Raw genomic sequence first — 268,244 nt, forward strand, 5'->3', positions numbered from 1 at the left:
ATAGATTGGTTTTCATATATGCAAATACAGTCTACATATGATGAAGATTCTAAAAAGGAGAGTTTTTATAATAACTTGACAAACTTAGATAAAATCTTAACAGGTTCTGATGACCATGTAATTAAAAAAATGTACAGTCATTTATTAGAAGTAAAATTGGCAGAAGAACAAGTTAAAGAAACAATGATTGCATGGGGGGAAAATGTGGGTCATGGGATTGACATAGAGAAATGGGAAAAATTATGGTCGCAGAATTATAAAATGACAATGTCAACAGCATATAAGGAAAACTTGTATAAGATGTTTTACAGGTGGCATTTATCCCTGGCGAGAATAGCCAGAATGTACAAGAATAAATCGGAGAAATGTTGGAAGTGTCATCAGACTCTGGGCTCATATTACCATATGTGGTGGACATGTGCAGAAGCTAAAAGATATTGGACTAAAATCCACAAATGGTTGGAAAAAATGACAAAGAAACATATTGATTTTAAACCAGAGATATTTTTATTGGGGATTTTACCAGAAATATACAATAGAGAAATGAGATATTTAATTGTGAATGTTCTAACGGCAGCTAGAATTGTATTTGCTAGAAACTGGAAAGGTGAGAAGATACCCATGGATGACAACTTTATCAAGAAAATTTTGGAGTGTGCTGAAATGAGTAAATTGACATTTGAAATTAGGGAACAAGAAGATAAACAATATTATTTGATATGGGATTTATTTTATTAATAGTTAGACAAGAAAGAATGGAAATGAAATATGAAATATGAAATGGATAAATCCGAAAGGAGAAGGGAGGTATAGAAATTTGAATAATAAATAAATAAATAATAAAACATATAAAGGGTTTTTTTCCCCCTTATAGAGGACAATTTACTGTTAAATAATTGGTAAATGAGAATAATAATGTAATAAACTGTTAAATAAGAAAATGTGGGATAGAGGATTAAGCACAAAAGATTCGTAACCGATCAATACACTTTCTGTAATTGTAATGGATGATAATTGTTTTATGTTTTAAGTTTTGTTTAAAAATAAAAAATAAAAAATCCAAAAAAATAATAAAATGTGTGCTGGTGGGTGTTGCACATTGGCGGTTGTGATGCATATTTTGAGTGACAGTGAGCCACAGCAGAGGGGTGAAAGAGCCACATGCAGCTCCAGAGCTGCAGGTTGCTGACCCTGCCCTGGTCAGTGTTGGTGAAGAGTCTAGACGAGGGGTGTCAAACTGGCAGCCTGCAGGCCAGATGCGTTGCATGCAGGCCACACCCACCCTGGGTCCACGAAGGGTAAAAACATCACAAACGCTATGTGATGACAACATGACGTGGCAAATTTGACACCTGTGGTTTAGACCCTTCCAGCCCTAGACCTCTGCTTCCTGGGGTGCCATAGGCTCTACCTTCTTTCCCCTCATTTTAGAAGTCCCTGATGAAGTCATCTGTCACTTTGGGGTCCGGTATCATCAATAAGCCAACTATACATGTCTGTCTCCAGCCATCCAAGTGAAGGTGTCAAGACCCTTTCCTGGTGTTTGGAGGTTGTGAGGATCTGGATGGGGAAGAACAAGATACATTTCTCAACCATGCTAAAAATGAGTAGTTATGTGTTTTGAATCCCTGGAGTTGCAAAACTGCCATCTTTGGTGTATAGTATAGTATAGTATAGTATAGTATAGTATAGTATAGTATGGTATGGTAGGGTAGGGTAGGGTAGGGTAGGGTAGGGTAGGGTAGGGTAGGGTAGGGTAGGGTAGGGTAGAATAGAATAGAATAGAATAGAATAGAATAGAATAGAATAGAATAGAATAGAATAGAATAGAACAGAACAGAATAGAACAGAGGATAAGATAGGATAGGATAGGATAGGATAGGATAGGATAGGATAGGATAGGATAGAGGATAGGATAGGATAGGAGAGGAGAGGAGAGGAGAGGAGAGGAGAGGAGAGGAGAGAAGAGAAGAGAAGAGAAGAGAAGAGAAGAGAAGAGAAGAGAAGAGAAGAGAAGAGAAGAACAGAGGAGAGGAGAGAATAGAATAGAATAGAATAGAATAGAATAGAATAGAATAGAATAGAATAGAATAGAATAGAATAGAATAGAATAGAATAGAATAGAATAGAATAGAATAGAATAGTGATGGCTAACCTTTTCCAGGCCGAGTGCCCAAAGTGAGCCCCTGAACCCCCAAAATGCAATGCACACGTGGCCCCCTGCACACACCCCACCCCCTGTGCATGCGTGGCAGAGGCCCAGATCAACTGGCCGGGAGGAGGCATGCACGCATGTGCAGCAGAGCTGAACTGGGGCGACAGCTTGCATGCCCACAGAGAGGGTGCTGCATGCTACCTGTGGCATGTGTGCCATAGGTTCGCCATCACGGGAATAGAATAATGCCATACTTGTGCCAGGATGTGGAGCGGGTTTCAAGAAGGAAGTCATGGAGGTTCTCAATCCTTCAGGTTATGGTTGTCCCAAAGGTGCTTTTCCGAAAGGCAACTGGGCTTTTGGGAGGGTTTCCTTAAAAATGTTTCACTTCTCATCCAAGAAGTTAGAACAGAATAAAGTTCTTCTTTTAATTTTTTTTAATTGGACCTGGCAAAACTGTCTTTTCTGTGGTTGTCCCACCTCTCTGTAGCAAACTCCCCTTCCCTGATTTGCAACAGAGAGCAACTCTCATTTTTTAATAAGTCCTTAAGGCCTGCCTCTTCCACCTGGCATTAGGGGTCAATCAATTAATTGGGGTACAGCTGGAAGGAACCTTGGAAGTTCTCTAGTTTGAACCCATTGTCAACTAGGAGACCCTATACCATTTCAGATAAGTGGCTGTCCGGTCTCTTCTTAATGCTCTCTCTTCTTATGCTTTCTACATGGGGCTCCCCTTGAGGAGCACCCGGAGGCTCCAGCTGGTCCAGAATGCGGCCGCGCAGGTGGTTATGGGAGGGACATGGCGCTCCTATGTGACCTCCCTCCTGCGCAAGCTGCACTGGCTCCCGGTGGTCTTCCGGGTGCGCTTCAAGGTTTTGGTTACCACCCTTAGAGCGCTCCATGGCATCAGACTGGGGTATTTATGAGACCGCCTTCTGCCACCAGTAGCCTCTCACCGACCAGTATGCTCCCACAGAGAGGGGCTTCTCAGGGTGCCGTCGGCCAAACAGTGTTGACTGGTGGCCCCCAGGGGGAGAGCCTTCTCTGTGGGGGCACCTACCATCTGGAACGAGCTCCCCCCGGAGATACGGAGGATCCCAGATCTGCACACTTTTCGTCGTACTCTCAAAACATTTTTAATCCAGCAGGCTGGCCTGGCCTAAATCTCCCTTTTAAATCTTTTAAATTGCTTTTAATCTGTCTCGTAAATTGGGTGTTTTAAATTTGTTTTTGGGCCAAAATATTTAATAATTTTAATGGGTTTTTAACGTTTGTATTGTCTGTATTTTATCTCAGCTGTTCACTGCCCTGAGTCCTTCAGGAGTAGGGCAATATATAAATTTGATAAAATAAAAAATAAAATAAAATAATAAATTAAAAGCCTCCAGTGATTGAGCATCCAAAACTTCTGAAGCCATTCCACTGATTGTTCTCACTGTTAGAAAATTTCTTCTAAACTCTAGGTTGCTTCTCTCCTTGATCAGTTTCCATCCAGTGTTTCTTGTCTTGCCTTCTGGTGCTTTGGAAAATAAATTGACCCCCTCCTCTTTGCGCCAGCTCCTCAAATACTGGAATACTGCTATCATGTCATCCCTAGTCCTTCTTTTCTCTAGACTAATAATACCCAAATTATTACCCAAATTCCAAACTCTTACCCAAATAGACTAATACCCAAATCATGCATCCATTCTTCGTATGTTTTAGTCTGCAGGCCTTAGTTATTCTCTGCACTTTTTCCAAATTCTCAACATCTTTCATGTAATGTGGTGATCAAAACTGGATGCAGTATTCCAGATGTGGCCTTACTAAGGCTTTATAAAGCAGTACTAATATTTCATGTGATTTTGATTCTATGCCTCTGTTTATACAACCAAGGATTATATTAGCTTTTTTTGGCTGCCACCACACATGCCACCTGGCTGGCTCATGTTTAAGTGATTGTCCACTAGGGCTCCAAGGTGTTTCTCACAATTACTGTTTTTGAGCCAGGTTTCACATAATCTATAGTTGTACCTTTGGTTTTTCCTGCCCAGAAGTATAAAACTTTGCTTTTCTCCACGTTAAATTTCATTTTGTTGGATAGGGCCCATTGTTCAAATCTGTCAAGCTTTTTTTGGATCCTGATTGTCAACTCGCAAAGCATCCCTGATCTGCTGTTGAGTTGCCATAGGCAGGAGGAGGAAAACTGATGGAGCAACATGGCAGCCATAACCATTCCATGCATACCTTTCTGAAGGCTTTATCCCAGATTACTTGCAACAGCTGGAGGGGTGTAATCTCTACAGTCCATGAAAGTGCTCCGTTGGAGAATATGATTTATGACACACCCTGGGAATAGAGGGGAAACAAGGTCATAATTGGGCCATAAATTACGTGGAGCAGAGCTGGTTTCACTTGGGTATGTGCTGACATGTTGCTCCTAATAAATAACTGGATTGCTTTTGAAGCTTGGCTCAAGGCTCATGGTTTAATTAGGGCATCCATTAGAACCCTGACACTCAGTTTATCTTCTGGGGTGTTAGCTATTCCTGCTGGTCAGTTGGGACAATTGAGTGGGAGACTGCCCTTATGAGGTTGATCTTATTCTGTGCTTGGTTGCCACATTATATTTTAGGTTTTGGATTTATATATTTGTTGTTACTGTCATTATTGTTGTTACAATCATTATTTTATGTTTGTGTTGTACACCGCCCGAAGCCCTAATGAGAAGAGGCAAAGGAAAGCAGTCGACCAATGAGAAAAGAGGGTAGAAAGTAACACTTTTTTCTCCATTCCCTCAAAATTGGCATGAAGGAGAAGTTCTTCCAGATGTTTCCCTCAATCAGGATAAAGATTCAGAAGAAGAGGAGAGATCAACCAGGAGCAAAGAAGGAGGGAGTGATTGTTGCTGATTAACAGATATTTTATCATTAGTCATATAACATGATATACAAATATTGAATGGAAAAAGCATCTCTCTCATTTCACTATTTTTTAAAAATCAGATGAAATACAAAAATGCCCTAAACTCAGAACAAAAGTTCCCAGTCCCTTTATAAGTCAGAGATTCTTGTGCCTCATTATATTCTCTCTACAATTCAGATTGGGCCTCAATAGGATAATGAAGCATTTGGGAAAAAAGATACAAGCAAAGAGACCAGCCCCAGAAGCCAAAATGGAGAAGATCTCCACAGCCACCATGGACTTCCCTTTGGTGCTCAGGTAAGTGGGGAGGAAAGTGATCCAAACACTGCAAAAGACCAGCATGCTAAAAGTAATGAATTTGGCTTCATTAAAACTATCAGGCAATTTCCTAGCTAGAAAGGCCACTGTGAAACTGATAAAGGCCAGAAAACCCAGGTAGGCCAGGACAGTGTAAAACATTGAATCTGAGCCTTCATTACATTCCAAGATGATCTCTCCTACCAAGGAGTGGAAGTCCATGTTGGGAAATGGAGGAGAGGTTATCAGCCAGATGGCACAAAGAACTGCTTGGACCAGGGGACAGGCTAAGACAATGGAGTTGGTCAGTGGTTTTCCTAAGAGTTTCCTAGTCTTGTTCCCTGGCTTGGTGGCCATGAAGGCCAGAACCACCATGACAGTTTTTGCCAACACAGAGGACACTGCAAGGGAAAAGAGAATGGCAAAGGCAGTTTGTTGAAGGAGACAGGTGAGCTTCCTGGGTTTTCCAATGAAGAGGAAGGAGCAGAGGAAGCAGAGCAGGAGGGACAACAGGAGGATGTAGGTGAGATTTCGGTTGTTGGCCTTGACAATCGGTGTTTCGTGATGTTTAAGGAAAATCACCAGGACTGCAGAAGTGATCAGAGAAAGAAAAAGAGCTAGAGAAACCAAAATGTATCCCACTGTGTCTTGATAGGAAAGGAAGTGGATCTTCTTGGCAATGCAGTGGTCCTTGTCCTTGTTGGAATATTGGTCTTCTGGGCAGGGTTCACAGTGAGCGACATCTGAAATGAAGATAAAATAATACTATTAAAGTTCTTAGTCTTTGCTAAAAGTTTCAGGGGTATCTGCCATTGGCATTCTCCCTCCTTCAGTGGTGACATGGCTATTCCCTTGATTGATTGATTGATTGATTGATTGATTGATTGATTGATTGATTGGGTGATTGGGTGATTTACTAAGCACTTAATGGGGAAATCAAAAGGGGAAAATCAACCTTCATTCACAATGACTCCAGAGACAGATTAGCCTGAGACAAGGACTTGATCAGCTCCACCTGATGTGATCAGTTTGACATCAGGTCCCCTTGTGGGAGAAAAGCCGACAACTGTGGCTTTCAGTATGTGAAAGATTGACAGCTGGATTTTTCAGTTTATACTGGAACTTCTAAAGGCTCGCTGCCTTTAGAAATTCCAGTTCTAAATATTGTCCAATAACTGACAACAAAGTTATTTATTTATTTAGAAGAGTGAGGAAAATCCTCAGGGACAATTCACACCCTGGTCATCACTTATTTACCCTCCTACGATCGGGGAGGAGATACAGAAGCATAGCCAGCCACACAAACAGGCTGAAGAACAGTTTTTATCCATGGGCTTTCAGACTCCTGAATGTGAAATAACATCATAACTGTGTAGTACGATGGACTTGCAGTGCTGGTGTAACATGTTCACACTGATGCAATAGGACTGGGGGGGGGGTTGTTAATATGATTTATTGGGTTAGGGATTTTCTGTCTTTATTTTTTATTTATTTATTTTTATTTGTCAAGAACGTATTAGGTAATATTTATATATATAAGTATAAGCATGGATTGGATATATAAAATAGATACAAGTAGAGGAAACATTAGGACAGGGATGGTAGGCACACTGGTGCACTTATGTATGCCCCTTACAGACTTCTTAGGAATGGGGTGAGATCGACAGTAGACAGTCTTAGGTTAAAATTTTGCGGGTTTTGGGATGAAACCACAGAGTCAGTGGAACAACTTGCCACCAGAAGCTGTGAACGCTCCAACACTGGAAGTATTTAAGAAGAGATTGAACAGTCACTTGTCTGAAATGGTATAGGGTTCTCTGTCTGAGCAGTGGGTTGGACTAGAAGACCTCCAAGGTCCCTTCCAATTCTGTTATCCTATACTTCGAATTCACTCATTCAGAATTTCTGTATAAGAAAAAGTTAGTGAGCCCAGATTGATGGATCTCCTCTTACTCTGACAAGTCTATCAGTTTCATGGGAAATGAATAACGCTGCCAGAAGCAAACAATAAATAATAGAAATCAAAGCATGGACCACACATCCCATTATTTCAGGACAATATCGCTCCTGTTGAAGTAGGAGTGAAAAGGCTCCTAGGCAGTGGTGAAATGCTCCTGGTTCGGACCGGATCACTTGATCCGGTAGTGATGGCGGCGGGTGGTTCGGAGAACTGGTAGCAAAACTCCATGCCCACCCCCACCCATGCCCAGCTGAGCAGCGCGATCATCAGAGGCTTTTTTTAAAATTATTTTTAAAAGCATTTTTTCTACAACCTCTTCGGCCGAAGACGTTGTAGAAAAAATGGTTTTGAAAGGAAAAAAAAGCCTCTGACGATCAGGCAACTCAGCTGGATCGTCAGAGGCTTTTAAAAGCATTTTTTTCGGCCGAAGAGGTTGTAGAAAAAATGCTTTTAAAAGTAAAAAAAAAAGTTGACCATGCCCACTCAGTCACATTAAAAAAAAACCCACCAAGCCACGCTCACAGAACCAGTAGTAACAAATTTTACATTTCACCACTGCTCCTAGAGAACCCATAAATAGTATCCTGAAACTATTCTGTATTAGATAGTTGTGGAGTGAGAAGGGTGGTCTGTGGGGCAGGAAAGCTTAAGTACAAACACAGAAGGGTTGTGCTGAAAACTATCAATAGTTTTCGATCAATAAATATTTTTCTATCAAGAACTATCAATAGAAATCCTAATCATATCAGAAATGACAAATAAATCAAAATTTTGACCCATGTCTTCCTTGATCTTGGAAGATCTACATTTGAAGAGTGCTCTACCTGTCTGATTAGAAATGGTCCCTTCTGGACAAGCATCACACTGGTAGCAGCAAACCAGCTTGTCCTCTGGAACTCTTCTCCTCTCTCCTGCATGGCACCTCTTCGTGCCACACCTGGCCAAGGGCACCTTCTGAAAGATAAAAAGCAAATGCTTGAGGTGGCTTTAGCAATGAACATGTTTCATTTAATTCTTCTCCACATTCTTGTTTCCATCTTTAGAATGCCTTCAAAAGAAATGCGTGAGCTTGGTCTACCAGAAATCATGGGGGATTTCAGGGAAAAGTGGCACTCCCAAACCCACCAATGGATGCTGGATATCAGAATTGGCACCTTGGGGTGCAAAGGAAGAATTGTGACATTGATTAACAGCTTTTCCAAAACAAAAAACTCATGAGGATCCATTGAAAGAGAATAGTCCATGGACATAAGTTTTGGAAGTTCTAATTGCCTCCTGTGTTTCAAGAAATATTTTCCAATCTTTTGCAAGACAAATTAGTTCTCAAATGTAAAGCTGTTTACATGGGGCCCTTATGGAAGCAGAATCTTCATCAAATTGACTCAGTTGACAAGGTTGACTCAGCCTTCCATCTTTCTAAGGTAGGTAAACTGAGGACCCAGTTTGTGGGACAATAAGGTGACTTTGTATAAATATGCAAAAGTATGAAGGCTATTGCTTAATGCATTGTAAGCCGCCCTGAGTCTCTGGAGAAGGGCGGCATATAAATCAAATTAAAAAAAATGGCTGCACTATTTTCTGAGTGTGGATGATCTGCATCCCCAGGAGAATATGAGTCTTTCCCTGAGAAAATTTCAGCTCACCTTTGTAGGCCACACGATTGCATCCAAATTAATGGTGAAATCCTGGCCAGGAGGAGCCCTAGGATCTATCTGCCCAACTTTGATATAGACAAAAGATTGATTGGGGAACCAAAACCAGTTGAGAAGATCATAACGAGAAGATCCCAGTCCATCTTCTGAGAAGAAGACTTCATCTCCAGCACTGTTGTTGAACTGGACTTTCTTCAAATAGGGAAGAAGCTGAAAGGAAACAGATCTTCAGACATTGGAGTGTTTGCTGAAAGCCACTCATGAGACATCATGGCATCTATCATTCTGTGGTCGCCAACATCCTAGATTATGATCTCTGAGGACCTTGAGGAGTTCCCTTGGTGGAGGTCTAAGTAATCAGGATTAACACCAAATATTTGTCTCCTTCTTTATCATTATCCACTATCCTGGCTTCTTCAACTCTGGATTCATCACAATCATACCTACATACAAATATTGTAAAGATACACTCCAAAATTTATTGTATGTTTTTGCTCCCACGATATTTATCTTATACATGCTTGACAAATAAATAAATAAAATAAAAATAAAGTACATAAGAAGTCACAGAAATTACCTGCCATGATTGGATATTTGAGATCTTCTTTCCAAGCTTCAGCATAGCTGGTCGTGCTCCTGATCCGTAAATTGCATGTAATGCGTGTGCCACAGCATAAATGGCATTGTAGATATTGTAACTTTCACCTGTCATGCTTCTTTCAAAAATTAAAGATGGTATGTTCTGTAAATTCTCTTTTCCTGTACATGGAGGTACAGGAAAACCAGGTCCCTTTTGAGGGACCTGGTTTGATCTTTGGATCTTGCAGTCAAAGACCGACTCCCACCATAGTGGGAGAAAGAAGTCCCCTTGTGGATTCAAAGGGTCCAAAGACAGGAGGAATTGGCTGAATTCTGATAAATCACTGGTGTGGTCCCTAAAATGCAAAGCCCCATGAAAGGGTTTCATTACTTTCAGTAGGCTTCGATATCCCTTCACAGTAAATTTGGAATGTGAAATTAAGATCCAAACATTCTGATATAATGTTATTCTCAAGTGCTCGCGAGTAGATGCAGCCAACTGTACGTAGGCACTACTACTGGACTCTCCAAAAAGAATAATCACTTCAGCTTTAAACCAATCATTGACGACAAAAAGTGATTTGAATATTCTATTAAGCAACTCATGAAATTCAAAGATTTCCATGAAGGCCAGGCAGATCTCCTTCTCCTGGAGCATTGGCATCAGAGTTGAGATGAAACCTTCTCCCCTGTCATCTTCAGAGGCCAGAAGCCCAACCCAGTTCCACTGGAAATACAGGAGCAGCTGGATTAAACCCACATACTGAGGAGATTCCTTGGGATTATTCTGGAAGAAGGAAGGATAAACTCTTCTGTCTCCCTGAGAGGACTCAAAGCCAACACCGAGCTGGAGGAAGAGAGATTCTTCTTTTAAAGACAAAATAAAGTTTTGTGGTGAGTTTAGGGCTCCCCATTGTGTGGTTGATTACCCCACCACTCAGGCTCTCCAATTATAAATAGCCTGGCTAGGTGGCTCAGTGGCTAAGATGCTGAGCTTGTCGATCAGAAAGATCAGCATTTCGGTGGTTCGAATCCCTAATATAGGTCTCCTGTGTGAGCAGGAGAGGGTTGGACTAGATTACCTCCAAGGTCCCTTCCAACTCTGTTACTGTTATTCTGTTATTAGTAAACATAAACTTCTCCCCATCTTAGAAACAGCCCCTAGTTACACATTTTGTCTCATTGTGATATGTCAGAAGCCAAGGAATCAAACTATCAACCTGATACAGAAAATAAGCTGAATTGAAAAAGGTGGCTAGAATTTTTGAAGAAAAGTTAGGAAGAAATTGAAGAAGCTTCTTGGGTGTGGAAGTGAAATGTCTTTTGGGTTAGGAAGAAATTATTCTTGGCAAGTACAAATTTCCAGAATTATCTCATCTGTCTTTTTGTGGTTATGCAAAAGTGTATATTGGCACATAAAATATATAAATCAATTCAACTATACCATGGATTCTCTAAGTTACCTATTGTACTTCTGAAGATTCCCCCAAAACAATTCTGTGTGTTCTATTGTTTTTATATTCCACACTGTATTCAGTGAAGCCCCCTTACCTGTGGGACCTTGAAGATGCTGAAGATAGAGGCCATCTGGATTGAGGATTTCGGGTTGTCACCTCCAATGACAGAGAGCAGAAGGTCCTGCCTGTCACATTTATAACCTGGGACCACTTGACCTCGTGTGGAGAGAAGGGAGAGGCTGATTAATGAAATATTCCTCTCAATCTGGCAATTGTCATAGATGTGGAAGCCAAGAGTGATATTTGGAAGGAGATTCGAATCCTTGTTGATCTCTTTGACTGAAAACACCAAGGCCAGGAGCTGCTGGTAATTCTTGGATTCAACTCTATAGTGAGAAAAAACATTGGGGAACATTGCAGGAGCCTTGCTGGTACAGTGGTCTACGCACCCTGTTATTAACACAGCTGCCTGCAATTTACTGCTGGTTCAAATCTCTCCAAGGCTCAAGGTTGACTCAGCCTTCCATCCTTTCTAAGGTAGGTGAAATGAGGACCCAGTTTGTGGGGGCAATAAGCTGACTTTGTATAAATATACAAAAGGATGAAGGCTATTGCTTAGCGCATTGTAAGCTGCCCTGAGTCTCCGGAGAAGGGCGGCATATAAATTTAAATTAAATAAATAAATAAAATTGCAGAAAAACTTGTGTGTTCTTGTGAAAATTCCCTTATCTTTTGTGGTGGTCTTTGGCACAGGAATCCCCAGGTTCCATTGGCTTTGGGGTTTTTTAAAGGATATTCCTTGATTAACATTTGTTGGATTTTTAGAAAGGATAAAATCCTGTCCGTCCCCTTCATGGACCATTTATATCACTCTATTGTTCCTCCCTTCTTCATTTTGCTCCAGTGGCTATAATCTTTCCCAATTATGCCTCTACATCCTAGTCATTTTGGTTCTCTCTTGGAGAAGATAGAGGGATAAAATTAATTTCACATGAAGTGTTAATAACAGTTTATACTATCTTGGTAAAACCACATTTGGAATATTGCATCCAGTTTTGGCCACCATGATATAAGATGTTGAGACTCTAGAAAAGAATCCAGAGAAGATTAGGGGACTGGAGACTAAAGCCTATGAAGAACAGTTGCTGGACTTGGATATGTCTAGTTTAATGAAAAGAAGGACTAGGAGTAATATGATAGCAGTGTTCCAATGTTTGAGGGGCTGCCACAGGGAAGAAGGGGTCAACCTATTCTCCAAAGCACCTGAAGGTAGGACAACCTAGAGTTCCAAAGCGCAATAGCACTGAAAGATCTCTGGATCAACTTTTCTGTACCTGAAGGCAGAGCAAGGAGCAATGGTTAATAATAATAATCTACATTCCAATGAAACTTACGCCGTTAGGAAGGAATGCCGTGATGGGTCATTTTGAAAGTTTAGGACACTAATGGAAACAAAGGTCTGCAGGTGTAAATCCCCACCAATAATGAGATCACCACAATTGTAATAGTCCCATTTTCCCTGTAAAGAGGCACTGGACACACATATGGTTTGCCTTCTCTTAGCAACAGCTGGAGGAAGGAGCCAGAAGAGCAGCAGCAGAAGAGGCAGCTCAGTCATTCTTGTCATTCACCACAATATAAAAATAGATGTTAAGACTCTGGAAACAGTACAGAGAAGAACAAAAAAGAAAAAAAAATGATTAGGTTGAAGAGTGGTTACAAGAATTGGGTATGTCTAGTCTAATGAGCCATGGTGGCACAGTGGTTAGAATACAGTACTGCAGGCTAATTCTACTGGCTGCTGACTGCCAGCAGTTCGATTCTCACCAGCTCAAAGTTGACTCAGACTTCCATTGTCTGTAAAATGAGGACCCAGATTGTTGGGGGCAATATGCTGACCCTGTAAACTGCTTAGAACTGCACTGTGAAGTGGTATATAAGTCTAAGTGCTATTGCTATTGGTATTGCTAAGGCAACGAAGGACTAGGGGAGACACGATACTGCTGTTCCAATATTTGAGAGGCTCCTACAAAGACGAGAAGGTAAAACTATTTTCCAAAGGACCAAAAAGCAAGATGAGAAACAATGGATGGAAACTAATCAAGATGAGAAGCAACCTAGAATTAAGGATAAATTCGGAGAGAAATTGACCAATGGAACAGCCTGCCTTCAGAAATTGTGGGTGCTCCATCTCTGGAGGCTTTTAAAAAGAGACTGGAGAGTCATTTGTCTGAAATCATATACAGTCTCCTGCACAAGCAGAGGTTTGAACTAGAAGATCTCACTGTTCCGTTCCAACTCTATTATTTTGTGTTCTATGTCTTCTTCCCTCCTAGATCAGAAATCAAGGTTTGTGCAGAAGCTCAATTGTAGGTAGCACATGAAATCCCACCAGAGCTTTGGCACCATAGAGAGAGGCTATGCCACCTGGATGGCCCCAGGCCAAATTGATATCAACCATAATTCTTCTTATCTGTGTCTGCTCTGTGACCAAAGAGAAAACTAAGGCCAGCTGAGTCTCACCAAAACCAGGAGCTGTTCTTTTCAAGGCAAGGTATATGACATGTCCTTCCTCCACTGGGAGACATCAGAGCATATTTTTTAAAGCTGGTTTTAGCTTTGAAGATTTGTGAGTGTAGAAATCCACAGGGGATTCATTATGAATTACTGTTCTTCTGATAATTGCAATGAAAAGCTATTGCCCTAGCCATTTAGCACTAGAATTTGTCTGCAAACCATAAGGGGAAAGACATGTTTGTATCTTTTGTTGTTAATCCATAGAGCAGATGCCTTTGAGAGTCAAAGAGAAGTTGGGTATTTGACCTACATGAAATGGAGTACCTGCACATAAAATGGAATGTGTTGTACGCCATAGTTTGTTCAGATGGTATTAATGGTAACAGGACATAGTGGTAAGGACAATCAGTTATACTTTAGTAAGCATGAGCAATAATAATGTAATCTGGTTTATTTAACCCACATAGCTAGGTATGAAAATAGAAATGTGCTTATTGCATAGATCTGGAGATAGATATCTCAAGATGTTAAACTCTACACAAGTATATAGAGTACAGGGAGCCATGTTCAGATTTGTACATTGGGGAAACAAAACAACCACTTCATAAACTCATGGCACAACACAAGAGAACAAACCCATCAGGACATGTTTCGGCAGTCGATCTGCATTTAAAAGACAAAGGCCACTCTTTTGAAAACAGCAAAATCCATATTTTGTACAGAGAGGACCACTGGTTTGAAAGAGGGGTCAAGGAGGCCGTGTGTGTGTGTGTGTGTGTGTGTGTGTGTGTGTGTGTGCAGTGCAGCCCTCCTCCTGTGGACCGTTTTTGCTCCCAGGAGGCTGCAGGAAGGCCTACTCGTCCCAAAATGGGGCAGGGAGGTCACACATCCCCCCATGGCCTGTTTTTGCTCCCAGGGGGTTTTACCCTTTTACCCAACAACTTGTTTTTTTAAATGTCCAATTTGGGTATAAATCTGAGGATTTGTTTGTGGATAAATGATTTTCTGACAGATAGGCCACAGTCAGTAAGGATAGGATCTCATCATTACTTTACTCTGATACTAAGCACAGGAGCCCCCAAAGGTTGTGTGCTAAACCCTTTCCTTTATTTCTTGTACACACATGACTCCACCCCATTGTATAACACCAACACAATTATTACACTTGTGAATGACACAACAGTGGTGGGGCTCATTAATAAGAACAATGAGTCTGCTTACAGGAAGGAAGTACAAGGGCTGAGATTGTGGTGTAATAAAAATAATCCCACACTTAACACCACAAAAACTAAAGAATTTATAATTGAGTTCAGGAGGAAGAGAGATGTACATTTACCAATGTACATAAATGGCGAGGAGGTGGAGAGGGTGGGTAGTTTTAAATTTCTGGGCTTTGGACTTTGGACTTTCATGGACTATGAATGTTAACATGCTTGTGAAGAAGGCACAGAAGAGGCTGTACTTCCTGAAAATGCTCAGGAAGATAAATCTATCTCAGCATCTACTTCTGTCCTACTATCGCAGCACCATTGAGAGTGACCTGACATAGGCATTCTTGCATAGTATTTATTTATTTATTTATTTATTTATTTATTTATTTATTTATTTATTTATTTATTTATTTATTGGTTCGATTTATATGCTGCCCTTCTCTGGACACTCAGGGCGGATTACAATGCATTAAGCAATAGCCTTCATACTTTTATATATACCTGTTTAGTAGGGCTTTCGCGCCCCCCCCCAGCGGTGTTCTTTTTTATACAAAGTCAGCTTATTGCCCCCACAGTCAGGGTCCTCATTTTACCTACCTCGGAAGGATGGAAGGCTGAGTCAACCTTGAGCCTGGTGAGATTTGAACTTGCAGTAATTGCAGGCAGCTGGTGTTACTTAACAGCACTTTAATCTGCTGCACTACCAAGGCTCATTTTGATGTACGAAATGTTCTAGCATAACTTAAATATTTAGCCACGGTGGCACAGTGGTTAGAGCACAGTACTGCAGGCTACTTCTGCTGCCTGCCGGCAGTTCAAATCTCACCAGGCTCAAGGTTGACTCAGCATTCCATCCTTCTGAGGTCAGCAAAATGAGGACCAATTTTTTTTGGGGGGTGGGGCAATAATCTAAACCTTAGAGAGGGCTGTAAAGCACTGTAAAGCAGTATATAAGTCTAAGTGTTATTGCTAGTGCTATTGCTGTTTGTAATATAGTAGAACACAGTAGAATAGAATAGAATTCTTTTTTTTTAAATTTTTTATTGTAAACAAACATACACATATAGACATAAACGTTAAAACAAACTAGACATAAACTAACTATACAGTGAAATCAAGTCACATAACTTGAACTTTGAAAGTAGAGTTACTTCGGTAATTGTATATCAGTATGTCTATATATATTATCTTTCATCTTGTATCAATGTTTATATAACGATATTTCCTTTTATTTCCTTATTTTTGTATCATTGGGTGGTAATCTCTTATTTCGTGTCTTTTTTATCTAGCCATTTGTACCATTCTTGCCAAATTAAGTAAAAGTCTGTATCTTCTTTTCCTTGTATTTCTTTGGTCAATTTGTCCATTTCTGCACATTCCATAATTTTTTGTATTATTTTTTCTTCTGGTGGCGTGTTTTCCAATTTCCACATTTGTGCGAAAACGATTCTAGCTGCAGTTAGGATGTGTATTATCAAGTATTGTGTCTCTTTTTTATAGTCCTTTGTCAGTATACCTAATAGGTAAGTTTCCGGTCTGAGGGGTACTTTTTGGGCGGTAATTTCTTCCAGCTGACTTTGAATTGTTTTCCAAAATTTTTTGACTTTGGGGCATGACCACCACATGTGGTAGTAAGTCCCCTTCTGTATTTTACACTTCCAACAGTTCTGATTAGTGTTGGGAAACATCCTTGCCAACCGTGCAGGGGGGAGATGCCACCTATAAAACATCTTGTACATGTTTTCTTTGTAGGGCACGGACATTGTCAGCTTGGTATTTACTTTCCATATTTTTTCCCAATTCTCTAGGTTAATATTATATCCAAAATTTTTAGCCCAAATGATCATATTTTCCTTCACCACTTCTTCTTCCAATTTATTTATTTATTTATTTATTTATTAATCAAATTTCTATACCGCCCTACTCCCGAAGGACTCAGGGCGGTGAACAGCCAAGATAAAATACAGACAATACAAATATTAAAAATCCCTTAAAATTATTAAATATTTCGGCCGAAACACAGATTAAAACACCCAATTTATAAAATCACGAATTAAAAAATTTAAAATTTAAGAATTTAAAACAGGGGAGTTAGGCCAGGCCAGCCAATTTGTATTTTAATAGATAATTATATATTTTAGTTATTAATTTGTCATCTGATTGCATTATAATTTTATCTAATTCATTTCTTTCTTTTTGGATTCCAAATTTTTCCATATCGCTTTTATATCTTGATTTTATCTGTAAATACGGCCACCAATCAATATCCTTGCCCTGTTGTCTCAGTTCCTCTCTTGTTTTCATATCTCCCTCTGTATTCAACAATTCATCATAGGTTTTCATCCTGTCTGTGTCCATTGTATTCGGGTAGATTTGGGCCTCCATGGTTGATAGCCATCTTGGGATTTTGTCGTAGTGTTTTCTCCTTATTTCAGTCCAAATTTTTGCCAGTGCTCCTCTGATATAATGTCTCCTGAAGTGTTCATGTTGTCTGGGCTTTTCCTCCCATAGAAATGCGTGCCAGCCTTTTGACAAGTTAAATCCTTCTAGTGCTAGTGTTCGTTTATCTTTGAGTGTCATCCAATCCTTAATCCAAGTTAGAGCTGTTGCAGTGTAATAGGTTTGCCAATCTGGTAGTCCCAGGCCACCCCTTTCTTTAGTGTCCTGCAGGTGTTTCAGTTTAATCCTGGCTCTTTTTCCTTGCCATAAGTACTTTAATGTCATTTTGTCAAGGTCTTTGAAGTATGATTTTCCTGGGTTTATTGGTATTGTTCTAAATAGATATAGTATTTTTGGTAGGATTGTCATTTTAATTGAAGCGATTTTGCCTAGTAGTGATAATTTCAATTTACTCCATACCTCTAAGTCCTTCTGGATTTGTTTGGCCAATTTGATGTAATTGTCTTCTTTGAGGGATGATACCTTATTAGTGAGCCAGATTCCTAGATATTTTATTTTTGTTATTGTTTGTATTCCTAATGTCTCTTCCAATTCTTTCTCCTGGGTTTTTGTCAAATTTTTGGTTAGTAGTTTTGTTTTTTGCCTATTAATTCTCAATCCTGCCACTTCGCCATATTGATCTATCTTCCTTAGTAAATTCAGTCCTGATTGTTTTGGTCGTTCTAAGATGAATACTACATCGTCCGCGAATGCTTGTAATTTATACTCCTGGTTTTTTGTTCTTAATCCTTTTATTTCATTGTCGTTCCTAATTTCATTCAACAGTGGTTCCAATGCTAATATATATAATATAGGAGAGAGAGGACATCCTTGTCTCACTCCCTTAGATATTTTGAATTGGTCTGTTGTCTCTCCGTTTATCCATATTTTTGCAATTTGGTCTGAGTATATTGTTTTAATCATATTTAAAAATTTGTCGCCGGTTCCCATTTTTTCTAATTGCAGTATTAAGAATCCCCAATTAAGATTGTCGAACGCCTTTTGTGCGTCAAGGAAGAGTAGGGCCATCTTTTCATTCGATTTTTGCTCATAATATTCCAGTATATTAATTATTGTTCTTGTGTTCTTGTTAATTTGCCTGTTTGGAATGAATCCATTTTGATCAGGATGGATGTAATTCACGATAATTTTCTTCATTCTCTGGGCCATGATTGATGTAAATAGTTTATAATCTACGTTTAGAAGTGATATAGATCTGTAGTTTTTGGTTTGGGTGAGATCTGAGTCTTCTTTGGGTATCAGAGTGATGATTGTTTCAATCCATGATTTAGGAATTTTGGCTTCTAAGATTGCTTCATTTAGGACTTGTAGTAAAATATCATCTATTGGCTGGTATTCGATTTTGTAAAATTCCGCTGGGATGCCGTCTGGACCTGGTGTTTTATTGTTGTTCAGCTTCTTCTTTGCTTCCATTAATTCTGACATCGATATTGGTTTGTTCAAGAGTTCTCTTTGAGTTTCCTTTATTTCTAGAATGTTGGATTTATTTATATATTCTTTCACTTTTTCCAATTGAATTTCTTCCTGTGCATATAGTTCCTGATAAAAATTTCTTACGATTCACTTTTTTTCTTCGTCCATGTGCTGTAATTGCCCTTGTTCATCTTGTAGTTGGTGTATTATTTTTTTTTCTTTTTCTTTCTTTAGTTTATAAGCCAACCAACGTCCTGTTTTATTTGCGAATTCGAATTGGTTTTGTTTTGCCATTTTGATTTTCCTAGCTATTTCTGTTGTTGTTATTAGATTTATTTCATGTTTGATGAGATTTATTTTCCCCTTGATCTCTTTCTTGTCGGGTCTGTTCTGTAATTCTGCTTCCTGTTTTCTGAGCTCAATCAATAAATTGTTTCTTCTTTGCTGTTTCTCTCTGTTTTTCTTCGCCTTAAATGAGATTGTTAATCCTCTTATTTATGCTTTTGTAGTGTCCCATAGGACTTGTAATGATGTTTGTTCCCTGTTATTTATTTGGAAGAATATCTCCATCTCTTTCTTTATCATCTCTATATATTCTTTATCTTTAATGATCTCTCTGTCCATCATCCATCGTCCCCTTTTTGGCTGGCCTTTCCAGACTATTGTTATAGGACTGTGGTCTGCCCATACATTCGGTGTGATTTCAATTTCTTTTATATTTTCTCTTAATTCTGCAGTCATCCAGGCCATGTCTATTCTGGACCAGGACTGATGGGGATTTGAGTAATAAGTGTACTGTTTTTTAGTTTTATTCAGTTCTCTCCAGGCATCTTTCAATTGTAACTCTTGAATCATATCCTTAAAAGAATCAGGTAGTGTCTTTTTCCTAGAGTTATTTTTTTTTGTTACTTTGGTAGTCATAGTTCATGTCAACGATTGCATTGTAGTCCCCTATTATACATAGATGTTCGTAGTCTAATTCTTTAATTTTATCATGTATCTTTTTAAAATATTCTTTTTGGCTCCCGTTCGGGGCATATATTGATATCAATAACATATTTCGGGTCTCCATCTTAATATCTATCATTAGTATCCTGCCATCTTCATCTGTGTAAATTTGTTTTGCCTGGATATGGCTTTTAATGTATACTGCGATACCTCTTTTTTTTTTATCTGATAGTGAGGTGAATAGTGTTCCAAGTTTTCTGTTTTCTAGTAACTGTTGATGTTGTTTTTTGATATGTACTTCTTGTAGGTTGATAATATCTATATCTAATTTTTGAAGTTTTCTAAAAGTGTGTGTTCTTTTGGTTGGTAGATTAAGGCCGTTTATATTAATTGAGATTAATTTCAACTCTCGTCCCATTTCCTTTAGTTTTTCTTTATTAGTTTAAGTTTACTTGTGTTTCTTGTTACCATATGTGTTTTCTCCCTAGCCCCTTCTCTCTCCATCTTCTCCCTTTCCCTAGGCTCCTTCTCTTCCTTTCCTTTTTTTATTTCCCCCGTGGGGTGTTCCTGGTTTACATTATCTGAATCACGTCTAGTTTCCTGTTCCTCTTCTATTATAAAGTGAGTGTCAAAGAATTCTTGTGCCTTCTCTATCGTATCGATTTTATATTTTTTGTCGTCCCAAGATATTAAGATTCCCTCCGGTACCAGCCAGCGGAACATTATTTTGTGTTGAATCAGTAGGGTTGTCAAAAAATTATAGTTTTTTCTGTATTCTCTTATTCTTCTTGGAACTTGTTTTAGGGTTATTATTTCTTTCCCTTGGTAGCAGGGTTTTCCCTCTCTCATGGACATGTAAATCTCTTCTTTTACAGTTTTACGTGCGAATCTAACATGTATTTCTTTAGGTAGTTTGTTCCTACGAGCATAGTTCGTATGAACTCTATATATTTCGTCAATTTCCCTACTAATATCGCTTTTTTCCTTTTGGGTAGCCTCTACTAATATGTCTGTCATCAGGTCTCTTAGATCTTCTCCTTTTGTTTCTGCAATATTTTGAAATCGTAAAAAGAATGATGCTTTTTCTAATTCTAAATGGGTAATTGACTCTTCGAGTTCTCTATTGGATTCCATTTGATTTTGTTCGATATTGTCCATCTTTTTCTCCGTTAGGATCATTTTGGCTTCCATGTTTTGGATTCGTTCTTCGTTTTTGACTATGTTTTGTTGTATTCTCTCGATCTTATCGTCCATTTTTTTAATATTATCATTTATTTGTCCTACTTCTGATTTCAATTCCTCATGATTCTTTTTTGTTTCTTCGTGATTATTCGCAATTGTTTCTTGGGTTTTGTTCATCCCCTCCTGAATCATAGCTAGTATAGACTGTATATTCTGTATGCTGTGTGCACTGGCAGCTTTTTCTTTGTCTGTAGTTAACATCGTGTCTATGGTTTTTTGTTGTGCAGGTGAAGATTGTGTGGGTATTGGATTTGTTGTTAATTTTTTCCCTGATTTAGTTATTGTTAGTGAAGATGTTGCCATCGTTGTCTTTTGTATTAATTTTCCCCAAATTTTCATATACTAATTGATTGGGGGTGGATGAAATATCGTTATATAAGGATCGGGTTAATTAATTCGAAGGAGTTAGGGAGAAAAAACAATATTTTAACAATTCATTCTTCTATTCTTGTCCCTAAACAGTATAATGCAATTAATGCTTAAATACCGAATAATCACAATACTTAAATTCACTTTAAAATTAAACAATCTCTATATAACCTTTATATGATAGATCAATGGGATTTAAAGTTCTCTATAAATCATCTAAAGTATTCTATTGAGTTGTATCACCGTTACCAATACATGCTACCTATATTAATTATCACAGTTATTATTCCTTAATGATATCTATAACAATCTCTATGCAATATCTATATTAATATCTAACTTTCTAGTCAATATACAATATAATTCCACTTAATCAATATATTATTTTGCAATCTATATAGTTGTTTCAATAGGGTAGGAAACAGTAAGACAATAAAAGAAAAAGAAAATAATAATAATAATAATAATGTTAAATCAATTCCTTAATGTATATTATAATAATTTCAAATTTGATATTAATGTTCTTTAAGCAAAGTTAAGTAAGTTTTAAAATAGATGAAATTTGGTAATTTAGTATTTAAAGTTCTCAACTATATCACTCTCAGATCAATTGGGGTTGCTTCCTTCTCCTATCCTTCTTCCTTCGTTCTTCAGTTCGCCTTCTTTTCACCCGGCTGTCCCAGTTCTATTTCAATATCCTCTATTAAATCCGTAAGTAAATCAATTGTTCCAATATTCCTGTGTAGCAAGTTGTATCTCCTTTACCAACAGCGTCAATGTATCTAATGTCTCACTACGAGTCTCGTGTCTGTAGTTGAATTTATTATTGTCGCTGGATACAAAGTGAAAGTTTTCTTCTCCAAATCCTCAGTCCGCCATTCGCTACTGTTCAGTTGGTTTCCTTCCGCTCACAACGATCTTAAAAAAGTCTCAGTTCTTTAGGTTCACTTTCAACAATCTTTCTCTTAAATAGTCCTTTTTTTCCTCTGTTAAGTCAAATTGTATTATTTTAAGGTTATAATCCACCGCTTACTTATAATCCTCTTTGTCTGTCACTCGTTCCTTTCGCCTGTCAAAACTGCGTTGTCACTGTGTGTATTGAGCTTCGCTCCGATCACTATCTCTCGCCGCTTGCTTGACGATCTTGCCGCCGCTTTTTGGAGTCCTATTCTCGCCAATGTATTTAGGTCCTTATGATTATACCTTTATATTTCGATCTACTTAGTCTTTACCGATGTTTCTCTTGAATCTTCGCTTCCATACTTATCGGTTGACAGCGCTCCAGCCAGCCAAAATGGCTGGTTTTTTTCCTGGCTGGAATTAGGAGGGTTTCCTCTGAACCTTCAGGGTGATTGCTGTCGCACCGAGGTCCTAGAGAGTCCTCCTTTTTCTGTCGACCTCTCTGTGGTCGATAGTGCCAGAAACGGCTTCCAATCAAGAAAATTGGAACTTCGGGGATGGAGCCTCGTTCCCCTCGTTCCTTACACGCTGACGTCACCGCCGGAAGGCAGAATAGAATAGAATTCTTTATTGGCCAAGTGTGATTAGATACACAAGGAATTTGTCTTGGTGCATATGCTCTCAGTGTACATAAAAGAAAAGATACATTCATCAAGAATCATAAGGTACAACACTTAATGATAGTCATAGGGTACAAATAAGTAAAGAGCCAAGCTCATAAAATAGGCTACAATTTTCAATAGTTCCAGAAGTCTTCAACAGGAAGATGATAAACTACATAAAAAGTGAGGAGTGGTAACATTGGAAACTGTGCTGGCTTAGTGAAAAAGTTGAGTTATAATATTAATTTGAACAGAAAGCAGTGGTGTGAAATTCAAAGGTAAGGTGAATCCACTTACAGTAATAGAATAACAGAGTTGGAAGGGACCTTGGAGGTCTTCTAGACCAATCCCATCCTCAGGTAGGATCCATGATGGCGAACCTATGGCACGGGTGCCACAGCTGCCACGTGGAGCCATATCGGTGGGCACGCAAGCTCAGCTCCAACACGCATGCATGCACCAGCCAGCTGGTTTTCGGGCCTTCTGGGCCCACCAAAAGTCAGGAAACACACTGTTTCCGGCCTCCAGAGGGCCTCTGGGTGGGTGGGGAAGGCTGTTTTTGCTCTCCCCAGGCTCCTAGAAAGGCTCTGGAGCCTGGGGAGAGCAAAAAATGGGCCTACCGAGCCCACCGTGCCATCACGTGCCAAAAGTGGGGGAGCACGGGGGGGCAGGGCACATAGAATTATGTATGTAGGCACATGTGCGTGTGACCCCACCATGCTCCCCCCACTTTTGGCACGCGATGGCAAAAACGTTAGCCATCACTGTCCTATATCATTCCAGACAAATGGTTGCCCAGTCTCTTCTTCTTAAAAACCTCCAGTGATGAAGCATCTACAACTTCTGGAGGCAAGTCATTCCACTGGTTAATTGTTCTCACTGAGAGGAAATTTATCCTTAGTTCTAGGTTGGTTCTCTTCTTGATGATAAGAGAAGCATCTTAGAATCTAGCACAGGGGTTATAAGTGTAGAGGAATTGTAAAAAAAACAAAAACAAACCACCCCCACCCCCACCCCCAGATCTGAAGAAACTGCTCCAAGAGAGACCCAAATTGATTAGGATGCAAGAGGATTACTTGGGAAGGATTACAGTCATTGGAGCAAAGTGAAGAAGAAATGGGTATATAGTGTGCAGTACTGCAGGCTACTTCTGCTGCCTGCAATTACTGCAAGTTCAAATCTGTCAGGATGGGGTTGAGGTTTGTCCCTGAACCGTGAACCAGCTCACAAGCAAACACACTAGGACTGAAATAAAACTAGCAGAGGAGTCTTGTATAAAAATATACTTTACTTCAAAACGTTTAAAAAAACACTATATCTTTAAAAAGGCACATTAACAACAAAGTCTTATCTTGGTTAAATGAAGCCAGGCCATCTCCCTAAATTCCTCTCCACAATACCAAAACAGTCCATAAGAAAAAACTAACATGACATTAAACAGCTTCGGTGTCGATACATCATCGAGGTGGTAGAAGGGCAGCAGCGTAAGCTTCACAGCTAAAAGTCACCTGTGAAAAACAATTCAATCAGCAAACGTGGCTTGAAGCTCCTGGGAGGGAAACTGTCCAGCTCTCCCCACGATCGTAGCTCCAACAGCAGCAACAGTTCAGATGTTGGCTTGCGTGCTTCAACTCAGCAAAAGGCAAGCCGAAATTGGAGACTTCAAAAGGCTCCCAGCTATCTCAACTCACAGTTGCAGCTAGCTCCGTGGAAGTATCTTTACACAGCTCTTCGGCTCCTTTTCTGCTGCTATCTCTGTTGCAGTCGTCAGGACTTCTTAGCTGAGTTCTCCTCCCTTGTGCAGCTCTGCTCTGGGCTCTGCGTCCAGGTGCTTCAGCACTGGCTCTGCATCTAGGCCTAAACAACGTCTAGGCCCAAATAGCAAGCAGAAAGGTCTATGCTTATATGGGGAGTTAATCTGCAATCAACTAGGGCGGGGAAGGCTTGCAGTTAATTGCAAACAGGAGATGGCTTGATTGGATCCATACTGTTTGTAACTGATCAAGTAGCTACAGCAATTCTGAAAACACTCGTGACAAACTCTCACCAGGCTCAAGGTTGACTCAGCCTTCCATCCTTCCGAGGTGGGTAAAATGAGGACCCAAATTGTTGGGGGCAATAAGCTGACTCTGTTAACTGCTTAGAGGGGGCGTTAAAAACACTGTAAAGTACTATTGCTATTGCTATCTGAGATAGGGACAGACAAGCTTTTCTCCTTTTTCACTAAGCCATTCAACTTTAATAAAGGAACATCCTATATATATATATATATATATATATATATATATATATGTATGTATGTATGTATGTATGTATGTATATATATATATATATATATATATATATATATATATATATATATATATATATATATATATATATATATATATATGAAATATATAATCTATATCTATTTCATCTATCTATATCCCCCCCCCTCTCTCTCTAAAATAACCCAGTGAGATTTGTCTATGGAGATTCTCAGTCATCCAGGTCATGGTTGTCCCAAAGGAGCCTGGATAGCTCAGCAGACTAATGCATTGTGATTAACTCCAGCTGTTTGCAATTACTGTAAGTTCGAATCTCACCAGGCGCAAGGTTGACTCAGCCTTCCATCCTTTCTAAGGTAGGTAAATTGAGGACCCAGTTTGTGGGGGCAATAAGCTTTGTATAAAATATACAAAAGTATGAAGGCTATTGCTTAATGCATTGTAAGCCGCTCTGAGTCTCTGGAGAAGGGCGGCATATAAATCAATTTTTTTTTTTAAAAAAAAAAAAGGTGCTTTTTCAAGAGGCAACTGGATTTTCTGTTTTTTCTCTTTTGCTTCACTTCTCATCAAAGCGAAGACGTTTCACTTCTCATCGAAGAAGCTTCTTCAGCTCTGACTGGAGGTGTGGAATGGAATGAGTTATACTCCTTCCAGACAGCTGACCATTTGCATGAGATTTGTGATTTGCTTCTCCCAAAAACAACAGCAACAATAACAACAAAGGCAAGACAAACTCTGACCAGCCTGAGCTATCTAGTAATGTTTCCTAATAATTTTTGTCATCCTAGATACAAATCCATGTACTATCAGCACTTCCCAGCCTTGATATTTTCAGTCAGAGAGGTCAACAAGGATTTTGGTTCTCCTGCCCAACGTCACACTTGGCTTCCACATCTATGGCAATGTCCAGATTGAGCTATCAATTTTCTCAAACTGCCTCTCCCTGCTCTCCACTCGAAGCAAAATGATTCCTGGTTATAAATGTGACAGACAGGACCCTCTGCTCTCTGTCATCGGAGGTCTCAACTCCAAATCCTCAAGGCAGATGGCCTCCATCATCAGCATCTTCAAGGTCGCACAGGTAAGGAGGCTCCACTGGATAAGAGTATGTTAGAAGCACATGCAGAAGCCAGACTCAAAATCCAAGATTTTTGTGGGGAGAGGGGCACAGCAGGAGCATGTGACTTAGTGCTATAATTGAATTTGTTTTTATGTTATATGTGTCAAGAAATACTTTTATTGCAATTCTCAACCTATAACAGTTCATTTAGTGGCCATTCAAAGTGACAATGGCACTGAAAAGAGTGACTTATGACTGTTTTCACACTTACGACCATTGTAGCAGCTATATGGTCATCTAATCAAAATTCTGGGGCTTGGCACTTGGACACTTGGCAACTGACTCATATTTATGATGGTTACCTAGAGTTATGGGATCAATTTTTGTGACCTTCTGACAAGCAAGCCAGATGGGGAAGCCAGATTCACTTAATAACCATGTTACTAACTTAACAACTGCAGTGATTCACTTAACAATTTTGGCGAGAAAGGTCGTAAAATGGAGCAAAATTCACTTAACAAATGTTTCACTTAGCAACATGAATTTTGGATTCAATTGTGGTCGTAACTCGAGGACTACCAAAGAGATAGATAATGAGATATTTCTGAAATTCTCTACTTGCCAAGAAGAATTCCTTCCTAACATATTCTTCATAAAAGTATAGGCAACCTAACAGTACAATTTATTATCTGTGTCACGTTGATGGTTTATGTTCTTGGCTTCTGACCTGTCCCAGCCAGGCAAAATATGTAACTGATGGCTCTTGCTAAGAAGGGGAGAAGTTTAAGCCTTCCACTCAAAATGAGTCAGCATGACTGATGGGGCAGGAAACAACACAATGGGAACCTTTAAAGTCACCATAAAAGTTTACTTTGTCTTTGAAAGATGAATCTCACTTTCTCCAGCTTGGTGTTGGCTTTGAGTTCTCTCGAGAAAGCGGAACAGCTTATCCTTCCTTCTTCCAAGTTAATCAGAATGAATTTCCTCAATATGTGGGTTTAGTTCAGCTGCTCCTGCATTTCCAGTGGAACTGGGTTGGTCTTCTGGCCCCTGAAGATGACACTGGAAAACGTTTCATCTCATCTGTGACACCGATGCTCGAGGAGAAGGCCTTCACTGAAACATTGAAATCTGATGATAAATACATTGCAGTGATAAAGTTGCTTCACATTTTCAAAGCCTGGCTTAAACATGAAGTGATTATTCTGTATGGAGATTCCTCTATTATTGCATACATTCAGGTAGCTGTGCATCTGTCTGAACCACCAGGAAAAATATCCTTTCAGAAAGTTTGAATCTTAACTTCCCATTGGAAACTTAGTCTAGGGAAATCTCAAAACATATTGCAACTTATAAAGCCCTTCCATGGAGCTTTGCATTTTAGGGATCATACCGGGGATGTCTCAGAATTCAGACGTTTCATCCTGTCATTAGACCTTTGAACCCACAAGCAGAAATCTTTCTCCCACCAACTACGGTGGCATAGTTCTAGGTTGTCCAAGCCTAAAATTTCAAACCTGGTGGCATAAGGTATTCTGTTGTGAGCAGAGGAGTGGAGGACTCTTCTTGTGAAATACCTCTGGACTCGCTCAATTGTATTAATGTCCGATATACAGTGCGGGTTCCAGACAGACGAGCTGTATTCTAGAATTCGTCTAGCAAAGGTTTTGCATGCCCTAGTTTGCAGTACATTTTTTAAAAAGCATTTTCATTCACCATATCAAACATTTCTCTTTTCTCTTTCAGAAGGTGCCCTTTGCCAGGTGTGGCATGAAGAGGTGCCATGCAAGAGAAAGGAGGAGAGTTCCAGAGGGCAAGCAGGTTTACTGCTACCAATGTGCCCCTTGTCCAGAAGGGACCATTTCTAATCAGACAGGTAGAGCAGATTTCAAATGTAGATCTTTCAGAATCAAGCAAGACATTCAATAAATGATAGTATTAACCTTTTTTGGCCATTTTTGGTGGGATCAATATGTTGCAAGGTATTTATATTTTTTTCAGCAAAACCTCTGAGTTTCTGGATCTAAACTGCTCTCACTAACAAGACATGTAACAGGTTTCTGACTAGCTTTTTTACTGCTACTCTTTCATCCTGTCAATAAAACTGTCAGACTGTGGTGCTATCTCAAAATTAAATGAACTTCCAAACTGCCCATCTTTAAGGAAATCTTTCTTTAATTGAGCTCAGCCACCGGATCATGACTCCGCGTGGACAAGACTGACCTTTTGCCTCCCAATCCCTCCCTTTCTGATCCCCAAATCTCTGCTTCTCATTGGCTGTCTTCCAAGTCATTCTTCAGACTTCTTTTCCTCGTCATTTCCCAGGAATGTGCCCCCTCCCCTCTCTCCACGACAACCAGGCTTCAGAGGGATTTATCAGGCAAAAGTTTCAGAGTTTATCTTTCGCTCTCCTCTGCTCCCTCTCTATGCCAGCATTGCAACGCTGACAAAAACTTTTTATCAATCATTTCCTGAAGGAGTGGAGTGTGAAGGTTAGGGTTTAATTTTTTATTTTTGAAGGTGTGCCTTTTCTATCAGCACTATTGGTCTCTCAGGAAAGTGATAGACCTATAGTCTGTAGAGATTCTCAGTCATCCAGGTCATAGTTGTCCCAAAGGTGTTTTTTCAGGAGGCAACTGGACTTTCTTCTTCTTTCTTTTGAAAACTTGTCGCTTCTCCTCCAAGAAGCTTCTTCAGCCCTGACAGGATAGTGGGGAATGGAAGGATTTATATTCCTTTCAGACAGCTGATTATTTGCATCCTTTTAAAGGGTCATTGAAGCACTTGAAGGTTTATCTGTGTCACCTGAGTGGTGCTCCTGGTTCCTGCAGTCTGCAATTTTTTCCTCTGGAAATCCATTCCTTATTCCCACACCATTCCAAGGGTGTTCATCCCAAATTGTATAGCTAAACCGGTCTGGTCATGAAGCTCTTCCAATGAAGTGAAACATCTTCAAAGAAAAACAAGAAAGTCCAGTTGCCTCCTGAAAAAGCACCTTTGGGACAACCATGACCTGGATGATTGAGAATCTCCACAGACACTTCCGGTGCAGAGTTTAAATTAGCCTTATATTGTGAATACCCCATTCACTATTTGTAAGATGTATAAGAGAAATGAGCTTCTATATCATCCCTAACCATGAAAGAATCAATAAAACCCTTCTTCTACAAACACCTGCATTATTGATCAGTTTAGAAGGCTACAACTCATCACTATGCTTAGCCCTATATGAAAAAAAAAAAATCAGGCATAGGCCACACTCCATCTTGGGTGCAGTTGCTCAGGGGTTTCAGGTAGGCCAAATCCCACCTGGACCGTGACCCTCAATTCCATCTGCTTGAAGAACAAGAGACCACCAACATGTTTTTCCCCTTCTGGTACATGTAGGAAAGCTATTGCTAAGTGGGTAGGATGTTAGTCTTCCTTGCAATTATCAGAAGTACAGTAATTCATAATGTATCCCCCACAGATTTTTACCCACAAAAGTCTTCCAAGGCAAAACCTGTCTAAATGAAATAAAGTCTGAGCTCTCCCAAGAAGAACTGGGAGCTTCTCAACAAACTTTGATTTATGGTCTAAGAAGGAAGTCAGAAATATGAATGGGCTGGCTATCCTGCTCTTTCTCTTTTGGCTACTGTCTTCAACAGCTCATAAGATTATGCAAACTGTATGTGTAGCGAGGAACCCTCTGCGAACTGTGGAGGACTATTACAAGCCTGGAGATCTCATTATTGGGGGGAATTTGCTCCTGGAAAAGTTTGCTCTCTTTGAAATGATAGAGTTTCACCATCAGCCATCAAAGACAGGAATTACAAAAAGGTATGTTTTACTCAGAAGGGAGTATATTCGAAGAGTTTCTGCATTTGGGGATTCAGGAGACAACTTTCATAAATTAATATTCTTTCCCCCCCCATATTTTATTTTTTTTATTTATATAACACTCAATTTTCATCAAAAAGTGTGTATTCTGGGTACAGTTATATTTTGATAGTCATATTTATACATCTTCATTATATTTAGTCATCACCATCATATTAAAAATATAACATAAGGATATAATAACCTTAATATTTAACATTTAACATCATATTCTTTTTTAACGACTCCTTTGTACCATTTCTTCCCTTTATATCTCTTCCTTTCTAACCTCTGTTTCTATTATCGAGCCATTGATAAAATGTGTCCCATATCAAAAAATATTCTGTTTCTTCTTTATCCTTAATAGCAAGTGTTAATCTATCCATTTCTGCACAATCTAATAATATCACATGTGGTGTTCATGCCCAAGAGCTAGAAAATATTGGATAAAAATACAGACATGGCTGGAAAAAAATGATAAAACTACATATTAATCTGAAACCAGAGATATTTTTGCTGGGCCGTCTACCAGCAAAATATGATAAAAAGACTGCATATTTGATTTTGCATATGTTAACAGCAGCCAGAATTGTATTTGTGCAACAATGGAAAAGTGATGAGACCCTGTCTGAGGAGAATGTAATTTAAAAACATAAATTATTATTCTACTGATGTTTTCAGGTTCTGTTGCAGTTTAGAAGCCTTGGTGCTTTCCTGGATAAAGAAACCTTCTTATAAAATAGGGTAGAATGTTCCAGTTTCTTCAGGAGGATGATAAACAGCACAATAAGTGAGGAAGGGTATATGTGTCAGAAACTGTGCTGGCTTAGTGAAAAAGGTCATTTCTATTATTTATTTGGAGAAAAAAATCATGCTGGAAAACTCAAAGAAAAGGCAAATCTAGTTACAGTGGATAGCTAATCAATCTTGTTGCCTTCAGTTGAGTATTATGAACAGAGTGGTTCCCAGAGCTGAAATACCGTATAAGACACACTTTTCCACCCTGGAAAAGAGGATGAAAATTTGGGTGTGTCTTATACACTCAATGTAGCCCCACACAACCACCAGCCCCCACCCTTTGGCCTCCACACATCCTCTCAAACAAAGCTTTTGGTGCTTTTGGATGCTGCAAATGCAGCCTCTCAAACAGAATTTTTTTCCTTATTTTCCTCCCCCCCAAAATAAGGTGTGTCTTATACTCTGGAGCGTCTTATACTCAAAAAAATATGGTACTCTTTAAAAGGATAATCAAACAGCCAAATCTATTAAAGATATTTCTCATGTGGATGAGTCATGGCTGTTTAGGATTGTAAATCTGTAAACGTCTCAGCCGCTCTCTACATGGACCATGGTTTCACGAGGATGGTCCATCCACACAATCTTCTTAATCACATTTTCTTGTCCAAGGACACACAACAAATATATTCACCACCTCAAAGTCTGGGAGAGCACCCCTACAAACACACTTAAGGAAAGGCAACCTCCCTTAGCACCCAAAATGTTCTCTCTAATATTTCCTAATGTTTTCTCATTACAGCATTGAATTCAAGAATTATCCGCTAATTCTGGCCTTGGTACATGCAGCCACAAAAATCAACAAGGATTTGGTTCTGCTTCCCAACATCACACTCGGCCTCCATATTTATGACAATAAGGAGACTGTTAGGAGGATTTCCTGGAACAGCCTCTCTCTTCTGTCCACACGACGCCGAATGGTTCCAGCTTACAAATGTGACAAGCAGGATACATTGCTCTCTGTTGTTGGAGATGTCAACTCCCAATACTCAAGGCAGATGGCCTCCATCTTCAGCATCTTCAAGGTCACACAGGTAAAGGGGTCATGTAGGGTACCAGTATAGAGCAAGCACAAAGCATAAGCACACACAGAAGTCAAAAATGAAGCCAAAGTTACTTGAGGAAAATCAGGACCTCGTCCCTGCCCTCCCTCCATGACCAGTTTGTCTTCGGCCAATGAAGGTTCACCTAGGTGATTTGCGAGCGCTGAGTTGTTTGGGGTAATTCACATTCTTTCTCAGGGTGCATGTCCCTGAGGGCTGGCACAAACTGGTTCTGAGCTTCTCTGTTCTTCGTCAAGCTGTCATTCCCCCGCTCCCTATTTCTCATCAATTACTCACAGGAGTTTATTGCCCATTTGCTTCCCCATGCCCACCACTCTACCCCACAGCCATTGATGACAGGATGCCAGTGAGGCGCCAGGCCAAAGATGGCAGACCTGACATCCAAAGATGCAGTTTAGCTACAGCCATCTGGTCACAGGGAAACTGAGCTCAGTTAAAGTGACGAGATAGATAAAAATAAAAACTATACTTATTAGTGAAAAGTACACTTCTAGAAAAGGGAGAGGTGGCTCAGTGGCTAAGACGCTGAGCTTGTCGATCGAAAGGTCAGCAGTTCAGCAGTTCGAATCCCTAGTGCCACATAACAGGGTGAGCTCCCAGCTTCTGCCAACCTAGCAGTTCGAAAGCAGGTAAAAAAATGCAAGTAGAAAAATAGGGACCACCTTTGGTGGGAAGGGAACAGCTTTCTGTGCGCCTTTGGCATTGAGTCATGCCGACCACATGACCATGAAGACATCTTCGGACTGTGCTGATTCTTCAGCTTTGAAACGGAGATGAGCACTGCCCCCTAGAGTCAGGAACGACTTGCATATGTGCAAGGGGAACCTTTTCCTTTATCTTTTACACTTGTAGAATAAACCAATCTTTTTTTATACATAGCAAAGAAAAAGCATTGAGCTGCATGATCTTCACACACCTGTTGAAATCCAAATTTGTAATTGTAACTGGGAGCCTTTCACTCCGTTCAAAGTGAATCAATTGAACAAGCAGAGCAGAAAGCTACTAATACTGAGTATTAACAGGAGGATATAATAACGTCATAAAAAACTGTGACAACTCTCCTTTTCTGCAGCTCGGTTTTCACGTCCTCAAGTTCACTCAGGAAGACAGAACTGTGTTCCCTTCCTTTTTCCGGATCAGCCCCAATGAACTTCCTCAGTATGTGGGTTTAGTCCGGCTGCTCCTGCATTTCCAGTGGAACTGGGTTGGGCTGGTGGCCCCTGAAAATGACAATGGAGAACTTTTCATCTCAACTCTGAGGCCGATGTTGAAGGAGAAGGAGATCTGCCTGGCCTTCACTCACCTGTTAGAATCTGTATCTGTTGCCTTTTCAGTGAACAAATGTCGTTCTTTAATCCCAACGTGGAATAAAGCTGAGGTGATTATTGTATTTGGAGAATCCAAGTGTATTAAAACTATATATATTTCTCTTTATCATTTGGAAAGGAGCAGCAATTTTGCAGTTAGAATTGTTTGGATCCTGACTTCTCATTGGGAAATAAGCGCATCTCACAAAATGTTGAAGTATCTAAAGCCTTTCCATGGTACATTGCATTTCAGGGATCACAGCCATGATATCCCAGAATTCAGGCATGTTCTTCTATCTTTAGACCCCTTGAACCCTCAAGGAGACCCCTTTCTCCCTCTCTGGTGGGAAAGGATTTTTGGCTGCAAGATCCAGAAACCAGGAGTGAGACTTAAAAAGGGGGAAAAACAATGTACGGGAAAGGAGAATTTAAAGGATGTGCCATCTTACATGTTTGAAACAAGCATGACAGGCGAAAGTTACAATATCTACAATGCTCTTTATGCTGTGGCACACGCTTTACATGCCATGCGTGGATCAGGAGCACAATCAGCCATGATGAGGCTTGGAAAAAGGATCACAAATGTCCAGTCATGGCAGGTAATTTCTCTGAATTTTACCCAGTCCACAGATCCTTAGAACTTTCCATGGACAATTTCTTGCTTAATTTATTCAATATATCCATGTCACCCTTATACCTATATCTGAAAACAAAATAAATTATTAAATAGCAAGCAGCAAACAAATAGCAGTTATTAAAATATGATAAAATATGTTAATGGTTTGATTAAAAATGGAAGCATACAAATTTCAGCAGGTATAGAATTGCATCAAAAGGGATGTGGTGGGTCAGTGGATAAGACGCTGAGCTTGTCGATCGAAAGATTGGCAGGTCAGCGGTTCAAATCCCTAGTGCCGCATAACGGGGTGAGCTCCCTTTACTTGTCTCAGCTTTTGCCAAACTAGCAGTTCGAAAGCACATAAAAAATGCAAGTAAGAAAATAGGGACCACCGTTGGTGGGAAGGGAACAGCGTTCCATGCACCTTTGGCGTTGAGTCTTGCCAACCACATGACCAGGGAGACATCTTCAGACACTGCTGGCTCTTTGGCTTTGAAACGGAGATGAGCACCACCCCCTAGAGTCAGGAACGACTAGCACATATGTGCAAGGGGAACCTTTACCTTTACCTTAGAATTGTACCTGGAATGGGGCATTAAAATATTTATATCTAATAATTATACTATTTTAAGTGAAGTTGAGGAAGCCAGAAAAAACACATGATAATAGAGTATTTTTGAAATGTTGGGGTCAATCTCTAATTCTCCAATACGAGATACCTATGATTTCACGCTGTTCCCGATCACTCAGTTATACCCCAATCTAACGTTAAAGATTGGCAATTATCTCCTAAGTTGATGGTCAGCAGAGAATGATAGTATCCATGATGTCTCATTTTTAATTACTCCACTTTCCAAGGGTCTCTTTTCTTTCAGCTTCTTGCCTATTTGAAGAATGTCAGGTTCAATAACAGTGCTGGAAATGAAGTCTCATTCTTAGAAAATGGACCCATGTCTGCTCACTATGATCTTCTCAACTGGATTTTCCTCCCCAATCAATCTTTTGTCCACATGAAAGTCGGGCAAATGGATCCCGGGGTTTCCCAAGGCCAGGATTTTACCATCAACTCCAATGCAATCATCTGGGCCAAAAAGGTGGGCTGGAAGGAAATGTCCTGAATTCAGAAAAAGGTTCATGTTCTCCTAGACATGCATAGAGCTTTCTTCCCAAGGTCACTCATGGTGGTTTATTCCTTGTGAAAAAGCCTCATGTAGACCACAGTTTCCTCCGAAATGGCCTGGCTGGGCTTGCTTCCTCAGGAGAAAAAATATGGTGCAGGTCAGCTGAGGGAGCAGATAATTGCAGGCACTTAAACTGTAGGGTGATGATGGTGGATGCAGTTGGGTCTTTGCACCATGACTCTCGCTGGGATGGCTGGGGGCTTTACACTTTGAGGCTATGCTGGAGCAGAAGGTGCTTCATGCTTTGCTACAATGCTGGGACATTTAAAGCTTTCGGCTACACTGTGGCTCAAGGGTTATTTATTTATTTATTTATTTATTTATTTATTTATTTATTTATTTATTTATTTATTTATTTATTTATTTATTTATTTATTTATATTTATATACCATCCTTTTCCCGAAGGACTCGGGTGGTTAACAGCCAACAGATAAAACACAAGAAATACAAAATTTAAAAACAGTATTAAAATCCAATTAAATTAATTTGGCCCACAATTAAAACACCCCTATATTAAGACCGATAATTAACAATTTAAGAATTAAAACAATTTAAAAGAGTTAGGCCAATCTGGCTTGCTGGGATAAAAACGTCTTTAGGGAACGGCGAAAAGTGCAAAGATCCGGGATCCTCCGTATCTCCGGGGACAGCTCATTCCAGAGTGTAGGTGCCCCCACAGAGAAGGCTCTCCCCCTGGGGGCCACAAGTCAACATGTTTGACCGACGGCACCCTGAGGAGGCCCTCTCTGTGGGAGCGCACTGGTCGGTGGGAGGCTATCGGTGGCAGAAGGCGGTCTCGTAAATACCCGGGTCCTAAGCCATGGAGCGCTCTAAAGGTGTAACCAATACCTTGAAGCACACCCGGAAGACCACCGGGAGCCAGTGCAGCTCGCGCAGGAGATGTGTTGCATGGGAGCGCCGAGTCGCCCTCATAACCACCCGTGCGGCCGCATTCTGGACCAGCTGAAGCCTCCGGGTGCTCCTCAAGGGGAGCCCCATGTAGAGAGCATTACAGTAGTCCAGGCAGGATGTGACGAGAGCATGAGTGACTGTGACTAAGGCATCCCGATCCAGAAAGGGACACAACTGGCAGATCAGGCAAACCTGATAAAAAGCCCCTCTGGCCACAGCCCTCATATGCTCTTCTAAAGACAGCCGTGCATCCAGGAGGACGCCCAAGTTTAGTGCCTCAATTAGGTTCAATAAGTGGGGAGTACCTTTAGCAATAGCAATAGCACTTAGGCTTATGTACCACTTCATAGTGCTTTATAGCCATCTCTAAGCTGTTTACAGAGTCAGAAGGATGGAAGGCTGAGTCAACTTTGAAGAGGGGAGAATTGAACTGTTGTCGGTTGGAAAAGTTGCACTTTAACCACTGTGCCACCAAGGCTTTTAAAGAAGAGAAGAGAAGAGAAGAGAAGAGAAGAGAAGAGAAGAGAAGAGAAGAGAAGAGAAGAGAAGAGAAGAGAATTTCTCCTTAGTTCTAGGTTGCTTCTCTCCTTGATTAGTTTCCACCCATTGCTTCTTCTCCTGCCTTCAAGTGCTTTGGAGAATAAATTGACTCCCCCTTCTTTGTGGCAGCTCCTGAGATATTGGAACACTGCTAACATGTGAGCCCTCATCCTTCTTTTCATCATGAGATAAGTGCCAGTCCCAAACATCAATTGGTTAGCTGGTTGTGCCACTGGTTTCAAATCTCCAGGAACTCTTCTGGTTGATGTTTCATGATGGTGAACCTGTTCTTCTAAAGACCTTTTGAAGATAGAGCTTTCAAGGGGGAAATTAAATGATGCATGACCATCAAATAGGCCATCTCAATCTTTTATCTTTTGTCTTTTAGAAGGTGCCCTTTGCCAGGTGTGGCATGAAGAGGTGCCAGGCAGGAGAGAGGAGAAGAGTTCCAGAGGGTGAGCAGGTTTGCTGCTACAAATGTGACCCTTGTCCAGAAGGCACCATTTCTAATCAGACAGGTAGAGCAATCTTCAAATGTAGATCTTTCACGTTCAGGGAAACCATTCAATATATTAAAATATTAAGTGATTTTGGTGATTTGTGGTAGGTCTGACATGCTTCACAACAGAGATGCAAATTGTTGTGCCCCCACCAGCCTAATTTCCCATTTCTGAGGAACTAGGATTGGCAAGATTGCTCTCTTCCCCAAATTTACAAGGTGCATTCAAGACAAAAATTTGCAGATTTCTTGCTCTCTTTTCCATTCCTCTAATCACATACCAATAGGAAAAGCAACTATGATCATTTCCCTGAATGTATAGTACAATGTGGTTGGGTGTTCCAATTTTGTATTATTTCACCCCTGGTTTGTGTGCATTTGTGTGTTACCTTATGATTTTATAACACTCCGAATGATGATGAAGCTAAGCAGCAAAAAGCAGGATTCCTGATGGAGAGAGCAGTCAATCTTCTTAGGCTTCCATTACAAAGTGGAGGGAAAATCAAGTGCCAACCCTTCTCTCCCTCGGAAAAAAGTTGCAAAATTTGGTACAGGTGATTACAGAGACAGAGATCTCAATATCTGAACAATTGATCCTCCAGGTTTATTTTGAACAAAAAACGAGTTGATTTTTACAGGGCAGGATAAGCTGCCCAGGGTGTCCTTTCTTATTGAATTGATAGATGTGGAAAGGAGTCATATCTGAGATGTGAGGCAAGAGGTATAATTCTTACTATGCTTGCTCTAGAAATATTTAGACAAAGACTCTTCATTTCAGATGCAGCCCGCTGTGACTCCTGCCCAGAAGACCAATATCCCAACATGGACAAGGACCAATGCATTGCGAAGAAGATCCACTTCCTTGCCTATCAAGACACTCTGGGATACTCTTTAGCATCTCTCACTCTTTCTCTCTCTTTGATCACATTGGCAGTCCTAGCAATTTTCCATAAGCATCGTGACACACCAATCGTCAAGGCCAACAATCGAGATCTGACATACATCCTCCTGGTCTCCCTCTTGCTCTGCTTCCTCTGCTCCTTCCTTTTCATTGGTCGACCCAGGAAGCTCACCTGTCTCTTCCGACAAACTGCCTTTGCCATTCTCTTTTCCCTTGCAGTTTCCTCTGTTCTGGCAAAAACTGTCATGGTGGTTCTGGCCTTCATGGCCACCAAGCCAGGAAACAAAACAAGGAAACTCTTAGGAAAACCACTGACCAACTCCATTGTCATAGTGTGTCCCCTGGTCCAAGCACTTCTTTGTGCCACCTGGCTGGGAACCTCTCCTCCATTTCTAAACTTGGACTTCCACTCCTTGTTTGGAGAGACCATCTTGGAATGTAATGAAGGCTCAGCTTCAATGTTTTACACTGTCCTTGCCTTCCTGGGTTTTTTGGCCCTCATCTGTTTCACTGTGGCCTTTCTGGCTAGGAAATTGCCTGATAGTTTTAATGAAGCCAAGTTCATTACTTTTAGCATGCTGGTCTTCTGCAGTGTTTGGATCACCTTCCTCCCCACCTACCTGAGCACCAAAGGGAAGTCCATGGTGGCCGTGGAGATTTTCTCCATTTTGGCCTCTGGAGCTGCTCTTTTGACTTGTATTTTTTTTCCAAAATGCTACATTATCCTACTAAGACCCGATCTGAATTGTAGGGAAAATATGATAAGAAACAAAAATCTTTGATCTTTTTCTCATTATTTATATTTTGAAAGAAAGTTTTCTTATTATTCTCTTTGACTTTTGTCTTTATTCATTCTGAGCCTTCTCTCTCCTGACTTCATTTTGCAGCTTTGGGCTATCTGCTGATATTCTGCCTTAGTTAAGTGTCCCTCTTTCCATTTTTTTGAACTTGTCCTTTGAAACATGTAAGGTAGACAGTACACTGCAGTAAACCATCAAGAAAATCTAGGTATTTAAGGTAAAGGTTCCCCTCACACATATGTGCTAGTCGTTCCTGACTCTAGGGGGCAGTGCTCATCTCCGAGCAGTTAGCACTGTCTGAAGACGTCTCTGTCGTCATGCCAAAGGCACACAGAACACTGTTACCTTCCCACCAAAGGTGGCCCCTATTTTTCTACTTGCATTTTTTATATGCTTTCGAACTGCTAGATTGGCAGAAGCTGGGACAAGTAATGGGACCTCACTCCGTTCCACAGCACTAGGGATTCAAACTGCTGAACTGCCGACCTTTCGATTGACAAGCTCATTGAACCACCGTGTCCCTTATCTAGGTGTTTACTAGGAGTCAAAAACAACCTGATGACATTTTAAAAAATCCTCAGTAAGAATCTATGTATGAGAGACCTGAAGTATCTCTAAACATTTTACATTTCTGCTTTAGGAAATTGGTTCCATTGTTGGGCTGCAGAGACACCTAGTAAGGGTCAGGGCCGGATTTTCCTATAGGCTAACTAGGCTTCAGCCTAGGGCCTCAAGATCAAGAGGGGCCTACATTCAAATTGTTAGCAAAATTAAAATTACACTTTCACTATAGGTGAAAGGGCCTCATAAGTGGAATAGCCTAGGGCCTCTTTTCATCTAAATCCGGCCCTGGTAAGGGTTTACCACACAGGTGGGTTCTACTTACCTTTACTACCAGTTCGCAATGGGGCCGCACTCTGCATATGCAGAGGCTTCCTGATGACGTCTGGGTCAGTGGGCAGAGCTTCTTACTGGTTTTACTATCGGTTCTTGTGAACCAGTTTGAACCGGGGGCAACCCACCACTGGTTTACCAATCTTGCAACAATTCCCCTCACATCCTGGACATAAACTGTTTCAACTCCTACACTCCTGCATTGCACACCCGAACAACTAGACACAAGAACAGTTTTTCCCCGAACACCATCACTCTGCTAAACAAATAATTCCCTCAACACTGTCAAACTAGTTACTAAGTCTGCACTACTATTAATCTTCTCATCGTTCCCATCACCCATCTCCTTCCACTTATGACTGTATGACTGTAACTTTGTTGCTTGTATTCTTCCAATTTAGATCGATATTGCTTCCTGATTGCTTATTTGTACCCTATGACTATCATTAAGTGTTGTACCTTATGATTCTTGACAAATGTATCTTTTCTTTTATGTACACTGAGAGCATATGCACCAAGACAAATTCCTTGTGTGTCCAATCACACTTGGCCAATAAAAAAATTCTATTCTATTCTATTCTATTCTATTCTATTCTATTCTATTCTATTCTATTCTATTCTATTCTATTCTATTCTATTCTATTCCATTCCATTCCATTCCATTCCATATTTTCCATGTAAACCTAGAAATAGCCTTTTGCCATTGTTTCAATGAAATATCAGCACCACTACTGGTAGAGTCTGGAATAAAAAACAGTCTGGTAAAAACCTTCAGCATAATTACACTCAAAAAAGTGTAAATGTTGTAGTTGTAAGAGTCACCTCGAGGTATCTGACCTTTTACATCACCTTAAAATGTGATATCTTTATCAAAAATTCATAATCTTTAGTCCTATTTTAAACCAGCATTTTTTCCTGTTTATTTTAAAACTGGCTAAGTCCCAATATTGGTCCTCCCTTCATATCCAACAACTTTTCAGGTATTGGGACAAAATTTCTTTATCAGAAAAATATAGCATAACACTTTTTCTGATTTCAACTACTTTAAACTAGTATTAACATCTTGTGAGATCTTGCTACCTAATTTTAACTTCTATGGGAGAAATTAATTTCTAATTTTACCCCTGACAAGTATAAGTAAATCAGTTATTTGGTATAAATTTTGGAATGATTGTTCAAACTTACTAGAATACCACTCACTGTTTTGAGCCACTCTGCCCCACTAGCACTCAATACTATCCAAACAAACTATGGCTCAGATGAAACTCCATCTTGTTTCCAGGGGTTCAATTTGATGTAGGTCAAATACTCAACTTCACCTTGACTCTCAAGTCTATCTGCACTAGGTATTAACAACAAGGGACACAAACATGTTTTTCTTCATTCTGGTTTATAAATAAAATCTATCGCTGAGTGAGTAGGAGGATTCCTTTTCTTTGCAATTGTCAGAAGAGTAATTCTTAATGTATCCCTCTGGATTTCTGTCCTCCAAATTATTCCAGGATAAAAGCTGCTTTGAAAATATGTTCCAAAGTCTTCCACTAGGGGCAGGATATGACAAATTAGCTTGTTTTGAAAAGAGTCATTCTTGGGTTTGTTGAGACTCAGCTATCCTTACTTTTCTCTTTGTTCATGCCTGCAATTCAGCTTCTGCACGAATCTTGATTTCTGACTTAGGAAGGACAAGAATGACTGGGCTGCCTCTCCTGCTGCTGCTCTTCTGCCTCTCTCCTCCAACTGCTGCTAAGAGGAGGCAAACTGTATGTGTGTTGAGGAATTTGTTCAAGCCTTATGGAAAATGGAACTATTACAGGCCTGGTGATCTCATTATTGGTGGGAATTTACCCCTGGCAACTCTTATGTCCTCCAGTGTCCCACGTTTTCAGAAGGAACCATTCCGGCTTCCTTTTAAAATTTTGTAAGTTTCACCTGGCAGGGAAAGATGCGTGAATTTCTGGTTGTGTTCTGGATTCAGGGATTCCTTTTAGAAATCCTTGTTCTACTGTTCTAATGTTCTAGTGTAGTTCTTCTTGTCTTTGATCATAAAACAGGTTAGGATTCTCAATCATTCTAGAACTATATATCCGGAAAGTGATAGACCATATAAAAAGTGAGGAAGGAACGACAAATTTGAAACTGTGCTGGCCTAAAACAAAGTTGACATAATGTTCATTTGGGAAGAAAAGCATGGTAGAAAACTCAAAGAAAAGCTTAATCATTTTTCAATGTATGGTACTGTAATAAGACCAGTTTTGTGTTGTGGTGACCAGTACAAAAATATTTTGAGACATTGGAAAGCATCCAGAGAAGAGCCACAAAGATGATTACGGGACTGAAGGCTAACATGTACAAAGAATGGTTACAGAAATGGGGTCTAATGAAAAGAAGGAGTAGGGGGGGACATGATAGCACTGTTCCAATATTTAAAGAGCTTCTACAAAGACAAGAGGATCAAACTATTTTCCAAAGCACCAAGATAAGAAACAACCGACAGAAGATAGAGTAATTAATAAGATTATGGAATGTGCAGAAATGGACAGACTTACAAAAGAATTACAAGATAAAGAGGAACATGATTATTATCTAGTATGGGAAAAGTGGTATACCTGGTTGAAAAATAGAAAAAGGAAAAAAGAATAGGGAGTAATTGGAGTTACAGAAACAGGAACATAAATCACTAACATAAATTAACAATGAATCATAAAGATAGATGTATGAGTAAGATCAAACAGGGAAGAGTCAAAACACAAATAAGAACATACATTACTGTTGTTTATTTGACAATATATATTTGACAAAATGTATATTTGAAATCTTTGTTTACATGTTTTGTTCTGTATGTTTTGTTGTCACTAGTTCTGTTTTGTTTGTACTTTTAAACAAATAAAAATTTATTTAATTAAAAAAAATGATTGATGCCATTAAATTTCCCATCCATAGTCTGGCAAAAATTTAATATTACAAACTTAGGTGATATGTGTATGTTTATATGTGATGAATATAATTTCAATACAGATCTGGTGTCCTTTTTGTTTTTGCTTTTGGCATGACTTTAAGATTCATCTTCCAAACTTTCCTGGATTTGAATGCCCAGGATGATGGATGAAAGTCAATGAAATATGGGTATGCCATCTAGTAAATGCTTGATTACCAATTGGATATCAATATTTTTCTTAGAAATATATTGACATGTCATTAATTGTGATTGTAATTCATCTACCATGTTCTTCAAAGTAGCATATTAGAATCTGGTGCCAAATAACTTCTTAAATTGCTTGTGAACAAGATATTTTCCATTGGAGAAGGAAAAAATGAGACCATTTACAGTAAATGTCAAATACGTTATTGGAATATAATTGAATTTCATTAAAAATAATCATTCCATTCAAAAAAAGAAAAAGAAAAAAAAAGAAACAACCACTGGAAACTAACCAAGGAGAAAAACAACTTAGAACTAAGAAGAAATTTCCTAATGGTGAAAGCAATTAACTAATGGCACAGCTTGCCTTTCTCCTTTGTTGCTAAGCCATACAATTTTAATCAAATGGCATCTATGAAAACAACAACAACACACAACTCAATGAAATCTGTGAATTGCTGAATGTCCCCAGCACACACTTCTCCCCTGTAATGTTTCCAATGTTTTCTTTACTATAGACCCATACTCAAGAAATACCAGCAGTTCCTGGCCTTAGTGTTCGCAGTCACAGAGATCAACAAAGATTTGGTTCTCCTCCCCAACATCAGCCTTGGCTTCCAGATTTGTGACAATGTTCGGATGGAGAGGAAGATTTCTTTAATCAGCCTCTCCTTTCTCTCCACACGAGGCCAAATGGTTCCAGGTTACAAATGTGACAGGCAGGACAATCTGCTCTCTGTCATTGGAGGTGATAATCCCAAATCCTCAAGGCAGATGGCCTCCATCTTCAACATCTACAAGGTCCCACAAGTAAGAGGGATCCATTGGATACAGTATGGTGTAGACAAAGAATGGAAACACACACAGAAGACAAGAATGTAGATGATGTTGCTGAGGAGAAAATCCTATTCATTTATTTTATTTTATGTTTCAAGATATATAACTCCAACAGACCGATAATGAAATAATTCTGTACTTGCCAAGAAGAATTAATTTCTAACTTTCATAAAAGTTTACCCACCATTTCATTGCAATTTATTACCTGTATCAGGTTAACAATTTCTTAGCTTTTGAAATCTTACAACCAGACAAAATATACTGCTCAAAAAAATAAAGGGAAGACAAGCAGAAGACATCCGAGATCTGAATGAATGAAATAGCCTTATTAAGTACTTTGTTCGTTACATACAGTAGTTTATACACTGCTCAAACAACTAAAGGGAACACAAAACTACTGTATGTAATGAACAAAGTATTTAATAAGGCTATTTCATTCATTCAGATCTTGGATGTCTTCTGCTTGTCTTCCCTTTATTTTTTTGAGCAGTGTATATAACTATCAGCTCTTCCTAGGAAGAGAAGCAGCTTAATCTTATTTTAATCAAAAGTAGGACTGCCCGACTGCTAGGTAAAAAAGCATACAATAGGGATCCCTAAAGTCAGCACAAAACTTTACTTTGTCTTTGAAAGAGAAATCTCTGTTTCTGCAGCTCGGTGTTGGCTTTGAGTTCCCTCAGGAATACAAACCAGTTTATCCTTCCTTCTTCCGGATTAATCCCAGTGACTTTCCTGAATGTGTGGGTTTAGTCCAGCTGCTCCTGCATTTCCAGTGGAACTGGGTTGGCCTTGTGACTTCTGAAGATGACAGTGGAGAACATTTCATCTCATCTCTGATGCCAATGCTGAAGGAGAAGGAGATCTGCCTGGCCTTCAATGAAAAGTGGAAATCTGAAAAATTTACTGTTGCACTAAATAAACTAATGTTCAAAATTTTGTTTAAAGTTGAAGTCATTATTCTGTTTGGAGACTCCACTGATATTGCAAATTTTTTGACAGTTCTGAACGTTTGTGTAAAATATAGAAAGGTCGAGAATGTTTGGATCCTAACATCTCATTGGAAATTTACTCTGGTTGGAGACCTTTTTCAAGGTGTAAAGATTTTGCATGGGGCTTTGCAGTTTAGGGACCAGACTGGCAATGTCTCAGAATTCAGCCACTTCCTCCTGTCTTTAGACCATTTGATCAAAGAAGGCGACGTCTTTCTCATGAATTGGTGGGAAATGCTCTTTGACTGCCTTAGTCCCAAACCAGGCAGGGTCCTTCCAAAAGGGGAACAACAGTGTACAGGAAAGGAGAATTTACAGGATCTTCCAGATGTAATTTTTGAAATGAACATGACAGGTGAAAGTTACAATATCTACAATGCCATTTATGCAGTGGCACACGAATTGCATACGATTTATGGATCAGTAGCGCGACCAGCTATGCTGAAGCTTGGAAAGAGGATCTCAAATGTCCATCCATGGAAGGTAATCTCTGCGACATTTTATCCAGTCCACAGATCAATAGAGAGGAAGCTTCTCATACGCATTTCTTGATATCGTATCAAGGGATATCATATCATTGCATCTCTGAACAGATTAAAACAACAATTAGTTTAACAAAACAATAATATGAATTAAATATAATACCGTATTTTTTGGAGTATAAGATGCACCTTTCCCCCCCAAAAAAGTGGGTGAAAATCAGGGTGTGCCTTATACTCCGAATGCCCAGCTTCTCAAAGGGAGGTTTCAGAGGCTGAAAAAAGCATCAGAAATGAAGCTTCAGAAAAAAAAGTTTCCAAACAGAGCTTAGAAAAGAAGCCCCCAAACAGAGCTTCAGAAAAGAAGCCCCCAAACAAAGCTTCAGAGGCTTTTTTTCTGAAGCTCTGTTTCGGAGGCTTTCAGAGGCAGATTTTTTTTTTTTTCCTGAAACAGAGTTTCAGAAGTTTCAAAGGCAGAAAAAAAAGCAAAAAAAAAAAAAAAAAAAAGCAAGGCACAGAGCTCACAACCAAGGAACCTGTTGCTAAAATTCACCTCTAGGAACAGCTGATTGAGGTATTCCGGGAGGCCTCCACTTGCCAATCAGCTTTTTTCTTATTTTCCTCCCAAAAAGCTAAGGTGTGTCTTATACTCCGAAAAATACGGGACTTTGTTGAAAGAGGGGACAAAAGAAAAGTCACCTAAGCCACTTGTGCATAATATCCATAGAGGGAAGATCTTCATATATGGTCCTGAAAAGGTATTCAACAGTTCCCTGAGTTTCAGGAGGTGACCAGGGAGGAGGTGTCATCCCAGAACATTATGATAATCTGGGTACATTTCAGGGGTAGGTTCTAAATTTTTTTACTACTGGTTCTGTGGGTGTGGCTTATTTTGTGGGTGTGGCTTGATGGTCATGTGACAATTATTTAGGATTTAACAGAGGTACTGGTCTACCAGGCTTTTAACTGCTTGCAGAGCTGTACCAATTTACCCATTTATTTTTGCAGGCACTGATCTACTCATGTATTTTTGCAAGCACTGACCTACTCATGTATTTTTGCAGGCACTGGTCTACCCATTTATTTTTGTAGGCACTGATCTACTCATGTATTTTTGCAGGCACTGGTCTACTCATTTGTTTTCTTTTAACACTGATCAGCTGTAGGGCAGCCCTTTGAAGCCGCGCGGCAAGAGTTTAAATTGTTTTTTTCCCTCTAGCCATCAGCTGGGACTCAGGAGGCAGCAATAGATTGGGGGTGGAGCCAAATAAAAGATAAGAATAATGCGGGAGTTGGGGGGGCACGGGGGGTGGTGGGCATGGGTGGTGGTGGGCACGGGGGGGGCAGAACCGGTTCGGTGACATCATATCGTCACCGCTACCGGCTCAGGAGAACCGGGCCAAACCAGGAGGAACCCACCACTGGTGCATTTGTGCAAGATGCAAGATGTTTCAGCAGGACAGTTGAGGTTCTAATGGGTATATCTGCAGAACCTCCTCAGTTTCCCTCAGTATTTAGCTTGAATCCAGCCTATAAAAGATACTCAGCTCAATTCATTTTAACCTCAAATTATGTTTCTATGAGTTACCATCTTGTGTGACTCCACCCCATTTGTTTAGTTTGCTGTTTCTTGTAGTGTTCAGCTTCTTAACAGAACAGAATGACAGAATTGGAAGAGACTTTGGAGGTCTTCTAGTCCAACCCCCTACTCAAGCAGGAAGCCTTTATAGCATTTCAGATAAAAGACTGTCCAATCTCTTCTTACAAACCTCCAGTGTTGAAGCACCCCACAACTTCTGGAGGCAGATTGTTCCACTGATTAATAGTAACTTCTAACTGTCAGGAAATTTCTCCTTAGTTCTAGGTTGATTCTCTCCTTGGTTAGTTTCTGTTGCAATATTTTCAGGATCAGACTCAATAATAGTAATAAGAGTTAGAGGTTTAAATATATTTCTCTTTAATTATAATAGGCATTCTATATTCACTGAATATTCACAGATAGAAGAGAAGAAAATGGTGAAGGTGGCTCCTTATATATACAAAGGGTGGAGCTAAGAGTGGGAGTGGTGAATTATGAATACATTAAGAGTCAAAGAATAAGTTAACCCCTGATATCCCATATATACATTATTTACACATTAGGGAATAAGGCATTTACATCTGACAAATCCCCCTCTAAATGCCGGTTCGCTATACAACACCAATTACATTCAGATTCAGGACAATATAAGACATACAATTTGGAAGTTAAGTATTTGTGCTGTTTAGAAGGTAAAGGCTTCGTCAATATGTCAGCTAATTGTTCAGAGGTATCACAATGTACTGCTTTGATAAATCCATCTTGAGACAATTGTCTCACATGCTTAAATTTTATATCTATATGCCTGGATCTTTGTCCAATGGCATCGGATCTAGATATTTCAATGGCTGCTTTATTGTCTTCATGCATAACAAAAGGCAAAGCAGGTTTTTTCCAAACATCTGAAATTAAATCATTAAACCATACAAGGTTATTTGCAGCTTTGGATAAACAAACATATTCCGCTTCTGTGGTTGAAGTGGCTACCAGTTCTTGTTTACCAGTGTACCAGTAAACTGGACAGTCATTTAACAGAAAAATATAACCAGAAGTACTTTTTCTGCATGATATATCTCCAGCCCAATCCGCATCTGCGTAACATGTAAGTTTTGGTTCTTTATTATCACTAGGTTCTAATACTAGGCAAAAATCTAATGTACTTTTCAGATATCTTAAAATTCTTTTGACAGCTTCCCAGTGATACACTGTTGGTTTACTAACGTGCCTTGATAATAAATTGAGTGGTAATGCAATATCTGGCCTAGTCCAATTAGATATATAAAGAAGTGAACCTATGACTGATCTATAAAATGTATTATCCTTGAATTCAGGGGAAGATTCATCAGTATTTCTAAGGAAATCAGTTTGCATAGGAGTGTCACAGGGTTTGGCATTGTTTAAATTGCATTTGTTTAGAAGTTCAATAATCTTATCTTTCTGAGTAAGTTTGAATCCCCTTTTAGTTTTGTTAATTTGTACACCAAGGTATTTGTTTACTTTACCTAGAGATTTCAACGAGAAATGTTCATTTAGCTTGTTTACAAAGATTTCTCTTCTCTCTTTGTGTTTTCCTATATATAAAATATCATCTACATAAATCAATACAAATTCAATGTAATCATCACTCTTTTTGACAAAGAAACAGTTATCAGCAGTGGTAGCATTGAAATCCATGGTCTTAAGTACTTTTACCAAGCAATCGTACCATCTTTTGCCAGATTGCTTTAATCCGTATAAACTCTTGTTCAATAGCCAAATTTCATTTTTATTAGTGTACTGACTGTGAGGTGCTCTTACATATATTTCCTTATCTAGTTTTGCGTGTAGATACGCAGTCTGTATGTCATATTGAAATACATCAAGATTGAGTGCGGATGCTACTACTAGAGCTGTTTTAACACTCTCTGTTCTTACTGTGGGGGAGTACGTGTCAGTATAGTCCTCCGGATATTTTTGTGCATAACCTTGTGCAACCAATCTAGCTTTGTATAGGGTATTGCCTCCTTCTAGGTTCTTAATTTTATAAATCCACCTGGTACCAATAATTGTTTTATCTTTAGGTGCAATCGCAGGTGTGAATACATTTAATCCTTGCAAACTTTCCATTTCTTTTTTCATAGCTAGTTCCCATTTTTCCTTTTCTTCACGAGGGAGTTTTAATACTTCCTCATATGTATTAGGTGTTATTTGTTCACCATCCATATGCATTATGTAATCTCTGTATTTATTTGGTATTTGATTTCTGTTGTTCCTAATAGCTCTTTCAGGTTTGCTATGGTAGTCATGCAAATATCTTGCTTCCTTTTTTGTTAATGTGTCTGTCTTTATTTTGTGTTGACTATTTGTCCATGTTTTGGTTTTGTTTTTATTTTTGTTGATATTTTGATTTTCTATTGTCCCTTCCTCACGAGATTTTGTATCTTTGCATTTATTTGGAAATATTTCATTAAGATGTAATTTAGACCAGTTGGCCTGTTCATGGAACACAGCTGTTCTGGAAACTATAAATTTGTTATTATTATCAATGAATCTGTACCCTTTGGTGCCAGTTTCATATCCCATAAATCTTAGTCTTCTGGATACGTTTTCTCCCTTTCTTCTCAACTGTTTAGGTATGTGTACGTCTGCAGTGACCCCAAATATGTGCATGTGTGCTAATTTTGGTTTCCTATTATACATCACCTCATATGGTGTCTTATTCACAATACTGGACCAGGTTCTATTTTGAGTGTAATTTGAATAATGTAAGGCCTCTGACCAAAATTGTTTGCCTAAACCAGCATCCTCTAATGTGCACCTAATCATGGTTTGTAATGTGGAATTCTTTCTCTCTACAATCCCGTTCTGGAACGCAGAAAATGGACTAGACGTGTAATGTAGCATTCCTCTATCCTTTAACCATTGGGAGAATTCTTTAGACATGAATTCACATCCCCTATCTGTCATAATTTGTTTTATTCTGATATTATGTTGTGTTTCTATGCGTTTGTAAAATTCCTTAAATTTTTGAAAGGTTTCATCCTTGTGTTTTAATGTGTAAACAAAACCATAGCGACTGTAATCGTCTACTATTGTTAGGAAGTAACGTTTTCTATAAGTGATTGATGGAGTTAATGGGCCAACTAAGTCCATGTGTACTAAGTCAAAAATTTTGTTAGTTGATCTGGTGGATTTTTTTGGCCTGGGACTAGTTTTTAGTTTAGTAGATTTACATACTGAGCATTCCAAATAATTTTCACAATTTTTTATTTTGACACCTTCTGCGTGTTCAGTCATTTTTTGTACTACAGGAAAACTTGCATGTCCTAACTTCCTATGTAAGATGTGAGCACACTCGTCATGAATTGGTTTACCTATTTTTGGTTTCTTCTCATTGTGTGTATCTGTGTGATCATGAGATATTTTACATTCATCATTGTCACTGTTACTAATATTTTCATCATCTGCCTCAATACAATCTTCCATATTTGAACCAATGTTATGTAACCATCTTTCTTTTGTTATCAGATAGGGTAGGCCTCCTTTAATCATCACAGTGCCTACATTTGTTTTATTCTTCTCTAAAGTTGCTTTTCCCTTTGAGAAAACTATATTGATGTCAGAATCTCTGCTTAGTTTTATGGCACTTAGTATGTTATGAGGTATTTCTGGTATTAACAATACCCCCTCTATTTTTCCTAGACCAGGCAAGGTCACATTCCCTCTGCCTAATACTTGAACTTTTTCTTGATTAGCTACCTTTATTACAAACTTATCTTCTGTAAATGAAGACAATATAATTTTGTTATTAGTGGTGTGATTAGTTGCCCCAGAATCAATAAGCCAATTATTGTTCTCATTTTGTTGCGTTTTAGTGCTGTCTTGTTTATTTAGTCCATTCAGTGAACCAGATTTTCTCTCTTTTGAATTTTCTCTGCCCCCTCTACTTTCTCTGTAATTTGGTGGGCTTCTATATTTATGTCTATCTGTGGAAGACTGTCTATAATTGTATTTATTCCTATATTCTGACCTATGTCTTTCCTTTGAAATTTTGGGACAATCTCTTCTATTATGTTCCCTGGACCCACAATTGTGGCATTTAAAAGTTTCATTATATTTTTCTTGGAAAGCTACCTTCCTAAAAGATTTGTGTTCTGTGTGATTGCTATAACGATTTTTTCTTGAATTGTCTTCTGCTATCAATTTGTTAGACAGACTTTCTATTGATAAATATCCTAGATTGATGGTGTCTAAGTGTGACATAAAACTATCCCATGATGAATCAAGTGAGTTGATAATAACACTTTTCATTGTTTGATCTGAAATCACTTCCCCCCTCAAATGCAGTTCAGCTCTTATTTTGTTTAAAGATATTAAATGCTCACTTATGGAAACCCCTGGTTTTACTCTGGAAGAAAAGAAGTCCTTAGACATTCTTGTGGTGGTAGCTACGCTATCGCTGTGAAACAAATTAAACATGCATTGAATTATTTCTGAAACAGTTAGATTTGGTTTGATGCTATGATACATTGCAGGAGACACGCTAGATATTATTAAGAAAAATGCCTTATGGTGTAAACAATCTATTTTTAAAGTCCAAGGTCTTCTTGGGGGACTAGTGATAAAAAATAGTAAATTTTCTTTCATAAAGACAACCTGGAGCTGTTGATACCATTCTTGCAAATTAATGCCATCAACCCTAAGTTTTGGGAAGTCACTGGGTAAGTTTCCCACATTATTTTGTCCATTACTTACAACCTGAGGTAGTCCGTGGTCTCGCAAGTGTAGGAAATTGCAAAACGGCATGGGGATGCTCGCAACGAGTCTGCGCGGTTCTCTGGCCAGTTCAAGTCTTTCCGGACCGTCTACGTAGTTTCGCACATGCGCGTTGTTCATTTCTTCTTTGGCGTCGTCGTGGAAGGTTCTCTCCATTGTAGCTCGCTCGCTCCGCTCCTCTTCAGACGAGTCGGTCTCTGGCTCGGTCTTAGGAGTTCTGATGGCGGCGACTGTTCTTCTCTTTCTTTTGGGTGCGTTGGCACTTGCTTCGGTTTGCGGTGTAGGGCGGAATCGACATGGCTCTCTGGGCTCGGGCGTCGTCGCTCTCGAAGTCAGGATGGGAGCGTGCATGTCTTGAAGTATCGGCTTGTTCGCTTGCTTCTTCGTTGGCGCTTTGGAAATTTTTAATTTTGGCCCAAATGCAGCAAAAAGCGTCTTCATTGCTGACTTTACTTGGGATTTCGTTAAGTCGTCTTCATTTTCTGATTCTGGCTCTTCCGAAGAGTTTGAATCCTCCTTTTCACTTTCGTTGTCTGATAACGTTTTTCGCGCCAGAAATTTTGAACTGAGCATTTTGATTGGCTCTGCTTCGCTCACTTTGGAGGCTTGTTGAAACCAAGATGGCTGCCATTCAAAATTTCGCGCGGGATCACATTTTTTCTTTTTCATAACGACTTTCTCTGTAGTCATATCACTCACAGTTTTTTGGTCTTTGGGTTTCTCTTTAGCGATGTTTTTCTCTCTCGCTGCTCCGCTGTTCTTCAGCATTTCTTGGAGGTTCGCGATGAGGCTTTCATCATTCTTCTGGCTTTTTAATAACTTCAATATCTCTGACCTGAGTTCGTTATTTTCTATTTCGATTTCCTCCTGGCCATCATTTTCATTTATTAATTCTTCTTCTTCAGTGGTGTATTCTTCGGATTCTCTCGAAATCGCGTTTGTGGATTCGTTGATTATTTCTTGTTCAGTTTCTATTTCTTTGCTGTAGGCCCTGGTGTTGGGCCTATCTTTCTTAGACATCTTTAGGTATTTATTGAGTCAATTAACCATCCTCTGCTACCAGCTTGTTGCAATATTTTCAGGATCAGACTCAATAATAGTAATAAGAGTTAGAGGTTTAAATATATTTCTCTTTAATTATAATAGGCATTCTATATTCACTGAATATTCACAGATAGAAGAGAAGAAAATGGTGAAGGTGGCTCCTTATATATACAAAGGGTGGAGCTAAGAGTGGGAGTGGTGAATTATGAATACATTAAGAGTCAAAGAATAAGTTAACCCCTGATATCCCATATATACATTATTTACACATTAGGGAATAAGGCATTTACATCTGACAGTTTCCATCCATTGTTTCTTGTCCTGCCTTCCAAATATCACGTGAGGAAAACCATACAATGAAAAATTGGGATGTGGTTTTAAAATCTTTGTGTGTAAGTACTGGTAGTCCTTGAGTTACAACAGTTCCTTTAGTGACCATTCAAAGATACAACAGCATCAGTGGTGGGATTCAACCAGTTCGCACCACTTCGGCAGAACCGGTTGTTAAATTGCTGGCTGGCCCCTCCCCTCCCTGCCCAGCCCCTTCCAGAAGTCCCCATGCACCCTGTTTTGGCTCCCAGGAGGCTGCAGGGAGGCCTACTAGGCCCAAAACGGGGCAGGTGGGAGGAACGCCCCCCCCGGCCTGTTTTTGCTCCCAGGAGGCTGCAGGGAGGCCTACTAGGCCCAAAACGGAGCGGGTGGGAGGAACCCCTCCCCCACAGCCTGTTTTTGCTCCCAGGAGGCTGCAGGGAGGCCTACTAGACCCAAAACGGGGTGGGTGGGAGGAAACCCCCCCCCACAGCCTGTTTTTGCTCCCAGGGGGGTGCAGGAGGCCGAGTGCTGCCTGTCACACCCACCATGGCCACGCCCACCCAGCCAGCCATTAGGGTAGAGAACCAGTTGTTAAATTATTTGAATCCCACCACTGAACAGCATTGAAAAAAGCGACTGATGACCATTTTTCACACTTACAACCATTCAGCATCCAAATGGACATGGGATCAGAATCAGATGCTTGGCAACTGACTCATATTTATTAAAAGTGTCACATTTATTTTACTTTTATTTTATTTTATCATATTTGTATACCACCCTACTCCCGGAGGACTCAGGGCGGTGAACAGCCAAGATAAAAATGCAAAGGACATACAAAAGTTAAAAACTATTAAAAATAAATTAAATAATTTGGGCTCAAAAAACAAATTTAAGACATCCAATTTATATAAAACATTTAAAACCCAATTTAAAAGGGAGAGTTAGGCCAGACCAGCCTGTTGGAATAAAAACGTTTTTAGGGCGCGGCGGAAGATAATCCCCTTTTGTAACTATCTGACAAGATAAATCAAGATAAATCAATGGGGACACCAAATTCACTTAATTCAATTCAAATCTTTACTGTCACTGCACAACATATGGGCAATGAGATTGGTGGAGCTCCCTCAGTGCACCCCCTCCCCCTCCAACACAATACAACTCACAGTGAAGACAGAAAATCCCTAACCTAATAAATCATATTAACAAAACACCCAGTCCTATTGCACCAGTGTGAACATGTTACACATTACCCCGGCCCTGCAGTCCATCATACTACGTAGTCATGATTTTATTTCTCATTCAGGAGTCTGACAGCCCACGGATTAAAAACTGTTCTTCAGTTTGTTTGTGTGGCTGGCTATACTTCTATATCTCCTTCGTGATGGTAGGAGGGTAAAGAAATGATGACTAGGGTGAGAGTCATCCCTGAGGATTTTCCTCACCCTTCCAAGGCAACGAGCCCTACATTACTATGTTAACTACGTTACTAAGTTAACAACTGCAGTGATTCCCCTACAACTGTGGCAGGAAAGGGCAAAACTCACTTAACAAATATCTCACTTTGCAACAGAAAGTTTGGGTTCTATCGTGGTCATAAATTGAGGACTACCTGTAATTCTGTCATTTGGTTAAAACTGGGGTTGTGGAAGCCAAAATCCAAATGCCCAATGATAAAGAGAATCTTTTTTTTTAATTTTAATTTTTTATTTTTAAACAAACATACATAAAACCATCTTCAATTGCAAACTGTGTCGTTTGGTTACAAGTCTTTTGTGCATCATTCACCGAATTCATAGCTTACAATTTACAATTTACCTAGATTCTCATATCATCGATCTAATATATATCTATATATTGTTATCCTCATTAATCATTTATTTAACTATGACTATTTCTTCCCTCATTATCATTCAAAGTATTCTAAGATTTGAGTTAATTTTTATTATAACATTCATTTCAGCCTCCTGAATCTATCCAATAATAATACGTCTACATGTTATATTTCACATACTGTAGTTCTACAATTCTTGTATTGTGAAAGTCTCTACCATATTTCATTTCCATATTTTTTTATCTAACCATTGATAAAATAGGTCCCATATCTTATAGTATTGTTTATCTTTTTGTTCTCTAATTTCAAATGTCAATTTGCTCATTTCAGCACATTCCAATATTTTCTTAATAACTTCATCCTGCGTTGGTATTTTCTCATTTTTCCAATTTTTTGATAAAGAGAATCTTTTGTATTGTTGGGAAATGAGTCAAATATCTGATGTTACTCTTGATTGTTCAGATCTCAAATAAGGGAGCAACTGTAGCTTTTCAGATGTACACATATCTCCTAAACTGATGGCCAGCATAGAATGATAGAAGCCACGATCTCTCATTTCTGCCTTTCAGCTAATTGCTCCAATTTTTGAAGATCCCTTTTCTTTCAGCTTCTTGCCAATTTGAGGAATGTGCACTTCAACAACAGTGCGGGAGATGAAGTCTCCTTCTCACAAAACGGACTGAGAACTGTTCGTTATGATATCGTCAACTGGGTTGTCCACCCCAATAAATCTTTAATCTCTATGAAAGTTGGGCAAAAGAATCCCAGGGCTGCCCCAGGCCAGGATTTCACCGTTAACTCTGATGCAATCATCTGGGCCACAAAGGTGAGCTCAGGAAGGAAATGTTGTAAATTTAGGAAGATAATCGCTTTCTCCTGGGGATGCTGAACATACTTCTAAGGTGAAAACAAGGTCTATAGATGCAGAAAAGACCTTTGGTATTTGATGAATTCCCTGCACTTGAGGTTAACAGATTTCAGATCAAATTTGTGAAAGCTCCGACAATGGGTGGGAACGGGAAGAACTTCTGCTTGAAACCAAGATGCTATTAGATCAGGCAGTGATTTCCATGGACCATTCCTGTTCAGTTGGATCTTCATCATTCCTTCTTTTAGAAAAACTGTAGCTCAATGTAACAAGCCTTCCTTTGCACACTGAGGTTCAAGATTCAAACTTTAGCATCCATTGGTGAGTCTGGCCTGATTCTCCCATGACCTTTTCCAAGTTTCTGTAACACTTTGGTGAACAATTTCTTATGATAACATTCTCAACAGGAAAATAGGAATTGGAAATGAATAAATATAGAATCTTCATTGCACAGGCCACCTCAAACACTTCCCTTTTCTCTTTTAGAAGGTGCCCTTTGCCAGGTGTGGCATGAAGAGGTGCCATGCAGGAGAAAGGAGAAGAGTTCCAGAGGGCAAGCCAGTTTGCTGCTACCAATGTGCCCCTTGTCCAGAAAGAACCATCTCAAATAAGACAGGTAGAACACTTTTCAAATGAAGATCTTCCAGGATCTAGGAAGTCATTCAGTAGAGAAAGATGTTAATGTTGTCATTTTCGTTGGGAATACACTACATCAGAGTATTTATTCTTTTCAGCAGAAACTGTCAATTTATGGATCTGAGCTGTCCTGACCCGACAGGCCATTTTTCTGCTCCTCAATAATTTGATGCAGGATAATTTTAGGGCATAATGCATGGTTTCCCTAGTAACCATACCAACTGTCATATCCCATCAGGAAAACTATCATCATTTGTGGCTTGGCCAGAGGAGTAAAAGGACACTCATGTCACCCTTGGGAAGGGTGCTCATGACAGATATCCCTGCAATACTTACACAAATATTCTTAATTTCAGATGCAGCCCGCTGTGATCTTTGCCCAGAAGATCAATATCCCAACAAGGACAAGGACCGCTGCATTGCCAAGAAGATCCACTTCCTTTCCTATCAAGAGACCCTGGGATAGACTTCCGGTTTCCTTGTCTTCGGCGACGGCGGCGCTCTTTGAAGCTCCGCCAGCCCCGCCGCCTGTAGAGCCGCTTCGAGACGAAGAAGCGGCTCGAAAACTTCTAAATCCATAGGATTGAAGAAGGAGAGATCGCAGGGCACAGGTTGAGCCCCTGTAACCCCCCAGGGAAGTTTCTGGGGAGAGAACAGGCGTGGCTCCCTCCCAACCTGCTGGAACTCCGGGCGACGTGGGACGATTCTGCTTTTGCAGAACAAGCCGGCTGCAGGAAACTTAAAGCGAAAGAACCAGCTTTAATAAACAGCGAAACTACCTGAATCCGAAATTTGGAAACGCAAGTATTAGCACTTTGTTGACTTTTCAATCTGAGATAATGCGAATGAGTGAAAGTGCTTTGAAAAAACATGGCGCCTAGCTTCAGAGTTAACGAGCCAGCGAGTGTGGATTGGTGAAGTTATTTTGTTTTGCTACAAAGTTTCCAAGTTGCTACTAAGCTGCCTTGCTTGTTATAAGAGAAATAACTGGGAAATTTTTTCCCTTTTCAATATTGGACTTTGCTTTATTTTAACCCTTGTTTGATCAAATCTGGGGGACTTTTTTAGAAGTCTTTGTGCAGGAGGGAAAGGAAAAGGAACTTCCCTCTTTAGAAAAACTAGATCACGAGCCAGGATGGCTTCAAAGAAGCAGGAAGGGAAGGCATTAGGGGGGGGATCCCCCACACACAAACAGCAAACGCAACTTCCCCCTGCTCAACAGCTACAAACTCAGAAAAAAGAATTTGATGTGGGAGATTTAAAAGAATTTATTTCTAAAACTCTGGATGACAAATTTCAAAAATGTCAACAGGAGATAGATGATAAATTTCAAAAATCACATCAGGAACTTATGCAGGAAATTAATGAAGTCAAAGACATGGTGAAACAGAATCAAAATAAGGTGACCAAAAAAATATCAGAAGTGGCGTCTGGCCTGGCAGAATTTATTGGGAAAGTTGATTATAAAGTTGAAGAATTCAAATCAGAAGTTAATGTCAAGATGAAAGACAATGATTATAAAATTGATGAAGTTGATAATAAAATGCAGAGAATTGATGATGAGATTGTTATGATACAATTCCGGGCGATGGAATTCGCCATACGGCTTCGGGGAATTCGAGAGGAGGAGAGACAGGATTTGAGACAAGTTTGTTCTGAAGCCTTGGCCAAGATTCTACAAGTTAATCCTGATGTGGTATTTCACAAAATAGATAAAATCTATAGAGTGAACTCTTGGGTGGCCAGACAAAGACAACTGCCTAGAGATGTGGTCATATACTTTACAGAAAGAGGAATTAGAAATGATATTCTGCAAAAATCTTTTTATACTTCTGTACAAGTGGGGGGTTCACGACTTCAAATCTTTAAAGAATTACCTCCTAAAATGCTGAAAGCCAGAAAAGAATTTGGTTTTCTTGTTAAGGAACTGAGAAATTTACAGATACCCTTCCGGTGGGACGCTCCAGCTGGGTTAATTTTTAGATACAAGGGAGAAGGGTATCGGTTGAATACCGTGGAGAAGGCACAACACTTTTACACTACTATTCTTAAGGAAAGAACACCATCTCCATGTACATCCACAGTTTTGGAGATTAAAGAGAGTGAAGAGAGGCAATTGCAAGAACAGTCCAAGCAGGAATTAGAAGTAGTGCAAGGTGCAGAAGGAGGTTTTCTGAGTGAGCCCTTGTTGGATTCTTCTCCAATTTTGGATTTGATTCAGTTGACAGAAGTTAAAGATCAATGTATAACTAGAGCCCAATCCAAGCTACTTAAACAAAAGCAACAACAACAGGAAAGACAAGACAAGAAGGCAGTTAAGAGTACCGTACAAGAGAGTGGAGCTATGGGAGGAGCGAGATCGAAGCTCTCGGATGAACTTCAAATATTTTGCTCTGTGCTCCAGAAAGAGGCTGATGACCTTTAAGTGTCTATCTTGGAATGTCAATGGGTTGAATTCAGCACAGAAAAGGAAGAAATTATTTACATATTTGAAACAATTTAATAATGATATAATATGTTTACAAGAAACGCATATCACAACTCAAGATCAAAAATATTTGATAAATTCAAAACTAGGAGCACATTATATATCTTCAACTTCGCAGAAAAAGAATGGTGTGGTTATTTATGTAAATAAAAAATTAACAGCGAAAGTTATAGAAGCAGATCAAGATGGTAGGTTTGTAGCAATTGAATTGCTCACAGCAAATGGTCAAATTCTTTTGATTGGAATTTATGCTCCCAACCAACAACAGGATTATTTTTACATACTAAAATATTGCAATGGGACTATAGATCTATTTTAATTATGGGAGACTGGAATGGAGTAATTGATTCTAAACTAGATAAAAAGAGCTTGGCAAAGTCTAGAATTAGACTACCACAGACTTTTTTTGATATGAAAGAAGATATGGAATTAAAAGATGTTTGGAGAATACATAATCCAAATGAATTGGACTACACTTTTTTTTCGGATAGACATAGATCTTTTTCTAGGATTGATTTTATCCTGTTGTCAAATGATCTACTTGTTAAGACAAAAAGAACAAAGATTTTTCCAAGAACTTTGACTGACCATAGCCCTGTATGGATAGAAATTGAGATGGATAAGGTTGAGAGACGTTCTTGGAGATTAAATGAGAACTTGTTTAGATATGAAAAAAATATAATAGAACTTAAAAAGCACTTGAAAGAATTTTTTGAAATAAATTTGAATAAAGGTACCCCAATTGAAATTGTTTGGGATGCAAGTAAAGCTTATATGAGAGGGGTACTCATCTACATGAATTCTAAACATAGACTGTTCCGACAAAAGAAAAGATCTGAGTTGGAAATGGAAATAAAGAATAAAGAACAGTTACTTATTAAAAACCCAACAGATGAAAGAATACGAAGTGCTATAAAACTTTTGAAAGACCAATTTCAAATGCTTATGGCGGAACAAGTTGCAACAAGTTTACAATATGCGAAGCATAATACATTTTGCAACGCTAACAAACCGGGCAGATGGTTGGCTTACACATTGAGGAAAAAACAAAGTATACGGACTATTGATAGTATTGATATTGGAGGGAAAGAAATCTTTCAACAAAAACTAATTAAAGAAGCTTTTGTGGATTATTATACTAAACTATATGCCAAAGAAGAGGTGCAGAATGGACTTATAGAAAAATATTTAAAGGATAAGAGAGTTACAAAAATTACTGATCAACAAAAGGAAAGAATGAATTATCCTATAACAGAGGAGGAGATAACAGCAGCAATTAAACAGCTAAAAACAGCCAAAGCTCCTGGCACGGATGGTTTGACTGCAGTGTATTACAAAACTTTACAAGCTGAAATGGTGGGACAACTTAGAGATTTATTTTGCAATATTCAACAAGGGGGTAAAATACCCCCATCCTGGACAACTGCTTATATATCTTTGATACCAAAAGAACAAGTTGGTCCTAAAAAACCAGAGAACTACAGACCAATATCTCTTTTGAACACAGACTATAAAATTTATGCGAAGGTATTAGCCAACAGGTTGATGCCAGTAATCCAAAAGGTGATTCATGCGGACCAAGCGGGATTTATTGAGGGCAGATATATGAAGGACAATGTAAGGCAAGTAATAGACTTATTGGAATATCTTGATAAGAATAAACAGATTTCTGCAGTGCTGGTTTTTTTGGATGCGGAGAAGGCCTTTGATAGAGTGGATTGGAATTTTCTACTAAAGACTTTAAAAAAGATGGGCTTTGGGGACCAATTTATACAGGCGATCTCAGCAATTTATCAAGAGCAAAAAGCACAGATTATTATTAATGGAAGTTTGACGACAGAGTTTAAAATTGAAAAAGGAACAAGACAGGGATGTCCGTTGTCCCCACTTTTATTTATTTTAACATTGGAAGTCTTGCTAAATATAATACGGGACTCAAAAATTTTGAAAGGCATAATGATAAGGCAAGAGGATTATAGAATAAAGGCATTTGCAGATGATCTGGTGGTTACCCTATCACAACCAATGGAATCAATAATCTTGATGAACGACATTATACAAGACTATGGTAGAGTTTCAGGTTTTAGAGTGAACTCAAAAAAGACTAAAATGATAGTCAAAAATATGACACAAGATCGTAAACATGAGTTTGAAAGGAGGGCAGGTTTTGAAATTGTACCTAAGGTAAAATATCTTGGAGTCCAGGTTGCAGAATCAAATATGAAATTGTTTCAAAATAATTATGAGGTGTTGTGGCGAGAGGTTCAGAAAGACATGGAGACTTGGAAAAAGCTGCAACTGTCTTTACTTGGAAGAATAGCAGCAGTTAAGATGAACATTTTGCCAAGATTTCTGTTTTTGTTTCAAATGATTCCGGTGCTTAAAAGTGATAAACAACTGAAAGTTTGGCAAACTGGACTTAATAAGTTTGTCTGGAACGAGAAAAAGCCGAGAGTGAAATTGAAAATTATGCAAGATGTTCCAGAAAGAGGAGGCCTTAAACTTCCAAACCTACAGTTATATTATGATGCAGCAGCTTTAACTTTAACAAGTGATTGGTTTGGAAGTAAAAAGGCTGGAATATTGAATGCAGAAAGTTTTGATCTTGAATTTGGATGGCATGCTTACCTATTTTATGATGACAAAGTTGATAAAGTATTTAAAAGTCATATACTTAGAGACTCTTTGATGAGAGTTTGGAAGAAGCACCGACTCAAATGGGATTATAAAATACCGCTATGGCTGGATCTTGGTCATACCTTGTGGAATACAAATATAATGTCACTCGGGGGGTTTTTATACAAAGAGGTTCTTTTTACAGATGCGGGCAGATAGCAGTTGAAGACATTGCAGACACTGTTGGACGAAGGGATTAATTTAACCTGGTTACAATATAATCAATTACAATTGAGATGGAAAGAGGACCAAAAAACTGGTATTATGTTGCATGAGGAAGAATTGGTTAGACATATAAGAGAGAAAGGTCCAATGCATATTAAAAGGCTTTACAATGTTTTGCTAGAAAGGGATTCAGAAACGGAATTAGTTAAAGATTGTATGATTAAGTGGGCACAAAATTTTGAAGAACCAGTGATGTTGGAAACATGGGAAAAAAATTGGGTTCAGAATGTTAAATTTACACAGTCGCAGAATTTGAGGGAAAATTTTTATAAAATGTTTTATAGATGGCATTTAGATCCTAAAAAGTTGTCATGTATGTACCCTAATGTTCAGCCAAAATGTTGGAGATGCGAATGTTTGGATGCTACGTATTATCATGTTTGGTGGACCTGTAGGAAAGTTAAGGCTTTTTGGATAAAAATATGGTGGGTCATGCAGAATGTTTTGAAGAAAAAAATTCAATTTTCTCCACAATTGTTTTTATTGGGTATAGTTAAGGGTTTTACACGGGGTGAAATAAAATTAATATTGTATATGATAACAGCAGCAAGATTGTTGATAGGTAAATATTGGAAGAATGAAGCTTTGCCTACTATTGAGGAATGGACTTTGAAGATGGCCAGTTTTGCAGAGATGGCGAAGATTTCAGCATATTTAAAAGATTGTTCACAAGAGACTTATGAATGGGAATGGAAAAGGTGGATAGAATATGTTCAGAACAAATACCAAACTAGAAAGTACCAAATAGCTTTTATTTGAAAACAATGTATTAGAAATATTTTAATGTAAAGAGATAAAGAGGGAAAATTATATAGGGGGAGGGATGGGTTCAGGTATATATATCAGTATTATTAGTTATGAGTACATAATAGGGAAGTCTGGGGGGGAGGGTTAGGGAGGGCTAGGGAGGACGGGAAGTTTGGGGAGGGAGGTGGGGGGGTGAAAAAAAGGGGTGAAAATGTAATTGTAAAACTTTTGCAATAAAAAAAAAAAAAAGAGACCCTGGGATACATTTTAGCTTCTTTAGCTCTTTTCCTTTCGCTGATCACAACTGCTGTCCTGGTGATTTTCTGTAAACATCACAACACACCAATTGTCAAGGCCAACAACCGAGATCTCACCTATGTCCTCCTGGTCTCCCTCCTGCTCTGCTTCCTCTGTTCCTTCCTCTTCATTGGTCGACCTGGGAAGATCATCTGTCTCTTCCAACAATCTGCCTTTGCCATTCTCTTTTTCCTTGCAGTTTCCTCTGTGTTGGCAAAAACTGTCATGGTGGTTCTGGCTTTCATGGCCACCAAGCCAGGGAACAAGACAAGGAAACTCTTAGGAAAACCACTGACCAACTCCATTATCATAGCCTGTCCCCTGATACAAGCAGTTCTTTGTGCCACCTGGCTAGTAACCTCTCCCCCATTTCCCAACTTTGACTTCCACTCCTTGGTAGGAGAAGTCATCTTGGAATGTGATGAAGGCTCAGATTCAATGTTTTACATTGTCCTTGCCTATCTGGGTTTCCTTGCTGTCATCAGTTTCATGGTAGCCTTTCTGGCCAGGAAATTGCCTGACAGCTTTAATGAAGCCAAGTTCATTACATTTAGCATGCTGGTGTTTTCCTGCGTTTGGGTCACCTTCCTCCCTGCCTATCTGAGCACCAAAGGGAAGTCCATGGTAGCTGTGGAGATCTTCTCCATCTTGGCTTCTGGAGCCAGTCTCTTGGCCTGTATTTTTTTCCCCAAGTGCTACATTATTCTACTAAGACCGAATCTGAATTGTAGAGAGAATATAATGAGGCACAAGAATCTCTGATTTTTTTGCAGAATTTAGAACTTCTTTTTGGTTTTGGGAATTACCTGCCTTTTTCACTAATTCCATTTTTTCCCACTGAGATCCCAGTGATTAACTTGGAAAATACTCATAGATATTAAAGATATGGATATTTACAGTATTTCCACCTAGTTTCACACTTTATTATAATCAAATGAATCTTTAAAAATAGGTTGGGTTAAGTTCACGATCAATGTTTTTTAGCCTGTTCATTTTCTTACTTCCCTGAGGCTTGCTGTTTTCCTACTAAATTTTGCATTCAATTATCCATTAAAGGTTTAAATGAACCACATTATTCTGCTCTCAATTAATTGAGATACATATTTATTATTAAATATGATCATGTAAAGTAGACATTGAGGACACTTTCTTTCCCTTGTTATTTTTATTACTTAATTATTACGATGAAAGAAGGATGCGGACATAGACGGAAGAAAGGAATGAAGGATGGATGAGAATAAATGACTGGTTGTGACTTGTTCATTACTAAGGTGGGAGGAAAACAAGGTTATATGACGGTCTCTTGCTTGTTTAATAAACTTACACATAAAAATACACAAAATGCTTAAAAATTGGTTATTTGGAGAGCAAAATTTCTGTTTAATATAACAGAACAACCGAATTGGAGGTCTTCTAGTCCAATCCCCTGCTCAACCACAAAACCCTATATCGTTTCAGACCTCTTCTTAAAAACTTCCAGTATTGGAGCATCCACAGCTTCTGAAGCAGTAGTAAGTTTCTACCAGTTCATCCCGGTTCGTGAGAACCAGTAGCAGCAGTGATGAGAGGCTCCGCCCACCCACCGGATGTCATCACAGACGGTCTGTGCATGCACAGGTTCTGCACATGCACCGATGCATGGGCTCAAAGCACAGGGGCGCACACAAGCGGTCATGATAGCGAACCGGTAGCGAAGGTAAGTGGAACCCACCACTGTTCTGCAGGCAAGTTGTTCCACTGATTAATTGTTCTCAACTGTCAGGAAATTTCTCCTAGGTTGCTTCTCTCGTTGATTATGCTCTCTACATGGGGCTCCCCTTGAGGTGCACCCGGAGGCTCCAGCTGGTGCAGAATGCGGCCTCGCGGGGGATTATGGGAGCCAGGGGGCGCTCCCATGTGACACCTCTCCTGTGTGAGCTGCATTGGCTTCCGGTGGTCTTCCAGGTGCGCTTCAAGGTGTTGGTCACCACCTTTAAAGTGCTCCATGGCATCGGACCTGGGTATTTGCGGGACCGCCTTCTGCTGCCAATAACCTCCCACCAGCCAGTATGCTCCCACAGAGAGGGACTCCTCAGGGTGCCGTCAGCCAGGCAATGTCAGCTGGCAACCCCCAGGGGAAGGGCCTTCTCTGTGGCAGCACCCACCCTCTGGAACGATTTGTCCCCGGAGATACGGAGGATACCAGATCTCCGGGCTTTTCGCCGTGCCCTAAAAACTTTTCTTTTCCATCAAGCAGGGCTGGCGTGAACCCCACCCCCCTTTCTGAGATATTAGATTTTTAATTGTCTAATGGGTTTTAGTTGTGAGGTTTTTAAATTTTCGGCCAAAGTGTATAATTCTTTTACATTTTTAAATTTTGTACTGAAATGTTTTTTACTTGGCTGTGCACCGCCCTGAGTCCACTAGGAGAAGGGCGGTATACAAATTTTAAAAAATAAATGAATAAAAAATAAATAAAAATAATTATTTCCACCCATTGCTTCTCATCCTGCCTTCAGGTGATAATATATTGTCCACAATCTCAAACAGTTCGCAACAAATGTTCCACTGATTTGATATTTATACTCATTGTGAGTATGTCGTTGAAGACAAAGATAGCTATGTTTGACAGAGAAATGTAGTGAATAATTGGCAAGATGGTCTTGTCATAGAATTTCTGTTCCCAGTGACCGCCTAGAGAAATTCAGTCTTCGGTTTCAGAAGGATGGATTTTTGTATCGTGGTAGAGCATATAATAAAGATAAGGAAATGGATGGAACAATAGTGGTATCAACTTCTTCTTGTCCTGCCTTCAGGTGACAATATGTTGTCCACAATCTCAAACAGTTTTCAACAAATGTAAAAGTAAGGTTCTACATTTAGGCAAGAAAAACCAAATGCACAGGTACAATATAGGTGGTACCTTGCTCAATAATAGCAACTATGAAAGGGATCATGGAGTCTTAGTGAACAATCACTTAAATATGAGCCAGCAGTGTGTTACAGATGCCAAAAAAGCCAATGCAAACCTAAATTGCATTAACAGAGGGATGCAATCAGGATCAAGGGAGGTACTAATATCCCTCTCTAAAGCCTTAGTAAAACCACACCTGCCATCCAGTTTTGGTCACCACACTATAAAAAAGATGTTCAGACTCTAGAAAACCAGGATGATTAGGGGACTGGAGGCTAGAACATATGAATAACAGTTGAAGAATTGGGCATGGCTAGTCTAGCGAAGAGAAGGACCAATTAATTTAATTAATCATATTTCTATGCCACCCAACTCCCAAGGGACATCCAAAGGAGACATGATAGCAGTGTTCTAACATTTGAGGGGCTGCCACAGAGAGGAGGGGCTCAATCTATTTTCCAAAGCACCTGAAGGCCAGACAAGGAATAATGGATGGAATCTGAGAAGAAGATTCAACCTAGAAATAAGGAGAAATTTTCTGACAGTGAGAACCATCAACCAATGGAACAGAAGTTGCCTTTAGAAGTTGTGGGAGCTTCATCCCTGGAAGCTTTCAGAAAGAAACTGGACTACGATCTGTCTGAAATGGTCTAGAGCTGGGGTGTCAAACTCACCTCATCACAGCAATGTATCAGGACTCCCCCCCCTTCGTTAAACCGGGCGTAGGCATGGCCAGCACATGATACATCTGGCCTGTGGGCCAGGAGTTTGACAGCCCTGGTATAGGTTCTCCTGATTGAAGGGGGTGAGGTTGGAGTAGGTGATTTACAACTCTGTTATTCTGAAATCTTGAGTACCCTGCTCTCTATTTTAAAAAAATTATAGGAGAAATAAGGTTGTACATCATCCCTAACCATGCAGGAGTAAATAAACCAGTTCTTACACACACATACACCTGCATTATTGGTCACTTTCACAAGGCTACAACTGATCACCATGCTCTTCTATCTTAACAACTCCGGCAAAGGCCAGACTCCATCTTGGGTGTAGGTGCTCAGTTTCAGGTAGGCCGAATACCTTGTCCTGCATCTTGACCCTCAAGTCCATCTGCTCCTAGGATCAACAACAAGGCACATAAACATGTTTTCCCCTTCAGGTGTCTGGAGAGTATTGCTAAATGAGTAGGATGCTACTTTTTCTAGCCATTGTTGGAAGAACGGGAAATTTTAATGTATCCCCCATAGATCTCAATCCTCAAGTCTTCCAAGATAAAACCTGCTTGAATGAAATAAGGACTGAACTCTGCCAAAGGATCTAGAGATGTCACCTTAGTCTGTTTTGCAAAGAAGTAATTTTGTGTGATCCATAAAACGTGACTCCATTTCCTCTTCAGTGATGACCTGAACGAGGTAAGAGAAAGCCCACTTGATAGTAAGGCTACCCAAGAGTCACAGTCTACTTCTTCTGTGCTAAAAACCTTGATGAGATTTTTTTTTTTTAATCATGATCTAGAAGGAAGGTGAGAATAATGAATGGGCTGCTTCTCCTGCTGCTTCTCTTTTGGCTCCTGCCTTCAACAACTTGCAAGATAATGCAAAGTGTGTCAGATGTAAATGCCTTATTCCCTAATGTGTAAATAATGTATATATGGGATATCAGGGGTTAACTTATTCTTTGACTCTTAATGTATTCATAATTCACCACTCCCACTCTTGGCTCCACCCTTTGTATATATAAGGAGCCACCTTCACCATTTTCTTTGCTTCTATCTGTGAATATTCAGTGAATATAGAATGCCTATTATAATTAAAGAGAAGTATATTTAAACCTCTAACTCTTATTACTATTATTGAGTCTGATCCTGAAAATATTGCAACAAGCTGGTAGCAGAGGATGGTTAATTGACTCAATAAATACCTAAAAATGTCTAAGAAAGATAGGCCCAACACCAGGGCCTACAGCAAAGAAATAGAAACTGAACAAGAAATAATCAACAAATCCACAAACGCGATTTCGAGAGAATCCGAAGAATACACCACTGAAGAAGAAGAATTAATAAATGAAAATGATGGCCAGGAGGAAATCGAAATAGAAAATAACGAACTCAGGTCAGAGATATTGAAGTTATTAAAAAGCCAGAAGAATGATGAAAGCCTCATCGCGAACCTCCAAGAAATGCTGAAGAACAGCGGAGCAGCGAGAGAGAAAAACATCGCTAAAGAGAAACCCAAAGACCAAAAAACTGTGAGTGATATGACTACAGAGAAAGTCGTTATGAAAAAGAAAAAATGTGATCCCGCGCGAAATTTTGAATGGCAGCCATCTTGGTTTCAACAAGCCTCCAAAGTGAGCGAAGCAGAGCCAATCAAAATGCTCAGTTCAAAATTTCTGGCGCGAAAAACGTTGTCAGACAACGAAAGTGAAAAGGAGGATTCAAAATCTTCGGAAGAGCCAGAATCAGAAAGTGAAGACGACTTAACGAAATCCCAAGTAAAGTCAGCAATGAAGACGCTTTTTGCTGCATTTGGGCCAAAATTAAAAATTTCCAAAGCGCCAACGAAGAAGCAAGCGAACAAGCCGATACTTCAAGACCTGCACGCTCCCATCCTGACTTCGAGAGCGACGATGCCCGAGCCCAGAGAGCCATGTCGATTCCGCCCTACACCGCAGACCGAAGCAAGTGCCAACACACCCAAAAGAAAGAGAAGAACAGTCGCCGCCATCAGAACTCCTAAGACCGAGCCAGAGACCGACTCGTCTGAAGAGGAGCGGAGCGAGCGAGCTACAATGGAGAGAACCTTCCACGACGACGCCAAAGAAGAAATGAACAACGCGCATGTGCGAAACTACGTAGACGGTCCGGAAAGACTTGAACTGGCCAGAGAACCGCGCAGACTCGTTGCGAGCATCCCCATGCCGTTTTGCAATTTCCTACACTTGCGAGACCACGGACTACCTCAGGTTGTAAGTAATGGACAAAATAATGTGGGAAACTTACCCAGTGACTTCCCAAAACTTAGGGTTGATGGCATTAATTTGCAAGAATGGTATCAACAGCTCCAGGTTGTCTTTATGAAAGAAAATTTACTATTTTTTATCACTAGTCCCCCAAGAAGACCTTGGACTTTAAAAATAGATTGTTTACACCATAAGGCATTTTTCTTAATAATATCTAGCGTGTCTCCTGCAATGTATCATAGCATCAAACCAAATCTAACTGTTTCAGAAATAATTCAATGCATGTTTAATTTGTTTCACAGCGATAGTGTAGCTACCACCACAAGAATGTCTAAGGACTTCTTTTCCTCCAGAGTAAAACCAGGGGTTTCCATAAGTGAGCATTTAATATCTTTAAACAAAATAAGAGCTGAGCTGCATTTGAGGGGGGAAGTGATTTCAGATCAAACAATGAAAAGTGTTATTATCAACTCACTTGATTCATCATGGGATAGTTTTATGTCACACTTAGACACCATCAATCTAGGATATTTATCAATAGAAAGTCTGTCTAACAAATTGATAGCAGAAGACAATTCAAGAAAAAATCATTATAGCAATCACACAGAACACAAATCTTTTAGGAAGGTAGCTTTCCAAGAAAAATATAATGAAACTTTTAAATGCCACAATTGTGGGTCCAGGGAACACAATAGAAGAGATTGTCCCAAAATTTCAAAGGAAAGACATAGGTCAGAATATAGGAATAAATACAATTATAGACAGTCTTCCACAGATAGACATAAATATAGAAGCCCACCAAATTACAGAGAAAGTAGAGGGGGCAGAGAAAATTCAAAAGAGAGAAAATCTGGTTCACTGAATGGACTAAATAAACAAGACAGCACTAAAACGCAACAAAATGAGAACAATAATTGGCTTATTGATTCTGGGGCAACTAATCACACCACTAATAACAAAAATATATTGTCTTCATTTACAGAAGATAAGTTTGTAATAAAGGTAGCTAATCAAGAAAAAGTTCAAGTATTAGGCAGAGGGAATGTGACCTTGCCTGGTCTAGGAAAAATAGAGGGGGTATTGTTAATACCAGAAATACCTCATAACATACTAAGTGCCATAAAACTAAGCAGAGATTCTGACATCAATATAGTTTTCTCAAAGGGAAAAGCAACTTTAGAGAAGAATAAAACAAATGTAGGCACTGTGATGATTAAAGGAGGCCTACCCTATCTGATAACAAAAGAAAGATGGTTACATAACATTGATTCAAATATGGAAGATTGTATTGAGGCAGATGATGAAAATATCAGTAACAGTGACAATGATGAATGTAAAATATCTCATGATCACATAGATACACACAATGAGAAGAAACCAAAAATAGGTAAACCAATTCATGACGAGTGTGCTCACATCTTACATAGGAAGTTAGGACATGCAAGTTTTCCTGTAGTACAAAAAATGACTGAACACGCAGAAGGTGTCAAAATAAAAAATTGTGAAAATTATTTGGAATGCTCAGTATGTAAATCTACTAAACTAAAAACTAGTCCCAGGCCAAAAAAATCCACCAGATCAACTAACAAAATTTTTGACTTAGTACACATGGACTTAGTTGGCCCATTAACTCCATCAATCACTTATAGAAAACGTTACTTCCTAACAATAGTAGACGATTACAGTCGCTATGGCTTTGTTTACACATTAAAACACAAGGATGAAACCTTTCAAAAATTTAAGGAATTTTACAAACGCATAGAAACACAACATAATATCAGAATAAAACAAATTATGACAGATAGGGGATGTGAATTCATGTCTAAAGAATTCTCCCAATGGTTAAAGGATAGAGGAATGCTACATTACACGTCTAGTCCATTTTCTGCGTTCCAGAACGGGATTGTAGAGAGAAAGAATTCCACATTACAAACCATGATTAGGTGCACATTAGAGGATGCTGGTTTAGGCAAACAATTTTGGTCAGAAGCCTTACATTATTCTAATTACACTCAAAATAGAACCTGGTCCAGTATTGTGAATAAGACACCATATGAGGTGATGTATAATAGGAAACCAAAATTAGCACACATGCACATATTTGGGGTCACTGCAGACGTACACATACCTAAACAGTTGAGAAGAAAGGGAGAAAACGTATCCAGAAGACTAAGATTTATGGGATATGAAACTGGCACCAAAGGGTACAGATTCATTGATAATAATAACAAATTTATAGTTTCCAGAACAGCTGTGTTCCATGAACAGGCCAACTGGTCTAAATTACATCTTAATGAAATATTTCCAAATAAATGCAAAGATACAAAATCTCGTGAGGAAGGGACAATAGAAAATCAAAATATCAACAAAAATAAAAACAAAACCAAAACATGGACAAATAGTCAACACAAAATAAAGACAGACACATTAACAAAAAAGGAAGCAAGATATTTGCATGACTACCATAGCAAACCTGAAAGAGCTATTAGGAACAACAGAAATCAAATACCAAATAAATACAGAGATTACATAATGCATATGGATGGTGAACAAATAACACCTAATACATATGAGGAAGTATTAAAACTCCCTCGTGAAGAAAAGGGAAAATGGGAACTAGCTATGAAAAAAGAGATGGAAAGTTTGCAAGGATTAAATGTATTCACACCTGCGATTGCACCTAAAGATAAAACAATTATTGGTACCAGGTGGATTTATAAAATTAAGAACCTAGAAGGAGGCAATACCCTATACAAAGCTAGATTGGTTGCACAAGGTTATGCACAAAAATATCCGGAGGACTATACTGACACGTACTCCCCCACAGTAAGAACAGAGAGTGTTAAAACAGCTCTAGTAGTAGCATCCGCACTCAATCTTGATGTATTTCAATATGACATACAGACTGCGTATCTACACGCAAAACTAGATAAGGAAATATATGTAAGAGCACCTCACAGTCAATACACTAATAAAAATGAAATTTGGCTATTGAACAAAAGTCTATATGGGTTAAAACAATCTGGCAAAAGATGGTACGATTGCTTGGTAAAAGTACTTAAGACCATGGATTTCAACGCTACCACTGCTGATAACTGTTTCTTTGTCAAAAAGAGTGATGATTACATTGAATTTGTATTGATTTATGTAGATGATATTTTATATATAGGAAAACACAAAGAGAGAAGAGAAATCTTTGTAAACAAGCTAAATGAACATTTCTCGTTGAAATCTCTAGGTAAAGTAAACAAATACCTTGGTGTACAAATTAACAAAACTAGAAGGGGATTCAAACTTACTCAGAAAGATAAGATTATTGAACTTCTAAACAAATGCAATTTAAACAATGCCAAACCCTGTGACACTCCTATGCAAACTGATTTCCTTAGAAATACTGATGAATCTTCCCCTGAATTCAAGGATAATACATTTTATAGATCAGTCATAGGTTCACTTCTTTATATATCTAATTGGACTAGGCCAGATATTGCATTACCACTCAATTTATTATCAAGGCACGTTAGCAAACCAACAATGTATCACTGGGAAGCTGTCAAAAGAATTTTAAGATATCTGAAAAGTACATTAGACTTTTGCCTAGTATTAGAACCTAGTGATAATAAAGAACCAAAACTTACATGTTACGCAGATGCGGATTGGGCTGGAGATATATCATGCAGAAAAAGTACTTCTGGTTATATTTTTCTGTTAAATGACTGTCCAGTTTACTGGTACACTGGTAAACAAGAACTGGTAGCCACTTCAACCACAGAAGCGGAATATGTTTGTTTATCCAAAGCTGCAAATAACCTTGTATGGTTTAATGATTTAATTTCAGATGTTTGGAAAAAACCTGCTTTGCCTTTTGTTATGCATGAAGACAATAAAGCAGCCATTGAAATATCTAGATCCGATGCCATTGGACAAAGATCCAGGCATATAGATATAAAATTTAAGCATGTGAGACAATTGTCTCAAGATGGATTTATCAAAGCAGTGCATTGTGATACCTCTGAACAATTAGCTGACATATTGACGAAGCCTTTACCTTCTAAACAGCACAAATACTTAACTTCCAAATTGTATGTCTTATATTGTCCTGAATCTGAATGTAATTGGTGTTGTATAGCGAACCGGCATTTAGAGGGGGATTTGTCAGATGTAAATGCCTTATTCCCTAATGTGTAAATAATGTATATATGGGATATCAGGGGTTAACTTATTCTTTGACTCTTAATGTATTCATAATTCACCACTCCCACTCTTGGCTCCACCCTTTGTATATATAAGGAGCCACCTTCACCATTTTCTTTGCTTCTATCTGTGAATATTCAGTGAATATAGAATGCCTATTATAATTAAAGAGAAGTATATTTAAACCTCTAACTCTTATTACTATTATTGAGTCTGATCCTGAAAATATTGCAACAAAGTGTTTGTGCACCGAGGAACCCTTTGCGTACTGTGAAGGACTATTACAGGCCTGGAGATCTCATTATTGGAGGGAATTTGCTCCTGGAAAACTTTGCTCTCCTTGAAATGATAGAATTTGACTGTAAGCCATCAAAGGAAGGAATTATAATAAGGTATGTTTCACCTGGAAGGGAATGGGTTAGAAGAGTTTCTGCTTTGTTTGGAAATAGAATAGAATAGAATAGAATAGAATAGAATAGAATAGAATAGAATAGAATAGAATAGAATAGAATAACAGAGTTGGAAGGGACCTTGGAGGTCTTCTAGTCCAACCCCCTGCCCAGGCAGGAAACTCTACACCACTTCAGACAAATGGTTATCTAACATCTTCTTAAAGATTTCCAGTGTTGGGGCATTCACAACTTCTGGAGGCAAGTTGTTCCACTGATTAATTGTTCTAACTGTCAGGAAATTTCTCCTTAGTTCTAAGTTGATTCTCTCCTTGATTATTTTCCACCCATTGCTTCAGGGAACTCCTTTCAGAAATTCTTGTTCTAGTGATACTGCAAGGTCAGCTGTAGTTCAGAAGCTTTGGTGTTTTCCTAGATGAAGAACCATGCTCATAAAATAGACTAGAATATTCCAGTTTAATCAGGAACTTTATTTATTTATTTATTTAGCGTATGACAAAAACATGGACTTATAGTAGGGGTACTTTAGGTATGAGAAACTGTGGTGGCTTTGTGAAGAAGTTGAATTAAAGCACGGGTGAAATCCAGCAGGTTCTGACAGGTTCTGGAGAACCGGTAGCGGAAATTTTGAGTACTTCGGAGAACCGGCAAATACCATGTTTGGTTTATTTATTTATTAGTTCGATTTATATGCCGCCCTTCTCCGGAGACTCAGGGTGGCTTACAATGCATTAAGCAATAGCCTTCATACTTTTGTATATACCTGCTTAGTAGGGCTTTCAGGCCCCCCTAAGTGGTGTTCTTTTTTATACAAAGTCAGCTTATTGCCCCCACAATCCGGGTCCTCATTTTACCTACCTCAAAAGGATGGAAGGCTGAGTCAACCTTGAGCCCGGTGAGATTCGAACTTGCAGTAATTGCAGGCAGCTGGTGCTACTTAACAGCACTTTAGTCTGCTGCGCCACCAAGGTTGGTCCCAGAGTGGGGTGGGAATGGAGATTTTGCAATATCCTTCCCCCAGGAGTGGGGAGGGAATAGGGATTTTGCAGTATCCTTCCCCTGGAGTGGGGTGGGAATGGAGATTTTGGAGTATCCTTCCCCTGCCACGCCCACCAAGCCACACCCACCAAGCCACACCACACCACGCCCACCAAGCCATGCCCACAGAACCTGTAGTAAGAAAATTTGGATTTCACCACTGACTTAAAGTATTAATTTGGACAGAAAGTCATGGTGAAAAACTCAAAGAGAAGGTCAATCCATGTACACTGTGGAGGCGTTGTGTGAAAAGACCATGGAATCATTTGTGGGGTTTTTTTTGTAAAACTACCTTGTGGCCTCCAGTAGAGTATTGTGAACAGCAGTGATTCCCAGAGCTGAAACAGCTGAAACAGCTCAAATGCTTTTAAAAGCCTCTGATGATCCAAACTGAGTTGCCTGATTGGCAAAGGCTTTTTTTTTTTTAAATGCCTCTGACGATCCAAGCTGAGTTGCCTGATTGGCAGAGGCCTTTTTTCTTTTAAATGCCTCTGACGATCCCAGCTGAGTTGCCTGATCGGCAGAGGCTTTTAAAAGAAAAAAAGCTTCTGCCGATCAGGCAACTCAGCTGGGATTGTCAGAGCCTTTTGAAAGCATTTTTTACAACCTCTTCGCCAAAGAGGTTGTAGAAAAAATGGTTTTAAAAGTTTTTTTAAAAATGGCCACACCCACCCAGTCACATTACTCCCCCATCAAGCCACGCCCACAGAACCGGTAGTAACAAATTTTAGATTTCACCACTGAATCATCCCCAATGTTTTCTCATTACAGCACTACGTTCAAGAATTACCAGCTGTTCCTGGCCTTGGTCTATGCAGTCACAGAGATCAACAAGGATGTTACGCTCCTTCCCAACATCACACTTGGCTTCCATATTTATGACAATAAGGATACTGTTGTGAGAATTTCCTGGAACAGCCTCTCTCTTCTCTCGACCCGAGGCCAAATGGTTCCAGATTACAAATGTGACAAGCAGGACACTCTGCTCTCTGTCATTGGCGGTCTCAACTCCCAGTATTCAAGGCAGATGGCCTCCATCTTCAGCACCTTCAAGATTCCACAGGTAAGGGGGTTCCATGGGATACCAGAGAGAGGACAGATGCAAGCACAAAAGCCAAAGATGGAACCAAATTAACTTGGGGAAAATCAGGACTACATGATTTGAAGAACTCATGCAAGTGATGAACTTATTTTAGGCTGCATTAACAGTGAGATACTAAAAAGCATACTAAAAAGCAGAGACGTCACACTGCCAACAAAAGTGTGTATAGTCAAGACTATGGTTTTCCCAGTTGCAATGGATGGCTGTGAAAGTTGGACCATAAGAAAGGCTGAGTGCCAAAGAATGGAGGCCTTTGAGCTCTGGTGCTGGAGAAGACTCCTGCGAGTCCCTTGGACTGCAAGGCCATCCAACTGGTCAGTCCTAGAGGAGATCAACCCTGACGGCTCTTTAAAAGGACAGATCCTGAAGATGAAACTCAAATCCTTTGGCCACCTCATGAGAAGGAAGGACTCACTGGAGAAGAGCCTAATGCTGGGAACGATAGAGGGCAAAAGGTGAAGGGGACGACGGAGAATGAGATGGCTGGCTGGAGTCACTGAAGCAGTCGGCATGAGCTTAAATGGACTCCAGAAGATGGTAGAGAACAGGAAGGTCTGGAGGAACGTGGTCCATCGGGTTGTGATGGGTCAGACATGACTTCGCAACTAACAACAACAGAGGGATTGAATCAAGATCACGTGAAGTGTTAATACCACTTTATAATGCCCTGGGAAGACCTCACTTGGAATATTGCATTCAGTTTTGGTGACCACGAGATAAAACAGATGCTGAGACTCTAGAGAAATGAAGATGATTAGGGAACTGGAGGCTAAAACATGTAAACAATTGTTGCTGGAATTGGGTATGTCTAGTTTAATGAAAAGAAGGACTAGGAGAGACATGACAGCAATGTTCCAATATCTCAGGGGCTGCCACAAAGAAGAGGGGGTCAACTTATTCTCCCAAGTGCCTGAGGTCAGGACAAGTAGAGGAGCAGCCTAGAACTAAGGAGACATTTAACTTGCCTCCAGAACTTGTGAATGCTCCAACACTGGAAGCTTTTAAGAAGATATTGGATAGCCATTTCTCTGAAGTGGTATAGAGTTTTCTGCTTGAGCAAGGGGTTAGACTAAAAGACCTCCAAGGTCCCAATAAAGAATTCTATTCTATTCTATTTTCATACAATATTGAAAAATGAAGATATACCGTGAGTCGAAGAAATAATCAAGAAGATACTAGATTGTGCAGAAATGGATAGATTGACATTAAACACGAAACAGAAAGAGGATGTAGAATATTATCAAACATGGAATATATTTTACCAATGGTTGGAAAAGAGGGGTGGAGATTAAGAATGTGAATTTGTATTGTTAAGCAAATTAAATACCCAGACAACACAATGTTTATTAAGCGCTAAAAAACATATTTAATAATAAATCAATTTTTTAAAAATCTTCTTTTGTAATGTGGTAAACTGGAATCTTATCATTGTGAATCTGCATGTCTGACATGATTATTTAAAAAAAAAACCCTGGATTATGATCTTTAACCTCAGCATAAAATATGACCTTGTCATGAAAAATTAATTTCTAAAACAAGACACTCCCTTTTTTGCAGCTCGGCTTTGACTTCCTCAAGTTCACTCAGGAAGACAGAATTGTTTTTCCTTCCTTTTTCCGAATTAGCCCCAATAAATTTCTTCAATATGGTGGTTTAGTCCAGCTGCTCCTGTATTTCCAGTGGAACTGGGTTGGGCTTATTGCCCCTGAAGGTGACAGTGGAGAACGTTTCATCTCATCTCTGAGTCCATTGCTGGAGGAGAAGGAGATCTGCCTGGCCTTCAGTCAGCTGTTGGAATATGAACCTTACGGTATTGCAATGTCAAAATATAGTTCTTTAATTAAAAGATGGTTTAGAGCTGAAGTGATCATTCTGCTTGGAGAATCCAACTGTATAGCAACTCTATATCACTCTCTGCATTTGTTTGAAATATGGACGAAAATTGCATTTAGAAAGGTTTGGATCCTGACTTCCCATTGGGAAATTAGTATTTATCACAAGACTTTGGCATTAAAAAAGCCCATCCACGGTGCTTTGCATTTCATGGATCATAGCCATGATGTCCCAGAATTCCAGCACTTCCTTTTGTCTTTAGACCCCTTGAACCCAAAAGGAGATATCTTTCTCCCTCCATGGTGGGAAGATGCCTTTGACTGCAAGATCCACAAACCAGGAGTGATCCTTCAAAAGGAGGAAAAACAATGCACAGGAAAGGAAAATGTACAGAATCTGCCATCTTACATATTTGAAACTAGCATGACAGGTGAAAGTTACAATATCTACAATGCCATTTATGTCGTGGCACACGCTTTGCATGCGATGTATGGAGCACGACCAACCATGGTGAGGCTTGGAGAGAGGATCTCCAGTATACAGTCATGGCAGGTAATTTCTCTAAATTTGATCTGGTCCACAGATTCTTACAACTTCTCATGGGTGTTTCTTGGTTAATTCATTAAATATTTCCATGCTACCCCATCTAACTACATCTGAAAACAAATTAAATCAGCAATTAATGAAATATGCTAAAACAATGATTTATTTATTTATTTATTTATTTATTTGTTTAAATTTCTATACCACCCTTCTCCAATATCGGACTCAGGGCAGTGAACAGCCAAAGTAAAAATAAGACATACAAAATCTAAAAACTGTTTAAAATAATTAAATATTCTGGCCGTAATTAAAAAATTCCAATTTAAAATCAGTTTAAATTTTAACTCAAGCCAGCCCAGCTAGCTGAAATAAATGGGTTTTCAGGGCCCGACGAAAAATCCAGAGGTCTGTTATTGTACGTATCTCTGGGGGGAGGTTGTTCCAGAGGGTGGGCACCACCACAGAGAAGGCTCTCCCCCTGGGGGTTGCCAGCCGACATTGTCTGGCGGACGGCACCCTGAGGAGGCCCGCTCTGTGTGAGCGTACTGGCCGGTGGGAGGCTATTGGTGGCAGAAGGCGGTCTCGTAAATACCCTGGCCCTGAGCCATTGAGCGCTTTAAAGCTGGTCACCAACACCTTGAAGCGCACCCGGAAGACCACCGGGAGCCAGTGCAGCTCGCGCAGGAGAGGTGTCACATGGGAGCGCCTCATCGCCCCCATAATCCCCCGCACGGCCGCGTTCTGGACCAGCTGGAGCCTCCAGGTGCACCCCAGGGGGAGCCCCATGTAGAGAGCGTTGCAGTAGTCCAGGCGGGAAGTGACGAGTGCCTGAGTGACTGTGCGTAGGGAGTCCCGATCTAGAAAGGGGCGCAACTGGTGTATCAGGCGAACCTGATAAAAAGCCCCCCTGGCCACGGCCGTCAGATGATCTTCTAAAGACAGCCATGCATCCAGGGGTTGCTCCTCTATCCTGGTCCTGTTAGACCTCTCAGCGGCTTTTGATACCATCGACCATGGTATCATGTTGCACTGGTTGGCGGGGTTGGGGGTAGGGGGCACCGTTCTGCGGTGGTTCTCCTCCTACCTCTCTGACCGGTCGCAATCTGTGTTGACAGGGGGGCAGCGGTCAACCCTGAGGCACCTGGCTTGTGGGGTGCCACAAGGGTCGGTCCTCTCGCCCCTTCTGTTCAACATTTATGTAAAGCCGCTGGGTGAGATCATCCGTGGCTTTGGGGTGGAGTTCCATCAGTACGCTGATGACACCCAGCTGTACATCTCCACCCCAGGCCACCCCAACGATGCCCTTGAAGTGATGTCCCAGTGCCTGGAGGCTGTGCGGGTCTGGATGGGGAGAAACAGGCTCCGACTCAACCCCTCCAAGACCGAGTGGCTGTGGCTTCTGGCGTCCCGATATAGCCAGCTGATGCCATTGCTGGCTATTGGGGGCGAATCACTCGCCCCCACGGAGAGGGCTCGTAACTTGGGCGTCCTCCTGGACGCACGGCTGTCTTTAGAAGACCATTTGACGGCCGTGGCCAGGGGGGCTTTTTATCAGGTTTGCCTGATATGCCAGTTGCGTCCCTTTCTAGATCGGGATTCTCTACGCACAGTCACTCAGGCCCTAGTCACTTCCCGCCTGGACTACTGCAACGCTCTCTACATGGGGCTCCCCCTGGGGTGCACCCGGAAGCTCCAGCTGGTCCAGAATGTGGCCGCGCAGGGGATTATGGGGGCGACAAGGTGCTCCCATGTGACACCTCTCCTGCGCGAGCTGCACTGGCTCCCGGTGGTCCTCCGGGTGCACTTCAAGGTGTTGGTGACCACCTTTAAAGCGCTCCATGGCTTAGGGCCGGGGTACTTACGAGACCGCCTTCTGCCACGAATAGCCTCCCACCGGCCAGTACGCTCGCACAGAGTGGGCCTCCTCAGGGTGCCATCCGCCAGACAATGTCGGCTGACGACCCCCAGGGGGAGAGCCTTCTCTGTGACGGCGCCCACCCTCTGGAACAACCTTCCCCCAGAGTTACGTACAATAACAGACCTCCGGATTTTTCGTCGGGCCCTGAAAACCTATTTATTTCAACTAGCTGGGCTGGCGTGAGTTTAATTTTAAATTGATTTTAAATTGGATTGTTTTAATTTACGGCCAGAATATTTAATTATTTTAATATTGTTTTTAAATTTTGTATGCTCTGTTTTTACTTTGGCTGTGCACCGCCCTGAGTCCTTTTTGGAGAAGGGCGGTATAGAAATTTAATTAATAAAATAAATAAATAAAATAAATAAATAAATAAGTTACGAGCCCTCTCAGTGGGGGCGAGTGATTCGCCCCCAATAGCCAGTGATGGCATCAACTGGCTATATCAGGACGCCGGAAGCCACAGCCTCTCGGTCTTGGAGGGGTTGAGTCGGAGCCTGTTTCTCCCCATCCAGGCCCGCACGGCCTCCAGGCACTGGGACATCACTTCAAGGGCATCGTTGGGGTGGCCTGGGGTGGAGATGTACAGCTGGGTGTCATCAGCGTACTGGTGGAACTACACCCTGAAGCCACGGATGATCTCACCCAGTGGCTTTACATAAATGTTGAACAGAAGGGGCGAGAGGACCGACCCTTGTGGCACCCCACAAGCCAGGTGCCTCGGGGTCGACTGCTGCCCCCCTGTCAACACATATTGCGACCGGTCAGAGAGATAGGAGGAGAACCACCGCAGAATGGTGCCTCCTACCCCCAACCCCGCCAACCGGTGCAACATGATACCATGGTCGATGGTATCAAAAGCCGCTGAGAGGTCTAACAGGACCAGGATAGAGGAGCAACCCCTATTTTGATGAAAAAGGGATAGATAACCGAACCAGTTCTTGATAACATTGACAATGGTCCTGAATAATCTGTAATAGTTAGTTTCAGAGGATGAAACTCTATTTGTGGAAGGAGATGTCAGCCCAGAGGGAGATAATAATCTGGGTGTCTGTCTTCAACATGCTTGCCCAGGTCAAGGGAAGTCATACTGGCCACATTTACGGAACCAGCAAAGTTACATTAGCATTTCGTTCAGGGGTGAAATCTAAAAGTTTTCGCTACTGGTTCTGCGGGCGTGGCTTAATCAGTGGGTGGGGCTTGGTGGTCAGGTGACTGGGTGGGCGTGGCTTGTTGGTCAGGGGGCGTGGCCAAATCGACGTCACTTCTTTGCCCTTTTTTAACCTACAAAACACAACACAACACAACTGGCTCTCCCACAATGTAAAAGCAGCTGTGCTAGACCCAAAATGGCCCCTGCAACAAGCAGGAACCTCACACAGCCACAAAAAGCCCAAAAAACCAACTTTCACACCTTACACACACAACACAACACAACACAACTGGCTCACCCAATGTAAAAGCAGCTGTGCTAGACCCAAAATAGCCCCTGCAACAAGCAGGAACCTCACACAGACACAAAAAGCCCAAAAAACCAACTTTCACACTTTACACACACAACACAACACAACACAACTGGCTCACCCAATGTAAAAGCAGCTGTGCTAGACCCAAAATAGCCCCTGCAACTAGCAGGAGCCTCACACAGACACAAAAAGTCCAAAAAACCAATGTTAATACTTTACACACACACAACACAACACAACACAACACAATACAACACAACACAACTGGCTCTCCCACAATGTAAAAGCAACTGACCCAAAATGGCCCCTGCAACACTCAGGAACCTCACACAGCCACAAAAAGCCCAAAAAAACAACTTTCACACTTTACACACATACAACACAACTGGCTCACCCACAATGTAAAAGCAGGGGCAAAATGGCCCCTGCAACAAGCAGGAACCTCACACAGCCACAAAAAGTCCAAAAAAACAACTTTCACATTTTACACACACAAAATTCCACATACAGCTTTGTGAGATTTTGTGTGTTTGTGTAGTTAGAGTGAAACACTACAGAAACACACAAAATCTCAGAAAGCTGCACAAATATTATTTTATTTTATTTTATTTTATTTTTATTTTTATATAAAAGCAGCTAAATTTAAAACTTCCTAAACTTTAAATGGCTGGTCTAAAAAAAGAACAACTAAAAAAAAACCCAATTAACGATTTATTTTAAAGCTCCCAAAGGGGAAAAAAACTTACAGGCAGGCAGGCAGGCAGATAGAGCTGCTCACTGATGAGCTTGATTGGAAGCAGGGAGATTCAGTTGCTTGCTGATGCAATGGATTGCAGGAATTACAGCAAGTGAAGCAAGGCAGGCGTGCGAAGGTAAGCAAGCTGGAGGCTGGGGGGGGAAAGGGATTTTTGCTACCGGTTCTCCGAACTGCCCGCCGCCATTGCTACCTACTCGCCCGAGCTGGTCCAAACCGGGAGCATTTCACCCCGATTTAGTCTGAATGCAACCTGTAACAAGACATTAAACTCAATTCATTTTAGCTTGCTTCAATTTTTTAATGGCTTAGGATTCTGTGTGAACATTGACCATTTATTTAGTACACCATTTGTTGTACTGCTCACTTATGGGAAAACAGAATAGAATAGAATAGAATAGAATAGAATAGAATAGAATAGAATAGAATAGAATAGAATAGAATAGAATAGAATAGAATAGAATAGAATAGAATAGAATAGAATAGAATAGAATTCTTTATTGGCCAAGTGTGATTGGACACACAAGGAATTTGTCTTGGTGCATACGCTCTCATAAAAGAAAGATATGTTCACCAAGAATCATAAGATACAACACTTAATGATAGTCATAGGGAAACAGTTAATACAAATCTTAAGGATACTAGCAACAAGGTTACAGTCATACAGTCATAAGTGGGAGATGGGTCATAGGAACGATGAGAAGATTAATAGTAATGCAGACTTAGTAACTAATTTGACAGTGTTGAGGGAATTACTTGTTAAGCAGAGTGATGGCGTTTGGGAAAAAACTTCACCAAGACAAATTCCTTGTGTGTCCAATCACACTTGGCCAATAAAGAATTCTATTCTATTCTATTCTATTCTATTCTATTCTATTCTATTCTATTCTATTCTATTCTATTCTATTCTATTCTATTCTATTCTATTCTATTCTATTCTATTCTATCTCTTATGCCCCATGAATAGATTCTTGTGATTTGATGCTGCTCCAGATCACTCAGGTATCCACCAACCATGCCTAGCTTTAAAGATCTGTAATTATCTCCTAAAATGATGGTCACCAGTGAATGATAGAAGCCAAAATATCTCATTTCTAATTACCTCACTTTCTAAGGTCTCTTTTCTTTCAGCTTCTTGCCTATTTGAAGAACATCCGGTTCAACAATAGTGTTGGAAATGAAATCTTTTTCTCAGAAGATGGACTAGGATCAGCTCAGTATGATCTTCTCAACTGGATTTTTCTCCCCAATTGGTCTTTTGTCTCCATGAAAGTTGGGCAAATAGATTCCGGAGCTCCTCCAGGCCAGGATTTCACCATCAACTCCAATGCAATCATCTGGTCCGGAAAGGTGAGATGGAAAGAAATGTTCTGAACTCAGGGAAAAAGTTGTTGGGGATGCTTCTCAATGTTAAAAAAAGGTTCATTGAATCAGAAAAGAAGGAGTGGTGCAGTGGCCTAGAGGAAGAGCTTTTGCCTCACAATCAGGAGTCTGTGAGTTCGATCCTAGGTAGAGGCAGATATTTCTCTCCCTGGGCACAACGAAAATATATCTGCTGAACAAAACTCCGCATTGGTGTCAGGAAGGGCATCCGGCCAGTAAACACTCTGTTAGCTCAATTCAGTTGCCCAGACTCCACCCCGCAAGGGATTATGGGGTTGTTAAATGATGATGATGATGATGATGATAATGATGATGATTGAATCAGAAAAGAAGGCAACTGTCTGGTTGAATGATCTGCTTTCCACGAAACAGATTCATGTCTGATTTGTGCCATTTTCAAGAAGGGTTGGGATGGGAGAGGGAATCTGGTTGAAATCCAGATTACAAGTCAAGAAGGCATCAATCAACTCCATTGATCATTCCTGTTTAGTTGGAAGATTATGATTCTTCCTTTGAGGAGAAGCTATAGTTCAAAGGCAGAGAGCAAGAATATAATTGCAGGCAATCCTCACTCAACAACCATTTGTTCAATGACCGTTTGAGGTTACTGAATGACTGTTACTTACCTCCCATCCTCAAAGTTATGGCCACTGTGGTCATGTGATCAAAATCATTATCTTCCCCCATCTCTGCTCTTTGACCCCCATGAACTAGGTAAGAAAAACCAAAAGCACACATATAAAATGGGGGAAACCAGGCTTAATAGCAGTGACTATGTGAGGGATCTTGGAGTCTTAGTGGACAACCAGCTAAATATGAGCCAGCAGCAAAGAAAAGCCAATGCAATCCTAAATTGCATTAACAGAGAGATATAATCAAGATCAAGTGAGGTACTAATACCACTCTATAAAGCTTTAGTAAAGCCACACCTAGAGTACGGCATCCAGTTTTGGTCACCACGCTATAAAAAAGAGGTTGAGACTCTGGAAAGAGTGCAGAGAAGAGCAACCAAGATGATGAGGGGACTGGAGACTAAAACATACGATGAACGGTTACAGGAACCAGGCATGGCTATTCTAGTGAAGAGAAGGACCAGGGGAGACATGAGAGCAGTCTTCCAATATTTGAGGGGCTGCCACAGAGAGGAGGGGGTCACGCTATTTTCCAAAGCACCTGAAGGCCAGACAAGGAATAATGGATGGAAACTGACCAAGGAGAGATTCAACCTAGAAATGAGGAGGAACATTCTGACAGTGAGAACAATCAACCCATGGAACAGAAGTTGCCTTTGGAAGTTGTGGGAGCTTCATCACTTGAGACTTTCAAGAAAAGATTGGACTGCCATTTGTCAGAAATGGTATAGGGTCTCCTGCTTGGGGGGTGGGTTTGGACTAGATGATCTATAAAGTCCCTTCCAACTCTGTTAATTTTCTATCCTCTGCTGCCCCTACTGGATTTTGACTTCTTCTTCCTCCCACTGGTGATGATGCATGACCAGCTTGACCCTTTGTGAAGCAGTTCCTGGCCATATAAGGGCTTCTTCCCTGGGACATACATGGTGGTTAACTCAGGAGACCTTGGGAAATGGCCTTGTGTAGCCAGGAGTTTCGTCCCAAACAGCCTGGCTGTCCATGCCACATTGGGAACAATAAAATGATGAAGGTCGGTTGAGGTGTTGGAGTAGCTGGGGAATCAGAGTGCAGGGCAGGGGTGATGTTGACTTACCTTCGCTACTGCTTCACAAATGTGAGCACATGCGCAAGACTTCTGCGCATGTGTAGGACCTTCTGGGTATGCACAGAGTGTCAAAAACGGGACACGATGACGGGTGGGCAGAGCCTCCCGCAGCCACCGCCACCGCTTCACCCAAATGGGTAGAACTGGCTGAATACCAGCACTGGTGTAGGGTGATGAGTTATCCTATAGCTGGGTCTTTGCACCATCTTCTTCAGACAGGATGGCTGGGACTTTGCAGCTGAGCTTTAGCAATTGGGGCTTTGCACTATGAGACTATGCCGAGTGGTAAAGGACTTTGTGCTGTGCTGGGACAGCTGAGACTTTCTGCTATACTGTGGCTCAGGGGGTTATTAAGGTTCATTAAGTGAGGACTACTTGTAACTGCCTTAATGAGAGATGTTCCAATCCCAAGTAACAATTGGTTAGCTGGCAATGCCACTAGGAAACTTCCCCAGGAATTCCTTCTAGTTGATGTTACACTATGGTGAATCAGTTCTTCTAAAGATCTTTTGAAGACAGAAATATTAATGATGCATGATCATTGAATAGACCTTCTCAAGTATTTGTCTTTTCTCTTTCAGAAGGTGCCCTTTGCCAGGTGTGGCATTAAGAGGTGCCATGCAGGGGAGAGGAAAAGAGTTCCAGAGGGCAAGCGGGTTTGCTGCTACCAGTGTGATGCTTGTCCAGAAGGGACCATTTCTAATCAGACAGGTAGAGTATGCTGGAAATGTAGAACTTTCAGGATCAAGGAAGCCATTTAGTAGATCAATATATTAAGAAATGTTGATTCTTTGGTTTCTGATAGGTTACACTGGAAACAATATAAAGAATAAAATATATTTTGATATTAAAAACTTATCTCACTTGAAATATCTAGGCCTGTCAGAGAAATTCATTAAATCTACTTATGTCTGCAAAAAAAAAAATCTCACTGAATGATGGGAAAAAGTGATTTGAAATAGAGAAATTCCCTCTCCCACCTCCTGTTACATGTGTGTTTGTGTGTGCGTGCCAGATGTGGTATTCAGCAGGTTCTAACCAGTTCTGGAGAACTGGTAGCGGAAATTTTGAGTAGTTCAGAGAACTGGTAAATACCACCTCTAACTGGCCCCACCCCCATCTATTCTCTGCCTCCTGGGTCCCAGCTGATCAGGAGGAAATGGGGATTTTGCAGTATCCTTCCCCTGGAGTGGGGAGAGAATGGAGATTTTACAGTATCCCTCCCCCGACCGAGAGCTCAGTCAATCCTCTTAGGCTCCCATTATAACATGAGGGGGAAAAAATCAAATGCCAACCTTTCTCTCACAAAAAAGCCAAAATAATGTCCGGTGATTGGAGAGGGAGAGATCCTAATCTCTGAGCAACTGATCCCACTCAGGATCATTTTGAACCAACTATGCTTTGTTTTTTACAGAGCACCATAAGCTTCCCAGGCTGTTCTTCCATCTCTTTGTTATTGAGTTGGCCTATGTGGAAAGGAGTCACATCTGAGATATGAGGCAGGAAAGATAATTCTCACTGTGGAAGCCCCTGAAATCCTTAGACAAAGACTTTTGATTTCAGATGCAGTGCTCTGTGACCCCTGCCCAGAAGACCAATACCCAAACATGGACAAGGACCACTGTATTCCCAAGAAGATCCACTTCCTTGCCTATCAAGACACCCTGGGATATGCTTTAAGTTCTCTCACACTTTCTCTTTCCATTACCACCTTGGGAGTCCTGGCAATTTTCCTTAAATATCGTGACACACCGATTGTCAAGGCCAACAACCGAGATCTCACCTACCTCCTCCTGGTCTCCCTCCTGCTCTGCTTCCTCTGCTCCTTCCTTTTCATTGGTCAACCGAGGAAGCTCACCTGTCTCTTCCGACAAACTGCCTTTGCCATTCTCTTTGCCCTTGCAGTTTCCTCTGTCTTGGCAAAGACTGTCATGGTGGTTCTGGCCTTCATGGCCACCAAGCCAGGGAACAAGACAAGGAAATTCTTAGGAAAATCACTGACCAACTGCATTGTTGTATCCTGTCCTCTTGTCCAAGTGGTTCTTTGTGCCATCTGGTTGATAACCTCTCCCCCATTTCCTAACTTGGATTTCCACTCCTTGATAGGAGAGACAATCTTGGAATGTAATGAAGGCTCAGCTTCCATGTTTTACACTGTCCTGGCCTACCTGGGTTTTCTGGCCCTCGTGAGTTTTATCATGGCCTTTTTGGCTAGGAAATTGCCTGATAGTTTCAATGAAGCCAAGTTCATTACTTTTAGCATGCTGGTCTTTTGCAGCGTTTGGATCTCCTTCCTCCCAACCTACCTGAGCACCAAAGGGAAGTCCATGGTGGCTGTGGAGATCTTCTCCATCTTGGCCTCTGGGGCTGGTCTCTTGGCTTGCATCTTTTTCCCCAAATGCTTCATTATTCTGCTGAGGCCTGATCTGAACTGTAAAGAAAATATAATAAGGAACAAGAATCTCTGATTTATCCAGGGATTGAAAAAGTTTTGTTTTGAATTTGCAACAGTTTTGTAATTGATTTGATTTGATTTCTAAAAAAAATAATAATGGAGTGGTTTGTCCATTAAATAACTGGAAATAAAATTATATGAGCAATTCCAAAGTATGTATTGAACAGCAACAATCCCCTATCCTTTTATTTTTCATTAATGTCGGTTGTCCACCAAGAAAATCCAAAAGGCAATCTTGAAAGAAATCATTAACATTGAAGGTATAATTATTAGTTTTCAACAGGGCAGCTTCCTCCTTAGGACAGCCCCTGACCTCCTCTCCTTCCGCCGCGAACGGAAGACGTGGCTCTTTCATCAAATGGGCTGATCCACTGGGGTGATTTTTACATTGGAATAATTTTAAACAAATTTTAATTGGATTTTAATTTTTATGTAATTTTTCGTTCTGTTGAATGTTCTCTCTGTAAGCCGCCCTGAGTCCTTCGGGAGAAGGGCGGCATATAAATTACATAAATAAATAAAATAAATAAATATTGATTTTAATAAAATGTATCTTTAAAAATATTTTGGGTTGGTTTTATTATAATTGTTTTTGTTTGTTTATTTATGGATATATTTTTTTTGCCACCTATCTCACCATGGAGCTACTCTAAGTGGTTTCCAACATTAAAAACAGAGAAATTAAAAGAAGTGCAAACATAACAATAGCAAAGTAGTGGCACAATGAAATAAACTTTGAAGTAAAAAAATGAAAGTATTGTGATTAAAAGATAAGCAAGGGAATGCAGACGGGGAGCTGTGGTTTGCTATCATCCTAGTTTCCACTTCCAATGTGGTAATCCCTTGTCATGCCACAGCATATAACTTTTATATACTGTTGTTGCTCTCTTGCCCCATTTAGTGCCCGGAGAGACAAATACCAAGTATATTGTTTGAAGCTGATCCCACCTCATTACCCATCAGCCCACACTCTCAAAACAAGTGTATGCTGGGAAGCCAGACTCCATTTCCTTTAGCAGTTGGAGAAGGCAGAAGCATAAAGAAGAATCTTAATCCGTTGAACATGGTCATCCAAGGACAAACCCACATCCCACACACAGAGATCACTGGTGACATTTAGATTGCTTGTATTTATTAATTGTTATGTTCAGCAGTAACTCAATACTGCCTACCTAGTATTTGGTTCTCATTGTATGTATCCCTATTTTCCCCAGTTTCACCATATCCTGTTCTTTCAATAAAGCCTTCAGATCTATGCACCCGGTCTCTTACATTGGAGGATAGGTGGGTTTAGCTGCATGTCAAGCTGCACACAGACTAACGTGTAGTGAGGACAGAACATCCCTCATTGGGTCCCCAGGCCAGTTGGCAGAGGCAGATCTTCACTCTCTTGAAGAGAGATAGGAGGTTGGGAGCAGATCTCACTCTGTGCGGTAGGATGTCCCAGAGGGCGGATGTTGTAGAATAGAAGGCTCTTCTTGTAGACATTGACACCTGGTCTTCTTTTTATGAATGAGATCTGCAGTAGCTATCTCTGCCAGCATGAGTGAAGTGGGCCTGATCCAGGTAGCCTGGACCTATGCCATTAAGGGCTTTAATGGTTATAATCCATGAACTGCACTTGGAAAGCAGACTGGCAGCCAGTACAATCATGGACCAGAGGTGTAATATGGGCCACTGTGTAACCACTGTACCATGGTGGCACAGTGGTTAGAATGCAGTATTGCAGACTAATTCTGCCGACTGTCAGCAGTTCAGTTCTCCTCAGCTCAAGGTTGACTCACCCTCCTTCCTTCTCAAGGTTGGTAAATTGAGGACCCAGATTGTTGGGGGCACTATACTGACTCTGTAAGCCACTTTGAGATGGCTGAAAAGCACTGTGAAGTGGTATACAAGTCTAAGTGCTATTTTTATTGATATTTTAAGGCACAGATGTCTAGCTTACCACGTCATGTTGCTGTCACATGATGTACCATGACATTTTTTCCATTTGTGGAGCTGAGATGGGTGTGGCCTGTGCATTATGCATTCGGCCTGTGGGCTGCCAATTTGACATCCCTGTTCTAGGGGCCCTGAAGACTGCTCGAGCATCTGTACTTTGTACTAGATGAAGTTTATGAATGGATTTCAAGGATAGACCCATGTAGAGTGCATTACAATAGTCCAGATGAGAGATGATTAAGGCTTGAGTGATGGAGTGCAGGGACTTCAGATTCAGGAAAGGTCGCGTGCCTGGTGGCTTACTATCTCAGATGCTGTGTATACTTATTTTGCATAATTTATTGCTTTTAAAATGTTTTGTATTGTTTCCAAGCTTCACTGACTGGAGTCAGCTGTAGAGAAAAAGGAAAGACACCTAGGAACTGTCATAAGTAAATGCCTTATTCTATAACAAGAGATATGTATATATGTACAGGATATTAAGAGTTAATTTATTCCTCCTCCTTTAATGTATTCATATGTAATCACCCCCATCCTTGACTCCTCCCCTTTGATATAAATAGAGAATGCTTTTACCTCATGCTTGCTTCTCACTGTAAAATCTGACAGAATAAGTAGAATGCCTATTATGAATAAACTCTTCTTTAACTGAAGAAAATACTTCTGAATTCATTATTGAGTCTGATCCTCAAAATATTGTAACAAACTGGTAGCAGAGGATGGTTGAACTGACTCAATAAAATCCAACATGCCTAAGAAAGAAAATCTCAAGAACAAAAAAGAAAGACCCAACACCAGGGCAAATGATAAAGAAACAAAAACAGATCACGAAATGATCGACGAACCAATAAATATAACAATCAAAGAATCTGAAGATAACACCACAGACATCGAAGAAACAGCAGATGAAACCGACAACCAAGAAGAGAACGAAATAAAAGACAAAGACCTCAGATCGGAGATACTGAGGCTAATAAAAAGTCAAAAAGATGACCACAAACTCATCGCGGAACTCCGAGGCTTCTTGGAAGAAAACGGAGCAGCGAGAGAAAAAGACATTGAAAAAGCCAAACCCGAAAATACAAAAATGGTGAGCGAACCTACAACGAAAGAAAAAATGACCAGAAGCAAGACCAGAGGTCCCGCTCAAAATTTTGAAAGGCAGCCATCTTTTCTTCAACCGGCCACAGAAATGAACACGGCTGAACCAATCAGAATGCAACATTCAAAAACTCTGGCGCGAAAAAACACAAAAAATAACAAAAAATATATTTATTCTTCTGAAGAGTCAGAAACAGATACAGAAGAATCATCCACCGAACAAGAAATCGAAACACCCATGAGAAAACTATTTAAAATATTTGGCACAAGTCTAACAATTTCAAAAGAATCGATAAAAGCCGATAATGCAAAAATACAAAAGAGACGAAGAAATAAACAGACACCTCAAAGCCTGCACGACTCGATCCGGACAACGATGATGACGACGCCTGAACCCAGAGGGCCCTGCGAACTTTCCCCCACACCGCAAACGATCCAAAGAACAAAATACCCCAAGCAAGAAAGCTCCAAAGAGAAGAGACGAACCACAGCTGCCAGCAGAACACCCAAGATCGAGCCGGAAACCGAATCATCAGAAGGAGAGCACTGCGAGGGAGCTACAGCAAAGAGAACCTCTCCCAGCGGCTTCAGCAGAGAAATGACCAACGCGCATGCGCAGATGAACACAGAGAACTACAATGAACTTTATGAAGAAGGAGAACCTCTCAAGCTCATCAGCAGAATACCCACACCATTCTGCAATTTTCAACATCTACAGGACCATGGACTACCCACAGTTGTAAGTAGTGGGAATAATAATATTGGGAATCTACCCAGTGATTTCCCAAAACTTAGAATTGATGGCATCAACTTACAGGAATGGTGTCAACAAATTCAGGTTGTCTTTATGAAAGAAAATTTATTATTTTTTATAACCAATCCTCCCAAAAGACCTTGGACTCTAAAAATGGACTGCCTGCATCACAGAGCATTCTATTTAATAATTTCTAGCATATCACCTGCCATGTACTACAGTATTAAGCATAATCTTACTGTTTCTGAAATAATTCAATGCATGTTTAAATTGTTTCACAGTGAAAGTGTAGCAACAACCACTAGGATGTCTAAAGATTTCTTTTCAGCCAAATTAAGATCTGGAACCACCATAAGTGAACATTTAATATCCTTAAACAAAATCAGAGCAGAATTACATCTAAGAGGAGAAATAATATCAGAACAGACAATGAAAAGCATTATCCTTAACTCATTAGATTCATCATGGGATAACTACATATCACACTTAGACTCAATCAATCTAGGATACTTATCCATAGAAAGTCTGTCAAACAAGTTAATAGCTGAAGATAATTTGAGGAAAAGTAGATACAATGCATACACAGAACACAGACAGGCAAAAAGAGTAGCCTTCCAAGAGAATCACCAAAAAACAATTGAATGTTACAATTGTGGATCCAGAAAACACTCTAAGGGAGATTGCCCCATGTTTCATAGGGAAAGACAAAACCGTGACTATAGGGGTAGATATCAAGACAGGCAATCATCTATTGATAGATACAGATATAGGGACTCCCCAAACTACAGAGAACGCAGAAAGGATAGAGATAATTCAAGGGATAGGAAATCAGGATCATTAAATGGATTAGATAAACATAACAATGTCATCACACAAAAATCAAAAAATAATGCTTGGCTCATAGATTCAGGGGCGACTAATCATACAACAAATAACAAGAAAATACTGTCTTCATTCACAAATGATAAATTTATGATAAGAGTAGCCAACCAAGAAAATGTTCAAGTCATAGGGAAAGGAAATGTAAATATACCTGGTTTAGGTAAAATAGAGGGGCTATTGTTGATACCAGAAATATCACATAACATACTTAGTGCAGTGAAATTAAGCCAAGATTTCAACATAAACATAATCTTCTCTGGAGGAAAAGCAATACTAGAAAAGAATGGGACTAAATTGAATAGTGTAATTATCGAAGGAGGTCTACCCTTTCTTATAACAGAAGATAAATGGTTACATAACATTAATGCAAACACTGATGACGACATTAACATAGACAGTGAACATAGTAACAACAATGACAATGAAGAACCCAAAACTCACTATAATCACAAAGACACACCCACTAGTGATACACACAATAACAAAAGGCCCAATATAGGCAAACCAATTCATGATGAATGTGCACACATGTTGCATAGAAAATTAGGACATTCAAGTTTCCCTGTAATACAAAAAATGATTGAACATGCTGATGGCGTTAAAATAAAGGATTGTAAAAACTATTTAGAATGCTCAGTATGTAAATCATCAAAACTCAGAACTAACCCAAAACCAAAAAGGGCATCAAGAACCTCTAACCAAATTTTTGATCTGGTACATATGGATCTGGTTGGTCCATTAACACCATCCATCACATACAAAAAAAGATATTTCCTAACTATTGTAGACGACTATAGCCGTTATGGATTTGTTTATACTTTGAAACACAAAGATGAAACTTTCCAAAAATTCAAAGAATTTTACAAACGTGTAGAAACACAAAACAATATCAAAATAAAACAAATCATGACAGATAGGGGATCCGAATTCATGTCTAAAGAATTCTCACAATGGATAAAAGACAAAGGAATGCTACACTTCACGACTAGCCCATTTTCTGCTTTTCAAAATGGTACAGTAGAACGAAAGAACTCAACACTGCAAACCATGATTAGATGTACATTAGAAGATGCTGGTTTAGGAAAACAATTCTGGTCAGAAGCATTACTATATTCAAACTATACCCAAAATAGGACCTGGTCTAGCATACTAAATAAAACACCATACGAAGTGATGTACAATAGGAAACCAAAAATTTCACACATGCACATATTTGGGGTTACAGCAGACGTACACATACCAAAACAATTAAGACGTAAGGGAGATAACGTATCCAGAAGGCTTAGATTCATGGGATACGAAACAGGCACAAAAGGATATAGATTCATTGACAGTAATAACAAATTCATAGTCTCAAGAACAGCAGTGTTTCATGAACAGGCCAACTGGTCTAAGATACATCTTAACGAGATAATCCAAAATACTAAACCAAACATTAAACAACAAGACAGAATAGAAAGAGAGAAACATGAACATAACACACATGATGACAAAAACAAAACATGGACAGGTAACCACACCAGGATAAAAACAGATTCATTAACCAAAAAGGAAGCAAGGTATCTACACGATAATGAGAGCATTCCAATAAGAACAATCAGGTGTAACAGAAGACAATTACCTAATAAGTATAAGGATTATATAATGTGTGTGAATGACGAGATACCAACACCTAACACATACGAGGAAGTGTTAAAACTTCCCATGGAAGAAAAAGAAAAATGGGAATTAGCCATAACAAAAGAAATGAACAGCTTGCGTGAATTAGGTGTATTTACACCAGTCCCTGCACCTAAGAACAAGACAATTATAGGCACCAGATGGATATTCAAAATCAAAGATTTAGAAGAGGGTAATAAATTATATAAAGCTAGATTAGTCGCACAAGGTTACGCTCAAAAATATCCTGAGGATTACACTGACACATACTCTCCCACTGTAAGAACTGAAAGTGTTAAGACAGCTTTAGTCATAGCGGCTATACTCAATCTTGATGTCTTTCAATATGATGTGCAGACTGCATACTTACATGCAAAACTCGACAAAGAGATATATGTAAGGGCACCTCGTAGCCAATGTACAAACAGAGATGAGACCTGGTTACTTAACAAAAGCTTGTACGGATTAAAACAATCCGGCAAGCGTTGGTATGAATGTCTTGTCAGCGTGCTTAAAAATATGGATTTCAAAGCCACAACTGCAGACAATTGCTTTTTTGTTAGAAAGGAAGGTGAATCATTAGAATTTGTGTTAATCTATGTGGATGATATTTTGTATATAGGCAAACATAAAGAAAAGAAAGACTTATTTGTATCCAGGCTAAGTGAACATTTCTCTTTAAAGTCGCTAGGAAGGGTAAACAAATACCTTGGAGTTCAAATCAATAAGACAAGAAAGGGATTCAAATTATCTCAGAGAGATAAAATTATAGAACTTCTGGAAAAATGCAATTTAAGAGATGCCAAACCTTGCGATACTCCTATGCAGACTGATTTTTTAAGGAATATGGATGAATCTTCGCCTGAATTCGAGAACAATACATTGTATAGATCAATTATTGGTTCTCTCTTGTATATATCTAATTGGACCAGGCCTGATATAGCTCTGCCACTTAATTTATTATCTAGACATGTAAGTAAGCCACTTATGTATCATTGGGAAGCAGTCAAACGAATACTAAGATATCTAAAGCACAGCATAGATTTCTGCCTACTCTTAGAACCCAATAATATTAAAGAACCTATTATCACCAGTTACGCTGATGCAGACTGGGCAGGTGACATCAAATGTAGAAAGAGCACCTCAGGTTATGTATTATTTTTAAATGGTTGCCCAATATTCTGGTACACTGGGAAACAAGATTTAGTAGCGACTTCCACTACAGAGGCAGAATACGTCTGTTTATCTAAAGCCTCAAATAATTTAGTATGGTTTAATGATTTATTATCTGATATTTGGAAAAATCCAATACTACCATTTGTCATACATGAAGATAATAAGGCAGCTATAGAAATATCAAGATCTGACGCCATTGGTCAAAGATCCAGACATATAGATATCAAATTTAAACACGTCAGACAATTATCTCAGGATGGATTCATTAAAGCAATCCACTGCGAAACCTCAGAACAAATAGCTGATATATTAACTAAACCTTTACCTTCTAAACAACACAAATACTTGACATCAAAATTACAAGTACTATATAGCTCTGAATCCGAATGCAATCATTGTTATATATCGAATCGGCATTTAGAGGGGGATTTGTCATAAGTAAATGCCTTATTCTATAACAAGAGATATGTATATATGTACAGGATATTAAGAGTTAATTTATTCCTCCTCCTTTAATGTATTCATATGTAATCACCCCCATCCTTGACTCCTCCCCTTTGATATAAATAGAGAATGCTTTTACCTCATGCTTGCTTCTCACTGTAAAATCTGACAGAATAAGTAGAATGCCTATTATGAATAAACTCTTCTTTAACTGAAGAAAATACTTCTGAATTCATTATTGAGTCTGATCCTCAAAATATTGTAACAGGAACAATATTCCAAATCTTGTTCTACAGCGTGAATCTATGACAATATTGTGGTTGAAAGTATTTTTTCCCCATTGGCTGACAGCAGACAAATTTCTCAGGTTCTAATTAATCGTTAAAAAACACTCTTGCATGGTTTAAATTAGCTTTCCATCTTGAGTAACTCCTTTTCTATTCTTAAGGGCAATGGAAGATATAAGCTTCTAAGATCATCTCTTACCATACATGAATAAATAATCCTTCCACACAAATACCTATATTATTAATCACATTTACTTGGCTACAGTTGATCACCATGCTAGCACCTTGACCTTTGGCCCTAACTCTGTCCAAACAAAGTAAGGCACAGGCCAGATTCGATCTTGGGTGCAGGTACTCAGTTTCAGGTAGGCCGAATACCACCTGTATCCTGACCCTCAAGCCCATCTGATCCTTGCATCCATAAAAGACACAAACATGTTTTTCCTCTTCTGGTATACAAAGAGACACTATTGCTAAGGAGGGTAGAATGTTAGTCTGCCTTGCAATTATCAGAAGAACAGTAATTCGTAATGTATCCCCTGTGGATTTCTACCCAGAAAACATTTCCAAGATAAAAACTGCTTGGAAAAAAAATAATTTCTGGGCTCTCCAAAGATAGGCTAGACATGTCTTCTTAACGTGTCTTGCACAGAAGTAATTTCTTGCTGCCAGTGAAACTTAACGGGTATCAATTTTCTCTTTGATGACAACTCAAACACAAGTAAGTGGAAGCATTCTTGATATACATTTGCCCTGAAGCCACCCAAGTTGCATAGACTGCTGTGTTAAAGTCTTAGTGAGATTTCCTGGGGACCAAATCCAGTTCAGGTTCTTGATGAACATACTGTCAACTCTGAAGCAGACCTGGCTGAAGCCATCTTGTGCTGCCTCATAGCTGCCACGAAGCCTGAGAGGGGAAAGGGAGGGGGGAAGTAGATAGACCACCTAACAGTCAAAATAAAAAGTTTTTCTTGTGGGAACCAAGGTCATCGTAATAGGTGGCTGATGAAGGAGGAGAGGAGCCTGCCAGCTGTATTCATTGGACAATGTGACTGGTGACATCTTGGAAGGGGGAAGATTTACTCTTTTAATTTTAAAACACTGGATGTTTTTAAGAAGATATTGGATAACCATTTATCTGAAGTGGCATAGGGTTTCCTGCCTAGGCAGGGGGTTGGACTAGAAGACCTCCAAGGTCCCTTCCAGCTCTGTTATTCTATTTCTAATTAGGTGAAAACCGTGGGAATGTTCAGAGTTGGTTTTCACCGGCTGTGCCGATATGATGTATCCAATAAACATGTTCTTTGAGGAATCTACCTGCCTCAGAGTTCTCCTTTCAATGGGTGCATTACTCGGAATGACACATTGATTTTTGATTCAGGAAGGAAGGTGAGAATCATGAATGGGCTGCTTCTCCTGTTGCTTCTCCTTTGGCTCCAGCCTTCAACAACGACTGATAAGATAATGCAAAGTGTATGTATACTTAGGAACCCTTTGAAGATTCTGGAGGATTATTACAGGCCTGGTGATCTTATTATTGGGGGGAATTTGCCCATGGTAACCCTTTCCAACTTTAGAAAGATGGAATTCTACATTGAGCCATCACTGATGCCACTTTCAAAACGGTATTATTTATTTTATTTATTACACAAATTTATATGGCCGCCCATCTCACATAACGGTGACTCCGGGCAGCTCATAACTTTAGAAATCTGCAACATAAAAGCCCATATATCTCATCTATCCATCCTCACCCCCAGGGCAGCAGCAACTTAACAACTCAACACCTTGTTTCATCTGAAAGGGAAAGAGGAGAAGATTGTCCTCTTTGTTTTGGGTTCAATACACTTGGATCAATACACTAAGAAATTTTGGGTGATTTCTGGAAACAGTATCAAGAATAAAATGTAATTTCTAATCAGACAGGTAGAGGACCCTTCGAATGGATCAAGGAAGACATTCAGTAGATCAAAATATTAAGAGCTTTCTGGTCATTTATTTATTTGGCAAACACGTATAAGATAACAGATATAAGTATAAACATGATTATAAATAGAGGATAAGGATACGAATAAATGGGGACAGTAGGACAGGCCCATTGGTGCTCTTATGCACGCCCTTTATAGACCTCTTAGGAATGGGGTGAGGTCAACAGTAGACAGTCTAAGGTTAAAGTTATGGGGGTTTGGGGAAGTAACCACAGAGTCAGGGGGTGCTAGGTTTGGCCCGTTTCAGAATACAGATACAAATTATCCTGCCTGCACAGTCTAACTTCCCACTCGGGAGGGGCGAAGATTGGCAGGACTGCTCTCCTCACCCAGGGTGGATTCAAAGCAGCAATTTGTAAAAAAAATGGCTGTCCTTTCCATACGTCCTGTTCCATAACAATGGGAAAACCAACTACTAATACTTTTTCGGAATGAATGGCACAGTGTGTCCAGGTTTTCAAGACTGATATTACTTATAGTGCTGCTTCTATCAGGACCCTCAATCTCCCTGGAAACTTGTAGCCTGTCAGGAAAAAGGATCCATCTACCAATGTCTGTTAGCTCCTCTCTGAAAAAAAAAATCTGAGAGGATGATGGAAAAAAATGAGTCATTTCCTCACCCACTCTGGTTCAACATCTCTGTGTGTGTGCACTTGTGCATCTCCATGTGTGTGTGTGTCACCTGATGGTCTTATGACACACCAACAGATAATGCAGTGGTGAAATCCAATTTTTTTTACCACTGGATCTGTGGGCGTGGTTTAGCTTGGTGGGCGTGGCTTGGTGGGCGTAGCAGGGGAAACTCTCCATTCCCACCCCACTCCAGAGGAAGGATATTCCAAAATCTCCATTCCCAACCTACTCTGGGGGCGGGCAAAGGTGGTATTTGCCAGTTCTCTGAACTACTCAAAATTTCTGCTACTGGTTCTCTGAACTGCTCACAATTTCCACTACTGGTTCTCCAGAACCTGTCAGAACCTGCTGGATTTCACCCCTGAGATAAAACAGCAAATAGCAGGATTCCTGACTGATAGATCAGTCAATCTTCTTAGGCTTTAAATACAAAGGGGGGGGAGGAATGAAGTGCCAATTTTTCACCCACAAAGAAAGCCAAAATAATAATATAAATGCCCAGTGACAGGAGAAGGACATCTAATCTCCAGGCATTTAATTCTCAGGCATTTGCAATCAAGGACAATTTGCTGTTAAAGGCATCCTCAATTGTCTATGGGATCCTTTCTTTGCATTCTTCTTGAATTGGACCTAACAGAAAAGAGTCACACATGAGATCTTAGGCTGGATTGGAGATAATGCTAACTGTGGGTGCCTCTGAAATACTTAAGACAAAGATTCTTGTTTTCAGATGCAGTTCACTGTGACCTTTGTCCAGAAGACCAATATCCCAACAAGGACAAAGACCACTGCATTGCCAAGAAGATCCACTTCCTTTCCTATGAAGATACCCTGGGATACACTTTAGCATCTCTTACTCTTTCTCTCTCTTTGATCACATTGGCAGTCCTAGCAACTTTCTATAAACATCATGACACACCGATCGTCAAGGCCAACAACCGAGATCTCACCTATCTTCTCCTGGTCTCCCTCCTGCTCTGCTTCCTCTGCTCATTCCTTTTCATTGGTCAACCGAGGAAGCTCACCTGTCTCTTCCGACAAACTGCCTTTGCCATTCTCTTTTCTCTTGCAGTTTCCTCTGTCTTGGCAAAAACTGTCATGGTGGTTCTGGCTTTCATGGCTACCAAGCCAGGGAACAAGACAAGGAAATTCTTAGGAAAATCACTGACCAATTGCATTGTTGTATCCTGTCCTCTTGTCCAAGTAGTTCTTTGTGCCATCTGGCTGATAACCTCTCCCCCATCTCCTAACTTGGATTTCCACTCCTTGATAGGAGAGACAATCTTGGAATGTAATGAAGGCTCAGCTTCCATGTTTTACACTGTCCTGGCCTACCTGGGTTTTCTGGCCCTCGTGAGTTTTATCATGGCCTTTTTGGCTAGGAAATTGCCTGATAGTTTTAACGAAGCGAAATTCATTACTTTTAGCATGCTGGTCTTTTGCAGCGTTTGGATCTCCTTCCTCCCCACCTACCTGAGCACCAAAGGGAAGTCCATGGCGGCTGTGGAGATCTTCTCCATCTTGGCCTCTGGGGCTGGTCTCTTGGCTTGCATCTTTTTCCCCAAATGCTACATTATTCTACTGAGGCCCCATCTTAATTGTAAAGAAAATATGATAAGAAATAAAAATCTCTGATTCATGCCGGGTTGGGAAACATATTTATCTTTGAGGCATGTTTAGTATCTCATGATATTTCTAAAACATGACAGAGAAGAAGAAACAGATCCATTTAATAATGCCTTACTCAAGTGCTATAACTGGTCATAATAGGAGTGAATTGGTTGAGTTGGGTAGATGTGCAAATTGAATGAATGAATGAATGAATGAATGAATAAATAAATAAATAAATAAAATTCCTGTTTTTTTAGCAATAATCATGCAGTGTTTTTCATTTCTTGCTTTCTAGTTGTCCTCAGTGAGACCCAGTGCTCTATGTAGAAATAAAGCTTGATGTTCATTATTTCAAAGTGGATATTTTCTCATTTTATTCCTTTTCATTAAATATTTTACCTTTTTCATGTTTTAAAGGGTTTGTTTCCATCTCATTGTTTTTGAGCATATATGCTTGCTTTCATAGCCTCCTGAGACTTTGTAGAATTCCATGCTTCTATTTATTTTACTTTTTTTATGGTAGAACTTAAATTCTCAACTATTCATCCAATACTGCTGAACTTCCTCATCAATGTGACCATCAGATCTGCCAGCATGTCACTTCAGCTTCACATCTTGCCAAAAAAAAAAGGGGGGGGAGTGGGAATAGGGCAAGGGAGCGTAAGGGGGGAAATGACAGGAATCAGAGACACCAATCGGAGACAACGGTTGAGAGATTCAATGACATACTCATGAGAAGAGAATACAAACCTCCACCAATAAGGTGCCAAAACCAGAACTGTTACCAAAACAATTGTTTTGAATGCTAGTGGACACTGACCAGATAACCAAAAGTGGGAAGGACCTGAGAAGACTTGGGAGAAGGAAAATACGCCAAAATTGCACGGGAATATTCAGATCTGGCTTTACTTAGACTGTAACCACTTCACCTTAGTAAGAGTATACCTTTTCTCTATTAAGGGAATCAAGGGTCTTTCTTCCCTAAGTGTCCAAGCTGAGACTGGCTGATAGTGGTGGATTTTCTGATTGGGATGATAACGTCACCAGTATACATATTGCTTTAACCATCTCTGTGTTATGTGTGCTATATGACAACTGCATTCCTCTAAAGTCTGCACAGTCACTCAACGCATATTGGTCATCCCAGCTTGTTATACAAAGCCAGAAGCATGCCTTTTATTCCTTTTAATTGAATTCTAAAAAATATTTTAGCGTTTTAAAGGATTAGGTTCAATGTGAGCGTTTGCTTCCTGAGGCTTTGTAGAATTCCTTCCTACTATTCAATTGTTTTCTGAAACAAGCAATGGATCAGAACATAATCAAGGAGAGAAGCAACCTAGAACTAAGGAAAAACTTCCTGACAATTAGAACAATTAACCAATGGAACAACTTGCCTCCAGAAGTTGGCAATGCTCCAATACTGGAAGTTGTTAAGAGTATCATTTGTCTGAAATGATATAGGGTTTCTTTCCAGAACAGGGGGTTGGATTAGAAGACCTCAAAGGTCCCTTCCAACTCTTTTATTCTGGAACTTTTCCCCTTGACTCTAACTCTGTCCGAACAAACTAAGGCACAGGCCAGATTCGATCTTGGGTACAGGTACTCAGTTTCAGGTAGGCCGAATACCACCTGTATCCTGACCCTCAAGTCCATCTGATCCTTGCATCAATAAAAGACACAAACATGTTTTTCCTCTTCTGGTATATGAAGAGACACTATTGCTAAGGAGGGTAGAATGTTAGTCTGCCTTGCAATTATCAGAAGAACAGTAATTCGTAATGTATCCCCTGTGGATTTCTACCCAGAAAAAATTTCTAAGATAAAACCTGCTTGAAAGAAATAAGTTCTGGGCTCACCCAAGGAAGGCTAGACATGTCTCCTCAGCGTGTCTTCCACAGAAGTGTAATTTCTTGCTAAGAGTGAAACTTAACAGGTATCAATTTTCCCTTGGATGACAACTCAAACACAAGCAAGTGGAAGCATTCTTGATATAAATTTGCCCTGAAGCCATCCAAGTTGCATAGACTGCTGTGTTCAAGTCTGAGTGAGATTTCCTGGGGACTAAATCCAGCTTTTGATGAACATAATGTCAACTCTGAAACAGACCTGGCTGAAGCCATCTTGGGCTGCCTCATAGCTGCCACGAAGCCTGAGAGGGGAAAGGGAGGGGGGAAGTAGTTAGCCCACCTACTCTAACAGTCAAAATAAAAAGTTTTTCCTGTGGGAACCAAGGTCATCGTAATAGGTGGCTGATGAAGGAGGAGAGGAGCCTGCCAGCTGTATTCATTGGAAAATGTTACTGATGACACCTGGGAGGGGGGAAATTTTACTCTTTTAATTTTAAAACACTGGATGTGTTTAAGAAGATTTTGGATAACCATTTGTCTAAAGTGGCATAGGGTTTCCTGCTTAGGCAGAAGGTTGGACAAGAAGACCTCCAAGGTCCCTTCCAGCTCTGTTATTCTATTTCTAATTAGGTGAAAACCGTGGGAATGTTCAGAGTTGGTTTTCACCGGCTGTGCCGATATGATGTATCCAATAAACATGTTCTTTGAGGAATCTACCTGCCTCAGAGTTCTCCTTTCAATGGGTGCATTACTCGGAATGCTGACACATTGATTTTTGATTCAGGAAGGAAGGTGAGGATCATGAATGGGCTGCTTCTCCTGTTGCTTCTCCTGTGGCTCCTGCCTTCAACAACGACTTATAAGATAATGCAACGTGTATGTATACTTAGGAACCCTTTGAAGATTCTGGAGGACTATTACAGGCCTGGTGATCTCATTATTGGAGGGAATTTGCCCCTGGTAACCTTTTCCGACTTTACAAAGATGGAATTCAACAGTGAGCCATCACTGATGCCACTTTTAGACCGGTATTATTTATTTTATTATTACACAAATTTATATGGCCGCCCATCTCACATAACGGTGACTCTGGGCAACTCACAACTTTAAAAATCTGCAACATAAAAGCCCATATATCTCATCTATCCATCCTCACCCTCAGGGCAGCAGCAACTTAAAAACTCAATGCCTTGTTCATCTGAAAGAGAAAGAGGAGAAGATTCTCCTCTTTGTTTTGGGTTCAGGGAGTCCTCTCAGAAATTATTTTTCTAGTGATGTTCACAATGTTCTGGTGAAGTTTAGAAGCCTTGGTTCTTTCCCAGAGAAAGATGCATTAAATAGGCTAGAATGTTCCAGTTCCATCAAGATGAAACAGCATAAACATTGAGGAAGGGGTTACAGGCTAGAAACTATGCCGACTGAGTGAAGATTTATTGGATTAGAATAGAATAATAGAGTTGGAAAGGATCTTGGAGGTCTTCTAGTCCAACGCCCTGCTTAGACAGGAAACCCTACAATACTTCAGACAAATGGTTATCTCACATCTTCTTAAAAACTTCGAGTGGTGGAGCATTCACAATTTATAGAGGCAAGTTGTTTCACTGATTAATTGTTCTAACTGTCAGGAAATTTCTCCTTAGTTCTAAGTTGCTTCTCTCCTTGATTAGTTTCCACCCATTGCTTCTTGTCCTGCCCTCGGGTGCTTTAGAGAATAGCTTGACTCCTTCTTTGTGGCAGCCCCTAAGATTTTGGAACACTGCTATCATCTCACCCCTAATCCTTCTTTTCATTATAATTTAAATTTTACAGAAGGTCATGATGGAAAGCTCAAAGAAAAGGCTAGTCCTTTTACAGAATGGAGGTGTCTTTAGAAAACAGATTTAGCACTGTTCTAATATTTGAGGGGCTCCTACAAAGAAGAGGGGATCAAACTATTTTCAAAAGCACCAAAAGCAAGACAAGAAACAATAATTGTAAACTAACCAAGGAGAAGAGAAACCTAGAACTAAGAAGAAATTTCCTAATGGTGAGAGGAATTAACCAATGGAATCGGTTGCCTTCAGAAGCTCTGGTTGTACCATCACTGAAGGTTTTCAAAAAGAGACTGGACAACCATTTGTCTGGAATGCTGTTTGGTCTCCAGCTCCAGCAGGGTTTTGGACTAGAAGACCTCCGGTGTCCCAAGTCTATTATTCTGTATTTTTTTTAAAAAAAGGCAAACCTACCTTTGGAATCATTAATGCTCTTTTTAAATGTCCTTTAGTAATTTCAGCCGTTATTTGCACTTACCATGATGTTAGGAGAGTACCATCTATATAATATTTTAACCACAATTTTTGACTAAAGGATCACAGGAAAAGGATTCCCCTATCCCAAAGTCTAGGAGAAAATACATAACACACACACACACACAGAGAGAAGAAAAAGTACATCACAACACACAAATTTCCCTGTAATATTTCAAAGCGTTTTATCATTATAGTATTGTCTCCAAGAACTACCAGCATTTTCTTGCCTTGGTACATGCAGTAACAAAGATCAACAAGGATTTGGCCATCCTCCCCAACATCACACTTGGCTTCCATATCTATGACAATAGACATATTTTTAGGAGGATTTCCTGGAACAGCCTCTCTGCTGTCTACACGAGGCCGAATGGTTCCAGATTACAAATGTGAAAAGCTGGACCCTCTGCTCTCTGTCATCGGAGATCTCAACACCAAATCCTCAAAGCAGATGGCCTCCATCTTCAGCATCTTCAAGGTCCCACAGGTAAGGGGGTTTCATAGGATATCAGTAGGGAGCAGATTCAGAACAGAAGCGCACTCAGAATCCAAAGACGAAGTCAATGGTATTTTTGGACAATCAGGGGTCCATGATTTGGAGAACTCATGCAAGAGTTGAATAGTTTATTTTTGAATTTTGTCTGTCAGGATATTTTTCTTGTTACCCCCATGACAAAGAGGTCAACAATAAGGTCTTTCTGAAACAATTCAGTCCATGATTTCCTTCCTGACTGATTCTTTCTAAATGTAGCCACTCTTCAGTCCAATTTATTGTGTGAATCAGGTTGATGGTTTTTTCTCTTGGCTTCTCACATGCCAGAGGGAGGCAAACTATGTCATAGGTGTCCCAGAGGTGCTTTTTTCAAGAAGCAACTGGACTTCCTTTGTTTTTCCTTGAAGACATTTTGTACTGTAACGTAAATGGAGAACTCTCACTCCAACCAAAATCAAACAGCTTGACTGGTGGAGCCAAAAACCATAGGATGGTGACCCTATACATCAGCATAACCTTTGAACTTGTCTTCAAAAACTCCTTTCTAAAACAAGATTCTCCCTTTCTGCAGTTTGGTTTTGATTTCTTCAAAATCACTCCAGGAGACAGAAAGATTTTCCCTTCCTTCTTCCGGATTAATCCCAAGGAATCTTCTCAGTATGTGGGTTTAATCCAGCTGCTCCTGTACTTCCAGTGGAACTGGGTTGGGCTGGTGGCCCCAGAAACTGACAATGGAGAACATTTCATCTCAACTGTGATGCCAATGCTCAAGGAGAAGGAGATCTGCCCGGCCTTCACTAAAATGTTAAATATTGAGATGAATACGATAACCACATTAATATTATTTTTCCAAACATGGTTTAAACTTGAAGTGATTGTTTTGTTTGGAGACTCCAGTAAAATTATAACTCTATATATCACTTTGTCCGTATATGAACATCAGACTAAGGTGCCATTTGGAAAAGTTTGGATCCTGACTTCTCATTGGGACGTTAGTGCACTGGAACCTAAGGAATTATTTCAAGTCATAATGCCTTTCCATGGTGCTTTGCATTTCAGGGATCATAGCCACGATGTCCCAGAATTCAGGCACTTTCTTCTGTCTTTAGACCCCTTGAACCCCCAAGGAGATGTCTTTCTCCCTCCATGGTGGGAACAGGTCTTTGGCTGCAAGATCCACAAACCAGGAGAGATCCCTCAAAAGGGGAAAAAACCCTGTACGGGAAAGGAGAATTTACAGACTCTGCCATCTTACATGTTTGAAGTGAGCATGATGGATTTCAGCTACCATATCTACCATGCCATTTATGCTGTGGCACATGCATTAGATACCATGCATGGCTCAGGAGCACGACCAGCCATGATGAGGCTTAGAAAGAGGATCTCAAGTGTGCAACCACGGCAGGTAATCTCAGTGACCTTTCATCCATTTGAAAGATCTTTAGAGAAGAAAGATCCCATGGATGTTTCTTGATCGACTTAGTAAATATTTCCACACTTATATTCCTTGCACACAGTTATTCATTTGCATTATTTTACAGAGAATGTTGAGGCCACTTGGAGGCTTATCTGTGTCCTCAGGGTCACTTGAGTAGTAAAAATGGGTGTGGATCCTTCTTGGCTGAAGGATGTTTTCTGCCCAGCAATTAACCTCCAAGTGCCCTCAACAACTCTCTAAAAGGATGCAAAAGAGCAGCTGTCTGTAAGAAGTATGAATCCTTCCATTCCCCACCATCCAGTCAGAGCTGAAGAGGTTTCTTGGATGAGAAGTGAAATGTCTTCAAAGAAAAAACAAAGTCCAGTTTCCTTCTGAAAAGGCACCTTTGGGACAACCGAGATGACTGAGAATCTCCATAGACAATTTTCACACTACCCATCCAACTATTTTTCAAAACAAATAAAAATGCCAATTATTTACAATATGGTAAAATGAATTACGTATAATGTTTTGATGAAGAAGTAGGAGGGAGAAGTAAACTAAGCCAGTTTTCTATGAGATCCTTAGAGAAAGTGTTTTCCTATAAAGATCTGAAAAGTTCCCTGACTTTCCCATTCCAAGGAAGAGATGTCAGCCAACGCAAGATGATAATCTGAGTTCCTTTGTACAAGATGCTTCAACGTCTCAGTAGAAGTCCCACTGGCCACATTTGCAGAGCCACCTAAGTTTCATTTTGAAGATAGTCTGAATCCAGCCTGTAAAAAGACAAATCAGTTTAGCTTCTGTGGGAAGCGTCCACCTCCTACGGAATGAAATATATTGGGGAATATGAAAAGAGGCAGAATATTATATTTCCCCAAAGGAGAAATGGAGAAAAAAATCCTAACAAAGGCAAAAAGCAGCCCCAGTCTTCCTGCCATAGCCTCAAGCTTACTTCTTTAGAGATGGATATTTTGTACCTATTAAGAAAGACTGGGTCAATCTATTCAGAAACAAAACGCCTTCAGCCACAGCTCCCATAGAAGGCTGAAGCTGATGGAATTAAGAATTTACATTCCCCCACTCAAATAAAGGACGTGACCTTTAGGACATATAAAGATTTACCCACCACCATTAGAATAGCAAAAGACACAAGGCGCACTACCTTGCACAACACCCCTGGAGCATCTCAATCACCAAACCCCAGAACCCTATAAAAATCCATCCACTCACTCAGCCAATTGGTCAGCCACCCCAGAAACATGCTGCTGTGACTGAAGTTTCTAGAAAACCAAATAAACCTTGTAGCCAGCCTCCATTTTATTTCCAGCATTTTCCTCCCGGATTGAAACTGGGATGGATTTTTCTTCCTTTATTTTTCTGTGGCTTAGCATCTTGTGTGAACATAGACCAATTTTTTATTATAAGATTTATTGTACTCCTAAGATTGTTGTGTGAAAAGAAGCCTTTGTGAATCTCCATGATACATTCCTGTGATTTGATACTGCTCCTGATCACTCAAAAATCCAACACGCTAACAGGTTTAGCTTTACAGACTTCCAATTATCTCCTAAAATGATAGTCATCATAGAATGATAGAAACCATGGCTTGTTATTTTTAATTATCCCAGTTCTTAAGTTTATTTTTTTCTTTCAGCTCCTTCCCTATTTGAAGAATGTCCACTTCAACAGCATTGCTGGAGATGAAGTCTTCTTCTCAGAAGATGGATTGGCATCAGCTCAATATGATCTTCTCAACTGGATTTTTTCCCCCAGTCTCTCTTATGTCCCAGTGAAAGTTGGGCAAATAGACCCCCGGGCTCCCCCCGGCAAGGATTTCACCATCGACATGGATGCAATTATCTGGGCCACAAAGGTAGGCTGGAAGGAGATGTTCTGAATTTAGGGAAACATTCATTCTCTCATGAAGATGCAGAATGTCTTTCTCACTGGAAAAGAAGTGGATTGACTCAAGAAGGATAAAAGTTGTGTGGTGAAGGATCTGCTTTTTATGAATCAGATTCATGTTTGAATATACAATCCTTGGTTGTATAAATAGAGACATAGAATCAAAATCATGTAAAGTATTAACATCGCTTTACAAAGTCTTGGTAAGGCTAAAGCTACAATACTGCATCCAGTTTTGGTTATCACATTTGATAAAAGATTTTTGGAAAAAGTGCAGGGAGGAGCAACTAAGACATTTAAGGCCTGGGGGCTAAAACATGTGAAGAACAATTTCAAGACCTGGGTATGGCTAGTCTAGAGAAAAGAAGGACCAGGGATGACATGATAGCAGTCTTCCAGTATTTGAGAGGCTGCCAAAGAGAGGAGGGTTCAACTTATTTTCCAAAACACGAGAAGGCAGGACAAGAAACAGTGAATGGAAACTAATCAAGGAGAGAAGCAACCTAGAATTAAGGAGAAACTTCCTAACAGTAAGGACAATTAACCAGTGGAACAGCTTGCCTTCAGACGTTGTAGGTGCTTCATCACTGGAGGTTCTTAAGAAGAGATAAGACAGTCACTTGTCTGAGATTGTATAGTGTCTCCTACTTGAGCAGGGAGTCGGACTAGAAGACCTCCAAGGTTTCTTCCATCTCTGTTCTGATTCTGATTGAGTGACTGTAACTCAAAGGCAGAAATCAAGAACATAATTGCATTGATCAACCATTCCTCTAGGGACCATTTGAAGTCATGGCAGCACCAAATGGATGCTACTTATGTCTGGTCCTCAAAATCATGGCCATTGCAGAGTCCCTACAATCAGGTGATCAAATAACACTATCTCCAGTCTTTCTTTCCTCTTTTAGAAGGTGCCCTTTGCCAGGTGTGGCCTGAAGAGGTGCCAGGCAGGAGAGAGGAGACATGTCCCAGAGGGCGAGCAGATTTGCTGCTACCAATGTGCCCCTTGTCCAGAAGGGGCCATTTCTAATCAGACAGGTAGAGTATACTGGAAAGGTAGAACTTTCAGGATCAAGGAAGCCCTTCATTGGATCAATAAACTAATAAATTTTGGGTGTTTTCTGGAAACAGTATCAAGAATAAAACATAATTTCTAATCAGACAGGTAGAGGACCCTTCAAATGGAACAAGGAAGACGTTCAGTAGATCAAAATATTAAGAGCTTTCTGGTCATTTATTTATTTGGCAAACACGTATAAGATAACAGATATAAGTATAAACATGATTATAAATAGAGGATAAGGATACGAATAAATGGAGACAGTAGGACAGGCATGTTAGTGCTCTTATGCACGCTCCTTATAGACCTCTTAGGAATGGGGTGAGGTCAACAGTAGACAGTCTAAGGTTAAAGTTATGGGGGTTTGGGGAAGTAACCACAGAGTCAGGGAGTGCTAGGTTTGGCCCATTTCAGAATACAGATTTAAATTGTCCTGCCTGCACAGTCTGACTTCCCACCCTGGCAGGACTGCTCTCCTCACCCAGGGTGGATTCAAAGCAGCAATTTGTAAAAAAAATGGCTGTCCTTTCCATACGTCCTGTTCCATAACAATGGGAAAACCAACTACTAATACTTTTTCGGAATGAATGGCACAGTGTGTCCAGGTTTTCAAGACTGATATTACTTATAGTGCTGCTTCTATCAGGACCCTCAATCTCCCTGGAAACTTGTAGCCTGTCAGGAAAAAGGATCCATCTACCAATGTCTGTTAGCTCCTCTCTGAAAAAAAAAAATTCTGAGAGGATGATGGGAAAAATTGACTCATTTCCACACCCACTCCTGTTCAACATCTCTGTGTGTGCGCACTTGTGCATCTCCGTGTGTGTGTGTCACCTTCTGGTCTTATGACACAACAACAGATAATGCAGTGGTGAAATCCAATTTTTTTTACCACTGATTCTGTCGGTGTGGTGTAGCTTGGTGGGCGTGGCTTGGTGGGCGTGGCAGGGGAAACTCTCCACTCCAACCCCACTCCAGAGGAAGGATATTGCAAAATCTCCATTCCCAACCTACTCTGGGGGCGGGCAAAGGTGGTATTTGCCAGTTCTCTGAACTGCTCACAATTTCCACTACTGGTTCTCCAGAACCTGTCAGAACCTGCTGGATTTCACCCCTGAGATAAAACAGCAAATAGCAGGATTCCTGACTGATAGATCAGTCAATCTTCTGAGGCTTTAAATATAAAGAGGGGGAAAGAATGAAGTGCCAATTTTTCACTCACAAAGAAAGCCAAAATAATAAAATAAATGTCCAGTGACAGGAGAAGGACATCTAATCTCCAGGCATTTAATTCTCAGGCATCTGGAATCAAGGACAGTTTTCCATTAAAGGCATCCCAAATTGTCTATGGGATCCCTTCTTTACATTCTTCTTGAATTGGACCTAACAGAAAAGAGTCAAACATTAGATATTTGGCTGGATTGGAGATAATGCTAACTGTGGGTGCCTCTGAAATACTTAAGACAAAGATTCTTGTTTTCAGATGCAGTTCACTGTGACCTTTGTCCAGAAGACCAGTATCCCAATAAGGACAAGGACCACTGCATTGCCAAGAAGATCCACTTCCTTTCCTATGAAGATACCCTGGGATACACTTTGGCATCTCTTACTCTTTCTCTCTGTTTGATCACATTGGCAGTCCTAGCAATTTTCCATAAGCATCGTGACACACCGATCGTCAAGGCCAACAACCGAGATCTCACCTACCTCCTCCTGGTCTCCCTCCTGCTCTGCTTCCTCTGCTCCTTCCTTTTCATTGGTCAACCGAGGAAGCTCACCTGTCTCTTCCGACAAACTGCCTTTGCCATTCTCTTTTCTCTTGCAGTTTCCTCTGTCTTGGCAAAAACTATCATGGTGGTACTGGCTTTCATGGCTACCAAGCCGGGGAACAAGACAAGGAAATTCTTAGGAAAATCACTGACAACTGCATTGTTGTATCCTGTCCTCTTGTCCAAGCGGTTCTTTGTGCCATCTGGCTGATAACCTCTCCCCCATCTCCTAACTTGGATTTCCACTCCTTGATAGGAGAGACAATCTTGGAATGTAATGAAGGCTCAGCTTCCATGTTTTACACTGTCCTGGCCTACCTGGGTTTTCTGGCCCTCGTGAGTTTTATCATGGCCTTTTTGGCTAGGAAATTGCCTGATAGTTTTAACGAAGCCAAATTCATTACTTTTAGCATGCTGATCTTTTGCAGCGTTTGGATCTCCTTCCTTCCCACCTACCTGAGCACCAAAGGGAAGTCCATGGTGGCCGTGGAGATCTTCTCCATCTTGGCCTCTGGGGCTGGTCTCTTGGCTTGTATCTTTTTCCCCAAATGCTACATTATTCTACTGAGGCCCCATCTGAATTGTAAAGAAAATATAATAAGGAACAAAAATGTCTAATTCATGACTTCCGGTTTGCGAGCTTCGGCGACGGCGGTGACTTTTTAAAGACCGCCAGCCCCGCCGCCTGTAGAGCCGCCCCGCGAACGAGGTGCGGCTCGAAAACTCCGAAATCTTGAAGATTGCAGGAGCAGAGACAGCAGGGTACAGGTTGAGCCCCTGTAAGCCCCCCAGGGAATTGCTTCTGGGGGTGAAAACAGGTGTGGCTCCCTTCCAACCTGCGGAGACTCCGGGCGGCGTGGGACGATTCTGCCTTCAGCAGAACAAGCCGGCAGCAGCAAACTTTTAAAGTGAGAGGAATTAATTTTAACAAACAGCGGAAATATCAACTTGAATCCAGAAACTTGAAAACTGCAAGTATTGGTGTTTTGTTGACTTTTTAAATCAAAAGAGAAAGTGAGCGAGTGAAAGTGATTTGAAAAAATATGGCGTCCAGCGTTTGAGTTAACGAGCTAGTGAAAGTGGATTTGTGAAGCCTCCCTGCTTTGCTACAAAGTTGTAAAATTGCTACAAAGTTGCTCTATCTAAAGAAAATATTTCTTTTGCTAAAATTTGACTTTGCTTTATTCTAGTTCCACCTGATTAAATCTGGGGGACTTTTTTAGAAGTTTCTGTGGAAGAGGGAAAGGAAAAAGAACTTCCCTCTTCAAAAAAACTAGCTTACGTGGCACGATGGCTTCAAAGAAGCAGGAAGGGAAGGCATCAGGGGGGGGATCCCCCACACATAAACATGAAACGCAGCTTCCCCCTGCTCAACAGTTACAAGCTCAGAAAAAAGAATTTGATGTGGCAGATTTAAAAGAATTTATTTCTAAAACTTTGGATGATAAATTTCAAGAATCACAACAGGAACTTCAAAAATCACATCAGGAATTTTTGCAGGAAATTAATGAAGTTAAAGACATGGTGAAACAGAATCAAATTATGGTGACCAAAAAAATATCAGAAGTGGCGTCTGGCCTGGCAGATTTTATTGGGAAAGTTGATTTTAAAGTTGAAGAATTTAAATCAGAAGTTAATGTTAGGATGAAAGACAATGATTATAAAATTGATGAAGTTGACAATAAAATGCAGAGAATTGAAGATGAGATTGTTATGATACAATTCCGGGCGATGGAATTTGCCATACGGCTTCGGGGAATTCGAGAGGAGGAAAGACAGGACTTGAGACAAGTTTGCTCTGAAGCCCTGGCTAAGATTTTACAAGTTAATCCTGATTTGGTATTTCATAAAATAGATAAAATTTACAGAGTGAACTCTTGGGTGGCCAGGCAAAGACAACTACCCAGAGATGTGGTCATATACTTTACTGAGAGAGAAATTAGAAATGATATCCTGCAAAAATCTTTTCACACTTCTATACAAGTGGGGGGCTCACGGCTTGTAATTTTTAAAGAATTACCTCCTAAAATGCTGAAAGCTAGAAAAGAATTTGGTTTTCTTGTTAAGGAATTGAAAAATTTACAGATACCCTTCCGGTGGGATGCACCAGCTGGGGTAATTTTCAGATATAAGGGAGAAGGATATCGGTTGAATACCGTGGAGAAGGCGCAACACTTTTACAGTACTATTCTTAAGGAAAGAACACCATCTCCACGTACATCTACAGTTCTGGAGATTAAGGAGAGTGAAGAGAGGCAATTGAAAGAACAGTCTAAGCAGGAATTAGAAAACGTGCAAGGTGCAGAAGGAGGTATTCTGAGTGAGCCATCGCTGGATTCTTCTCCAATTTTGGATTTGATTCAGTTGACTGAAGTTAAAGATCAACGTATAACTAGAGCTCAATCCAAGTTACTTAAACAGAAGCAACAACAACAACAGGAAAGACAAGACAAGAAGGCAGTTAAGAGCACTGCACAAGAGATTGGCGCTATGGGAGGAGCGAGATCGAAGCTCTCGGATGAACTTCAAGCATATTGCTCCGCGCTCCAGAAAGAGGCTAATGACCTTTAAGTGTTTATCTTGGAATGTCAATGGGTTGAATTCAGCACAGAAAAGGAAAAAATTATTTACATATTTGAAACAATTTAATAATGATATAATATGTTTACAAGAAACGCATATTACAACTCAAGATCAAAAATATTTGATAAACTCAAAACTAGGAGCACATTATATATCTTCAACTTCGCAGAAAAAGAATGGTGTGGTTATTTATGTAAATAAAAAATTAACAGCAAAAGTTATAGAAGTAGATCAAGATGGTAGATTTGTAGCAATTGAATTGTTTACAGCAAATGGTCAAATTCTTTTGATTGGAATTTATGCTCCCAACCAACAACAGGATTATTTTTACAAGATGTTACATACTAAAATATTGCAATGGGACTACAGATCTATTTTAATTATGGGAGATTGGAATGGAGTAATTGATTCTAAATTAGATAAAAAGAGCTTGGCAAAGTCTAGAATTAGATTACCACAGACCTTTTTTGATATGAAAGAAGATATGGAACTAAAAGATGTTTGGAGAATACATAATCCAAATGAATTGGATTACACTTTTTTTTCTGATAGACATAGATCTTTTTCTAGGATTGATTTTATCTTGTTGTCAAATGATCTACTTGTTAAGACAAAAAGAACAAAGATTTTTCCAAGAACTTTGACTGATCATAGTCCTGTATGGATAGAAATCGAGATGGATAAGGTTGAGAGACGTTCTTGGAGATTAAATGAGAACTTGTTTAGATATGAAAAAAATATAATAGAACTTAAAAAGCATTTGAAAGAATTTTTTGAAATAAATTTGAATAAAGGTACCCCAGTTGAAATTGTTTGGGATGCAAGTAAAGCTTATATGAGAGGGGTACTTATCTACATGAATTCTAAACATAGACTGTTCCGACAAAAGAAAAGATCTGAGTTGGAAATGGAAATAAAGAATAAAGAACAGTTACTTATTAAAAACCCAACAGATGAAAGAATACGAAGTGCTATAAAACTTTTGAAAGACCAATTCCAAATGCTTATGGCGGAACAAGTTGCAACAAGTTTACAATACGCGAAGCATAATACATTTTGCAATGCTAATAAACCGGGCAGATGGTTGGCCTACACATTGAGGAAAAAACAAAGTATGCGGACTATTGACAGTATCGATATTGGAGGGAAAGAAATTTTTCAACAAAAATTAATTAAAGAAGCTTTTGTGGATTATTATACTAAACTATATGCTAAAGAAGAGGTGCAGAATGGACTTATAGAAAAATATTTAAAGGATAAGAGAGTTACAAAAATTACTGATCAACAAAAGGAAAGAATGAATTATCTTATAACAGAGGAGGAGATAATAGCAGCAATTAAACAGCTAAAAACAGCTAAAGCTCCTGGCACGGATGGTTTGACCGCAGTGTATTACAAAACTTTACAAGCTGAAATGGTGGGACAACTTAGAGATTTATTTTGCAATATTCAACAAGGGGGTAAAATACCCCCATCCTGGACAACTGCTTATATATCTTTGATACCAAAGGAACAAGTTGGTCCTAAAAAACCAGAGAACTACAGACCAATATCTCTTTTGAACACAGACTATAAAATTTATGCGAAGGTATTAGCCAACAGGTTGATGCCAGTAATCCAAAAGGTGATTCATGAGGACCAAGCGGGATTTATTGAGGGTAGATACATGAAGGACAATGTAAGGCAAGTAATAGACTTATTGGAATATCTTGATAAGAATAAACAGATTTCTGCAGTGCTGGTCTTTTTGGATGCGGAGAAGGCCTTTGATAGAGTGGATTGGAATTTTCTACTAAAGACTTTAAAAAAGATGGGCTTTGGGGACCAATTTACACAGGCGATTTCAGCAATTTATCAAGAGCAAAAAGCACAGATTATTATTAATGGAAGTTTGACGACAGAGTTTAAAATTGAAAAAGGAACAAGACAGGGATGTCCGTTGTCCCCACTTTTATTTATTTTAACATTGGAAGTCTTGCTAAATACAATACGGGACTCAAAAATTTTGAAAGGTATAATGATAAGGCAAGAGGATTATAGAATAAAGGCATTTGCAGATGATCTGGTGGTTACCCTATCACAACCAATGGAATCAACAATCCTGATGAATGACATTATACAAGACTATGGTAGAGTTTCAGGTTTTAGACTGAACTCAAAAAAGACTAAAATGATAGTCAAAAATATGACACAAGATCGTAAACATGAGCTTGAAAGGAGGGCAGGTTTTGAAATTGTACCTAAGGTAAAATATCTTGGAGTTCAGGTTGCAGAATCAAACATGAAATTGTTTCAAAATAACTATGAGGTGTTGTGGCGAGAGGTTCAGAAAGACATGGAGACTTGGAAAAAGCTGCAACTGTCTTTACTTGGAAGAATAGCAGCAGTTAAGATGAACATTTTGCCAAGATTTCTGTTTTTGTTTCAAATGATTCCGGTGCTTAAAAGTGATAAACAACTGAAAGTTTGGCAAACTGGACTTAATAAGTTCATCTGGAACGAGAAAAAGCCGAGAGTGAAATTGAAAATTATGCAAGATGTTCCAGAAAGAGGAGGCCTTAAACTTCCAAACCTACAGTTATATTATGATGCAGCAGCTTTAACTTTAACAAGTGATTGGTTTGGGGGTAAAAAGGCTGGAATATTGAATGCAGAAAGTTTTGATCTTGAATTTGGATGGCATGCTTACCTATTTTATGATGACAAAGTTGATAAAGTATTTAAAAGTCATATACTTAGAGACTCTTTGATGAGAGTTTGGAAGAAGCACCGACTCAAATGGGATTATAAAATACCGCTATGGCTGGATCTTGGTCATACCTTGTGGAATACAAATATAATGTCACTCGGGGGGTTTTTATACAAAGAGGTTCTTTTTACAGATGCGGGCAGATGGCAGCTGAAGACATTGCAGACACTGTTGGATGAAGGGATTAATTTAACCTGGTTACAATATAATCAATTACAACTGAGATGGAAAGAGGACCAAAAAACTGGTATTATGTTGCATGAGGAAGAATTGGTTAGACATATAAGAGAGAAAGGTCCAATGCATATTAAAAGGCTTTATAATGTTTTGCTAGAAAGGGATTCAGAAACGGAATTAGTTAAAGATTGCATGATTAAGTGGGCACAAAATTTTGAAGAACCAGTGATGTTGGAAACATGGGAAAAAATTTGGGTTCAGAATGTTAAATTTACACAGTCGCAGAATCTGAGGGAAAATTTTTATAAAATGTTTTATAGATGGCATTTAGATCCTAAAAAGTTGTCATGTATGTACCCTAATGTTCAGCCAAAATGTTGGAGATGTGAATGTTTGGATGCTACGTATTATCATGTTTGGTGGACCTGTAGGAAAGTTAAGGCTTTTTGGATAAAAATATGGTGGGTCATGCAGAATGTTTTGAAGAAAAAAATTCAATTTTCTCCACAATTGTTTTTATTGGGCATAGTTAAGGGTTTTACACGGGATGAAACAAAATTAATATTGTATATGATAACAGCAGCAAGATTGTTGATAGGTAAATATTGGAAGAATGAAGCTTTGCCTACTATCGAGGAATGGACTTCGAAGATGGCCAGTTTTGCAGAGATGGCGAAGATTTCAGCATATTTAAAAGATTGTTCACAAGAGACTTATGAATGGGAATGGAAAAGGTGGATAGAATATGTTCAGAACAAATACCAAATTAGAAAGTATCAAATAGCTTTTATTTGAAAACAATGTATTAGAAATATTTTAATATAAAGAGACAAAGAGGGAAAATTATGTAGGGGGAGGGATGGGTTCAGGTATATATATCAGTGTTATTAGTTATGAGTATATAATAGGGAAGTCTGGGGGGGGAGGGTTAGGGAGGGTTAGGGAGGACGGGAAGTTTGGGGAGGGAGGTGGGGGGGTGAAAAAAGGGGTGAAAATGTAATTGTAAAACTTTTGCAATAAAAAAAAAATGTCTAATTCATGAAGGGATGGGAAACATATTTATCTTTGAGGCATGTTTAGTATCTGATGATATTTCTAAAACATGACAGAGAAGAAGAAACAGATCCGTTTAATAAGGCCTTACTCAAGTGCTATAACTGCTCCTAATAGGAGTGAATTGGTTGAGTTGGGTAGATGTGTAAATTGAATAAATAAATAAATAAATAAATAAATAAATAAATAAACAAACAAACAAAAAACAAATAAATATTCCTGTTTCAGCAATAATCATGCAGTGTTTTTCATTTCTTGCCTTCTAGTCGTCCCCAGTGAGACCCAGTGGTCTATGTAGAAACAAAGCTTGGTGTTCATTATTTCAAACAGGATATTTTCTAATTTTATTCCTTTTAATTAAATATTTTACTATTTTCGTGTTTTAAAGGGTTTGGTCCCATCTCATTGCTTTTGAACAAATGTGCTTTTTTTTACAGTCTCCTGAGGCTTTGTAGAATTCCATGCTTCTATTCATTTAATTTTTTTATGGTAGAATTTAAATTCTTAACTACTCATCCAATGCTGCTGTGCTACCTCATCAATGTGACCGTCAGATCTGCCAGCACGTCACTTCAGCTTCACTTCCCATTGCCGGCATCTTGCCAAAAAACGGGGCGAGTGGGAATAGGACAAGGGAGCGTAAGGGGGGAAATGACAGGAATCAGAGACGCCAATCGCAGACAACGGTTGAGAGATCCAAGGACATACTCATGAGAAGAGAATGCAAACCTCCACCAAGAAGGTGCCCAAACCAGAACTATTACCAAAACAATTGTTTTGAATGCTAGTGGACACTGACCAGATGATCAAAAGTGGGAAGGACCTGAGAAGACTTGGGAGAAGGAAAATATGCCAAAATTGCACGGGAATATTCAGATCTGGCTTTGCTTAGACTGTAACCACTTCACCTTAGTAAGAATATAACTTTTCTCTATTAAGGGAATCAAGGGTCTTTCTTCCCTAAGTGTCCAAGCTGAGACTGGCTGATAGTGGTGGATTTTCTGATTGGGATGATAATGTCACCGCTATACATATTGCTTTAACCATCTCTGTGTTATGTGTGCTCTATGACAACTGCATTCCTGTAAAGTCTGCACAGTCACTCAACGCATGATGGTCATCCCAGCTTGATATACAAAGCCAGAAGCATGCCTTTTTTTCCTTTTAACTGAATTCTAAAAAATATTTTAGCGTTTTAAAGGATTAGGTTCAATGTGAGCATTTGCTTCCCGAGGCTTTGTAGAATTCCTTCCTACTATTCAATTGTTTTCTGAAAGAAGTAATGGATCAGAACATCATCAAGGAGAGAAGCAACATAGAACTAAGGAAAAAATTCCTGACATTTAGAACAATTAACCAATGGAACAACTTGCCTCCAGAAGTTGTCAATGCACCAACACTGGAAGTTTTTAAGAGTATCATTTGTCTGAAATGATATAGGGTTTCTTTCCAGAACAGGGGGGTGGATTAGAAGACCTCAAAGGTCCCTTCCAACTCTGTTATTCTGAAACTTTTCCCCTTGACTCTAACTCTGTCCAAACAAACTAAGGCACAGGACAGATTCGATCTTGGGTGCAGGTACTCAGTTTCAGGTAGGCCGAATACCACCTGTATCCTGACCCTCAAGTCCATCTGATCCTTGCATCAATAAAAGACACAAACATGTTTTTCCTCTTCTGGTATATGAAGAGACACTATTGCTAAGGAGGGTAGAATGTTAGTCTGCCTTGCAATTATCAGAAGAACAGTAATTCGTAATGTATCCCCAGTGGATTTCTACCCAGAAAAAATTTCTAAGATAAAACCTGCTTGAAAGAAATAAGTTCTGGGCTCACCCAAGGAAGGCTAGACATGTCTCCTCAGCGTGTCTTTCACAGAAGTGTAATTTCTTGCTAAGAGTGAAACTTAACAGGTATCAATTTTCCCTTGGATGACAACTCAAACACAAGCAAGTGGAAGCATTCTTGATATAAATTTGCCCTGAAGCCACCCAAGTTGCATAGACTGCTGTGTTCAAGTCTGAGTGAGATTTCCTGGGGACTAAATCCAGCTTTTGATGAACATAATGTCAACTCTGAAACAGACCTGGCTGAAGCCATCTTGGGCTGCCTCATAGCTGCCACGAAGCCTGAGAGGGGAAAGGGAGGGGGGGAAGTAGTTAGCTCACCTACTGTAACAGTCAAAATAAAAAGTTTTTCCTGTGGGAACCAAGGTCATCGTAATAGGTGGCTGATGAAGGAGGAGAGGAGCCTGCCAGCTGTATTCATTGGAAAATGTGACTGGTGACACCTGGGAGGGGGGAAATTTTACTCTTTTAATTTTAAAACACTGGATGTGTTTAAGAAGATTTTGGATAACCATTTGTCTAAAGTGGCGTAGGGTTTCCTGCCTAGGCATGGGGTTGGACTAGAAGACCTCCAAGGTCCCTTCCAGCTCTGTTATTCTATTTCTAATTAGGTGAAAACCGTGGGAATGTTCAGAGTTGGTTTTCACCGGCTGTGCCGATATGATGTATCCAATAAACATGTTCTTTGTGGAATCTACCTGCCTCAGAGTTCTCCTTTCAATGGGTGCATTACTCGGAATGCTGACACATTGATTTTTGATTCAGGAAGGAAGGTGAGGATCATGAAGGAGCTGCTTCTCCTGTTGCTTCTCCTGTGGCTCCTGCCTTCAACAATGACTGATAAGATAATGCAAAGTGTATGTATACTTAGGAACCCTTTGAAGATTCTGGAGGACTATTACAGGCCTGGTGATCTCATTATTGGAGGGAATTTGCCCCTGGTAACCTTTGCCGACTTTACAAAGATGGAATTCAACAGTGAGCCATCACTGATGCCACTTTTAGACCGGTATTATTTATTTTATTATTACACAAATTTATATGGCCGCCCATCTCACATAACGGTGACTCTGGGCAACTCACAACTTTAAAAATCTGCAACATAAAAGCCCATATATCTCATCTATCCATCCTCACCCTCAGGGCAGCAGCAACTTAAAAACTCAATGCCTTGTTCATCTGAAAAAGAAAGAGGAGAAGATTCTCTTCTTTGTTTTGGGTTCAGGGAGTCCTCTCAGAAATTATTTTTCTAGTGATGTTCACAATGTTCTGATGAAGTTTAGAAGCCTTGGTTCTTTCCCAGATAAAGATGCATTAAATAGATTAGAATGTTCCAGTTTCATCCAGATGAAACAGCATAAACATTGAGGAAGGGGTTACAGGCTAGAAACTATGCCGACTGAGTGAAGATTTATTGGATTAGAATAGAATAATAGAGTTGGAAAGGATCTTGGAGGTCTTCTAGTCCAACGCCCTGCTTAGACAGGAAACCCTACAATACTTCAGACAAATGGTTATCTCACATCTTCTTAAAAACTTCGAGTGGTGGAGCATTCACAATTTATAGAGGCAAGTTGTTTCACTGATTAATTGTTCTAACTGTCAGGAAATTTCTCCTTAGTTCTAAGTTGCTTCTCTCCTTGATTAGTTTCCACCCATTGCTTCTTGTCCTGCCCTCAGGTGCTTTAGAGAATAGCTTGACTCCTTCTTTGTGGCAGCCCCTAAGATTTTGGAACACTGCTATCATCTCACCCCTAATCCTTCTTTTCATTATAATTTAAATTTTACAGAAGGTCATGATGGAAAGCTCAAAGAAAAGGCTAGTCCTTTTACAGAATGGAGGTGTCTTTAGAAAACAGATTTAGCACTGTTCTAATATTTGAGGGACTCCTACAAAGAAGAGGGGATCAAACTATTTTCAAAAGCACCAAAAGGAAGACAAGAAACAATAATTGTAAACTAACCAAGGAGAAGAGAAACCTAGAACTAAGAAGAAATTTCCTAATGGTGAGAGGAATTAACCAATGGAATCGGTTGCCTTCAGAAGCTGTGGTTGTACCATCACTGAAGGTTTCCAAAAAGAGACTGGATAACCATTTGTCTGGAATGATGTAGGGTCTCCAGCTCCAGCAGGGTTTTGGACTAGAAGACCTCCGGTGTCCCAAGTCTATTATTCTGTATTTTTTTTTAAAAAAGGCAAACCTACCTTTGGAATCATTAATGCTCTTTTTAAATGTCCTTTAGTAATTTCAGCCGTTATTTGCACTTACCATGATGTTAGGAGAGTACCATCTATAAAATATTTTAACCACAATTTTTGACTAAAGGATCACAGGAAAAGGATTCCCCTATCCCAAAGTCTAGGAGAAAATACATAACACACACACACACACAGAGAAGGAAAAGTACATCACAACACACAAATTTCCCTGTAATATTTCAAAGCGTTTTATCATTATAGTATTGTCTCCAAGAACTACCAGCACTTTCTTGCCTTGGTACATGCAGTAACAAAGATCAACAAGGATTTGGCCATCCTCCCCAACATCACACTTGGCTTCCATATCTATGACAATAGACATATTTTTAGGAGGATTTCCTGGAACAGCCTCTCTCTGCTGTCTACACGAGGCCGAATGGTTCCAGATTACAAATGTGAAAAGCTGGACCCTCTGCTCTCTGTCATCGGAGATCTCAACACCAAATCCTCAAAGCAGATGGCCTCCATCTTCAGCATCTTCAAGGTCCCACAGGTAAGGGGGTTTCATAGGATATCAGTAGGGAGCAGATTCAGAACAGAAGCGCACTCAGAATCCAAAGACGAAGTCAATGGTATTTTTGGACAATCAGGGGTCCATGATTTGGAGAACTCATGCAAGAGTTGAATAGTTTATTTTTGAATTTTGTCTGTCAGGATATTTTTCTTGTTACCCCCATGACAAAGAGGTCAACAATAAGGTCTTTCTGAAACAATTCAGTCCATGATTTCCTTCCTAACTGATTCTTTGCAAATGTAGCCACTCTTCAGTCCGATTTATTGTGTGAATCAGGTTGATGGTTTTTTCTCTTGGCTTCTCACATGCCAGAGGGAGGCAAACTATGTCATAGGTGTCCCAGAGGTGCTTTTTTCAAGAAGCAACTGGACTTCCTTTGTTTTTCCTTGAAGACATTTTGTACTGTAACGGAACTGGAGAACTCTCACTCCAACCAAAGTCAAACAGCTTGACTGGTGGAGCCAAAAACCATAGGATGGTGACCCTATACATCAGCATAACCTTTGAACTTGTCTTCAAAAACTCCTTTCTAAAACAAGATTCTCCCTTTCTGCAGTTTGGTTTTGATTTTTTCAAAATCACTCCAGAAGACAGAAAGATTTTCCCTTCCTTCTTCCGGATTAATCCCAAGGAATCTTCTCAGTATGTGGGTTTAATCCAGCTGCTCCTGTATTTCCAGTGGAACTGGGTTGGGCTGGTGGCCCCAGAAACTGACAATGGAGAACATTTCATCTCAACTCTGATGCCAATGCTCAAGGAGAAGGAGATCTGCCCGGCCTTCACTAAAATGTTAAATATTGAGATGAATACGATAACCACATTAATATTATTTTTCCAAACGTGGTTTAAAATTGAAGTGATTGTTTTGTTTGGAGACTCCAGTAAAATTATAACTCTATATATCACTTTGTCCGTATATGAACATCAGACTAAGGTGCCATTTGGAAAAGTTTGGATCCTGACTTCTCATTGGGACGTTAGTGCACTGGAACCTAAGGAATTATTTCAAGTCATAACGCCTTTCCATGGTGCTTTGCATTTCAGGGATCATAGCCACGATGTCCCAGAATTCAGGCACTTTCTTCTGTCTTTAGACCCCTTGAACCCCCAAGGAGATGTCTTTCTCTCTCCATGGTGGGAACAGGTCTTTGGCTGCAAGATCCACAAACCAGGAGAGATCCCTCAAAAGGGGAAAAAACCCTGTATGGGAAAGGAGAATTTACAGACTCTGCCATCTTACATGTTTGAAGTGAGCATGATGGATTTCAGCTACAATATCTACAATGCCATTTATGCTGTGGCACATGCATTAGATACCATGCATGGCTCAGGAGCACGACCAGCCATGATGAGGCTTGGAAAGACGATCTCAAGTGTGCAACCATGGCAGGTAATCTCAGTGACCTTTCATCCATTTGAAAGATCTTTAGAGAAGAAAGATCCCATGGATGATTCTTGATCGACTTAGTAAATATTTCCACACTTATATTCCTTGCACACAGTTATTCATTTGCATTATTTTACAGAGAATGTTGAGGCCACTTGGAGGCTTATCTGTGTCCTCGGGGTCACTTGAGTAGTAAAAATGGGTGTGGATCCTTCTTGGCTGAAGGATGTTTTCTGCCCAGCAATTAACCTCCAAGTGCCCTCATCAACTCTCTAAAAGGATGCAAAAGAGCAGCTGTCTGTAAGAAGTATGAATCCTTCCATTCCCCACCATCCAGTCAGAGCTGAAGAGGTTTCTTAGATGAGAAGTGAAACGTCTTCAAAAAAAAAAAAGAAAAAAAAGTCCACTTTCCTTCTGAAAAGGCACCTTTGGGACAACCGAAATGACTGAGAATCTCCATAGACAATTTTCACACTACCCATCCAACTATTTTTCAAAACAAATAAAAATGCCAATTATTTACAATATGGTAAAATGAATTATGTATAATGTTTTGATGAAGAAGTAGGAGGGAGAAGTAAACTAAGCCAGTTTTCCATGAGATCCCTAGAAAAAGTTTTTTCTTATAAAGATCTGAAAAGTTCCCTGAGTTTCCCATTCCAAGGAGGAGATGTCAGCCAACGCAAGATGATAATCTGAGTTCCTTTGTACAAGATGCTTCAAAGTATCAGTAGAAGTCCCACTGGCCACATTTGCAGAGCCACCTAAGTTTCATTTTGAACATAGTCTGAATCCAGCCTGTAAAAAGACAATTCAGTTTAGCTTCTGTGGGAAGCGTCCACCTCCTACGGAATGAAATATATTGGGGAATATTAAAAGAGGCAGAATATTATATTTCCCCAAAGGAGAAATGGAGAAAAAAATCCTAACAAAGGCAGAAAGCAGCCCCAGTCTTCCTGCCATAGCCTCAAGCTTACTTCTTTAGAGATGGATATTTTGTACCTATTAAGAAAGTCTGGGTCGTATCTGGATCCGTTCCAGTCGGGTTTCAGGCCTGGATACAGCACGGAAACCGCATTGGTCGCGTTGGTTGATGATCTCTGGAGGGCTCGGGACAGGGGCTGCTCCTCTGTCCTGGTCCTGTTAGATCTCTCAGCGGCTTTTGATACCATCGACCATGGTATCATGCTGCACCGGTTGGAAGAGTTGGGGGTGGGAGGCACCGTATTAAGGTGGTTCTCCTCCTTTCTCTCCGACCGGTCGCAGTCTGTGTTGACAGGGGGGCAGAGGTCGACCCCGAGGCCCCTCATATGTGGGGTGCCGCAGGGATCGATCCTCTCGCCCCTTTTGTTCAACATTTATGTAAAGCCGCTGGGCGAGATCATCCGTGGTTTTGGGGTGAAGTACCATCAGTACGCGGATGACACCCAGCTGTACATCTCCACCTCGGACCACCCCAACGATGCCCTTGAAGTGATGTCCCAGTGCCTGGAGGCCGTACGGATCTGGATGGGGAGGAACAGGCTCAGGCTCAACCCATCCAAGACCGAGTGGCTGTGGTTTCCGACGTCCCGATATAATCAGCTAATGCCATCGCTGACTATTGGGGGCGAATCATTTTTCATCAGGTTCGCCTGATCCGCCAGTTGCGTCCCTATCTAGATCGGGACTCCCTACACACAGTCACTCATGCCCTCATTACTTCTCGTCTGGATTACTGCAACGCTCTCTACATGGGGCTCCCCTTGAGGTGCACTCGGAGGCTCCAACTGGCGCAGAGTGCGGCCGCGCGGGTGGTGATGGGAGCGACATGGAGTTCCCATGTGACACCTCTCCTGCGCGAGCTGCACTGGCTCCCGGTGGTCTTCCGAGTGCGCTTCAAGGTTTTGGTTATCACCTTCAAAGCGCTCCATGGCTTAGGACCTGGTTATTTACGGGACCGCCTGCTACCACCAATAGCCTCCCACCGGCCAGTACGCTCCCATAGAGAGGGGCTCCTCCGGGTGCCATCGGCCAAACAATGTCGGCTGTCGGCCCCTAGGGGGAGAGCCTTCTCTGTGGGGGCACCTACGATTTGGAACGAGCTCCCCCCGGAGATACGTAGGATCCAGGATCTGCGCACCTTCCGCCGCGCGCTTAAGACTTTTCTATTTTATCAAGTTGGCCTGGCCTAAATCTTCCCCCTTTTTAAATGTGGAAATTTTAAATTTTTAAATTTTAAATTCGTCTTTTTATAGGGGTATGGGTAAGGCATTTTAAATTGGGGAGCCACTTTAGATTTAATTCTGTTTTAAACGTATTTTAATTGTTTATATTGTATGTTTTTAACTTTGGCTGTTCACCGCCCCGATTCCTTCGGGAGAGGGGGCGGTATAAAAATCTAATAAATAAATAAATAAATAAATAAATAAATCTATTCATAAACAAAACTCCTTCAGCCACAGCTCCCATAGAAGGCTGAAGCTGATGGGATTAAGAATTTACATTCCCCCACTCAAATAAAGGACGTGACCTTTAGGACATATAAAGATTTACCCACCACCATTAGAATAGCAAAAGACACAAGGCGCACTACCTTGCACAACACCCCTGGAGCATCTCAATCACCAAACCCCAGAACCCTATAAAAATCCATCCACTCACTCAGCCAATTGGTTAGCCACCCCAGAAACATGCTGCTGTGACTGAAGTTTCTAGAAAACCAAATAAATCTTGTAGCCAGCCTCCATTTTATTTCCAGCATTTTCCTCCCGGATTGAAACTGGGATGGATTTTTCTTCTTTATTTTTCTGTTGCTTAGCATCTTGTGTGAACACAGACCAATTGTTCACTATAAGATTTATTGTACTCCTAAGATTGTTGTGTGAAAAGAAGCCTTTATGAATCTCCATGATACATTCCTGTGATTTGATACAGCTTCTGATCACTCAAAAATCCAACACACTAACAAGTTTAGCTTTACAGGCTTCCAATTATCTCCTAAAATGTTAGTTATCATAGAATGATAGAAGCCATGGCTTGTAATTTTTAATTATCCCAGTTCCTAAGTATCTTTTTTTCTTTCAGCTTCTTCCCTATTTGAAAAATGTCCACTTCAACAGCATTGCTGGAGATGAAGTCTTCTACTCAGAAGATGGATTGGCATCAGCTCAATATGATCTTCTCAATTGGATTTTTTTCCCCAATCTCTCTTATGTCCCAGTGAAAGTTGGGCAAATAGACCCCCGGGCTCCCCCAGGCCAGGATTTCACCATTGACCTGGAAGCAATTATCTGGGCCACAAAGGTAGGCTGGAAGGAGATGTTCTGAATTTAGGGAAAGATTCATTCTCTCATGAGGATGCAGAATGTCCTTCTCTGGAAAGTAGATTGACTCACAAAGGGTAACATGTGTGTGGTGAAGGATCTGCTTTCATGAATCAGATTCATGTTTGAATATACAATTCTTGGTTGTATAAATAGAGTGTCACATGTAAATGCCTTATTCTCTAATATGTAAATAGTATATGAACGGGGTATCAGGGGTTAATTTATTCTTCACTTCTTAATGTATTCATAATTCACCACTCCCATACTTAGCTCCACCCATTGTATATATAAGGAGCTGTATAACCCTTTTCCTTGCTTCTATCTGTGAATATTCAGTGAATATAGAATGCCTTGTGTAAATAAAGAGAGATATATTTGAACTCTTAACTCTTACTAAATTTATTGAGTCTGATCCTGAAAATATTGCAACAAGCTGGTAGCAGAGGATGGTTAATTGACTCAATAAAAAAAATCTATAAAAAAAATGTCTAAGAGAGATTGGCCCAACACCAGGGCATACAGCAAAGAAATGGAAACGGATCAAGAAATAATTGACGAATCCACAAACGCGATTTCGAAAGAATCCAAAGAATACACCACTGAAGACGAAGAAATAATAGATGAAAATGATGATCGGGAGGAAATCAAAATAGAAAACAACGAACTCAGGTCAGAGATATTTAAACTATTAAAGAGCCAGAAGAATGATGAAAGCCTCATCGCGAACCTCCAAGATATGCTGAAAAACAGCGGAGCAGCGAGAGAGAAGCACATCACTACTGAAAAACCAAAAGACCCAAAAATAGTGAGTGATATGACTACAGAAAAAAATACTATGAAGAAGAAAAATGGTGACCCCGCGCGAAATTTTGAATGGCAGCCATCTTGGTTTCAACAGACCTCCAGGGTGAGCGAAGCAGAGCCAATCAGAAAGCTCGATTCAAAATTTCTGGCGCGAAAAACATTACCAGACAACGAAAACGAAAAAGAAAATTCAAACACCTCAGAAGAATCAGAATCGGAAAGTGAAAGTGATTCAACAGATAATCAGATAAAATCAGCAATGAAAACGCTTTTTGCTGCATTTGGGCCAAAACTAAAAATTACCAAGAAACTAACTAAGAAACAAGCAAGCAAGCCAATGCCTCAAAATCTACCCGCTCCCATCCTGAATACGAGAGCGACGACACCCAAACCCAGAGAGCCCTGCCGATACCGCCCCACGCCACAAACCGATGCAAGCACCAACGCTCTCAAAAGAAGAAAAAGGACAGCCGACATCGTCAGGACTCCCAAGATCGAGCCAGAGACCGATTCATCTGAGGAAGAACAGAACGAGCGAGCCGCAACGACGAGAACCTCTCACGACGACTCCAGGGACGAAATGGACAACGCGCATGCGCGAGACTACGCAAACGGCCCAGGAAGACATGAATTGCTGAGAAGACCGTGCAGGCTCGTTGCGAGCATCCCCATGCCGTTTTGTAACTTTCTGCATTTACGAGACCACGGACTACCTCAGGTTGTAAGTAATGGACCTAATAATGTCGGAAATTTGCCCAGTGACTTCCCAAAGCTGAGGATAGATGGCATTAATTTACAAGAATGGTATCAGCAGCTCCAGGTTGTCTTTATGAAAGAAAACTTACTGTTTTTTATCACTAGTCCCCCAAAAAGACCTTGGACTCTAAAATTAGACTGTTTACACCATAGAGCATTTTTCTTATTAATTTCTAGTGTATCTCCTGCTATGTACCACAGCATTCAGCAAAATCTGACTGTTTCAGAAATTATTCAATGCATGTTCAATCTATTTCACAGTGACAGTGTAGCTACTACCACAAGGATGTCTAAAGATTTCTTTTCATCTAGGATAAAGCCAGGGGTTTCCATAAGTGAGCACTTAATATCTTTAAACAAAATAAGAGCTGAACTGCATTTAAGGGGGGAGGTGATTTCAGATCAAACAATGAAAAGTGTTATCATCAACTCACTTGACCCATCATGGGATAATTATATGTCACATTTAGACACAATCAATCTAGGATACTTATCCATAGAAAGTCTATCCAATAAGTTAATAGCTGAAGACAATTCAAGGAGGAGTCGCTCTAACAATCACGTAGAACACAAACCATATAGAAAAGTAGCTTTTCAAGAAAAATATAATGAAACATTTAGATGCCACAACTGTGGATCTAGGGAACACAATAGAAGAGATTGCCCCAAAATTTCAAAAGAAAGACATAGGTCAGAATACAGAAACAAATACAATTACAGACAGTCTTCCATTGATAGACATAGATATAGAAGCCCGCCAAATTACAAAGAGAATAGAGGGGGCAGAGATAATTCAAAGGATAGAAAATCTGGTTCACTGAATGGATTAAATAAACAAGACAACACTAACATACAACAATCTGAGAACAATAATTGGCTTATTGATTCTGGAGCAACTAATCACACCACCAATAACAAAAATATACTATCTTCATTTGTAGAAGATAAATTTGTAATAAAGGTAGCTAACCAAGAAAAAGTTCAAGTATTAGGTAGAGGGAATATAACCTTACCTGGCCTAGGAAAAAGAGAGGGGGTATTACTAATACCCGAAATACCTCATAACATACTAAGTGCCATAAAACTAAGCAGGGATTCTGATATTAACATTGTCTTTTCTAAAGGAAAAGCGACCTTGGAGAAAAATAAAACAGATATAGGTACCGTGATGATTAAAGGGGGTCTACCTTATTTAATAACAAAAGAAAAATGGTTACATAACATTGATTCAAATATGGAAGATTGTATTGAAGTAGATGATGAAAACATTAGCAATAGTGACAATGATGAATGTAAAATAGCTCATGATCACAAAGATGCACATAATGAGAAAAAACCAAAAATAGGTAAGCCAATTCATGATGAGTGCGCTCATATTTTACATAGGAAGTTAGGACATGCCAGTTTTCCTGTAGTACAAAAAATGACTGAACACGCAGAAGGTGTTAAAATAAAAAATTGTGAAAACTATTTGGAATGCTCAGTATGTAAGTCTACAAAACTAAAAACTAGCCCCAGACCAAGGAAATCAACTAGGTCAACCAACAAAATTTTTGATTTAGTACACATGGACTTAGTTGGTCCACTAACTCCATCAATCACTTATAGAAAACGTTACTTCTTGACCATAGTGGACGATTACAGTCGCTATGGGTTTGTTTATACATTAAAACACAAAGATGAGACTTTTCAGAAATTTAAAGAATTTTATAAGCGCGTAGAAACACAACACAATACCAAAATAAAACAAATCATGACAGATAGGGGATGTGAATTCATGTCTAAAGAATTCTCCCAATGGCTGAAGGACAAAGGAATGTTACATTACACATCTAGCCCATTTTCTGCATTTCAGAACGGAATTGCAGAGAGGAAGAACTCAACGTTACAAACCATGATTAGATGCACATTGGAAGATGCTGGCTTAAGCAAACAATTCTGGTCAGAAGCCCTACATTATTCCAATTACACACAGAATAGAACCTGGTCCAGCATTGTAAATAAGACACCATATGAAGTGATGTATAATAGGAAACCAAAATTAGCACACATGCACATGTTTGGAGTCACTGCAGACGTACACATACCTAAACAATTAAGAAGAAAGGGAGAAAATGTGTCCAGAAGGCTCAGATTTATGGGATATGAGACAGGCACTAAAGGATACAGATTCATTGATAATAATAACAAATTTATAGTTTCCAGAACAGCTGTGTTCCATGAGCAGGCCAACTGGTCTAAAATACATCTTAATGAAATATTTCCAAGTAACAACAAAGATGCAAAATCCCAAGAAAAAGGGATTATAGAAAAGCAAAATGACAACAAACATAGAAACAAAACCAAAACATGGACAAATAGCCAACACAAAATAAAGACAGACACACTAACAAAAAAGGAAGCAAGATATTTGCATGATAATAATAGTAAACCTGAAAAAACAATTAGAAGCACCAGAAATCAAATGCCAAATAAATACAAGGATTACATAATGCATATGGATGGTGAATCAACGACACCTAATACATATGAGGAAGTGTTAAAACTTCCTCGTAAAGAAAAAGAAAAATGGGAATTAGCAATGAAAAAAGAGATGGAAAGTTTACAAGGATTAAATGTATTTACACCTGCAATTGCTCCAAAAGACAAAACAATTATTGGTACTAGGTGGATATAAAAATTAAAAACTTAGAGGGAGGCAATACATTATACAAAGCCAGACTAGTTGCACAAGGTTATGCACAGAAATATCCAGAGGACTATACTGACACGTATTCCCCCACAGTAAGAACTGAGAGTGTCAAAACAGCTCTAGTAGTAGCATCAGCACTCAATCTCGATGTATTCCAATATGACATACAGACTGCGTATCTACACGCAAAACTAGATAAGGAAATATATGTAAGAGCACCTCACAGTCAATATACAAACAAGAATGAGACTTGGTTGTTAAACAAGAGTTTATACGGGTTAAAACAATCTGGTAAACGATGGTATGATTGTTTAGTAAAAGTACTTAAAACTATGGATTTCAATGCTACTACTGCTGATAACTGTTTCTTTGTTTAAAAAGGTGATAATTATGTAGAATTTGTATTGATCTATGTGGATGACATTTTATACATAGGTAAACATAAAGAGAGAAGAGAAACATTTGTAACTAAGCTAAATGAACATTTCTCATTGAAATCTTTAGGCAAAGTAAATAAGTATCTTGGTGTTCAAATTAATAAGACAAAAAGAGGATTCAAACTTACTCAGAGAGATAAGATCATAGAGCTCTTAAACAAATGTAATCTAAGTGGTGCCAAACCTTGTGACACTCCTATGCAAACTGACTTCCTAAGAAATGCTGATGAATCATCCCCTGAATTCAAAGATAACATGTTTTATAGATCAGTCATAGGTTCACTTCTTTATATTTCCAACTGGACAAGACCTGATATCGCTTTACCTCTCAATTTATTATCCAGACATGTCAGCAAACCAACAATGTACCATTGGGAAGCTGTTAAAAGGATATTAAGATATTTGAAAAATACATTAGACTTTTGTTTGATGTTAGAACCTAATAATGTTAAGGAACCAAACCTCACATGTTACGCAGATGCGGATTGGGCTGGAGACACCTCATGTAGAAAAAGTACATCCGGTTATGTATTCCTCCTAAATGATTGTCCAGTTTACTGGTACACTGGCAAACAAGAATTAGTGGCCACTTCAACAACAGAGGCAGAATATGTTTGTTTATCTAAAGCTGCAAATAACCTTGTATGGTTTAATGATTTAATTTCAGATGTTTGGAAAAAACCTGCTTTACCTTTTGTTATACATGAAGACAATAAAGCAGCTATTGAAATATCTAGATCTGACGCCATTGGACAAAGGTCCAGACATATAGATATAAAATTTAAACATGTGAGACAATTATCTCAAGATGGATTTATCAGAGCAGTGCATTGTGAAACATCAGAACAATTAGCTGACATACTGACAAAGCCTCTACCTTCTAAGCAGCATAAATACTTGACTTCCAAGTTATATGTCCTGTGTTGTCCTGAATCTGAATGTAATTGGTGTAGCTTAACAAATCGGCATTTAGAGGGGGATTTGTCACATGTAAATGCCTTATTCTCTAATGTGTAAATAGTATATGAACGGGGTATCAGGGGTTAATTTATTCTTCACTTCTTAATGTATTCATAATTCACCACTCCCATACTTAGCTCCACCCATTGTATATATAAGGAGCTGTATACACCCTTTTCCTCGCTTCTATCTGTGAATATTCAGTGAATATAGAATGCCTTGTGTAAATAAAGAGAGATATATTTGAACTCTTAACTCTTACTAAATTTATTGAGTCTGATCCTGAAAATATTGCAACATAGAGGTTAGAATCAAAATCATGTAAAGTATTAGCACTGCTTTACAAAGTCTTAGTAAGGCTACACCTAGAATACTGCATCTGACTGTTCTGGTCATCACATTTAAAAAAAGATTTTTGGAAAAAGTGCAGGGAAGAGCAACTAAGACCTTTAAAGGCCTGGAGGCTAAAGCATGTGAAGACCAGATGCAAGACTTGGGTATGGCTAGTCTAGAGAAAAGAAGGACCAGGGATGCCATGATAGCAGTCTTCCAGTATTTGAGAGGCTGCCAAAAAGAGGAGGGTTCAACGTATTTTCCAAAACACCAGAAGGCAGGACAAGAAACAGTGAATGGAAACTAATCAAGGAGAGAAGCAACCTAGAATTAAGGAGAAACTTCCTAACAGTGAATACAATTAATCAATGGAACAACTTGCCTTCAGACGTTGTAGGTGCTTCATCACTGGAGGCTTTTAAGATGAGATAAGAAAGTCACTTGTCTGAAATGTGTCTCCTATAGTGTCTCCTGCTTGAGCAGGGAGTCGGACTAGAAGACCTCCAAGGTTTCTTCCAGCTCTGTTCTGATTCTGATTGAGTGACTGTAACGCAAAGGCAGAAATCAAGAACATAATTGCATTGATCAACCATTCCTCTAGTCACCATTTGAAGTCATGGCAGCACCAAATGCCTGATTACTTATGCCTGGTCCTCAAAATCATGGCCATTGGAGAGTCCCTACAATCAGGTGATCAAATAACACTATCTCCAGTCTTTCTTTTCTCTTTTAGAAGGTGCCCTTTGCCAGGTGTGGCCTGAAGAGGTGCCAGGCAGGAGAGAGGAGACATGTCCCAGAGGGCGAGCAGATTTGCTGCTACCAATGTGCCCCTTGTCCAGAAGGGGCCATTTCTAATCAGACAGGTAGAGTATACTGGAAAGGTAGAACTTTCAGGATCAAGGAAGCCCTTCATTGGATCAATATGCTAAGAAATTTTGGGTGATTTCTGGAAACAGTATAAAGGAAAAAATGTAATTTCTAATCAGACAGGTAGAGGACCCTTCGAATGGATCAAGGAAGACGTTCAGTAGATCAAAATATTAAGAGCTTTCTGGTCATTTATTTATTTGGCAAACACGTATAAGATAACAGATATAAGTATAAACATGATTATAAATAGAGGATAAGGATATGAATAAATGGAGACAGTAGGACAGGCCCATTGGTGCTCTTATGCACGCCCCTTATAGACCACTTAGGAGTGGGGTGAGGTCAACAGTAGACAGTCTAAGGTTAAAGTTATGGGGGTTTGGGGAAGTAACCACAGAGTTAAGTAGTGCTAGGTTTGGCCCGTTTCAGAATACAGATACAAATTGTCCTGCCTGCACAGTCTGACTTCCCACCCTGGCAGGACTGCTCTCCTCACCCAGGGTGGATTCAAAGCAGCAATTTGTAAAAAAAAATGGCTGTCCTTTCCATACGTCCTGTTCCATAACAATGGGAAAACCAACTACTAATACTTTTTCGGAATGAATGGCACAGTGTGTCCAGATTTTCAAGCCTGATATTACTTACAGTGCTGCTTCTATCAGGACCCTCAATCTCCCTGGAAACTTGTAGCCTGTCAGGAAAAAGGATCCATCTACCAATGTCTGTTAGCTCCTCTCTGAAAAAAAAAAAATTCTGAGAGGATGATGGGAAAAATTGACTCATTTCCTCACCCACTGCTGTTCAACATCTCTGTGTGTGCGCACTTGTGCATCTCCGTGTGTGTGTGTCACCTTCTGGTCTTATGACACAACAACAGATAATGCAGTGGTGAAATCCAATTTTTTTTACCACTGATTCTGTCGGTGTGGTGTAGCTTGGTGGGTGTGGCTTGGTGGGCGTGGCAGGGGAAACTCTCCATTCCCACCCCACTCCAGAGGAAGGATATTGCAAAATCTCCATTCCCAACCTACTCTGGGGGCGGGCAAAGGTGGTATTTGCCAGTTCTCTGAACTACTCAAAATTTCTGCTACCGGTTCTCTGAACTGCTCACAATTTCCACTACTGGTTCTCCAGAACCTGTCAGAACCTGCTGGATTTCACCCCTGAGATAAAACAGCAAATAGCAGGATTCCTGACTGATAGATCAGTCAATCTTCTGAGGCTTTAAATATAAAGAGGGGGAAAAAATGAAGTGCCAATTTTTCACTCACAAAGAAAGCCAAAATAATAATATAAATGCCCAGTGACAGGAGAAGGACATCTAATCTCCAGGCATTTAATTCTCAGGCATTTGGAATCAAGGACAATTTGCTGTTAAAGGCATCCTAAATTGTCTATGGGATTCTTTCTTTACATTCTTCTTGAATTGGACCTAACAGAAAAGAGTCACACATGAGATCATAGGCTGGATTGGAGATAATGCTAACTGTGGGTGCCTCTGAAATACTTAAGACAAAGATTCTTGTTTTCAGATGCAGTTCACTGTGACCTTTGTCCAGAAGACCAATATCCCAACAAGGACAAAGACCACTGCATTGCCAAGAAGATCCACTTCCTTTCCTATGAAAATACCCTGGGATACACTTTAGCATCTCTTACTCTTTCTCTCTCTTTGATCACATTGGCAGTCCTAGCAACTTTCTATAAACATCATGACACACCGATCGTCAAAGCCAACAACCGAGATCTCACCTATCTTCTCCTGGTCTCCCTCCTGCTCTGCTTCCTCTGCTCATTCCTTTTCATTGGTCAACCGAGGAAGCTCACCTGTCTCTTCCGACAAACTGCCTTTGCCATTCTCTTTTCTCTTGCAGTTTCCTCTGTCTTGGCAAAAACTGTCATGGTGGTTCTGGCTTTCATGGCTACCAAGCCAGGGAACAAGACAAGGAAATTCTTAGGAAAATCACTGACCAATTGCATTGTTGTATCCTGCCCTCTTGTCCAAGTAGTTCTTTGTGCCATCTGGTTGATAACCTCTCCCCCGTTTCCTAACTTGGATTTCCACACCTTGATAGGAGAGACAATCTTGGAATGTAATGAATGCTCAGATTCAATGTTTTACACTGTCCTGGCCTACCTGGGTTTTCTGGCCATCGTGAGTTTTATCATGGCCTTTTTGGCCAGGAAATTGCCCGACAGCTTTAACGAAGCCAAGTTCATTACTTTCAGCATGCTGGTCTTTTGCAGTGTTTGGATCTCCTTCCTCCCCACCTACCTGAGCACCAAAGGGAAGTCCATGGTGGCTGTGGAGATCTTCTCCATCTTGGCCTCTGGGGCTGGTCTCCTGGCTTGTATCTTTTCCCCCAAATGCTACATTATTCTTCTGAGGCCCCATCTTAATTGTAAAGAAAATATGATAAGGAACAAAAACCTCTAATTCATGAAGGGATGGGAAACATATTTATCCTTGAGGCATGTTTAGTATCTGATGATATTTCTAAAACATGACAGAGAAGAAGAAACAGATCCATTTAATAATGCCTTACTCAAGTGCTATAACTGGTCATAATAGGAGTGAATTGGTTGAGTTGGGTAGATGTGTAAATTGAATGAATGAATGAATAAATAAATAAATAAATATTCCCATTTTCAGCAATAATCATGCAGTGTTTTTCATTTCTTGCCTTCTAGTCGTCCTCAGTGAGACCCAGTGCTCTATGTAGAAATAAAGTTTGGTGTTCATTATTTCAAAGTGGATATTTTCTCATTTTACTCCTTTTCATTAAATATTTTACTATTTTCGTGTTTTAAAGGGTTTGGTTCCATCTCATTGTTTTTGAACACATGTGCTTGTTTTCACAGTCTCCTGAGGCTTTGTAGAATTCCATGCTTCTATTTATTTTACTTTTTTATGGTAGAATTTAAATTCTCAACTATTCATCCCCATTGCTGTTTATATTCACGCTAGAACCTTTACTTAGGTCAATAAGACAAGAGGTGAGCATAAGAGGATTGAAGATCAGAGAACAAGAATACAAGGTCCAGGCGTTTGCGGACGACCTGGTCTTTGTTCTGGAAGAGTCATTAACCTCTGGATGGCGACTTATTGACATAATACAATTGGTGGGGTGGCTGGATTACAAATAAATAGGAAAAAAACAAATATTATAGTTAAAAACATGACGGAAATACAAAAATTAGAATTACAAAACACTTTGGGCCTCCAGGTCGTTCGTAAAGTCAAATATTTAGGGATTTGGCTGTCTGATAGATGCTCCTCAATAAAAGCGGATAACTATCTAAAATTAACTGAGCCACTAGACAAAGATTTGGAGAAATGGGGCAAGATGCAATTGTCATTAATGGGACGGATAGCCTTAATTAAGACCCACGTAGTGCCCAGAATCGTATTTCTCTTTCAAACGGCCCCAGTTAGACTAGATAAAACCTTTTTTAGGAACCTGGACAGGGCTACAAATAGATTTATTTGGCAGGGCAAGACGCCTCGAATTAAGTTGAAAACGATGCAGAAACCGAAAGAACAAGGCGGGTTGGGGGTCCCAAATTGGAAGTATTACTATAATTCGGCGGTTTTGGTTTGGATCCGTGAGTGGATTACATTACAAAGGAGACGTCTGTTAGCAATCGAAGGTCATGATCTCCAACAGGGGTGGCATGCCCACCTATGGTGGCAGAGAGGCAAACCCCCAGCATACTTTACGAAACATCACATTCAAGGGGTCCTGATTGAGAGTTGGATGGAAATTAGGAAAACATATTATAATAAGGTACCACTCTGGGTTTCATCTGTGGAAGCTGTGATCTATCCGAGTCTGTAAAATCCAGAGAAAAAAATGACTTACAAAGGAAGATTAGACACGAATGGGAAGTTAAAAACTAAATTGTTACTTCAGGAACAAGGAGTGAACCTAGACTGGTGGACGTACATGCAAATTAGCAGTAAGTATATGACAGATAGACAGAGACTTGGGATTAGCCGAGAGGTGCAGATTTTGGATAGAATATTATTGGGGGTGGATGAAAAGGTGTTATCAAAATGTTATAAATTCTTTATGGCTATGGAGGTAGGTGAGGAAGGTGTGAAGAATTTGGTTCATGCCTCGGAGAGGAATCTAGGTTATTCAAAAGAGCCTGAGAGGTGGAGCGAAATTTGGACTAAGAATATGAAATTAACCCAGTCAATAGGATATAAAGAAAATATATATAAAATGGCATATCAATGGCATTTACCGCTGGCCAGACTCGCAAAAATGTTCCCTGGAACACCCTCAGTCTGTTGGAAATGTGGCGTTAAAGAAGGCACATATTTCCACCAATGGTGGACCTGCCGAGAGGCAATGAAATTTTTGAAGAATATTCTGAAGTGGCTCAATGAAATGTTGGGGCAGCGTATACAATTGCATCCTGAGGTATTTTTATTAGGGATAAGACCCGAAAATGTTAATAGAACGGCATGGTACCTGCTGCTGCATATAACAACAGCTGCAAGATTGGCATGGGCCCAATACTGGAAGATGGATATTAGCCCACCTGAACAAGTAGTAATTCAGAAAATAATGAATTGTGCGGAATCAGATCGGCTTACTATGTTCCTGAAAGGACGGGGGGGACACAGATTGCTATATGTCTTGGAGTCAATGGTATAATTGGATGTCAAATCGAACTATAAATAGAGTTATTGGATAAGCATGTCAATTGGTATATGTAATAGACTTTTGTGTCGAAGCGTAAATCAGCTTCAATAGTCCCCCCTGGGGTAATTGCACTTGATTAGAGGCGGATGGATCTTGTTTTTCCATGCTGTATACTTTAAAGAAAGAAAGCCTGAAATATATTCTAAGAAACATTTTATTATAAAGAAATAAAACAAACTTATTAACTACATTGTTACCGGACAAAAGGAAAGATCAGGAAGTTTCTTCCTTAAACTTGGACATGTGCAGTAGCTCAGAGATAAGACAGAGATAAGACAGTCTTATCTCTGTTGCTACAGAGACATGATAAAGTTGTCTGGCAGGCTACAGTAATGCTCAGAATGGACGCTCAGCTGGCAAACACATAACACAGTGACAACCCCTTCTTTGTCAGTTGAGCAGACATCAGTTAAGGCACTCAGGTAAGGCACATCTTCTTACACAGATACTCGTGTTGAGCTGCTGGAAGCGGTTTGTTGAGGATATCAGCAATCTGATCATGTGTAAGCACATACTGCAATTTTACAAAACCTTGTTTCACTAATTGTTTTATATTTTTATAACGGATGTCAATGTGTCTGGACCTAGAACCCGTGAAACGTGATTCAGAAATATGAACCACAGATTCATTGTCTTCCATCACGGTGATCAGTCAGATCGGGTGTGTCCAGATATCTGTGACCAAAGCATCAAACCATGTTAGGGAATTACATGCATCTGAAAAACAAGCATATTCAGCCTCAGTAGATGAACAAGAAACAAAATTCTGTTTTGGCACATGCCAGTAAATAGGACATCCATTTTTTTTTTTTTTTTTTAATTTGATTTATATGCCGCCCTTCTCCGAAGACTCAGGGCGGCTTACAGTGCGTTAAGCAATAGCCTTCATACTTTTGTATATTTATACAAAGTCAGCTTATTGCCCCCACAAACTGGGTCCTCATTTAACCTACCTTAGAAAGGATGGAAGGCTGAGTCAACCTTGAGCCTTGGAGAGATTCGAACCAGCAGTAAATTGCAGGCAGCTGTGTTAATAACAGGGTGCTTTAAACCACTGTAGTACCAAGGCTCTTTATATGATTTAAGAACATCATATAACCTGAAGTATTTTTATGTGATTTCTTATCACTCGCCCAATCAGAATCTGCATAACTACATAATTCTGCATGATCAGTATATGTCCGTTCTGACAATAACCTCATATTTTTAGTGTGCTTTAGGTATTTCAATAATTTCTTTACACATGTCCAATGAAACTGTTTTGCTTTACCTACGTGTCGGGACAAGAGATTAACACTAAGTGCAATGTTGGGTCTAGTCCAACTACTAATATACAACAGTGACCCAATAACTGAACGATAGAGTGTATGATCCTCGAACTCAGGACTTGGTTCATGTGCCAAGTTGTGAAAATCTGTTTGCATGGGTATGCGTACTGTATTAGCATCTTTCATGTTGCAATGATGCAAAATTTGCTCAATTTTATCCTCTTGTGAGAGACTAAACCCCTTCTGCGTTTTGACGACCTGAACACCTAAATAAGTGTTAACATGACCTAAAGATTTCAATGTGAAATATCTCTGCAAAGCTTTAGCAAAATTCTCACTCATCTGCTTATTTGGACCAATATAAACAATATCATCAACATAAACAAGAACTATCTCATATATATTATCAGATCTTTTTGTAAACACGCATTCATCAGTTTCAGACTTAATAAAGCCCATTGAATTTAGTTTGTCAGTAAGACATAAGTACCACATTAAACCAGACTGTTTCAGAACATAAAGACTTTTGTGTAGAAACCAGGTATCACCTTCTTGCTGTCAGAACCCTGGAGGACCTTTCACGTAGATCTCCTCATCTAGCATGTAGATAAGCCGTGTCAACATCGAACTGGAAAACTTCTAAGCCAAGAATAGTGGCGGTGGCTAAAGCAATTTTTACACTTTCAGTCCGGACTGTCGGTGAGTAGGTATTTGTGTAGTCCTCAGGATAACGTTGAGCGAAACCCTGAGCTACAAGTCTGACCTTGTACAATGACTCACCATTTGGCTTCTTTTTGATTCTGTAGACCCATCGGGTGCCAATGACTTTTTTGTTTGCTGGAGGATTTGCAGGCGTAAATACCTTAAATTTCTTTAGACTGTCCATTTCAACCTGCATTGGTCATCCCAGCTTGTTATACAAAGCCAGAAGCATGCCTTTTATTCCTTTTAATTGAATTCTAAAAAATATTTTAGTGTTTTAAAGGATTAGGTTCAATGTGAGCATTTGTTTCCTGAGGCTTTGTAGAATTCCTTCCTACTTTTCAATTGTTTTCTGAAAGAATCAATGGATCAGAACATAATCAAGGAGAGAAGCAATCTAGAACTAAGGAAAAAATTCCTGACATTTAGAACAATTAACCAATGGAACAACTTGACTCCAGAAGTTGTCAATGCTCCAACACTGGAAGTTTTTAAGAGTATCGTTTGTCTGAAATGGTATAGGGTTTTGTTCTGTCCCCGTCTCACACATGCACACAAACAGTCAGCCAGGAGTTAAAATAAACTTGCAGACAATAATTTCCTTCGATAACAGAATTGGCAGCAACCCAGTAGCTGCTTGCCAAAAACTTTACTCACAGAGGGAGGTGTTCCTCCTCTGTCAGATAAACCAAAATAAATTCACAAAGCCAAAGTATTGTCAAGTCCAGTCCATAATAAATCCAAGGAAGGCAGATAACAAAGTTCCAGAGATACAGTATGACTCTCGGCCAGTCCACCCAACTGCACTGGAAACAAGCCAACACCAGAATGGAATAAAGCAGTTGCAATCCTTTAATTAGGTTCAGCACAGCAAACACAGGCAGGAGAAAGGCACAAGCCGGAAACAAGGTTTAAAGTTAGCGCTACACGCAATCACAGTGTAGCGCCTTTTATATACGCAGCAATAAATCAAGTGGCAATTAAACCGTTAACATCACCCCTCCTTCCCCTAGCAGGCCTGTAGGAGGAGTGCGCCTCTGTTACATCACAAGGCAGCGTCATCTGCAAACTCCATGCCCCCCCTATCTCCGATGAAAGAGTTTGCTTCGTTTTGTGCACGAGTGGTAAAGACTTCTCAAACAGCTGATGACCCGCCCCCGGAGAGTCCAGCAGCTTGCCCCCTCCTCATCGTCCTCCCCAGTGATGGCGAGACCCAACCGAGGCTTGACAGGCAGCTCCTCTCTACCAGGAATCCACCTGCAGGAAATAAAATAAAGATGTTAGCATAGCAACCGTTCTACCCACTGGGACCTGGTTTATTTGGATATTTACGATGATACCGACGGAGCAACCGGTCGGCATGAACGTCTGGAGCTGCCACCCAAGATGCTTGTGCTAGTGGATAACCCTTCCACCGTACTAAGTACTGTAACCTGCCTCTATGTAGACGTGAATCCAATACTTTATCTATCTCATATTGATCTGAATGACTCGGTCCCGGGGAAAGAGGCTGATGTGTGGGCTTTTCCTCTTTGACAGGTTTAAGGAGGCTGCTATGAAAAACAGGATGTATTTTTCCTAACAGTGAAGGTAGCTTAAGCATGACAGTGACAGGGTTGATCACACGTGTTATAGGAAAAGGACCTATGTATTTGGGACCTAGTTTCCTACTAGGTAATCGCAATTTCAAGTATTTTGTAGATAGATACACGTGATCCCATACAGAAAACAGTTTTGGGTCGGCTCTTTTTTTATCAACATAAAGTTTGTATTCATTTGCTGCTTTTTGAAGCGCCGTTTTTACCGCTGGCCACGTTTGTCGGATCTTGTCGGTCCAACCGGAATGCGTAGATACCCCTGTAGCTGGAGGTTCTACCTCAGGTATGGCAGGGAATTCTCTTCCATAGATGATTTGGAAAGGAGAAAATCCCGTGCTATGGTGGCTGATATTGTTGTACGTGACTTCAGCGAACGGGAGTAAGCCAGACCAATCAGTTTGCTGATACGAAACGTAGCAACGTAGATATCGTTCCACAGCGGCATTAGCCTGTTCAGCTGCTCCATTTGTACTGGGATGGAAGGCTGAACTTAATCCTTGAGTAGACCCTATCCTATGAATGAAAGACCTCCAAAACTGGGCGGTGAACTGGACACCCCGATCTGATAAAATATGCTTCGGGACCCCGTGAAGGTGGTAGATATGTTGTATAAACATGTCTGTCAATCGTCGGGCAGATGGTAAACCCCGACAGGGTATAAAATGCGCCTGCTTTGAAAATAGGTCTACTACTGTCCAAATAACGGTATGTCCATTGCTGGGCGGTAGGTCCACTATAAAATCCATCGCCACCTCCTCCCACGGACGACTAGGATCAGCCACTGATTGTAATCGACCGAGTGGTTTCCCTGACCATGGTTTTGCTGCCGCGCATGTTGGGCACGTTTTTACGTAACATTCAATTTCACCATGCATTCGTGGCCACCAAAATTGACGTCTAATCAGGTGAAGTGTTTTAAGGAAACCATAGTGACCTGCTGATTTGGCATCATGGCACAGTCTTAAAACTGTAGCTCGAAGAGGTTCTGGAATGTATAAACGATCCCCATTCCACCCTAATCCATCTCGTAGGATTACTGATGTTTGGTTTTGATTTACCCACGTATCCTGGCTGATAGCTATCCGAAGATTCGTTAAGAAAGACGCTTCTTTCCGTAACACCGCCGCAACCGCATGCCCACTCTCAATAGGTGGTATAAGAGATTCCACTACTTCCTCGCGCTTACTGTTATATTGTGGCATATGAGAAAGTGCATCGGCGAGGAAGTTCTTTCCTGCTGGCACATATTTGAGTCTGAAATTGAATCTTCGAAAATATTGTGCCCAGCGTAGTTGCTTTGGGGACAGACGTCTAGGCATTTGTAATGCCTCTAAGTTTTTATGGTCTGTCCATACCTCAAACGGGATAGTAGCCCCTTCCAGGATGTGATGCCACGTAAGTAGAGCCCAACGGACAGCGAAGGCCTCCTTTTCCCAGATCGCCCACCTTCGCTCTGTGGTGTTTAATTTGTGTGAGGTATAAGCACAAGGGTGTATCCTATCCTGTTCATCTTTTTGCAGCAACACAGCTCCCACAGCAACGTCACTAGCATCGGCTTGAACGATGAATTCACGAGACAGATCAGGGTGTTTAAGTACCGGTTCTCTGGTGAAAAGATATTTCAACTGTTCAAACGCACTTTGAGATTGAGCTGTCCATTGCAATAACTGGCTTGGCCTTGGTTTTATCACAGGGGATTTAGTGCGTAACAGGTCTGTTAACGGTAGTGCTATAGCGGCAAATGCGGGGATGAATTGGCGATAGAAATTCGCAAAACCAAGGAAACTTTGGAGTTGTTTCCTGGTTTTCGGTGCTTGCCACTCAACTATAGCTTGGACTTTACGTGGATCCATTTCTATCCCATCGCTTGAGATCCTGTACCCGAGGTAATCTATTTTTGACTTATGGAACTCACATTTCGAAAGTTTTATAAACAGTTTAGCAGCTAACAACTTCTCTAAAACCTGACGGACTAACACAACGTGTTCTTCCAAGGTGCGCGTATATATTAGGATGTCGTCTAAATAAACAAGAACTCCTCTATACAAATGTTCATGCAAAACTTCATTGATAAGCTGCATGAACACCTCTGGAGCGCCTTGAAGTCCAAACGGCATAACTCTATATTGGTAGCTACCAAGAGGGCAGTTGAAAGTGGTCTTCCATTCATCGCCCTGTTTGATACGTACTCGGTAGTACGCTTCCCGTAAATCGAGTTTTGTAAATACCCGTCCTGTAGATAGCGCAGCTAACAAATCCTTCATAAGCGGAAGGGGGTATAGATGTTCTATACATACTCCATTCAAATCTCGGAAGTCAACACATAACCGAACCCCACCGTCCTTCTTCTCCCTGAAGAAGACTGGGGCAGCCATCCTAGATCTACTAGGGACAATGAAAACTCTAGCTAAATTTTTGTCGATATATTGTCATAACTCGGATAATTCTTGTTGGGTCATGGAATACATTTGAGGTTTCGGTAACTTAGCCCCAGGCACCAACTCGATAGCACAATCCGTAGTCTGATGGGGGGGTAGTACTTCGCATTCCTCTTCACTAAACACGGCTGAAAGTTCTTGGTAAACAATAGGAAAGTCCGGTGTAAGCAACACCTCTGTGGAGGCACAGCTATTGTCCTGTCCCTCACTTGACTGTCCCACTGAAGAAGCAGGGGACGGGACAGCAAGTCCCAAAGGGATTCTAAGCTTACGATAACCCCCCTCCCACCAGATGTGAGGTTGCCATTTATCTAACCATGTGAGACCCAGAATAACTGGCTCTATCATTTTTTCAACCACAATAAACTGGATGGACTCTTGATGTTCACCTATCGCCAACAACACTTGTTCAGTTACGTGGTGCCCCCCCCCAATAACGACCCGTCCATCTGTTCGAACTTCACAGGAACTTTTAGCTTTTTTATCTGTAGGCCCAGAGCATCCACCACACTTCTCCGCACCAGATAACAGGTACATCCAGTGTCTATTAAAGCACCATACTGAAAACCCATTGTGCTTCGGGGATTCCTCAGCACCACATGTATGACAAAAGGGAACACAGTTTTGCTCACCATAGGGTCCTCCAGCTCATCGACATCACTGTCCCCCGACACCACCGGGAATTTCCCCGCCACAGTGGTTGGTGTAATATCACGAGCCTGATGGTCTATGACGGACTTTGGTCCTTGAAGTGCTTGGGTACGTTCTTGTGGCTGCCAAGGTCGGCCTCTGGTTGCTACCCCCGTAGCCGGCTTTTGGACCTGTACTCGTAATGGAGGTACAGGGCATTCAGCCACTCTGTGTCCTATCTGATTGCAGCGAAAACAACGAAATGCCGGTCGCTGAGACCTTTCAGGTGGGACACTGCTGGGCAGAGGTACTTGAACCCGCGTGGCTGGCAGCTTTTCTGAGGTCCTCTCCATGGGAACCCATCTCTGTCCCACATTAACTTCCGACCGAGGCCTAAACTCCCGGAGTGTAATGTCCAGTTCAATAGCGGCTTTAAACGAAACAGCCAGGCGCGGAGCCAGGCCTCGGTACGCACAGGCTTGATGTAACTCACGATCCAGCCCCATCCGAAATTGCTGGACTAGCATCCGTTCAGGCCAGTCCCTTAAGCGACTAGCAATTTTCCAGAAATCACGTACATAGTCCTTTGCAGGAATACCCCGCTGTTTGAGGGCTACAAGATCTCCTTCCGCGATTTGTACACTGGAGTCATCCTCAAAAGCAGACCGGAGAGCTTCCAAGAACCTACCCATGTCCACCAATTCTCTAGCATGGTTGCGATGTAATCCCGCCACCCAGTCTGCTGCATCGCCGGTTAACACAGCCGTAATGGCTACCACCATGGCCCATTGTGACGGATACCAGTGACCATACTGGTCTAGATGACTAACCACCTGGCTTAAGAACAACGCCACACGGGCTGGGCTCCCATCAAAGGTGGCTTGCAGTGAAGGAGGGCCCCAGATTGGAGGTGATGCCCACATCCCAGGAACCAGGATCCGTGCTGGGGGCGGTACAGGTGGTCTGTTCTCCCCATCTCTCCTCAGGTCTCCAACGGGCCTCCGTTCCCCCACAGGACGTTGTGCCCACCTTCCAGCTCCTACCTCTCTTCTGGTTGATGGTTGTTCGGAGCCCCTGGTGCTATCCTCCCTCTTAGGCAGGTGGTAGTCCCGGTCTTCGATTTGGCCCTTTCCTTTTCCAGTTTCCTGTTCCCTTCGGAATTTGGGGCTAGTGATGCGAAACCGAGCCTCTGGCCTGGAAAGGCCCTCATCCTGCCAAGACGTGCCTTGTAACGGCTCCGCCCCAGTGGCCCAGGGTTGCCAAGACGGGGCATCCCGGAAACTCCCTTCTCCAAATCGATCTCTTATGGCATCCATAGCACTGGGTTCAGGCCCTGTAGTATCATAGCCCCAGTCCGCCTCTTCATCGTCTGTCCAACGTCTCTCCCGCCAACCTCTAAATGATGGACCCAACGGGGGGGGGGGTAGATGTCCATTGGGGCCCGGTATGAATAGAACTAGGCCACCAGCCCCCACCGGAAACCTGTCCCGAAGGGTCTAGCCCTTGACTCTGCGCACCAGCCGTCTCCACACAGTCCTCCTCACGTGGCTGGCGCAGCTTGGGTCTGACCACCGGTTGGTGAGGGGTTGCTGTTTGTAGCTTCTCCTCTTCCACAACCACCTCCTCACGTCAGCCTCTAGAGGGACCTCCAACTCCGAATCACCTAGCACCGTCCTTTCTGCCATCACTGACAGCCTTTCTTGCAGGACCGCAGCTAGGGAACATAGGCAGTTGAAATTGGTGGGTGGGGGAGCGCTAACTTTCTCTCGGCCAGTCCACTGAACTGCACTGGAAACAAGCCAACACCAGAATGGAATAAAGCAGTTGCAATCCTTTAATTAGGTTCAGCACAGCAAACACAGGCAGGAGAAAGGCACAAGCCGGAAACAAGGTTTAAAGTTAGCGCTACACGCAATCACAGTGTAGCGCCTTTTATATACGCAGCAATAAATCAAGTGGCAATTAAACCGTTAACATCACCCCTCCTTCCCCTAGCAGGCCTGTAGGAGGAGTGCGCCTCTGTTACATCACAAGGCAGCGTCATCTGCAAACTCCATGCCCCCCCTATCTCCGATGAAAGAGTTTGCTTCGTTTTGTGCACGAGTGGTAAAGACTTCTCAAACAGCTGATGACCCGCCCCCGGAGAGTCCAGCAGCTTGCCCCCTCCTCATCGTCCTCCCCAGTGATGGCGAGACCCAACCGAGGCTTGACAGGCAGCTCCTCTCTACCAGGAATCCACCTGCAGGAAATAAAATAAAGATGTTAGCATAGCAACCGTTCTACCCACTGGGACCTGGTTTATTTGGATATTTACGATGATACCGACGGAGCAACCGGTCGGCATGAACGTCTGGAGCTGCCACCCAAGATGCTTGTGCTAGTGGATAACCCTTCCACCGTACTAAGTACTGTAACCTGCCTCTATGTAGACGTGAATCCAATACTTTATCTATCTCATATTGATCTGAATGACTCGGTCCCGGGGAAAGAGGCTGATGTGTGGGCTTTTCCTCTTTGACAGGTTTAAGGAGGCTGCTATGAAAAACAGGATGTATTTTTCCTAACAGTGAAGGTAGCTTAAGCATGACAGTGACAGGGTTGATCACACGTGTTATAGGAAAAGGACCTATGTATTTGGGACCTAGTTTCCTACTAGGTAATCGCAATTTCAAGTATTTTGTAGATAGATAAACGTGATCCCATACAGAAAACAGTTTTGGGTCGGCTCTTTTTTTATCAACATAAAGTTTGTATTCATTTGCTGCTTTTTGAAGCGCCGTTTTTACCGCTGGCCACGTTTGTCGGATCTTGTCGGTCCAACCGGAATGCGTAGATACCCCTGTAGCTGGAGGTTCTACCTCAGGTATGGCAGGGAATTCTCTTCCATAGATGATTTGGAAAGGAGAAAATCCCGTGCTATGGTGGCTGATATTGTTGTACGTGACTTCAGCGAACGGGAGTAAGCCAGACCAATCAGTTTGCTGATACGAAACGTAGCAACGTAGATATCGTTCCACAGCGGCATTAGCCTGTTCAGCTGCTCCATTTGTACTGGGATGGAAGGCTGAACTTAATCCTTGAGTAGACCCTATCCTATGAATGAAAGACCTCCAAAACTGGGCGGTGAACTGGACACCCCGATCTGATAAAATATGCTTCGGGACCCCGTGAAGGTGGTAGATATGTTGTATAAACATGTCTGTCAATCGTCGGGCAGATGGTAAACCCCGACAGGGTATAAAATGCGCCTGCTTTGAAAATAGGTCTACTACTGTCCAAATAACGGTATGTCCATTGCTGGGCGGTAGGTCCACTATAAAATCCATCGCCACCTCCTCCCACGGACGACTAGGATCAGCCACTGATTGTAATCGACCGAGTGGTTTCCCTGACCATGGTTTTGCTGCCGCGCATGTTGGGCACGTTTTTACGTAACATTCAATTTCACCATGCATTCGTGGCCACCAAAATTGACGTCTAATCAGGTGAAGTGTTTTAAGGAAACCATAGTGACCTGCTGATTTGGCATCATGGCACAGTCTTAAAACTGTAGCTCGAAGAGGTTCTGGAATGTATAAACGATCCCCATTCCACCCTAATCCATCTCGTAGGATTACTGATGTTTGGTTTTGATTTACCCACGTATCCTGGCTGATAGCTATCCGAAGATTCGTTAAGAAAGACGCTTCTTTCCGTAACACCGCCGCAACCGCATGCCCACTCTCAATAGGTGGTATAAGAGATTCCACTACTTCCTCGCGCTTACTGTTATATTGTGGCATATGAGAAAGTGCATCGGCGAGGAAGTTCTTTCCTGCTGGCACATATTTGAGTCTGAAATTGAATCTTCGAAAATATTGTGCCCAGCGTAGTTGCTTTGGGGACAGACGTCTAGGCATTTGTAATGCCTCTAAGTTTTTATGGTCTGTCCATACCTCAAATGGGATAGTAGCCCCTTCCAGGATGTGATGCCACGTAAGTAGAGCCCAACGGACAGCGAAGGCCTCCTTTTCCCAGATCGCCCACCTTCGCTCTGTGGTGTTTAATTTGTGTGAGGTATAAGCACAAGGGTGTATCCTATCCTGTTCATCTTTTTGCAGCAACACAGCTCCCACAGCAACGTCACTAGCATCGGCTTGAACGATGAATTCACGAGACAGATCAGGGTGTTTAAGTACCGGTTCTCTGGTGAAAAGATATTTCAACTGTTCAAACGCACTTTGAGATTGAGCTGTCCATTGCAATAACTGGCTTGGCCTTGGTTTTATCACAGGGGATTTAGTGCGTAACAGGTCTGTTAACGGTAGTGCTATAGCGGCAAATGCGGGGATGAATTGGCGATAGAAATTCGCAAAACCAAGGAAACTTTGGAGTTGTTTCCTGGTTTTCGGTGCTTGCCACTCAACTATAGCTTGGACTTTACGTGGATCCATTTCTATCCCATCGCTTGAGATCCTGTACCCGAGGTAATCTATTTTTGACTTATGGAACTCACATTTCGAAAGTTTTATAAACAGTTTAGCAGCTAACAACTTCTCTAAAACCTGACGGACTAACACAACGTGTTCTTCCAAGGTGCGCGTATATATTTGAATGTCGTCTAAATAAACAAGAACTCCTCTATACAAATGTTCATGCAAAACTTCGTTGATAAGCTGCATGAACACCTCTGGAGCGCCTTGAAGTCCAAACGGCATAACTCTATATTGGTAGCTACCAAGAGGGCAGTTGAAAGTGGTCTTCCATTCATCGCCCTGTTTGATACGTACTCGGTAGTATGCTTCCCGTAAATCGAGTTTTGTAAATACCCGTCCTGTAGATAGCGCAGCTAACAAATCCTTCATAAGCGGAAGGGGGTATAGATGTTCTATACATACTCCATTCAAATCTCGGAAGTCAACACATAACCGAACCCCACCGTCCTTCTTCTCCCTGAAGAAGACTGGGGCAGCCATCCTAGATCTACTAGGGACAATGAAAACTCTAGCTAAATTTTTGTCGATATATTGTCATAACTCGGATAATTCTTGTTGGGTCATGGAATACATTTGAGGTTTCGGTAACTTAGCCCCAGGCACCAACTCGATAGCACAATCCGTAGTCTGATGGGGGGGTAGTACTTCGCATTCCTCTTCACTAAACACGGCTGAAAGTTCTTGGTAAACAATAGGAAAGTCCGGTGTAAGCAACACCTCTGTGGAGGCACAGCTATTGTCCTGTCCCTCACTCGACTGTCCCACTGAAGAAGCAGGGGACGGGACAGCAAGTCCCAAAGGGATTCTAAGCTTACGATAACCCCCCTCCCACCAGATGTGAGGTTGCCATTTATCTAACCATGTGAGACCCAGAATAACTGGCTCTATCATTTTTTCAACCACAATAAACTGGATGGACTCTTGATGTTCACCTATCGCCAACAACACTTGTTCAGTTACGTGGTGCCCCCCCCCAATAACGACCCGTCCATCTGTTCGAACTTCACAGGAACTTTTAGCTTTTTTATCTGTAGGCCCAGAGCATCCACCACACTTCTCCGCACCAGATAACAGGTACATCCAGTGTCTATTAAAGCACCATACTGAAAACCCATTGTGCTTCGGGGATTCCTCAGCACCACATGTATGACAAAAGGGAACACAGTTTTGCTCACCATAGGGTCCTCCAGCTCATCGACATCACTGTCCCCCGACACCACCGGGAATTTCCCCGCCACAGTGGTTGGTGTAATATCACGAGCCTGATGGTCTATGACGGACTTTGGTCCTTGAAGTGCTTGGGTACGTTCTTGTGGCTGCCAAGGTCGGCCTCTGGTTGCTACCCCCGTAGCCGGCTTTTGGACCTGTACTCGTAATGGAGGTACAGGGCATTCAGCCACTCTGTGTCCTATCTGATTGCAGCGAAAACAACGAAATGCCGGTCGCTGAGACCTTTCAGGTGGGACACTGCTGGGCAGAGGTACTTGAACCCGCGTGGCTGGCAGCTTTTCTGAGGTCCTCTCCATGGGAACCCATCTCTGTCCCACATTAACTTCCGACCGAGGCCTAAACTCCCGGAGTGTAATGTCCAGTTCAATAGCGGCTTTAAATGAAACAGCCAGGCGCGGAGCCAGGCCTCGGTACGCACAGGCTTGATGTAACTCACGATCCAGCCCCATCCGAAATTGCTGGACTAGCATCCGTTCAGGCCAGTCCCTTAAGCGACTAGCAATTTTCCAGAAATCACGTACATAGTCCTTTGCAGGAACACCCCGCTGTTTGAGGGCTACAAGATCTCCTTCCGCGATTTGTACACTGGAGTCATCCTCAAAAGCAGACCGGAGAGCTTCCAAGAACCTACCCATGTCCACCAATTCTCTAGCATGGTTGCGATGTAATCCCGCCACCCAGTCTGCTGCATCGCCGGTTAACACAGCCGTAATGGCTACCACCATGGCCCATTGTGACGGATACCAGTGACCATACTGGTCTAGATGACTAACCACCTGGCTTAAGAACAACGCCACACGGGCTGGGCTCCCATCAAAGGTGGCTTGCAGTGAAGGAGGGCCCCAGATTGGAGGTGATGCCCACATCCCAGGAACCAGGATCCGTGCTGGGGGCGGTACAGGTGGTCTGTTCTCCCCATCTCTCCTCAGGTCTCCAACGGGCCTCCGTTCCCCCACAGGACGTTGTGCCCACCTTCCAGCTCCTACCTCTCTTCTGGTTGATGGTTGTTCGGAGCCCCTGGTGCTATCCTCCCTCTTAGGCAGGTGGTAGTCCCGGTCTTCGATTTGGCCCTTTCCTTTTCCAGTTTCCTGTTCCCTTCGGAATTTGGGGCTAGTGATGCGAAACCGAGCCTCTGGCCTGGAAAGGCCCTCATCCTGCCAAGACGTGCCTTGTAACGGCTCCGCCCCAGTGGCCCAGGGTTGCCAAGACGGGGCATCCCGGAAACTCCCTTCTCCAAACCGATCTCTTATGGCATCCATAGCACTGGGTTCAGGCCCTGTAGTATCATAGCCCCAGTCCGCCTCTTCATCGTCTGTCCAACGTCTCTCCCGCCAACCTCTAAATGATGGACCCAACGGGGGGGGGTAGATGGCCATTGGGGCCCGGTATGAATAGAACTAGGCCACCAGCCCCCACCGGAAACCTGTCCCGAAGGGTCTAGCCCTTGACTCTGCGCACCAGCCGTCTCCACACAGTCCTCCTCACGTGGCTGGCGCAGCTTGGGTCTGACCACCGGTTGGTGAGGGGTTGCTGTTTGTAGCTTCTCCTCTTCCACAACCACCTCCTCACGTCAGCCTCTAGAGGGACCTCCAACTCCGAATCACCTAGCACCGTCCTTTCTGCCATCACTGACAGCCTTTCTTGCAGGACCGCAGCTAGGGAACATAGGCAGTTGAAATTGGTGGGTGGGGGAGCGCTAACTTTCTCTCGGCCAGTCCACTGAACTGCACTGGAAACAAGCCAACACCAGAATGGAATAAAGCAGTTGCAATCCTTTAATTAGGTTCAGCACAGCAAACACAGGCAGGAGAAAGGCACAAGCCGGAAACAAGGTTTAAAGTTAGCGCTACACACAATCGCAGTGTAGCGCCTTTTATATACGCAGCAATAAATCAAGTGGCAATTAAACAGTTAACATCACCCCTCCTTCCCCTAGCAGGCCTGTAGGAGGAGCACAATAAATCAATTAGCAATCAAACAGTCAACATCATCCCTCCTTCCCCTAGCTGGCCTGTAGGAGGAGCGCGCCTCTGTTACATCACAAGGCAGCGTCATCTGCAAACTCCATGCCCCCCTATCTCTGATGAAAGAGTTTGCTTTGTTTTGTGCGCGAGTGGTAAAGACTTCTCAAACAGCTGATGACACGCCCCCGGAGAGTCCAGCAACTTGCCTCCTCCTCGTCGTCCTCCCCAGTGATGGTGAGACCCAACCGAGGCTCGACAATGACTTGTTCAGTTTTGTCCATCACAAAGCCTGAATGGCCACCACACCCCCTTTTATCCCCTGTGGGGTGTGGTCCAGTGACTCAGCTTAATCTCTGGCATGCCTCCTTCTCTGCTGCGTGCGCTTGTTTTTCAGACGCTGGTGGAGATCCAGCCAAGACTTATCTCCGTCGCTGTCTAACTGCGGCTGATCGGAAATGCCTGGCTCCTGGCCTATCTCTTCTCCTTCGGGAGACACCTGAGGCATTGCCAGAGAGGAGGGTCCTGGAGAGGGAGGCCTTGCCAACCCCTCTCCTTCACTTTCGGAGTTTTCTCCCTCCGATAAGATGGGCTCAGGGGTCAGAGTCACAACAGGTTTCTTGCCAGGACAAGGGGTTGGATTAGAAGACCTCAAAGGTCCCTTCCAACTCTGTTATTCTGGAACTTTTCCCCTTGACTCTAACTCTGTCCAAACAGACTAAGGCACAGGCCAGATTCGATCTTGGGTGCAGGTACTCAGTTTCAGGTAGGCCGAATACCACCTGTATCCTGACCCTCAAGTCCATCTGATCCTTGCATCAATAAAAGACACAAACATGTTTTTCCTCTTCTGGTATACAAAGAGACACTATTGCTAAGTAAAGTAGGATGTTAGTCTGCCTTGCAATTATCAGAACAACAGTAATTCTTAATGTATCCCCTGTGGATTTCTACCCAGAAAATATTTCCAAGATAAAACCTGCTTGAAAGAAATAAGCTCTGGGCTCTCCAAAGAGAGGCTACAAATGTCTCCTCAGCGTGTCTTGCACAGAAGTAATTTCTTGCTAACAGTGAAACTTAATGGGTATCAATTTTCTCTTTGATGACAACTCAAACACAAGTAAGTGGAAGCATTCTTGATATAAATTTGCCCTGAAGCCACCCAAGTTGCATAGACTGCTGTGTTAAAGTCTGAGTGAGATTTCCTGGGGACTAAATCCAGCTTTTGATGAACATAATGTCAACTCTGAAACAGACCTGGCTGAAACCATCTTGTGCTGCCTCATAGCTGCCACGAAGCCTGAGAGGGGAAAGGGAGGGGGGAAGTAGATAGACCACCTACTGTAACAGTCAAAATAAAAAGTTTTTCCTGTGGGAACCAAGGTCATCGTAATAGGTGGCTGATGAAGGAGGAGAGGAGCCTGCCAGCTGTATTCATTGGAAAATGTGACTGATGACACCTGGGAGGGGGGAAATTTTACTCTTTTAATTTTAAAACACTGGATGTGTTTAAGAAGATTTTGGATAACCATTTGTCTAAAGTGGCGTAGGGTTTCCTGCCTAGGCAGGGGGTTGGACTAGAAGACCTCCAAGGTCCCTTCCAGTTCTGTTATTCTATTTCTAATTAGGTGAAAACCGTGGGAATGTTCAGAGTTGTGTTTCACCGGCTGTGCCGATATGATGTATCCAATAAACATGTTCTTTGAGGAATCTACCTGCCACAGAGTTCTCCTTTCAATGGGTGCGTTACTCGGAATGCTGACACATTGATTTTTGATTCAGGAAGGAAGGTGAGGATCATGAATGGGCTGCTTCTCCTGTTGCTTCTCCTGTGGCTCCTGCCTTCAACAACGACTGATAAGATAATGCAAAGTGTATGTATACTTAGGAACCCTTTGAAGATTCTGGAGGACTATTACAAGCCTGGTGATCTCATTATTGGGGGGAATTTGCCCCTGGTAACTTTTGCCGACTTTACAAAGATGGAATTCAACAGTGAGCCATCACTGAGGCCACTTTCAGACCGGTATTATTTATTTTATTATTACACAAATTTATATGGCCATCCATCTCACATAACGGTGACTCTGGGCAGCTCACAACTTTAGAAATCTGCAACATAAAAGCCCATATATCTCATCTATCCATCCTCACTCCCATGGCAGCAGCAACTTAACTCAACGCCTTGTTCATCTGAAAGGGAAAGAGGAGAAGATTGTCCTCTTTGTTTTGGGTTCAGGGAGTCCTTTCAGAAATTATTCTTCTAGTGATGTTCACAATGTTCTGATGAAGTTTAGAAGCCTTGGTCCTTCCCCAGATAAAGATGCATTAAATAGGCTAGAATGTTCCAGTTTCATCAAGATGAAACAGCATAAACATTGAGGAAGGGGTTACAGGCTAGAAACTATGCCAACTGAGTGAAGACTTATAGATTAGAATAGAATAATAGAGTTGGAAGGGATCTTGGAGGTCTTCTAGTCCAACGCCCTGCTTAGACAGGAAACCCTGTTGCTTTTCTCCTTGATTAGTTTCTACCCATTGCTTCTTGTCCTGCCCTCGGGTGCTTTAGAGAATAGCTTGACTCCTTCTTTGTGGCAGCCCCTAAGATCTTGGAACACTGCTATCATCTCTCCCCTAGTCCTTCTTTTCATTATAATTTAAATTTTACAGAAGGTCATGATGGAAAACTCAAAGAAAAGCCTAATCCTTTTACAGAATGGAGGTGTCTTTAGAAATCAGATTTAGTACTGTTCTAATATTTGAGGGGATCCTACAAAGAAGAGGGGATCAAACTATTTTCAAAAGCACCAAAAGCAAGACAAGAAACAATAATTGGAAACTAACCAAGGAAAAGAGAAACCTATATTTCCTAATGCTGAGAGGAATTAACCAATGGAATAGGTTGCCTTCAGAAGCTGTGGTTGTACCATCACTGAAGGTTTTCAAAAAGAGAGTGGACAACCATTTGTATGGAATGCTGTATGGTCTCCAGCTCCAGCAGGGTTTTGGACTAGAAGACCTCCGGTGTCCCAAGTCTATTATTCTGTATTTTTTTAAAAAAGGCAAACCTACTTTTGGAATCATTAATGCTCTTTTTAAATGTCCTTTAGTAATTTCAGCCCTTATTTGAACTTACCATGATGTTAGGAGAGTACCATCTATATAATATTTTAACCACAACCTTTGACCAAAGGATCGCAAGAAATGGATTCCCCTTTCCCAAAGTCTAGGAGAAAATACATAACACACACACACAGATAGAGAAGGAAAAGTACATCACAACACACAAATTTCCCTGTAATATTCCAAAGCGTTTTATTTTATAGTATTGTCTGCAAGAACTACCAGTTCTTTCTTGCCTTGGTACATGCAGTAACAAAGATCAACAAGGATTTGGCCATCCTCCCCAACATCACACTTGGCTTCCATATCTATGACAATAGACAGATTTTTACGAGGATTTCCTGGAACAGCCTCTCTCTGCTGTCTACACGAGGCCGAATGGTTCCAGATTACAAATGTGACAAGCTGGACCCTCTTCTCTCTGTCATCGGAGATCTCAACACCAAATCCTCAAAGCAGATGGCCTCCATCTTCAGCATCTTCAAGGTCCCACAGGTAAGGGCGTTTCATAGGATATCAGTAGGGAGCAGATTCAGAACAGAAGCGCACTCAGAATACAAAGACGAAGTCAATGTTATTTTTGGGCAATCAGGGGTCCATGATTTGGAGAACTCATGCAAGAGTTGAATAGTTTATTTTTGAATTATGTCTGTCAGGATATTTTTCTTGATGCCCCCATGACAAAGAGGTCAACAATAAGGTCTTTCTGAAATGATTCACTCCATGATTTCCTCCCTAACTAATTCTTTCTAAGTGTAGCCACTCTTCAGTCCGATTTATTGTGTGAATCAGGTTGATGGTTTTTTCTCTTGGCTTCTCACGTAACTGGAGAACTCTCACTCCAACCAAAGTCAAACAGCTTGACTGGTGGAGCCAAAAACCACAGGATGGTGATCCTTTACATCAGCATAACCTTTGAACTTGTCTTCAAAAACTCCTTTCTAAAACAAGATTCTCCTTTCTGCAGTTTGGTTTTGATTTCTTCAAAATCACTCCAGGAGACAGAAAGAATTATCCTTCCTTCTTCCGGATTAATCCCAAGGAATTTCCTCAATATGTGGGTTTAATCCAGCTGCTCCTGTATTTCCAGTGGAACTGGGTTGGGTTGGTGGCCCCAGAAACTGACAAGGGAGAACATTTCATCTCAACTCTGATGCCAATGCTCAAGGAGAAGGAGATCTGCCCGGCCTTCACTAAAATGTTAAATATGGATCTTAATACGGTACTCACATTAATAGTATTTTTCCAAACGTGGTTTAAAATTGAAGTGATTGTTTTGTTTGGAGACTCCAGTAAAATTGTAACTCTATATATCATTTTGCCCGTGTATGAACATAAGACTAAGGTGCCATTTGGAAAAGTTTGGATCCTGACTTCTCATTGGGATGTTAGTGTCCTAGAACCTAAGGAATTCTTTAATACCGTAAAGCATTTCCACGGTGCTTTGCATTTCAGGGATCATAGCCACGATGTCCCAGAATTCAGGCACTTTCTTCTGTCTTTAGACCCCTTGAACCCCCAAGGAGATGTCTTTCTCCCTCCATGGTGGGAAAGGTTCTTTGGTTGCAAGATCCACAAACCAGGAGAGATCCCTCAAAAGGGGAAAAAACCCTGTACGGGAAAGGAGAATTTACAGACTCTGCCATCTTACATGTTTGAAGTGAACATGATGGATTTCAGCTACAATATCTACCATGCCATTTATGCTGTGGCGCATGCTTTAGATACCATGCTTGGCTCAGGAGCACGACCAGCCATGAGGAGGCTTGGAAAGAGGATCTCAAGTGTGCAACCATGGCAGGTAATCTCAGTGACCTTTCATCCATTTGAAAGATCTTTAGAGAAGAAAGATCCCGTGGATGTTTCTTGATCAACTTAGTAAATATTTCCTTTTTTAAAAAAAAAAAAAATCTTTATTAAATATTTACAGTAAAATTAACACATAATAATGATTGGAAAACAATATAAGAAATGAAATGTAGGAACACATAAACACAAGACTGAAACGAAACAACAAACATGACTAACCGAGAGTTAAACTCACTCTCCAATTAATATTAACTAATATCATCCTAACCAGACATTTCAATACAATCAAGTTCTTTTAATTATCTACAAAACAATTGGCCTGTTTTTTCAAAATGATAAAGAATTATATAGCCTATTAAGTATCTATTTAATCTAATAAAACGATCTTATCACCTATCTTCTAGGTTTAACCTTTTTTTAAGCCAGACAAAGCATCTGTCCCAACTTCTATTATATATTGAGTCTTTCTTATCTTTTAATATTATATATGTTAACCTGTCCATCTCAGCACATCGAAGAATCTTATTTATTATTAGATGGTCATCTGCATCTTTCCACAGTTGGGCAAATGCCATTCTCGCCACTGTTGAGACATGGACAAATATGTACCAATCCTTGTTGTCAATGTGGTCCGGTCTTATTCCTAGTAAGTAGAGGTCTGGGTGAAGGGGAAAACTCACACCTGTTATTTCCAGCAGCCACTGCTGTATTTTCCCCCAATAACGTCTAGTCGACGGACAAATCCACCACTGATGGAAGAAAGTACCCTTGGCCGACCCATATTTCCAACATCTATCAGAGGATCCTGGGAGCATCTTAGCGATTCTGGCGGAGGGGAGATACCAACGGTAGATCATCTTATAAAAGTTTTCTTTGAATGGGGAAGAAAGGGTCAGTTTCATAGTTTTGTTCCATACATTTTGCCATGCATCAAGCTGAATTGTTGTTCCAATATTTGTCCCCCAGGCAATCATCGTGTCCTTTACAATCTCCTCCGCCATAAAATTGGATAGAAGAAAATTGTAAACGTTGGAAATAAATTTCATTCGGCCACTTAGGAGAAACTTTTCAAAAGTTTGTAAATGAAGGGAAATACCATGTTCCTGTTTATCCCTAGCGAATCTAGTTTGAATTTTCGCATAGGACCATCAATCTAAATCTAATCCTCTAGTTTGGAGATCGGCTCTAGGTCTAAGTCTCCCGACTTCATCCAACAAGTCACCATAAACCCAGTTCCTCTTTGTGTTGTGCACAATCGGAAGGGTCACTGCCTCTAACGGAGACACCCATTTAGGAATCTGTGTGTAAACTTGCTTCTTCACCGTTTCCCAAACCCTTAATAAAATTCCTCTAATATAATGATTTGTAAAATATTTGGATTGTTTGTCTTTCTGAGACCACAAGAAGGAATGCCATCCCTGCTGCAAATCAGATCCTTCAATTGCTAAAATGCGCTTTCTTGAGAGGATCACGCAATCTTTTATCCAAACCAGGGATGAAGATTGGTAATAAAGCTCCTACATAGGGAGCCCCAAGCCGCCCCTTGTTTTGTGCTCTTGCAGCATTTTTCTTTTTATACATGGTTTTTTACTCTGCCGAATAAATTTACTTAGAATTTGGTCTAATTTCCTAAAAAAAAATTTTATCCAATCTTGCAGGAGCCGTTTGAAATAAAAAGATCCATTTCGGTAAAACATGGGCTTTTATCGCAACAATTCTACCCAAAAATGAGATCTGAATATGCCGCCATCTCTCCACTTCATTCGTGTGTCTATTAATAATTTAGAATATTTGAGCTCTTTGATAGAAGAACATCTATTTGTAAGCCAAATACCTAAATATTTAAGTTTTTTGACACAATTAATCCCCATAATACTTTGGATCTGTTCCTTTTGGGCACCTGACAAATTTTTTGTTAACATTTTGGTTTTATCCTTATTGATTTTTAATCCCGCTACCTCCCCGTATTCATTTAATTTCGTAAGTAATTTTGGTCCCGTATTAAGGGGATCTTCTAATATGAAAACCAAATCGTCGGTGAATGCTTGGAGTTTGTATTCTTCCCCTTTAACTTTTAAGCCCTTAATTTCCGAATCCTGCCTGATCGTCTTAAGAAGTGGTTCAAGTGTTAAAATAAATAGCAGCGGTGAAAGAGGGCATCCTTGTCTGGTACCTTTATAAATCTGTATCTCATCTGATAGTGATCCATTAAACAATAGCCTTGCCGACTGTTTAGAATAGATGGCTTGAACTGCCCTTGTAAATTGAGGCCCAAAACCCATCACTTCCAATTGTTGTATTATAAAATTCCAGCTGACTCTGTCAAAAGCCTTTTGGGCGTCCAGAAAAATCATTACCATTGGTTTATCAGAGTGTGTCTCATAGTATTCTAAGGCATTCAATACCACCCTTACGTTATCTCTTAGGTGCCTATGAGGCAGGAAACCATTCTGGTCTTGGTGGATAAATCGGGACAGGAACACCCAGAGTCTCTCAACTAGTATTGTTGCAAAAATCTTATAATCCACATTCAGGAGCGAGATTGGTCTATAGTTCTGGATCAGAGTTTTATCTGTTTCGGGTTTCGGGATTAGGGAAATGTAGACTTCCGTCCAGGACTGGGGTATCTTAGGGTATAGTAAAACCTCATTAAATAGATCTTTGATGTACAAACTAAGTGAGTCAAAGACTCCTTTATAAAATTCACTAGGAATCCCATCCGGTCCCGGAGTTTTGCCATTGGCTTGTTTCTTGATAGCTACTGCTATTTCCCCAACTGTAATTTCTGCATTTAAAATTTCTTTACAGTAATCTGGAATCATCTCCAATTGTAGATTCTGGAGATACCTCTCGAGTTTATCTTCCTGATGGATTTCTTAGCTATATAAGGAGGTATAAAAATCTTGGGCCACCTTTGCTTTTTGCTCTGTAGTACCTACCAAGTTTCCCATAGAGTCCTGTAAAAATTCAATCTTTCTAGATTCTGCCTCTTTTCTTAATCTATATGACAACCACCGCCCGGCTTGTTAGCATGCTCAAATTGATTTTGTCGACATTTCTGGATTTTATTCGCCAAATCGTTTTGGTCTAGAATAGATAACTCATGCCTAATCAAGTCAATTTTCTCCTTAATCAAATTATTATGCGGATCTAAACGCAGTTCTCCTTCAGCTTTCTCCAATTCAGCCAGTAACTCAATCCGTTTGGCTTTCTCCTTTCTCCATTTGGTAGCTGTATATTTTATTACCAATCCCCTAACTACTGCTTTAACAGTATCCCAAATATTTTGAAGGGAAGTATCTTCTCTCTTGTTTTTGGTAAAAAAATGATCTAATTCTTTTTTAATCATATTTATAAATCCCTCGTCTTTCATGATCTCAGCCCTCATAGACCATCTCGCTCTTCTAGTGGACCCCTTCCATTTTATTACCAGGGGGTGGTGGTCTGCCCATATATTCGTCCCTATTTCAACTGAATTTATGTCTTCTTTCAAATCTGATGTTGATCAGACCATATCTATCCTAGACCACGATCTATGCCTGGGGGAGAAATATGTAAAGTGTTTTTGCATAGGATGGAAGTCTCGCCAGACGTCTCTTAACCCTATTTCTGTTTTTAGGTTATCCCATGTTTTAGGGAGTACCTTCCTATGTCCTTTTTTATATTTAGGAGAGCCCTTTTCTGGATCATAATCAATTGAAGTATCAACAATCGCGTTGAAATCACCTACTATGCATACATGCTCGTAATTTAATTCATTAATTTTCTTATACAAATCTTTAAAGAAACCCATTTGGTTAACATTAGGGGCATATATATTTACTAACAATACTATTTTTTGGCCAATACTAATCTCTAACATCAGTATCTGCATATACTTGACGTTTCACCAGGCCTCTCTGATCGTAAACAACAACTCCCCTTTTCTTCTGGTCAGCCAAGGATACATACAACTTCCCCAGTTTAAGATAAATTAAAATCTTAGAGTGATCTTTCCTTATGTGGGCCTCCTGTAAACATATAATATCATAATTAACTTTTAGAAGTTTAGCCCAGACCTTTTTCCTCTTAATGGGAGCATTCAGACCATTGATGTTAACAGAAAACAGGTTGAGCACCTCATCCATACCTCTACTTACCTGCGTTCTTGAGTTTCTGGGATCTGGTCTCCATTTGGAAATTTGTTCCTCTTTCTTCTCCAGAGTGGGGCGTGTCTTTGTCATGTCCAATATGCTCTGTGGCTGTTGTTTCCTGGGCTACCTCTTCTTGGCTCTTACCTAGGTTACCACCTTCACTCTCTTGGTCACTAAGATTAATATAGGCCTCTGCGAAGTCCTGCACTTCCTGTATGGATTCCAATCATAACCTCTGTTCTTGCCAGGAAAATATCAGGCCTTCCGGTAGAAGCCAACGATAACGTATCCCTTGCTTCCTCAGCCATATTGTCAAAAAGTCATATTTCCTCCGAATGTCTCGTACTCGTCTTGGGAGCTGGGGCAATACTGTTAGTCGGTTATCTTTGTAGGTAAAAGCTTGGTCCCTCGTTTTCCGAAACACTTCATCTCTTAGTGCTGTTCTAGTAAATTGAACATGGATCTCTTTAGGGAGCTTGTTGCACCGAGCATAGCTGGTATATGCTCGGTACACATCGTCAATATCTCTTGAAACTTCTGCAAAATCTTTTCCAGTAATTCCTGCAACGATCTCTCCCATTAGTACATCCAAGCACTCACCTTTCTCTTCAGGGACATTCTGAAACCGTAAGAAGTAGCCAGATCTTTCCATTTCGAGGAATATGATCTCTTCCTTGATTTTTTTATTAGCCAAGGCTTGCCGGAGTTCAAACCACTCCATCCTACATGTCACCTTCTTGGTCTTTATCTCGGAAGCTTGAATCTGTTCCCCATGATTAGTCAAAGTATTTTGGACCTCCTCAAAATTTGCATAAAACAACCTTGTCTCAGTAGTTAATGTTTCGACATTCCTCTTCAGCTCTTCCAAGGTTTTTGACGTTGAATCTTGATTTTTAATCAATGTTTCCTGTATAGACTGGAGAATATCTTGCGTCGATGCTTTTCCCGGAGTAGCCACGTCTTCAGATGATCTTCGTAGTGTCACAAAGGTAGTGGCTGGAGATGAGGCTGAAGAAGTTGTAATTGCCTTCTTCTTCAAAGTAGTAGTCATGGTAGCCATTTTGGATATTCCTAAAAAGTCTTTCCAAGCAATCATACACCAAATGGTTTCACCACCTATTATCAAAATTCACTCTTACTTCGTTACGTCCAATGTCCAAACCACACTAGGGGTAAATTTGCTCACTAATTCCTACTGGGTATCTAATTCCTACTGGCTATCTAAAAGGAAATAGGAAAGGAAAGGAAAAGGGAAAAAAGGAAGGGGGGGGGGGAAGTCCAACTATAATGAATCTAGGTGTAGTTAGCAATTTTGGTCACTAGATGGCAGCAGACACCAACTTTTCCAGTTCTCCACCTCTTCTTGCAACGAAAGCAAATTCAAAAGTGATTGCTCATAAAATGGCGTTTTTCAAAAAACAGAAAATGTTAGTATTAAGTCAAAGATAGGAAAATCAAAGGAAGCACAGCACTCTTTCTTCCAAGGTCTGTGGGGGATCACATTCCCAAACAGTAAGTCAAAACTCAAAATTCACCAATCGTAAAAACAGGGTGAAATCAGATCGCAGTAATCAGTTATAATCCAAAGTAGATAATCTTCTCAAACTGCCAACTAACTTCACTGCCACCGCACTCAGTTTAGGCTCTGGGAGTAGGAAAAAATTTAAACTCCACTACCTTGCGGCTTCCAATCAAATCACAGTCTCAAATTACTGAATCAGTCTTTCAGTTTGGTTTGGATGAATAGACTTCCTCAAGCAGTATAGCCACAGCCTCGGGGCGACATAATAGGCATCCTCTCACTGTGCCGACATCGGGGAGGAACTTCAGTCTCTTCGTGCAGCTTGCACTTTCCACACGGAGCTGGCAAACTCCCCTCTTTTCCACCAAGCTTTCCCACTCAGTGTTGACTTCAAAGAAATTTCAATGAAGCCGCCAGGTACAGCGAACAGAGAATCGGCTCGGGAGAAGAATCCCTTGCCTCCTCCGGCTGCTGTGACATCACATGGAATATTTCCATGCTTATATTCCTTGCACACAGTTGTTCATTTGCATTATTTTACAGAGAATTTTGAGGCCACTTGGAGGTTTATCTGTGTCCTCAGGGTCACTTGAGTAGTACAAATGGGTGTGGAGCCTTCTTGGCTGAAGGATGTTTTCTGCTCTGCGATTAACCTCCAAGTGCCCTCAACAACTCTCTAAAAGGATGCAAATGAGCAGCTGTCTGTAAGAAGTATAAATCCTTCCATTCCCCACCATCCAGTCAGAGCTGAAGAGGTTTCTTGGATGAGAAGTGAAATGAAGTGAAACCATGGCTTGTCATTTTTAATTATCCCAGGTCCTAAGTATCTTTTTTTCTTTCAGCTTCTTCCCTATTTGAAGAATGTCCACTTCAACAGCATTGCTGGAGATGAAGTCTTCTTCTCAGAAGATGGATTGGCATCAGCTCAATATGATCTTCTCAACTGGATTTTTTTCCCCAATCTCTCTTATGTCCCAGTGAAAGTTGGGCAAATAGACCCCCGGGCTCCCCCAGACAAGGATTTCACCATTGACCTGGATGCAATTATCTGGGCCACAAAGGTAGGCTGGAAGGAGATGTTCTGAATTTAGGGAAAGATTCATTCTCTAATGGAGATAAAGAATGTCCTTCGCACTGGAAAAGATGTGGATTGACTCACAAAGGATAAAAGTTGTGTGGTGAAGGATCTGCTTTTTATGAATCAGATTCATGTTCGAATATACAATCCTTGGTTGTATAAATAGAGACATAGAATCAAAATCATGTAAACTATTAACATCGCTTTACAAAGTCTTGGTAAGGCTAAAGCTACAATACTGCATCCAATTTTGGTCCTCACATTTGATAAAACTTTTTTGGAAAAAGTGCAGGGAAGAGCAACTAAGACATTTAAGGCCTGGGGGCTAAAACATGTGAAGACCAGTTGCAAGACTTGGATATGGCTAGTCTAGAGAAAAGAAGGACTAGGCGGGACATGATAGCAGTCTTCCAGTATTTGAGAGGCTGCCAAAAAGAGGAGGGTTCAACGTATTTTCCAAAACAGCAGAAGGCAGGACAAGAAACAGTGAATGGAAACTAATGAAGGAGAGAAGCAACCTAGAATGAAGGAGAAACTTCCTAACAGTGAGGAAAATTAAGCAATGGAACAACTTGCCTTCAGACATTGTAGATGCTTCATCACTGGAGGCTTTTAAGAAGAGATAGGACAATCACTTGTCTGAGATGGTATAGTGTCTCCTGCTTGAGCAGGGAATCGGACTAGAAGACCTCCAAGGTTTCTTCCAGCTCTGTTCTGATTCTGATTGAGTGATTGTAACTCAAAGGCAAAAATCAAGAACATAATTGCGTTGATCAACCATTCCTCTAGTGACCATTTGAAGTCATGACAGCACTAAATGGATGGTACTTATGCCTGGTCCTCAAAATCATGGCCATTGGAGAGTCCCTACAATCAGGTGATCAAATAACACTATCTCCAGTCTTTCTTTTCTCTTTTAGAAGGTGCCCTTTGCCAGGTGTGGCCTGAAGAGGTGCCAGGCAGGAGAGAGGAGACATGTCCCAGAGGGCGAGCAGATTTGCTGCTACCAATGTGCCCCTTGTCCAGAAGGGGCCATTTCTAATCAGACAGGTAGAGTATACTGGAAACGTAGAACTTTCAGGATCAAGGAAGCCATTCGTTGGATCAATATATATCAATAACGCATTGTAAGCCGCCCTGAGTCTCCGGAGAAGGGCAGCATATAAATCAAATTTTGGGTGATTTCTGGAAAGTATAAATAATAAAATATAATTTCTAATCAGATAGGTAGAGGACCCTTTGAATGGATCAAGAAAGATGTTCAGTAGATCAAAATATTAAGAGCTTTCTGGTCATTTATTTATTTGTCAAACATGTATAATAACAGATATAAGTATAAACATGATTATAAATAGAGGATAAAGATACAAATAAATGGAGACAGTAGGACAGGCCCATTGGTGCTCTTATGCACGCCCCTTATAGACCTCTTAGGAGTGGGGTGAGGTCAACAGTAGACAGTCTAAGGTTAAAGTTATGGGGGTTTGGGGAAGTAACCACAGAGTCAGGTAGTGCTAGGTTTGGCCCCTGAGATAAAACAGCAAAAAGCAGGATTCCTGACTGATAGATCAGTCAATCATCTTAGGCTTTAAATATATATGTAAAAAAAGGGGGGGGCGGGGGAAATGAAGTGCCAATTCTTCACTCACAAAGAAAGCCAAAATAATAATGAAAATGCCCAGTGACAGGAGAAGGAATTCTAATCCCCAAGCATTTAATTCTCAGGCATCTGGAATCAAGGACAATTTGCCATTAAAGGCATCATAAATTGTCTATTCTTTACATTCTTCTTGAATTGGACCTAACAGAAAAGAGTCACACATGAGATCATAGGCTGGATTGGAGATAATGCTAACTGTGGGTGCCTCTGAAATACTTAAGACAAAGATTCTTGTTTTCAGATGCAGTTCACTGTGACCTTTGTCCAGAAGACCAATATCCCAACAAGGACAAGGACCACTGCATTGCCAAGAAGATCCACTTCCTTTCCTATGAAGATATCCTGGGATACACTTTAGCATCTCTTACTCTTTTTCTCTCTTTGATCGCATTGGCAGTCCTAGCAATTTTCCATAAGCATCGTGACACACCGATCGTCAAGGCCAACAATCGAGATCTCACCTACCTCCTCCTGGTCTCCCTCCTGCTCTGCTTCCTCTGCTCCTTCCTTTTCATTGGTCAACCGAGGAAGCTCACCTGTCTCTTCCGACAAACTGCCTTTGCCATTCTCTTTTCTCTTGCAGTTTCCTCTTTCTTGGCAAAAACTGTCATGGTGGTTCTGGCCTTCATGGCCACCAAACCAGGGAACAAGACAAAGAAAATCTTAGGAAAATCACTGACCAATTGCATTGTTGTATCCTGCCCTCTTGTCCAAGCGGTTCTTTGTGCTACTTGGCTGATAACTTCTCCCCCATTTCCTAACTTGGATTTCCACTCCTTGTTAGGAGAGACAATCTTGGAATGTAATGAAGGCTCAGCTTCCATGTTTTACACTGTCCTGGCCTACCTGGGTTTTCTGGCCCTCGTGAGTTTTATCATGGCCTTTTTGGCTAGGAAATTGCCCGACAGCTTTAATGAAGCCAAGTTCATTACTTTCAGCATGCTGATCTTTTGCAGTGTTTGGATCAGCTTCCTCCCCACCTACCTGAGCACCAAAGGGAAGTCCATGGTGGCCGTGGAAATCTTCTCCATCTTGGCCTCTGGGGCTGGTCTCTTGGCCTGTATCTTTTTCCCCAAATGCTACATTATTCTTCTGAGGCCGGATCTGAACTGTAGAGAAAATATGATAAGAAATAAAAATCTCTGATTCATGCACGGATGGGAAACATATTTATCTTTGAGGCATGTTTAGTATCTGATGATATTTCTAAAACATGACAGAGAAGAAGAAACAGATCCATTTAATAATGCCTTACTCAAGTGCTATAACTGGTCATAATAGTGAGTATTCATGAAGCCAAGTTCATTACTTTTAGCATGCTGGTCTTTTGCAGTGTTTAGATCTCCTTCCTCCCCACCTACCTGAGCACCAAAGGGAAGTCCATGGTGGCTGTGAAGATCTTCTCCATTTTGACCTCAAGGACTGGTCTCTTGGCTTGTATCTTTCTTCCCAAATGTTTCATCATCCTATTGAGGCCTAATCTGAATTGTAGAGAAAATATAATGAGACACACACATCTTTAATTTATGCTGGCATTCAAAAGTTCGATTTTAATTTGATTTGATTTTTGATTTGATCTGATTTCTAAAACATTCTGAAATGAGAGGAGATTTTGTCTATTAACTGGAAAACATGATTTGGCTAATCACAAAGTTCATTTTAGTGATCAACTAACTGATCCTGTTAGCGATTTTTATTTTTTTAGAGTGCAAATTTTATTAAGTGCTTTAATTCTGTTTTCCATACCTCTTTGATACCACCAAGTGGTCATCCAGATGTTTGCATCCCAACCTAGTAACTCCTCATTTCCATTTCATCTTCTAGGTCAGGGGTAATTAATTTCAGATTATTACAGTGATAGCCCAGAAACCAGAACAAGTAAAAACACTAGGTGAATATCCAATTAAAAATTCTAGAATAAAATAATAAATAACAGATAAAATCTATGATGAAATCCAGTCTGTCAATTACACATGGTCTAACTATAGTAAAATTACAATCCATAAACTATGAGGCCCGTAGTCAGTTTAATACTAAAAGGGAATGGAATAAGCAGTGCAAAGGGTTTGCCACATTTGCTGTATAAAATACGGGAGCTATGTTGGATTAGACACATGTTTCCAATGAATCCCCAGTGCTGTGGCACAGAATTTAGCCACCTGCTCTGTAGTTATTTATTTATTTATTATTTATTTATTTATTTATTATTTATTTATTTATTTATTTATTTATTTATTTATTTATTTATTTATTTATTTATTTATTTATTTATTTATTTATTTAATTTTTTATACTGCCCTTCTCCCGAAGGACTCAGGGCGGTGAACAGTCAAAATAAACATATATATAAAAATGTGAATAGAAGCAATAAATAATAATTAAGTCAATTTGGCTTATCAGTTAAGTTAAGATCTTCAGAATAAAATTTACACAATTAGGAAAAGGAAAGAAAAAAAATAATTATGCCAGCCCGGCTTGGTGAAAGGGGAAGGTCTTAAGTGCCCGACGGAAAGTACGAAGATCTGGGATTATTTTTATCCCTGGGGTATCCTGTTCCAAAGGGTAGGTGACCCACAGAGAAGGCTCTCCCCATGGGAACCCCCAGTCGACATTGCTTTAGTGATGGTACCCTGAGGAGGCCCACTCTGTGGGAGCCTACTGGTTGGTGGGAGGTTATAGGTTGCAGAAGATGGTCTCGTAGGTACCCAGTTATGGACTGTTCATCCTTAAGCAGCCACTGGAGATGGCTGGAGTGTCAGAAAGGCCAGGATACCTAGCAATTATTGGATTTTTTTTTTCAAATCTCTTTGTAAAAGGAACATCGAAGGAGTGTGTGACCAATGATATCCACCTCTCCTGAGTCACAGGAATAGAGTCTTTCAATCAGTGGTATCTTTTTATACTTGCCATACAGGGCAGCCTGTATGTATCAAACATATGACGCTCTGAATATTTTTCCTGTGCTCTCAACCATACCCAAGGAAGAATAAGAGCCTTGCAGGGAATTCCTCTCTTACATGGCGATGACTTTCCCAAGACAAGTTTGTTAATGGAAAAAGATTTGAAGATTTTTTTTTTTCAGGAGGCAACTGGACTTTCTTTTTTTTTTTTCTTTAAAGACATTTCACTTCTCATCCAAGAAGCTTCTTCACCTCTGACAGGATAGTGGGGAATGTCAGAGCTGAAGAATCTTCTTGGATGAGAAGTGAAACATCTTCAAAACAACAACAACAAGAAAGTCCAGTTGCCTCCTGAAAAAAAAAAGCACATTTGAGACAACCATGACTTGGATGACTGAGAATCTCTACAGACATTTGAAGAAGTGCCAGAAGAAGAGATCATGCTCAAGATGAGAACCCGAGGTGGTGCAGTGGTTAGAGTGCAGTAGTGCAGCTACTTCAGCTGACTGCTAGTTCAGCAGATCAGTGGATCAAATCTCACCGGCTCAAGGTTGACTCAGCCTTCCATCCTTCCGAGGTGGGTAAAATGAGGACCCAGATTGTTAGGAGCAATATCTATTTAGTATACTGTCTTTGGTGTAAGCCGCCCAGAGTCCTCGGAGAGTGGGTGGCATAGAAATATGACTAATAAATAAATAAATAAAGATCAACTGCTAATACAGTGAGGGTTGGGTCTGACACTGTTCTTAAATCATTCCAATACTTTTTTTTTCTTATTTTCTTTCTTATTAATGTATATTATATATCTGTTGGGGTCTATACTATACTGACTTGGTGATGTGCGGACTTCGGAGCCTCCAGAGGTTGACACTAGAGAGGCAGAGGAACAGGAGGATGAGAAGAGCTGCCAGAAGGCAGGAGCAGCTAAAGCAGAGAGGAGTAGGGCCAAGAGATGATTGGCCCCTCCCATAAGGCTTAAAAGACCAGCAATGGCTGTTGGCCTCTTTGCTGGAAAACAACGTTGAGTGAATTCGCTTCTTGTTTCACTGTATTTATTTCTTGTCGGCATCTTCTGCTTCTGAACTTTTGCCAAGAAAAGCCTTTGGCAGTTTGCCTAATTACATCAAGGTTGGTAATAAATTGAGGAATGGTGTTTTGAAGAATTTGCTTTAATTTAGTTTGGACTACACTGAGAATGAGTTAATTCTCAGCTGTTCTAATAAAGCCTGTTTGTTTTCAAACTGTTTGCATTTAACTAGTTGGGCCTGGGTCACGATAGGTGACCTCGGAATGGGACAACTTGCTTTGGCCAATTTGTTGTGACCAACTCGACACGGCCAACTCACCATGGGGCAACTCACTGCGGGACAATTTAACAATTCAATTTAATTATTTAAAATAAATTATTTTAATATTTATCATCCACATTTCAGTATGTCCCTCCTTTTGCATCCTTTCTTTCATGATTCCAGTCCACCATTTCTTTGATACTAGTGTAACTCTTGTCCTGCAACGAGTTATTCCAGGGCCATGGAAAGTTAGCCATGGTGAATTGTCATAGACTCTGGTTATAGCTTTGCTGGCTTTTGGAATCTTTGGTGGCCCTACCTGAAAGTCTAAGTTGGAGCTTGGATCTTCTGCATTTAGAGAATGTCTCCTTCTTTAAAATAAGGACAAGTCCAGGCTTTATGGTTCTGAATCATAGAGGGGGTCACATCTTGAGCTCAGCCACTCATCTAGCTCACCAGGCATCTTGGAAATTCCCCAGCTGTTGCTCTCCATGCCACAAACCTCTTGCTCAGCAGGTTGGGAAGGCACAAAATGTGTGTTCCATCAGTGAACAGGTCTATGCATGATTGTACTTCCAAGAGTATGGCCATTGCATAAGGATGATACCTGGCCTCGAACTGAGAAGGCGTCACTAATGTCCTTAAAATTCAGGGTTTAGTCTCAAGTATCTCCCCTTCAACCAAACTAACTGGGATCAACTTTGGAAAAAGGAGACCACCCTATAACATTGTACACCCATTCATATTACCTCAGCCAATCCAGAGGTTTACCATGTATAATGATATCTTTCCCATGAATACCATTGACAATTCTGAAGACATACTTCACAAGAAAAAGGAAACAAACTTTCATAGCACCATTTCATTATTAGCAAGAGGTACGAGGTTGTTGTTGTCCACCAGCAGCCTGCAGAGCTGGCAGTGGAGTTGGACAGTCCAAACGCTGTAAGTAGAATGACTGCAAATCAATCAATCAATCAAATCAATCACTCCAGCAGGGCAAGATAATGAGTCCCAAAAGCAAAGAATTCACAGCAATAATTCCAGCAAGACAAGATAAGCACATAGAAGCACAACTATAACAGTCAGGAGGAATGCCATGAATGCAGGCCCCACTCTCAACACTAGATGAATTCAGCATTTGTTCCCAACAAACAGGCATTCCCTCCCAACTGCCTCTCCTTTAAACTCCATCCCCAGGTGTGCCTTGTAAAGGGAATCAGGGCCCTTTCCTTCCTTGTAAGTCACGCAACCCATGTTGCTCTCTTCTGCGTTCTTCCCTGCACACCCTAGGATGAGGAGGGGGTGGGCCTTGCCTTCATCTGAATCCCCTCTCCCTTGTTCTTCCTCTCCCCTGCTCTGCCCAGCCTGACTTTGCCCTTCCCCAGTTTCCTCCACAGCCAACGGAGCCACTCTCCCGCTCTGTCAGCTGTTTGTCTTCCATCTCAGATTCAGACTCTGACGGGGACATGACAAAGCCTCTACACTGTAGCTGGAAACAGACTGACAAATTCGTTCATCTCCCAGTTCTCCCACTTCCAGAGACCACTGCCCTGCCATCTTCTCATGAGGAGCAACTGTATGCAAGTCAACATGGGCAATCTCACATCCTCTCTTTCTCCAGAAAGGTTCATGTCGAAGCGCAGTGACAGTTCGAAGGAGCCAGCCTACCTGTATTTCCTTGCCCTTAGCCACAGTTATTGGCTCTCCTTTGAACAAAGCTGTCTTAGGTTTGCAATTTAGTCAAACACATGGAAGAGAATGCATGTTGTTGTTAGTTGCGAAGTCATGTCCAACCCATTGTGACCCCATGGATCATGTTCCTCCAGGCCTCCCTGTCCTCTACCATCCTCTGGAATCCATTTAAACTCATGCCTACTGCTTCAGTGACTCTGTCAAACCACCTCATTTTCTGTCATCCCCTTCTTCTTTTGCCCTCAATCATTCCCTGCATTAGGCTCTTCTCCTTCTCATCAGATGGCCAAAGTATTTGAGTTTCATCTACAGGATCTGGCCTTCTAAAGAGCAGTCAGGATTGATCTCCTCTAGGACTGACCAGTTTATTTACCTTGCAGTCCAAGGGACTCACAGGAGTCTAGGCGGCTGCTCTGCTGTCAGCTGCTTACCGCTAAATGGATAAAAGCTGCATGTGTGTTGAGGAACCCCTATGGAAGAGCCTCTCACTTTTCCTACCTCCCATGTCTCTCCCTTTATGTAAGGTAGACCAGCAGAGATGGTTAACAGATGGTTAACAGATGGTTTCTCTTTCTCTCATAGCCAAGAACTACCAACTTTTCCTGGCTTTGACATTCGCAGTCAGAGAGGTCAACAAAGACCTGGTTCTCCTCCCCAACATCACCCTTGGCTTCCACTTCCATGACAATCACCAGATTGAGAGGGAGATTTCCTTAATCAGCCTCTCCCTGCTCTCCACAAGAGACCAAACGATTCCATAGAAAGCTTTCCATAAGTTTTCCATAGTGTTTGGAAAAGAGTCAAATATTTGGTCATACTTCTGATTGCTCAGATCTCCACCAAAGAAACTCCTCTTGTATTTTCCTCTCCTAAGATGATGGCCCTCAAAGAATAGGACAAAGGATATAAATTGTATCAGCTCCTACCCTCAAAATGACACTATAGAGCACTGCACACCAGAACTAGACACAAGAACAGTTTTTTCTCAAACACCATCACTCTGCTAAACAAATAATTCCCTCAACACTGTCAAGCTATTCACTAAGGTTGTATTTCTATTACTATTAGTCTTCTCATCGTTCCCATCACCTATTTCCTCCCATATATGACTGCATGACTGTAACTTTGTTGCTTGTATCCTTAAGATTTATATTGATATTGTTTCCTGATTTCTTATTTGTACCCTATGACTATCATTAAGTATTGTACCTTATGATTCTTGATGAACGTATCTTGTCTTTTTATGTACACTGAGAGCATATGCACCTAAGATAAATTCCTTGTATGTCCAATCACACTTGGCCAATAAAGAATTCTATTCTATTCTATTCTATTCTATTCTATTCTATTCTATTCTATTCTATTCTATTCTATTCTATTCTATTCTATTCTATTCTACTCTACTCTACTCTACTCTACTCTACTCTACTCTACTCTACTCTACTCTACTCTACTCTACTCTACTCTATTCTATTCTATTCTACCTTGGTGGCTATCAGTCAATTAATCCAATTTCAAAACCCAGGAAACTACAGACCAATCAGTCTAACATCAATAGTTGGGAAGATACTGGAAAATTAATCCAATTTCAAAATCCAATCCAAGTTCTCTCTCTTTTGTTTCAGCTTCTTCCCTTTTTGAGGAAGGTCCAGTTTAAGAACAGTGCTGGAGATGAAGTCTCCTTCTCAGAGGATGGACTGGTATCAGCTCACTATGATCTTATCAACTGGATTCTCTGCCCCAATCAAACTTTTGTCCCTGTAAAAATTGGCCAAATATATCCTGGGGCTCCTCCAGGAAAGGATTTCACCATTACCTCCAAAGCAACCATCTGGGCCACAAAGGTGAGCTGGAAGCAAATGTTGTAACTTCAGGGAAATATTCATTTGGAAACATAGAATTCCAACTGAAAAAATCTATTCAATCAGAAAATAGGCAGTGATTTGGTAAAACCCCTATGTCAGCACTTCAAGCTGCATTTACTCTAGTGCTGACATAAGAAGGAGGACCGGAGGCATCTGGAAAGACGACCTCGAAACTTGACACCCTACTTCGCATGTAATAAATTTGAAAACTGCCGTGGCAGGTCCAAGAAGGGGTAGGATTGGGCCCAGAGGTGGTATTCAGCTGGTTTGCACCGGTTCGGGAGAATCGGTAGCGGCGACTGTGGATCGGCAACTGTGGATCAGCGACTGTGGGTGGGCTTTCCTCCCCGGCACTATGCCATCCTATTTAGCCATGTTTTTGAGACCAGGTGCATGCATGTGAAGGTGCATGCGCATGAAACGAGCATGTGCATGCGGGGTAAACTGGTCGTTAAAAACTATGTGAAACCCATGTCTGATTGGAACCCAAGGGGAAATTAGACCAGGCAACAGTGATTTTCATGGACCATTTTTGTTCCGTTGGATCCTCCTGATTACCTGTTTTAGAAAAGCTGTACCATAATCACAAAAATCTTCCTTTGACTGCTGAAGTCCCAGCTCCAATCTCCAGCGTCCATTGGTAGGTTGGGAGTGCCACTGTCCTAAATCAGTCAGGAGCTGCTTCTAGCTTTTGGTAGACCATGGTCAGCCATTTCTTCTGAAAATAGAAACAGGAACATGGAAATAAATAAATGGAGCATGTTCATTGCTTAGGTCATCTCAAGATTTTCTCTCTTCTTTTTTTTAGAAAGTGCCCTTTGCCAGGTGTGGCATGAAGAGGTGCCAGGCAGGAGAGAGGAGAAGAGTTCCAGAGGGCGAGCAGGTTTGCTGCTACCAATGTGATCCCTGTTCAGAAGGGACCATTTCTAATCAGACAGTAGACCATACTTCAAATGTAGATCTTAGAAAAAGGATGGAGCTGACTGTTATGAAAACATCTTGCCTGAACTTGATTGGTTACATGGGGTGGCCAATGAGAGACAGTTAAGATAGGGAAGAACTCAGGGGTGAAATCTAGCAGGTTCTGACAGGTTCTGGAGAACCAGTAGTGGAAATTTTGAGCAGTTCGGAGAACTGCAAATATCACCTCTGGCTAGCCCCAAAGTGGGGTGGAAATGGTGATTTTGCAATATCCTTTCCCCAGGAGTGGGGAGGGAATGGCAATTTTGCAGTATCCTTCTCCTGGAGTAGGCTGCGAATGGAGATTTTGCAGTATTCTTCCCCTGCCATGCCCACCAAACCACACCCACAGAACCAGTAGTAAAAAATATTGGATTTCACCACTGATTGAACTTCACTCCTCCTCTCTTCAGCCACCTGTGGGAATGTCCTTGGTTCTCAGGGGAAACTATTTTGTTTTGGCTACAAAAACCCCCAGCTATCTCTATTCCCCCCTCCCTATCCCTTTCACCATTGTGGCAACACTGAAGCCTCCAAAATGGCCTCAGTCGGGCTAGCTTCAGGGTTGACAAAGAGTTTGGTAGTCGTAGCAAAAGCAACCAATCCCAAAGAGATTTAAAAGAGTTTGCTCCAATGAGATCCTACATTAAGGGGATCGAACTGGGTGATCCCCAAGTTCTTTCAACTCTAAAGCTGCATTACAATCCAGTTACAGTTGCCCAGTTTACAGTCAGAGGCACACAATTGTGGCTGCAGAAATAGTTTTTTTTCCTCTTGTCAAAATACCATGAACTCCAAAGTTATGGGGATAATGTGGACATTTCTTTCTCCCGGGATTCATAAAACACTAGTAATTCTTACTTTATCTCAGTGGATTTTCAGAGATTAATCCTCTCCAAGCATAAAGAGATCTGTGTCTGGTTATAACATGTTTGCCTAACATGCTCCGAATAAGTCCCTTGAGAGTTGCAGCTTACATGGATGCTTATCCTGAAGACTTAAAGCTTCACTTGAGTCCTCTGAAGTCACCAGAGCATCACTTTTCCCTGCAACTTTCTCTGTTGGCTTGATCTAGAAGAAGAAGTTCTCTTTCTGTGGCCAATGATTTGGCTTTTAGTGTTGCTATGGTCCCTGCCTGCAGCTGTCCAGATGAACCGGAGACCAAACTGCTTCTGGAGGAGACCTTTCCAAGAACAAAAAGACTATTATAGACCTGGAGATCTCATTATTGGTGGAAACCTACCTCTCTCCATTACTATAGTTCTACCGCTCCCATACGAGCCTCCTGGTGATTGGGATGTCCTTTCTCTGTAAGTGTTTTCTTGATTGTCTTTTTTCTCAGGGCAATGTGGAAAGGGTAGTCTTCAAGATTTAAATCCCACCCAGCCTCAGTTGACGTTCCTTCCGAATTAGACCCATTGATTCTATTTGATGAATCAATCTCCCTCTAATTCCCTTCTCAAGCCCACTGACTCTTCAGCGGTGAAGGAAAGCTTATCACTTGAATAGGGAGTCAGCCTTTTCACCATGTTCCTGAAGTCAACGTACAGTAGTGGCCATAAATTGTGGAAACCTTTTGGGAAAAGTGTATTTTCTAAAACTAGCTAATAACAGCACTTTTCTTTTTGGAGTAGTACCATAAAATTATATATCAATGGAAAGATAATTTAATCAAGAATGCAATGCACTAACTTTTATGAAGGATTTGTTATTAGAATAGCACTTACAGTATAAAGAAGAAAAGGGAAACACATGGAAAAAATGAGATATACAAAAATTATCACCGTAGAAAAAATGAGAAATGCAAAAATTATCCCCATGTCATACTTAATACTTAGTTGGGTAACCTTTAGCATGAATTACAACGTCTTCCCGTGGAATAAACCAAGTCTTTTAGTTCTGCAGCTGTTCTAATGTGAAACCAAGATTGAAGGATTGCTTCTATTAAACCGGGTTTTATTTCTGGGTCACTTCTGATTAACAAGTTTCTTTAGTCATAGATTTTCAATTGGGTGAAGGTCTTGGCTATTCCCAGGCCATTCCAGCAGTGGAATAGGATTATCTTGAAACTCCCCCCCCCCAAAAAAGTGGTGTTATTATCTATCAAACCTCAAAAAATACACTTTTCTCAAAAGGTTTCCACAATTTTGGCCACTATTGTACACTTTGCAGAGAAGACAGTTTGGGCTGAACTTGGAGAGAAATAATGCTAGGGTCCTCTATCTTATAGCTCAACTAAATTCACATTTCCATCTCATTACTCTAATGGCTTGTAATCCTGCATTTCACGTAGAAAAGGACTTTCTTTTGTCCCACCAAGCCTAGCTTCTCACTACTCTCCTATTATTTTCTGAATAGTTTTTATCCCAGAGCTATAATTGGCATAGGAGGCTAATGCCTCCTAAGGCAGCATTTAACATCCAGCTGCCTGCAATTACTGCGAGTTCAATTCTCACCAGGCTCAAGGTTGACTCAGCCTTCCATCCTTTCTAAGGTAGGTAAAATGAGGACCCAGATTGTGTGGGCAATAAGCTGACTTTGTATAAATATACAAAAGTATGAAGGCTATTGCTTAACACATTGTAAGCTGCCCTGAGTCTCCGGAGAAGGGCGGCATATAAATCAAATTAAAATAATAATAATAATAATTGCACTCAACAATGAACTAAAGGGCCACCATCAGTGAGCTGTTGGACAGCATTACTTGGTCTGTTGTGTGGATGTTTGGGTGGTTTAGGGGTGGGGAATTGTGGTGGGTGGGAGTGTGTTTGGGGATTGTTATGTGTGTTGGACCTGGTCTGTGGGTGTTAAGTGAATTTCATTGTATTGGTATACTATGTATACACGTACAATGACAATAAAGTTATTTATCAATGGAGCTAATTTCTTTCAGAATCTACAGGCTAGCTCAGTAATCTCACCCTACTTCTGTATTTCAAGACACTAAAAGGACACTTTCAAACTGAGGGCCATCCAGATGCATTATTCATTTCTAGCCAGAAAAAGCCAACCTTCTCAGGCATTCAATTCAATTCAATTCAATTTAAACCAGCCCCCCCACTTTTTTTTTTTCTGGATTCGTAAAGCCACCTAATTGAAAAGGACTCTGGTAATGTGAGAGGTGAGGTGTGCCAAGTTGGGGAAAAAGTGCTTGAGTATGTAAGACAGAAGTTGACAGCCTGTAAAGGTTCCCATGACTGGATAAAATAAAGTGTGCAGTTTTCTAAATCAATCAATCAGAATAAAGCCGGAAGGGACCTTGGAGATCCTCTAGTCCAACCCCCTGTTCAAGCCCTATACACTTTGAGGCAAGTGGCTGTCCAGTCTCTTCTTAAAAACCTCCAGTGATGAAGCCCCTACAACTTCTGAAGGCAAGCTATTCCACTAGTTAATTGTCCTCACTGTTAGGAAGTTTCTCCTTAATTCCAGGTTGCTTCTCTCCTTGATTAGTTTCCATCCATTGTTTCTTGTGCTTTGGAAAACAAGTTGACCACCTCTTCTTTGTGGCAGTCCCTCAAATACTGGAATACTGCTATCATATCACCCCCAGACCTTCTCTTCTCTAGACTAGGCAAGCCCAAATCCTGCAACCATTCTTCCTATGTTTTACTCTCTTTAATCATCTTAGTTGCTCTTCTCTGCACTTTTTCCAAAGTCTCAACCTCTTTTTTGTAATGTGGTGACTAAAATTGGATGCAGTAATTCCAGGTGTGGTCTTATAGAATAGAATAGAATTCTTTATTGGCCAAGTGTGATTGGACACACAAGGAATTTGTCTTGGTGCATATACTCTCAGGGTACATAAAACAAAAGATACGTTCATCAAGAATCTTAAGGTACAACACTTAATGATAGTCATAGGGAACGAATAAGCAATCAAATCATATTAGGAAACAATCAATATAAATCGTAAGGATACCAGCAACAAGGTTACAGTCATACAGTCATAAGTGGGAGGAGATGGGTGATAGGAACGATGAGAAGATTAGTAGTAATGCAGACTTAGTAAATAGTTTTGACAGTGTTGAGAGAATTATTTGTTTAGCAGAGTGATGGTGTTCGGGGGGGAAAACTGTCCTTGTGTCTAGTTGTTCTGGTGTGCAGTGCTCTATAGTGTCATTTTGAGGGTAGGAGTTGAAACAGTTTATGTCCAGGATGCAAGGGGTCTGTAAATATTTTTACAGCCCTGTTTTTGACTCATGCAGGATACAGGTCCTCAATGGAAGGCAGGTTGGTAGCCATTTTTTTTTTCTGCAGTTCTAATTATCCTCTGAAGTCTGTGTCTGTCTTGTTGGGTTGCAGAGCCAAATCAGACAGTTATAGAGGTGCAGATGACAGACTCAATTATCAAATAATAAGCCAGGTTTCCTTAACTGGACTGAAAAGTTCATTTTTGGAAAAGTCAATACCAACCTGAGCTGAGCTCATGCTGTAAATTATAACTTGTGAATGAATTCACTTAAAGGTGGAGCTGAAAGAGAGAGAAGAGGCTTTGTCATACACTGTTGACAATAGTAACAGGTTCAACTGATAACACAAATCAACTAATTTGTATTGATCTGTTCTATGATTAACTCCTAGAATCCTGATAATGCTTTCTTAACAAAATAAACAGTACATCTCCCTCCTGCTCCTGTCTAATTCTTGTCCTCTAACACTTGCAACAAAGTCCTATTCCCAAGAACTACCAACACATTCTGGCTTTGGCATTTGCCATTCAGGAGATCAATAAAGACCCACGGCTTCTCCCCAACATCACTCTTGGCTTCCGCATCTACGAAGAGAACCAGTATGCAATCATGGCCCAAGATGTCAGCGTGTCTCTGCTCTCCAGCCGGGGAAAAGTGTTTCCTAACTATAAGTGTGATACACAGCACAATCTTCTCTCTGTCCTTGGGGGCCTCAACTCCAGGATCTCATACCAGATGGCCACCATGTTTGGCAATTTCAAGATTTCTCAGGTACTTGGGCACGTAACATTTATTTATTTATTTATTTAATTAATTAATTTTATTTCTATACCGCCCTTCTCCCGAAGGACTCAGGGCGGTGTACAGCCTGATTAAAAGCACAAAGACAGACAAAATTTAAAAATAATTAAAATTATTAAATGATAGGCTCAATTTAAAACCCCAAATTTAAAATCCCATTTTTAAAAACCCAATTAAAATCTTTACCTTGATAGCCCAGCCTGGCGGAACAACAAGGTTTTGAGGGCACAGCGAAATATATGGAGATCAAAGATTTTACGAATTTCTGGGGGCAGTTCATTCCAAAGGGCAGGGGCTCCCACAGAGAAGGCCCTCCCCCTGGGTGTCGCCAGCTGGCATAATTTGGCCAATGGCACCCTGAGGAGACCCTCTCTGTGGGAGCGGACTGGCTGGTGGGAGGCTACTGGTGGCAGAAGTCGGTCTCGAAGGTATCGAGGTCCAATGCTATGGAGCGCTTTAAAGGTGATGACCAACACCGTGAATCGCACCCGGAAGACCACAACATGATGACAGGGGGAAATGCAGATGTAAGGAAATAAGTTCTGCCTTGTGTGGTTACTGCCAAAAACTCGCCGACCCAATTCTGTGACCGATAGAAAACATCTCTTGAAGGTGGGAGGTTGTGGGGGAAGGGGGTCTAGATAGTCATGGGATGCTGCCGGTTTAACAATCAGTTCAGTTATCACGTGATTCATGGGCGCCTACTGTGTGCTGCATGTGCGTGCACAGTTTTACATTCTGTGTTACCAATTGGGAGTAACACACGTGAGGCACAGCAATCCGCTCTGCTGCACCAATCAGCTTAGAAGATAAAAGTAAGTAAAGCCCAGTGTCAGGGGGGTGGGGGGTGGGGCAACCTGATCGTTGGAGTGAATTGGTTCACTCCCAGCTGATCATCAGAGATCCCGGTTCGCTGAACTGGTCCAAACCGGTAGAATCCCACCCCTGGGTCTAGATTGGAAATACTGCTAATCTAGACGGTCTGAAGTTAGTAACAAAAAAACACAGGCACCATTTTCCATGCTTAATTTTTTCTTTTTCCTCCATCTGCACCCTCCCTTCAGCTAGGTTACCGCTGCTCAGATCCTGTTTTGAGGGATAAGACTTGGTTCCCCACCTTCTACCAGATCGATCCTCAGTATCACCTACAGAACGCAGCCATCGTCCAGGTCCTTCTCTATTTCCAATGGAACTGGATTGGGATCGTTGTTCAGAAGTCAGAGAGCAGTGACCATTTCATCCGGATTTTTGATGCCGCCCTCGCTCACAATGACATTTGTGTACAATTTGTGAAACATATTGTGCCCCGTTTTACAATGTTCAACGAATTGCACAGGGACGAGATACGTTTGCTTGTGACAATTTTGAACAGTGATGCTCAGGTTGTGATTGTCTCGGGGGATTCTAACGCACTGCACAGACTTATAGTGACCCTCTCCTTTTATGAAGAAGAGAACTACGCTACCACTGAGAAGGTCTGGATCCTGACCACCCAATGGGAATTTTCAGCTTTTGGCTATCACTACGAGTGGGGGAAACTAAAATCCCTCCATGGCGCTTTGTCTTTGACCGTCCATACGAAGCCGGTGCCAGGATTCAAAGATTATCTCTGGGCTCTGAATCCACATGAACCCCATGGAGACGTCTTTCTCCCCGAATGGTGGGAAGTTGTATTTGACTGTCAGGTTTTGAAAATAGGTGTGTCCTCACCTGATGGCCGAAGGATTTGCACAGGGGAGGAGAACCTGGAAACCCTCCCGGCCTCCGTCTTTGATGGAAAGATGACCGGTTTCAGCTACAGCGTCTACAATGCTGTCTATTCTGTGGCACACGCATTACATGCTGCGTACACATCAGAATCACAATGGGCATTGAAGAGGGGCAGAAATAAACCACACCCACTTTATGTGAAGCCCTGGCAGGTAATTCTCATCTTCACATCTTCCCTTCTGGCCGAGGAATCCTTCCTTCTCTTGCCTACATTCACATTGCACTGTTTTAGGATTTATAAACTTTTGCCTGTGATCTCCTCCGTCTTGCCTTTTCTCTAACTACTTTCATCCCCTATTATTTAACTCTCATATCATGAAAGTTACAGAAATTTCTGGTCAACAGAAATTTCATAAGGGGAACAAGTCGGCTTAATCAGGAGATCCTATACCATTTCAGATAAATGGCTGTCCAGTCTCTTCATAAAAGCCTCCAGTGATGGAGCACCCATCACAACTTCTGGAGGCAATCTGTTCCACTGGTTAATTGTTCTCACTGTCAGAAAATTTCTCCTTAGTTCTAGGTTGCTTCTCTCCTTGATTAGTTTCCACCCTTTGTTTCTTGACCTGCCTTCAGGTGCTTTGGAAAATAAGTTGCTCCCCCTGTTCTTTGTAGCAGCCCCTCAGATACAAAGACTTCTATCATGTCATCCCTACTCCTTCTTTTCTTTAGACTGGCCAAACCTAATTCTTGCAACCGTTCTTCATATATTTTTGTCTTCAGGCCCTTAATCATCTTCTCATCTCATAAGAGCTGAGGTGGTGCAGTGGTTAGGGTGCAGTACTGCAGCTACTTCAGCTGACTGCTAGTTCAGCAGATCAGCGGATCAAATCTCACCGGCTCAAGGTTGACTCAGCCTTCCATCCTTCCGAGGTGGGTAAAATGAGGACCCAGATTGTTGGGGGGGCAATATGCTATTTAGTATACTGTCTTTGGTGTAAGCCACCCAGAGTCCTCGGAGAGTGAGCGGCATAGAAATACGAATAATAAATGAATAAATAAATCTTAGTTGCTCTTTTTTTCACTTTTTCCAAAATCTCAATCCTTTTTTTTTTTTTTTGATTCTTTGCTTGATTTGCAATTTCAGATCCATATTTTCTTGAGAAACATCCGCTTTAACAACAGTGCTGGGGATGAAGTCTTTTTTTCAGATAATGGAATGAAATATGCAGGATTTGACATCCTAAACTGGATCGTCTTTGCAAATAAGACGATCCTTCGGCAGAAAGTCGGATGGGTTGATCCGGAAACTCCTTCAGGGGCAGATTTCGGCATTGATCCCGATGTCATTGTGTGGACTAACCAGGTGGGGACTAAATACTTCTTCCAGGGTTAAGAAAAGCTGAGAGAATAGAACAGGATGTTGTGATGAAAACTCCTATCAGAATTTGGGGGAAGGAAGAAGAGGGGCTGCTTTTATGCAGACCCCGAAGCCTAGCTGAACATTTCTAACCTCTCCATCTCAAAGCTAATCTCACTCTCCTTTCAGACGAAGCCTTTCTCCCGTTGTGTGAAGCATTGCCTTCCAGGTCAAGCCAAGAAAGTTGCAGAGGAGAAGCCCACTTGTTGCTATGGATGTGTTTCTTGCCCAGAGAGGACCATTTCTAATCAAACAGGCAAGTTGTGCTCAAGGAGATCCTCAAACAGGAATGGGGAGGTTTAGGACAAAAAGAGAACATGAGGTAGCAAATCAGTTGCGCTCGTCTTCCTAATGTAGACCTGCATTTATGACAATTTTGCAGCTCTAAAAATAAAGGAAGATTAAGTGGATTCTACCCTGGAAGATTTCTTCCTAAATGAAGAACTCAATGAAGAACTTGGGTCAAGCTATTTTCCAAAGCACCTGAAGGCCAGACAAGGAACCATGGATGGAAACTGAACAAGAAGAGATTCAATCTGGCAATAAGGAGGAACTTTCTGACAGTGAGAACAATCAACCGATGGAAAAGAAGTTGCCTTCAGAAGTTGTGGGAGCTTCATCCCTGGAGGCTTTCAAGAAGAGACTGAACTGCCATCTGTCAGAAATAGTGTAAGGTCTCCTGATTGGGCAGGGGGTTGGACTAGATGACCTACAAGGTCCCTTCCAACTCTGTTAATCTGTCTCTGAATGAATGAATCAGCAATCACATTTAACTCTATAGTCAAAGGATCTTACCTCTACCAGTAAGAAAGCTTGCATTACTTTTCTCTATCTTCTTCCTTACCAAGTTTATCTGCTAAGAAAAAAAAATAAACATGTTTTCCATAAGGGGAAGTGATGGGAAAGTTACAAACAGCTTATGATCATTTCAGGGGTTTTCACAGTACCCACAATGACATTGATCGAGCTTAATCAACTTACTAAAACACAGTTTTGAATGCTGATGTCAGCCTCTATGTTGCTTGCTTGCATTGGCTGCCATAGTAACGGGGGGGAGGGTGTATAGGTATTTGGGAGAGGGAAGTGTGCTGATGGAGATGTCTCGTGAAAGGGGGGAATTTTCTCATCGTCTTCAGCGCAGCTGAATGGAGTTGCTGATAGTCCATCAAAGTCAACCGTTCTGGCATACCAGAGGGATGGGACCATCTGAAGATGCACCTCACATGATGCCTTGGGGGGCTAGGGATTGGATATTCATCCTGGGTCCTTGCGGGGAGGGATTTGGGAATATTTTCAATATGTAATTTTCGCTCCTATTGCATCAGATCTTGCTTTCCTTTTGTTGCATTCAGTTCATGTTCAGTAAAAGTACCTTTCTCTACAAACATGGAGTTGAGTTTTTTCTTGAGTTTTGAACAGAGACACACCTGACAGCTGAGGTTTACTCTGAATCCAGAATATCCCTCTTGGCCATCTTCCTCCTGTGTTATCTTTAAGGGTACACAACTAGATGTCTCTACCTAGAGCAGTGATGGCGAAAAGGTTGCGCGGAAACATCGCTCGTGCACACATGCACGCTTGTCGGGGCCATGCTCCAGGAAAGCTGAACTTCCAGGTTCCAGCACGCATGTGCGCCCAATGATCAGCTGGCCGACGCGCATGAGCAGGCCAGTTTTCACCACTGCCACATGTGTGAAGGGATCGTGCTCTGGAAAAGCCAAACATCTGGGTTCTAGCATGCATGCGTGCCCAACAATCAGCTGGCTAGCGCACATGTGCTCACAGGTTTTTGGCACTGCCATACATGCGAAGGACAGCTGATTGTAACACACGCATGTATGCTGGAAACCTGGAAGTCAAACAGGCAAGGCCGCACGTGCCAGGCAACATGGCTTCATGCATCATTTTGGGCACGCGTGCCATAGGTTTGCCATCACGGACCTAGAGCACAAGCAGAAGAAACACATCCTACACTCAACATTGCTCTCCTCTCTTGCCACTGCTATGCAGAGGCATGTGAGGAAAAGTACACTTGGCAATTTCTCTCACACTGAAAGCCTCAGTAGTCAGGGAAGTTGCCAATGACTGGTCTTTCTTTCCAGTGCAAACTGACCAGGCTAACTGGAACTGAACAGAACCTTGTCTCTGGCTAATTTATTGCCAGGGTCATCATCACTGAAGAAGGATTTTCTCTCTTTGATGTCCACAACATGCACAGTGGGACAGTCACGGTATCCTTGAGGGAGGAATAATGCTTGTGGCAGAAGCCCCTAAAATCCTTAGACAAAGACTAAGAACTTTCATCTTATCACTTAATCTTGATTTCAGATGCAGCTCGCTGTGACCCCTGCCCAGAAGATCAATATCCTAACAAGGACAAGGACCACTGCATTGCCAAGAAGATCCATTTTCTTTCCTATCAGGACACCCTGGGATATGCTTTAAGTTCCCTCACACTTTCTCTTTCCATGATCACCTTGGGAGTTCTGGCAATTTTCCTTAAACATTGTGACACACCGATCGTCAAGGCCAACAACCGAGATCTCACCTACATCCTCCTGGTCTCCCTCCTGCTCTGCTTCCTCTGCTCCTTCCTCTTCATTGGAAAACCGAGGAAGCTCACCTGTCTCTTTCGACAAACAGCCTTTGCCATTCTCTTTTCCCTTGCAGTGTCCTCTGTGTTGGCAAAAACTGTCATGGTGGTTCTTGCCTTCATGGCCACCAAGCCAGGAAACAAGACAAGGAAACTCTTAGGAAAACCACTGACCAACTCCATTGTCTTAGGCTGTCCCCTGATCCAAGCAGTTCTTTGTGCCACTTGGCTGGTAACTTCTCCCCCATTTCCCAATCTGGACTTCCATTCCTTGGTAGGAGAGATTATCTTGGAATGTAATGAAGGCTCAGTTTCAATGTTTTATGCTGTCCTTGCTTATCTGGCTGTTCTGGCCTTCATCAGTTTCACAGTGGCCTTTTTGGCTAGGAAATTGCCTGACAGTTTTAATGAAGCCAAGTTCATTACTTTCAGCATGCTGGTCTTTTGCAGTGTTTGGATCACTTTCCTCCCCACCTACCTGAGCACCAAAGGGAAGTCCATGGTGGCCGTGGAGATCTTCTCCATCTTGGCCTCTGGGGCTGGTCTCTTGGCTTGTATCTTTTCCCCCAAATGCTACATTATTCTGCTGAGGCCCCATCTGAATTGTAGAGAAAATATGATGAGGAACAAAAATCTCTAACTAATGCTACATTATTCTGCCTATGCCTGGTCTAACTTGTAGAGAAAATATAATGAGGAACAATCACTTCTGATTTATGCAGGGATTGGGAACTTATTCTGACTTTGGGGGCATTATTATTTCATCTGATTTCTTAAAATGATGAAATGAGAGAGGAGCTTCTCTATGAAATAATTGGAAATTAAATTATGTGACTGAATACAAAGTATCGGCAACAATCACCCTTTTTCACTTACTCCTCTTGACCTCAGTGAGGCCACAGTAACCAGCTTGGAAAAATAACAGTTTCCTACTTCATTTATTTAAATCAAAAGGGTTAAAGTTAAAATGTGTTGAATTGGATTCACTATCAGTGTTTAGAATAGAATAGAATTTTTTATTGGCCAAGTATGATTGGACACACAAGCAATTTGTCTTGGTGCATATGCTCTCAGTGTACATAAAATAAAAGATAAGTATGTTTAAGTATGTTTTTTGCCCTAGATCAGGGGTGAAATGCTCCCGTTTCGGACCGGATCGGGTGACCCAGTAGCGATCGTGGTGGGTAGTTCTGTGATCCAGTAGTGATGGTGGAGCAAAGCTCCGCCCACCTGCCTGGGTATCATTACTTCCTGGTTTTAAACAGGAGTTGTGACTCCGGCCCCGGAGGCTGATTTATCTTCGCATACTGATTCGGAGGATGAGATGGAGGAAGTTGGCATGAGCTAAGTGCTGGAGGGGCCATCTTCACTGGTGAGTCAGCAAGCCAGCTCTGAACCTACATAACTTACACTCCAATTATGACCCTGTTTCCCCCCAGGGTGTATCATCAATCACATTCGTCAAAGGAGCAATTTCGTGGGTTGTAGAGGTCACTCCCCTCCGGCTGCTGTAGGTAACTCTGGGATACAGCCTTGAGAGAGATAAGCATGGAATGTGCATCTGTCTTTGGCTGCTGTGCCATTTCACCGGTTTCCCATCCCACCTGGCCTATGGCAACTCAAGTGTCAGCATTGCAACGCTGGCATAGAGAGAAAGCAGAGGAGAGCGAAAGATAAACTCTGAAACTTTTGCCTGCAAAATCCCTTTGAAGCTTGGTTGTTGTGGAGATCAGGGGAGGGGGGCACATTCCTGAGAAATGACGGGGAAACGAAGTCTGAAGAATGACTTGGAAGACAGCCAATGAGAAGCAGAGACTTGGGGGTCGGAAAGGGAGGGATTGGGAGGCAAAAGGTCAGTCTTGTCCACGCGGAGTCATGATCCGGTGGCTGAGCTCAATTAAAGAAAGATTTCCTTAAAGATTGGCAGTTTGGAGATTCATTTAATTTTGAGACAGTACCGCAGTCTGACAGCAAGATGCTTTGTGAGTCGACAGGAGGGACAAGATGATCCTAGTGGTCCCTTCCAACTTTACAGATATAGGATTCTATATTTTTGTACATCTTTTCTGTGACCAAGTGCCACTTAATTTTTTGTACCCCAAATCTTGTATCCATAATTTCAATTCCATCCTGTAAATTAAAGGTATCAAGCTTTCGTATCATAGGTGATAAACATAGGGTCAATTTTCTTTAGTTATTGATAATACTCCAGAAAGTCTTGCAGACCCACAGAGAGATGGGGAGTAGGGGTGGAGTTACAGTGCAAGGTCTGTCTCACTTGCCCAAATATGGTCTAGTCTCAGGAGCCCTTATTTATTTATTTATGTAATTTATATGCCGCCCTTCTCCCAAAGGACTCAGGGCGATTTACAAAGAAACATTCAACAATTTGTAGGCCCCTCGGAGATCGAGCTTGGTGAAGATCGAGGCCTCCCACAACCTCTCCATCAGCTCCGGGATGAGCGGCAGGGGGTAGCAATTCCGCACCGTGATGGTATTCAAGCACCGGTAATCGCAGCACAGGCGTAAGTCCCCCATCTTCTTCTTCACAAAGAGGACCGGGGCCGAGAGAGGGGAGGACGAAGGCCGGATGAACCCTCGGGCCAGGTTCTTGTCCAGAAAGTCCTGTAGGGTGGCCAACTCGGGCTCCAACATGGAATATAGGCATCCTGCGGGCAGTGGCGCATTGGGGAGCAGGTCCACCGGGCAGTCGTAGGGTCGGTGCGGGGATAGTCGGTCCGCCTCTTTTTCGCTGAACACGTCGGCGAAGGGCGCCAGCTCAGGAGGCAAGGCAATGGCCGGGGTGGAGATGTCCTGGCCGGCACAGGTGTGGTGGAGGTGGTCGATGCACTGCAGGCTCAGGAACGAGATGGCATTTCTTGACCACACCACCTGCGGATCGTGGGCCCGAAGCCAGGCCATCCCCAGGACCAATGGGAAATGGAGGTCTGCCATCACATAGAATGGCAGTTAATATATGAAGACTTACTGAGTCAATAAAACTAACAGCAATACTTGAGATACCAAATGCGTTGCAGAATAATTCTATTTGTAATTATGAACGGATTATTAACTGATTAACAGAGTCGGAAGGGGGACCTTCAAGCAGGAGAAAACTTCCAGTGATGAGGCTCCCACAACTTCTGAAGACAACTTCTGTTCCATCGGTTGATTGCTCTCATAATATCTTATAGAACATGGGAACTGATCCAATTTTGGGAGCAAGCTACTTCACAAGGTTAGCATGAGTCACACAGGGCCTCTGCACTTTCAAACTCTTCAGTTTTGAGCATAACTCTTCGGGCAAGCTGGTCCTTCTGATCCCTTTGTTCCAAATCAGGTAACAGTAACAGAGTTGGAAGGGTTCTTAGAGGTAATCTAATTCAACCCCCTGCTCACGCAGGAGACCTGTACTAGGGATTCGAACCATTGAACTGCCGACCTTTCTGATTGACAAGCTCAGTGTCTTAGCCACTCAGGTTACTGAGCCACCTACTCAGGCAGTCTTTCAAGGTTAAAACCAATACTTTCAATGGCATTGAGAGCTTTTATATCCAACATAAGCAGAGTTGATTCCTTGATCGTTTTTCTGAAAAGTCCATCAAATGTTGAGAAGATGAGCCGATTTCCTGTCTGTCATCTGTTTTGCAGCCAAATGATTTTTCTCCCAGAGAAACTTCTAACTCTGGTTGTGGGTTTCAGGTGGGGCCAGAAGTGAAGGTGGGATGTCAGTGGGGATTTTTAAAGGATGACATAAGAGGAACAGCAAATCTGTGGGAGAGACATAGAGAAACTCTGTCCTGCAGCACCGAATCTTTCCACACTGCAAAAAAGGAATGAATTGAAATTCCTTCCTAAATGAAGTTAAATCTTAACACACATCAGTCTTAATTCACATACAACTGTTGCAAGATAAAGGGAGTATGGCTGATATCAGGGAAGCCATTGGAAAGGGATTTTTTTAAAATAAGATTTTTTTTTTTTTCCAAACATATCAAATCAATGTGTGATTTGTGTGGCACCTCAGTGTCATACATTCTAATACAAATAAGAATAGTAAAATTAATCATAGTTATTACATTCAATCAACTTATATATTTCTAATAATGATACACAATTATAATGAGTTGAAATCTCATTTCAAGAGCCTTGGTAGTACAGTGGTCTAAAGCACCCTGTTATTAACACAGCTGCCTGCAATTACTGCAGGTTCAACTCTTACCAGGCTCAAGGTTGACTCAGCCTTCCATCCTTTCTAGGTGAAATGAGGACCCAGTTTGTGGGGGCAATAAGCTGACTTTGTATGAATATACAAAAGTATGAAGGCTATTGCTTAACGCATTGTAAGCCACCCTGAGTCTCTGGAGGAGGCGGCATATAAATCAAATTTTTTTAAAAAAATCTGTCATTATTCAATTATTCCATGTTTTCTCTTATTACTACTTTTATTTTATTATATAAAAGTGTCTACACTAATGTTTCCCCTTCTCTTATTTCTATCACTTATTCTAACTTTTAATCATGTTGCCTTTTACTGAAAAACATTTTCTTTCTATCCTACCTAACTTATAGTCGTGTCACCTATCTAGAAAAAAAGAAAAGTAAAAGAGAGAGAGAGAAAGAAAAGGAAAGGCAAATCAGAGCAATAATGAAAGAAAGAAAGAAAGAAAGAAAGAAAGAAAGAAAGAAAGAAAGAAAGAAAGAAAGAAAGAAAGAAAGAAAGAAAGAAATCATCTATCCATCGTCTCTTGCCTGCTTCAATACTTCAGTTGCTATGCTTTTTTTAATTTGCCTCCCACATTCCTCTCTGGGATCTTTGTCTCTATCTGTAACTGCTTCTTGGCTATTCAATCTAAGTATTTCTCCCACCTCTACCGTCTTCCATTGCCTAGTTTTGAAAATTTCTGCCCAGGCCTGTATCTCCCAGAAAGGGAATGTTGAAGGAATGAAGGCAGGCAGATAAGATCAACTTGGAGAAAAAGAAAAAGGTGGGGCAATCAGTTAGCTTAACTGACTGCTAGGAATATAAGTCTTTATTATATTCCCCATTTCAGATGGAGAAAATGAAGTTAGTTTCTAAATTCATCACCTGTTATGTGCAGTGGTGAAATCTAAAATTTGTTACTACCAGTTCTGTGGGCGTGGCTTGGTGGTGATGGGGTAATGTGACTGGGTGGGCATGGCCATTTTTTTTTTTTTACTTTTAAAACCATTTTTTAAAACAATGTAAAAAAATGCTTTTAAAAGGCTCTGACGATCCAAGCTGAGTTGCCTGATCGGCAGAGACTTTTTTTCTTTTAAATGCCTCTGACGATCCAAGCTGAGTTGCCTGATCGTTAGAGGCATTTAAAAGAAAAAAAAAGATGGGGGGGTTCTTTTAAAAGCCTTTGACGATCCCAGCTGAGTATTTTTTTGACCAAAGAGAATGTAGAAAAAATGCTTTTAAAAGTAAAAAAAAAAAAAGCCTCTGATGATTGTGCGGCTCAGCTGGACTTGGGGAGGGGCAGGGATTTTTGCTATTGGTTCTCCGAACCACCTGCCTCCATCGCTAACGGATCGGGCGATCCGGTCCAAACCAGGAGCATTTCACCCCTGGTTATGTGGCTGTGAACAAACTTCCAATATCTAAAGGTCTGCCCCAAAGAAGAGGGGGGTCCACCTATTCTCCAAATCATCTGAAGGCAGGAAAAAAAGCAATGGATGGAAACTGATCAAGGAGAGAAGCAACCTGGAATTAAGGAGAAACGTCTTAACAGTGAGAATAATTAACCAGTGGAACAGTTTGCCACCAGAAGCTGTGGTTGCTTCATCACTGGAGGTTTTCAAGAAGAGATTGGACAGCCATTTGTCTGGAATGGCATAGGACAGGGGTCCCCAACCCCCAGTCCATGGACCAGCACTGGGCTGTGGCATGACAGTAAGCAGTCCATGAAAACAAATGAAGCCCCATCTGTGGGGAGAGAGCATAGAGCATACACAACCATGCCTCCTCCAGTCCGCAGAAAAACCTTTCTCCACAGGTTTAGGTTTAGGTTTATTTGATTTGTATACCGCCCTACTCCCGAAGGACTCAGGGCGGTGAACAGCCAACAATAAAATACATAAATACAAAAAATTTAAAAACTATATAAAATCCAATTAAATCATTTTGGCCCAGACAAATTAAAACACCCCAATAATTTAAAAACAGATTAAAATTTACATATTTAAAAAGGGAAGAAATTAGGCCAAGCCCACCTGATGGAATAAAAAGGTCTTCACAGCACGGTGGAAGGAGCACAGATCCGGGATCCTCCGTATCTCCGGGGGGAGCTCATTCCAGATCGTAGGTGCCCCCACAGAGAAGGCTCTCCCCCTAGGGGCCGCCAGTTGACACTGTTTGGCTGACGGCACCCAGAGGAGTCCCTCTCTATGAGAGCGTACTGGCCGGTGGGAGGCTATTGGTGGTAGTAGGCGGTCCCGTAAATAACCAGGTCCTAAGCCATGGATCGCTTTAAAGGTGGTAACCAAAACCTTGAAGCGCACCCGGAAGACCACTGGGAGCCAGTGCAGCTCGCGCAGGAGAGGTGTTACATGGGAGCGCCATGTCGCCACAGAACTGGTCCGTGGTGCCCAAAAGGTTGGAGGTCACTGGCATAGGGTCTCCAATCTTTCCAACTTGCTGGACTGGCAGGAGGAGGGAGAGGAGTTCTTGTGAGCGGTGGTATGCGCACAAGTGTATACTTTTAATGTGAATGATGTAGGAATAGTACAGGGTCAGCTATATGAACACTGAAGGACCCTCTTTATTCACATTATTATAAAGAAAGAAATGTGCTTGTTTAGAAATTACACTAAGTCAGCTAAATTCCATTCTTGATAATATATATCTTCTGAGGGGCCTAGCTGTCAAGGATACAAGGACATCCATATGAAACAAATAGTTACTTATTAAGCCAAAGCAGCCATGAATCTACGCATCAGCAATCACAGAATTGAGGAAGGTTGTTTAGCTAAAATAATCTTATGAACTAGAAAATAATGAAAGAATTTAGTAATTAGAAAGTGTCACAATCATGATGTAACAAATGTATGTTAACCATATATGGAAAACTGCTGTGCTTGCAAAATTCTTTGTCTTGAAGATAAAGCAGTTGTATCTGAGCTCTTCTTTGTTCAGAATTGCAGATACAAATCTGGTTCTGAAACTGTGCAATAAAACTGTCTCTGGTTGACCCAAGAATATTGTTTGGTCCCATCATTCCATAACACTTCCACAAGTGGTGCTTGCCGAACACTCACATAGGCTGCGGCCTGGAAGTGGGCTGAATAGGCTGTGGCCTGGTAGTGGGCCGAATAGACTGTGGTCTGGTAGTGGGCTGAATAGGCTGTGGCCTGGTAGTGGGCCGAATAGACTGTGGTCTGGTAGTGGGCTGAATAGGCTGTGGCCTGGTAATGGGCCGAATAGGCTGTGATCTGGTAGTGGGCCAAATAGGCTGTGATCTGGTAGTGGGCCAAATAGGCTGTGATCTGGTAGTGGGCCAAATAGGCTGTGACCTGGTAATGGGCCAAATAGACTGTGGCCTGGTAGTGGGCCAAATAGGCTGTGGCCTGGTAGTGAGCTGAATAGTCTGTGGCCTGGTAGTGAGCTGAATAGGCTGTGATCTGGTAGTGGGCCGAATAGGCTGTGGCCTGGTAGTGGGCCAAATAGGCTGTGACCTGGTAGTGGGCCAAATAGGCTGTGACCTGGTAATGGGCCAAATAGGCTGTGATCTGGTAGTGGGCCAAATAGGCTGTGATCTGGTAATGGGCCGAATAGGCTGTGATCTGGTAGTGGGCCAAATAGGCTGTGGCCTGGTAGTGGGCCAAATAGGCTGTGACCTGGTAGTGGGCCAAATAGGCTGTGATCTGGTAGTGGGCCAAATAGGCTGTGATCTGGTAATGGGCCGAATAGGCTGTGATCTGGTAGTGGGCCAAATAGGCTGTGATCTGGTAGTGGGCCAAATAGGCTGTGGCCTGGTAGTGGGCCAAATAGGCTGTGACCTGGTAGTGGGCCAAATAGACTGTGGCCTGGTAGTGAGCTGAATAGGCTGTGGCCTGGTAGTGGGCCGAAGCCTGGAGGATTGGGGACCCCTGATGTAAGATCTTCTGCCTCAGGCAGGGGTTGGACTAGAGGACCTCCAAGGTCCTGAAGAAAGTTAGCACCCACCCCTCTTAGAAGAATGAAATATTTTAGAAAATATTAAAAAAGAATATTATATTTCCCTGGACGAGAAAAGGAGAAACAGGTTTCCAAAGACAAAGAGCAGCTCCCTGCCCCCAGCAGATATTTGGTGCACATTAAGACTGGGCCAACCTATCTACAAAACAAAAGCTTGAGGCTGATAGGATTAAGACATGACCCTCCAGGACATAATAGGATTATCTAGCTCACCACATGGCATCTGGAGATATTACATCACCCAGCATAGTTCAAGCATACTTATATCATACAAACACCTAGGATTTGCACATGACCCCTACAGCAAATAGTTAGAATACCTGTCGTTGCCACAGCAACAGGAAGCTGAAGTTCAAAGCCCAAGAGAAGGTGTAAATAACACTCACTCTCCACTCCATGTGTTCGGCTGCCCAGGACCTAAAACCCATGTGGTCCTGTTCCCCATTAAACCATCCTTCCAAGCAGCCTGCATGTTTCCAGTGTCTTTCTCCCCACTTGGAACTCAACCCAGATGGATATTTCTTCCAACAGTCACTTCCAACTCTGTTATTCTGTTATACCAGTTTTGCCATCCACACATTGGTTTGATTGCTCACACTTTAATAGGGTACAACTCATTCCCATGTGCCATTCCCCATTAGCACCCATACTGTCTGAACAAATGATGGCAGAGCCAAAGTCTATCTTGTTTGCAGATGCTAAATTTCATGTAGGTCAAATGCCCAACTTAACTTGGACTCTCAAATCCATCTGCTCTGTAGATTACAAAAATATATAAACATTTCCTTTCCTGGGGCACAAAGAAAACCTAATGCTAAGTGGGTAGGGCAATTGCTTGTCCTTACAATTATCAGAATCCTTAGGGGGAAAATCTTATGAGATAAACCTGCTTTACAAAAACATGCTCTTATTTCTCAAAGTGGGGGCTGGACATGTCACCTTAGCCTGTCTTGCAAAGACTAACTCCTGGGTTTGGTGTGACTCCGCTGGTCTTATTTTTCACTTTGGTCACAGGAGAAACGCAGGTAAGAAGAAACACGCCTGATATAAATTTGTCCGAGACCACCCTGGTTGCATAGCCAGCCTCTATTCTGCTAAAATTCTGGTGAGATTTCAAGTGCTACCTGCAATTCAGCTTCTGCACAAATCTTTATTTCTGATCTAGGAGGGAAGGTGAGAAGAATGGCTAGGTTGCCTCTCCTTCTGCTGCTCTTCTGGCTCCTGCCTCCAACTTCTGCTAAGAACACATCAATTGTATCTGCAAATACTTTCCAGATTCAGCAAGAGTATTACAGGCCTGGTGATCTCATTATTGGTGGGAATTTGCTCCTGGCGAGCTTTCATTACTCCAACATCCCAGACTTTAAAAAAGACCCATCCAGGTTTCCTTATACGCTGGTGTAAGTTTTACCTGGAGTGGAAAGATGTAAATGTTTGCTCTGTTTTAAATTTAGAAATACTTGTTCTAGTGATCTTTGCAATGTCCTAGTGTAGTTCAAATTTTTGTGCTTTTCACAATAAAGAGTCTGTCAGGATAATGATCATTTAAAGCTGACCAGCCCTTTAAGACAGAGGATGAGTCAGCAGGGTTATTGCCCTTTAAGAGGCTGTCTATATAAGGGAGGCCATTAGAGGGCATCTCTCTGTGTCTCTGTCTCTCTCTCTTTCTCCTCGTGTATCACTCTCTCTCCTCATGTATCTGCATTGTAGTTCTCCATGTAGAGTTGAAGAAGATTGCTTGCCTGGCTTTGCTTAACACACGTATGTATACATAGTGTATATAACTTATAGATAAACCACTGTTTCTAAGACAAAATTCTCTGTCCTGTATTTTGCTTCTGAGTGGTCTCAAACTAGTGATCATGCTGTAAACACTATGACAGAGTCAAGCTCATAAAATAGTGTCACTTTGATAATAAAATGGAGGGCACGTAAATCTAATCAACAAATTAAAAAAAAATAGGATACAATTCTCAATCTTTTCAGAAGTCATCATCAGGAAGACTTTAGACAGAAGTCTAAAAAGTGAAGAGGGACAACAGAAACTGTGCTGGTTAAGGGAAGAAGTTGACTTATAATATTAATTTGTTTATTTTATTTATTTATTTGTCAAGCATATATAAGATAACAGATATAAGTATAAACATGTAAATGGATACGAATAAAAGGAGACAGTAGGACAGGGACGGAAGGCATGCTGGTGCACTTATCCACAATCCTTACAGACCTCTTAGGAATGGGGTGAGGTCAACAGTAGACAGTCTAAGGTTAAAGTTATGGGGATCTGGGGATGAAACCACAGAGTCAGGTAGTGCATTCCAGGCATTGACCACTCTGTTGCTGAAGTTGTATTTTCTGCAGTCGAGTTTGGAGTGGTTTACCTTAAGTTTGTATCTATTGTGTGCTTGTGTATTGTTGTGGTTGAAGCTCAAGTAGTCATGGACAGGAATGACATTATAGCAGATAATTTTGTGTACTACACTTAGGTTAAACCAAAGGCGGCGTAGTTTTAAATTGCCTAAGCCCAAAATTTCAAGCCTAGTGGCATAAGGTATTCTGTTGCTAGCAGAGGAGTGTAGGACTCTTCTCATGAAATATCTCCGGACTCACTCAGTTGTATTAATGTCCGATATGTAGTGCGGGTTCCAGACAGATAAGCTGTATTCGAGAATTGGTCTAGCAAATGTTTTGTATCCTCTAGTTTGCAGTACAATGTTACTGGAGAAGAAGCTTCGTAAGATTAGGTTAGCAACTCTTAATGCATTTTTGGCAATGCTGTTACAGTGAGCTCTGGCACTTAGATCATTTGAGATGAGTACTCCAAGGTCCTTGGCAGAGTGAGGGTCTTCTACGAGGTCGTATCCGCCCAGATTTGGTCAGAAAGTCATGCTGGAAAACTCAAATAAAGGCTCAATCCTTTTCCAGTGTGGCAGATTAAAAAACAACAACAATCAGTTTTGGAATCACCAGTGCTCATGAATAATGGCCTTCAGGAAATCTTTGTTGTGACTCCCGTTGAAGTCCTCTGTTCAGCAACTGTCACCAGACCTGAAGAAGCTGCTCCAAGACAGAATCAAATTGATGTGAGTTGTAGAAGAGCAACTGGGGAGAATTTTGGTCACTGGAGCAAAGTGTTGATGGAAGGGACAATAGCGGGTATAAAAAGGTCTGTGATATGGATAGACAAGTTTTTCTTCTTTCTTAAAAAGCCATGCAAGTTTCATCAATGGCTTTCCATTAAAAAACAAACCAACACCCAACCCAATGAAACATGGGAGCCTTGGTAGTACAGTGGTCTAAAGCACCCTGTTATTAAGACCAGCTGCCTGCAATTACTTCAGGTTCGAATCTCGCCAGGCTCAAGGTTGACTCAGCCTTCCATCCTTTCTAAGGTAGGTTAAATGAGGACCCAGTTTGTGGGGGCAATAAGCTGACTTTGTATAAAATATACAAAAGGATGAAGGCTATTGCTTAGCACATTGTAAGCCACCCTGAGTCTCCGGAGAAGGGCGGCATATAAATCAAATTAAAAAAAAAAAAAAGAAACATGGGACTTGCTGCTTTAAAGATCACCAAAATAAGGCAAGGCAAACTTCACCACAGAAGTTGTTCTACAATGTTACCCAATGATTTTCTCACTATATTTTTATTTTTTTATTGATTAGCCTATAGGGCATATCAATGTACAGGTTCAATGCAACATATTACCAATAAAATTGGAAACAAACAATTTAAAATAAGAGTAGGATAAAATACAATTGTTACAGGATAAAATACAATAATTTAATACATAAACATGTATAAAGTAGAATAAAATGACATAGAATTATATTTCTTTATCATCCCTGCAATCTACCCCAATCAGACCCCCATATGCTGATCTCAGTCAGACCATTTTAGTCAGAAATTGTGCGGTATTAAATGTTGTTTTCAGATTTTGGCCACACATGAGATATGTTGTTTTAACATACATAGGCTCCCACTGGGCCATACATTTAATATGTGAATCAAGGTACTTATCTCTTGCCCCCTTATATACACAGCAATTGAATAATATATGAGTCAGATCTTTTACCTCTTCAACTCCACAGATTCATGTACGTTCATTGTATGGGATAGAATGGAATCTCCCAAATCTAACCATTGTATCAAGCTGTTCAAATTCAAATTCATGTGAAGTGCTAATATCACTTTATAAAGCCTTGGTAAGGCCATACTTGGAATACTGCATTCAGTTTTGTTTGCCACGGTGTAAAAAAGATGTGGAGATTCTAGAAAGAGTGCAGAAAGAGCAACAAAGATGATTAGGGGACTGGAGGCTAAAACATATAACCAACCGTTGCTGAAATTGGGTATATCTAGTTTAATGAAGAGAAGGACTAGGGGAGACATGATAGCAGTCCTCCAATATCTCAGGGGTTGCCACAAAGAAGAGGGAGTCAAACTATTCTTCAAAGCACCTGAGGATAGTGTTGAGTATTCTGGTTGACTAGCGCTGCTGAGTGTTGATTGGAGCAGCCGCTAGCAACAAAAGTAGCGGGAAATATCAGCTGTCGGATTGGATACACAATCTGACAGCTAGCTATAAAAAGCCGGTGTGGAGTCGTTTGCTGGTTCCGTTCTCCACGTCTCTCTGTTACGAGACATGTTAAATACGAACTTGTTGTGTTAATAAACAGTTGTTGCAGAGGCCTGCCTCAGTGTGTGTGCGTCCTTCCGAATACACAACAACTGGCGACGAAGGTGGGATGTCGCTGAGGCAGCCTGTTAATTCTTAAATCTGTGATCAGTGGATCCGCTTGGCAGCCGAGGAGAAGAGCGTCCCTCAGGCCATCCATCCTGAGGTAAAAAATGGCTTTCGCTCTGCCGCAATTTACACAGTTTGAACCTGCATCTGAAACATGGGATGAATATGTAGACAGGTTCGAATGTTTCCTCCAGGCCAACGATTTAACAGATCTATCGAGCGCCAGGAAGAGAGGCTATTTCCTGAGCTCGTGTGGCCGGGACATTTTTAGAACGGCCAAGGCCCTGGCCGCTCCGCAACCCGTTTTTTCGGTGCCGTGGGAAACGTTACTAGCCAAATTAAAAAATCATTATGCCCCGGCGCCCTCTAAAATCGCCCGGCGCCATGCGTTCCACCAGCGAGCTCAAAAGGTTGGCGAGACCGTGAACGACTATATGGCCTCCTTGCGAACAGCTGCGCTCAACTGTGAATTCCGTGAGCTGGACGAGATGCTTTTAGACCAGCTTGTGTGCGGCGTTAGAGACCTCAAACTGCAGCGGAGATTACTGGCTCGCTCTGACCTGACTCTGCCAATAGCCTTGGACGAGGCCAGAGCGGCTGAAATGTCAGCTCAATCGTCAGCAGATATCCAACGTGCCCAGCCCATGGGGGGTCCTCCACCTGCACCCCCACACGCTGTCCACTACGAGAGTTCGGATGCTGAGGACGCTGCCATGCCAGAAGGTGAGGTGGGACGTCTTAAGACGGTGCGCAAACCACAGCGGCTCGTTCTGCCCAAACCGTTGCAGGGCAGCTGTTTAGGTTGCGGCGGCCAACACAATCGTGCAGACTGCCGGTTCAAAACAGCCGTCTGCCGGCGTTGCGGCAAGCGTGGTCATCTGTCACGCGTTTGCCGGGCTGCCCTCCCCCGTTCTGACGATCAGGGGGAGCCCGTACCGAAGATGCGGAAAACGAAGAGGATCGTCCGCCGGGAGAATGCTGTTGACCTGTCCCAGGACTCTGAGGTCGATGCTGTTGGCGTCAGTCACGCGTCTGCAAGACAATCGGGATCCAAAATCTACCTCGATGTCCTACTAGAGTCCGCTCCCTGCCGAATGGAGGTGGACACTGGCTCTTCCCGGTCGCTGATTGCGTGGTCCACGCTCAAGGCTCTGGTCCCCGTTTTTCCGAGGAAACGACTGCGACCCTGCACTGTCAAACTGAAAGACTATCAGGGTCGCCCTATTCCCACCCTGGGCTGCGGGTCCTTTTCTGTGTCTTATGGTTCTTTTACAGGTTCTCTCCCATTGATCGTTGTTCGGGATAGTCTTCCCACATTGCTGGGTTTAGACTGGTTTGCTGCTCTTAACTTGGGGGTGTCTGGCGTCCATGCCACCGGCATGGACATTGCTGCGGAGTTGACCCGGGAATTTGCTGAAGTCTTTAATGGCCAATTGGGTAAATACAAAGGGCTACTCGTTTCATTTTCCCTTGACCCTCAGGTTGCCCCAATCAGACTTAAGCCTCGCAGGGTGCCACTAGCTCTGCGGGCCAGGGTAGATCAAGAGCTAGATAAATTAATAGGCGTCCTGCAGCCAGTTGAATATTCAAAGTGGGAAACCCCGATAGTAATTCCTTTAAAATCTGATGGATCCATCAGGATCTGTGCCGATTACAAGGCGACCCTCAACAAGGCCCTGCAGGCTAATCATTACCCGGTCCCCGTTGTCCAGCATTTGCTGCACTCGCTAGGCAAGGGCAAGGTCTTCGCAAAGCTGGATCTGGCCCAAGCCTACCAGCAGCTCCCCGTTGATGATGCCACCGCCCTTGCTCAAACAATAGTTACACATCGCGGGGCGTTTAAATGTAATCGTCTACAGTTCGGGGTCTGTGTGGCCCCGGGCCTTTTCCAAAGCCTTATGGAGCGCTTGCTCCATGGGTTGCAGGGTGTCGTGCCCTATTTTGATGACGTCCTGATCGCGGCTGCGGATCAGGCAGATCTCGTCATCAAATTACGAGCAGTCCTGTCTCGTTTTAAAGACGCCGGGCTCAAACTCAAGGCGGAGAAGTGCCACATAGGGGTGCCCAAGGTAGAATTTTTAGGTTTCCTTATTGACGCTACCGGTATCCGGCCTGCGCCCTCCAAGGTGGAAGCAATTAAAAAGGCGCCTGTGCCTACCTCCAAGGTGGAGCTTCAGGCTTTCCTGGGGCTCCTCAATTTTTATGCGGTCTTCTTGCCACATAAGGCTTCCTTGGCGGAGCCACTCCATAGACTCCTGGACAAGAAAGCGCCCTGGGTCTGGTCAAAGGAGGCGGCTGCCTCCTTTCGGGCTATTAAAGACGTGCTCACTTCGGATGCCGTCCTGGTGCAATATGATGTCACCTTGCCCGTCTCATTGACATGTGACGCCTCCCCGTTTGGGGTAGGCGCTGTCTTGAGTCACATATTACCTAATGGGACCGAAGCCCCAATTGCGTATTATTCCCGTACGCTGTCTGCAGCAGAAAGGAATTATAGTCAAATCGATAGGGAGGCTCTAGCAGCTGTGGCCGGAATCAGGAGATTCCACGATTACCTGTATGGCCGTTCCTTCTTCCTTGTGACCGACCACAAACCCTTGTTGGGTTTGCTGGCCGCAGACCGCCAAACTCCACCTATCTTGTCCCCCCGTATGTCAAGATGGCTGGAGTTCCTGGCTGCATATTCATACCAGCTGTTGTACAAACCCGGCAAAGCCATTGGGCATGCTGATGCCCTTAGCCGTTGCCCTCTCCCTTCCCCAGCTCAAGATCCTGCCCCCGGGGCTCCTGTATTCTTAATTGATGAATTCCCTTCCTTGTTGACAGCTCGGGAGGTGCGGGCCCGGTCTGCGGCAGATCCTTTGCTGTCTCAGGTATTGGATTGGGTTCGCCGGGGCTGGCCACTGGTTCGCCCTAATGATGAATTTTTGCCCTTTTTCCACAGACAGCATGAGTTGTCTGTCCAAGCTGGATGTCTTCTATGGGGGCATAGGGTTGTGGTTCCCCCTGACCTACGGAAGGGTGTTCTAGCTTGCCTCCACGAGGCCCACCCAGGCGTGGTGCGCATGAAGGCTTTGGGCAGAGGCTATGTGTGGTGGCCCGGCCTTGATAAGGAGATTGAGGACTGGGTAGCTAGGTGCCATACGTGCCAACAATCTAGATCTGCTCCTCCTGCCGCCCCCGTACAAGAGTGGGAGTCGCCCAGGTCCCCTTGGGCGAGGGTGCATCTCGATCTCGCCGGCCCTTTCCTGGGACGCACATTCCTTATACTAGTTGATGCTTACTCTAAATGGGTAGAACTGTCCCTTATGACTACCACAACCACTGAAGCTGTAATCAGAATCCTGGAAGGGTTGTTCGCAACTCATGGATTGCCAGACACGGTAGTAACTGATAACGGCCCTCAGTTTACATCTGCGCCATTCCAGGTGTTCTTGGCCAGACTAGGCATCCGCCACGCACGAACGGCCCCGGCTCATCCGGCCGCGAATGGCCAGGCGGAACGGGCAGTGAGGTCAGCTAAGGAAGCCTTGCTGCGGTTACGGGGTTCTGATTGGCATCATAGGGTGTATCAATATCTCCTGGCTCAACACTCTACTCCTACACCTACTTCTAAACTCAGCCCTGCCGAGCTCCTGATGGGCAGACGGCTCCGAATCACTTTGGACCGCCTACACCCTAACTTTAACCTGTCGGGTTGCACGGGATTCCAGCTGCCAGCTAGGTCTTTTGTAGTAGGAGACCTGGTCTATGCCCTCAATGTTAACCGGGGTGAGAAGTGGCTCCCAGGGCAGGTTGTCCAATTAACAGGCCCCTACTCTTATAGGATCCAGCTCTCTGATGGGAGAGTGTGGAAACGTCACATTAACCAATTAATGAGACGCGTGGCGGATGCAGGCGACCCCCGAGAGGCTTCGGATGCGCAACCTTGTCCGTCTATCTCCATGAGAGGGGGGCAAACGACCCCATCAGACGACACTGATCATCCACCTCCTGAACCGCCGACCAAGATTCATCCGACGCCTGACGGGGCGCTTCCCCTGGAAGTTCTGCCGCCAGAGAGAGAGGAAGCTCCGTCCGGGGCTATTACAAAAAATTCTGCCACACCGGCGCTTAGACGCTCTGAACGGAGCCGACGCCGGCCGGCGTATCTGGCTGATTATGCATGTTCTGGTCCAGGTGGGAAGGAGTGTTGAGTATTCTGGTTGACTAGCGCTGCTGAGTGTTGATTGGAGCAGCCGCTAGCAACAAAAGTAGCGGGAAATATCAGCTGTCAGATTGGATACACAATCTGACAGCTAGCTATAAAAAGCCGGTGTGGAGTCGTTTGCTGGTTCCGTTCTCCACGTCTCTCTGTTACGAGACATGTTAAATACGAACTTGTTGTGTTAATAAACAGTTGTTGCAGAGGCCTGCCTCAGTGTGTGTGCGTCCTTCTGAATACACAACAGATAAGATAAGAAGCAATGGGTGGAAACTAATCAATGAGCGAAGCAATTTAGAACGAAGGAGAAATTTCCTGACCTTTAGAACAATTAATCAGTGGAACAACTTGCCTGCAGAAGTTGTGAATGCTCCAACACTGGATGTTTTTAAGAAGATGTTGGATAACCATTTGTCTGAAATGGTTTAGGGTTTTCTGCCTAAGCAGGGGGTTGGACTAGAAGACCTCCAAGGTCCCTTCCAACTGTTCTCTTCTCTTCTCTTCTCTTCTCTTCTCTTCTCTTCTCTTCTCTTCTCTTCTCTTCTCTTCTCTTCTCTTCTCTTCTCTTCTCTTCTCTTCTATTCTATTCTATTCTAAATCTTGCTTGGGTAAATGGCTCCCTGAGATGTTTTGGCAATTGTGATTTTAAATAGTTGTCCATTTGGAAGGTGTGTTTATATTTGCTCAGCCATTTCAGGCTACCAGCCTTACTAAGTGTGGCTATGTCATTTTGAGCTTCTATTTCCGTGATTCTTTGGGCAACTGTTTTTTTTTTGTTCTCCTGTTACACAGGGGGCAGGGAGACCACAGCTCTTTATATAATTTGTCAATGTAGTAATCCAGAAGGTTTGTGATTGCAACTTTAACCGCTCAGGTAGACATATCTTAGGGAATCTATCCATCTCCATTTCATTAATTTTGATCCAGTAGTTCTATATCTGAAGAGAATCAAGAGCACGTTGTTCTGAAATGAGCTCCAATGATTTTCTCACCATAGGGCCATCCCCAAGAACTACCAGAAGTTCCTGACCTTGAAGTTTGCAGTCATAGAGGTCAACAAGGATCTGGTTCTCCTTCCCAATATCACCCTTGGCTTCCACATCTATGACAATCACCAGACTGAAAGGAATAGTTCTTTAATCAGCCTCTCCCTGCTCTCCACAAGAGGCCAAATGGTTCCAGGCTATAAATGTGACCGACAGGACACTCTGCTCTCTGTCATCGGAAGTGGCAACCCAAAATCCTCAAGGCAGATGGCCTCCATCTTCAGCATCTTCAAGGTCCCACAGGTAAAGGGGCTTCACTGCATACAATATGAGGTAGATAAACAAAAGAAATGTAGGAAGAAAAAATCCACCTGCTTCACTTCCAAGCCGGAGAAAGACACTGGAAATAAAATGGAGGCTGATTGGGAAGAAGGATTCCATTTATTGATGAGCAGAACCAGCATGTGGTTCTGGGACAGCTGACAAATTAGCTTGAGGAGTGCAAGGGTTTTTGTACAGTTTCTGAAATGCTGCAGGGGATTGTGCAATGTAGTGAGCCTGGCGTCTTTTGCTATTCTAATGGTGGTAGGATAATCCTATTATGTCCTAAAGGTCATTTCCTGTCCTTAGAATTTTGGTGGAGAGGGGTGTAAATTTTAATTCTGTCACTCGAGGTGAAGGTGTTTTATTTGTGAATAGGCTTGCCCAGCCTTTCTTAATGGGCACGAAATATCCATCTCTCAAGACTTCAGGCATCTGCTGGAGGCTATTAAGAAAGACTGGGGCTGCTTTCTGCCTTTAAGAACATGTTTTTTCATTTGTCCTTTGGGGAAATACACTATTCTGCCTCTTTTAATATTCCCCAAAATATTTCATTCTTCTGGAGGGGGAGGGGGGTTTACCACAGAAACATAGAAGGGAAGCCAGAGATGAAACCAAAGAAGTTTGGGAGGTGGGCACATCGAGGGTATATGAGTTAGAGAATCTATGCTACAGTTGAACTCATTTTTATGTATCAAGACGCATTTTTATATAACTTAAAAGGGATAGATGAGATCATTCCAAAGTGCTGAACTTGCCAAGAGGAATTTCCTTCCTGACTTTCATGGAAGTGTAGCCACCCTTTCAGTGCAGTTTATTCTCTATATTAGTGAAGACTAACCTTTTCCAGACTGAGTGCCCAAAGCGTGCATGGCAGTGGTGGGTTCCTCCTGGTTCGGTCCGGTTCGGCCGAGCCGGTAGCGGTGACGATATGACATCACCGAACCGGTTCTCCCCCCCCGCCCTCCCACCCCCCCCACCCCCCCACATTATTCTTACCTTTTATTTGGTCCCACCCCCAATCTATTGCTGCCTCCTGAGTCCCAGCTGATGACTAGAGGGAAAAAAAACTGTTTAAACTCTTGCCGCAGGGCTTCAAAGGGCCGCCCTACAGCTGATCAGTGGTAAAAGCAAACAAATGAGTCGGGTCGTAAGTGCGAGGACTGGTCGTAAGTGCGAGGACCTTCCAGAAATGACTCTGACCAGCTAGCCACACCCACCTAGTCACATGACCTCCAAGCCACACCCACAAAATAAGCCACGCCCACGGAACCGGTAGTAAAAAAAATTAGAACCCACCCCTGATGCATGGGTGTCTGTGAATGCATGTGTGTGCATCCAAACCCCCAAAATGCAATGCGTGCATGGCCCCCCCGTGCATGCACCCCACCCCCGTGCATGCACTTGCAGCTCCTGCATTGCTGTGCCCCTCTGCATACGCACGTGCCCCCTGCATGTGGCCCCCTGCATTAACCCTGCATGCGCGGCAGAGGACCGAAGACCAGCTGGCCAGCAGAAGGCACATGTGCATGCACAGTGGAGCTGAACTGGGGTGACAGCTCGCGTGCCATCGGGGAGGGTTCTGTGTGCCACCTCTGGCACCTGTGCCATAGGTTCACCATCATGGCTCAACATCATGTTGATAGTTCCTTCCCTTGTCTTCTGACCTGTCACAACCAGGCATAATATGGTGACTTTTCCTAAGAAGGAAAAAAGCTTTATCTTGAAACTCAGCGTGAGCCACCCTGACAGGTGAAACATAAACCTCATCGCCACGATCCCTAAGCTCACCATAAAACTTACTTTGTCTTTAACTCTCACTTTCTCCAGCTTAGTGTCAGTTTTGAGTCCTCCGAAGGAGACAGAACAGTTTATCCTTCTTTCTTCCGGATTAATTCCAAGAAATCCCCTCAATTTGTCGGTCTAGTTCAGCTGCTCCTGTATTTCCAGTGGAACTGGGTTGGGCTTCTGGCCTCTGAAGGTGACAGTGGAAAACGTTTCATCTCAACTCTGATGCCAATGCTCAAGGAGAAGGACATCTGCCTGGCCTTCCCAGAAATATTCAAATCTGGTATTCCTCTTATTAATGTGTTTGGGTTACATCTTGCTTTCAAGCTTCTGCTTAAAGTTGAAGTGATTATTCTGCTTGGAGACTCCACTACTATTACATTGGTAGTGTTCGCTCTGCAGAATTATGGACGATCCAAATCATTTCGGAATGTTTGGATTATACCTTCTCATTGGGATCTTAGTATGATTGGATCTCAAGATGAATTCCAATATAAAAAGAACTTCCATGGAGCTTTGCATTTTAGGGACCACACCAGGAAAATCCCAGCATTCAACCATTTTCTACTGTCTTTAGATCCTTTGAAACCAGAAGGAGATGACTTACTTCCACTATGGTGGGGAGAAATCTTTACATGCAAAATCCACAAACCGGGAATGATCCCTCCAAAGGGGGCAAAACTATGTACAGGAAAGGAGAATTTGAGGAATTTGCCACTTTATTTATTTGAAACAAGCATGACAGGTGAAAGTTACATTATCTACAATGCTGTTTATGCTGTGGCACATGCTTTACATGCAATGTATGAATCAGGAACTGGAGCAACCATGATGAGGCTCAGAAAGAGGATCTCAAATGTCCAGTCATGGCAGGTAATCTCTCTGACTTTTTTATCCAGTCCACAGATCCTTAGAGAGGAGGAAGCTTCCCATATGCATTTCTTCAATTACTGATTAAATATCTGTATACTCCTGTATCGAGGAATCTGAAAGCCTATATAACAGCAATTATAAAAAATATGAATTAAACATAACTTTTTGTTGAAAGGAAATGGGAGGGAAACAGGTGAATGAAATCAGATGTCAGTGAGACCCATTGAGGAAACTCCTATCTATAAGGTCCATTATCTACAATTTATATTTACTACATGCAATGTATGTATCAGGTACTCAACCAACCAGGTTCAGGCTTGGAAAGAGGATCTCAAATGTCCAGTCATGGTAAGTAACCTCCATTTGTGGACTCAGGCCACAAATCCTTAGAGAAAAAAAGATTAAATATCTGTATGCTATCCTATCAATGAATCTGAAAGCATATTAAAAAAGCAATCGTTAAAAATATTGAATATAGCATTTTGTTGAAAAGGAATGGGGCTGAGGGGAGAGAAATGAACCAAACCAGTTGTCTGTAAGATCCGTCATGGATACACCTTCCAATAAGGTCCTGAAAGATCTTCAACAATTACTCGAGTTTTAGAAGGTCTCTATCTATCTATCTATCTATCTATCTATCTATCTATCTATCTATCTATCTAACACGTATAAGATTACAGATATAAGTATAAACATGATTATGAATACAGGATAAGGATACGAATAAATGGGGACAGTAGGACAGGGATGGTAGGCACACTGGTGCGCTTATGCACGCCCCTTAAAGACCTCTTAGGAATGGCGTGAGGTCAACAGTAGACAGTCTAAGGTTAAAGTTATGGGGGTTTGGGGAAGTAACCACAGAGTCAGGTATTGCATTCCAGGCATTGACCACTCTGTTGCTGAAGTCGTATTTTCTGCAGTCGAGTTTGGAGTGGTTTACCTTAAGTTTGTATCTATTGTGTGCTCGTGTATTATTGTGGTTGAAGCTGAAGTAGTCATTGACAGATAGGATGTTGTAGCAGATAATTTTGTGTACTACAGTTAGGTCAGACCGAAGGCGGCGTAGTTCTAAGTTGTCTAAGCCCAAAATTTGAAGGCATAAGGTATTTTGTTGTGAGGAGTGGATGACTCTTCTCATGAAATACCTCTGGACTTGCTCAATTGTATTAATGTCTGATATACAGTGCGGGTTCCAGGCAGATGAGCTGTATTCAAGAATTGGTCTAGAAAAGCTTTTGTATGCCCTACTTTACAGTACAATATGACCAGAGAAGAAGCTTCACAAGGTTAGGTTAACAACTCTAAATGACCCAAACCAGTTTTCTGTAAGATCCATCATGGATACAGCTTCCAATAAGGTCCTGAAAGGTCTTCAAGAATTACTTGAGTTCCAGAAGGTGACCATTGCACAAAGGATATGTCAACGCAGAGCAAGATAACAATCTGGGTGTGATTGTGGATGATGTTTAAACAGGTCCTAGTTGAAATTCATGCTGAACCACCTCAGATACACTGAAGACAGCCTGTAGAGTGACACCCAGTTCAATGTAACCTTGGTTTATGTATGGTTTATGTTTCCATGACTTAGTATCCTACATAACCCCACAGCACCTGTTTAGTTTGCCATTTGTTGTATAGTTCATGTTGCTGTGTGAACTTCAGAATGCAGAGCAGGTTTCTGGTCTGAAATTCATCACATTTTCTGTCTCAATGGCTAAACATTGAACTTTTCTGGGTAGTTGAGTGACAAACCAGGATAATTACTTCTTTCCATATGGCCCCATTTTTTCAGACCTGATTCCTCCATGATGCTCTCCTTGAATATCAGTTAGAGAAAGTCAGTGGAATTACACACTATTATGATAGATATAATTCAATAATTCATAATAATGCATTTGTTCTATTGACAAGACCTTGGGCCAAAGGGAGCATTTAGAAATGTATATAGTAAAGTATCAAGGGAGCAAAACCACTCAGTAAAATTTGCTATGTGAAATTAAAATCTTTATATATAAGTATCAATCTGGTAAAAGTAGGATTGAAGTAGCCATCATACAACTGCCCAATAATAAAGAAAAACTTTTGTCATATTGGGACAGTGGCCAATTTTTTTTATTCCTTATTGCTCAGATTTCCACCAAAAAAAAATCTTCAGATATACACCTATCTCTTAAGATGATGACCATCCCAGAATGATAGTGTCAACTCGTAAAGTATTCCTGGCTTATTCTCGAGTTGCCGTAGGCAGGAGGGGAAAAACTGATGGAGCAACATCGCAGCAACCAGAAGCACATTCCATGCATTACTTTCTCAAGGCCGCAGCGTAGGTTACCAGAGCTAGCCAGAGAGGTGTGTTCTCTACAGCCCACAAAAGTGCTCTGTTGGAGAATGTGATTTATGACGCACACTGGGAGGAGGGGAGAAACAGGGTCATAGTTGGGATGTAAATTGCGTGGGGCACAGATGAATCCACTTGGGTATGTGCTGACATGTTGCTCCTAATAAACAACTGGATTTCTTTTGAAACTTAGCTTGAGGCTCATGAATTAATTAGGGCATCCATCGGAATCCTGACAGCTAGAAGCTGTGATGTCTCATTTATGGCTTTCACTCAAGTACTCTTATTTCTAAAGTTACCTTTTCTTTAAGCTTCTTCCATATCTGAGGACTGTCCAGTTCAACAATAATGCTGGAGATGAAATTTCCTTCTCAGAAAATGGACTGGGATCTGCTTGTTATGATCTTCTCAACTGGGTTTTTCTCCCCAATCAATCTTTTGTCCCCATTAAAGTTGGACAAATAGATCCCGGGGCTCTTCCAGGCCAGGATTTCACCATTAACTCTGATGCAATCATCTGGGCGACACAGGTGAGCTTGAAGCTAAATGCTGTAATATCAAAGTAAGAGTCATTATTCTATCTTGAAAGAAGGTCTACTGAATCAGAAAATTTCAGCAGGTCCATCATATATTTTCCATCGATCATTCTGGTTCGGATGGATCTTCATTATTCTTTGTTTTTAGAAAAGGATTTATTGGTGGGTTGGGAATGTCACTGGCCTGAATCTCCCAAGTGTCAAGGTTCCATCTGACGAACCCAACAAAACAAGCATTTAAGGGATTGGATTGACTCAACAGCTGTTCCTGGTTTCTTGTTGATCCTAATGAACCGTTTCCTTTGAAGGCATTTTTGAGATGGAAATAGGAAGCCGGAAACAAATAAATGAAGCATGTTCGCTGCTTAGGCCAACTCAAGCATTTCTCTTTTCTCGTTTAGAAGGTGCCCTTTGCCAGGTGTGGCATGAAGAGGTGCCATGTAGGAGAGAGGAGAAGAGTTCCAGAGGGCAAGCAGGTTTGCTGTTACCAATGTGACATTTGTCCAGAAGGGACCGTTTCTAATCAGACAGGTAGAGCAAACCTGAGAAACCTCTTCCCATTGTAGGTCTTCCTGGGAGAAAGAAACTATGACTATCATGCCTGGGAATCACAGAAGACCTGTGATAGTTCCCTTACTGTGGCTAACATCTTGGTTTCATGTTTCTTGTGCACAGCTTTATAGTTTTTTTAAAAAATAATAACAACCATTATCAAGTGTTTTGCGTGTATTTATTTGTTTCTTTTTTTTTAGTTAAGTGTTGTATACCACCCAGAGTCATCCTCTTATGAGATGGGCAGCTATACAAATATGATAAATAATAAAGTAAATAAACAGGGAAGTCTTCAGATGCTCCCTTCCACTGTAGATATTCCCAAGCCCAGGAAGCAGTTAACATAATCATAAGATTTAATTTTCTTTGTTGCTTTTGGCAGGTTTATTACCAATACTCAATTTTTTTCAGAAGAAACCTTCAGAATAAGAGCCTAAATTGTCCTGCCCCCACATTTTCAATTCCTTACTATTGAGGAACAAGAATTGGGCAGTCTTGTCCTCCCACCATTGAATACACATTAGTTCCAGGACTGGAATTGGTCAGTCCCTGGCCTCCGTTCCACTTCCATCCAATGTCAGGTATTCATGGGGAAACTCTTCCTGATCACTATCCTGAATGAGTGGCTTAGTTGGGGACTCAAGTCTTAATTTGTGTTACTTATGATTTGTTATTTAGAATAGAAAAGAATAACAGAGTTGGAAGGGACCTTGGAGGTCTTCTAGTCCAACCCCCTGCCCTGGCAGGAAACCCTACACCACTTCAGACAAATGGTTATCTAACATCATCTTTAAAATGTCCAGTGTTGGAGCATTCACAACTTCTGCAGGCAAGTTGTTCTACTTATTAATTGTTCTAATTGACAGGAAATTTCTCCTTAATTCTAAGTTGCTTCTCTCCTTGATTAATTTCCACCCATTGCTTCTTGTCCTGCCTTCAGGTGCTTTGGAGAATAGCTTGACTCCCTCTTCTTTGGGGCAGCCCCTGAGATATTGGAACACTGCTATCTTGTCTCCCCTAGTCCTTCTTTTCATTAAACTAGACATACACAGTTCCTACAATCATTCTTCGTATGTTTTAGCCTCCAGTCCCCTAATCATCTTTGTTGTTCTTCTCTGCACTCTTTCCAGAGTCTCCACATCTTTTTTACATCATAGCGACCAAAACTGAATGCAGTTTTTCTTCTTTTAGTGCTAAGATGTCCCAGATAAATTGATAGATCTTTGGGAGAAAGAAAAGATCAGTCTCTCTCTATGTCTGCTAACACTCTTCTGCTACCCTGAGTGTTGGGAGGAACATATTTGAAATACTCTTATACTTCAAGGCACAAAACTCTTATTTATTGAGCCTCTGGGCAGAAGTGAGCTTCACATAATTTAACAACCGGTTTGCCTACTGCAAAACCAAAAATGTGAGCGTGTGGCTTCAAACACATGGCAATTTCATGCGTGCGGCTTCCAGCACACCTTCTTGTGCAGCCGCAGTGAGTAGAGTGGGCAAGGTGTGGAAATCAGCTTGGTTGCATGGGTGGGATGAGTGAGCCAGAGAGTGAGATATATAGGACGGGATAGCACCGGGGTGGGTGGACAGGACCAGCCGATGGTTGGAACTACCGGTACGAGTGAACCGGTCCAAACCAACAGCAGCCCACCTCTTCCTCTGGGTCTTTTTTCTTTTCACCTCCTAAAACCATTTTTTCTAAGAATCACTTTTGATCAGGCTAAGGGCACCTTCTGTAGCCCACTTCCCACTCCATCAGTGGTGGGTTCCTCCTGGTTCAGCCCGGTTCGGCCAAGCCGGTAGCGGTGACTATATGACATCACCGAACCGGTTCTCTTTGTTCAGGAGCTGGGGCCCCCTGCCCCCCCATCCCCCGCGTTATTCTTACCTTTTATTTGGCCCCACCCCCAATCTATTGCTGCCTCCTGAGTCCCAGCTGATCAGCTAGAAGGAAAAAAAACTGTTTAAACTCTTGCCGCGGGGCTTCAAAGGGCCGCCCTACAGCTGAACAGTGTTAAAAGGCAGTGTGGTAGTAGACTGGTGCCTCCAAAAACGAATGAATAGACTGGTGCCTCCAAAAATGAATGGGTAGACCGGGGCCTCCGAAAACAAATGGGTACACCAGTGCCTCCAAAAACAAATGTGTAGACCAGGACACTCAAAGAACAAATGGGTAGACCGGTACAGCTCTGCAAGAAGTTAAAAGCCTGGTAGACCAGTACCTCTGCTAAATCCTAAAGAATTGTCACATGACCATCAAGATACGCCCACAAAATAAGCCACGCCCACAGAACCGGTAGTAAAAATTTTTAGAACCCACCCCTGCACTCCATAATTATGTTGATGTGTGTTTCCCTTTTATGGTCTGGTTATACAAACCAACTGACAATATACTTCAGCATTTCTCAACCTCACTAAATTTCAGATATGTTGACTTGAATTCCCAGAATTCCCCAGATATCATGGTTTCTGGAAGTCTGGACATCTCGAAGCTGTTGAGATTGAGAAAAAAAAACTGATGTAGACAAAAAATCAAGTGGCAGAATTTGTGGCTGACAGATCAATTGATATTCCAATGTGAAACGAAAACCTCTAACCTTAAACTTAATAACCAATGTTTAAGGCCATTAGAACTCAACAGATCCCTATCTAGGAATAGCTCATCCCCTTGTTCACCTGGAATTACAGAAGATCTACTCTTTCTGGTGCATTATAAGACACACTATGGATCCTTGTATCAACTTCTGTTTGAGGTGGCCTCTGAAGAAAGAAGTCATGATTAAGACACTTTGTGAGACAGAGATCTTAATTTCAGAGACAGCTGAAATACTTAGACAAATATCTTGTTTTCAGATGCAGCTCGCTGTGACCCGTGTCCAGAAAACCAGTTTCCTAACAAGGACAAGGATCAATGCATTGCCAAGATGCTCCACTTCCTTTCCTATCAAGAGACCCTGGGATACACTTTAGTTTCTCTAGCTCTTTTACTCTCTGTGATGACTTCTGCAGTCCTGGCAATTTTTCTTAAGTTTTGTGACACACCGATTGTCAAGGCCAATAACCAAGATCTCACATACCTCCTCCTGGTCTCCCTCCTGCTCTGCTTCCTCTCCTCCTTCCTCTTCATTGGTCAACCTGGGAAGCTCACCTGTCTCTTACGACAAACTGCCTTTGCCATTCTATTTTCCCTTGCAGTTTCTTCTGTCTTGGCAAAAACTGTCATGGTGGTTCTGGCCTTCATGGCTACCAAACCAGGCAACAGGGTAAGGAAATTCTTAGGAAAACCACTTACTAACTCCATTGTTATCACCTGTCCCCTAGTCCAAGCAGTTCTTTGTGCCATCTGGCTGATAACTTCTCCCCCATTTCCCAACATGGACTTCCACTCCTTGGTAGGAGAAACAATCTTGGAATGTAATGAAGGTGCAACTTTAATGTTTTACACTGTCCTTGCCTACCTGGGTTTCCTGGCCCTCATCAGCTTCACTGTGGCCTTTCTAGCTAGGAAACTGCCTGACAGTTTTAATGAAGCCAAGTTCATTACTTTTAGCATGCTGGTCTTTTTCAGTGTTTGGATCAGTTTCCTCCCCACCTATCTGAGCACCAAAGGGAAGTTCATGGTGGCCGTGGAGATCTTCTCCATTTTGGCCTCTGGGGCTGGTCTTTTGGCTTGCATCTTTTTCCCTAAAAGCTTCATTATCCTACTGAGACCCCATCTTAACTGTAAAGAAAATATGATAAGAAACAAGAATCTCTAACTAATGCAAGGATAGACCACTTTTATATTTGTCTTTGAGAGTTTTCATTAAATGGATAACATTTCTATAAAAAAAAAACATGAAGGATTTTGCCTATTTAATAATCATTTATCAAGTGCTATGTCTAGTCACAATGTACCACTTGTCAGCAACAATTACCCAGCCTTGCATGAAATAAAGCTTGGTATTAAAGATATTGATCTTATTTCATGGAATGTATCTTCTCATTTTGTTCCTTTTAATGTAAATTTTAGTATGTTTGTCTTTTAAAGTGTTAAATTCATTATCAAGGTTTCAGAACATGTATGTTTCCATAAATTCCTGAGGCTTTGTACAATTGGAACATCTGTAACTGCCAAGTGGACTTCAAGGGATGTCCAATAGGGAATATGTTACAATATTCCAAATGAGAATTGACCAAGGCGTGATTGACAATGAGCAGAGCCAGATGTCCAGGATATGGCACAATTAGCATTCCAATCATACTGCATCCCTGGCATTAAATGGTCTCACCCAGGATTTTAATGTGGTTGTAGAAGAAAGATGAGGGACTTTAGTCCTAAGGCACCTCATACTTCAAGTGCTAAGGCTGAACTATTCTTCTAAACCATCTGGAACTGACTGCAAAGAAAAAAGGAAAACCACTGCAAGACAATGCTTACCACTTCTATCCACCCAGGCCCAAATGATACCATTGTCAATGATATTGAAAACCTCTGAGAAATCTGGGAGAGTCAGGATAATGTCCCAAGGTCTACAAAGTTGATGAGCAAGTATGACCATGCTTTCCTAGTACTGAACCCTAGTCTGAGCCCAGACTGAAAAGGATCCACAAAATCAGAGGTCAAATTCAGCAGGTTCTGGAGAACCAGTAGTGGAAATTTTGAGTAGTTCGGAGAACCGGCAAATATCACCTCTGGCCGGCCCCAGAGTGGGGTGGGAATGGAGATTTTGCAATATCCCCCCCCAGGAGTGGGGAGGGAATGGGGATTTTGCAGTATCCTTCCCCTGGAGTGGGGTGGGAATGAAGATTTTGCAGTATCCTTCCCCTGCCGCGCCCACCAAGCCACACCCACAGAACCGGTAGTAAAAAAATTGAATGTCACCACTGCACAAAATGGTGTGTCTAATCACACTTGGCCAAATAAAGTATGCAATTCAGTTCAGTTCAGTTCAGTCCAATCTAATCCAATCCAATCCAATCCAATCCAATCCAATCCACTCCACTCCACTCCACTCCATCCACTCTGGAGGACATATATGGGATTCCCCTAACCCAGGGTTTCCAAACCTGTGGCCCACGGCCCACTATCGGAATGTGGCCTATTTGCAACTGGGCTGAGTGGTGGGCTGCTCAGCATGCACAGCTCAAGTCACAAAAGAAGCCGGCTCCAGAGTTCAAGGCCCTACTCATGCTCACCATGGGCAATGGCACTCATGGCATCACTTGCACAAGTGGTGGGCACACATGCCTGCCCCTCACACAAAACCATCCCCTCTTCTCCCCCTCCCACCTGCGCTGGGTCACTAGGAAAGGTTGGGGAATGCTGTCCTAAGCAACTTTCTCAGAATGAAGAAGCTATTGGAAGTGGGAAAACATTTCAAACCAACAGGGAAAGAAACAATTCAGCTCAGAAGATGTGTTAGCAGCTACTTGCTTCTGAGAGGGAATTAGAGAAATCTTTGAAAAGGAAGGGTGATCAGTCTTGATGACTTAGTGTGAGGTTTTGTTTTTTTTTTAAATTTGATTTATATGCCGCCCTTCTCCGGAGACTCAGGACGACTTACAATGCGTTAAGCAATAGCCTTCATACTTTTGTATATTTTATACAAAGTCAGCTTATTGCCCCCACAAGCTGGGTCCTCATTTTACCTACCTTAGAAAGGATGGAAGGCTGAGTCAACCTTGAGCCTGGTGAGATTCGAACTTACAGTAATTGCAGACAGCTGGTATTAATCACAATGCTATCAGTCTGCTGAGCCACCAGGCCCCCTGGTGTTGTGAGCCACATGCCTGCATAGTGACAGGAGAGAAGAACAATAGTGAGTGCGGGGTGTGTTTCTCCCACTTGTAGTCAATGTAGAGATATCTGCTTGGGCACCCTGAAAGACAATGCTGAATTAGGATTGCTTTGGCCATAACCAAGAGAGCTATTATGGCTGCAAACTAAAAGTAATCATACAAAAATGTGTTTTAGTAGCTTAATTCAGTTTGATCAATGTCATGGTGGGCTCTGATATTGAACAGAGAAGGCCTCACTGAGGCATCTTGAAAATCAGGGGCTCAATTTGTCCCCTCCAACCAACACTGAGAGCTGGTAGCTCAGTTTCATGTACTGTATGTCAAATACCCAACTTCCCCTTAACTCTCAAGTCTATTTCCTCTGTAGATTACAAGAGACATAAACATATTTTTCCCTTCCTGGTGCACAAACACAATGTAATGCTTAAGTGAGAAGGATACTGCTTTCCCTTGCAATTATCAAAAGAACAGTAATTCTCAATGCATTCCCTCTGGATTTCAACCCCTAAAATTCTTACGACATAAACTTGCTTTACAAAAATATGCTCTGAGGTTTCCTTTTGGGGCAGATTTGTCACGTTACCTTGTCTTGCAAAGAACTAATTCCTGGGTTTGGTGAGACTTAGCTGGCCTTAGTTTCGACTTTGGTCAAAGCCCAAACACAGGTAAGAGAAAACATGATAGGTATAAATTTGCACCAAGAGCATCCAGGCTGCAGGCCAATCTCTACTCTGCTAGAGCTCTGTTGAGATTTCAGGTGCTCCCTGCAATTCATCTTCTGCAGAATCCTTGATTTTTGATCTAGGAGAGAAATTGGCCAGAATGATTGGGTTGCCTCTTCTGCTACTTCTGCTCTTCTGGCTCCTGCCTCCAGCTCATGCTAAGCAGATGCCAAAGATAGGTCTGTTGCCAAACACTTTCCAGATTCAGCAAGAATATTACAGGCCCGGTGATCTCATTATTGGTGGGAATATTCTCCTGACAACTATCCAATACCTCAATATCCCAGACTTTAGTAAAGACCCATCCAAGATTACTTATAGTCTGGGGTAAGTTTCTCCTGCAGCAGAAAGATATAGATGCTTTTTTGCTTTGTTTTAGACATCTTTCAGAAATACTCATTCCAGTGATCTTTGCATGTCCTTCTGTAGCTCAGATCTTTGTACTTTTCTCCATAAAGCTCAAGCTCAAAAAATATTGTCTCTTAGGTAGTCAATCAGAATAGAGCTGGCAGGGACCTTGGAGGTCTTCTAGTCCAAACCCCTGCCTAAGCAGGAGATCCTATGCCATTTCAGAGACGTGACTGTCCAGTCTCTTCTTTAAAACCTCCAGTACAAAATCTAATAAAATCCTGGAACTGGAAGGGCCTTAAGCCTAAAGCCACTTCGTCTTTCCAGGTTTCAGTTGAAGCATTTTTCTTCCCTTCCAGACCTCCAAAACTCCAGTCACTGAGACAGGATATCAACAGCTTGAATGCTTAATTTGACAGGACCAAGAATGTATAGTTGAGTATCATTTCAATCACAATAGAAATGGAAGGGACCTTTTCTTCTTCTTATTTTAAGAGGTCTTCTTACCCTATACCATTTCAGAGAAGTGACTGTCCAGTCTCTTCTTCAAAACCTCCAGTGATGAAGCACCTACAACTTCTGGTGGCAAGCTGTTTCACTGCTTAATTGTTCTCACAGTTAGGAAGTTTCTCCTTAAATCCAGGTTGCTTCTCTCCTTGATTAGTTTCCAACCATTCTTTCTTGTCCTGCCTTCTGGTGCTTTGCAAAATAATTTGACCCCCCTCTTCTTTGTGGCTGTGAGATGGATTCAAGAGATGCATGGCATGTTAATTGAGTGAATAGAATAGAATAGAGTAGAGTAGAGTAGAGTAGAGTAGAATAGAATAGAATAGAATAGAATAGAATAGAATAGAATAGAATAGAATAGAATAGAATAGAATAGAATAGAATAGAATAGAATAGAATTCTTTATTGGCCAAGTGTGATTAGACACACAAGGAATTTGTCTTTGGTGCATGTGCCCTCAGTGTACATAAAAAGAAAAGATACATTTGTCAAGAATCATAAGGTACAACACTTAATGATAGTCATAGGGTACAAATAAGCAATCAGGATGCAATATCAATATAAATCATAAGGATACAAGAAACAAGGTTACAGTCATATAGTCATAAATAGGAGGAGATGGGTGATAGGAATGATGAGAAGATTAACAGTAGTGCAGACTTAGTAAATAGTTTGACAGTGTTGAGGGAATTATTTGTTTAGTAGAATGATGGCATTCGGGAAAAAACTGTGCTTGTGTCTACTTGTTCTGGTCTGGCATATTGAAAAAATATGCTATCATTCTCAATCGTTTTACAACTCATCATCAGAATGATGATAAACAACATAAAAAGTGAGGAGGGATAAGACATTAGAAATTGTCCTGTCTTGGGAAAGAAGTTGACTTATAATACTAATTTGGACAAAAAATCATGGTGGAAAATTTAAATAAAAACGCAGTCATTTTTCAGTGTAATATATTAAAAAAAAAAAAACAACTCAGTTTTGGAATCAGTGGTGCTCATTTATAATCTATGCTGTGACCCCAATCATGCTCAGCAATGGTTACCAGACCTGAAGAAGCTGCTCAAAGAGAGAACTAAATTGATTTGGGTTGTAGGAGAGCAATTGGGAAGGATTACAACCATTGCAGGAAAGTGAAGAAGCGAGGGATGACAGAGGATAGAAAATAGTTCATTATATGAATAAATAGGCTTTTCTCCAATCTCACTAAGCCACACAAGTTTAATCAAGGTCTTTCCTTTAAAAGAAACACAAACACAATCAAACATGGGACTTGCTACTCTGAAGAACACCAATTTAAAGTCAATGCAAATTCCAGACAGAAGTTGCTATGCATTGTTTCTCAATGATTTTCTCATGATAGGCCCATCCCCAAGAATTACCAGCAGTTCCTGACCTTGAAGTTTGCAGTCTCAGAGGTGAACAGGAATGGGGATCTTCTCCCCAACATCACCCTTGGCTTCCACATCTATGACAATCATCAGACTGAGAGGAATAGTTCTTTCATCAGCCTCTCCTTGCTCTCCACACATGGTCAAATGGTCCCAGGCTATAAATGTGGCAGGCAGAACCCTCTGCTCTCTGTCATTGGAAGTGGAAACCCAAAATCCTCAAGGCAGATGGCCTCTGTCTTCAGCATCTTCAAGGTCCCACAGGTAAGGGGGCTTCACTGCGCACAAAATGAGGGTTACGCACCTTGCTTCTGCACAGATCGCTGATGATGACATCCAGGGCGGTGGGTGGGGCCTCCGGTCGGTTTTACTACCGGTTCTTGCAAACCGGTCCAAACCAGGGCCAACCCACCACTCGTGGGTAGCATATCAGGGATATGTGAGTTAGAGAATCCATGCTTTTGTTGAATTCATTTTTATATTTTATGTGTCAGGATAGATTTTTATACAGTATAACTCCAAAGACATAGGGAATGGGATAATTCAGAAATGCTGCACTTGGGAATCACTTTCTGACTTTCACAAACAGTCTAGCCACCATTTCAGTGCTATTTATTTTCTGTGTTAGCTTAATACTTTCTTTCCTTGTGTTCGGACCTGTCACAACCATGGAAAATATGTTATAGGTGGCTCTTCCTAGGAAGGGAAAGAGCTTTTGCTGGCAACTCAGGGTGATCTCCTCTAGTTGGTGGAGCAATAACGAACAATTGTGATCCCTAAAGTCTCCATAAAACTTTACTTGGTTTTTGAAAGAAGATTCTCACTTTCTCCAGCTCAGTGTTGGCTTTGACTTCTCTCAAGGAGACAGAAAAGATTACCCTTCCTTCTTCCGGATTAATCCCAATGAATTTCACCAGTATGAGGGTTTAGTCCAGCTGCTCCTGTATTTCCAGTGGAACTGGATCGGACTTATTCCCTCTGAAAGTGACAGTGGAAAACATTTCATCTCAACTCTGATGCCGATGCTCAAGGAGAAGGAGATCTGCCTGGCCTTCCCTGAAATATTCAATTATGATGTTGCTGTTATCAAAGTGGCCAGACCACTTATTTTGAAGATGTTCCAAGAAGCTGAAGTGATCACTCTGTTTGGAGACTCCATTATTATTTCTATGGTACTGCTCGTCCTGCTTGGTTATCGACAAGCCATATCATTTCAGAAAGTTTGGCTCCTACCTTCCTTTTGTGATTTTAGTGTGGTGGGAACAAAAGAAATATTGCAATTTAAAAAGTATTTCCATGGGGCTTTGCATTTTAGGGAACACACCAGGGAAATCCCAGCATTCAACCATTTCCTCCTGTCTTTAGACCCTTTGAACCCAGAAGGAGATGACTTCCTCCCACTATGGTGGGAAAAAATGCTTAATTGTGTAATCCACAAACCAGGAGCAATCCCTATAAAATGGAAAAAGCAATGTACAGAAAAGGAGAATTTGCAGAATCTGCCATCTTATATATTTGAAACAAGCATGACAGGTGAAAGTTACAATATCTACAATGCCATTTATGCTGTGGCACACGCACTACATGCAATGCATGGATCAGGAAGACGATCAACCACGATGAGGCTTGGAAAGAGGATCTCAAATGTCCAGTCATGGCAGGTAATTCCTGTGATTTTCCACTCAGGCCACAAATGATAGAAAGGGAGCTTCCACGTGCATTTCATCAATTACTGATTAAAGAAATATATGCTACACTATCAACGGATGTCAAAACATATTAAAATAGAAATTATTTTAAAAATGAGGTCAATCGTCAAACATAATATTTTGTTGAGAAGGGACAGAAGAGGGAAAGAGAAATAAAGCAAACTAGATGTCCATAAAATCCATAGAGGAAAAACCTTCCTATAAGTAATGATTTCAGCTATTGCCAAACTTTCAGGAAGTGACTGTTTCATCCCACAGCAAGAGAGAAACCCTGGGTGTGTTTGTGAATAATGTTTCAACAATGGTGTTTAAACAAGTTAGTCGAAGTCCTAGTCAAAATTCATATGGAATCACCTCAGCTTCCCTCAGTACGTACCCTGAATCCAACCTGGAAAGAGACAAATTCATTTTAACCTTAGTTTACCATTTGTTCTACACTTCATCTTGTTGTGTGAAGGCAGCCTCTGTAAACTTCAGAACACACAGCAGTATGCCAAGTGATCCTAATGGGTTTTTGTTCTGAAATTTATCAGAATTTCAGCATCAGTGGTTGAATGCCCCAAAATAAAGACAAGTTTTGTCATGTTGGGAAAGGTGTCAAATATTTGGTGTTATTGCTCAGATCTCCACCTAGAAAACTCTTCTAGCTTTTCATCCATACATTCTGTCTCTTTAAATGATAGTCATTGCAGTGAGATTGGCCAGGATGTTCTCAAATAGGTCTCTGAATTGTTGAAAGTGTGGACACAAACAAAGGACATTCTACCACATGTGGTGGACCTGTCCTAAGATTAGGAAATCTTGGGGCAAGATTAAAAAAAAACAAAAAATGGCTGGATGAAATAACAGGGCAGAAGATAGAAAGAAACGCGGATCTGTTTCTCCTGGGTATTCTGGTATTACTTTAAAAAAAAAAGATGATGGTCATTGCAGAATGATAGAAACCCTGATGTCTTATTTGTAGCTCTAAGTCAAGTACTCCAATTTTTAGTGTCTCTTTTGTTTCAGCTTCTTGATTATTTGAAGAAGGTCCAGTTCAACAACAGTGCTGGAGATGAAGTCTCCTTCTCAGAAGATGGACTGGGATCTGCTGGTTATGATCTTCTCAACTGGGTTCTCCTCCCCAATCAATCCTTTGTCCCTGTAAAAGTCGGACAGATAAATCCCGGTGCTTCCCCAGGCCAGGATTTCACCATCAATTCCAATGCAATCATCTGGGCCACAGAGGTGAGCCGGAAGGAAATTTTGAAAGTTCAGGAAAAGATTTGTTCTCTCCTGGGGTTGCCCAACAATCTTCTAACCAGCCTGTGCCAATATGACATATCAAATAAAACTATTCTTTGAGGAATCACACCTCTGAAGTCTGAGATAACACCTTTGAGGTCTCATTTGTAGAAGGTCCATTTTTTTTCTCTCTCTCTCTCCCTACCTACCTATCACCCATCCATCTATCATCATCATGATCATATCATCATGATCATCATGATCATCATCATCATCATCATCATCTCTCTCTCTCTCTCTCTCTCCCTTCCTCCCTCCCTACATATCTATCATCTATCTATCTATCTATCTATCTATCTATCTATCTATCTATCTATCTATCTATCCCCTACCTACCTACCCATCATCCATCCATCCATCCATCCATCATCATCTTTCTCTCTCCCTCCCTATCTCCCTACCTATCATCCATCCATCATTTATTTATCTATCATCTCTCTCCCTCCCTCCCTATCATCCACCTATCCACCCATCCATCCATCTATCATCATCTCTCTATCTCTCTATCATCCATCTATCTATCTATCTATCTATCTATCTATCTATCTATCTATCTATCCCCTACCTACCTACCCATCATCCATCCATCCATCCATCCATCCATCCATCCATCCATCCATCCATCATCTCTCTCTCTCCCTACCTATCTCCCTACCTATCATCCATCCATCATCTATTTATCTATCATCTCTCTCCCTCCCTCCCACCCTCTCTCCCTATCATCCACCCATCCATCCATCCATCCATCTATCATCATCTCTCTATCTCTCTATCTCTCTATCTCTCTATCTCTCTATTATCTATCTATCTATCTATCTATCTATCTATCTATCTATCTATCTATCTATCTATCTATCTATCTATCTATCATCTCTCTCTCTCCCTACCTACCTACCTACCTACCTATCATCCATCAATCATCTATCTATCTATCTATCTATCTATCTATCTATCTATCTATCTATCTATCTATCCACCCTTCTTACCTACTTTTATTTATTTGTAAATTTTATATTTCACCCATCTCACCAATAATGCAACTATAGGTAGTACAGAAACAATAAAATGATAAATACAAAAATAATTTTAATTAAAAGACAGGAAGTAATGGGATTGGAAATGGCTTCCGCTTGAAACCCAGGGTACCATTAAGTGCAGGCAAGAATGTTTTTCATGGACCATTCCTGTTCAGTTGGACCATCATAATTCTGTTTAAGAAAAGACACTTAACTCAATGTCAAAAGCCTTCCTTTGTGTGACAAAACCCCAGTAATAATCAGCAGCATCTATTGGTAGACTGAGAGTGCCACTGGTCTGCATCCCCCAAGAGCTGTTCCTGCTTTCTTGTAGATCCTGCTGAATTATTTCTTTTTAAAACATTCTGGAGATCAAAATATGAATGGGGAAGCGAATAAATGAAACATCTTCGTGGCTTAGGCCATTTCAAGCATTTGTCTTTTCTCTCTTAGAAGGTGCCCTTTGCCAGGTGTGGCATGAAGAGGTGCCAGGCAGGAGAGAGGAGAAGAGTTCCAGAGGGCGAACAGGTGTGCTGCTACCAATGTGACCCTTGTCCAGAAGGCACCATTTCTAACCAGACAGGTAGAACAAACCTGGGGAACCACATTTCATTGTAGATCTTCATATGAAAAATAAACTATGGCTATCAGATCTGTGATGGCTCCCTTACTTACTCCCTCACAATATCTTATTTATAGTTAACGCTTATTTATAGTTCTTATAAATTTTTAATACTAGCAATCATTATTACATATTATTCTATGTATTTATTTATTTCCTTTTTAATTAAGTATTTGATGCACAGTAAGATATGGATGGTATAGACGGGGATATACAAATGTGATAAAGAAAATAATAAACAAAATAATAAAATATAAAATAATAAAATAATAAAATAAAATAAAATAAAATAAAATAAAATAAAATAAAATAAAATAAAATAAAATAAAATAAAATAAAATAAAATAAAATAAAATAAAATATAGGGAAAACTTCAAACAATCAATCAGAATAGAGCTGGAATGGAGCTTGGCGGTCTTCTAGTCACACCCCCTGCTCCAGAAGGAAGACCCATTACCACTTCAGACAAGCGGCTGGCCAATCTCTCAGAATGCAGGATCGGTCAAGGCTTGCTTTTTTATTTATTTTATTATTTTATTTATTTATTTGTCAAGCATGTATAAGATAACAGATATAAGAATAAACATGATTATAAATACAGGATTAAGATACGAACAAATGGGGACAGTAGGACAGGGACTGTAGGCATGTTGGTACACTTATGCATGCCCCTTACAGACCTCTTAGGAATGGGGTGAGGTCAACAGTAGACAGTCTAAGGTTAAAGTTTTGGGGATTTGGGGAAGTAACCACAGAGTCAGGTAGTGCATTCCAGGCATTGACCACTCTGTTGCTGAAGTCGTATTTTCTGCAATCGAGTTTGGAGCAGTTTACCTTATGTTTGTATCTATTGTGTGCTCGTGTATTGTAGTGGTTGAACTTGAAGTAGTCATTGACAGGTAGGACATTGTAGCAGATAATTTTATGTGCTACGTCAGAACATAGGCGGCATAGTTCTGAATTGTCTAAGCCCAAAATTTCAAGTCTGGTGGCATAAGCTTTCTGTTGAGAGCAGAGGAGTGGAGGACTCTTCTCATGAAATACCTCTGGAGTCGCTCAATTGTATTAATGTCCGATATGCAGTGCGGGTTCCAGATAGATGAGCTGTATTCGAGAATTGGTCTAGCAAATGTTTTATATGCTTAGGCTATCACTGTGGTTTTTCAGTCTCATGACTTATGATCTTATGCTGCTCTTGCTTGTAATCCTGGCAGAGGAAGATAAATAAATGGCTGGAATAATAACCAGGAGAAAAAAAAATTGGCTTTTATTAAATGCACTGTGATAATTTAAAAAATTGTACCTGGATAAAGCATAACACATGGTAAATAACTGAATATGAATTTGCCTCATATTCAAAAAAGAATATCAGAATTTAGAGATGGATGATGGTATCCAAAATCAGATTGTTAGGATTTTTGGAGGTGGGGGTGGGGAGAGTCACAGCAAGAACTAACTATGTCAAACTGGACTGAAAATATAAAATATCCACCTTCCCACTACTCCTTCTCCTCCATTCCCTCCTCCCCTTCTCCATTTCTATGCATTTGACCAAATGGGGAATGGTGAATCCCTTCCCTGATTCAGTGAGATTTCTGAAATGGAGGTGCTTTCTGAGGATTTATAACTCTAATGAAATGTAGAAGTTACATCCAGCACGAATCATCCTCACATGTTCCATGTTGTGACCCAGCCCCCAAACTTTGCAGGGAAATCTCTCCTCCGAAAGGACAAAGAAATACGGAGAGACCTCTGCAAATGGGGCCGGAAGCAGAGCTCTTCATCATGGCAGACGCAGCTGAAAAAACTAAACAAAGACTTTTGATTGCAGATGCAGCTCACTGTGACCCTTGCCCAGAAGACCAATACACGAACAAGGAAAAGGCCCACTGCATTGCCAAGAAGCTCCACTTCCTTTCCTATCAAGAGACCCTGGGATGCACTTCAGCATTTCTTGCTCTCTTTTTCTCTTTCATCACGTCTGCAATCCTGGTCGTCTTTCTTAAACATCGTGACACACCAATCGTCAAGGCCAACAACCGATATCTCACCTACATCCTCCTGGTCTCCCTCCTGCTCTGCTTCCTCTGCTCCTTCCTCTTCATTGGTCGACCTGGGAAGCTCACCTGTCTCCTCCGACAAACTACTTTTGCCATTCTCTTTTCCCTTGCAGTGTCCTCTGTCTTGGCAAAAACTGTCATGGTAGTTCTGGCCTTCATGGCCACCAAGCCAGGGAACAAGACAAGGAAACTCTTAGGAAAACCTCTGACCAACTCCATTGTCTTAGCCTGTCCCCTGGTCCAAGCAATTCTTTGTGCCAGCTGGCTGATAACATCTCCCCCATTTCCTAATGTGGATTTTCAGTCACTGATTGGAGAGGCCATCGTGGAATGTAATGAAGGCTCAACTTCAATGCTTTATGCTGTCCTTGCTTATCTGGGTTTTTTGGCCCTCATTAGTTTCACTGTGGCCTTTTTGGCTAGAAAATTGCCTGACAGCTTTAATGAGGCCAGGTTCATTACTTTTAGCATGCTGGTCTTTTGCAGTGTTTGGATCTCCTTCCTCCCCACCTACCTGAGCACCAAAGGGAAGTTCATGGTGGCCGTGGAAATCTTCTCCATCTTGACCTCTGGGGCTGGTCTTTTGACTTGTATCTTTTTCCCCAAATGCTACATTATTTTATTGAGACCCCATCTTAATTGCAGGGAAAATATGATAAGAAACAAGAATATCTAAGTAATGTGGGGGTAGGCCACATTAATATTTGTCTTTGAGAGTTCATTAAAGGACTTCAAATTTCTAAAGAAAATCATGAAGCAGGATTTTGCCTATTTCATAATTATTTATCAAGTGCTATGTCTACTCACAATGTACCACTTGTCAGCAACAATCATCTAGCCTTTTGTGTTCCATGTCTTCCAGTTACTCCCAGTGAAGCCCAGTGCCTCCCATGAAAATAAAGCCTGGTGTTAAAGATGTCTACCTTATTTCATGGAGTACATCTTCTCATTTTGTTCCTTTTAATGGAAATGCTTAACATGTTTGTCTTTTAAAGTGTTAGGTTCCTGATCAAGGTTTTGGAGCACATATGTTTCCATAAATTCCTGAAGCAATTGGAACAACTGTAGCTTTCAAGTGGACTTCAAGAGCAGCCCAAGGGTGAGAATGTTACAATACTCCAAATGAGAATTGACTAAGGCATGATTGACATTGAACAGAACTAGAAGTCCAGGATACGTCACAATTAGCATGCTAATCATACTGCACCCTTGGCATTAAATGGTCTCACCCAGGATTATAATGTGGTTGTAGAAGGAAGACGAGGGATCTGAGTCCTAGGACACCTCATACTTCAACTGCTAAGGCTGAACTATTCTTCTTCTTCTTTTTCTTCTTCTTTTTTTTTTAATTTGATTTATATGCCGCCCTTCTCCAGAGACTCAAGGCGGCTTACAATGCGTTAAGCAATAGCCTTCATACTTTTGTATATTTATACAAAGTCGGCTTATTGCCCCCACAAACTGGGTCCTCAATTTACCTACCTTAGAAAGGATGGAAGGCTGAGTCAACCTTGAGCCTGGGGAGATTCGAACCTGCAGTAATTGCAGGCAGCTGGTGTTAATCACAATGCTATCAGTCTGCTGAGCCACCAGGCCCTCCTCCTCCTCCTTCTTCTCCTTCTCCTTCTCCTTCTCCTTCTCCTTCTCCTTCTCCTTCTCCTTCTCCTTCTCCTTCTTCTTCTTCTTCTTCTCAACTCCCACCCACCCAGGCCCAAATGATATTAATGATATTGAAAACCATTGACAAATCTGGAAAAGTCAGGATAATGGCACCTCTCTTGTACCATGATCTGTAAAGGTGATGAGCAAGCATGACCAATGCTTTCCTAGTATTGAACCCTGGTCTGAGCCCATACTGAAAAGGATCCACAAAATGGTGTATCTAATCACACTTAGGCAAATAAAGTATTCAGTTCAAGTCAAGTCAAATCAAGTCAAGTAGAGTCATAGCAACTGGACATTTTTTTTTCTTTTCCTGTTTTTTCAAAACATTTCATTGCTTATCTAAGTAAAGGGTATAAATGTTCCAACTTTGAAAGATACAATTATGTGGTGTTTTCCAAATATTTGTTTTAGCTTTTCCAATATACTCGCCATGTAAGGAATGACCAGATTCTACCATTGATTCTTAGTCTCAGCTCTGTTTGCTGTTCCTTTGTTGGATCCAGATGATGATTTGTTAAAAGCCCCATTCTACAGGTTCACCAGGGAAGCCTCACTTAATGACCCACCTAGGGGAAAGATTTAGGAGTTGGGACATTTAAATCCCAATTCTGCTCAATCAACTGATGAGCTTATTCATGGTATGAGAAAAATGATACCACTCTGGAGGACATATATAGGATTCTCCTAACCCAGAGGTGCTCTTGTATTCACACACAGCCTGACTCACATAAGAAGTGGGCTTCAGTGTTCACAGCCCCACTGGCACGGACAGCAGCCAGCAGTATTCACTGCCCCACTCATGTGAGCTGTGGGCACACAAGCTGCCCCTCACACAAATGAATCTCTCTGTGTGTGCATGCACCTGCCCTTCATACAAAACCATCCCATCTTTTCCCCCCCGCCCCTGCATCAGGCCGCTAACCCGAAAAGGTTGGGGAACACTGCCCTAACCAACTTTCTCAGACTGAAGAAGCTACTTAGAAGCAGGAAAACATTCAAATCAACAGGGAAAGAAACAAAGTCCAGCTCAGAAGATGTATTATCAGCTACGAACCTCTGAAAGGGAATTAGAGAAATCTTTGAAAAGGAAGGGTAATCAGTCTTGATCAGTGATGGGTTTCAAAAATTTTTACTACCAGTTCTGTGGGTGTGGCTTGGTGGGTGTGGCATGGCTTGGTGGGCGTGGCTTGGTGGGCATGGTGGGGGGGGATACTGTAAAATCTCCATTCCCTCCCAATCAGCTGGGACTCAGGAGGCAGAGAATAGATGGATGCGGGGCCAGTCAGAGGTGGTATTTACCGGTTCTCTGAACTACTCAAAATTTCCGCTACCGGTTCTCCAGAACTGGTCAGAACCTGCTGAAACCCACCTCTGGTCTTGATGACTTAGTGTGAGTTGCGAACCACATGTCTTGGCATAGAAGAGGCAGGAGAGAAGAACAATAATGAGTGAGGGGTGTGTTTCTCCCACTTGTAGTCAATGTAGAGATATCTGGTTGAGCACCCAGAAAGACAATGCTAAATTAAGAAGGCTTTGGCCATAACCAAGAAAGTTATTATGGGTACAAACTAAAAGTAATCATTCACAAATGTGGTTTAATAGCTTAATTCAGCTTGATTAATGTCATGGTGGGTTCTGACATCAAACAAAGAAGGCCTCACTAGGGATCTTGAAAAAAAGCCTTGGTAGTACAGTGGTCTAAGGCACCCTGTTATTAAGCTGGTTATTAAGACCAGCTGCCTGCAATTACTGCAGGTTCGAATCTTGCCAAGGCTCAAGGTTGACTCAGCCTTCCATCCTTTCTAAGTAGGTAAATTGAGGACCCAGTTGTGGGGGCAATAAGCTGACTTTGTATAAATATACAAAAGAATGAAGGCTATTGCTTAACGCATTGTAAGCCACCCTGAGTCTCCGAAGAAGGGCGGCATATAAATCAAATTAAAAAAACAAAAACAAAAACAGAGGTTTGGGCTCAAGGTGTCCCCTCCAACCAACACTGACAGCTGGTAGCTCAGTTTCATGGACTGTATGTCAAATACCCAACTTCCCCTTAACTCTCAAGTCCATTTCCTCTGTGGATTACAAAACACATAAACATATTTTTCCCTTTCTGGTGCACAAGGACAATTTAATGCTTAAGTGGGAAGGATACTGCTTTTGCTCGCAATTATCGAAAGAACAGTAATTCTCAATGCATTCCCTCTGGATTTCAACCCACAAAGTTCTTACAAGATAAACCTGCTTTACAAAAATATGCTCTGAGGTTTCCTGTTGAGGGAGGATTATGTCATATGTCATGTTACCTTGTCTTGCAAAGAACTAATTCCTGGGTTTGGTGAGACTTAGCTGGCCTTAGTTTCGACTTTGGTCCAAGCCCAAAAAAATAAGAGAAAACATGATTGATATAAATTTGCACCAAGAGCATCCAGGCTGCAGGCCAATTTCTACTCTGCTAAAGCTCTGTTGAGATTTCAGGAGCTCCCTGCAATTCATTTTTTTTTTTTAAAAATTTGATTTATATGCCGCCCTTCTCCGGAGACTCAGGGCGGCTTACAATGTGCTAAGCAATAGCCTTCATACTTTTGTATATTTATACAAAGTCAGCTTATTGCCCCCACAAACTGGGTCCTCATTTAACCTACCTTAGAAAGGATGGAAGGCTGAGTCAACCTTGAGCCTTGGAGAGATTCGAACTAGCAGTAAATTGCAGGCAGCTGTGTTAATAACAGGGTGCTTTAAACCACTGTAGTACCAAGGCTCTTTTCTGCACAATCCTTGATTTTTGATGTAGGAGGGAAGGTGACAAGAATGATTGGGTTGCCTCTCCTGCTACTGCTGCTCTTCTGGCTCCTGCCTCCAGCTCATGCTAAGCAGATGCCAAAGATAGGTGTGTTGCCAAACACTTTCCAGATTCAGCAAGAATATTACAGGCCCGGTGATCTCATTATTGGTGGGAATTTTCTCCTGTCAAGCATTCCTTATTTCAAGGACCCAGACTTTAAAACCGACCCATCCAAGATTCCTTCTTCACTGTTGTAAGTTTCTCCTGCAGCAGAAAGATATAGATGATTGTTTGTTATGTTATAGATTGAATATCTCCTTTCAGAAATACTTATTCTAGTAATCTTTGTAGGTCCTTGTGTAGCTCAAATCTTTGTATTTATCTCAATAAAGATCAAACTCATAAAATATTGCCTCTTTGTTAGACAATCAGAATAGAGCTGGGAGGGACTTTGAAGGTCTTCTACTCCAAAAACCTGGTCAAGTAGGAAATTCTATACAATTTGAAACAACTGGTTGACCACTCACCAGAGCCATGGTGGTGCAGTGGTTAGAATGCAGAATTGCAGTAACTGACTTCTCCTTAATTCCAGGTTGCTTCTCTTCTTGATTAGTTTCCAACCATTCATTCTTGTCCTCCTCTTTGGAAAATAAGTTGACCCCCCCCTCCTCTTTATGACAGTGAGATGAACTTAATGAGATGGATGGCATGTTAATTTAGCCAATACATTAAAAAAATATACTATAATTCTCAATCGTTTTACAACTCATCGTCAGAAAGATGATAAACAACATAAAAAGTGAGGAGGGATAAGACATTAGAAATTGTCCTGTTCTGGGAAAGAACTTCAATTATAATATTAATTTGGACAAAAAAAACATGGTGGAAAATTCAAATAAAAGTTCAGTCATTTTACGGTGTGGCATATTGGGAAAAAAAATAAAACTCAGTTTTGGAATTAGGTAGTCAATCAGAATAGAGCTGGGAGGGATCTTGGAGACTTCTAGTCCAAGAACCTGCCCAAGCAAGAAACCCTATACCGTTTCAGAGGAGCCTCTTTTTCAAAACCTCCAGCACAAAATCTGATAAAATCCTGGAAAGAGAAGGGCCTAAAGCTCAAATCCACTTCGTCTTTCCAGTTTTCAGTTGAAATCTGTTTATTCCCATCCAGACCTCCAAACCTCCAGACACTGAGACAGGATATCAACAGCATTGCTTAATTTGACAGGACCAAGGATGGATAGTTGAGTGTTATTTCAATCAGAATAGAGCTGGTAGGGACCTTTCGGAATAGAATGAATGAGCTGGGTGGGACCTTGGAGGTCTTCTAGTCCAGCCCCTGCTCAAGCAGGAGACCCTATTTATCAGATGGTCTCAGAGAAGTGACTGTCCAGTCTCTTCTTCAAAACCTCCAGTGATGAAGCACCCACAACTTCTGAAGGCAAGCTGTTCCACTGATTAATTTACTTCAGGAAGTTTCTCCTCAATTCCAGATTGCTTCTCCTCTTGATTACTTTCCATCTATTCTTTCTTGTCCTGCCCTCTGGTGCCTTGGAAAATAAATTGACTCCCTCCTCTATGTGGCAGTGTGATGGACTTAGTGAGATGGATAAATTAAAAAATAAAATAAAATAGGCTATAATTCTTAATCTTTTTTAGAACTCATCATCAGAAAGATGAGAAACAATGTAAAAAGTGAGGAGGGATAAGACATTAGAAGCTGCCCTGGCCTGGGAAAGAAGTTGACTTATAATATTAATTTGGACAAAAAAACATGGTGCAAAATTCAAATAAAACTCAGTCCAGTATGAAATATTAAAAGTTCAGCCTGGTATGGCATAATAAAAATAAAACAGTTTTGGAATCAGTGGTGCTCATTAAATATCTATGGAAATCTCTACTGTGACCCAAAAATGGAGTCTTCTGCTCAGCAGTGGTTTCCAGTCCTGAAGAAGCTACTCCAAGAGAGAACCAAATTGATTGGGGTTGTAGAACAGCAATTGGGAAGGATTACAGACACTGCAGGAAGGTGAAGAAGTGGGGGGAGGGAAGAGGATAGAAAATAGTGCATTATATGAATAAATAGGCTTTTCTCCAATTCCACAAAGCCACACAAGTTTAATCAAGGTCTTTCCTTTACAAAACAAACACAAACACAATAAAACATGGGACTTGCTGCTTTAAAGAACACCAAAATAAGGCAGCACGTAGTAGAAGTTGCTATGCAATGTTTCTCAATGATTTTCTCACAATAGGCCCATCCCCAAGAACTACCAGCAGTTCCTGACCTTGAAGTTTGCAGTCTCAGAGGTGAACAGGAATGGGGATCTTCTCCCCAACATCACCCTTGGCTTCCACATTTATGACAATCACCAGACTGAGAGGAATAGTTCATTAATCAGCCTCTCCTTGCTCTCCACTCATGGTCAAATGGTCCCAGGCTACAAATGTGGCATGAAGAACCCTCTGCTCTCTGTCATTGGAAGTGGAAACCCAAAATCCTCAAGGCAGATGGTCTCCATCTTCAGCATCTTCAAGGTGCCACAGGTAAGGGGGCTTCACTGCGCACAAAATGAGGGTTACGCACCTTGCTTCTGCACAGATCGCTGATGATGACATCCAGGGCGGTGGGTAGGGCCTCCGGCCGGTTTTACTACCAGTTCTTGCAAACCGGTCCAAACCGGGGCCAACCCACCACTCGTGGGTAGCATATCAGGGATATATGAGTTAGAGAATCCATGCTTTTGTTCAATTCATTTTTAGATTTTATGTGTCAGGATACATTTTTATACAGTACAACTCCAAAGACATAGGGAATGGGATAATTCAGAAATGCTGCACTTGGGAAATCCTTCCTGACTTTCACAACAGTCTAACCAACGTTTCAGTGCTATTTATTTTCTGTGTTAGCTTAATACTTTCTTTCCTTGTGTTCGGACCTGTCACAACCATGGAAAATATGTTATAGGTGGCTCTTCCTAGGAAGGGAAAGAGCTTTTGCTGGCAACTCAGGGTGATCTCCTCTAGTTGGTGGAGCAATAACGAACAATTGTGATCCCTAAAGTCTCCATAAAACTTTACTTGGTTTTTGAAAGAAGATTCTCACTTTCTCCAGCTCAGTGTTGGCTTTGACTTCTCTCAAGGAGACAGAAAAGATTATCCTTCCTTCTTCCGGATTAATCCCAATGAATTTCACCAGTATGAGGGTTTAGTCCAGCTACTCCTGTATTTCCAGTGGAACTGGATCGGACTTATTCCCTCTGAAAGTGACAGCGGAAAGCATTTCACCTCAACTCTGATGCTGATGCTCAAGGAGAAGGAGATCTGCCTGGCCTTCCCTGAAATATTCAATTATGATGTTGCTGTTTTCAAAGTGGTGGGACCACTTATTTCCAAGATGTTCCAAAAAGCTGAAGTGATAACACTGTTTGGAGACTCCATTATTCTTTCTATGGTATTGCTCGTCCTGCTTGGTTATCGACAATCCATTCAGAAAGTTTGGCTCCTACCTTCCTTTTGTGATTTTAGCATGGTGGGATCAAAAGAAATATTGCCATTTAAAAAGTATTTCCATGGAGCTTTGCATTTTAGGGAGCACACCAGGGAAATCCCAGCATTCAACCATTTTCTACTGTCTTTAGACCCTTTGAACCCAGAAGGAGATGACTTCCTCCCACTGTGGTGGGAAGAAATCTTTATTTGCAAAATCCACAAACTGGGAGTGATCCCTCCAAAGGGGACAAAACCATGTACAGGAAAGGAGAATTTGCAGAATCTGCCATCTTATATATTTGAAACAAGCATGACAGGTGAAAGTTACAATATCTACAATGCTGTTTATGCTGTGGCACACGCACTACATGCAACGCATGGATCAGGAAGACGATCAACCACGATGAGGCTTGGAAAGAGGATCTCAAATGTCCAGTCATGGCAGGTAATTCCTGTGACTTTTCACTCAGGCCACAAATTATTAGAAAGGGAGCTTCCATGTGCATTTCATCAATTACTGATTAAAGAAATATATGCTACACTATCAACAGATGTCAAAGCATATTAAAACAGAAATTATTTTAAAAATGAGTTAAACATAATGTTTTATTGAGAAGGGGCAGAAGAGGGAAAGAGAAATAAAGCAAACTAGATGTCCATAAAATCCATAGAGGAAAAACCTTCCTATAAGTAATGATTTCAGCTATTGCCAAACTTTCAGGAAGTGACTGTTTCATCCCACAGCAAGAGAGAAACCCTGGGTGTGTTTGTGAATAATGTTTCAACAATGGTGTTTAAACAAGTTAGTCGAAGTCCTAGTCAAAATTCATATGGAATCACCTCAGTTTCCCTCAGTACGTACCCTGAATCCAACCTGGAAAGAGACAAATTCATTTTAACCTTGGTTTACCATTTGTTCTACACTTCAGCTTGTTGTGTGAAGGCAGCCTCTGTAAACTTCAGAACACACGCAGCAGTATGCCAAGTGATCCTAATAGGTTTTTGGTCTAAAATTCATCAGAGTTTCAGCATCAGTGGATAAATGATGGACCTTCCTGGGCAGTGTAGTGACAAATCAGAGTAGATACCAGGGCAGGTTTTTCCAATATCATCATCTTCTTCTTTTAACGACCCCATAATCCCTTGTGTGGTGGAGATTGGGCAACTGAATTGGCCAGTGGTGGGATTCAGCCAGTTCGCACCACTTCGGGAGAACCGGTTGTTAACTTTCTGAACAGTTTGGTGAACTGGTTGTTGGAAGAAAACATTAGGGCAGAGAATCGGTTGTTAAATTATTTGAATCCCACCACTGGACCTAGCAGAGTGTTTACTGGCCAAATGCCCTTCCTGTCGCCAATGCGGAGTTTTCTTCAGCAGATATATTCTCATTGTGCCCAGAGAGACAAATATCTGCCTCTACCTAGGATCGATCTCACAGCCTCCTGATTATGAGGCGAGAGCTCCACCTCTAGGTCACTGCAAAACTTGGTTCTTCTTTCCATATGGTCCCATTTATTCTGACCCGGTTCCTGCATTCTACTCTCTTTGAATATCAGCTAGAGAAAGTCAGTGGAATTGTACCCTGTGGTGATAGAAATGATTTAATCATTCCTAAAATGCATTTGTTATATACAACACTTTGGGCGAAAGAAAAATTTACAAATGTACATAGCCAAGTATCAAAGGAGCACAGCCAAACAATTTCATTTGGAATGTGACGTTAAAATATTTGTATAGAGGTATCATACTGGTAAAAGTGGAATCGAAGTAACCAGGATACAAATGCCCCAAAATAAAGAGAAACTTTTGTCCTGTTGGTGTTTGGTGTTATTCCTTATTGCTCAGATCTCCACAAAAACCCTCTTGTAGCTTTTCATCCATAAATCCTGTCTCTTAAGATGATGATCATTGCAGAATGATAGAAGCCCTGATGTCTCATTTATAGCTCTAAGTCAGGTACTCCAATTTTTAGTGTTTCTTTTGTTTCAGCTTCTTGATTATTTGAAGAAGGTCCAGTTCAACAACAGTGATGGAGATGAAGTCTCCTTCTCAGAAGATGGACTGGGATCTGCTGGTTATGATCTTCTCAACTGGGTTCTCCTCCCCAATCGATCTTTTGTCCCTGTGAAAATTGGACAGATAAATCCCGGTGCTTCCCCAGGCCAGGATTTCATCATTAATTCCAATGCAATCATCTGGGCCACAGAGGTGAGGTGGAAGGAAATCCTGTAAATTCAGGAAAAGATTCATTCTCTCCTGGGATTTCTTTTGAAGACATTCTGAAGATCAAAATATGAATGTGGAAATGAATAAATGAAAAACGTAGGACATCTCAGTTATTTGTCTTTTCTCTTGTAGAAGGTGCCCTTTGCCAGGTGTGGCATGAAGAGGTGCCAGGCAGGAGAGAGGAGAAGAGTTCCAGAGGGTGAGGAGGTTTGCTGCTACCAATGTGACCCTTGTCCAGAAGGAACCATTTCTAATCAGACAGGTAGAACAAACCTCCTTCCATTGTAGATCTTCCTGGGATGAAGAAACTGTGACTATCAGACCTGGTAGTCCCAGAGGACTTGTATGGCTCCCTTACTGGGGGAGAAAAGTCACGCTACCTCACATGATGACAATGGGATGCTGGGAGTTTGATGCCCCTGTTATAGCTTATTTATAGTTCTTATAATTTTTAGTAATGGCAATCACTATTAAATATTATTGTATGTATGTATGTATTTGGGTTTTTTAAACAAATAATGTATTTCAGTGATTTTCAATTTTCAAATGTTTTTCAATTTCAAATGTGTGGACTTCAACTCCCAGAATTCCCCAGCCAGTATGCTGGGAGTTGAAGTCCAGACATATGAAAGCTGCTGACATTGAGAAATATGAATGTAGACAAAAATAAAATATCAGGATTTGTGGCTGACGAATCTATTGGTATGCCAATGTAAAGTGAAAACCTTTAACCTTAGCCTCAATAGCCAATTTATAATGTCATTGGAATTCAATACATTCCTGTATATAACCAACTCATCTCCTAGTTCATCTTGAACTAAGGAAGATCTGCCCTTTCTGGTAGATCATGAGGTATTCTATTATTTTCTTTTTGAGTTGTCCCCTGTAGATAGGGATCACAACTGTGAGAAACAGAGAATTCCATCTGGGCAGATACAGCTGAAGAAACTAAACAGAGTTTTTATTTCAGATGCAGCCCACTGTGATCCCTGCCCAGAAGACCAATATCCCAACAAGGGCAAGGACCACTGCACTGCCAAGAAGATCCACTTCCTTTCCTATCAAGAGACCCTGGGATACACTTTAGCATGTCTTGCTCTTTTTCTCTCTTTAATCACATCTGCAATCCTAGTGGTTTTTCTTAAGCATCGTGAGACACCAATAGTCAAGGCCAACAACCGAGATCTCACCTACATCCTCCTGGTCTCCCTCCTGCTCTGCTTCCTCTGCTCCTTCCTTTTCATTGGTCGACCTAGGAAGCTCACCTGTCTCTTCCGACAAATGGCCTTTGCCATTCTATTTTCTCTTGCAGTATCCTCTGTGTTGGCAAAAACTGTCATGGTAGTTCTGGCCTTCATGGCATCCAAGCCAGGGAACAAGTCAAGGAAACTCTTAGGAAAACCACTGACCAACTCCACTGTCTTAGCCTGTCCCCTGGTCCAAACACTTCTTTGTGCCACTTGGCTGATAACTTCTCCCCCATTTCCTAACTTGGATTTCCACTCCTTGGTAGGAGAGGCCATCTTGGAATGTAATGAAGGCTCAACTTCAATGTTTTATGCTGTCCTGGCCTACCTGGGTTTCCTGGCCCTCATCAGTTTCACAGTGGCCTTTCTGGCTAGGAAATTGCCTGACAGCTTTAACGAAGCCAAGTTCATTACTTTTAGCATGCTGGTCTTTTGCAGTGTTTGGATCTCCTTCCTCCCTACCTATCTGAGCACCAAAGGGAAGTCCATGGTGGCTGTGGAGATCTTCTCCATCTTGACTTCTGCAGCTGGTCTCTTGGCTTGTATCTTTTTCCCCAAATGCTACATTATCCTACTTAGGCCCAATCTTAACTGTAGAGAAAATATGATAAGAAACAAGAATGTCTAATGCTGGTACTGCTGGAACTCATGAGATGAAGGAGGCATTTTTCCATTAATAATTGGCTATTAAGTGTGTCACTGGTCACAATATATCTGGTGTCATCAACATTAATACAGTGTTTTATTTTCCATTCATTCCATTTATCCCCAGTGAGGTCCAGTTCTTGAATGGAAATAAAACTTGCTATTAAAATTGTGTTTGTTATTTCATGGAGGACATTTTCGCATTTTGTTCCTTTTAATAGAAACTTTTAACATGTTAATGTTTTACAGTGTTGGGTTCACTATCAGGATTTTGGAGCAGGTATATTTATGTCAGGGTCTTCATCATCAACTTGGTGCCTTGCTGGCATCCTGCCATCAAAGGGGAAGGGAGGGGGAGGCATTTGGGGCAATCCACACCAGTGTGTCAATTCACAAAGCATCCGTGGCCTGCTCTTGAGTTGCCATAGGAAAGGGGGATGGGAAACTGATGAAGCAACATGGCACGGGCACATTCCAGACATATCTTTCTCAAGGCTGTCTCCCAGGGTTACCCATAGCGGCCGGAGAGGAGTGATCTCTACAACCTGGTAAATTGCTCCTTTGGCTAATGTGATTGATGACATACCCTGGGTTATCATTAGGGCTGTAAATTACGTGGGATCAGAGTTGGCTTCATTTGGGTGTGTGCCGACATGGAGCTCCTAATAAATAACTGGATTTCTTTTGAAATTTGGCTTGAGGCTCATAATTTAATCAGGGCATCTGTCGGAACCCTGGTACTGTGTATCTAATGGTGGGAAATGGGGAGGGGGAGCTAGCATGTAAAGAAGACCAGAGCTGTTTATACCAGTGATGCCAGGCATCTTCAAAGCCACTTATCATGGGTGTGAGATTCCAGCAGCCTAAACAAGCCAGGATTTACCACAACGTGGGATTGGGTGGCAACGTACCGTATGTTGGAGGAATGGATGGGGAACAATGGATTTGGTTCTTTGTATCACTGAGTGGGAACTTTAGATTCTGCCTCATCTTCCTGCAGCCAACATCTTTAGTAAAAGTCCTTTTCATCTCAATCAATTGAAGTCAAGAGACTGATTGTTTGGGGACAGGTCTGACAATACATGTAAGGCTACAAGTTTGTGTTAGTGTCTCTGTCTTCATCTGGGCAGCTTCTGCACAATTCCCTGAGAGTGTTGTCTGCAAGGAATGAAAGATATGGAGAGCTGTACTGAGTTTTAGCTCTGTTTTCTTTGTTCATTTCTAATACGAAACATCCATCAGTTAATGTTTAAACAATTAGAAGGCCAATAAAATTGAGAGCAAGAGTTCAGACACCAAATGTGTCTCAGAATATTTATTTTTAAATAGGTTAGGGCACACGAGAGTAGATCTGTTAGAGTGTGCACAAGTCTACCACATGTATCAACCCAGGAGCAAGTACAGCAAACAGTGGTTTGTATCAAATAGTGGTTTTTATCTACAATAGGAATATAGGAATAATATACATACACATGCTACAAGCAGTATCTAAACAAACAGCATTTACAGCAGGGAAGAAACTCAACTAATGAACCAAACACTCTAGCAGGGCTTCCACTTACTACACAGGTTCTTAAAGGGATAACAGCCAAAGAACCTGCTGACTTATTCCCATCATTGCATCTGCTGGTCAGTGTTAACTTGCAAAGCTCTCAAGTTGCCATGAGCAGGAGGGAGGGAGAACTGAAGTGAATTCCATACATTCTTCTGACCGCAATCAGAAGGAGGGCATTAGGTTTCACAGTCAGCCAAAGTGGTTAATTGGAGAATGTGATTTATGACATGGCCAGAGAGGAGGGGAGAGACAGGGTCATAGGGGAACGTAAATCTACATAGGATTAGTCCTAACTGCATCCCAGTATTGCCAGAATGGTGATCCTAATAAATGACTATATTTCCTTTGAAGTTTGGATCATGGCTCATGAATCTTTCATCATAGGGCATCTTTCGGAAACTTGACAGTCAGCTCTTAAATTATCACCTTGACAAGATCGAATATCTGAGGGAAAACTATAGATGCCCAGGAAGACACCAGATAGTACAACAGTCCCAGGCATGGCAGGGCAATATCATGCTGTACCAAAAATGAAAAGTTCCAGTCTTGGGAGGACCAATCATCCACAGCTGTGTGGTTTTGCTAGGATTCAAACTGAGACTGTTTCTCCCCCATCCAACACCTTGAAGGCACTAGGACAAAAAATCAACAGTCAATGGCTGTACAATTGAATATCATCTGCATATGGATGATACCTGACTTGGAACTGAGAAGACCTGACGGAGTCATCTTAGCAGTAAAGTAAAAAGTAAAGTAAAGACAAAAGTAAAGTCTTACACTTAGGTAAGAAAAACCAAAAGTACTCTTATAAACTGGGTGAAACCAGGCTTAATAGCAGTGACTGTAGAGAGATCTTGAAGTCTTAGTGGACAGCCAGCTAAATATGAGCCAGCAGTGTGCAGCAGTAGCCAGAAAAGTCAATGCAATCCTAAACTGCATTAACAGAGGGGTACAATCAGGATCAAGGGAGATACTAATACCACTCTATAAAGCCTTAGTAAGACCACACCTGGAATCCTGCATCCAGTTTTGGTCACCACACTACAAAAAATATGTTGAGATTCTAGAAAAAGTGCAGAGAAGAGTAACCAGGATGACGAGGGAACTGGAGACTAAAACATATGAAGAACTGTTACAGGAACTGGGCATGGCTAGTCTAATGAAGAGAAGGACCAGAGGAGACAAGATAGCAGTGTTCCAATATTTGAGGGGCTGCCACAGAAAGGAGGGGGTCAAACTATTTTTCAAAAGCACCTGAAGGCCAGACAAGGAATAATGAATGGAAACTGACCAAGGAGAGTTTCAACCTAGAAATGAGGAGGGACTTTCTGACAGATAGATAGATAGATTTAATTTAATAAAGTAAGGTTTGAACGAACTTTGTGTGTCCTGCGTTCTTTGGGGTCCGTAGCTGGGGCAGAACAACTACAGTCAAGGGGTTATAGCATAAGCAAAGCTGGCTCTGAGTATTCCTGTGGAAAGACTGCATTTTTCACCTTCCCTGGGTCCTCCTCCACTCGACAAGTTCATCACTGTCCAATGATATTCAAATCAGATGTTTTGGGAACAGCTCTTAAGTTTGGCATCACTTTGGTGGAGTTATACTGGTGCCATCGCTGACTATTGGGTGCGAAGCATTGGTCCCCACGGAGAGGGCTCGCAACTTGGATGTCCTCCTGGATTCACGGCTGTCTTTAGAAGAGCACTTGACGGCCGTGACCGGGAGGATTTTTCATCAGGTTCGCCTGATCCGCCAGTTGCGTCCCTTTCTGGATCGGGACTCGTTACGCACGGTCACTCATGCCCTCGTCACCTCCCATCTGGACTATTGTAACGCTCTCTACATGGGGCTCCCCTTGAGGAGCACTCGGAGGCTCCAACTGGCGCAGAGTGCGGCCGCGCGGGTGGTGATGGGAGCGACGTGGCGCTCCCATGTAACGCCTCTCCTGCGCGAGCTGCACTGGCTCCCGGTGGTCTTCCGAGTGCGATTCAAGGTTTTGGTCATCACCTTTAGAGCGCTCCATGGCTTAGGACCTGGTTTTCTACGGGACTGCCTGCAACCACCAATAGCCTCCCACCGACCAGTACGCTCCCATAGAGAGCGGCTCCTCCGGGTGCCGTCGGCCAAACAATGTCAACTGGTGGCCCCCAGGGGGAGAGCCTTCTCTGTGGGGGCACCTACTATCTGGAACGAGCTCCCCCCCGAGATACGGAGGATTCTGGATCTGCGTACCTTCCGTCGCACGCTTAAGACGTTCCTATTCCAGCAAGCCGGCCTGACCTAAACTTCTCCTCTTTTAAATGGGAATTTTAAATTTGGTTTTAAATTATTGGGGTTTTAAATATGGTTCAGCCAAATTTATTTAACTTGTTTTATCTCTATTTTAAATTTTGTATTTATATGTTTTATTTCATGGCTGTTCACCGCCCTGAGTCCTTCGGGAGTAGGGCGGTATACAAATTTAATAAAATAAATAAATAAATAAATAAATTATACATTCTGATCTCTCAGCTCCGTCCTTGATTAGCTGGTCTGTTTCAAACTGACACCTCTGTTCCTGACATGCTGTCATTCCCCCTCTTTACTTCTCCAATCTCCCCCCCCCCACCTTGTGTTTTATAGCAGGATGCCAATGCAATGAAAAAAAAGCTGAGGATTACAGGCCTGACAGATGGTATCTTTCGCACAACAGTCAACAATGAAGAAAACCCACTTCTTAAGAAAAACACAGCGCTCAAACTTTTCTGTCTCTAACTAGTTTTTAGGCAACACTCCTGTAGAGTTAAGGCAGACTAACATCTTGCAAGAGTCTCCTGCCTATTGTAAAAGACCTGTTTCGGTCTCCCTTAAGATTTTTATTTCTCTTTTAGGGGAAATATTTTAACCTGCCTTTTTAAATATTTCTCAAAATGTTTCATTCTTCTAGGAGGGGGTTGGCATTGGAGAAGTTGGAAACAAACTTTTCATCCTTTGCCATGTGCATTGGATCTTCAGGCCTTCCAGATTTACTACTGTGGGAAACTGGGAGGGGGGATTGTATGGAGCCAGGGTGATATATAGTCATAATAACATTCCTTTCTCAGAAAGTCAAGGTCATCTTGCCCTGCAACTGGATGGTTGGAACTAGGAGGAATCTCCAGTTGGGACGGTACTTTGATTGGACCATGTGATGGACATGTGGGTGCTGGGCAGAGACATGGACTTTCCTTTGGGTGGGGAAAACCTGGAAGCTTTCAGATTCGGGTTTTCCCAGATGTGCCAATATGACATCTCTAATAAAATGGAACTTTGAGGAAACTCAAGCCTCGGAGTCTTCTTTCATTGGGGGTGTTACTTGGAATCCTGACACACACTTACAAAAGTGCAACCGACTGCCATGTGCCATCATGGCCCATTAGCACTCACACTACCTGAAGAAACTATGGAACAGGCCAAACTCCACCTTGAGTGCAGGTGTTCAGTTTCATTTAAGTGAATTACTCACTCAACCTTGACTCTCAAGTCCAGCTGCTCTGTGGATTGGCAGTAAGGGACACAAACGTGTTTTTCCTTTTCTGGTGCACGAGCAAAATGGAGTGCTAAGTGGGTGTGACTATTGCTTTCCCTTGCAATTATTAGGAAAACATTAGTTGTTAATATATTCCTAGTGGATTTCAAGCCACAACAATTTTCCAAGATAAAATCTATTTTAAAAAATATGCTTAGAGTTCTCCAGGTGGGGGCAGGCCATGCCACATCACCTTGCCTTGCAAAGAACTAATTCTTGGCTTTGAAGAGACTCAGCTGCTCTTAATTTTCTCTTTGGTCACAGCCCAAACACAGGTAAGAGGAAGCATATTTGATGTATTCCCCCCCCCCCCCAATCTATCCAGGTGGAATGCCCTGGGTTTATCTGTTAAAATTTAAAGTGATGCCTGCAATTCAGCTTCTGCACAATCTTGATTTCTGATCTAGGAGGGAAAGTGACGAGAATGATTTGGCTGCCTCTCCTCCTGCTGCGGCTCTTCTGGCTCCTGCCTCCAATTATTGCTAAGGGGATGCAAACCCTTTGTGTGCTGCCCCAACGTTACAAGATTGAGGAACACTATTACAAGCCTGGTGATCTCATTATTGGTGGAAATTTGCACTTGGGAAACTATTGGGACCCTTACTTAGACTTTAACAAAGACCCATACCCGTTTTCTCTCCCATATTTGTAAGTTTTGCCTGGAGGACAAATATCCAGGAGATTATTTGCTGTGTTTTCTCAGAAATATTTATTCTTGTGCTATTTGAACTTTCCAGTGCAGTTGGAACATCTTTGTGTTTTTCTCTATAAAGAGCCAAATTGATAAAATAAGCTAGATGTTTGATCTTTCCAAAAGTCTTCATCAGGAAGAAAATAAACCACATAAAGAGTGAGGAGGGACAACACTTTAAGAATAAGAATAACTTTATTGTTATTGTACATGTATACACAGTATAAACATACAACGAAATTCACTTAACACCCAAAGACCAGGTTCAACACACCTAACAATCCCCAAACACACTCCCACCCACCACAAATTCCCCACCCATAAACCACCCAAATATCCACACAACAGACCAAGTAATGCTGTCCAACAGCTCACTGATGGTGGCCCTTTGGTTCATGGTTGAGTGCAATTATAGCTCTGGGATAAAAACTATTCAGAAAACGTTTGGTCCGAGTTTTAATTGTTCTGTATCTTCTGCCAAAAGATACAGAACAGTCCAAAAAGATTGTAAACAGGATGGGAAGAGTCTCTGAGAATGTTATGCAACTTTCTCAAACAGCGAGATTCAAAGATGTCATCCAGGATTGGTAGCTGGAATCCGATGATATTCTGGGCAGTTTTAATGATTCTCTGTAGAACGTTTTTGTCCGCTACAGAGCTGCTCCCAAGAAGGTGCTCACTTTAGAGAAGAAGTTGTGTTACAATGTTAATTTTGACAGAAAGTTATGAGGGAAAACTCAAGGAAATGATCAACGCTTTTCCAGAGTGGGGTGCTGCAAAAATATACAGTAGTGGCCAAAATCATGGAAACCTTTTGGGAAAAGTGTATTTTTGAGGTTTGATGGCTAATAACACCACTTTTTTTTTTTTTGGAGTTTCAAGATAATCCTATTCCACTGCTGGAATGGCCTGGGAATAGCCCAGACCTTAACCCAATGGAAAATCTATGGACCAAATCTATCAACTAAAGAAACTTCTTAGTCAGAAGCAACCCAGCAATAAAACCCAGTTAATAGAAGCAATCATTCAATCTTGGTTTTATATTATAACAGCTGCAGAACTAAAAGACTTGGTTCACTTCATGGGAAGATGTTGTAAGGCCATAATTCATGCTAAAGTTTACCAACTAAGTATTAACTGACATGGTGATGATTTTTGCATATCTCATTTTTTCTATGGTGATCATTTTTGTATATATCATCTTTTCTACGTTTTTCACTTTTCTACTTTCTACTGTAACTGCTATTCTAATAGCAAATCCTTGATAAAAGTTATTGCATTACATTCTTGGTTAAATTATCTTTCCATCGATATATAATTTTATGGTACTACTCTAAAACAAAAGTGGTGTTATTAGCTAGTTTTAGAAAATATACTTTTCCCAAAAGGTTTCCACAATTTTGGCCACTACTGTATATGCAAAATTTAGTTTTGCTTTGGAATAATGGTCCTCCTCAGTAAATATTTCCTGTGTTTCCCACTGGAGTCTTGTGCTCAGCAATGGTTGCCAGACATGAAGAAGCTGCTCCAAAGAGAACAAAATTGATTAGGTTACTAGAGAAGAAATTGGGTAGGAATTGCAGGCAGTGAAGCAAAGTGAAGAAATGGGGGATGATAGAGGGATATAAAATGGTTCATTATATGGATAGACAGGCTTTCCTCCTTTCTCACAAACCCATCCAAGTTTAACCAAGAAACATCTCTTTAAAAAACCCACTAATATTTGGAATTTCCTGCTCCAAAGAAAACCCCACAAAGAAAGAAGTCAAGGCAAACTTCACCATGTAGTAATGTTTCACAATGTTTCTCTCACTGTAGACCCACACCCAACAACTACCAGCAGTTCATGGCTTTGGTGTTTGCAGTGACAGAGATCAACAAGGATCTGGTTCTCCTCCCCAACATCACCCTGGGCTTCAACATGTACGACAATGCCAATTGGAACAAGAGAGTTTCTTTGATCAGCCTCTTTCTGCTCTCCACACGTGACCAAATGGTTCCAGGTTATAAATGTGACCAGCGGGACTCTCTCTTATCTGTGATTGGAGGTGATGACCCCAAGTTCTCAATGCCAATGGCCTCCATCCTCAGCATCTTCAAGGTCCCACAGGTAAGGGGGCTCCTTCAGACACAATTATGGAGTAGATAAAATACAGAAGCAAACGAAAAGTCCAAGGTGACACCAAAAGGAGGGGCAACATAACTAGAACATGACTTAGAGAATTGATCCTATAGTTGGATAGATTTTTATATTTTATACGTCAAGATATATTTACATGATATTAGTTACATAATGTAATATTTCAAGAGGAACTCCTTCCTAATGTACTATTCATAGCTGTATAGCTACTCTTTCATTGCATCTCTATAGAAGATTTATGAGTTTTGTATTCTGACAGTGAAAATATTATTAATTGGTAGGTCTTCCTAAGAAAGGAAGAAGCTTATCTCTCGAAATGACTCAGCTTGACTGATGGGGTGAATAGTCACCATCAATCTTTACTTTTCTCTTTTAAAGATATTCTCCCTTTTTCCAGCTCAGTGTTGGCTTTGAGTTCATTCAGGGAGATGGAAGAATTTATCCTTCCTCTTTCCGGATTAATCCCAAGGAATTTCCTCAATTTGTGGGTTTAGTCCAACTGCTTCTGTATTTCCAGTGGAACTGGGTTGGGTTTATTGCCTGTGACAGCGAGAACGGAGAACAGTTCATCTCAACTCTGAGACCCATGCTCATGGAGAGGGAGATCTGCCTGGCCTTCACTCAAATGGTGAAACATGATGCTTCTCATTTCGAAATCCAGAAATTCAAAAATTTACATTCCAAAATATGGGCTAATGTTGAAGTTATTCTTTCCTTTGGTGACCCTGACATTGTCGAAAGATTTCTTTTGACTCTGAACTTATTTGATAAAAGTCTACATCCAAAAGTTTGGATCTTAACTCCCTTTTGGAAACCACATACAAAGCATCTTCAAGATCGTTGGAATGTTTTAAAACACTTCCACGGGTCTTTGCATTTGAGGGAACACGCCGGTGATATCTCAGAATTCAGCAATTCCTTTCTCTCTTTGGATCCATTGCACCCTCAAGGAGACATGATCCTCCCATTGTGGTGGGAAAAAATATTTCGCTGTAGGTTCCACAAACCAGGTCACTCTTTTGTAAAATGGATAAAATACTGTACAGGAAAAGAGAATTTACAGCATCTGCCCACCTACATGTTTCAAACAAGCATGACAGGTGAAAGTTACAATGTCTACAATGCTATTTATGCTCTGGCACATGCATTACATGCAATGCATGGATCTGGATCACGACCGACCGTGATGAGGCTTGGAAAGAGACTCTCAAATGTTCAGTCATGGCAGGTAATTTCTGTCACTTTTTATTCAGTCAATATGAGGAAACGTACTGGGAGTATTGTTTGAAATATTCATTAAATACAGTATTTGTATACTATTCTATCAATGTACCTCAGAACATATAAAAAGAGCAATTATTGAAAAAAGTAATAATTTGAAATTACTGTAATCTTTAGGTGAAAAGGGGCAGAAGGAGGGGAAGAGAAGAAGTCTAAACCAGTTGTCTGTAAGATCAATAGAGGAAATATCTTCATATAGCATCCTGAAAGGCCTTCAAAGGCTGCCTGAGTTTCAGGGAGACAGTGTCACCCCAGAACAAGATGCCAAGCTGGGAGGATTTGTGCAAGATGCTTCAAAAAGTCCTAGTGAGAGCGTTTCCAGAATCACCTCAGTTTCTTTCACTATGTAGCCTGAATTCAACCTGTTCCTGGTCTAAAATTCATCAGACTTTTCTGAATCAAAAGTTAAATGTTGGACATTTCTGAACAGTGAGACCATAGAATAACAGAGTTGGAAGGAACCTTGGAGGTCTTATGGTCCAACCCCCCAGAAACCCTATAACCATTTCAGACAAATGGTTATCCAATCTTTTCTTAAAAACCTCTTCTAACTGTCATGAAATTTCTCTTTAGTTCGAAGTTGCTTCTCTCCGTGATTTGTTTCCATCTGTTGCTTCTTGTCCTGCCCTCTGGTGCTTTGGAGAATAGCTTGACTCCCTCTTCTTTGTGGCAGCTCCTGAGATATTGGAAGACTGCTATTATGTCACCCCTAGTCCTTCTTTTCATCAAACTAGACATACCCAGTTCCTGCAACAATTCTTTACATGTTTTAGCCTCCAGTCCCCTAATCCTCTTTGTTGCTCTTCTCTGCACTCTTTCCAGAGTCTCAACATCTTTTTTACATCATGGTGACGAATACTGGATGCCGGATTCCATGTGTGGCCTTACCAAGGCATTATAAAGTGATATTAACACTTCACGTGATCTTGATTTTGTCAAACCTGGTTCATGCATTTTAGTCTTTTTTCTATGAGATAGTGGAATTCTGCACTGTTGTGAAAGGAATTATTTAATCATTCTATTACATTTAAAATAAACATTTAAAATGTATGTGGAGACAGGAGTGAAACCATGCAATAAAACTAGGAGTATCACATTAAATCTTTGTATGTAGATACCATTCTGGTAAACCTGGAGTTGAATAAGTTATGATATAAATGTCCAGTGATAAAGGGGAACTTTGGAAGTAGTTCAGTATTTAATGTTTCTCCTGATTGCTCATTTCTCTACCAAAGGAACACCTCTATCTTGTCAGACATACACCTGTCTCCTAAGATGATGGCCGTCACAGAATAAAGAGTTGAAAGGACCTTGGAGGTCTTCTCATCCAACCCCCTGTTCAATTAGGAAACTCTATAGCAAGGGTGTCAAACTTGATTTTATTGAGGGCCGCATCAGGGTTGTGTTTGACCTCACGGGGGCATGGCTGGGTTGGGGGTTGTTAAGGATATTGTTGTGTTAACCAACCAGCAGAGCGTAGAGCACAGGGAAATGGTGCTGAGAGCAATAAATAAAATACATACAAACTGGTTTATCAAAGTTTTTACTTTGTAGTGAAAAACAATTTTATAGTCTTTAATCAATCCAAGTCTTAGCCAGTCATAATCAGTCCAAAGATACAAAATTCTTCTTACCAGATTTTGTAAAGATCAAACAGGAACAGTTCAGAATAAATAAACCATGATCACATTAGACCATGTAGCAAGTAGCAAAACACAAAACAGCAGTAGGTAAGAAATAGCAAGTTCACGCTGGTAACAGATCACGATGGTAGCATATCCACACACACTGACCACAATCAAGCTCTCCTATATTGCCTGGACAACCTGTTAGGCATGCACCATATCTTAACAGGGTGGCCAGCTTGACATCACTTGTGTCGGGAGCGCCTGTGGCCTGAGCGCTCTGCCAGAGAAAAGCTCCATTTTTGGCTGGGACAACCTCCTGCAACCCTCTACCAGCAAAATCAGAGATTGGGAGGGCCACACACAGCCTTTGTGAGTTCCGTTTTTGGCTGGGATGGCCTCCTGCAACCCTCTGCCAGCAAAATCAGAGATTGGGAGGGCCACACACAGCCCTTGTGAGTTCCGTTTTTGGCTGGGATGGCCTCCTGCAACCCTCTGCCAGCAAAATCAGAGATTGGGAGGGCCACAATTTCACTGGTAAAGGCACCCTGGGCCGGTCCTTTGCTGTTTCCAGGGCAGCCCTGCAGGCCATATCTAAGCACCCATGAGCCAGATCTGACCCAGGGGCCTTATGTTTGACACCCCTGCTCTATATCATTTCAGACAAATGTTCTCCCAGGCTTTTAATTAAGTATCTGTGTATATATTTAACTATATCTTAGTTAAGTGACTAGCAAAAAGTTCATCTACAGTATTTCCTCTGTTTGGTTTGTTGACTGGTAGTAAACACCTATGACAATGTCATTCTTATTTTACTTTTATATTGACCCCCAATTGCATCCAAGATGGTTTTCATAATTCTCTTGCTATATTTCTGTAGTAATGTAGTTATTTCTTATATGTAGCGCAACTCCACCTTCTCTTTTATTAGTTCGGTTTCTTAAATCCCTCTAGTTGTGTATTCCATGCATGGGTTTCATTCCACCAAAAGTATCATATCTGTCTTCATGTTGTTGGATTTCTCATTCAACCTGTTTATCCCTCATATTTTGTGCATTGCTGAACAGGATTTTGAATGTTTTTGACCGACCCTCTGTTTGTTTTCTACAAAACCTGTTTCCTGTCTGAGAAGCCACAAAATGATAGAAGCCATGATGCCTTATGTGTGGCTTTCAGCCGATTATTCCAATTTCTGAAGGTCACTTTTGTTTCAGCTTCTTCCTTACTTGATGAATGTCCAGTTCAACAACAGTGCTGGAGAGGAAGTCTCCTTCTCAGAAGATGGACTTGGATCTGCTCATTATGACCTTCTCAATTGGATTCGTCTCCCCAATCGATCAATTGTCCTTCTGAAAGTTGGGCAAATAAACCCTGGGTCTCCCACAGGCCAAGATGTCACCATTCACTCCGATGCCATTGTCTGGCCTACGAAGGTGAGCTTGAAGATTCACTGGGGTTGCAGAACTTCCCAACTAAATTATTGAATCCGGAAATATGACAGCATGACATTTGGTGAAAAACCTGCTTTTCATGTAAGACATTTGAGGTCTGATTTATGTCAGGATTGGAAAGAAGTTCTTATAACTGAGTTGGCCATTAGAGCAGGCAACAGTGAGATTTCTATGGACCATTCCCATTGTAGAATCACACTCAAAATCAATAAATGAGGCTCAGTGCAGTGTTTACTTATTTAATAGTATGCATTGGAGAAATGTCCTCCAGGAAGCCATAGGGTACGCTCTTATTTAAACATCTCGAGACAGATGGAGTTCTGAATGATACAGTCATAGCTATGGACAGGTAATAGAAGGCATAAGCATAGATATTCATAATTGGTAAATAGAAGAGAAGAGAAGAGAAGAGAAGAGAAGGGAAGGGAAGGGAAGGGAAGGGAAGGGAAGAGAAGAGAAGAGAAGAGAAGAGAAGAGAAGAGAAGAGAAGAGAAGAGAAGAGAAGAGAAGAGAAGAGAAGAGAAGAGAAGAGAAGAGAAGAGAAGAGAATTTTTATTGGCCAAGTGTGATTGGACACACAAGGAATTTGTCTTGGTGCATCAAGCTTAAAATCAAGTTTACTCCCAGCCCTTCTACTGTTACTATACTTAATAAAAATTGTATTATTGTATTGTATTGATAAAAAATGTCATGCAACAGAACATTGCTAAATCACACAAGTTCTTCATGGTTGCCTCAATTACCAGAAATTTCTTCTATGTTTCTATTTTGCTAACACATTCCGATTCTTCCAAGAAGTTCTTTTCTTCACCCTGTTCACACTCCTTCAGAAAGTGCCCTTTGCCAGGTGTAGCATGAAGAGGTACAGTCATACCTTAAGCCAAGTAATAGAAGATGTCAGCACAGATATTCATCATTGGCAAAGCTCAAGCTACTTCCCAGCTATTCTACTGTTACTATCCTCAGTAAAAAAAATAAAAAATAAATCTTAATTAAAAAATAAATCAGTTACAGGCAACTGAAACAGAGGTGGGTTTCAGCAGGTTCTGACCAGTTCTGGAGAACCGGTAGCAGAAATTTTGAGTAGTTTGGAGAACCGGTAATTAAAAATTCTGGCCCCGCCCCCCATCTATTCTCTGCCTCCCAAGTCCCAGCTGATCGGGAGGAAATGGGGATTTTGCAGTATCCTTCCCCTGGAGTGGAGTGGGAATGCAGATTTTACAGTATCCTTCTCCTGCCACGCCCACTAAGCCACGCCCACAGAACCGGCAGGAAATACAATTCTAACTGCCGTTAATATATTTGCAAAATCAAATATGTAGTCTTTTAATCATATTTTTCTGGTAGAATGCCCAGCAAAAATATCTCTGGTTTCAGATCTATATGTGATGTTATCATTTTTTCCAGCCATGTGTGTATTTTTGTCCAATATTTTCTTGTTCTTGGGCATGTCCCCAAAGGTGCTTTTTCAAGAGGCAACTGGACTTTCTGGTTTTTCTTTGAAGACATTTCGCTTCTCATCTAAGAAGCTTCTTCAGACGAGAAGTGAAACGTCTTCAAAGAAAACCCAGAAACTCCACTTGCCTCTTGAAAAAGCACCTTTGGTTCTCCAAGAACTTGGTCTCTTCACACCATTCACTTGGATCCTTATGTTTCATTGTTTCATAAAAGCTATAGCTCAGTGTCACGAGTATTCCTTTCCATGCCCATGTCCTAGTTTCAATCTCCAGCATCCACTGATCGGTCAGGAATGCCACTGAACCGAATCCCCCAGGAGCTGTTCTTGGTTTCTGACAGACCATGGTGGACCATGTCTGAAGATGGACACAGAATGTGGAAATGGATAAAAGAATAATATTCAATGCTTGTATTTCTCTTTTCTAATTTAGAAGGCACCCTTTGCCAGGTGTGGCATGAAGAGGTGCCATGCAGGAGAGAGGAGGAGTGTCCCAGAGGGCAAGCAGGTTTGCTGCTACCGATGCACCCCTTGTTCAGATGGGAGCATTTCTGATCAGACAGGTAGGGCATAGTTCAAATATAGATCTTCCAGAATAAGTGAACCATTCCCTGAATCTAAATATTGATATATTTTTTTCAAATCATTGTTCATAGAATTGATAGGCTTCAAAGTTTCAGGGTATTGTTAGTGCCCTAACGCAATTAAGAGTCTCAAGCCATCCCACAATAAAAATCCAGTCTTTTATTAGGAGCACCATGTCAGCATTACCTAGGTGCAGCCAACTCTGACTTCACCCCCTTCACGCCTTGTCTCTGACCCTGTTTCCCCCTCCTCCCAAAGTATGTCACCTGGTCACACTTTGTAATTTCGTGGGTTGCAAAAGTCACTCCCTTCCAGGCACTGCTAGTATCCACGGAGATGGCCTTGACTTGCTCAGCCAGAATGCATCTTGTTATGACTAAGGAGTAAATTCCTTGGTGCAGCTGCGAGGCATGATTTCCCATCCCCCTGCCTATGGCAACTCAGGGCAGGTCAGGGAACTTATGGATTTTCCCTGGAGATCAATTTTTCCCCTTTTCAGAATATTTAGTGCATAATTGTATATCCTTTTCATTGTAACCAATTTTTCAATGAATCACTTTGGATCAGGAAATGAGAGCATTCCCTCTCATAAGATTCAGCGCACCTTTTTATGTCTTCGTCGGTTGCACTTTGGACATTCTCAGCACACATAAAAGATAAGTTATGAACACGCAAAAGAGAAAAGTTTCTGGCTGATGGATCTATCAGTCTTTTTGCAGTTCTAGTATGAAGTGGGGAAAACCATCACTCTGTCACTGAAAGCCACAGTAGTCATGGAAGTTCCCAGTGAATAGAAAGTGCCTTTTTTTCCACAGCAAACTGACTAGGCCAGCAGATGCATGTTGCTGGCAAACGTATCTCTGGATCATTAATAATGAAGAAGGTTTTGGCCTTTTTTGAGCCACCATGAAATGCACAGAGGTTCATTCCATCACTTCCATTGGGGGCTGGCCATAGCATAAAGGAGACAGTCATGTTACCTCTGAAAGTGAGATAATACTTATGGCTGATGACTCTTAAATGCTTACATAAAAACTCTTGATTTCAGATGCTGCCCAATGTGATCCTTGCCCAGAAGACCAATACCCCAACAAGGGTCAGATCCACTGCATTGCCAAGAAGATCCACTTCCTTGCCTATCAAGATCCCCTAGGATATACTTTAGCTTCTTTAGCTCTTGTTTTTTCTCTGCTCACAACTGGTATCGTGGTGATTTTCTGTAAACACCATGACACACCAATTGTCAAGGCCAACAACCGAGATCTCACCTACATCCTCCTGGTCTCCCTCCTGCTCTGCTTCCTCTGCTCCTTCCTGTTCATTGGAAAACCCAGGAAGCTCACCTGTCTCTTCCGACAATCTGCCTTTGCCGTTCTCTTTTCTCTGGCAGTTTCCTCTGTGTTGGCAAAAACTGTCATGGTGGTTCTGGCCTTCATGGCCACCAAGCCAGGGAATCAGACAAGGAAACTCTTAGGAAAACCACTGACCTACTCCATTGTCTTAGGCTGTCCCCTGATCCAAGCAGTTTTGTGTGTCATGTGGCTGGCAACTTCTCCCCCATTTCTCAACATGGATTTCCATTCCTTGGTCAGAGAGACCATCATAGAATGTAAGGAAGGTTCCATTTCAATGTTTTATGCTGTCCTTGCTTATCTTGGTTTCCTGGCTCTTATGAGTTTCACAGTGGCCTTTATGGCCAGGAAATTGCCTGACAGCTTTAACGAAGCGAAGTTTATTACTTTCAGCATGCTGGTTTTCTGCAGTGTTTGGATCAGCTTCCTCCCCACCTACCTGAGCACCAAAGGGAAGTCCTTGGTGGCCGTGGAAATCTTCTCCATCTTGGCCTCTGGGGCTGGTCTCTTGGCTTGCATCTTTTTCCCCAAATGCTTCATTATCCTATTGAGGCCCCATCTGAATTGTAAAGAGAATATAATAAGGCAGAAGAATTGCTGATTTATGTGGAGATTGGGCACTGTGATTTTAGGATATTTTTGTATTCAATCTGATTTCTAAAATAAATCATGACAATGCAAAAAAAGTCCATTAAGTAATTGGAAATAACGTGATTTGATTAATCGCAAAATATCTGTTAATCAGCAACAATAACCCATCCTTTTATCCTTCATTCTTTATTATTGTCTCCAGTGAGGCCTCACTAATCAAGATAGACACAATCTATAATATTAAATATGTCGATATTAATTCCCAGTTTCTCAGTTTATTTATATTAATCCAAAGAGGTTTTACAATTTTTTTCAGGTTGGGTTCATTATCCATGTTGATAATCATGTTCTCAAAGCATGTTGTGAATAAAATGCTGGAATGAATGAATGAATGAGGGATACAAAGATCAAGTTAGAGGAAAGGAAAAAGGTAGAACTATTTGGGACATGAACTCAATGTTAGCAAAGAAAACATTTAGATGTTGCCCATTTTAGCAAGAGAAAATCAAAATTTTCTCTTTTATTTTGTATTTTATTTTCCCATATACAGAGTCCCTGTCACTCCTCTTATACATTCTATCATGTAATTTATATAACAAATTATATTCAGGGCCTGACATTGGTACTGCATGCATGCACTCATGCACACATACACACACAAGCAGGCTGTATCTTTGGCATTCTATATTTTGATTCTGTCCATATGCTCCCCTTCCTCTGAGAATTTATTTTCCTTTTAAAACTCATCTGCTGCTTCCCCAGATTCAAAAAAAAAATGCTATTCTCAGTGGTTTCTGTGAAATGCTCTGGACAATTATCAAATGTTATTCCTCCATTAGCTCATCTGATATAGCAGGATACCTTTATCAAAATAATAAAGGCCGAATATAAACAAAGCAATAAATAAATTTGAACAGCAGCTTTTTGCCAGGGCTCAACTTCCTGATGATGCTTGTTAAGGATATTGTTGTTGTGTTACCAACCAGCAGAGTAAATGCACAAGGAAACGTTGCTGAGAGCGATGAATAAGAGTTATGCAAACTGGTTTATCAAAAGCTTACTTTATAGTAGAAAAACAGTCTCATAGTCTTTAAACAAATTCCAAGTCTTTGCCAGTTAAATCAGTCCAGTAGTTACAGATATCTTCTTACCAAACAAACATTAGTTGGTTAGAATAACAAACTCACTCTGGTTCACAAACCACGATGGTAGCAGATCCATCAAACAATGATTAGCAGATAACAACTCCTCTCAATGGTAGCTTATCATATCAGCTTCATCATCTCATCATCAAACTGAATACGTTACAGTACCTTGCTTAAATACTCTCACAACCAGTCATTACCTAATTACAGCATGACTCAGCATTACAATGAATACCTTTAAAGTAACATAATACATTTACAGATTAAAGTTACAGTACACATATATTGCCTGGACAACTGTTAGGCTCAAACCATATCCTAACAATGCTGTTTTTGTGGTCAGGGGTCCCTCTCCTGATGAAACACTGGCAAATTTGTTTTTTTCTTCATCCTGATTTTGTTTCATGTAAAAATCACAACAAACCAGTGGTTAAATCCATTTTTTTTTACTACCGGTTCTCTGGGTGTGGCTTGGTGGGAGTGGTGTGGCTTGGTGAGCATGGCAGGGGAAGGATACTGCAAAATCTCCATTCCCACCCCACTCCAGGGGAAGGATACTGCAAAATCTCCATTCCCACCACACTCTGGGGCCAGCCAGAGGTGGTATTTGCCAGTTCTACAAACTACTCAAAATTTTCACTACCGATTCTCCAGAACCTGTCAGAACCTACTGGATTTCACCCCTGTCAAACTATTCTCCAAAGCATCTGAAGGTAGAACCAGAAGCAATGGGTGAAAACTAATCAAGGAGAGAAGCAACTTAGAACTAAGGAGAAACAAGCAGCCAATTTAGCAGACAGATGGAGACAATGCTGGGAATAATGTGTTCATTTCCTAGCTATCTGTTTTCTGGTTGTTGGGATTCCTGCCTTGACTTGGATCTTCCCTTGTGAATCCTCTTGGATTGTGGATTTAATTTTGCCCGCTGATTTTATTTGCATTGGGAAACGTTCAATTGCCTTATGGACTCATTGGCCATTGCTCTGTGGACTAGCATTGGACTGCTGGACTTAATTGGGACAATTTTAGGTTTTTGGTGAAGCAAATTGCTGGGGAATATTAATAAACCCACTAAACCATGGTTACGTGTGTGAGTGAGTGAGACCTAATTTATGTCCAGCGGAAGATAATTTAGTTGATCTCATGACAAAGCCATTGGGTATACAGAAACACAAGGTTTGAATGCTGTCCAGCTATAAATTGGAGGGGTGTTAAGATATTTAAATTTAGTAGCTGGAGCAGTGGGGTTGTGCAATGAGCCAGAATACAGTTATGGTTGATTGGCACCAAGCGGCTGGCTCCTGAATGAGGCATCCAGCTACCTCCTGGAATACGACTGATCCCGGACCTATGCGCTTTCCGAAAGGTCCTGAAGACTTATCTATTCCAACAAGCTGGCCTAGCTTAAATGGTTTTAATGGGGTTTTTAAATTTTCGATTTTATTGATTCTGGGTTTTAAATTGGGAACTTTTTGATTTTGTAGATCTGGGATTTTAAATTGGAAATGCCGATGATTTAATTCATTTTAGTTTTTTCTTAACTTCTGTACTATATGTATTTTAAGTTTGGCTGTCCACCGCCCTGAGTCCCCCTGGGGAGAAGGGCGGTATATAAGTTGAATTAATAAATAAATAAATAAAAATAAATAAAAAATAAATAAATAAATAAATAAATAAATAAATAAATAAATAAATAAATATTGTGATTGGTCGCTGTGGGTATAGAGGGAGAGTTTTCCTTTTTTCCTGCCTTCTTCTTCTGTGGGTCCTGTATCCCCTGAGATTTACCTCAGGATGCTCCTGTTTGCCTGACTATCTACTTTGCCGTATATATAGTTGTAAAATAGATTCATTGATATAAAATGACAAGTTTGTGTCACCATCTCTGACTCCATTTGGACACCAGCTGCGCAATTCTCTGACATATATCCCAAACCCCTCCCCTTATAAATTATATAATGTAGTTTATATAATAAATTACCTACGTACTGCACATAAACACACACAGAGAGTATATACGGCATTCCATGTTTCTATTCTCTTGATACATTCCCCTAACCAATTTATTGAGAATTTATTTTCCTTGTAAGGTTTTAAAACTCATCTGCAGCTTCTCCGCATGCCAAAAATGTCATTCTCAGAGCCTTATGTGATACCCTCAGGACTATTACCAAAGCTACCCTCTATTACATTATTGGCTCATCTGACATAGCAGGATATCTTTATCAAAATAATAAAGTCGGGATATAAATAAAGTAATAAATAAATTTGAACAGCAGCATTTTGCCAATGCTCAGCTCCCTGAAGATGCTGATTTTGGGTCACTGGACCTTCTGTTGATGAAAATGTAGCAAACGTTTGGTGTCTCCATACAGATTTGACCTGCCTGGCTCACAGTTCCCAGGAGAAGCTGTAGTGTCCCCCAGTTTTATGGTGTGGGGGCAGAGAGATGCTGTCAGCCAACACCCACATGTCCATCACATGGTCCAATCCCAACCCCATCCCAACTGGAGATGCCTCCTAGTTCCAACCATCCAGGTGCAGGGCAAGATGACCTTGACTTTCTAAGAAAGGAATGTTATTATGACTATATATCACCCTGGCTCCATACAATCCCCCCTCCCAGTTTCCCACAGTAGTGAATATGGCAGACCTGAAGGCCCAACGAAAAAGATGCAGATGCAGGCATTGCTTTTCTGTTGTTTCCTCCTCCTGGAAACTCATAACTTTCACATTATTTGATTTCTGCAAGTTAAAACCAGAAGTATTTCAAAGAACCTTTGGTGTATGAAATCTCATAATCAACTGGCTTGGTTTTTCAATTGTACATTAACTTAGAACTCCTGTTTTTGTTAAGACGGATCAGTGAGCCTAACATCTTGGGAAACCCTCCTGCCTATTGTTAAGAACCACTGGAGAAGTTGAAACCTAGGTTTTTATCCCCTGCCATGTGGGGCAGTGGTGGGTTTCAAAAAAAATTACTACTGGTTCTGTGGGTGTGGCTTGGTGGGTGTGGCAGGGGAAGGATACTGTAAAATCTCCATTCCCTCCCCACTCCAGGGGAAGGTGACTGCAAAATCCTCATTTCCTCCCAATCAGCTGGGACTTGGAAGGCAGAGAATAGATGGGGGTGGGGCCAGTCAGAATTTTTAACTACCGGTTCTCCGAACTACTCAAAATTTCCACTACCGGTTCTCCAGAACTGGTCAGAACCTGCTGAAACCCACCTCTGATGTGGGGGATAAATAAACCAGGTATTCCATCCAAACATTGGTTTGATTATTCACACTTGCAACCGACTGCCATGTGCCACCATTCCCCACTGGCACTCACTCTATCTGAACATACCAATGCAGGTCAAACTCCCCCTTGTGTGTTTCATTTAAGTGAATTACTCACTTCATTTTGTCTCTGAAGTTCAGCTACTCTGTGGATTAGCAGCAAGAGACACAAAAGTGTTTCTTTTTCCTTTCTGGTGCACAAACAAAATGGAGTGCTAAGTGGCTGGGACTATTACTTTTCCTTGCAATTATCAGAAGAACAGTAGTTGTTGATGTATCCCCAGTGGATTTTAAGATACAGAAAATCTTCCAAGAGAAAACCTGCTTTAAAAAAAAAATATGCTTGGAGTTCTCCAGGTGGGGGCAGGCAATGCCACCTCACCATGTCTTGCAAAGAGCTAACTCCTGGGTTTGAAGAGGCTCAGCTATCCTTAATTTTCCCTTTGGTTGCATCCGAAATACAGGTAAGAGGAAGCATATTTGATATATTTTCCCTGAATCCATCCAGGTGGCATGCCCTGGGTTTATCCTGTTAAATCTCTGGTGAAATTGAAAGTGATGCCTGCAATTCAGCTTCTGCCCAATCTTGATTTTTTTTTTTTAATCCAGGAGGGAAGGTGACAAGAATGACTGGGCTGCCTCTCCTGCTTCTTCTGCTTTTCTGGCTCCTGCCACCCATAACTGCTAAGAGGATGCAAACCCTTTGTGTGCTGCCACGACGTTACAAGATTGAGGAACACTATTATAGGCCCGGGGATCTCATTATTGGTGGGAATTTGCACTTGGGGAACTATTGGAACCCTTACTTAAACTTTGTTAAAGACCCATACCCATTTTCTATCCCATATTTGTAAGTTTTACCTGGAGGACAAATATCTAGGTGTTTGTTTGCTCCGTTTCTTCAGAATATCTGTTCTTATGATGTTTCGATTTCCTAGTGTAGTTCAAATCTTTGTGTTTTTCTCAAAAAAGAGACAAACTGATTAAATGGGTTAAATCTTTCCAGAACTCTTCACCAGGAAGATAATATACCACATAAAGAGTGAAGAGGGACAACACTTTAGGGACTTTACTAACCTAGTGAAGAAGTTGACTTAAAATGTTAATTTGGACAGAAAGTCGTGACCCAAGGAAAAGAACAACATTTTTCCAGTGTAGGGTACTGCAAAATTTTATATTCAGTTATTATCAATTTTATATTCAGCAGTGCTTCAGAATAATTGTCCTCAATAAATATTTGCTGTGTTTCTCACTGAAGTCTTGTGCTCAGCAGTGGTTGCCAGATGTGAAGAAGCTGCTCCAAAGAGAACAAAATTAGTTTAGTTTACTAGAAGAGAAATTGGATAGAATTGCAAACACTGAGGTGAAGTGAAGAAGTGAGGGATGACAGAGGGATATAAAATGGACGATGACATGAATAGACAGACTTTTCTCCTTTCTCACAAAGTTTAATCAAAACCCCATTAATATTTGGAATTTCCCACTCCAAAAATAACCCCACAAAAAAAGAAGACAAAGCAAACTTCACCAGGACACACATGCTTTGAGGTAATGTTTCACAATGTTTCTCTCACTGTAGACCCACAGCCAACAATTACCAGCAGTTCATGGCCCTGGTGTTTGCAGTGACAGAGATCAACAAGGATCTGGTTCTCCTCCCCAACATCACTCTGGGCTTCAACATGTATGACAATGCCAATTGGAACAAGAGAGTTTACTTGATCAACCTCTTTCTGCTCTCCACACATGACCAAATAGTTCCAGGTTATAAATGTGACCAGAAGGACACTCTCGTCTCTGTGATTGGAGGTGATGACCCCACATTCTCAATGCAGATCGACTCCATCTTCAGCATCTTCAAGGTCCCACAGGTAAGCGGGTTCTTTTAGAAATAGTTATAGAGGAGGTAAACTACAGAAGCGAACAGAAAACTAGAAGATGACACCAAATGGATTGGCCATTAATACCATGTGATTTAGAGAATTAATGGAACAGTTGGCTTCATTGTTATATTTGCTGTTTCGAGATATATTTTATAAAACACCTAAGTGATACATAATATACTATTTCAAGAGGAATTCCTTCCTAAAGTATAATTCATAAAAGAGTCACTCTTTCATTGCAGTTTATTCCCTGTACCAGATTTAGGGTTTGTTTCCTTGGATTCTGACATGTCACAAGCAGGGAAACTATGTTGATTGGTGGCTCTTCCTAAGAAAGGAAGAAGCTTATCTCTCTAAATGACTCAGATGGATTGATGGGGCCAATAAACTACACTATGGGGACCCCTAAAGTCACCATCAATCTTTACTTTTGTCTTTTAAAGAAGATTCTCCCTTTTTCCAGCTCAGTATTGGCTTTGAGTACATTCAGGGAGACCAAAGAGTTTATCCTTCCTCCTTCCGGATTAATCCCAAGGAATTTCCTCAATTTGTGGGTTTAGTCCAGATGCTCCTGTATTTCCAGTGGAACTGGGTTGGGTTTATTGCCTCTGATAGCGAGAATGGAGTACGATTCATCTCAACTCTGAGACCCATGCTCATGGAGAATGAGATATGCCTGGCCTTCACTCGAATGCTGAAACATAATTTTTCTCCTTTGGATGTGAAAAAATTCACTTTATATTCGGAAATATGGGCTAATGTTGAAGTTATTCTTTCCTTTGGAGAACCTGACATTGTTCAAACATTTCTTTTGGCTCTGGAGTTTAATGTATTTCGTCCAATTACACATCCAAAAGTTTGGATCTTAACTTCATATTGGAAACCACATATAAACCACCTTCAAAATACATGGAAAGCCTTAAAGCATTTGCATGGGTCTCTGCATTTTAGGGACCACAGCGGAGATATCTCAGAATTCAGAAATTTCCTCCTGTCTTTAGATCCTTTGAACCCACAAGGAGATATGATCCTCCCACTGTGGTGGGAAAGGATCTTTGGCTGTGAGTTCCACAAACCAGGTCACTATTTTATAAAATGGAAGAAATACTGTACAGGAAAAGAGAATTTACAGCATCTGCCCACCTACGTGTTTCAAACAAGCATGTCAGGTGAAAGTTACAATGTCTACAATGCCATTTATGTTCTGGCACATGCATTACATGCAGTGTTTGAATCTGGATCAATACTAGCCAGGATGAGGCTTGGAAAGGAGATTTCCAGTGTTCAGTCATGGCAGGTAATCTCTGTCACTTTGTATTCATAGATTTTAGGGAGGAAGCTTCCTATATGTATTATCTGAAATATTCATTAAATACAGTGTCATACAGTTTCTGTATGCTTGTAATACAATTCTGCAATATGCATCACAACGTATTAAAACAGCAATTATTGAAAAAATAATCTGAATTTAGTATATATGTGGTTGGAAAGAGGAAGAGAGGAAAAAAAGAAGAACTTCAAAACAGTCATCTGTAAAATCTATAGAGAATATATCTTCATAAAGAATCCTGAAAGGTCTTCAAAGGTTACCTATGTTGCCTACTTGTCTGCTACATTTATCAGGAATCTGTTTGATCTTCCATTTGGTGCAGAGTTTGTCTCCCATTTATTTATTTATTTGTTTGTTTGTTTGTTTGTTTGTTTGTTTGTTTGTTTGTTTGTTTGTTTGTTTATTTATTTATTTATTTATTTATTTGTTTATTTATTTATTTATTTTTCTCCCCAAGGACTCAGGGCGGCTTACAAAAAAACGGAACAAAAAATTACATAAACATTAAAATCCAATTAAAAATTAATTAAAATTATTTAAAATCACCCCTACGGATCAGCCCATTTGATGAAAGAGCCACGTCTTCAATTCGCAGCGGAAGGAGAGGAGGTCAGGGGCTGTCCTAAGGCCGGTGGGCAGCCCATTCCAGAGGGTCAGCGCTCCCACAGAGAACGCTCTTCCCCTAGGGGTCACCAGCTGACATTGTCTGGCTGACGGCACCCTGAGGAGGCCCGCTCTATGGGAGCGCACAGGACGATGGGAATGACAGTTGAGGTCAGAGTAGTAGTAGTAGATCCAGGTCTATAGAGCCTGCATCTTGAGCAAACTCTTGTACTGCAGTGAGTCTTGGACCCTCTACACACAGCAGGAGAGAAAGTTAAACACCTTTCATATGCGCTGTCTCCGACGTATTCTCGGCATCACCTGGCAGGACAAAGTTCCAAATAGCGCAGTCTTGGAACGTGATGGAATTTCTAGCATGTATACACTATTGAAACAGTGATGTCTATGCTGGCTGGGGCATGTTGTGAGAATGGCTGATGGTCGGATTCCGAAAGATCTCCTGGATGGAGAATTAGTGCAGGGAAAGCACCTCAGAAGGAGACCACAGCTGCGATATAAGGATATTCTAATCTGAGGATATTCTATTCTAGTCTAATCTGTTTTGTGTCTGAGAAACCACAAAATGATAGATGCCAGGTTGCCTTATGTATGGTTTTCAGCCAATTATTCCAATTTCTGAAGGTCACTTTTGTTTCAGCTTCTTCCTTATTTGATGAATGTGAAATTCAATAACAGTGCTGGAGAGGAAGTCTCCTTCTCAGAAAAAGGACTGGGATCTGCTCGTTATGACCTTCTCAATTGGGTTCGCCTCCCCAATCGATCAATTGTCCTTCTGAAAGTTGGGCAAATAAACCCTGGGGCTCCCTCAGGCCAGGATGTCACCATTCACTCCGGTGCAATTCTCTGGCCTACAAAGGTGAGCTGGAAGATTCATTGTCTCCTGGGGATGCAGAATGTCCCAACTGGAAAAGAGTACTATTGAATGATATTTAGTGAAAAATGTGCTTTGCATGGAAGACATTTGAATTGTGTCACAATTGGGAAGAATTTCTGTAACCCATTTGGCCATTTGAGCAGACAACTGTGATTTCTAAGGTCCATTCCCATTGTAAAATCCAACTCAGGACCCAAAACCCAATCATCAGGGCTCACTGCAATGATTTGTTTTATTTAATAGTAAATTTATCTAATGTTAATGTAATTATTTAATTATTTAATTTAATTATTCATTTAATACAATTGAGAGAGTCCAGAGATATTTCACAAGAAGAGTCCTCCACTCCTCCGCTTGCAGCAGAATACCTTATGCTGCCAGACTTGAAATTTTGGGTTTAGACAATTTGAAACTATGCTGCCTTCGGTCTGACCTAAATGTAGTTCATAAAATTATCCACTACGATGTCCTTCCTGTCAATGACTACTTCAGCTTCAACCACAACAATATACGAGCACACAATAGATACAAACTTATGGTAAACCGCAGCAAACTCGATTGCAGGAAATACGACTTCAGTAACAGAGTGGTCAATGCTTGGAATGCACTACCTGACTGTGTAGTTTCTTCCCCAAACCCCCAAAACTTTAACCTTAGACTGTATACTGTCGACCTCACCCCATTCCTAAGAGGTCTATAAGGGGCGTGCATAAGCGCACTAGTGTGCCTTCCATCCCTGTCCTAATGTTCCCTTTTACTCGTATCCATTTCATGTATTAATAGCAATAGCACTTATATACCACTTCATAGTGCTTTTACAGACCTCTCTAAGCAGTTTACAGAGTCAGCATATTGCCCCCAACAATCTGGATCCTCATTTTACCCACTTTGGAAGGATGGAAGGCTGAGTCAACCTTAAGCCGGGGTTTTTTTTTTTTTTTCCTTTTTTTAAAATTTGATTTATATGCCGCCCTTTTCCGGAGACTCAGGGCGGCATACAATGCGTTAAGCAATAGCCTTCATACTTTTGTATATTTTTACAAAGTCAGCTTATTGCCCCCACAAACTGGGTCCTCAATTTATCTACCTTTGAAAGGATGGAAGGCTGAGTCAATCTTGAGCCTGGCAAGATTCGAACTTACTAATTGCAGAGAGCTGGAGTTAAATTATAGTGCATTAGTCTGCTGAGCTATCCAGCTAGCCGGTGAGATTTGAACTGCCGAACTGCAGCTAGCAGTCAGCTGAAGTAGCCTGCAGTGCTGCACTCTAACCACTGCACCACCTCGGTTGTTTATGTGTATGTTTATACCTATATCTGTTATCTAATATATGCTTGACAAAATAAATAAATAAAAATAAAATAAATAAAACAAACTTACCAATTCAAAATTGGTAAAACTCAAAATAATTCCCAACCCTTCTACTTTTACTATCCTCAATAAAAATATTGTACTAATTTAAAAAAAAAACCATCAGGGTACACTCATATTTAAACATTTCAAGAGAGATGGAGAAAACGACACATTCGTACCTATGGACAGGTAATAGAAGATGTAATTCATAGATACTAAAAATTGGTGAAACTCAAATTAATTCCCAACCCTTCTACTATTACTACCCTCAATAAAAAATATTGTATTAATAAAAAAACATCAGTTACATGGAAACAGAAACATTGATAAATCATACTGAGAATCAAGTTCTTCACAGTTGCCTTAATTATCACAAATTTCTTCTATAGTATGTTTCTGTTTTGCTAACACAATCCAACTCATCCAGAAACTTGGTTTCTTCTCAACGTTCACTTAGATCCTCATTGTTTCATAAATGTGTCACGTCTTCCTGTCAAGCCTGAATCTGACTGGGCTGTGGGTTGTTTCTATCATGGGTTATTCTCACATGAATTCAGGTTGACACAGTTTGGAGCTGAAGGGGGGAGAGCAGAGGTGGATGGAGTCTTCAGCCAAAACAACAATTAGTTAACCAATGAGTCAGATACATTCCAATGGCCCGCTGGCCAGAGGAGGAGGAGAGAAGTCACCAAGCAACCAGCTCTTGTCCTGATTGGACAGTGTGACATATTGTTTTGGGAAAATGAGAAACTCTTACTTTAAGTGGGGTGGAAAGCATGGGAACCTTTAGTACTGGCTTTCCACCAGTTTGTGCCAAGATGATGTATCTAAATAAATTTGTTCTTTGAGGAAGTGGAATGCCTCAGAGTTCGATTTGTTATGGGTACATTAATTGGAACCTGACACTTCCTTTGCATGCCAAGGTCTGTGCTCCAATCTCCAGCATACACTGGTGAGTCAGGAGTGCCACTGAACTGAATTCCTTAGGAGCTGATTCTGTTTATGGTAGACCCTGGTGAATTATTTCTGAAGATGGACACAGAATATGGAAATGGATAAGTGAAGCATGTCCATTGCTTAAGGCCATCTCAAGCATTTCTCTTTTCTTTCTTAGAAGAAGCCCTTTGCCAGGTGTGGCATGAAGAGGTGCCATGCAGGAGAGAGGAGAAGAGTTCCAGAGGGCGAGCAGATTTGCTGCTACCTATGTACCTCTTGTCCAGGAGGGACTATTTCTAATCAGACAGGTAGAGCAGACTTCAAATGTGGGCCTTCCAAGATCAAGGAAGTCTTTCTGTAGATCAAAATATTGATTTTTTTTTAAAATCATTGTTCATAGAATTTATAAGCTTCAAAGTTTCAGGGTACAACTTATGAGTTCTCAACCAGCATTTTAACTCTTATTGTTATGTTTCATAAGGATAACCAAGCAACTATGTTTTCCTAAAGGAGTGGGATATGTCATTCAATCTTTCACCTTTTTTATTTAGGATATGCTTCTTTTGTCAGTATTATCAATCTCCCAGGAAATTGATAGATCTGTCAGAGGAAGAGGATATCCACTTAGAATAGAATAGAATAGAATAGAATTTTTTTAATTGGCCAAGTGTAATTGGACACACACGGAATTTGTCTTGGTGCATACGCTCTCAGTGTACATAAAAGAAAAGATACGTTCATCAAGAATCACAAGGTACAACACTTAATGATAGTCATAGGGTACAATGGTATATTTATCCATATACGCGAATCCTCCCCCACCAAATCTGAATCAACAGATTTGCAGTACTGGTAGTCCTTGAATGACAATCACAATTGAACCCAAAACTTCTATTGCTAAATGAGTTTTGCCCCATTTTACAAACTTCCTTACCACAATTATTAAATGAATCAAGCTGTTAAGTTAGTTAACATGGTTGTTAAGGGAATTTGGCATCCCCCTTGACTTTGCTTATCAAAAGGTTGAAGATGACCCCAAGACACTGGAACTGTCATAAATATGAGCCAATTGCCAAGCATCTGAATTTTGATCATATGATCATGGGAATGCTGCCCTTTTTCCAGAGCAAACTGACTAGGCCAACTGGAGATGAATAGATCCATGTCTCTGGCAAACCTATCCCTGGATCATTAATAATGGAGGGTTGGACTTTTTTGATCCGCCATGAAATGCTCTTTGAGAGTTGGCCCTAGCACAAAGGGGACAGTCATGTCACCCCTGGAGATGAGATAATGCTCATGGCAGATTACTCTTAAATCCTTACATAAAGACTCTTCATTTCAGATGCAGCTTATTGTGACCCGTGCTCAGACGACCAATACCCCAACAAGCACAAGGACCACTGCATTGCCAAGAGGATCCACTTCCTTGCCTATCAAGAGCCTCTGGGATATGCTTTAGTTTCTCTAGCTCTTTCTCTCTCTGTAACCACATCTGCAGTCCTGGTGATTTTCTGTAAACATCATGATACCCCGATCGTCAAGGCCAACAACCGAGATCTCACCTACATCCTCCTGGCTTCACTCCTGCTCTGCTTCCTCTGCTCCTTCCTTTTCATTGGTCAACCCAGGAAGCTCACTTGTCTCATCAGACAAGCTGCTTTTGCCATTCTCTTTTCCCTTGCAGTTTCCTCTGTCTTGGCAAAAACGGTCATGGTGGTTCTTGCCTTCATGTCCACCAAGCCAGGAAATAAGACAAGGAAATTCTTAAGAAAACCACTGACCAACTCCATTGCCTTAGGCTGTCCCCTGGTCCAAGCAGTTATTTGTACAATTTGGCTGGCAATTTCACCTCCATTTCTCAACTTGGACTTCCACTCCTTGTTTGGTGAGATCATCTTAGAATGCAAGGAAGGCTCAACTTCTATGTTTTATGCTGTCCTTGCCTACCTAGGTTTTCTGGCCCTTGTGAGTTTCACGGTGGCCTTTTTAGCTAGGAAATTGCCTGACAGCTTTAACGAAGCCAAATTCATTACTTTTAGCATGCTGGTCTTTTGCAGTGTTTGGATCTCCTTCCTCCCCACCTACCTGAGCACCAAAGGGAAGTCTATGGTGGCTGTGGAGATCTTCTCCATCTTGGCCTCTGGGGCTGGTCTCTTGGCTTGTATCTTTTTCCCCAAATGCTACATAATCCTACTGAGGCCAATCTGAATCGTAAAGAGAATATCATGAGACAGAAGAAACTCTGATTTACGTGCATATTGGGAGCTTTGATTTTGGAACATTTTTGTTTTTAACTGATTTTTTTTAAAAAATGAAATGCTAAAAAATTGTTGTCCATTAAGTAATTGGAAACAATGTGATTTTTGTTGATTGTCCCCAATGAGGCCCCAGCGATCAAGACAGCAGTAAACATTAATATTAAATATGTGGGTATTAGTTCGGCATCAGAGCGCCAGGTCCTGCGTGAGGCAATCTGCGCTGTGATTGGTTGCTGTGGGTATGGAGGAAGAATTTCCCTTTTTCTCTGCTTTTTTCTTCTGTGTGCCTTATGTGCTCTATGATTTACCTCAGGATGCTCCTGTTTGCCTGAATATCTAGTTTGCCATATATATAGTTGTAAAATAAGTTCATTGATATAAAATGACAAGTTTGTGTCACCGTCTGACTCCATTTGGACACTGGCTGCGCAATTCCCTGACATACACCGGAAGCCCCTCCCCTTATAAATTATATAATGTAGTCTATATAATAAATTACCTATGGTGACTGACTTTTGTACTACATACAAACACACACAAAGTATATACAGCATTTCATGTTTCTTTTCCCTTGATATGTTCCTCTTCGTATCAGAATTTATTTTCCTTGTAGGGATTTAAAATTCATCTGCAGCTTTTCCACATGCCAAAAATGTCATTCTCAGAGCTTTATGTGATATCCTTAGGATGATTATCAAAGCTACCACCTTTTACATTACTAGCTCATCTGATACAGCAGGATATCTTTATCAAAATAATAAAGGCAGGATATAAAGAAAATACCATATTTTTCAGAGTATAAGATGCACTTCCCTCCCCCCCAAAAGTGGGTGGAAAAGTCTGTGCATCTTATACAGCGAATATTGCGGTGTGGGGAGAGGGTGGATGCAGCACTGATCAGCTGTTTTAGAATGGGCCACGGCGGCAGCCAATAGGCCGCTGCAGCGGTGACAAACAGGCGGCGGTGAACAGGCCTTGGCAAACGAGCTCCAGCGACGGCGAATGGGAGCCAGCGGCGAACAGGTGGTGGTGGCGAATGGGCGGTGGCAGCAAACGGGCAGCAGCGGCAAATGGGTGGCAGTGAACAGGCCGCGGCAAATGGGCTGTAGCGAATGGGCCATGCCGAACGAACCAGATGAATACCTGATGAATGCTGGGAGGCAGAGGCAGATTTTTTTTTCTTGTTTTCCTCCCCAAAAGCTAGGTGTGTCTTATACTCCGAAAAATATGGTAATAAATAAATTTGAACAGCAGCATTTTGCCAATGCTCAACTTCCTGAAGAAGCTGATTTTGGGTCATGGGGTCCCTCTGTTGATGAAAATGTAGCAAACTTTTGGTGTCTCCATCCAGATTTGACCTGCCTGGCTCACAATTCCCAGGAAAATATGTAGTGTTCCCCCTCATTTTATGGTGTGGGAAGGGGGGCAGAAAGATATAGTCACTGTTTTTCTGTTGTTTTCTCTTCCTGGAAA

General features: G+C 41.2%; 3 protein-coding genes across 3 annotated transcripts; 2 read left to right on the forward strand and 1 right to left on the reverse strand.

Moving 5' to 3' along the window:
• Window positions 1-5,194: 5,194 nt before the first annotated feature.
• LOC148116273 (vomeronasal type-2 receptor 26-like) lies at window positions 5,195-22,425 on the reverse strand. Its single transcript, XM_087883576.1, has 3 exons — window positions 22,397-22,425; window positions 11,206-11,390; window positions 5,195-6,099 (listed from the first exon to the last, which is right to left on the reverse strand). Exons 1-3 carry the CDS (start codon window positions 22,423-22,425, stop codon window positions 5,195-5,197), a joined length of 1,119 nt encoding a protein of 372 aa, XP_087739702.1.
• A 7,289-nt stretch (window positions 22,426-29,714) lies between these two features.
• LOC117659042 (uncharacterized) lies at window positions 29,715-135,561 on the forward strand. Its single transcript, XM_087883577.1, has 14 exons — window positions 29,715-29,875; window positions 31,452-31,743; window positions 32,969-33,151; window positions 34,575-34,793; window positions 55,003-55,221; window positions 76,608-76,737; window positions 77,023-77,270; window positions 82,573-82,791; window positions 105,277-105,522; window positions 107,192-107,410; window positions 122,007-122,840; window positions 125,904-126,122; window positions 132,861-132,990; window positions 134,530-135,561. Exons 1-14 carry the CDS (start codon window positions 29,715-29,717, stop codon window positions 135,432-135,434), a joined length of 4,224 nt encoding a protein of 1,407 aa, XP_087739703.1. The 3' UTR covers window positions 135,435-135,561.
• Window positions 135,562-155,515: 19,954 nt separating this feature from the next.
• Window positions 155,516-166,485, forward strand: LOC148116274 (vomeronasal type-2 receptor 26-like). Its single transcript, XM_087883578.1, has 5 exons — window positions 155,516-155,599; window positions 156,105-156,938; window positions 163,444-163,662; window positions 164,600-164,729; window positions 165,581-166,485. The coding sequence occupies exons 1-5, from the start codon at window positions 155,516-155,518 to the stop codon at window positions 166,483-166,485; spliced, it is 2,172 nt and encodes a 723-aa protein (XP_087739704.1).
• Window positions 166,486-268,244: the final 101,759 nt, after the last annotated feature.

Source organism: Pantherophis guttatus, chromosome 1 (genome assembly GCF_059756535.1).
Source record: "Pantherophis guttatus breed Tessera chromosome 1, ASM5975653v1, whole genome shotgun sequence".
Lineage (NCBI taxonomy): Eukaryota > Metazoa > Chordata > Lepidosauria > Squamata > Colubridae > Pantherophis > Pantherophis guttatus.

What these genes read in the sequence shown, in the direction of transcription:
- LOC148116273 (XM_087883576.1), bottom strand. Translation starts at nt 22,425, where the DNA reads ATGGAAGCGAAGATTCAAGAGAAACATCG. An exon ending in AAGATTCAAGAGAAACATCG is followed by an intron (nt 11,391 to 22,396) that starts GTAAAGACTAAG and finishes TTCTCACTATAG; the next exon opens with AGTTGAATCCAAGAATTACC. An exon ending in ACGAGGTCAAGTGGTCCCAG is followed by an intron (nt 6,100 to 11,205) that starts GTTATAAATGTG and finishes TCTTCATTTCAG; the next exon opens with ATGTCGCTCACTGTGAACCC.
- LOC117659042 (XM_087883577.1), top strand. Translation starts at nt 29,715, where the DNA reads ATGCAAACTGTATGTGTAGCGAGGAACCCTCTGCGAACTGTGGAGGAC. An exon ending in ATGGAGCACGACCAACCATG is followed by an intron (nt 77,271 to 82,572) that starts GTGAGGCTTGGA and finishes CTTTTCTTTCAG; the next exon opens with CTTCTTGCCTATTTGAAGAA. An exon ending in CAATTATCTGGGCCACAAAG is followed by an intron (nt 126,123 to 132,860) that starts GTAGGCTGGAAG and finishes TTTCTCTTTTAG; the next exon opens with AAGGTGCCCTTTGCCAGGTG.
- LOC148116274 (XM_087883578.1), top strand. Translation starts at nt 155,516, where the DNA reads ATGGTTCCAGATTACAAATGTGACAAGCTGGACCCTCTTCTCTCTGTC. An exon ending in CCAAATCCTCAAAGCAGATG is followed by an intron (nt 155,600 to 156,104) that starts GCCTCCATCTTC and finishes TCCTTTCTGCAG; the next exon opens with TTTGGTTTTGATTTCTTCAA. An exon ending in CAATTATCTGGGCCACAAAG is followed by an intron (nt 163,663 to 164,599) that starts GTAGGCTGGAAG and finishes TTTCTCTTTTAG; the next exon opens with AAGGTGCCCTTTGCCAGGTG.